This window comes from Macaca nemestrina, chromosome 15 (genome assembly GCF_043159975.1).
Source record: "Macaca nemestrina isolate mMacNem1 chromosome 15, mMacNem.hap1, whole genome shotgun sequence".
Lineage (NCBI taxonomy): Eukaryota > Metazoa > Chordata > Mammalia > Primates > Cercopithecidae > Macaca > Macaca nemestrina.
The window spans coordinates 81,733,726-82,022,083 of NC_092139.1; the positions used below are offsets into that span (position 1 = coordinate 81,733,726).

Sequence of the window (288,358 nt, forward strand, 5' to 3'; positions counted from 1 at the left end):
TCAGGTCTGACCCCGTGGTTGCCCGGGACCCCTTGCCTTGAAGGGCCCAGTTTGGGTTCCTGCCCTGCTGTCAGTGCATGGAAACTCTAAATGGTCTTTGAACAAGGGCCCCACTGGTTCCCGCACTGGGTTCTGTAGCCAGTCCTGAAGTAAAGAAACTGTTCATTTCCACCATCTCCCCCAAAGCTTGCCCTAGTGGCAGAACATCTGTTCAAGGCATTGGAAGAGGGGGCTCCTGCAGGAAGGCGGAGGTGTGTGCATCATGAAACGCCTGAGAAGCAGAGCAGGCTCAGTGGCCGAGGCCCTGTCGCTGCCTCCTGGTGAGTGCTCGGGGCTCCGTCTGGCACCTCCTCACCCACAGCTTGTAAAGCCTTTGGGACTCTGGCCCTTGAGGATGTGGGAGCTCAGGGAAGATGCCAACTTGGCTTTGTGGCTTCATCCGGCCTCCGCGGACAGGCCTGAAGCCTTTCTAAAGCACGAAACACGTGCTTGTTCTCAGCGCTGGCAGCTAGAGGAACCCAGCGCGGGAGGCTGCTGGAGAGTTTTGGTTGGCAGCCCTGGTGGCATCAGCAAAGGTAAAACGGAAACCGACGAAGGGGAACCCTGTCCTGAAGGATAGTGATGGCTGGTGGGGCTGGAGAAGCCACAGAGGGCTCAGGAAGCGAACGGTCCCAGCGGTGTGCTGGTAACAGCTTAACAATCAGTTTTCTGGGGTGGAGGGCAGGAAGCTGGCTCTGCAGCATTGGCCAATTTCCCCGATGTAAATACTTTCTCCATGGCTGATTTCAATCCTGTCCGCCAATGAGGCATCACTGAATACGGAGCTGGGCAGGTGTCTGAGTGACCAGCTCTCAGGGTCAGTGCACCCCTGCACAGCCTGGCTGGACTGTAGCTCTGCCACTGCCCAGCTATACCACCATCCCTGGCCTCCCTGAGAACATGAGGCATAATATGAGTTCCCTTGTGGAAACTTAAAGGGAACTTGGGAGGAGATGAAACAGCTTCAACGACACATGGCAATGTTCAGGAAGCTGTGGGTGTTGCTGTCATGATTACTTTTTTGCCATAATAACAATGAGGTGGGCACATCTGCTCAGCAGTGGGAGGCATGTTGAATCCTGAAGGGAAGACCAAGTAGAACATACAGTGCAGAATAGAAGGCTCTGAAAACCTCCCCCAGGCATCTGTAAACGTGGGGAAGGAAATAGGGAGTGCTGTGTGTGTGTGTGTGTGTGTGTGTGTGTGTGTGTCTGTGTGTGTAAGCGTTTTCTAAACAGCTTTATTGAGATCTAATTCACATACTATATGATTTATTCATTTAAAGGGTACAACTCAACGTTTTAGTGACTTCACAGGGTTGTGCCATCATCACCATGATCTAGTTATAGAATGTTTTCATCTCCCAGAAAATAATACTCCATACCCTGCCCTATCCCCAGCCCAGGACAACTCTACTTTCTCTCTCTGTAGATATAACTGGTTTGGACGTTTCACCTAAGTAGAATCATGAAATATGTGTTCTTTTTGTGATCAACTTCTTCTGCTTAGTGTGATATTCTCAAGGCACATACAAGTTGTAGAGTGTGTCCACACCTCATTCACTTTTTTTTTTTTTTTTTTTTTTTTTTTTTTTTGAGACGGAGTCTTGCCCTGTCACTCAGGCTGGAGTGCAGTGGTGCGATCTTGGCTTACTGCAACTTTAGCCTCTCAGGTTCAAACAACACTCCTGCCTCAGCCTCTCAAGTAGCTGGGATTACAGGCACAGGCCAACATGCCTGACTAATTTTTGTAGTTTTAGTAGAGATGGGGTTTCATCATGTTGGCCAGGCTGGTCTCGAACTCCTGACCTCAGGTGATCCACCTGCCTCGGCCTTCCAAAGTGCTGGAATTACAGGTGCATGCCACCATGCCCAGCCACTTCATTCCTTTTTATCCCAATCATATTCCATTGTATGGACCCATCATATTTTACTTATCCGTTGATCCATCGGTGGATATCAGAGTTGTTTTCACTTTTAAGTTCCTATGAACAGTGCTGCTGTGAACATCTATGTCCCAGGTGTTACGTGCATGTATGTTTTCATTTCTCGCGGGTGTATAACTATACCTGGGTCACATGGTATCTCTCTTTAACGTTTTGAGGGAACACCAACTGTTCTCCAAAGTAACTGTACCTTGTTACATTCCCTACCATAGTGAAAGAGGGTTCTAATGTCTGCACATCCTCACCAACACTTGTTATTATCTGACTTTTTCATTCTAGCCATCCTAGTGGGTGTGAAATGGCATTTCATTGTGGTTTTGATTTGTATTTTTGGAACAACTAATGATGTTGAGCACATTTTTATTGACCTGTTGTTCACTTGCATATATTCTGTGGAGAAATGTCTGTTCAGATCCTTCGTCCCTTTTAAAATAGGGTTATTTGTATTACTATTACTATTATTATTATTATTATTATTATTATTATTATTTGAGATGAGGCTTCACTCTTTTCGCCCAGGCTGGAGTGCAGTAGCATGATCTCAGCTAACTGCAAGCTCCGCCTCCTCAGGTTCACGCCATTCTCCTGCCTCATCCTCCTGAGTAGGTGGGACTACAGGTGCCCTCCACCACACCTGGCTAACTTTTTTTGTATTTTTAGAAGAGATGGGGTTTCACCATGTTTGCCCAGGATGGTCTCGGTCTCCTGACCTCCTGATCTGCCGGCCTCGGCCTCCCAAAGTGCTGGTATTACAGGGGTGAGCCACCACACCTGGCCTCTTCTAAGAGTTTTATAGTCTTCACTTTTACATTTAGGTCTAGGATCCATGACAGTTAATTTTTGTGCGTGGTGTGAAGTTGGGTCCAGCCACAATCTTTTGCTTGTGGCTACCCAGTTGGCCCAGCACCATTTGTGGAAATGATTGCTTTCCCTGTAGAACTGTCTTGGTACCCTTGTTGAAAATCAATTGACTGTAAATATGAGGACTTCTTTCTGGACTCTCAATTCTATTCCATTGATCTATAGGTCTATTCTTATTTAGTACCTCACTGTCTTGATTACATAGCTTTGTATTTTAACAGCAAGTTTGGAACCAAGAAATGTGAATTCTGCAACTTTGCTTTTCCTTTGCAATATTGTTTTGAGTATTCTTGGCCCCTTTGAAACTCCATATGAATTTTAGGATCGGCTCGTCAATTTCTGCAAAAAAAAAAAAAAAAAAAAAAAAACCAGCTGAGAAAATTGATAGGAATTGTGTTAGATCAATTTGGGGTGTGTGTGTGTGTGTATATATATATATATGTGTGTGTGTGTGTGTGTATATATATATATATAGAGAGAGAGAGAGAGAGAGAGACAGAGAGATAGAGAGAGAGAGATCAATTTGGGGTGTATTGTCATTTCAACAATAGTAAGTCTTTTGTTTCATGAACATGGGATAACTTTCCACTTATTTAGGTCTTCTTTCATTTCTTTCAAAAAAAATCTAGGTTTTAGAATACAAGTTTTGAGTTTTTTAATTAAATTTATTCCTAAGCATTTTATTATCTTGATGATATTAGAAGTAGAATTTTAAAATACTTCCTTTTGAGATTGTTCATTGCTAATATGGAAATACATTTTTTGTGTGTGTTTTTATATATTGACCTTGTATCCTGTAACCTTGCTGAACTATTTTATTAGTTCTAACAGTGTGTGTGTGTGTGTGTGTGTGTGTGTGTGTGTGTGTGTGTGTGTGTGTCTGTGTGTGTTTAGTGGATTCCTTAGGATTTCCTATATACAAGATCCTGTTATTGGCAAGTAGGGATGATTTTACTTCTTCTTTTCTGATCTGGATGCCTTTCATTTTCCTTTTCCTGGATAATTGCCCTGGCTAGGGCCTCCAGTACAATGTTGAACAGAGTGCAAGAATGGACCCCCCTGTCTTGTTCCTGATCTTTCATCATGAAATACCATGTCTACTATGTGATTTTTGTAGGTGTCTTTCATCAGGTGAGGGAAGCTCCCTTACATTCCTAGTTTGTTGTGCTTTTTTGTCATGAACAGGTGAATGTTGTCAAATACTTTTCTGTATCTATTGGAGAATCAGATGGTTTTTGTCCTCTGTTTTCTTACTATGTTGCATTAGATCAATTGATTCTTGAATGTGAAACCAACCTCACATTCTTGGGATAAATCTCATTGATCATGGTGTGTAATCTCTTTCCCATGTTGTTGGATTTGATTTGCCATTATTTTGTTAAGGATTTTTTTTTTTTTGCATCCATATTTGTAAGAAATATTGGTCTGCAGTTTCCTTATAATATCTTTTTCTGCTTTTGGCATCACGGTAATGCTGGCCTCCTAGAGTGAATTGGCAAGTATTTCCTATTCACAATTTTTGGAAGTGTTTGGGAAAAATTGGTATTAGTTCTTTGACTGTTTGGTAAAATTCATCAGGGAAGCCATCCGAACCTGGGATTGTGGATAACTTTTAAATTACAAATTCAATCTCGTTTTTGTTTTAGTTCTATTAAGATTTGTCATGTCTTCATTCTGTTTCAGTAATTTGTGTGTTTCCAGGAATTTGCCCATTTCATGTCTAGTCTGTTGGCATATGGTTGTTCATAGAGTCCACTCAGAATCCCTGTTATTTCTCTGATATCCTCTCTTTCATTCCTAATTTTAGCACTTTGAGTCCTCTCATTTTCTCTGTCACTGTAGCTACAAGTTTGTCAATTTTCTTGATCTTTCAAAGCATCAACTTTTTGTTTTGCTGTTTTTTTTTCTATTTTTCTGTTCTTATTTATTTCTGTTCTAACAATTCATTTCTTCTGCTTCCTTTGGGTTTAATTTGCTCTTTTTCTGGCTTCTCAAAGTAGACTGGCCTATTGATTTTTAGACCTTCTTTTATAATACAAGCACGTACAAGCAGAAATTTCCCTGTAAGCATCGTTTTAGCTGCATCCCATAAGTGGTTGTGTGTTGTGCTTTCATTTTCATTTAATTCAGTAGCTTCTAATTCTCTTTGTGATTCTTTTCTTTAATCCATTCATTCTTTATCAATGTGTTGTTTAATTTCCACTTACTTGTGAATTTTCCAATTTTTCTTCTGCTATTGATTTCTAATTTTATTACATTGTGATCAGAGAATATCCTTTGTATGATTTCAACCTTTTTGAATATATTGAGCCTTATTTTGTGGCTTAGCATATAATCTATTCTGGGGAGCATTCCCTGTGCTTGAGAAGCATGTGTCATAGTGTGTATCTGAGCTGGGAAGGGTTTGGTGCAGGTTATAAGAGAGGAGGGGAGGCTCAGTACAGGTGTGTTGGAAAGAGCTCCCATTCTCCACGTTCTTGGGGAGGAAGCACACCCCAAAGGCCCCCAAAGACCCCTATGGCATTCCCACCTCCCTGGAACTTTTCCTATCAACATGAGTATCTGGCCTGCAGAGGGGCCACTGCTGTGTTTGACATGTCCTACTTTGGGAAGTTCTACCTGGTGGGGCTGGATGCAAGGAAGGTTGCTGACTGGCTCTTCTCCGCAGATGTCGGCTGACTCCCAGGTATGGAGCCTCAGGTTGGTGGGCATGTTCCTGTCACTCCATGGGCACAGCCTCAGGCACTGAGACGAGCTGTCAAGCCACCCTATCCCCTCGGGCACTCTGAGCACACTGCTTCTTGCCCTCACCTGGCCTTGGGCCCCTCTGTCTGGCTCCCTTTGCCCCATCACAGGCCTCAGGCCCTCATTACTTTCTTCCACCTCTCCCTTCCGCCTTCCTTCTTCTCCCCACCTCTGCCTTCCTCGCTACTCTATTCCAGAAAGGATGTGTGACAGCTGGCCCTCAGCCTCCTCTCTCCTGGGACTGGAGGGCCCAGTTTCCCCCATGCTCTCACAGGTGGGATTGCCAAAATTAATTAGAAACACAGGATGCTCAGCTACTTTTGAAGTTTGGATACATGACTCATTTTTAACATAAGTATGTCCCAAGCCATATTTGGGACATACTTGGGATCTTCATCTACAATTTTGTCACCCACACAAAAGCTTAAGCATCTGCATCTTCATGAGTGTCCAGGGCTGCCAGAACACAGGATCACAAACCCAATGGCTTAAAACAACAGAAATTTATTGTCACAGTTCTGGAAGCTGGAGGTCAAAATGAGGGTGTCTGCATCTGACACTCTATAGACGGCCCTTCCTTGCTCTTCCAGCCGCTGGTGGTGGCCAGAAATCTTGGCCTTCCTAAGCATGTAGCTGCATCACTGCCGTCTTTGCCTGTGTCACATGGCCCTATCCAGGTGTTCTCTCTCTCTCTCTCTCTCTCTCTCTCTCTCTCTCTCTCTCTTTATTGAGACAGAGTGTCACTCTGTCGCTCAGACTGGAGTGCAATGGCACGATCTCAGCTCACTGCAACCACTGCCTCCTGGGTCTAAGTGATTCTATTGCCTCAGCCTCCAGAGTAGCTGGGATTACAGGTGATTAATTTCTGTATCTTTAGTAGAGACAGGGTTTCACCAGGCTGATCTCAAACTCCTGACCTCAGGTGATCCGCCCACCTCGGCCTCTCAAAGTGCTGGGATTACAGATGAGTGACAGTGCACTCAGCTGTGTTCTCCTCTTATAAGGACAGCAGTCATATTAGATGAGGACCCACACTAACGAACTCACTTTAACCTGATCACATCTGCAAAGACCCCATTTCCAATTAAGATCACATTCCAAGTCCTGACGTGAGGACTTTCACATATCTTTTGCAGGGGACACAATTCAACACCTAACATCATCTCTCCAGCCAGCCAACCAACAAACTCACTCTCCAGACTCCTAGGCACCTGCTGCTCACCTCCCATTAATCCAGCCACCCCCTCAGTCTTCCATCCACCCATCCGCCAGCCCACACGTCCCTGTTTCACCATACATCTGTTCCGCCTTCTACTCACCCACTCCCATCCTCCCATCCACCTGCTCATCTTCCCATTTGTCCATCCATTTTCCATCCACAAAGTAATTTATGCCACAGACGTTTATGGAGTCTTCTCCGGTACCAGACACAGTGCTAGGAGTCCCAGAATGAATGAGGGACATGAATCCTCTCCCTAGAAACTTCTCAGCAGGGTGGTGGATGGGAAGGAGCGGCCAGTGCCAAGGCATTTCAAGAAGAAAGAAGCTTCTTTCCCTCAAGGGTGATGGTGATGGGATGACCTGCCAATGGCCAGTCCTCTCTGGTTCATTCAGCTGAAATGGCATACCTGGGCTAAGGGTCTCTCCAGGTCACTTCCCAGTAGGGCATCCTGTCTGGGGATTATCCAGCCTCTGCGACAAGGAGCTGCCCCTGTGAGCAGCCCTGGGGAAACTGAGACAACATAGACCTGGCTGGGGCCTCAGCACAGATCCGGCTTTCTTCTCCCTCTCACAGTCTCCACCGTGTACACTTACATGCTCAACCACTGTGGGGGCACCGAGAGTGACCTGACTGTCAACTGCCTGGCACCCAGCCACCAGGCCTCCCCACTGGCCCTCGCCTTTGAAGTTATGGGATGCTTCTGTGTGCACAGTGCTGTGACTGCGGCCTGCTCTGTGGACTGATGGTTGTGCACAGGGCGGCATGGACAGGATGGGCTGCTGATGGCAGCTCTGTCATTAGCTGTTGTGCCCACTGTGCTCAGGGTTAGGAGATTAGAGATCTCATTTCGGGCTAAATGCGGGCTTTGTTCAGGTGGCACTACTGGAGCTCCCAGTACTCAGTGATTGCATCTTTGCATCTGTCCACACTGCTGCGTTTTGGAGTGGCTGCAGTGTGGGCATGCTCAGCTCGGTTGCCCAGAACAGAACATGCCAACGATAAGCCGTGGCTCCCACTCAGAGCAGTCAGCTCCTTTCTGCCACTGACATCCTTGCTGGGATGGCTTCTCAACTTGTATGACTCCCTAGTCTGAGGCTTTAGCAGACCCTTAGAAGATGTCAGACTCAGGACCCACGCTGATGCCTAATTGCCCTCTGCAGTTGCTCAATGTCTGCTTCCATGCCCTCAGTGGCGGGTAGCTCAGTACCCTCATGCCTTGTTTGCTCAACCCCAACTGTTACACAGAGACAGGACCTGCCTCCTGTCCCTTCGGCTCCCTGATCCTGTCCCTGGGTTCACACAGAAGCCAGCTGATCATTCATCCTGTAACCCATCCCCACCAGGGATGAAGAAGCAGGGAGGGAAACATTCTCTCTCTCCAGGAAGGGGCATTGCGGCCTCTGGGACGGGACTTGCATAGGGGAAGGTGCTGACTGTACAAGTCTCTGTGCTGCCCCCAGGGCAGAGTCACAGTCAGGGGTGAGGGCCCAGCTCATTCAGAAAACCTGGCATCTCCTGGTTCTTGACCTGACTCTGTGCTGCTGGCAAATGTAGTTTTCTCAATGGGACTCTGTAAGTGTCAAGCCCCAGCTTGGGTACTGGGGGAAAGAGGCAAGGGGAGAAAGGGCTCATTCATGATCAGCTCCTGACCCTCACCTTCAGCAACAGTCCTTGAGCACCGACTGTGTGTCGGGCTTGGTATGAGGCAGGGAAGACTCAGAAATGAACCAAACACAGAAGGTTCTGGCCCATGTGGAGTTTCTATCTCTGATGGGAGGAAACAGGATTAAAAAAATAAAATAAGTGGAAGGTGTAGGATGTTAGCTGGATCAAGAGGGAAAATGAAGACCAGAGGGAGTGGGATACTGGGGGGCCTTGCAGTGCTGCCGAAAACAGGGGGTAGTGAGATGAGCCCTGCAGCCTCGAGCCTGGTGGCAGAGATGAGGCTGCGAGCAAGAGTGAGGGGTGCTGTGGGGTGTGCAGATCTCAACCACCCCTTCCCTCCCGCCATTGGTGACATGGAGGCTGAGAGAGCCATTGGCTGAGCCAGAGTGCATGTGCTTCATGGATCCTTGAGCTCATTAATTTACTAACATCCTCGACAGTCACTGTTGAGGTTGTACTGTGCAGCAGCTCCAAGACAGCCAGAACCGGGAGCAGTTGAAGGAGGCTGGTGGGGCTTCAGGGACTCCACAGTGGGCTATATGCAGGGACGGTTGCAGGAAGGGCCCCGTAACACCTGGAGGGGGACGTGCAAGGGGATGGGAAAGAGCGAGGTGTTAGGGAAGGCCATGCAAAGTCACTGAGCCGGGATGAGTAAGGCTTCCTGGAGGAGATGGCCAGCCTGAGCTTGGAAGGACGGGTAGGAGCTGCTGGCTACAAGGTTGTGGAGGTGAGAACCAGTGTGACATGCCCATCGCTGGTCCTCTCTGGGTCATTCAGGTGAAATGGCATCCCTGAGCTGAGAGGAGTGATGGCCGTAAGGAGGTGGGTATCAGCTCTCAGGAGAGGGGCGACCCAGGCACAGCTCATAGCCACAGACTTAGTGAGTCTATCTAGGGAGACAGTAGAGAGGCCAAAATGAGGTCATAGGTCGCCAAAATCCTGGCCAGGCCCAACCACTATCTGGCTCAGTGACCTGCCTTCTTGAGCCTCAGTTTCCCTCATCTGTGAAATAGAATGAGGAAGATGCACCTCCCGGAACTGCAATAGTGAATTGAGTCAGAGCCTGGAGGTACTGGGAGGGCTGGGGAGTAGCCTTACTGAGCCTCAGTTTCCCTGGCTGGGGAATGAGGACCTTGCTTGTCCCCCCTCATAAGGGGAAGTTGTCAGGAAAGTTATTTGAACGCTGAGCCATCTCCCAGTGGTGCACAATTAGCTTTCCAGAGGATTCTGGTGGATTCCTAGAGCTGAGGACTGGAGATTGGCGGTGCTGGTTGCTGGGAAGGTTTGTACTTGGTGGGTGTGGAGTTAGCGCAGTGAGTCACATCCCCCAGGACACTGCAGGTCCTGGGGACACCATTCAACAGGAGAAAACTATGATGTGGGCTTTTCTTTACTTTCAGGCTTCAAAACTGCACTATTTGAGTATTAATATGCATTGGCATTAAGTATGCAAGTATTGAATACATGTGCTCCCTACCCATACTACATCACATCACCATGAAGTCAAGAGAATGTGACGATTTACATGTGATCGAGGTGGCGTGCAAAGCAGCTGTCAGTCTTAAAAGGAATTTTAAATAATCTTTATTGATCTCTTTGTAAGATTGCAAAAAAGATACATGCTCCTGGGAACCATTCCAACGATACTGAAAAGCACAAAATAAGGTGCACAGCCCACAGCTCCCCGCTACACCCAGTGCCGATGATGCAAGCCACTGGACCACCCTGCCTTCTCACTGCTCTCTGCCATATCGGCTTTGCAGGCCATGCCTGGACCTGGGCTGCCTGACCTCTGGCCTCAGGACTTGCATTTTGTTCTCAGGGAAATTGACTATGGATGGTCAGGGTCACAGAAGGCCAGGCCCATCAGCTGCCATCTCCCTGGGCACCAATTGGCCTCTGTAGCTCCCATTCCCTCCTGGGAGAGGCCCGGGATGGCTGCACACTGGTGGGGTCCCCCTCGAGCCGGGGGCCTGAGAGTCGCTGTGTGTGTATGTGTGTATGTGTGTACGTTTGTGTGTGTGTGTTGGGGGAAGTGAAGTGGGGTGTCTGTCTGGCATGGGGCTGACGACGCCATCCAGAAATGGCCCCAGCCCAGGAGTCAAGGAACCCCTTGAGGACTGGCTTGTCTTTGCCTTCATTCTCCATTGTGCTCGTGATGTCAAGAGGAAGGAGGGAGGGAGCAGCCTGGCTGGGGCCTGCCCAGGGCCCTGAGAGGTCTCTTGTCCAAGGGGTGCTCCCAATAGCCCTGTGGGGCCAGATCTTGTGGGTCTGCCCCTTCTACAGAGGAGAAAATGGGGGTTCAGAGAGGTGAGAAGTGAGACTGGTGAACCACAGAACTGCATCTGGGCCAGGCTGGCCTAGGCCTGTGTGTTCCCAAGACACTGTCCTCCCAGGGTGGGGGCATCCCTGTGAGGAGTCTGCAGAGGGGTGGGTGGTAGGGGTTGAGAAACAGGTCCTTCTCCTAACCCCCATGGCTCAGAGGATACTCTGTGCAGGTTGTGGACGTGGGGGACCGAGGGAGGGACAGGTACGATCCCTGAACAGTGTGAAGGTGCAGGCCCCTGAGAGGGCATTTCTTTTCTCAGCAGGGAGACCATTGGGCCACCCGCTCTCTCCCTGCCTCCCAGACCTTGACATCCTGCTCTAAGTCCAGGTGCTTCCCTTCGAAGGCAGTTGCCACCTGGCTGTGGGCAGGGCCGTGGCCCAGCACAATTTGTCTCACATCACCACCGTGCTGCAGGACCAAAAGTTCCGGTGCCAGCTCATCGACAGCTCTGAGGACCTGAGCATGGTCAGCATCCAGGGCCCAGCCAGTTGAGAGAGGACTGGTAACCCGCCCTTGGGTGCACCTGCTCCCTGGACCCAGGCCCTCCAACAGGCCCTTGGGCAGAACCACTTGTCCAGAATGGGACACTCTGAATAGTTAAGCGATCTGGTAAACCAGAGGTGCCATTCTGAATAAATAATCTTCAAAGCACTGGAATGCAGATAAGCCCGTAGCATGAGTTGGACTGAACTTTACAGCTTTTCAGTCACTGAGGACCCCAGGATCCCAGAGGGGAGGGCAGTCTGCATCACCAGTGCAGTCTAAGAACTACTGTCCACCATCCCGAAGTGGGCAGAACCAGGTTGGCCCTGCTATGTAGGCGGAATAATATCCTACCGTGAGGTGTCCCCAGCTCCTCCCTAAACACCCCCCATGATAAGGTCTCCACATGGGTTATCCATGCATTTATTCATTCTATAAGCACCTGCCAGGCTGTGTTCCTCAACCATGAGAAACCAGGACCCAGGAAGACCTTGGGATGCTGGCTCATGCACACAGGCACAGAAGGGTCTTGGGCAAAAGGACAACTGAGCAGGTTTGATTTCAGAAATACCCCTCTGACTATGCTCCGGAGAAGGGACTGGGGGTAGGAGGCAGAGGGGAAGGGCAGTCATGTTAGCAACCACCAGTGGAGCATCTGGGACTTGCCAAACCTGAGCCAACATCTCCCGTCCCCATAGTAGCCCTTTGAGGTGGTCATGATTGTTCTTAATTTTACTGATGCAGAAACCGAGGAACAGAGAGATAGAGACACTTGCCCAAGGTCACACAGCTGGTCAATGCCAGAGCTGATGGGGATGCAGTCCCCCTTGTGCTCAGAAGCCTGCACATGCTCACTGCCATCGTTTTTCAAGAGTTAAAATCCCTATGGGAAAAGATGGCCTAGTCTAGGCCTTCCATTGTTGACCGCCCTTGGTTCAGGGGACAGGACACTCATCTCAATGTGCTTCTACCTGCTACATCTGCCCTGGGGCTGGACGGGGTGGCTCTGCTGCACTAGGCAGAAGGAAGAGGCACGAGATGAGGAAACTGCTTCTGGAGACATGGAGGGTGTCAAAGGGGTGATCTAGCTCTAGAAAATGATGGGGGCAGCTTTGGGGAGAGGATGGGAAAGGAGAGGAGAGGTGATGAGGAGTTGGGGAAGATGCATCTCCAGACTGAAGGTCGCCTAGGTGAGCACGGCTGTGTCTGGATGAGATCCTGCCCAGGCCCCACATGTAAGCACTTGCTGATCGAGCGAGTTTGCTCTTGCCTGCAGCCAGGCCATTCTGCAGGAGGGGATGGACACACACCTGAGCAACGAGGCCTTCCCGTTCTCCACCCACAAGTTCCTGAGAGCCTCCAGGCACCTGGTAGGTTCCAGCTGGCCACGTCCTCTGGTTCATGAGTGGCAGCATGCTGTGAGGGGCATGTTGGGGGATCTGGCAGCTGGGGGTCATTGGGCAATTCCTTTACCTCCCTGGGCCTCAGTTCCCAACTGTGAAGGTGCGACAGTGGGACCAGGCAGCCCTCCCACAGACCGTTGGGAGCTTGGAGAGGTCATGGGGATCAAAGTCACAGCATCTTCCATCCCTCCCCAGTGCCTGGTGCATGCCAGAGACTCAGTACCAGGGAAGGTGGTCTTGTCCTCACCACCTGCATTGCCACCTGTTGTATCCCCACCTGAAAGGCCCAGGGCAGCCCTCCTGAGGCCGAGTGACCCCCTGGAAACAGGAGGACCAAGCTCTGCTGAGCAGTAGCCAACTCCGGAGGTCTCTATGTGACAGCTTCCCTGCTGCCACTGTGGGTGTGGGAAAAGGGGCTGCCGGGGTGGGATCCCAGCCAGTCCCCAAAGAGCATCCCACACATTCCCCGCCAGCTTTAGAAAGTCTCTCTCCTGGGGGCCAGGGCCCACCCCTTCTGAGATGGTGGTGGTGTCTGGTGCCAGGACTCCATGCGACCCAGCCCCAGGCAGGAGCCTCCCTCAGAGACCAGGATCAGGGTCCAGGTTCTAGTTCTGAACTAGCATGTCCCTCTTCTGGGTTTAGTTTCCTTGTTGGGAAACAGGCATCTTGGTATCTGCTTTGACTTATTGAGGCTGAGTTGGGGCACGGATGGTAAACACAGCAGCCCGTTTTCTGAGGGCTTCCTGTGTGCCAGACACTGTTCCGAGAACATCACAGCACACTTCCCTATGTAATCCTCGCTGCATCACGTAAGGCTCTGTTACAGGGTCTCTTGACCTCAGCACTACTGACATTTTGGAACAGATCCTTTCTGCTCTGGGGCCCCTCCTGTGTGACACAGGTGTGTGGCAGCCTCCCTGGCTGCCGCCAGCTAGATACCAGAGGCGCCCACCATAGTGAGAGCCACAAATGTGTCCGGACATGGCCAAGGGTCCGCTGGGGACAGGATCACCTGTTGAGAACCTCGGTGCATGACCCCCTACTTATTTACAGGGGTGTAAGCCTTGCAGCGGCAGCGGGAGCCGGGCCTCCAGAGCCCTCCAGCGCTCATGCTGGAGGAGATGTCACCCCGAGTGATGGATGTTGCACAGATGGAGCTCAGAGAGGCTGGATGAGCCAGGCTGCTCAGGGCCACCCAGCTAAGGAAACCCAGAAAGCCCCTGATATGTGTCAGTGACACGGGTGTGGCCTTCAGGAGGGGGTGGGCATGTACACGGCCACATTTGGAGGCAACTCCCTGTCTCTCCTTCCTGTATGTTCATCTGGGGATTGAGGGGAAAATGCTAAAGAAGGTTGTGGTGGAGCGGGGTCCTGGGGGACAAATCTGGGCTCTGTTAGCAGATAAACAACGTGGCAATGACTGTCAGAGAGGAGGCGGCCAGAGACCAGGGAGATCCCAGCGGCTCTGCTCTCACCTCCCCTCTCCAGAGGCTGCACAGGGGCAGGAAGCTGGGCCAGATGTGCCTAGCTTGCTTCTTGCCTCTGTGGTGCAAAACTGCCTGCTGGGACCAGAGAGGGTGGGCACTCAGAGAGAGCAGCACAGCTTGATCCAGGCCACATGACCTTCAGACATCCCGACTCCAGCTCCAGTAGGCCAGCCATAGGGTCCACGCAGCATCCAGCTTTGTCTGCGGCTGGGCTCTGGTTTGCAGAAGGGGAGGAGAACTGAGGGTTTTCCCACCTTTGCTGAGGTCTGGCATAGGTGCCTCCTCTGTATGGTTTGGCTACGGGATGCGGAGATGACCAGGTGGGAATACGACCCCTCCCATTTGAGGCCCAGCACCCTCGCCACCCACCCGCTCGGCGACTCCAGCAAGCCACTGGGACTTGTTCTCAGACAGGCAGCTCCAGCTGCCTCTCATCCCCTGGGGCTGGCCCTTTCCTGGCCCTGGCAGCCTTCCCAAGCCTGGGCAGTGGCTGCCTGGGTCCGCCTCCACCTGTGTGGCATAGGAACCAGGCTAGGCCAGGTGCTCGCTGAGCTGACACAAAGGCCCTGCTTCCAGGATGACGTCCCCCAGAGGAAAAGGCCAGGCCAAACACAGCATGGAGGGTGTAGGGGATGCCGGGAAGGTCACTAGGGCTGCTTCTCCCCAGTGTCCTGCTCACTGGCATAAAATCACTGGTGTCATAAAAAGCAGTTATGGCTGCATAGAATACTGCTCCTTGCTCAGTTTCCAACTGTCACTGTGCATGGGTTTCAGCACAGGGGCTGAGTGCAGACCTCGCTTCTAGCAAGCATACTTTGGGCACAACCATTGCCCCCTCAGAATAACGATACTGGTTCTGTGGGCACTTCTCATAAGCTACGGCATGAAGCTTATCTGACTGGGACATGGTGGTCAGCAGCATCTCAGAGGACTGTTGGGGACATTCATAGTCTGCCAACGAGTTAGCGAAAATCCCTCTAATCCCATCCCCAGAGAAACCACAGTTGACAGTTGTGTGCATTGCTCACCATCTTCTTTCCGTCATCTGTGACTATCTATGGATTTTAAAATGTCATCAGGGCATCCCATGCAATTTATTCTCCGAATGTTGTGACCGTTTTTCTGTTCCTTTGAACGTTCCCCACAAACTACTTGGAACGCCCTCAGCTGGGTCACCAGTGCCCTGGGCATGGATTTCACACTGGACCCACCTCTTTGCTTTGGAAGTGGCCGCGGGAGGAACTCCTCTTGAACACTGCCCTCCCAATAGACCCTGACTATTGGTCCGAGAGATGGTAGAGCTGGGCCCACCAGGTCAGAGGTGTGTGCGGTTCATGGTCCCAGTCTTCCCAGTCACTCTTTGGGTTGTTGTTTTCTGTCCTTTGGTATTTCTACACCCCTCGCTTGCCCAGTGCTACTCTATGTCTCAGGCAGAATAGGAGAGAAGTGCAATGCTTTCTAGGCCGGGGTCCCTGCCTGTGTGATGGGTGGGAGGGGAAACACAGGGGAGGTGGGACATGAGTCTCAGCTGGCATATGCGATCCTGGGGACACAGGAAACAGGCGGTGGGGAGGTGCTGCACGTGTAAGGAGGCTCAGCTGCCAGGAAACAGGCCACATGCCGGCCATGGGGATTATCCATGGTGTACCTCCTGGCACTGTCACCTCCTGTTGGGCCACTTGGGACTCTCTGTCAAGTACTAGTGTTTTAACAAACTTAAGAATCTGTTCCCAGTGCTGTGCTTCTTGCCCTCTCCCTCACCGGCACTCGAGGGGCTTTGAAGTGAACTCTGGACATGCTGCCTGGGACCCTGCGGGGTGCTGGACTGGGGTCCCAGGATGGAAGATATGGCTCCTGCCTTCGATGGGCTCAGAACCTGAGTGAGGTTGGGGGCCAGGAAGGCACCTGCAGCCACAGCCCAGCCTGTACTGGAGAGAGGTCCTGGGAAGGGCGAGTGACCACAGGCCAAAAAGTTCCTGTGGAACTGAGAGTCCCACAGAGACGCCACAGAGAACTGAGCATGGGCAAGAAACAGACAGGGTGGGGCAAGGCTCCGAGTGCTTCGGCCTCTCAGCTGGGAACAAACTGTGACCCATGTTAGGGGGCTCTGCCCTGGTAGTGACTGCCGGGGCCTGTGTACGAGCTGGGAGCCCATATCAGTGGCTCCTGCTCCACCCACTCCCCACCAGCATTCTCCCCATCCTTGCGGGCCCCATCCCAACACCTCCCGGCCCCCCATTGCAGGACTAGGGCAGCAGATGCCCCCGGTACTGAGGGCAGGCTTCCATCCCCCCACAGCCCTGGCCAGGAACTCATCACTGCCAGCAACCAGTGCCCCAGGGCCACACTCCTTAAGAAGATGGACGACCTTAGCGCACACAGATTTATTATCACCTGGGCTGAGCGGACAGTTCTGTGGAGTCACTCCCATGCTCATGTTCTCGGAGTCCATGGGGTCCATCAGGACCATGCTGAGGGTAAGCTGGGGCTACCATCTTCATCTAGAGACCCTGATGCTCAGCACTGAGCGCAGCCCCACCGGCTTCTCATCCGTCTCCCTCCTTGTCCTCCTGGCGGCTCTCTGGAGTGGCCAGTGTGGGCATGGCGGCCAGGTCTGTGTGTGTCTGGAAGACAACTGTGGTCCTCAGGGGTTTGAAATTCCTGGGTGGCTGATGGTTCCAACTCCCATGAGATAGGGCCAGGGACTCGAGGAGTGGGCACCGCCAAGGGTATGGAGGACAGAGCAGCCAGGGATCCTGCCGTCAGTGACCACTGCTTCTCTCGAGGGCCCTGGGGAGCTGTGGGTCAGGGGAGCAGAGGTTTTGGGCCCTTAGTGTCAATGTTACAGTTTTTGCTCACCTGGGAGGCTGTCCCTCAAAGTGGCCAGGGCCATGCACTCGCAGGTAGCCTCAGCCTGGGACACAGTGCCCTTCCCATTTCCTGGCCAGCAAGACGGGTGGAGATTCAGCCACTGGCCAAGGCCAACTCCCTCTGTCGGGGGTGGGGGGGTGCGCACAGGTGGGTGGGAGATGGGAGTTGAGTCAGCCACAGACACTTGGGGGGTTTGGGACAAAAGCGTCCATATTACCCCAAGGCTCAGTGGAGCTCAGGTCAGAAGCCTGGCTTCCCATCCTGCTCCATCCTTCTGTGGGATGCCTCTCTGGACCTCAGTGTCCCCACATGTAGCACAAAGTCTAGCATAATGTCAAATTTTTTCTGGGCCATTCCATAAGTTGGTCCAGACCCTCTGGATTCTCTTAATTCAGGGAGAATTTCATATTCTCCTAAATAATATCTTATGCTGGTGTAAAAATGTGTTAAGGATGTATCCCTCAACCTGAAGAAACACTGGGTTGTAGTGTGGGCCTGAACCAAATATTTATCATTTGGGTTCCAGCCAACCAGATGCAGGAGAGAAATGTGTGTGCCTACGCAGTCAGCGGATCCTCTGGGTCATAAGCAGATGCAAGGGCTGATGAGGACAAGGGCCAGAGATACACACCTGAAACCCGGGTGTGAGAGTGGGTGCCTGCCACTGCCCAAAGACCCTCCTCACCACCAGACGAATTGGACGTGATTCCCAACTGAGCACTGCTGCTCTTGTGCAGTGATTCTTCTCTGAGAGGCTGAGATCTGACCCAGGCTGTCACGATCCCTGGACTGCTCGAGGATGAAGCTGAATGGGGAGAAGTTATTGTCCATTCAGCAATCAGCAGACCAGTTTCCTTGCTCCCCAAATATCTGCCTCGAGGCCAGCAAGATCCCCAGTGGGGCAGTGCTCTCCTGGCGTGTCTCCCGGAGCTCCGCTTGGCCAGACACCGTGTTCCCAGAGCCCCTGCCGAAGACAGGTCCTGCTACGAAGCAGCATGCTGGGCTGGGAGCACCTCGTGGGGCACAGCGATGAAGTGATTTTCTCTAAAAATTAATTTCACCTCAAAAAGAAATTGAATCTCTTTTCCTAACAGCGAGAAGTCACAGTCGTGGCACTGTTAGGATTTAAGTAGTTCAGGATGGAGCAGGCCTGCCCCCACACACATTAGATAACCACGACGTGCCAGTCAGAGACCAACTAGGTTGCAGCCACTGCCTATCCACTCACGTTACAGAATCTGTGCAGATTTGCTGAGGCCTGAGACAGATACCCGATGTTACAAGCAGGTTCCCTGATACAGCGCAGAGAGACTGGCAGCCACAGGCTGAAGCACTATGTTCCCTGTCACGAGTCAAGCTGCTGCCATGACTGTGTGAAGTTCCTAGGCCCCAAGGGGAGGTTGGAGCGAGGGTGTTTGTGGAGAGGGTGGTGCTGTTTCTGTCTGGGGCAAGTCACTTCATGCAGAACTGGGTGCTGAGGGCCCTGAGCTGGGGGCCTCAGAGGCTTCAGGGTCGATCGGTTCCAGGTTCTTATCTTGCCCTCATAAGGAAAGAAAAGGTGTGATCCCTCTCCTCACCCATCATCAGGGGCATAGGCGACAGCCCTGTAACAAAAGACAGGTTCACAAGAGAAAAGCGCACCAGATTTATTTCATCAAAGCTTTCTGTGACATGGAAGCCATCAAAAAGGGGCACCCAGAGAGGCAGGGAAGGCATTTCTGGTACTTAGGGTCAGTGAAGAGTGGGGCAGCCATGTGGACAGGTGTCAGATGGCAGGGGACACCTGTGGGGATGGACTGCAGGGAGGCCGATGAGACCGGCTGTGCAGATTCCCCCTTGGCCTCTCCGTGTAGTGCTCCTCACTCCCAGGCATGTGGCAGGACCCCTTGAGCTAGGGTCTTATGACCCACAGTCAGACAAGGTGGGTGGAGAATGTCTTTATGGCCAGCTCTTCCCCAGAAAGGTGGGGAAGGCTTTAGTTGTATTTCTAGGTTTCATGGCTGGCTTTGGGGGAGAGGCCCTCTACTGTCCATGACCCACCTGGGGAAAGAGGAATTCTGGCTTCTGTGACTTGTTGCAGGGGAGAAAGGGGGCATGAGACAAAGGGGAGGAGGAGGTTCTAGAGAGACTTGGGCTGCACCAGAGGCCTTCTAGTCTCCTTTAGTGCTGTGTCCTCCTACCAAGCACCCTGCTTGGGGGATCATGGTCTGAATCCTATCACCCTTGCTGCAGATGAGCCTCAAGCCTCCTGGCCACTGTGGTGGAGGCTGGCAGGAATGGGTACCAGTGCTGTGTGACCTACAGAGGGAGGCCTCCTGCACCTGTCCACTGACCTATGCTTGCCACCCGAGTGGCCTGAAAGGAATGGGACAGGAAGGGTGGAGGTCCTCTCACCCTTGGGGACCAAGTGGCATCCCACAGAACTCCCTCCAGGCCTGGAAGGGTCTGACTCCAGAACCTTCCAAAAAGAGTGTCCTCAGGCCAATTTGGAGGGAGAGAGTCATGATCACAGTAGTGTCATCTGCCTGAGTGTGGGGGACCCGGCGGGCCTCAGCCCTGCCCCACGTGCTCTCTTTCCAGAGGGATCCTCTCTCGTCACAACCTACAGCCCAGGAGTCTGAGTCCCAGAGAAGGCCACCAGTGGCAGGTGGCTCTGTTGGCTTTAGGAGTCATTCCCCTCCTCGCCATGCCGCCTCACTGGGAACAGTGCCTGGCCACTGGGAAGAGGGGCACCAGGCAGCCCTGTGGGTCCTGAGCTCTTGCCCTCAGCCAGGGCCAAGCAGGAAGGGGACTCAGTTCCCAGTAGGGTCCAGTTCACACTGTCACAAAAGACCCTTGTCCCAACCTTTTATTTGTAGAGCTAAGTCTGCTTATAACAGACATGTCACTCCAGGACACTGAATAGTTCCACGGGTGGTGGGGTCCCCTTTAGCCCCACACTAAATGAGTTTGATTCCAAAGCACCTATTCCTAAACAGGAGGCAGAATTCACCTCACCTTGGGCTTCCTCTCTCCCAGCTCGACCCCCACCTGGCCAGGTGTTTGCTCTGGTCTTACCCTCAAGCTGCACCCAGGTGAGGTCAGGGACCCAGACTTGAAGGTGCATCCCCTGCAGATTCTTTCAGCAATAATCGTGCATAATAAGCTCTCTCTGGATCTGAGAACATTGTCAGTTCACCTCACTCCTCTCACCCCTGCAGGATGCGGGTTTCCAGACTGACAGGTTCAAAGCTCTGTGCTTCGAAGATACTGTACTACAGCAGAATAGCATCTACTAGAGCCACGCCAAGAGGTGATTTCAAGGTTTCAGTCCCCTCTCTCTGTCTTATTTATTTATTGAAGATGGAGGCTCACTCTGCTGCCCAGGCTGCAGTACAGTGGCGTGATCTTGGGTCACTACAGCCTCCACCTCTCAGGTTCAAGCAATTCTCCTGCCTCAGCCTCCCAAATACTTGGGACTACAGGTGCCAGTCACCACGCCCAGCTAATTTTTGTATTTTTAGTAGAGGTGAGGTTTCACCGTGTTGGCCAGGATGGTCTCAAACTCATGGCCTCAAATGATTCACCCACCTTGGCCTCCCAAAGTGCTGGGATTACAGACGTGAGCCACCATGCCTGTCCTCTCCCTTTTTCATTTCTCCCTCTTTCTCCTTCCCACCCACCCCCTCCGCACCCTGCCCACTCTGATGCCTATGCTTGCCCCAGTGTTTTCCATGCAGGGATTCATTGGTATTTATCCCGTTTGTACCCACTGTGCTTTCTGCAGTCTGATAGCTCATGACCGACCATCTTCACTTCGGCAACATTCTCTGCTATTATCTTTTTAAGGACTGCCTTTCAACCCCAGTCTCTCTGGTATCTCCTTGACCTTCTGTTGGGCACAGACTGCAGCTTCACAGGGCCACTGCCTCACACTACCTGCATTCCATTCCTGTGTCCCCACCCCCAGCCTCCCCTAGCTCCTCTGTTCCTCGGGCTTAGAATGTTGAGAAGGTGCCCGTCACTTAGTTCCTACCCTCAGTTTCCCATGAATAAAAGGAGTTGGTTTGTTGGCTGGTTTGTTACTTTTAGTGTACAGTTCAGTAGTGTTAAGTATGTTCATATTGTTGGGAAACAAACCGCCAGAATGTCTTATTTTGTGAAACTGAATTTCTGTCCCCATTGAGGAACTCTCTTTTCCCCCTCACCAGCCCCTGCACCCTCCATTCTGCTCTTGATGTCTCTGAATTTGCTGAATTCAGAGACTTCAATATGAGTGAAATCAGCCAGGATTTCTCCTTCTGTGACTGGCTCCCTTCACTTAGCATGATGTGTTTATAATGTGTTCATCCGCGTTGTAGTATGCATCTGAATTTCCTTTCGATTTAAGGCTGAATAACCTTGCTTCGTGTGGATAGAACACATTTTATCTGTTCATCATCTGTTTTTTGGTGTGTGTGTGTGTGTGTGTGTGTGTGTGTGTGTGTGTGTGTGACAGGGTCTTACTCTATCACCTAGGCTGGAGTGCAGCCGCGCAATCTCAGCTCACTGCCTCAACCTCCTGGGCTCAAGTGATCCTCCCCTTTCAGGCTCCTGAGTGGCTGGGACAACAGGCACACGCCACCATGCCCAGTTAACTCGAAAATTGTTTTGTAGAGACAAGCCTCCCTATGTTGCCCAGGCTGATCTCAGACTCCTGGGCACAAGCAATCCTATGGCCTTGGTCTCCCTAAGTACTGGGATTACAGGTGTGAGCCACCATGTCCCGCTTGTTCATCCTCTGTTGATGGACACTTGGTTTGCATCTATCTCTTGGCTATTGTGAATAATCCTGTGAACATGAGTGTGCAAATACCTCTTCGAATCCCTCCTTTCAATTCCTCCGGGTATATACCCAGAAGTGCAGTTGCTGGATCATATGGAAGTTGTATTGTTTTTTAAAGAACTGCCACCTTGTTCTCCAATGCGCTTGCACCATTATCCATTTCCACCAACAATACACAAGGGCTCCAGCTCCACATCCTCACCAACACTTGTTACTTTCTTTTTCTTGTTTTTGTAATTGTCATACTCATGGGCACAAAGTGATAACTCACTGTGACTTGGGTTTGTGTGCCTCCGATGGATAGTGATGTGGAGCATCTTTTCCTGGGCCTGTTGACCATTTGTGTTTTTGAGAATTGCCAATTAGAGTCCTTTGCCCATTTTTTTTTTTTTTTTGAAGTGGAGTCTTGCCCTCTCACCTAGGCTGGTGTGCAGTGGCACAATCTCAGCTCACTGCAGCCTCCACCTGCTAGATTCAAATGATTCTCTCACCTCAGCCTCCCGAATAGCTGGAACTACAGGCACACAGCACCATGCCCAACTAATTTTTGTGTGTGTGTGTATTTTTAGTGGAAACAGGGTTTCCTTATGTTGGCCAGGATGGTCTCAAACTCCTGACCTTAGGTGGTCCTCCTGCCTTGGTATCCTAAAGTGTTGGGATTACAGGCATGAGCCACCACACCCTTTGCCCATTTTTAATGGTGGCATTTGACTCTTGTTACATTGTAGGAGTTATTTAGTCTGTCTGGGTAGAAGACCCTTATCATATGTAGATTTGCAAATATGCTCTTCCATCCCGTGGGTTGCCTTTTCAATATTTATTAGTGTCCTTCGATGCACAAATGTGCTTGTGATGAATGTCCTTCCATCTGAGTTTTGCTTTTGTGGCCCGTGCTTTTGATGTCCTCTCTAGGAAACCCTTAGCATTTCCAACTCCCCATGCTTTCTTCCAGAGATTGTACAGCTACAGAGCTTACCACTACGTCTGTGTTCCATGTCTAGTTAATTTTTGGACTTGCTGTAAATGACCAGATTCTCACTTCTGCACGTGGCTATCGGATCCTCCCAGCACCACTTCTTGGAGACTCTTTCCCTATAACTGTCCTCAGCGCCCTTGTTGAGATCATGTGACCACATATTTGAGGGTTCATTTGACTTCACTTTCTGCAACTTGGCTGACTTTGTTTAATAGTTTCAGCAGTGTTTTTGCGTGGAATTTTCAGGATGTGGAAAGGGTTTAAATAAAACCTGACATGAGGCCCTTCCTGCTGATCTTCCCCAATTCTGTGACTCCATCCACAGACAGGAGTTCCATCTTGCAATTTGGGGCTTTCAGAGCCCACCTGAGCCAGGATGGTCAAGGACCACATGCTGGGACCACGTGCTTGGCGCACACACACTATCCCTAGTTGATGGGTCAGAGGAGGGCACTGAGGCCGAGTGGGCCGACCCCATGGGTGCTGGGATATGTTGTTCCCACCCAAGCCTGGCTGAAAGGGAGACCGTGTTCCGGATGTCCTTGCTCGGCCTGTTCCTTTGCTTGCGGGTCCCCACCTGGAAGAACTGGGGACTGATCCCCCTCCACTGCTTCGGTGGAGAAAAATGCAAGATGCCTCAACAACCAGTGATGCTGTGAACTTAGAGAGGCCCCTGAATTTCCTCAGACTCCCTCACTTTGCCGGGAAGTAGGTGCGGCCCCTGTTTTCCTCCTTCGTTCAGGGACTGTTTCTTGGGCCAGGCTGTGCATGTGGTATGATGGAGACCCAGACCCAGCTGACCCCATCTTCACTGAGCTGCTGGAGCCAGGAAGGATGGGACCACCCCCTCCCTTCCACCTGTGAACTCTAACCCTCTCACTGAGCTGGGTGACATGTCTTTGTCTGAACAGAGATCCACAATTGGAGGGATGTGGATAGGTGCACTTGAAAAATTATTTATCAATGAGAGATGAGATTCATCTTTCAAAATGAGATTGGCTTTGAGCCCCGAGCTCCTCCAAAGGCTGTCTAAAATTACAACCCCATTGACAAGGCAATCTTTGTCAGTGGCCTACAGCTTGCCCCAGGGAAGCAGGGAAATGTCAACAGTACATGTTCTGCGTCAATTTTGAGTTTTTTAAGAGGCCTGGGCAAACAGCAACTTAGAGCAAATTTGCACTGTTTCCAAAGCTTTTACAATCCTGCCCATCGGCGGCCATGTGACTAAAGTGTCAGGTTTATAAGGAGCTGCTCCTGTGGTTGAGAGAGCTGCCTCTACCCTCCTTCCTACAGGCGTATCCCAGCGGGAGCTATACAGGGCGGGCATTTCTACTCAGAACAGTGGTGGAATCAGCTCCTCTGCTGTCTGGGATCCTGCAATCCACTGAGGTCTCCCCATTCTTTTTGTGAGCTCTGTGGTCCCAGGGCTGAGCACTCAGTCCTTCCCATGGGAGTCAGTGGGTTCTAGGATTTGCCTGAAGTTGAGGACACAGACTCCAGTTTCTAGGTGTGGTTGTGGCATGCACCTGAACCAAGTGTGCAAAGAAAATCACGTCTCCTGTGCAAGGAGCTCCTCATGCTGCCTGTGGCCTCCATGCAGCTGAGCGCTAGCCTGGTGTGCAGGTGTGCGGGACACACCCTCACAAAGACACCAGATATCTTTGGCAGGGCTGGGTGTGCCCAGCCTCTGTGTCTGCCTCAGCCCAGGAACATTATTGACAGTTTTCTCACCATTGCATGGGCCATGGAGGGATGAGGTGAGGCTTAGCCCATGATAATTGACACTGTCACTTCTGCAGGGCTTGGCGCCACCGTGTCTATCACAGTCAGGTATCCACAGCCCCACAGGTCTCTCTGTCCTGCCTCCCATCACACCTGCTGCCCAGCACTGGGTCTTTGTGCCCTCACCTGGAAGGCCTGTCTGCCATGGCAATCTCCTGCTCTGCCTGCCAGACTGGCCTGGTGTCCCAGGCAAGGTCCTTGCTTTCCAGCCCACTTCCCACCCAGAATATGATTGTGCTTACGGCTGAGCCGAGTCCGAAGGGCAGAGTCTATGACTGTCTTTAGAGTCCCGTGCTGGGCCAGGACTGACCAGAATGATGGGTGATGGGCTCCTCAGTCAATGGGCTTGGCACCTGGCTGTCCCATTCCCCGATGCCTCTGCCCCCACCAAGCGCAGCCAGGGTGGTGTCTCCTGAGCCATGCTGCTGCTTTCCCCCTGCCTTTTGCAGACATATCTCAGAGCTTCTGAAACAGATAAAGCTGGGTTCCCAACCCCATCTTACAAACAAGGAAGGGTGAGAAGCTTGCCCCAGGTCACTGCTGTGGACTGAATGGTGACCCCCAAAACATATGTCTACATCCTAACTCACCAGAACCTGGGAATGTGCCCTTATTTGGAAATAGGATCTTTGCAGGTGTAATTAAGGTGAAGATCTCCAGATGACATTCTCTAGGGCTAGGGAAGGTCCTAAATCCAGTGGCAAGTGTCCTTAGAAGACAGAGACACAAAGAGGGGGCTGTGAGGGCTGACACAGAGATTGCAGTGATGGAACCACAAGTTGAAGGGTGTCTGGAGGTGCTCGGGAGGATGCTCCCTGGAGAGTGGAAACATCCTTTCCGGAGCCTGCAGAGGGAGCATGGCTTCCCCACACAGTGATTTTTGGATCTCGAGCCCCCAGAACTGAGAGAGTGTACTATTGTTTTAATATACTAGTTGTTGTCATTTGTTATGACAGACAGGAAACTAACCCAGTCCTGTAGAAGATCTGAGGTCTGCAGACGGCAAACCTGCTATCTCCCCCTCCCAAAGGTGACCCCCTACTTCTCCCCAAAGATATCCAGAGGAGCTGGAGGGAGTTCTCCTTGGAAGACCCCATTTCTTGGTGGCAGTTCAGCTAGGACCCAGGGCCAGCTGATGGCCTGGGCCTGGACCTCAGCCATCCTGCCTGACCATTTCTAAGCCATGACTTTGTCCCCCAGGTCCGGGCTACGTGGCTGTCCTTCACTGGGGAGTTGGGCTGGGGGCTACACATTCCAAAGGTGTCCTGCATGCCTGTGTACCAGGCTGTGATGGCCACGGGTGCCAAACATGACCTAGTCAATGCAGGGCACCACGCCATTGACTCCCTGAGCATTGAGAAAGGTGAGTGCAGGATCTGGATGGCACGGGGGCTTGGGGGGGCGGTGGGAGGGAAGTGACGCTCGAGACACCTGGAGTCTGAGAAACTGTTTGCCTTCCCTGTGTCGTCACCTGGCTTCCTTCTTTCCACACCATTATTTCCTCCCCTGCATCCCAGCGCCTGACATCCTCCATTTCCCGAAACCCTCTTGCTGCTCAGGGTCTTCATGCAGGGCCCAGGGACAGTGTTGGGATCAGCAACCTCTGCACACACCTAGACTCAGAGAGCTGAGGCGCTGCTCAGTGCCTGGGGGGCAGGCCTAGGCTGGGTTGCAATTGAGGTCCTTGGTTTCTCTGACAGCTGTGAAGAATGGAGCCAGGAAGCAGGCCTCTGAAAGAAGCCCAGACCCTTGTCCAGAGCAAGGATGGAGGTCAGGAAGGGCATTGGAAGTCTTCCTGGGCACTGGGCACCCAGCAGGCATTGGGCAGCTCTCATGGGTGTTGGGCACGCAGCTTGGGCATTTGGCAGCTCCCCCTTCATGAGGGATGGTTAAACTTTACAGAATTTTTTTTGTTTATGACACAGAAATATGATCACAAAGCACATGTGTACCACAATACAAATTTCATGTATTTTGTCTCTTTGTATTATGTTTTCTTTCCACTTGTGTCTTTTCAAGCTAATGATTCCTAATCTCCTAATACAGTGGGCCTTTCAAACACTTAGTTCTTCAGATAATCATGTTATTTTAACTAGAATCCCACAGATTACCCAAGTTACTAAAGCATGGAAAAGTATGAAGAACCTCGAGTCCTTCCCCTCTGTATCCCCCATTGAATTCAATTCAGCCCAACCTTGTATTTGTTTTGTTCTTTTGGAAAAGAAAATATAGTCATTACCTTCAATAAATATACAATCTATTTAGGGAGATACGGCTTCAGAGTAGGATTCTTAGTTTGATTTTCATTATCTTACCTTCAGATATTCGGAAAGACCAAAATGCTGTATGCATGTGGACCGCAAAGCAGTATGAATGGAAAACCAAAGTAATAAATGTTATTTATGACTTTATTATAATATTAGGATTAGTAGATAATTATTTACTAAAGGAAGATTTAAATTGAACATTTCTAAATGGGAAAATTTTTAAAAGCAGGTGAGTCAATAAAGTTTAGGACCCAGATTCTACTGAGCTAAAACTCAATGAGAATTAATTCTCTATTTGTGTTGTAGCAATTCTTGAGGTTATCTGTAAGGACTCACATGAGAATTAAAGAATAAAAGAGGACTGAGACCATTTCAAGGGATGGAGAACACCTTCCTTTCTTGTTCAGATGATGTTCTGAGACATTGCCATTTATTCTGACTCCCTATTTTTAAACAAACTTCCACTTAGGAGCTTAAAATCCACCTATAAACCAATAGCCATAAAATACGTGAAGAACTCAGTGTTTAAGCATTATTAAACACTGAGTTTAATAGACACAGTACATAAATGTTATAATTTAAGCATGACAATAATGAGATAGGAATTATACTATTACTCCATTTTTACAGGTGAAGAAATCAAGGTCTACAAAAGAAATAATATGTTCAGTTGCATCTGTCAGAAAATGAAGTTCTGCTACCTGTTACTTTCTGCGCAGGGTGAGCCTCTTTAGTTTTTGTTCCATGAACCTACTAAAGACGATGAAGCATTTCCAAACAATGTGCCACAGATAGAAGTAAAGTGAACTTATTATGTGATTAGCCTTAATGATGAAGCCACAGTGTGTCTCCTGGTGTGAGTTCTGCTGGGACACAGAAACCCACCCATTCCTGAGACTTGGAGCAAAGTTACTGCCTGTTTTGCCCATTTTGTATAAAACCTAGAAATAGACACAAACTTTAAAACTTTTTTTGGAGGTTTATATAAATAAAAAATTAGTAAATTTATTGCCCAGAATATAGTCATGTACCATACAACAGTGTTTCAATCAATGTCAGACCACATATATGATGGTGGTCCCACAGGATTGTAATGCTGTATTTTGACTTTATCTTTGCGATATCCAGCCACCCCAAATTCTAATGACACCACCGAACTCCTAATATCACATTGGACTAATCTATTATTTTATAGAAGCAATAATGTTAGTATAAGTAACATGAAAACATTCCCTCCTGCATAAGCCTATATAAGACTGGAATAACCCACTGGCAGTTAACAGCCTAATATTAATAAACAGCCCAACAAATTTATTACTACTTATACTGTTAAGTCAACACAGGCATGCTCTAAGGAAAGGTTAAAAAAAGTAAAAGGAACTCGGCAAATTTTAGCCTCCTGTTTACCGAAATCGTCACCTCTAGCATTATTAGTATTAGAGGCACCACCTGCCCAGTGACATATGTTCAATGGCCGTGGTACCCTGACTGTGAAAAGGTAGCATAATCACTTGTTCTTTAAATGAGGACTTGTATGGATGGCCCCGCGAGGTTCAGCTATCTGTTATGTGTCTACGCAATGAAATGGACCTGCCCGTGAAGAGGTGAACATGAACAAATAAGACAAGAAGATCCTATGAAGCTTTAATTTATTAATGCATACAAAACTCAAATAAGCCCATAGGCCTTAGACTGTTGTCTCTCCATTAAAAATTATGTTTGTGGTGACCTTGGAGCATAACCTAACCTTCAAGCAACCTATGCTAATACTAAACCAGTTTAAGTAAATTACTATACATATATTTACCCAATAATTTGATCAACGGAAAAAGTTGCCCTAGAGATAACAGCACAGTCCTATTCTATAGTCCATGTTGTCAATAGAGTTTATGACCTTGATGTTGGATCAGGACATCCTAATGATGTAGCCGCTATCAAGGGTTTATTTGGTTCAACCATTGAAGTCCTATGATATCTGAGTTCAGACCAGAGTAATCCAGGTTGGTTTCTATTGATTTTATTTTTTCTTCCAGTACAAAAGAACAACAGAAATAGGACCCACTTCATAGAGTATCCTCACCCTATAGATAATACTATCTTATTCTAACAAATCACCTCACATCTTACCCAAGAATAGGGTTTGTTAAGGTGGCACAGCCCAGTAATTGCATAAAACTTAAAACTTTATAATCAGAAGTTCAATTCCTCTTCTTAACAACATACCTATAATCAACCTACTACTTATTGTACCTACTCTAGTCGCTATGGCATTCTTTACGCTCATCGAACAAAAAATTCTAGGTTACATACAACTATGCAAAGGACCCAATATCGTAGGCCCCTATGGACTATTTCAACCATTTGCTGATGCAATAGAGCTTTTCATCAAAGAACCCCTAAAACCCTCAACATCTACTGTTACCCTTTACATTACTGCTTCAACTCTAGCCTTTGTATTGCTCTTCTTTTATGAATTCCACTCCATAAACCAAACCCTTTAATTAATTAATTTTAATTTAGGCCTATTTATTTTGGCCACATAGAGCCTGGCCGTCTACTCTATTTTATGATCAGGGTGAGCATCAAATTCAAACTATGCACTAATCGGCACATTACGAGCTGTCACACAGCAATTTCATGTGAAGTGACCCTAGCCATCATCCTACTATCAGACATTACCATCTTTAACCTAATTATTTATTTTGTCACAACGACCACTGCATTCCTAGCACTCAACCTAGGAATTCAAGCACCACGACCCTATTACTATCCCACACCTGAAACAAACATGACTAGTATTCATAATGTTATCAATTTCATGATCCCTAAGGGGCTTACCTTGTCTATGACATTGAGCAGTAGGATATAAGTAACTTCCACACGCTTAGCATTCCAATAATGGAACACTAGGCATAAGTGGGTCAACATGATCATTAAAGCATAGCTATTCAAGTAACTATACAACTGATTTTTTTCCCCTCATCTCTAAAACATAGTAAGGGACCCGTTACTTTAAAGCTACAACACAGTGACAAGTAGCTTATTTTTAACTCAGTTTTGGCTTGTTGTTTGTTAAGGCCATTGCTTGGCATAAAGAAAACAAAAAGAGGAGGAGAAAACAAGAATAGAAACATGAAATAGATGCAGCAACAAAAGAAAATGAAGAGGAACAAGAAGATGGGAAGAAGAAAATACAGACAGGAAGAAAGGAAAAAGAACAGGTGTGGGAATTAGAAAGCCTATTGTGATACCTTTTATTCTCTCCTCAATTCATGAAATTTGAGTAAGTCCAAGATTATCACAACAAAAAACAAGCAAAAAGATGCACAAATAGTCACCTCCTACATTTTGTTAAGAAAGAAACAATGCTGCCACTCACATCTGGCACAGGCACCAGGAGGAGGAGGGCACCCTCCAGAGATTGCAGGAGAAGGGGAAGGACTTCTTGTTGCCCTAGGTGTACCTCCACCACTGCCACCAACTCTGGCGTTAGAACACCTGCAGGTTCCTCTGCACCCCAGGACGGGATGGGCCCTGCAGCACTCCTACTTCCCCTTCCTGGCCACCAGACTTGCTGCTGTTACCACCACTAGTGCTGATGTCAATACAACCACTGTCGCCCTCAAAGCACCAACCCCTACAAGGCTCCTACCACCTAGCCCCTGCAGGTGCCCTCCTACCACTCCACACCCTACCGCTCTGGTCGAGCTGCAGTCTCTGTCGCTGCCACCAACCACCTAAGGCAAGCTGCAGAGCCATGTCATCTGCAGGATCCAGTATACCACAGGTGACTCTTCTCCTCCTTCCAGCCTGGCTTGGAGCAACAGGGCAGGCCAAGCCAGGAAAACCTAGAACAGGATGCAGGGAGTGGAAGCATTAAAACCTCACATTGTCATGCTGGCCACTGGGTGGCAGGGACCAGTTTCATTGAAGGCACTCACACCCACTCTCCAAAGTCCAGACTCTCCTTCTGACAAAAGCTGGCCAGTAACTGGGGTCTGGGGTAGGTGTGAGTGCCTTCACTGAAACCGGCCTTTGACCAGGTCTAGCTGGCCAGGAATTGCTGGGCCCACCGGGGCTGCACTCCTTGGGGTGCTCAAGTAGAAGAAACACAGATCCTGTCAGCCCTCCCCACCCAAGTGCTGGTTCCCATTCCTGATGTCTCCACCCACAATGCCGTGTCTGCCCTCCACCACCGTGGTGCCCACTACTCTCTGTGGTAGTACTGGGTGGTCTCCACAACACAGAACTTGAGGACTCGGGCCAGGGAACCACAGTGGTTGTGGGGACCCTGCCATGCTCAAGATTGCACGAGCAGGAGGAGATCTCCCTCTAGACTCTAGAGCCTGGAAAGAGGAGAATGGTCCCTTTCTTGGAGGCCACCAGAAGGAAGAAGAGGGCCACTGCTGTTCCCACCACTGCCACCTCTGCAGCCCACCAATGCCTCTGGCAGTGGAGCCACCGATAGCACCTCTAACCTGCCCCCTGCCACTAGCAGTGTAGTCCCCCCCAACACACCCTACAGCTGCAGGAAATGTAACCCCAATACTCCCCCAAGCCACCACTCCACCCACTGCAGGCAGTGTAGTACCCGATAGTGCCCACAACGAGACCCAGCCACGAGTTTTGCTGCACTAGATAATGCCCCAAACCCGCCCCACCACGGACAGTGCAGCTCCTGATAGTGCACCCCCAGTCACGTCCAGTGCAACACCCAACAACACCCCTAAACCACCCCCCACTGCCAGCATTGTAGCCTCAGAGAACTCCACGCCACCCGCCCCCTGCCTCAGGCAGTGCAGCAGAAGTTAGCGTCCCTAACCCGTCCCCCACCAACGGCAATACACGTTCATGTACACAACATACCTCCCCCCAATACCCTCACCACCTTGGGCAATGTAGCCCCTTATAGCCAACCAACCCGCCCCACTGCCAGCAATGCAACCCTGGAGAGTGCCCAAACCCATGCCACTGCCACAGGCAGTGCAGCGTTGGGCGTTGAGCCCCAATAGGACACCCAACCCTTACACCCAGAGGTGGGCAGTGCAGCCCCGAATAACTCACCTATTCCACCACATTTCTACCACTCTGGCTGAGCTGCAGTCTCCAACGTCACCACCAACCACAGTGAGTCGAGCAGCGATGGGGCAGACTCCAGCCTCCGGCATGGTGCAGTGCCGCCTCTGCTTGTCCTCAAGCCCAGTAGGAGAAGCTCCCGCTGCTAGCCACCCTCCTACCACTCTGACACCACCACCAACAGCAATGAGGTAGGGCTCCAAGCCCCAGGCCACAGCCTCCAACGAGCAGCAAGTGGCAGTCCCTTCTAGTTCTCTAACCCGGCAATGGAGTAGCTCAGTGACCAACATAAAAGAGCCTGCTATGACCCGTCGCCCCCTCAGCATGCTTTATATACTGAGGTTATGCAAATGCCATTCCTGGACTACATGTTCGGATTGGAGAAGAGAAAAACCTCTAGGCCTATACTGATTGGACTTTATTTTCATGCTGTGATTGATTGTCTTAAGACTTGCTGTCATCCAATCAGAACATGTTAATAAAGTCCAATCAGAGTAAGCCTGGGTTGTTTTTTTTTTTTTCTCATCCATTCAGAACATGCAGTCCAGGAACCTTCATTTACACACACTCAGTATGTGAAGACACTGAAGGAAAGTCTTGTTCTTCCAGGTTCCCATATCTTCCTGTCTAGCTGCTCAGTGCCTGGCCTAGAGGACCAGGAATGGCGAGTGACCGACTGTGTGCTGGAGGCTAGAGCTGCTGAACCGCAGCACCACTACTCGCCTCGCTGAGGTTGATGGTGGCGGCGGAGATTGCAGCGCGCCTGGAGCAGGAGGAGGAAAATAGTTTTGGGATAGATGGAGGGGGGTAAAGAGAGTTGTTAGTGCCAAAGGGAAAAAAGGATAGCAAGTAGGAGAAGACGTTGCAAAAAAACAGTGGGGAAAAGATGGTGGGGAAAAAAGTTTTTGGGTAGACAGAGGTGGAGAAACAGGGTGGAGAGCAGGAGGGAGGGAAGATTTTGCAGTAAGACGGTGGGTAAAAAGTTTATGGGAAGATGGAGGGGGAAGAAGGGGTGGCAAGTGGGAGGAGGAAAGACAGGGTGGTGTTGTGGGAAACGGGGGCGAGCAGTAAAGAGAGAAGCTTTTGCGAAAAGACGGTGGGGAGAAAAGTTTTTTATTAGATAGAGGGGCAAAAGAGGGTAGTAAGTGGGAGAAGGAAAAAGAGGATAACCAGCGGGAGGAAGACAAGGTTTTGCAGACAGACAGTGGCAGAAGAGAAAGACAGTGAAGAAACAAAAGACGGTGAGTAAAAAGTGTTTGGGTAGATGGAGGGGGGGGAAAGGGTGGCGAGAGGGAGCAAAGAAAGAGGGTTGGGAAAAAGACGGGAAAATAGTTTGGGGTGGGTGGAGGGCAAACATGAGGGTGGCAAGCAGGATAACAGAAAGAAGGACGAGTAGGAAGTGGGGAAGACTTTGTGAAAGGATGGCGAGGAAAGTTTTGGGGGGTATATGGAGGGGGAAAAGAGGGAGGTGAGCAGGAGTGGGGAGAAGGCTTCGAGAAAAGATGGTGGGGAAATGTTTTTGGGTAGATGGAGAAGGGAAAGAGAATGTCAAGGAGGAGCGTGGGGAAAGACGAATGAGGAAAACAGTTTTGGGGTAGATGAAGGGGGAAAAGAGGGTGGTGAGCAGCAGGAGTGGGGAGAAGGCTTTGCAAAAGAGGGTGATGAGAGCAGGAGGGAGAAAAAGGGTGACCAGGGAGAAGGGGAGAATATGGTGGGAAAAAACACTGGGGAAAGTGGGTGGTTAGACAGGAAAAGGGTGGTGAGCGGAAGAGTAGAGAAGGCTTTGTGAAATGATGGTGGGGAAAAACTGGTGGTGACAAAGTTTGGGAGTAGATGGAGGAAGACAAAGCGTGGCAAGAGGGAGGGGGCGAAGGTGGTCGGGAAAGGAAGGTGGGGAAATAATGGTGGGGGAGAAAGATTTTGGGTAGATTTTTTTTTTTTTTTAACATAAGAGTATTTGTATTTGTGCTTTTGAGTAGTTTGAGTTCTTCATATGTTTTTTGTATTAACCCCTTGCCTGATGCATAGTTTGCAAATACTTTCTTCCATTTTCTGGGTTGTTTCTTCATTCTGATTGCTTCCTCTGCTTTGCAGAAGCGTTTCATTTTAATGTAATTACATCTTTGCTTTTGTTGCTTCTGCTTTTGATGTCTGTTTGAAAATTCCTTGTCCTAAGCAATTTCATGAAGCTTTTATCCTATGTTTTCTTCTCTAAGTAGTTTCGTAGTTTCATATCCTACATTTAAATCTTTATTTTGAGTAGATTTTTGTATTTGGGAAGATAATGGTCTAGATGAATTCCTGTACACATGTGGGTGTTGGGTTTTCCTAGGACAATTTATTGAAGAGATTATCCTTCCTGACTCTGTGTTCTTGGTGCCTTTGTTAAAAATGACCATAAATGCGTGAATTTATTTCTGATTTCTCTATTTTGTTTCACTTGTTTATGTCTGTCTGTCATTCATTCCTCTCTCTGTCTCTCCCTCACGCTTTTTATTGATAGTACCATGCTGTTTTGATAGAAACATACTTAATATAGATTTGTAGCATATTTTGAAATCAGGTAGTACGATGTCTCCAGCTTTTCTTTTTATTCCAGATTCTTTTGTCTATCTGAGGTATTTTGCATTTCCGTGTGAATTTTACAATGGTTTTTACTATTTCTATGAAGAATGTTTCTTGTAGTTTAAGATGGATTGCCTTGATTCTGTAGATCACATTGGGTGATACAGATATTTTAACACTATTCTTCTAGTGATTGGACATGGGTTATCTTTCCATTTACTTGAGATTGTTTTAATGTCTTTCATCTATGTTTTATGGCTTTCATTGTGGGATCTTTTGCCTTTTGCTTTAAGTTTATCTCTAGATCTCATTTGTTTGGTAATGAAATAACTTTCTTGATTTCTTTCTTATGTATTTCACTATTGGTGCATGGGCGTGCTACTCCTTTTTATGTATTGATGATTGTATCTTGCAACTTGACTAAATTTATTATTTCTAGTAGGCTTTTTGTGGAGTCTTTAGGGTTCTCTCTGTATATATATGTTCATGTCACCTGCAAACAGAGACAATTTGACTTCCTTTTTTCCAATTTGGATGCCTTTTATTGCATTCTCCTGTGCAATTGCTCTAGCTAGGACTTCCAGTACTATGATGAATAAAAGTGGTATGAAAGTAGCCACACTTGTTCCAGATCTTAGAAGAAGAGTTTTTAACTTTACCCCATTGATTATGATGTTAGCTGTGGGTTTGCCATATATGTGACCTTTATTGTGCTGAGATATGTGCCTTCTGTACTCATGTTGTTGAGTTTTTATCATGAAGGAATGTTGATTTTTTTTCAGTGTCTACTTAAATGGTTATATGATTTTTTTTTCTTGATTTGCTGAATGTGGTGTTACACATTTATTTATTTGTGTCTATTGAAACATCCTTGTATTCCTAGGATGAATCCCACTTGATCATGGCAGATGATCTTTTTATTGTGCTGTCAAATGCAATTTTCAAGTATTTTGTTGAGGACTTTTTGCATCTTTGTTCATCAGGGATATTTGCCTGTGGTTTTCTTTTTGTGTTTTGTCCTGGTCTGGGTTTTGTGCCAGGGTCATGCTGTCCTCATAGAACAAGTTTCAAAGCCTTCCTTCCTCTTCATTTTATGGGGAATAGTTTGAGTAAAATTGGTATTGTTCTTTCAAAAATGTTTGGTAGAATTCGACAATAAAACCGTGATTCTTGTGTTTTTTCTTTGCTGGGAGACTCTTTATTACTGCTTTAATTGCATTACTCATTGTTGGTCTGTTCAAGCTTTTTATTTTTTTATCATTCTATCTTGGGAATTATGTGTCTAGAAATTTATTCACTTCTAGATTTTTCAGTTTGTTTGTACATAGATGTTTTTAGTAATCTCTTACAAGCCTTCATATTTCGGTGTTATCAACTGTAATGTCGCCTTTTTCATCTATGATTTTTTTCTTATCCGTCTAGTTAAAGCTTGTCAATTTTGAGTTTTCTAAAACACTCCAGTTCTTTGTTCTTTGACTTTTTGTAGTTTTTGTTTGTTTTTAAAATTGCTTCTTTAATCTGTAAGATATTTTTTCTACTAATTCTAGCATTTGATTTTTCTTGTTGTTCTCATTACTGGAGTTGTACTGTCAGGTTGGCTAGTTGAGATCTTTCTACTTTTCTGATTTGTAGGCATTTATAGTATGCACTTTTCCTCTTACAGCTGTCTTTGCTGAATCCCACAGGATTTGTTATGTTGTGTTTCTATTCTTATTTTTTTCAATAAATATTTAATTTCCTCTTTATCAGTTGTTCATGAGCATGTATTTTAATTTCCGTATATCTGTATAGTTTTTAAAGATCGTCCTGTTATTGATTTATAATACTATTCCACTGTGGTCAGAAAAGATACTTGACATGAATTCAGTTTTTAAAGATGTGTTGTGACTTGTTTTTTGGCCTAACACATAGTCTGTCCTGGAGAATAATCCATGTGCTACTCAGTAGAATGTGCATTGTGCAGTTGTGGAATGGAAAGCTGTGTAAATGTCTATTAGGTCCATTCCTATAAAGTTTAACTGATGATATTTTGTTCTCTGGATGATCTGTTCATTGGTGACAGTGGAGTGTTGATTATAGTGGAGTGTGGAGGTTCTCTACTATTATATTGCGATCCATTTGTCCTTTAAGGTCTGTTAATACTTGCTTCTGTATTTAGGTGCTTGAGTGTTGGTTGCATATGCACTTTTATTTGTAGGCTGCTGTTTCTTTCTTTCTGATTATATAATTATATTTTTTCTTTTTTTGACTTAAAGTCTATTTTACCTAAGTATAGCTACTGCTGCTTTTGTTTCCATTTGTGTGGGATATCTTTCATCATCCCTTCATTTTGTCTATATAAGTCTTCATAGGTGAGCTGAGTTTCTTGTAGGCAGTATATAATTGGCTCCTGTCTTTTAATCCATTCAGCCACTCTTAATTCATTGATATTCAGGGTTATTCCTAACAGGTGAAAACATACTACTGCCATTTTTTACTTGTTTTTTGGTTGTTTTACCACTCTTTTCTTTTCTTCTTTCTCCCTTCCTCTTTCTCTTCTCTCTGATCTCTTTTTCTTTCTTCCTTTTTTTTCTCTCCTCCTTGCCTTCCTTCCTGTATTTATTTGTAGTGAAGTAATTTTTTCCAGTAGTGTGTTTTAATTCCTCTTTATGTGTAGGGCGTCTATTATTGGGTTTTGTTTTCTGGTTACCATGAGACTAAACAACATAATTATGACAACTTACTTTAAACTGAAGAAAACAACTTTAGTTGGTCTCAGCTACTTAGGAGGCTCAGGTGGGGAGGATTACTTGAGCCTGGGAGACTGAGGTTGCAGCGAGCCAACATCACGCCACTGCACTCTACAGCCTGAGTAAGAGAGTGAGACCACGTCTCACTAAATAAACACACACATACATACATACATACATACATACATATATACATACATACATATACAATAGCTTATAATGAATTCTGATTGTAAATTTTGAGATGATGATATATTAAGGCATAAAGAAGAAAGTAAAAATCATTATCTCCTTATGCAAAGATAACTTCTAATGTTTTGGTACATATGCTTGATAATTCATAACCCCCTTTCTCACACACACAAATGTACACATAAAACAGACATTTTACACACAGATATAATTTTATTGTAACATTTTCAGAAACACAGTTGTGTAATTTTTTATTTAAAATACTGTGAATAACTTTTGTGAATACTGTTCATATAAATTATACAGTTTACTTTTAAAATTTTGTTTTCTGCTATTTGGGGTGGCAGGTTCACTTCTTGCTAAAATGAATTGTCTCAGTGTCTTTGATTTTCCTTCTCTAGGCTGTTGATTGTGGAAGGGGGGCCTGGATATCACTTCTGTTTGCTTGGGGGTAAATACATAGTATCATAGGGTTATGAAGACATGTTGCCTGCGCCAGATAGCAACAGACTGTAGTTCTGAAAATAAAGGTAGTGTATGATTTTTTGTCCTGTGATTAATATAAGATGTAAATAAAGTGGTTTTACACCATCATAGCAAATTATTTAGATAAAACTCTGCATTTTAGATCATTGTAGCCAGTGATTTAGATATAACTCTATGTGTACCTTTTAATAAAAACTCAAGATTTCCAAGCAGTATGTTCATTATCTGCTTTGTCTGTAAAGCATAAAAGCTGATACTGGGTGAGGGTAAGAAAATGGATAGGCTTTACTATCACAAGGAAAAGGTATTATCCATACACTCTTGCCAAGGAGGCATGGATTACTTAAATTGGCTTCTGAATAGTTGAGTTTGGGTATGATAGCCTTAAGTTGAGGTTTTCGGTTACTGCTTGATCATATTTATTTTAGAAACTGATTGTGTGTGTTTAGTAATTGATTGAGTGTGTTAATGAATGCTCCTGTCCTAAAAGTAAAAATGAAGAGGTTCAAGGGAGCATGAATTGTTAACATCTCCTTTATACAAATAGGCTGGGTTAAAATTTTTTTACAGAGCTTTACAGTATTACATGTCGGTTTATTACAGTATTACATGTCACACAGAAATGGTAGAAGTTCTCATAACTGACTTGCCAAATGAATTAGATGTCTTCATTCACTCAATAAAGTGTCCAGGATTTCATAATTTATTTCCAATTAATGAGGAGTTTTAGACTTTATGTTGTTCTAATTTATGAATACCTACTCTCTTGTACTTTATATCCAAATTTATAGATCTATTTTAAGAATTCAGAGAATCTATGAAAGACGGCTCTGCTTGCCCTGAAACAAGGAAACCAGGGACCTTCTCTAGAACCTCTGAAGTTGATGTTAGGTCCAGTTAATGTTTATCCCCTAAAAAGAGTAAGTATCTAAAGCCCAAACAACTTGCATGGCTTTCTTTTGTTAAATCCAACAAATAACCATTCAGATCTTAGAGGAGATTATAGATATTTAAATACATGTCAGTCACCAAGGATTCTGTGTGAACCATATTCAGGAGACTAATGTATAAGCCAGATTGTCAGCTAATTAAAAAAATTATTGTAAGCAAAATGTTCATATCTGCTAACTAGAATACCCCTTTTCTGCTGTCAGTGTATATGGGAACCAAATTTGTCATTAGAAGATTTCTTAATCATAGAATTAAAGGAAAAGGCAGTGAGAAGTCTTTCATCCAGGCCATAGTAAAGCCTGAGCGTTCCATTCCTCCAGTGGTGGGGGACAGTAGACCAGTGATATTTCTTTTGACCAAATTGAGTATTTCATCAGTGGATAAGCAACTCTGGATTCTTCTGGTTGTTAAAGTTGCTTTTAGTTGGTTCCAGGCCAATTTTCCTTCTTCTACTCTGAATCTTTTAAACAGAATATGAGAGTTTATTAGGTTTTCACTTACTAAATTTCTATCATTCTTACATTATACCCAGCTTAATTGAAGTTTAGGGTAGTCTAAAACTTTCAATTCAGATGTTTATACTTTCTTGGATTTATATGTGATGTAAAGTTTACCTTATTCATTATATGTGAGTTCTCCATTTTTGTTTTCACTATAAGCTTTTCCCTATATTACCACGTTGTTGAACATATCTGTTCTAGTCTACCTCATGAGTTAGCTAGGATGTATGAGACTAATGGCTTTTTTACTTTGCCACTTATTTGTCACTTTAGTGATAATTATGTTTTGTGCATTTTTTTATTGTGGTACAGCTAGATGCTTATATTTACTCTTTCTGCTCTAGAATGTATTTTGGTACAAGGTGAATAATTATGAACATGGAAAAGAATTTACCAACTTCCTGGATACTATCATCAGGGCAGAGTCCTTCTTACAAGTGAGATTTCACTTGCTTTTTCCACACTCCATCACTCTTTACTAACATTTACTTACATATCCATTGAAAACCTTTTCCTTGGCCAAGTGTGGTAGCTCACACCTGTAATCTCAGCACTTTGGAGGCCAAGGCAGGTGGATCGCTTGAGCCCAGGAGTTCAAGGCTAACATGGGCAACATAGCAAAACTCCATCTCTACAAGGAACACACAAATTAGCCAGACATGGTGGCATGCACCTGTAGTCTCAGATACTCAGGAGGATGAGGTAGGAGGATCACTTGATCTGAGGAGGTCGAGGGTGCAGTGACCTGTAATTGTGCCACTGCACTGCAGCCTGGGTGACAGAGTGAGTTCCTGTCTAAAACAAAACAAAAGAAACAAAAAAATTATTTTTTAGTGCCTGACACCTTTTGTAAGTAATATTTAATAATATTTGTTGAATTTGAAACTCGTTAGGAATAGAGTTGAGTTTGACTTTTATCTTTGCACTGTTGGATTTGAAGAAAGAATATGTTATATTATGCAAATAAAAGGGAAAAGCCTGTAATTTAAGATAACAAACTGAAGATGTAAGTAAATGTATTCAGTTAATTGGGTTAGCCAGTAATGTAAATTTCATAGGGTCACTACTTACGTTCTTATAATCAACAAACATTTTCTGAGTGTCAAATAGATTTCAGCCAGTGGAGAGTTTGGTCTGGGTAACCCTGAGTTGTGTTTTAAGCTGCAGCTTAGGTATCAGCACCATCAAGAAGCCTTCAGTTATTGCCCAGTGTGGGTTAGCTCCTTGTTCTATGTGCTCTCATGGCTCCCTGCGCTTACCTCTATCGTGACACTTTTAGCATCCATTTCTCCACACATGATGAGCTCCCATCAGGTAGAAACCATGTCTAACACTTCTTCATGCATAGATGTTCAGCTTGATTTATAAGTGTTTGTGGAATAATCATTTGAATTTTTTTTGAGACAAGGTCTCGCTCTGTTGCCCACGCTGGAGTGCACTGGCACAATCATGGCTTACTGCAGACTTGACCTCCTGGGCTCAATTGATCCTCCCCCTTCAGTCTAGTAACTTGGACTACAGGTGTGCACCACCAGTCCTGGGTAGTTTTTTTTTTTTTTTTAATGGGAATTTACCATGTTGCCCAGGCTAGTCTCGTACTCCTGAGCTTAAGCATTCCTTCTGCCTTGGCCTCCCAAACTGCCGATATTACAGGCATTAGACGCCACACTCAGTCCAAGTTCTAGTGATTTGGTGTGAAACCATTTAATTGGAAGCTGGGTGCAGACGATGGTAGTGAGGATAGCAATTTATGTTAATGTTTATGTTTCCTACTTGTGAAGATGGATGGCATTCACTGAGAAAAGGAATATAGGAGGAGTAGGCTTGGAAGGAATGATGTTTCACTTAAGAGATGCCTATGGGACATCAAAGCAGTCATACCAAGTATGCAGTAAAATGATGAGTCTAAAGCTCAGAAATGAGATTTGGGCTAGGGATGTAGATTTAGGACCCCTCATGAAAGTTTTCAATACAAAATTTTTATACATGACAGGGATTCAAAGCAGTGAATTTTGAGACTCTCAGATATTTCCAGTGAGTCATGTGCTAGTTGGAGTTCTGATCTTTACCTGGAGGAAAGCTTAACTGATTAACGTGTCAGTTTCTGTTTTAACTTTAGAGACTTGCTGCTAGTGTTATTACACTGATGATCTGAAGCCAATTAGATGTTCTAATGAGCTGTGTGTGTATGTATATGTATAGGTGTTTGTATGTGTGTGTTTGTGGCATCTTTATTAAAAATGAGAAAAGTATTTATTCATTTATAACTGGTAGACACAGTCTTTTAGAATGGGGATTTTGAGACATTTTGATGTTAAGGTTTTTGAAACATGATTGCATAGAGGCTACCGACATAATAAATTGGTTGTTTTTCATTTCAATGCCCTTTTGAAATCTTTAACTATATTGTGATGCCCAGAAGTAATATGCAGAAGTTTTATTTGTGTCCTAAAATGGTATGTGAGTGGTTATACACTTTACATACCTTTCTGTCACTTTCTTTGGTGTACGTTGTATTATATCTTCCGGATGTACCCACAGTGATATGATTATCTCTGGTTTAATTCATTTTACACTTTTCATTGTATTCCCTTAAAAGATAAAAACAAAAATCATGTCAGATTAAAAAGGCTTTTGTTCAGTTTGTATTTACTAATGTTTACTATATGAGAGTTTAAAGCTGAAAAATTCAGAATGCAAGCATGCACCACCATATTTTATAAATGCCCTTAGAACTATGACTCATGAGTCTTTAGCCACTGAAGTTAGGACAATTCATTTCTCTGAAGAAGTTTGCTGTGCTCTTCTCAGAAAAGAAAACTGAAAAGAGCAAATGGCATTGTCTTATTTGACCTCTTGGACATCCTTGAATGAAACTCAAACTGCGGGGATACTCAGATCAAAATTCAGAACTAATGTTTTGAAAAATATATATAGTTTGTGAATGTCTAGTGATCATGGGCCCTTGATGGTGAAATGAACTTTCAAGTTTCGCTTTTATATTTCTTGTTCTTTTCCTTGACTTGTCTTAAAAGCTTAAATTCAACAGTTTTATTTATACAGAAACCAGGAACATAACTTGTTAAATATATTTCTGTCCTGTCCCAAGGCATTGTGTATTTTTCAGATCTAGTGTGAACTAGACTTATATTTATATGGGAACAATTATGTTTTTTGTTAGTTTGTTTGTGTTTTTTAGACACAGTCTTGCTCTGTCACCCAGGCTGGAGTGCAGTGGCTCAGTCTTGGCTCATTACAACCTCTGCCTCTCGAGTTCAAGCAATTCTCCTGCCTCAGCCCCTCAAGTAGCTGATACCACATGCACGTGCTCCCACACCCTGCTAATTTTTCTATTTTTATTAGAGATAGGGTTTCACCATGTTGGCCAGGGTGCTCTCCAACTCCTGACCTCAAGTGGTCTGCCCAACTCAGCTTTCCAATGTGCTGGAATGAGAGGTGGGAGCCACTGTGCCAACAAAAAATAAGATTTTTTTATGCTATTATATTTTATACAAATCTTTGGTCTATATTTAAGGCTTCACATATGAATTCTGAAGGTATTCATACATGAGGGAAGATCATCTCAGTTTAATGAAAGTAGTTTTTTATTTAATGTATATTCATTAAACTATTTTTTGAAGTTTTTGCCTCTAGTACACAGAAACGCACAATAATGTCATGGGTATTTAACCTTAATGTGTTTATGTACAAAGTTAGTTATTCAAATATTTTCTTATCTCTGAAGAACCTTCATTATTAATAAACAAATTTCTCATGGAAAACAAAATATATAATAGACATCATTGAGTGATTCAAAGTAAATTGTAGTAAATAACAAAAGTTTAGTACAAAGTGAGAGATTCTAGTTAAATAACTTGTCTGAGTTAATAGCAATTACAGGACTTGTAAAATACATTAGACCTTGAAGAAAGAGTATGTTTGTTGGGGTAGAGGACAATATGGTACTGCTTCATATCCTCTCTCCGAGAGGCAGAGATTGTGGTGAGCTGGGATTGCACCATCGCTCTTCAGCCTGGGCAGCAAGAATGAAACTCCATCTCAAACAACAACAACAACAACAGCAGTCACAAAACCCAAATGCATTTTCTCAGCACAGTAAAACTGAAACAGTAAAAGTATAAAGTAAGTACAAGTAACTGAAACAGTTTATGTATATTATTTTGCTTCTCATTTGATAACTTTTGTAAAGTAATGAGCAGAATGTGTTTCTCCAGGGACCCAGATATATACATTTATTCATTCAATAAAAATCCATTCTTATAATGGCCACTGATACTTATATTTTAAATATTTCTAAAAATATCTCCTCAGGCCTGCATCATCTTTGCAACATTGGCTTATATTTTATCTTTGTTCATTTATTTATATTCCTCAGAATTTATGCTCCTCACACTATTTAGAGTTAATTATCTCTAATGCAAACAGATCTGTGAATCACTCCTGAATACCTAATGTCCAAGCATCTTAAAGGTTTATATAAGGCTTTCAGAAACTAATTTCTGGATTGTGCATGGTGGTTCATGTCTGTAATCCCAGCACTTTGGGAGGCTGAGGTGAGTGGATCATTTGAGGTCAGAAGTTCGAGACCAGCCTGGCCAACATGATGAAACACCATCTCTACTAAAAATACAAAAATTAGCAGGCAGTATTGGCACGTGCATGTAATCTCAGCTATTTGGGAGGATGAGGCAGGAGAATTGCTTGAATCTGGGAGGCTGGGTTGCGGTGAGCTGAGATCATGCCACTACATTTCAGTCTGGGAAACGGAGTAAGACCATGTCTCAAAAAAAAAAAAAAAAAGAAAGAAAGAAAGAAAGAAAAAGGAACCGACTTCTGCCCAAATCTCCATCCATAGCCCTTTCTCCATCTACCTTTTTCTCTGGAATTACTGAGCTGCCGGTAATGCTCCCCTCACCATTCCTCTTTTGTAGAGAAATATATACACTCTCAGAGGCTTCTCTCCCTCTCTTGTTGCTGCCTGGCATGTGCTCACCCTTTCCTGCCCTCTGCCTCACTTAATCTGGCTAACCTCACTCTCTAAGTCTCAACTCACGCGTGATTTTTAGGAAAGCGATCCCTGTCAGCTTTTATTTTCCCTCCTTATACCCCAGTGCCTAACACTTAACAGGAACTTAATAACTAATTATTTAGCAAAGTTAAGGCTGTTTATAGAAAGATGATTCAAAAGATTGTCTTCTACAGTCTAGCAGCAAAGGGGATCGACATATAAAGACATGATGTGGATTTCAGCTGGTAAAGTGACACTAATTAAATTGACAGAGTACTAAGGGATCCCCAAGAAGCAGACACCTGTGTATGTGAATAAAGATAGCTAGAATCAAGGAAGACTTCACATAGCATTCCGAGCCTTTTTTTTTTTTTTTTTTTTTTTTTCTGTTGCTGGAGACAAGTTCTTACTCTATCTCCCAGGGTGGAGTGCAATGGCATGACTGAGACTCACTGCAACCTCAAACTCCTGGGCTCAAGGGATCTTCTCACCGAAACTTCTTAAGTAGCTGGAACTGTAGGCACATATCATCATGCCTGTGTAATTTTTTGTAGAGTCATAGTTTAGCTTCCGTTCCCAAACTGGTCTTAAACTCTTGGCCTTAAACAATTCTCCCATTTTGGCCTTCCAAAGTGCTGGGAGTACAGACGTGAGCTATGATGCACAGCCTACATTATGAGTCTTAAAAGATTAAAATAAATTTTTCAGAATAGTACAACATATCTAATGTAAAAATTGGGGTGCGCACTAATTAATGTATAAACAGCAATAATTTTGCAAATTATTAGTAACTGCCAACTCAGTTAGTGTTTTGTTCAAAAACTACCATGAAGTAAAGTGTTACATTGTATATTTTGACTGTATTTTAAAATTTTGTTTTGTTTCCAACAGTTTTGTTTATTTATGTTGGGTGGAACAATGTGTGAGTGACCCTGAGATAGTGTATGGCTTGAACCTAGTGATATCTGGTGTCTCCCCAAGTGGTTTGTTGAAGTTTTAGATAATTAGAAGTATTTCTTAAATAAGTAAATATTTCAGTAAACATTAAGCTTCATTTAAACTCTTAAAATATGAAATACAAAGAAATGTTATTCTCTATTTATTTTTATAAAGTTTATAGTATTTATCTAACTGTTCACAGTTCATTTGAACTAAACCTATGAATTTCTCAACAGAACAATGCTTACTAGTGGCTTCAGAGGAAGACTGAGAAAGGTTTGAAAGAAGTGAAAAGAAGCAACCACAGCTATACAAACATTTAAGTTTCTTGTTTCATATTAGCTTTTTTTTTTTTCCTTTAGCAAAAAAGCATAGTCCAAATGACACAAACTTTTAGGCTATTTCTTTTGAATCCAATAAAACATAATTTTATATTTAGTTTTTAAAACATTTAACCAGTTATGAAACTTAAGATATTCCTACCCTCTGTAGTAACTCATAGCTATGTTTCCCCTTGGAATTGAGGCAAGAAGTTTCCAGAATTATCTTGTTCTTTTATTTTTTAACCTTACTCATAATACAGAAGGTAACATAAAATATTGAGTCACATTACTAAGGAATAGAAATTATGAACAATTTAACAATGATGGCCACTGAGTTAAACTAATGTTAAAGGAGTCATCATTGCCAGTGGTTCAAATGTTGCAGTTTTATATTGCTGGTCACCAGTGCTGAGTTTAAGGATTTCTTCTGTTTTGTGGTTGCCAGTTGACTTCAGTGTCTGTATTCAGGGAATGAATGGGGTCATAAAAGTCAACCAGTTGCCTATTAAGAGAATTATACCTTGCAGAATGGGACCATTGGTGTCAGGGTACAAACAATCACTTTATTTCAACATAAATAAGTAGTAAATATTACCAAAATTTTAAAAATTCATCCACTATCGCTAGTGGAACTTAAAATATATTAGAAGTGAATATAAGCACAAAGTCTATCTAGATACATAACACTATGATAGTATATTATTTGAATTAGAATTTAAAATGTTGGTTCTCTTTCTGATTGGTGGTCAGTTTGGCTCTTAATAATTTAGTGTTTGCCTAGTCTCTAATCTTCAGAAATATAAATGCACTGTGGGGGCTCACTCTTCCTGGTATGCTGAGGTAAAATCTTTTTAAGAGAGGAAGCTTTTATAATTCCACATATCATCTTTGAATTCATTTCTGGTAGATTTAACACATAACAAATTAAGTTTAGTCCAAACAAACACTGAGAATTCAGCTTGCCGGTTCATGTTTTTCTCTTATGTTAAGCCAAGGCAAATTCTTTTTCACTTTTTAGTTATGATCCCGTAATTGAAGAGTAGCAACACATAGATTAAGTTTCACAGTTAAATTGTAATGATTTTCTAATATTCCTTGGTTTATTCTTGATCAAAGCTAATTTTAAAACATGCACACTGACAGAAAAGACATCTGAGAAACAAAACAAGAAAATTGGTTTTCACCTTTTGCACCTGTGGGGGAAAAATGTCTCAAGAACCAGAACCTGGTAGGAATTGTGATAAAGGCAATATATCTGTATATTCACGACTTCCTTTAAAATTCATTACACACAAGTTCAAGCTGAATATTGGTGAAAGTTTTGAAAACTCCACAATTTCTGCTTGCCCTGAGGAAGAGCTCCTACATAGTAACTCTAAAGAGGGACAAACTTAACGGCAGTTCCCTTTAATCTGGTGAATCATGCCCCAGGTTGTGAGGAGGAAGATACATCTGGAGGGTCTAACTCTGTGGCATTCCAGGCAGCACCTGAACAGAGGAAGCCCATGTCAAATGTCTTCTCCTTCTATTCACACTCCAGGTCCCTGAAATCTACTTACCAATTATGTTCTAAGCTTCATTTAACTGAAAATAAATCAGACTATAAAAATGATAACAAACCAGACACATAGCTTGTTTCTAATACAAAGAAAATTTTTGTAATGATAAAGAAACCGAAAAATTAAGAAACCCAGTAATTATGACTGAAATGAAAGAGATTAAGAGTTTAACATGCAAGTGGCAAAAAATATAAAGCCAAATACCACTAATTGGAAATTAGACATTAGGCATTGGCCTCAGTCCAGAGATCCTGAACGTCTTTTTGATTTGTGGTTTACGCACCCCAAAGAAATGAAGCATATGGTTCAGATAGAAAGCCACAGTAAATCTGCTGTTACACATACTTATAATAACAGAAAACCAATACAGTGCTTGTTCCAGAAGTCACTATATGACAAACCCAGTGCTAATAACTAGAAAAGCATGAATCTTGAATTATAAAATGTGAGTTATTCTCTACCACAAAGTGAGAGAAAATAAAAAGTATAGCTAGAAGACTTACAGCAAGATATTCCAAGGTTTAAGAATGATGTAGGCCTGTACAAGTAGAGTTCCTGGCTTTGGGGATAGAGACAGATCCACTTCAAAAGACAGAGGTTCACTTGCTGCTTCTCTTTTTTCTCTTCAGCAGTTATTTGATCTGTCTAATTTTCTATTCAAGAAAATCTGATGTGTACAGTTACAGTGGGGTTATCTAAATGTGTAATTATGTGTCAACGTAGATTAGTCCTGCTATCTAAATAATGGTTCTGGAGAATATTCTCATAATATTTGTTCATTAATCAACCTAAGTCTCACTATGAGTCTTCCTAGTGGCATATGAGCTGGGAAATTAATTCAGCCGTATACCATGTGACCTTCTGAACCAGATAAACAAAGAAATTGCTGAAGAAACAAGCTCTAGATTCTAGATTCTTTTTTCTGTATTCATTTAGAGATGAATTACAGTTATTTAATGATAGAATGAGAATACAGTGGGAGGGAAGCAATGACTGAGAAGAGCCAGAAAAACACATCTAGCCTTGAGAATTGGAACGAATATTCCCAGCCAAAGGAGTCTGTTTAATGTGTTTTCATGTATGCAAGTTTATCTGCTTAGTTCAAATTGAACTTACAGTCCCATCATGGTTATTTCAAATATTTTTGAAAAAAATGTATACTTCCACATTCTGCACAGCAAAAGAAACTACCATCAGAGTGAACAGGCAACCTACAGAATGGGAGAAAATTTTTGCAATCTACTCATCTGACAAAGGGCTAATATCCAGAATCTACAAAGAACTCAAACAAATTTACAAGAAAAAAACAAACAACCCCATCAAAAAGTGGGCAAAGGATATGAACAGACATTTCTCAAAAGAAGACATTCATACAGCCAACAGACACATGAAAAAATGCTCATCATCACTGGCCATCAGAGAAATGCAAATCAAAACCACAATGAGATACCATCTCACACCAGTTAGAATGGCGATCATTAAAAAGTCAGGAAACAACAGGTGCTGGAGAGGATGTGGAGAAATAGGAACACTTTTACACTGTTGGTGGGATTGTAAACTAGTTCAACCATTATGGAAAACAGTATGGCGATTCCTCAAGGATCTAGAACTAGATGTACCATATGACCCAGCCATCCCATTACTGGGTATATACCCAAAGGATTATAAATTATGCTGCTATAAAGACACATGCACACGTATGTTTATTGCAGCACTATTCACAATAGCAAAGACTTGGAATCAACCCAAATGTCCATCAGTGACAGATTGGATTAAGAAAATGTGGCACATATAAACCATGGAATACTATGCAGCCATAAAAAAGGATGAGTTTGTGTCCTTTTTAGGGACATGGATGCAGCTGAAAACCATCATTCTTAGCAAACTATCACAAGAACAGAAAACTAAACACCACATGTTCTCACTCATAGGTGGGAACTGAACAATGAGATCACTTGGATTCAGGAAGGGGAACATCACACACCGGGGCCTATCATGGGGGGGGAGGGGGGAGGGATTGCATTGGGAGTTATACCTGATGTAAATGACAAGTTGATGGGTGCTGACGAGTTGATGGGTGCAGCACACCAACATGGCACATGTATACATATGTAACAAACCTGCACGTTATGCACATGTACCCTACAACTTAAAGTATAATAATAATAAATAAATTTAAAAAAAAAAAAACTTCCACATATTTCAAAAAATTAACACACTCCAATATTTCTGTTGAATCAGACCTTTATATTGTTTAATAAAGTATGGTAAGTTTTGACATGTGTGTTTTTTATCATATAAGAAGCATAACTTTTCAGCCAAATAATTAGCATTTTGACTCTTTAGTAGAAAGTTGAGTTCTGTACCTTGTGTTCTAAAGATTGACAACAATCTCGAGATTTACTTCTTTCAAAGTAAAGCAGATGAGGCCTTTTTCCACCCTGTGAGACATTAAATGGCTTTGCTTAAGTTAGACTTTTAGTATATCTGACTAATTTGATAAATTTATTTGGTAATTTGTGTAATTCAGCAATATGGAATTGTGTCATGTTATTTGGGGCCATGAAATGCTAGGGAATGCCACCTTAGGAGCTTTGAGCTTTGGATGAAACATTTAATATGTCTTGGTTGGTTTGACTCCCATTATCAGTAGATAATGGGACTAAAGTAGGTAACTGTACCATATGTTTTCCACCAAAAACTTTTGTGGTAACTGAGTGTGAAATCTGGAAATCATCTCATTTTCCAGAATTCTGCACTAGAAACTCAGCAATTTCACTCTGCTTTTCGTGCTATGGCAAGCTTGTGTTCCCATAGTTCACGGAGCACCTTTGCTTTTTTGATGTCCCAGGATTCATATGAAAAAGAAAAAAAGAGATAAAAGGCAGTGGGGAAAAGAATAGCTTAGTGCAGAAAAAGGGAAGCTTCTTTTCTGTTCCTGAGGCCCTACAAGGTCACATCTTCTTAATCTGGCTATTTCGTGTAAAATCCAGGTGGTAAAAACAGAAGACATATGTTGTGTCTGTGTCTTTTTATTTCTCTGTTTCTGCCAGTCAGATAGCAAAAAAATTTGTATCAGGGAGCAAAGAGTGGATGGGAATAAAAGCACAAAATGGAGAAGTGCCCTTTTTGAAATTTTGGAAAATCCTTCTATTCACTCAAACAGAAATGAGCAGACTTTTAAAAAGTTTCAATGATGAAATCATAAGACTATCTTATAATTATAATAATTATGTAAAATGATAAAATTAAGCACAAAATATTTTTATGATTAAGATGGTGGCAGCTAATCTGAATCAAGTGAAAAATTCAGGGAAAAAGTTATTTTTATTAAATAAAATAATTATTAATAATATTACCTTTATTAAAAGTCAAAGATAGAAATAATACAAACAAACGTGGAAAAATACAAATATCAGAAAATCTATGTGATAGCCCATTTTCTGCAGCTGCTGACAGATTAACCCAACAAAGAAAGATTGGGAAAATATATCCTCAGCAATTTCCCAAGAAACTGAAGGAAGAGCATGATAGGTAAGCCTACAGTTTCTTTTGTTTGTTGGTTGGTTTGTTTGTTTTGATTTTTGCTTTTGAGATGGAATTTCTCTCGTTGCCCAAGCTGGAGTGGAATGGTGTGATCTCAGTTCCCTGCAACCTCTGCATCCTGGGTTCAAGCGATTCTCCTGCCTCAGCCTCCACAGTAGCTGTGATTACTGGCATGTGCCAGCATGCCCGGCTAATATTTTGTATGTTTAGTAGACATGGTGTTTCACCGTGCTAGCCAGGCTGGTCTCGAACTCCTGATCTCAGGTGTTCTGCCCACCTTAGCCTCCCAAAATGCTGGGTTTACAGGAGTGAGCCAATGTGCCTGGCCGCCTATAGCAATATTTAGCAGCAGATAATTGTCATTGTGCTATAAACTAATTCAAACTTGGACTGATATTCTTTATGATTAACAAGTTTTATACTTTTACCAGGGACCTTTAGCCCTGTCTGGTAATCAGAAAAATGCAAATTAACATAAAATAATATATATTTTTTAAGGTCATGCTGATATTGAAAAAGTAATTACTAGTGTTGGCAAATGTGAGGAAAAAGGCATTCTCATACACTGTCGGTACATGACATTGGTAAATTATTTCTGAAGGGTAACTTAGTGCTGTGTATCAAAATTTCAAATAACCCGACATCGCTTTAACTCGACAACTTTACTTTTGGAACTAGATTTCACAGGAAAACATAACTTGTGTAAACATACACACACTTATTAAGGGTATTAATTATATATTACACATAATGCACAATAGGCCAATAAATATATAAAATAGATGTAATAACAAGGTGAATTGAAAGCATTAAGAAAGAAATATAAAAAGTGTGGAGATGTTAGACTCTTTAGCCTAGTTTTGGATTACAGTAATCTGCAGATAGTTTATGTGAAAGACATCCAAAGGTGCCATCTTACACTGTCAATCATTTGCAGAGATACCTGCAATGTTTCATAAAGATTAAAATTTATTTCTAGTGAACTTATACACTTGTCAATAAATAATACCTTTAAAAATTAGCTAATTGTAAATGATCTTTTTAAAATTAGGGAGTAATTATGACTGTGTGGTTTAAAAAGGTAATTTTGAACTTGTAACTTTCCTGAACAATCTCCAGTTTCCTTTTTTATAATAAATGGTAGAATGACTACGAACAGAAACTTCAGCAGAATAGTCTTTCCTTACTACTTTTCAAGTATATGCATTCTTTTGAAGATGTTGAAGTGAGAAATTAAATATCTGAGAACTAGAAAGGAAGACTAATCCAGAACATAGAAATTTTATTAGGATAATAAACAACATATGAAGAGGTGGATCACAAGATGAACTTTTTATTTTTTAGCAAAATGAATTTCAGATAAATATCTTTATCTGCAGACGCACCTTAAAACAAGAAAATGAAGAAAAAACAAATGTTAATATGCTGTGCAAAAAAATTAGAGAAGAATTAGAAAGGAAAGAGAAACAACGTAAGAAAGAAGTTGAGGCAAAACAACTTGAACCGACTGTTCAATCACTAGAGATGAAACCAAAGACTGTAAGAAATACTCAAAATCAGGTAAATCAATCTTTTGTAAAAATTCTCTTTTAAACTTTACCACTTCCATCCAATTTGAATGAGAGACATGAAATCACAGATGCAGCATTTCTTACAAAAGAGAGACTATTTTTTCAAAAAGTCACCTAGGAATTTATAGACTTGAATGACTAGATATTTATTGAGGACTGTTTCCAGTTCAAGGATACTTTCTACAGCAGAATAACAACACTAGCAAAGAGCTAGTGCCAGCTATCGGTGGTAGTGCCAGGATGATTTGGAAATCCAGCTGAATACAGAACTGTGTAGGAAACAGTTTATGTGGTGATAGAAGAGAAACAGTAGTAAATATGAACTAAGTCATGCTACGAATGCTGACACTACCACTGTGACTTTTGGAAAAAATGACAATGTCATTTTATTGGCTTTTGAAGTGTAAATATTTTAGTGTATATGCTGTAGACCTCAAACCCTATCAAGAGTCTCAAAGAAGTTGGCTGGGTAAAGCCCACTGTGGATGTCTTGATACTCAAAGATGGATGATGCAATTCGAATATGTGTCCCCACCAAATCTCATATTTAATTATATTTCCTAATGTGGAAGGTGGATCCTGGTATAAGGTGATTGAATTATGAAGGCAAATTTCTCATGAATGGTTCAGCACCATGCCCTTGTACCATCTTCACAATCATGAGTGACTTCTCGTGAGACCTAGTCACTGAAAACTCTATGTCACCTCCCTACTCTCCGTGTTTTCCTCTTGCTATGTGAGACAACTCACTCTTTCTTTGCCTTGCATAAAGATGGAGAGATATCTGAGAACTCCCAGAAGCAGAAGCCACTGAGCCACTGTGCTTCCTGTCCACCCTGCAGAGCCGTAGGCTAATTAAACCTCTTTTTCAAAATAAATCATACAGAAAATGGCAAATGAGGATTGGAGCACTGCTATAAAGATACCTGAGAATGTGGAAACAGCTTTGGAACCAGGTAATGGGCAGAAATTGGAAGAGTTTGGAGGGCTCAAAAAAAGACAGATGAGAAAATTTTTGGAGTATCTTAGAGACTGGTTAAATGGTTGTGACAAAAATCCTGACAGAAACATGGACAGCGAAGGCCAGACTGAGGAGGTCTCAGAGAGAAATAAGAAGCTTTCTGGAAAATGTCTTCCTTTTGGATATGGAAAGCTTCCACAATGCCTTTCCCATTATTATACCTTAGAAGCAGTGAACTTGCTTTTTATTTCAGAGGCTCATAGGCAAAAGAGGCTATAACGTTGACTCAGATGAGGCTTTGGACTTTGTAACTTTGAGTTAATGCTGTAATGAGTTAAGACTCATGCTGGCAAGGCATGATTGTATTTTGCAATGTGAGAAGGACATGACGTTCATGGGGTCAGTGACAGAATAATATGGTTTGTCTCTATGTCCCTATCAAAACCCATAAGGAATTATATTCCACATGGGGAGGCCTAGGTGGAAAAAGATTTAGTCATAAAAGGGTGGGGGTGGATCTTTCATGAATGATAAAGCACCTTGATGCTGTCCTCCTGATGGTGAGTAAGTTTCATGGGATCTGGTTTTTCAGAAGGCTGTGGAACCTCTTTCCTCACTCTATCTTGCTCCTACTCCTGCCTTAGGAGACAGCTCATTATCCCTTGGCTTTCTGGTACAATTAGGAGGCTTTCTGAATCCTCCCAGAAACAGTAAAGACACTTTGCTTCCTTCACAGCTTGTAGAACCATGAATCAATTAAACCTCTTTTATTTGCAATAACACAGAAAGTTAGAACTGCAGAGAGAGCTGGGAAATGTTTTCAAGGCCTTTATCCCTTCATCTTGGCTATCAGCGCAGGGCTTCTTGATATGCAAATTTCTGAAATCTTCTTGAATTTTTCCCCTTAAATGGGGTTTTGTGTTATTGCTACAAAGCCAACCTGCTATACAGATACCTGAAAAATTAGAAGCAGGCTCAGTAGTGGCTAACAAATATTGGGAGGGTTTGGAGGCATTAGAGCATGATAGAAAGATGAGGGAGTGATTTAATAATGGATACTGGGCTGGGTGTAGAAGGAAAAAAGGGGGGTGTTTAGGGTGGGAAGGAGTAGGTTGGCAGTAGGTTGCCTGTAGGGTGGTGGGTAGTAGGAAGTGGGAGTAGCCTTCTGCAGAGGCAGAGCCTCATGGAAAAGCCCTCCTAGGGCAATGCACCTGTGGCTTTGCAGGTTTGAGTCCCCAGGGCTGCTCTCATGGACTGGACTAGTGTTAAGTGCTTGTAGTTTTTCCACACTGAGGGTGTAAGCTGTTGGTGGGTCTATGAATCTTGGATCTGCAGGGTGGTGGTCCCCTGCGTGGGGGCTCCAAGTCCATATTTTCCTTCTTCACTGCCCTAGTAGAGGCTTCCCAGGAACTCTGCCTCTGCAGTAGTGTTCTGCCTGGAAACAGTGGGAGGTGGGCGTGGGAGGCATATCATTCACCAATGATTAAGCACTATCTTCTTGACGCTGTCCTCATGATAGTGCATTTTCACGATATCTGGTTATATAACAGGGTGTGACACGTCTTTCCTGTCTTACTCTTGCCACAAGAAACATCTCCTTGCCCCTTGACTTTCTGGTATGGTTGTGAGGCTTCCTGAGTCTTCCCAGAAGCAGAAGCCACTATGCTTCCTTTACAGCCTGCAGATTTAATTGGCTCATTTAATATGAGCCAATGAAATCTCTTTTCTTTATGGTCATACAGAAAATTAGTACTAGGAAGTGGAGCTATGAAATGCCTTCAAGGCCCTTTCCTTTTTGTCTTGGCAACCAGCACTCAGCTACTTTTCATGCAAATATCTGAAGCCTTCATGAATTTTCTCCCTGAAAATGGACTTGTCTTCTTTTACCACATTGCCAGGTTGTGATAAAGATAGCTGACAATGTAGAAGCAGGTTCAGAAGTGGGTAAAAGACAGAGGTCAGGAGAGTTGGGAAAGCTTACAAGACAGCAAGATGAGGAAAAGTTTGACCACTATAGAGAACTGTGAAATGCTTGTGATGAGAAGGCTGACAGAAGGATCAACTCTGAAGTCCAGACTTAAAAGGTCCCAGATGAAAATGAGGAATTTCCTGTGAACAAGAGGCAAGGTTCCATTTCATTGGCCTTAGCAAAGAATGTGGCTGCACAGTGACCCTGCCCCGGAGATCTGTGAAACTATGAACTTGGGAGTGAAGATTTAAAATGTTTCTGGTGGAATGAACATCTCTGCAGCATCGTGCAAGAGGTGTCCTCTCTGCATTGAACAGCCTGTGTTCTTATGTGTGACCTAAGAAATGACTTCAAGTTGGAACTTCTATTTAAATGACAAGTGGAGATCTGAAGTTTGGAAAACCTACAGCCTGAACAAGTGGTCAAAAAGAAAAGCCGATTTTCAGGGGGAAAATTCAAGAAGACTTGGAGTATCTGCATAAAAGGAGCCCAGTACAAACAGCCAAGACAATGGGAAAAAGATTTTGAAGGCATACTGCTTCAGAGGTGGCTCCATGCCTTGATGGTTTCCATATAGTGTTAAGCCAGCAGGTGTACAGAGCAAGAGGCTAGAGGCTTGGAAACCTCTGTTCAGACTCCAGAAGATGCACAGAAAAACCTGGATGTCCAGAAAAGATTTTCCAAGGGGCAGGGCCTCATGGAAAACCTCTACGAGGGGAGCAAAGAAAGGACTTATAGGGTTGAAGCCCACACACAGGGAGGCATCATTCTCCAAACTCCAGATTCATAGACCCACAAACAGCTTGCACTCTCACTGTGGAAAAGCTACAGGCACTCAACACCAGCCCTGTCCATGAGAGCAGCCACGGGGGCTGAACACTGCAAAGCCACAGGTGCAGATCTGCTGAAGTCCTTGGGAGCCCAGCCTTCACACCCCTGTGCCATGGATGTGGGACAGAGATTCAAAAAGGTTGATTTTGGAGCTGTAGGATTGAGTGACTGGCCTGCTGGATTTTGGACGTCTGTGTATCCTATGAGTCCCGTCTGTGTTGTGTACTTATTTCTAGCATTTTTTTTTTCTTCTATTGGCTGGGAATGTGTACCCATTGCCTGTACAATCATTGTACCTTGGAATTATAAAGTTAACTTGCTTTTTAATTAAGTGTCTCATGGGCAGAAGGGGCTGTAGACTTGTCTCAGATAAGACTTTGGGCTTTGGACATTGGAGTAAGTGCTGGAATGAGTTAAGATCTCAGGGACTGTAGGGAAGGCATCACTGCATTTTGCAATGTGAGAAAGACATGAGATTTGGGGGACCAGGGACAGAATAATATGATTTGGCTCTGTGTCGCTACCAAAACTCATGTGGAATTGTAATGGGAAATGTTAAAGTGGGGCTAGTGGAAGGTGATTTAATCATGGTGGAGAGTGAAGGTTGGAAGTTGTGGGGGTGGGGAAGATTCGGGGGGATTATGGTGGGGTTGGGGGTGAAAGGCAGGGGTGGGGATGGATCCTTCACAAATGGTTAAACACCATCTCCTTAATGCTGTCCTTCTGAGAGTGAGTTCTCTGCATGATTTTGGAGCTGTGAGATTGAATGAACACTGGCCTGCTGGGTTTTCGATGTCCATTGTGCTTGTGGTCCCATTTATGTTATTTTTCTTGGAAATTTCTTCCGTTTGGATTGAGAAAACTTACCCCATACCTGTACCATCATTCTACCCTGAAAGAAACGAATGCCCTTTTAATTTCAGGGACTCATAGACAGAAGAGACAATAGCCTGTCTCAGATGAGACTTTGAACTTTTTACATTTGAGTTAATGCAGGAACGACTTAAGGCTTTTGGAAACTTTGGAAAAGGCATGTTTGTATTTTACTATGTGAGAAGGACATGACATTCGGAAGTGTCAAGGTCAGCATAATATGGTTTGGCTGTGGGCCCATAGAAAAGTCACGTGGAATTGTAATCCCAAATGTTGAAGTTGGGGTCTGGTGGGAGATTATTTAATCATGGACAGGAGAGGTGGGGATGGAAGGAGAAAGGGGGTGGGTAGAGTTGTTAAGAGAGGGCTAGTTGTAGGGTAGTGGGTAATAGGAAGGGGGAGTAGCCTGCTGCAGAGACAGAGTCTCATGGAAAACCTCTACCAGGACAGTGCACCTGTGGCTTTGCAGGCTTTAGCCCCCATGGCTGCTCTCGGGGGCTGGGCTGGTGTTGAGTGCCTATAGCTTTTCCATCCTGGGGGTGGGAGCTGTTGGTGGGTCTATGACTCTGGGGTCTGGAGGATGGTGGCGTCCTGGGTGGGGACTTCAAGCCCATATTTTGCTTCTGTGCTGCCATAGAAGTATAGTAGAGGCTTCCCAAGAGACTCTGCCTCTGCATGAGGCTTCTGTCTGGAAATGGGCGGAGGTAGGTTGGTGGGTGGATCCTTCATCAGTGGTTAATCTTCTTGCTGCTGATCTCCTGACAGTGAGTTCTCATGAGATCTGGTTGTATAACAAGGTGTGGCACCTCTTTCCTCTGTCTTGCTCATATTCCTGCCATATGGAACATTTCATTGCTGTTTTCCTTCTGGTATGATTGGGAAGCTTCCTGAGTCCTCCCAGAAGCTGAAGCCACTATGCTTCCTTTATAGGCTGCAGAACCATGAGCCAATTAAACCCCTTTTTGTTGTGATCATACAGAACATAAGTACTGCAAAATGGAGGCGTTTAGCACTGGGTTTCTTTTTAATGCAAATATCTGAAGCCTTCTAGAAGTTTCCTCCTGAAAATGGACTTCTTTTTCTTCTACACTGCTATGCTGCAACAGAGATAGCTAAAAATATAAAGCACTTTCAGCAGTGGGTAACAGCCGGAGTTTGGAGAGCTTGAAAGAAGACAGGAATATGAGGGAAAGTTTGGACCATTGTAGAGACTTGTTAAATAGTTGTGATTAAAAGGCTGACAGAAGGATGGACCATGAAGGCCAGGCTTATGAGATTCTCAGATGAAAATGAGGAACTTACTGAGAACAGGAGCCAAGGTTACTTTTGTTTTATTGTAGCAAAGAACGTGACTGTAGGTTGACTTTGTCCTGGAGGTGAGGGTGATGATTTAGTGTGTATCTGGTGGAATGAACTTCTAGGCAGCATAGCACAAAAGGGGTCCTGTCTGCATCAAACAGCCTGTGCTGTTATGTGTGACCGAGAAAAGGACCTCAAGTTGGAATGGACATTTAAATGACAAGCAGAGCTCAAAAGTTTGAAACATTTGCAGCCTGGCCAAGTGGTCAAAAAGAAAAACTGATTTTCAGGGGGAAAATTCATGAAGGCTCCAGAAATTTGCATAAAATGGAGCCCAGGGCTAGTAGCCAAGACAATGGGGAAAAAGTCTTGGAGGCATTTCAGAAATGTTTGCAGTAGCCCTTGCTGTCAGAGGCCCTGGGACCTAGGAGAAAAGAATGGTTTCCTGGGCCTGCCCCCGGCCCCGCTGCTGAATGCAGCCTCAGGACACTGCTGCCTGCATCCTGGCAGCCCCAGCTCCAGCTCCAACCTTGACTGAAAGATGCACAGGGACAGATTGGTTCACTGCTTCAGAGGGTGCAAACTACAAACCTTTATGGCTTCTACATAGTGTTAAGCCAGCGGGTTCACAGAGCACTAGTCCAGAGGCTTGGGAGCCTCCGTATAGATTTCAAAAGATGTATGAATATGCCTGGGTGTCCAGACAGAAGACTGCCAAAAAGGCAGAGCCTAGTGGAAAACCTCTACTAAGGCATTGCAGAGGGTAAGTATGTGGTTGGAGCCTCCACACTGGAGGCCACCATCATGCAGACCCCAGATTCATATACCCACCAAGAGCTTTGTACCCTCTGTGGGTAAAAGCTACAGGCACTCAACACCAGCACAGCCCTTGAGGGCAGCTTGCGGGGCTGAACCCTGCAAAGCCACAGGTGCAGAGCTGCCTAAGGCCTTGGGGGACCAGCCTCACACCCGATACAAGGATTAAAAAAGGATGACTTCGGAGCTGTGGGTTTGAGTAACTGGCCTGCTGGGTTTTAGAATTTCATGGGACCTGTAAGTCCCATTTGTGTTTTGTTCTCTCTGGCAAAAATTTTTCTTTTGGATCGGAACTCTTATTCAATGCCTGGACAATCATTGTATCTTGGAAGTAGTTAACTTGCTTTTATTTCAGAGGCTCAGGGGCAGAAGGAAGTGCAGATTTGTCTCAGGTGAGATTTGGGGCTTCAGACATTTGAGTGAATGTTGGACTGAGTTAAGATCTTGGGAGTCTTAGTCAAGATGATGGGGAAAATCATTGAAGCCGTTTCATCGCTTCACTTCCCAGTACTAATTTTCTCTATGACCATAACAAAAAGCGGTTTAATTGTCTCATGGTTCTGCAGGCTGTAAAAAAGGATTGTAGCTTGGGGAAATGGTAAGTAAGATATCATTTTATTTTGCAAAGTGAGAAGGACATGAGATTTTGGGAGGCAGGGACAGAATAATAAAATTTGGCTGTATGTCCCTACAGAAACGCATGTGGAATTGTAATCGGAAATGTTAAAATTGGGGCCAGGTGTAAGATAATTTAATCATGGAGGGCAGTGGGTGTTGGAAGGTGGGGATTGGGGAGAATGGGGGGATTATAGTTGTGTTGAGGGGAGAAAAGTGGGCATTGGGAGAGGATCCCTCACAACTGGTTAAACACCATCTCCTTAATGTTTCCTCATGATGGTGAGTTCTCATGATGGTTTTGGAGCTGTAAGAGTGAATGGATACTGATCTCCCGGGTTTTGGACTTGCACTGGGCCTGTGATCCCATTTGTGTTATTTTCCCGGCAAACTTCTACCCTTTGGATCGAGAAAACTTACCCAATGCCTGGACCATCATTGTAGCTTGAAAGAAAAGAACTCCCTTTTAAATTCAGGGACTCATAGGCAAAAGGAACTGTAGCCTTTTCTCAGGTGAGATGTTGAACCTTTTACACTGGAGTGAATGCTGAAATGACTTAGGACTTGGCAGCTTTTGGAAAGGCATAATTGTATTTTACTCTGTGAGATGAACATGATATCGGGGGATCAGGGTCAGAATAATATATTTTAGCTGTGTGCCCCTACCTAAATTCATGTGTAATTGTAATCCCGAATGTTGCAGATGGGGCCTTCCGGGAGGTGATTTATTAATGGATGGGAGAGGGGTGGGGTTGGAAGTAAACAGAGGTGGGGAGGAGAAGGCTGGCTATAGAGTGGTGGGTAGCAGGCGGGAAGTAGCCTGCTGCAGAGGCAGAGGCTCATGGAAAACCTCTACTAGGGCAGCGTAGCCGTGGCTTTGCAGGCTTTAGCCCCCATTGCTGCTCAAATAGGCTGGGCTGGCGTTGAGTGCCTGTAGCTTCTCCATACTGAGGGTGTCAGCTGATGGTGGGTCTATGACTCTGGGGTCTGGAGGATGGTGGTATCCTGCGTGGGGCTCCAAGCCTATATTTTCCTTCTGCACTGCCCTAGTAGAGATTTTCCAAGAGGCTCTGCCCCTGCCTCAGGCTTCTTCTTGGAAACAGTTGGGGGTGGATATGGGGTGGTGGGAGGATCCTTCACCAATAGTAAAGCACCATCTTCTTGATGCTGATCTCCTGATAGTGAGCGCTCATAAGATCTAGTGGTATAACAGGATATGTCACCACTTTCCTGTCTCTATCTTGCTTCTACTCCCGCCATATAAAACATTTCATTGCCGCTTGACCTTCTGGTATGATTGGGAGGCTTCCTGAGTCCTTCTAGAGGCAGAAACCACTATGCTTTCTTTACAGCCTGAAGAACTGTGAGCCATTTAAACCTCTTTTCTTTATGTACATACAGAAAATTAATACTGCAAAGTGAAGCTATGAAATGTCTTCTAGGCCTTCCCCACAATCTCTTGACTATTAGCACTGGGCTTTTTTGGAGGCCTTCTTGATGTTTCCCCCTCTTAATGGACTTTTCTTCTTTTACCACATTGCCAGGCTGTGACAAAGATACCTGACAATGTAGAAGGGAGTTCTGAATTGTGTAATGGCCAGAAGTGAGAGAGTTTGGAGCGCTTGGAAGAAGACAGGAAGATGAGGGAAAGTTTGGACCATTGCAGAGACTTGTTAAATAGTTGTGATTAAAAGGCTGACAGAAGGATGCACAGTGAAAGCCAGGCTTAGAAGGTCTCAGATGAAAATGGGGAACTTCCTGGGAACCGGAGCGAAGGTTTTTTGTCTTGCCTTAGCAAATAGGCTACACTGTGACCCTGCCCTGGAGATCTGTGAAACTTTGAACTTGAGGGTTTTGTATCTGGTGGAATGAACTTCTGAGCAGCAAAGCTCGAACCTATGTCGAACACCCTATGTTCTTATGTGTGGTCAAAGAAATGACCATAAGTTGGAACTTATATTGAAATGAGAAACAGAGCTTAAACCTTTGGAAAATTTGCAACCTGGACAAATGGTCCAAAGGCAAAGCTGGTTTTCAGGGAGAAGATCCAGAAGGCTTCACTATTTGCATGAGAAGGAGCCCAGTGCTAGTAATTCAAGAAAATGGGTGAAAAGGCCTTGAAAGCACTTCAGAGACCTTTGTAGCAGCCCTTACTGTCACTGGCCCTGGGGCTTAAGAGAAAAGAATGGTTTCCTGGGCCAGCCCCATGGCCCCACTGCTGTGTGCAGCCTCAGGACACTACTGCCTTTATCCCTGCAGCTCCAGCTCCAGTCATGCCTGACACATGCATATGTACAGCTTGTGTCACTGCTTCAGGGGTGCAAGCTCCAAGTCTTGGTGGCTTCCACATAATGTTAAGCTAGCAGGTGCATAGAGCACAAGACCAGAGGCTTCGGAGCCTTCGTCTAGACTCCAGAGGATGTATCTGAAAGCCTGGGTGTCCAGCCAGAAGCTTTTCCAAGAGGCAGAGCCTCGTGGTAAACCTCTACTCGGGCAGTGCAGAAGGAGAATACAGGGTTGGAGTCCCCATACTTATACAGAGAGGCACCATTTCCAGGCCCCAGTTTTATAGACCCACCAACTGCTTGCACCCTTAGTGTTGAAAAGCTACAAGTACTCAACACCAGCCCAACCCACGAGGGCAGCTGGAGGGGAAAGATTCTTCAATGCCACAGGTGCAGAGCTTCCCAAGGCCTGGGGATCCCAGCTATCACACCACCCTGGGCTCTGGATGTGGACATATATTCCAAAAAGATGATTTGGAGCTGTGGGATGGAATGAGTGGCCTGCTGGATTTTTTACTTGCATGGGATCTGTGAGTCCCATCCGTGTTTTGTGCTGCTTTCTGGCAAATTTCTTCTTTTTGGCTTGGAATGCTTACCCAATGCCTGTACAATCATTATACCTTAGAATTAGCTAACTTGCGTTGTATTTCAAAGACTCAGGTGCAGCACGGATGGCAACCTTATGTCAGAAGAGACTTTGGGCTTTTGACATTTGAGTAAATGCTGGAATGAGTTAAGCCATTGGGGGACTGTACAGAATGCATCATTGTATTTTGCAGTATGAGAAGGACATGAAATTGGGGGACCAAGGGGAGAATATGATTTGGCTCTGTTTCCCTATCAAAACTCTTGTGGAATTGTAATGGGGAATGTTAAATGTGGGGCTCGGCAGAAGCTGATTTAATCATGGTGGACAATGGAGGTTTGAAGTGGGAGTGTGGGAGAATGGGGTTTCATGGCGCGGCTGGGGGTAGAACATGAGAATGGGTGGCAGAACCTTCACAAATGGTTAAACAGTATCTCCTTAATGCGGTCTGTGTGATAGTGAGTTCTCATGAAAAATGATTGCTGTCCTGCTGGGTTTTGGACTCGCATTGGCCTGTGTCCCAGTTGTGTTATTTTTCTGGGAAAATCTTCCCTTTGGGTTGAGAAAGCTTACCCAGTGCCTGTGCCTGCACCATCACTGTAACTTGAAAGAAAAGAACTCCCTTTTATATTCAGGGACTCATAGTCAGAAGGGATTGCAGCCTTGTCGTGGATGAGACTTGAACTTATTACATTTGAGTTACTACTGCAATGAGTTAAAACTTTTGGAAATTTTTGAAAAGACGTTTGTGTTCTTCTCTGTGAGAAGGACATGAGATGTGGGGATATCAGGGTCAGAATAATATGGTTTGGCTGTGTTTCCGTACAAAAACTCATGGGGAATTGTGTTCCTGAATGTTGGAGGTAGGGCCTGGTGGGAGGTGATTTAATCATAAATGGGAGGTTGGTAAGGGTGGAACTAAAAACAAGTGGGTAGAGTCAGAGGAGTAAGCTGGCAGTAGGGTGGTGAGAGGGTGGTGGGCAGTAGAAAGGGGGAGTAGTCTGCCGCAGAGGCAGAGCCTCATGAAAAACCTCTACTAGGGCAGTGCACCTGTGACTCTGCAGGCCTTATCCCCCATGACTGCTTTCATGGTTGTGCTGGTGTTGAGTGCCTGTAGCTTTTCCATACAGAGAGCGTAAGCTGTTTGTGGGTCTGTGAATTTTGTGTCTGGAGGATGGTAACCTCCTGTGTGGGGCCTCCAAGCCCATATTTTTTTTTGTACTGTCCGAGTAGAGGTTTTCCAAGACACTCTGCCTCTGCCTGTGCCTCAGGTTTCTGCTTAGAAACAGTGAGGAGTGGGGCTGGTAGGGGGCAGATCTTTCACCAATGGTGAAGCAACATCTTCTTGATGCTGACCTTGTGACAAGAAGTTCTCAGGAAATCTGGTTGTATAACAGAGTGTGGCATCTTTTCCCTCTCTCTGTCTTGTTTCTACTTCTGCCATATACATTATACCATTGCTACTTGGTCTTCTGGTATGATTGGGAGGCTTCCTGAGTCCTCCTAGAAGTAGAAGCCTCCATGATTTATTTAAAGCTTGCAGAACCATGAGCCAGTTCAACCTCTTTTCTTTCTGATTATAGAGAAAATTAGTGCTGTGAAGTGGAGTTATGAAATGCCTTCAAGGTCTTTTCCCTGTTGTCTTGGCAGTCAGTACTCAGCTGGTTTTCAGGCAAATATCTGAAGCCTGCATGAATTTTTCTCCTGAAATGGACTTTTCTTCTTTTACCACATTGCTAGCCTGCAACAAACGTAGCTGAAAATGTAGAAACAGGTTGAGAAGTGTGTAATTGCCAGAGGTTGGAGAGTTTGGAGGTCTTGGAAGAAGACAGGAAGATGAGGAAAAGTTTGGACCAGTGTAGAGACTTGTTAAATAGTTATAATTAAAAAGGTGACAGAAGGATGGACAGTGATGGGCAGGCTTAGAAGATCTCAAATGAACATGAGGAGCTTACTGGGACCAGGAGCAGAGGTCAGTTTTCTTTTGCCTTAGCAGAGAATGTCGCTGCATGATGCCCCTAATGCAGAGACCTGTGAGCCTTTGAACGTGAGGGTGATGATTTAGAGTGTATCTGGTGGAATGAACTTTTAGGCAGCAAAGCTCAAGAGGTGTCCTGTCTGTGTGGAACAGCCTGTGGTCTTACATGTGACCAAAGAAATGACCTCAAGGTGAAAGTTATATTTAAATGAGAATGAGAGCTTAAAAGTTTGGAAAATTGGCAGCCTGGCCAAGTGGTCAAAAAGAAAATCTGATTATCACTGGGAAATTTCAAGAAGGCTTCAGAAATTTGCATAAAATGGAGTTCAGTGCTACTAGCCAATACAATGTTAAAAGGCCTTGAAGGCATTTCAAAGACTTTTGCAGCTGCCCTTGTTGTCACAGGCCCTGAGGCCTGGGAGATAAGAATGCTTTTCTTCTCCTGTCCCATGGCCCCCCTGCTGTGTCCATCCTCAGGACACTGCTGGCTGCATCCCTGCAGCTTCAGCTCCAGCACCAGCCATGGCTGAAAGATGCAGAGGTACAGCTTGGCTCACTGTTTCAGAGGATGCAAGCTGCAAGCCTTGGTGGCTTTCACATAGTGTTAAGCCACCAGGTGCACACAGCACAAAAACTAGAGGCTGGGGATTCTTTGTCTAGACTCCAGGGTAGGTATGGAAAATCCTGGTTCTCCAGGTCAAAACCTTTCCAAGAGGCAGAGCCTCATGGGAATCCTTTACTAGGGCATTACAGAAGGAACATCTAGGGTTGGAACCCCCCACACAGGGAGGCACCATTCTGCAAATGCCAGATTCATAGACTCACTAACAGCTTGCACCCTCCCTGTGGGAAAACTACAGGTACTCAACACCTGCCCAGCCCATGAGGGAAATTGTGGGAGATAGACCCTGCAAAGCCATAGGTGCAGAGCAGCCCAAGGCCTCACAACCTCATGCTCTGGATGTGGTATCTGGATTTAACAACAACAACAACAAAATGATCTTGAGCTGTAGGATTCATTGACTGGCCTGCTGGGTTTTTTACTTTCATGGGGTCTGTAAGTCCCATCTGTGTTTTTTGCTTCTTTCTGGCAAATTTCTTCCTTTTGCCTGGGAATGCTTACCCAATGCTTGTACAATTATTGTACCTTGGAAATGGTTAATTTGTTTTGTATTTCAGAGGCTCAGGGGCAGAAGGGACAGCAGCCTTTTCTCAGAAGAGACCTTGGGCTTTGGACCTTTGAGTAAATGCTGGAATGAGTTAAGGCATTGGGAAACTGTGGAGAAGGCATCATTGAATTTTGCAGTGTGAGAACAGCATGAGATACATGGGGCCAGGGTCAGAATAATATGATTTGGCTCTGCATCCCTACCAAACTCACGTGGAGTTGTAATGGGGAATATTAAAGGCGGGGCCTGGGGGAAGGTGATTTAATCATGGAGAAGAATAGCGGGTGTTGGAGGTAGGGGTAGGAGGAATGAAGGGTGTTGGAGGAATGGGGGAGATTATTTTGTGGGTGAGGGTGAAAGATGAGGGTGGGGGAGCAGATTCTTCACAAATGGTTAAACACTGTCTCCTTAATGCTGTCCGCATGACAGTGAGTTCTCTCGATGATTTTGGAACTGTGAGATGGAGTAATACTCTCCTGCTGGGTTTTGGACTTGCATTGTGCCTGTGGGCCCATTTGTGTTATTTTTCTTGTACATTTTTTCCCTTTGATTGAAAAAGCTTACACAATGGCAGTACCATCATTGTACCTTGAAAGAAAAGAACTCCATTTTAAATTCAGGGACTCATAGGCAGAAGGGACTGTAGCCTTGTCTCAGATGAGACTGAATTTTTTACATTTGGAATGAGTTAAGACTTTTGCAAGCTTTTGAAAAGTCATGATTGTATTTTGCTCTGTGATAAGGATAGGAGAGTCTGGGATATCAGTGTCAGAATAATGTGGTTTGCCTGTGTGTCCCTATGAAACTCATGTGGAATTGTAGCATCTGTGGCTTTGGAGAGTTTAGCCCCTCGGCTGTTCTCGTGGCCTGGGCTGGGCTGGTATTGAGTGCCTGTAGGTTTTCCACACTGAGAGTGGGAGCTGTTGGTGAGTCTATGAATCTGGGGCCTAGAGGTTGGTGGTGACCTCTATGGGGGCTCCAAGCCCATATTTTCTTTCTGCATTTCCATACTAGAGGTTTTCCAAGAGGCTCTGCATCTACAGGAGGCTTCTGCCTGGAAACAATGGGAGTTGGGGCTGTGGGGTAGAGCTTTCACCAATGTTTAAGCACCATCTTCATGATGCTACCCTTGTGATATTGAGTTCTCATGAGATCGGGTTGAGTAAGAGGGCATGACACCTTTTTCCTCTCTCTGTCTTGCTCCTACTTGTGGCATATGAAACATTCCATTGCCCCTTGACATTCCGATATGAGTGGGAGGCTTCCTGAGTCCTCTCAGATGCAGAAGCCACTTCCTGGCAGCCTGCAGAATCATTGACCAATTAAACCCCTTTTCTTTCGGATCATGGAGAAAATTAGCACTGTGAAGTGGATGTATGAAATGTCTTTAAGGGCTTTTCCCTATTGTCTTGGGAGTCAGCACTCAGCTTCTTTTCGTTCAAGTATCTGAAGCCTTTCTGTATTTTCCCCCTGAACATGGGCTTGCCTTCCTTTACCACATTGCCAGGCTCTGACAAAGAGAGTTGATAATGTAGAAAGAGGTTCAGAAGGGGGGAGCAGATAGAGGTCAGGAGAGGTTGGAGGGTTTCGATGACAGGAAGATGAGGGAACGTTTGGATCTTTGTAAAGAATTGTTCAATACTTGTGATCAGAAAGCTGACAGGAAAATAGTAAAGATCAGACTTAGAAGGTCTCAGATGAAAATGAGGAGCTTACTGGGAACAGGAGCCAAGGTTACTTTTGTTTTGCTTTAGCAAAGCTGCATGGTAACCCTTCCTTGGAGATATGTGAAAGTTTGAAATTGAGGGTGACGTCTTAGTGCATATCTGGTAGAATGAACTTCTGGGTAGCAAAACTTAAGAGGTGTCCTGTCTGCATCAGACAGCCTGTGCCCTTATATGACCGAGGAAATGACCTCTGGATGGGTCTTATATTAAATGAATCCCAACTTTTATATTAAATGAGAAACAGAACTCAAAAGTTTGGAAAATTTTCAGCCTTTCCAAGTAGTCAAAAAGAAAAGTTGATTTTCATTGGGAAAATTTAGGAAGGCTTCAGAAACTTGCATGAAAAGGAGCCAAACAGTCGGGAAAAGGCCTTGAAGCTATTTCGGAGACCTTTGCAGCAGCCCTTGCTGTCACAGGTCCTGGGGCCTGGGAGAGAAGAATGGTTTCCTGGGCCAGTTCCATGACTCCCCTCTATGTGCAGCCTCAGGACCCTGCTGCTTGCATCCCGGCAGCTCCAGCTCCAGCTCCAGCCATGGCTGAAAGATACACAGGTACAGCTTGGGTCACTGCTTCAGAGGTGCAAGCTTCAAGCCTTGGTGGCTTCCACATAGCGTTAACCCAGGAGGTGCACAGAGCACAAAACTAGAGGATTAGGAGCTTTGGCTAGACTCCAGAGTATGTATGGGAAAACCTGGGTGTTCAGGCGGAAGCTTTTCCAACAGGCAGAGCCTCATGGGAAACCCCTACTAGGGCAGCACAGAAGGAATATATAGGGTTGGAACCTCTAAACATGGAGGCATCATTCTCCAGACCCCAGATTCATAGACCCACCAACTGCTTGCACCCTCACCGTGGAAAAGGTACAGGCACTCAACACCAGCCCAGCCCATGAGGACAGCTGCAAAGCCACAGGTGCAGAGCTGCCCAAGGCCTTGGGAGCCCAGCCATCACACCCCTGTGCTCTAGTTGTGAGAAGTGATTCAGAAAAGGTGATTGGAGCTGTAGGATTCAATGACTAGCCTGCTGGGTTTTTGACTTCATGGGGTCTGTAAGTCCTTGGACATTTCAGTAAATGTTGGAATGAGTTAAGTCACTGGGAGACAGTAGAGAGGTCATCATTGTATTTTGCAGTGTGACATGGATATAAGATTTGGGGAGCCAGGGCCAGAGTAATATGATTTGGCTCTGTGTCCCTACCAATACTCACGTGTAATTGTAATGGGGAATGTTAAAGGTGGGAGCTGGTGGAAGGCGATTTAATCATGGAGAAGAATGGGTGTTGGAGGTAGGCGTGTGGGGAGAATGGGAGAGATTATTTTGTGGGTGAGGGTGAAAGATGAGGTGGGGGGTGGATTCTTCACAAATGTTTAAACACTATCTCCTTAATGCTGTCTACATGATAGTAAGTTCTCTTGATGATTTTGGAGTTTAAAGATGGAGTGAATACTGTCCTGCTGGGTTTTGGACGTACATTGGGCCTGTGGACACATTTGTGTTATTTCTCTTGGAAATTTCTTCCCTTTGGATAGATAAAGCTTACACAATGCCTGTACCATCATTGTACCTTGAAAGAAAAGAAATCCCTTTTCAATTCAGGGATTCATAGGCAGAAGGGACAGCAGCCTTGTCTCCGATAAGACTTTGAAATTTCTACATTTGGAATGAGTTAAGACCGTTGGAAACTTTTGAGAAGGCGTGATTGTATTTTACTGTGTGATAAGGTCATGAGATGCTGGGGGTATCAGGAACAGAATAATATGGTTTGGCTGTGTGTCTCTGTAAAAATCCATGTGGAAATGTTATTCTGAATGTTGAAGGTGGGGTCTCGGGGAGGTGATTTAATAATGTATGGGAGGGGTGGGGGTGGAAAGAAAAGGGTTGGTTAGGGTGGGGAGGAGTAGGCTGGCAGTAGAATGGTGGGAGGGTGGGGGGTAGTAGGAAGGGGAAATAGCCTGCTGCAGAGTGAGAGGCTCATAGAAAACTTTTACTAGGGCAGTGCACCTGTGGCTTTGCAGGCTTTAGCCCCTGCAGCCGTTCTCATGGGGTGGTCTGGTGTTGAGGGCCTGTAGCTTTTCCACACTGAGGGTGTGAGCTGTTGGTGGGTCTATGAATCTGGGGTCTGGAAGTTGGTGGCCATCTGTGTGGGGACTCCAAGCCCATATATTCCTTCCACACTTCCCTAGTAGAGATTTTCCAAGAGGCTCTGCCTCTGAAGGAGGCTTCTGTCTGGAAACAGTGGGAGTTGGGGGTGGGTTGTGGATCCTTCAGCAATGTTTAAGCACCATCTTCATGATTCTGCCCTAGTGATAGTGAGTTCTCATGAGAGTTGGTTGTATAACAGGGCATGACACTTCTTTTCTCTCTCTGTCTTGCTCCTACTCCTGCCACACGAATCATGTCATTGCCTCTTGACATTTTGGTATCATTGGGAGGCTTTCTGAGTCCTCTCAGATGCAGAAGCCGCTATACTTCCTTACAGCCTGCAGAATCATGAGCGAACTAAACCTCTTTTTTTTATAATCATAGAGAAAGTTAGTACTGCAAAGTGGATCTACTAAATGTCTTCAAGACCTTTTCCCTATTGTCTTGGGAGTCAGCACTCAGCTTCTTTTCATTCAAGTATCTGAAGCCTTCTTGATTTTTCCCCCTGAAAATGGACTTGTCTTCACTTACCACATTGTTAGGCTGCGGCAAAGAGAGCTACTTCAGAAGGGAGTAGAAGACAGAGGTTGAGAGAGTTTGGAGGGTTTCAAAGACAAGAAGATGAGGGAAAGTTTGGATTGTTGTAAATAACTGTCCAATACTTGTGATCAGAAGGCTGACAGGAAAATGGACAGTAAAGATCAGACTTAGAAGGTCTCAGGTGAAAATGAGGAACTGACTGGGAAGAGGAGCAAACGTCACTTTTGATTTGCTGTAGCAAAGAACATGGCTGCTCAGTGACCCTCCCCTAGAGATCTGTGAAACTTTGAACTTGAGGGTGATGATTTACTGAGTGTCTGGTGGAATGAACTTCTAGGCAGCAAAGCTCAAGAGGTGTCCTGCCTGCATCGAACAGCCTGTGTTCTTATATGTGAAGGAGGAAATGACCTCTGAATGAGACTTACATTAAATAAGTCCCAACTCTTATATTAAATGAGAAACAGAACTCAAAAGTTTGGAAAATTTGCAGCCTGGCCAAGGGGTCAAAAAGAAAAGCTTATTTTCAGGGGGAACATTGAGGAAGGCTTCAGAAATTTATATGAAAAGGTGCCCAGTGCTAATAGCCAAGACAATAGGGAAAAGGCCTTGAAGGCATTTCAGAGACCTTTGCAGCAACCCTTGCTGTCACAGGCCCTGGGGCCTAGGAGTGAAGAATGGTTTCTTTGGCCAGCTCCATGACCTCCCCCACTACTCCCACCCCCACCCCCGCATGCTCATCTATGTGCAGCCTTCTGGGCCCTGCTGCCTGCATGCCTGCAGCTTCATCTCTAGCTCCAGCCGTGGCTGAAAGATGCAGTTACAGTTTGGATCACTGCTTCAGAGGGTGTAGGCTAGAAGCCTTGGTGGCTTCCTCATAGTGTTAAGACACTGGTGGATACAGCATGAGACTAGAGGCTTGGGAGCCTCTCTATAGATTTTGAAAGATGTCTGGAAATGCCTGGGTGTCCAGGCAAAAGCATCCCAAAAAGGCAGAGCCTTATATGAAACCTCTACTAGGGCAGTGCAGAAAGAAAATACTGGGTTGGAGCCCCCACACTGGAGGCCACCATCATGCAGACCCCAGATTCATGGACCAACCCAACAATTTGTATCATCAGTGGGAAAAAGCCACAGGCACTCAACACCAGCCCAGCCCATGAGGGCAGCCATGGGGCACAAACCCTGCAAAGCCACAGGCACAGAGCTACCCAAGGCCTTGGGAACCCAGCCCTCACATCCTTGTGACCTGGATGAGGGACAAGGTGTCAAAAAGGGTGATTTTGGAGCTGTAGGATTGAATGACTGGCCTTCTGGGTTTGTAGTTTCATGGTTCCAGTAAGTCCTATCTGTGTTTTGTTTTTTTCAGCAAAAGTCTTCCTTTTGGCTGGGAATGCTTAACCCAATCTCTGTACAAGCATTGTACCTTGGAAGTAGTTAATTTGCTTTATATTTCAGAGGCACATGTCCCTAAGGGACTGTATCCTTGTGTCAGATGAGATTTTAAGCTTTGGATGTTTGTATAAATACTGGAATGATATAAGATTTTAGGGGAGTGTAGGGAAAGCATTTTGCAATGTGAGAAGGACATGAGATTTGGGGAGCTAGGGACAGAATAATAAAATTTAGCTCTGTGTCGCTATCAAAATTCATGTGGAATTGTAATCAAAATGTTAAAGGCAGGGCTGGTGGAAGGTGATTTAATCATGGTGGAGAGTCGGGGTTGGAAGGTTGGGGGGTCAGGAGAATGGGGGAATTATGGTGCGAGTGAGGGGTGAAAATTGGGGGCAGGGAGCGGATCTTTGACAAATGATTAAACACTATCTCCTTATTGCTGTCCTTTTGATAGTGAGTTCCCTTCACGGTTTTGGAGCTGTGAGTATGAATGGATACTGGCCTCCTGTGTTTTGGACTTGCACTGGGCCTGTGGTCTTATTTGTGTTATTTTCCTGGGAAATTACTTCCCTTTGGATTGAGAAAACTTACCCAATGCCTGTACCATTCTTATACCTTGAAAGAAAAGAGCATCCTGTTAAATTCAGGGACTCATAGGCAAAAGGTACTGTAGACTTGTCTCAGATGATATGTTGAATATTTTGGATTTGATTTAATGTTGGAATGAGTTAAGACTTTTGGAAACTTTTGAAAAAGCATGAGTATTTTGCTCTATGAGAAGGAAATGAGACTTCAGGGAATCAGTGTCAGGATAATATGATTTGGCTGTGTTTCTTTACCAAAACTCATGTGAGTTGTAATCGTTATTGTTGGACATGGGGCCTGGCTGGAGGTGATTTAATCATGGATGGGAACAGGGTGGAGGTGGAAGGAAAAGGGGTGGGTCGGATGAGGAGTAGGTTGTTAGTAGGGTGGTGAGATGGTGGTGGGTAGCAGAAAGTAGGAGTAGTCTGCTACAGAGGCAGAGGCTCATGGAATGTCTAGGGAAGTGCACCTGTGACGTTGCAGGCTTTAGCCCCCATGGCTGCTCTCATGGGCTGGGCTGGGGTTGAGTGCCTGTAGCTTTTCCACACTCAGAGTGCAAGCTGTTGGTGGGTCTATGAATCTGGGGTCTGGAGGATGGTGGCCTCCTGTGTGGGGACTCCAAGACTGTATTTTCCTTCTGTACTGCCCTAGTAGAGGTTCTCCAAGAGGTTCTGCCTCTGCAGGAGGCATCTGCCTGGAAACAGTAGGCAGTGGTGTGGGCAGATCTTCACCAATGGTTAATCTTCTTGATGCTGATCTCCTGATAGTGAGTTCTCACGAGATCTGGTTGTATAACAGGATGTGGCACCTCTTTCCTCTCTCTGTCTTCCTCCTACTCCTGCCATATGGAACATCTCATTGTTGCTTGGCCTTCTGGTATGGTTAAGAGGCTTCCTGAATCCTCCCAGAAGGAGAAGCCACTATGCTCCCTTTACAGCCTACAGAACCATGAGCCAATTAAACCTCTTTTAAAAATAATATTACAGAATATTTATAATCTAAGAGTGGAGCTATGAAATGCCCTGAAAATGTTTTTTCTTTTTTTTTCTTAATATTAGCATTTGGTTTCTTTTATATGCAAATATCTGAAGGCTTCTTGAATTTTCTCCCTGAAAATGGACTTTTCTTTTTTTACCACATTGCCAGGCTGCCACAATGATAGCTGAAAATGTAGAAGCAGGTTCAGAAGTGGGTAATGACCAGAAGCTGCACAGTTTGGAGAGCTTGGAAGATGGCAGAAAGGTGAGAGAAAGTTTGGACTATTATAGAAACGTGATAAATAGTTATAATTAAAAGAGTGACCATAGAGACTTGTGAAATAGTTACAATTAAAGAGGTGACTGAAGGATGGACAGTGAAAGCCAGGGTTAGAAGGTCTCAGATGAAAATGAGCAATTTACTGGGAACAGGAGCCCAGGTTACTTTTGTTTTGCCTTAGCAAACAACTTGGCAGCATGGTGCCGGTGTCCTGGAGACCTGTGAAACTTTGAACTTGAGGGTGATGATTTAGGGTGTATTTGGTGGAATGAACTTCTAGGCAGCAAAGCTCAAGTGGTGTCTTGTCTGTATCGAACAGCCTGTGGTCTTCTGTGTGACCGAATAAATGACCTGAATTTGAAATTTAAGTTTAAGTGAGAAGTAGAGCCTAAAAGTCTGGACCATTTGCAGCCTGGCCAAGTGGTCAAAAAGAAAAGCTGATTTTCAGTGGGAAAATTCAAGAAGTCCTCATAAATTTGCATAAAATGGAGCCCAGTGCTAAAAGCTAAGACAATATTAAAAAGATCTTGAAGGCATTTCAGAGACCTTTGCAGACCTTTGAATTTTCTTCCACCATTTTCCAGACCCCAGCAGAGCTTGCTGTCACAGCCCTGAGTCCTAGGACCAAAGAATGGTTTCCTGGGTCAGTACCTTGGTTAAGCTGCTGTGTGCCTCCATAGGACCTTGCTGCTTGCATCCCTGCAGCTCCAGCTCCAGCTCCAGCCATGACTGAAAGATGCACAGGTACAGCTTGGGTCACTGTTTCAGGGGTGCAAGCTTCAAGTCTTGGTGGTTTCCACATAGTGTTAAGCCAGTAGGTGCACAAAGCACAAAACTAGAGGCTTGGGAGCCTTTGTCTAGACTCCAGAGTATGCACGGGAAAATCTGGGTGTCCAGGGCAGAAGCTTTTCCAAGAGGCAGAGCCTCATGGGAATCCTCTACTAGGGCAGTACAGAAGGAACACATAGGGTTGGAGCCCCCACACAGGGATGTACCATTTTCCAGACCTCAGATTCATAGACCCACCAACTGCTTGCACCCCCAGTGTGGAAAAGCCACAGGCACTCAACACCAGCCCAGCCCATGAGGGCAACTGTCCGGGAAAGACCCTGCACAGCCACAGACACTGAGCTGCCCAAGGCTTTGGGAGCCCAGCCGTCCACCCCTGTGCTCTAGATGTGGGATGTAGATGCAGAAAGGATGATTTGGGAGCCATAGATTTCAATGACTGGCCTGCTGTGTTTTTGACTTACATGGGGTCTGTAAGTTCCATCTGTGTTTTTTGCTTCTTTCTGGCAGTTTTTTTTTTTTTTTTCCTTTTCACTGGGAATGCTTACCCAATGCCTGTACAATCATTGTACCTTGGAAGTGGTTAATTTGTTTTGTATTTGTCCGGCAGTCTTGTCTCAGATGAGACTTTGGGCTTTAGACATTTGAGTAAATGCTGGAATGAATTAAGACTTCGGGGGACTGTAGAGAAGGTGTCATTGTATTTTGCAGTGTGACAAGGATATGAGATTTGGGGGGACTGGGGTCAGAATAATATGATTTGGCACTGTGTCCCTACCAATACTCTCATGGAATTGTAACGGGGAATGTTTAAGGGGGGGCCTGGTGAGAGGTGATTTAATCATGGAGAAGAGTGGGTGTTAGAGGTAGGGGTGTGGGGAGAATGGGGGAGATTGTGGGTGGGGTGAAAGATGAGGATGGGGCAATGGATTCTTCATGAATGGTTAAACACTATCTCCTTAATGCTGTCTGCATGATAGTGAGTTCTCTTGATGATTATGGAGCTTAAATATTGAGTGAATACTGTTCTGCTGGGTTTTGGACTTCCATTTGTGTTATTTTTTTCTGGGGAATTTCTTCCCTTTGGATTGAGAAGACTTACCCAATGCCTGTACCATCACTGTACCTTGAAAGAAAAGAAATCCCTTTTAAATTCAGGGACTCATTGGTAAAAGGGACTGTAGCCTTGTCTCAGATGAGACTTTGAAATTTTTACGTTTGTAATGAGTTAAGATTTTTGGAAATGTTTGAAAAGGCATAATTGTGTTTTGAGTGTGACCAGGGACATGGGACATGGGACCTCTTGTTATTGAGGCCCTCATTAGTGAGGTCTTCTCAGTAGGCACCTGGTTTCAGTGAGCCCTTCTCACTGAGGCCTTGACAGCAAGGACCCGGTCTGTCAGGCCTTGACAATGAGGCCTTGCCAGTAAGGACCTGGTCACTGAAGCCTTGACAGTGAGACCTTGTCAGTAAGATCCTGGTCAGTGAGCCCTTGACAGTGAGGCTCTGACAGTAAGTTCCGGGTCGGTGAGGCTTTGACAGTGAAGCCTTATCAGTGAGGTCCTAGTCAGTGAGGCCTTGACAGTGAGACCTTGTCAGTAAGGACCTGGTCAGTGAGGCCTTGATAGGGAGGCCTTGTCAATAAACTCCTTGTCAATGAGGTCTTGACAGTGAGGCCTTGTCAGTGAGGTCCTGGTCAGTGAGGCCCTGACCGTGAGGCCATGTGAGAAAGGACCGGATCAGTGAGGCCTTGACAGTGAGGCCTTGTCAGTAAGGAGCTTGTCAGTGAGGCCTTGTCAGTAAGCTCCTGAAGCTCCTGGTCAGTGAGGTGTTGCCAGTGAGGCCTTTTCAGTAAGCTCCTGTTCAGTGAGGCCTTGAGAGTGAGGCCTTGACAGTGAGGCCTTGTCATTAAGCACCTGATGAGTGACGCCTTGAGAGTGAGGCCCTGTCAATAAGCTCCTGGTGAGTGAGGCCTTGACAGTGAGACCTTGTTACTAAGGTCCTTGTTAGTGAGGCCTTGACAGTGATGTCTTGTTACTAAGGACCTGGTCAGTGAGGCCTTGCCAGTGTGGCCTTGTCATTAAATACCTGGTCAGAGAGGTGTTGACAATGAGGACTTGTCAGTAAGGACCTTGTCAGTGAGGCCTTGACAGTGAGTCCTTATCAGTAATAACCTGGTCAATGAGGCCTCGTCAGTGAGGCCTTGACCATGAGGCCTTCTCAGTGAGTTCCTGGTCAGTGAGGACTTGAAAATGCAGCCTTGTCCATAAGGACCTGGTTAGTGAGGTCTTGACACTGAGGCCTTGTCACTAAGGACCTGGTCAGTGAAGCCTTTACAGTGAGGCCTTGACAATGAAGCCTTGTCAGTAAGGACCTGGTCAGTGAGGCCTTGACATTGAGGTCTAGTCAGTCATAGTCAGTCAGATCCTGGTTAGTGTGGCCTTGACAGTGAGACGTTTTCCGTAAGGGCCCGGTCAGTGAGGCGTTGACAGTGATTCCCTGTCAGTAAGCTTCTGGTCAGTGAGGCCTTAACAGTGAGACCTTGTCAGTAAGCTACTTGTCAGTGAAGACTGAAAGTGAGGCCTTGGCAATGAGATATTGTCAGTAAGTTCCTGGTCACTAAAGCCTTGACATTGAGGCCTTGTTATTAAGGACCTGGTCAGTGAGACCTTGACAGTGAGGCCTTGTCAGTAAAGATCTGGTCAGTGAGGCCTTGACTGTGGGGCCTTCTCAGTGTGGTCCTGGTCAGTGAGGTCATGAGAGTGAAGCATTGTAAATAAGTTCCTGGTCAGTGAGGCCTTGAAAGTAAGGACTTGTTAGTTAGCTCCTGGTCAGTGAGGCCTTGTCAGTGAGGTGCTGGTCAGTGAGGCCTTGACAGTGATCCCTTGTTGGTAAGCTCCTTGTCAGTGAGGCCTTGACAGAGAGCACTTGTCAGTGAGATCCTGGTCAGTGAGGCCTTGACAGTGATCCCTTGTTGGTAAGCTCCTTGTCAGTGAGGCCTTGACAGTGAGGCCTTGTCAGTGAGCTCCTGGTCAGTGAGGCCTTGACAGTGAAGCCTTGTCATTAAAGGCCTGGCCATTGAGGCCTTGAGACCACTTGGCTCAAGCCCAGGAGTTTAAGACCAGCCTGAGCAACACAGTGAAACCCCATTGCTACAAAAAATAAAAAAAAGAAAAAGAAATCATAATTAATTGGGTGTGACAGCATGCACCTGTAGTCTCAGCTACTCGGGAGGCTGAGGTGGGAGGATTGCTTGAGCCTGGGAGCTCGAGGTTGCACTGAGCTCTGATTGCACCACTATACTCCAGCCTAGGTGATAGAGACCCTGTCTCAAAAACATTCACATTCCCATGTAATAATTTTTACAACATCAATATACCATGCAACCGTCTCCCTGGTAAGCTCAATTGTTTACTGGTCTAGGCACAGAACATGAAGATATTATGAGGCACATGCAGGAACTAAACCTGCATGAATTTTTATCTTTTGCTAAAATGAGATTTGAGTGAACTAAATAAAACCACCATGAGTGTTCAAAGGAAAATAGTTTTCAAGTGAACTGAAACAAAAACTACAATCTGTGAAATGCAGCCAAAATAATGATGGGAAGTAAGTTTATAGCACGAAAGGCTCATAGTTTAAAAAAGTAAGGTCTCAGGTCCATAATCTAAGCTTCTATCTTCAACTCAAAGCCAGTAAAAATACATCATAATGAGCACAAATCAAAGAAACTGAAAACAGAAACGAGAAAACTCAAGTCACACCAAAAGCCTACATATAAAAATTCCCAAGGAATCTACAAAAGTCAGTCCTAGATCCAACAGCTGAGTTTAGTGAAGTCACAGCACACAGTCAAATCTTACTCTACATATGGGCAATTAGTACTTGGGACCCAAATTTTAAAAACAACACAGTCACAGTAGCTATATAAAAAGCAATTAAGTATAAACCTAACAAAACACACAGATGATGTGTACAAAGAAAACCACAAAATGCTGAAGAAAGAAAAGAGCTACGTCAACTGAGCCACAAGTCCAAGGAGAAGCGGCAACATGATCAAGACGCCAATTCTCTCCACATTGACCAATAGAGTTACCACAATTCCAGCATAAATCCCACCAGGACACTGACCTCCAGACTTACAATTCCAGCATAAATCCCACCAGGACACTGACCTCCAGACTTACAATTCCAGCATAAATCCCACCAGGACTTTCTGTAGATAAGACAAGCAAAATGCTACATGAAAGGGAAAGAAACAGAGGACAATAAAGGTTCCAATTAAAAAATTAGAAAGATCGAACAGCCACTTCAATGAAGTGGATGGACATAAGCACTAGGAAACTAACAGAACTGCCCACAAAAGAGTGACAGTGCTACTATACATAAATTTAAAAAATAAAATAAAATAAAATAAAATGACAAGGGAGAAACAAATGGAACCAAGGGCTACAAAGATTATCTTAAAGCTGGCAGAAAACCTCGGAAGGGTTGCTTGCATCTTTCTCTGAGCGCGCCACCTGACCACCCAGGAGACATCGCTGGCAGACCCAGAACCGGTGGACACTAAAAACAGCTTCCACACTGAGAGGGAGGGTTCTTCTGAAGAACATCCAGAGACATCCCTTCGGCTCTTACCCTTCTGCTGCGAAGCACCGTGTTATGTTTGACAGCCTCTACATGCACCCGGAGGTCCCCATTTGTAATCCACTTTTTAAATCTTTCAGAACAGGACAATCCTTCTTTGTCCCCTACCATTTTCGTCACGGTTCTATACAGACCTCAAAAACTCTGCCGCCTACATCAGATGTTTTGTCTTAACCCGCTACTGTGACTTACCCTAAATTTACCACCAGTCATTTCAATTCCAAGTCCAAAGACTCATTTCCACAGTAATTATTTTACTCAGAAATTAAACTCCAGCTTCCTGATCACACTTGAAGTCAACTGCTTTCAACTTCTGTGTTATAGATACAACTGATCTAATTCTGTAAACAGACGATTTCGTGGAAATACTCTTCCTCTCACGACACATGCAGGCATCAGCTGCAGCCTTTAATCCAACTCCCTGCCCACCCAGAGCATGAAAGAGCAACGAAGAGTATTTATCCTCATCTCCTTGGGCTGGAGACCCACAGTATATCAATCACTGTTAAATCACTGTTGCTCAAAAATCAGTTCCAACGCACTGTGGAGAATAAAGGTCATGCTGGAAGCCGAGGCCGGCCACCCAGATACTCTGCTACCACGGAACTATTCCAGGCATGAACCACTTGCAAGTCCTGGGGGACGAAGCCAGCATGCAATGTTGCCATCAGACCTGTGAGTAGGATCCCTAGTATGGCCACGTTAGTCTGGGAGAGTGAGGAAGGGACTTGGAAGCTGCAGGATGACCATGCAGAGAAGCACCCACGGCTCCGTGACCAAGTCTGACCGTGCAGAGAAGCACCCACAGGCTCCGTGACCAAGTCACAAGTAACGAGATGAGATGCTTCCTGTGTTACCGTGTTGTGTCACTTTGCCACTAAAAATTTAGTGCATCTTCCTTTTTCCTAAGAAAGCACAAGACCTGAGTAACAACTGGCCACTAACTCCGTTCTTTTCAGCCTCATAACAGAAGGCAACAGCTACCTAAACCAAATCACTACAACATCACATTTCATGGCTGCCCTCCGAGGGATACTATACTGCTGGGACCTGTGTCCACCCACACGTTACTGCAGCCCAGCACTCTTCCTGGAACCGTGCACACTTACCCAAAAGAAAACCGTACAGAGAATGGCAACACGTCCAGTCATGTTCAGAGGAGCAATTCCAACCGCTGATGTTTTAAGGCAACAGACTAATAACTGGCACCTCATCAATACAGAGTTACTAACTTTCCAGCTGTGTCTCTAGTCCCTCTACAAGGATATCCAGATATCTACACAGGAGTTATCTTAGGAGTTAAAAAGACCCTGTTCAGGGAAACAGGAGAAATCAAAACGTTTGAGGAATGGACGGGGGAATGTCCACCGTCTACTGCCACAATTTGTGTCTCAGTGATCAAGCCAAGGTTCTCAACCTTTCCAATCTGTTAACCCCCTGCCTGAGGCTCTGGGCTGAACCCCAGTTGTACTTCCTGGCAATAAGCAACCCGCCCAGCTGTGAGTCCTGTGTGCACCTGACACCAGTGGAGATGGAGCCACCTGCCCAGGTGTGAGTCCTGTGGGTGCCCCCGATGCCACAGGAGATGGGGACCACCTGCCCAGCTATATTCCCTCTGGGTGCACCTGAGACTAGTAGAATGCTGCATGTACCTATACTGACAGCTGCTGCATCACCTCCTGCTGTAAAAGCCCCCTTTCAGCGGTAACAGGAAAATAGGGCAGGTTTTTTTTTTTTTTCTGGAGAAGTAAAGAACCTGAGAAATCCAGAAATTTGAGAAATCCAGGGGATTAGGAACACCGGTGACAAAGAAAAGGAGGCTGTGACATCTACACGACAGGACATTTGGCAGAACAAGAGTGTGCTGGTATTCCCATAACCACCTTGCACTCCACAGCATTGACACGTTTCCCATGCTTGTTACCTTCGGATGATACATTTAAGTAACCTTGACTTGCTGGGTTGCAGGTGGAGAGAGACTCCTGGAGACCAGTTGGAGCCAAGCCTCCATTATCTCCTGCTTGCAGGACTTCTGCATGAAGCGAACGCATCCAAATGTACATAACATTTACGAACAGCAGACAAGCTCCATGACATCTTCTGAGAGTGAAGCTGTGCTGTGTCAGGGGTTGGGACAGCAGCAGGAAGGGAGATCAGCCCGAGGCCTGGGGAGACGCAGCCAGGAAATCTCGGTGTGTGTAGCCCTGGGGTCTGAAGCTTCCAGCTGTCCATGTGGCTCCCACAGCTCAAGTCCAGCGTGTGGTCATGACCAGGGGCAGGGCCACTCATAGAGCACAGTTCATCTCAAATGTGATGGTGGCGCTGAATGATACACCAACATGCCGGAAGAGAATCGCCAGAACTCACGTGCAGAAGGCACAGATCAGGCCACTCCCAGCAATACACACGCCCTCACCACCCTGCAGCTGCCTCCCACCCCCACACACAGCAGCCTCCTGGGACAACATCCTGTTTCAACCCTGCAGCTGCCTCCCATCCCCAACACACAGCGGCCTCCTGGGACAACATCCTACTTGCCAGACACAGCCTGGAGCCCCCAAAGCATGGAGGGGCTTAGCGAGCCACACAGCATTTCCCCTTCACACCTGGGAAGTCAGCCCCTCACTGAAGTGGGTCCTGTGCCCGCCAGCTGTGCACGATCAGAGGTGTGAGGTTATGGACCGGTCACCCACAGTGCAGAGAGGCGTGAGGTCATGGACCTGGTCACCCGCTGTGCACGATCAGAGGTGTGCGAGGTTCCAGACCTGTTCACCCGCTGTGCACAATCAGAGCCATGCGAGGTTCCAGACCTGGTCACCCACTGCACCCAATCAGAAGATTTGAGGTTAGGGACCTGGTCACCCGCTGTGCACAGAAGCGTGAGGTTATGGACTTGGTCACCCGCTGTGCATAATCAGAGGTGTGCGAGGTTAGGGACCTGGTTACCTGCTGTGTCCAATCAGAGCCAGGCAAGGTTACACACCTTGTCAGCAGCTGCGCCCAATCAGAAGCTTTCAAGTTACGGACCTGGTCACCCGCTGTGCGGGATCAGAGATGTGCGAGGTTAGGGACCTGGTCACCCACTGTGTCCAATCAGAGGCATGCAAGGTTAGGGACCATGTGCGTGGTGATGGACCTGGTCACCAAGCCAAGACTCCTGACGTTTCCAGTGTCATCCCATCTTCCTTCAAAACTTGAAAAGTCTTTAAATTTCCCAAAAGCTCGTCCATCTTTAAAAACGATATGCGTGCACACAGGTGAGTTTGTTCCTGCACATTCCTTTCAGTACCGATGACTGAAGATTGAAGGTTAGAGCATTCCAGCCCAGTGCCCATGTCCCATCCCATCTGCGAAAACTTGAGCACATGTATCCCCCTCTCTGAAGCTCCCTGAACCCCGTGGCAGGCCTGGGACTCAGGCCCAGTGTCCCGTCAGTTACACTGAACAAAATGTAATTCAACACTGGCCATGTGCTCTATGCTTTAAACGTCTCCAAACCACATATTAACCTCCCAAAGAACTACAATCTATGAAAGTTTTCATGGCTAGTATTTTAGGAAGACTGACCAGTCTTGACCTAAATCAAAGCCTACACTTTCCAAATTGACTCTGACTCCACTCTAGCTTTGCGCAAAGGCAGCCATCGCCTGGCCATCGGGGTGACCAGTGCCGGTCCCTCCCTGCACCTTAAGTGGGCTTCTGAGCTGCTGTCCACGACCAGTGATGGTGACGCCCAGAGCAGCTTTCCAGGAAAACAGTAAACTTTTCAGGTCCTCACCTCATAAGGATGGCCATGTACAAATCAGTCACCTTTCTGTTACTGCCCTGCCATTCTCAAAGAGGGGGTGGGTTAAACTTCTTCCTCCTCCACGTGCCCAACACAAGGCACACCTGCCCCAGCATGAGGCTCATCTGCTTAATCCCGGGAAACTCAACCAACCCACAATCAGGCCACGCACAGAGGCTGTGCACAATCAGAGGCCGTGCACAATCAGAGACCACACAGAATCAGAGGCCACAATCACAGGCTGAGCACAATCAGAGACCACACACAATCAGAGGCCGCACATAATTAGAGGCGGAGCACAATCAGAGGCCGCACACAATCTCTGCAACCTCATCAGAAACTGTTTCTGACTATTCACCTGAGGCCACCAAGTTTAAATGAGTGGCCCAGGTTTTAAAAGACAGGAGGAGTTATCTGAAGGCAGAGTCAGTGCATTCCACCATCAACACCATTTGTGCCTGTCACGGTCAGGAAGAACAGCAACCACATCTCGGTGCCCTTGCAGTGCAGGCCGCTGCATTTCTACCCCTTTGCAAGCCCGGGGTGGCTCCTGGCGACCCAGCGCCTTTGCTCAGCCACACGCCCCCAAGGCCTTCCTCTCTCACCCCACAGGGGAGCTCCTGCAGCTCATTCCAGGCTGAAAATCTGTTCTGAAAATATCCAAATCTTACACACGTCAGCCTCCATCTTTTCCCCAGAGCTCCTCAACCTCTCCAAGAGCAGCAGCTCTGGTGCCCCTGCAGCCAGGGCCTGTGGGCAGATCCGTGGGCTCAGAGTGCCCAGCCCCTCAGCCCCTCTGTGTGTCCCCTTACTCCCTGCTCCCCGGCATTGATGCCTTCCATCCTTGATTTTCTGATAGGCAAAAGGGGGTTAATTCTAAGAGTGCTAACCGAACTGGATCACTTAACACCGCGTCCGGCCCAGAATACTCCTTGATCAGTGACAGGTATTGCTGCGCTGTTACCATTGCACTGATTCCAGGTTTCCTGTGAGCCCTTTAGGTTCTTTGCTGTAAAGACCAGTCAATGGTCCGGTCCAGGCCTGTCTATGGCAGATGGACAGGTGAGTGGCCGATGCACATGTGTGATGCTGAATGGGATCATGCAAAGCTGGCCCCTCGTATTTTGGTCAACATAAGAAAAAAGCCGCCCATGCTTGCTTGCTGCCGCTTTGTGGTGTCCAGAAGGAGCCTCTTAAAGGCAACTGTGCCCGCACCTACCTTCTTGGAAGGAGACGGCAAGACCAGATTGGCTGGAGCTGGGAAGTTGTGCACTACAGATCAGGGCTGCGTGACCCAGGGAAGGCATCCCTTGAAACACGTGCTGGAGGGTGGCCACTCCGACCCAACTGTCCACCTCTAGGGTCAGCCACCTGACTCCTCTTCATGTGTCATCCTGATCACCCCTCACAGAGTAAATGAGCCTTTGACTTCAGCCTCTCCTACGTACAACACCGACTCCCACCTACCACGTCCTGAACCAGCCTGTTCTGGGAATTGCTGTGGACATAGACCAGCAGGCCCAAGACATCTAGTGGCATTTCCTGGCAAGGACACTCACGATGCTTGACCATAAAACTACGGATCAACTGGTTTTTCGGAGGGACTGTAATTTACTTGTGGCACGCATGGATACTGATTGACCCAGGGAGGGGCACGGAGGAGGCTGAAGGAAAACCCATCGTGACTGCGCCAGGCATTCCCGCACACACAGACATCTTCAGACTCGGGCAGCATGCTAGTCTTACATTCAAACCGAAACTCAGAGAAACTAGGGAGATTGCGCAAGACCAGCAATAAGTATGTGGGCAGCTGGGGTTCAACTAAGTCCTTCCCTGGATCCATCCGGGCTGCTCCGCCCCCCACCTCACTCCTACCACCCCACCATGGCCCCCGATAGACACAGCAGGTCTGAACATTCGGCACCCCAAACGCAGAGTACGGAGCAGAGCCGGCTTCTGCAGTGGGAACTCACATGCAACCCACTCCCCTTCTTGCCGAATGCCTCGGGGCTCTGTGCGGTAAGGTCTGCAGATATGGCCTCACTCTGTTCCAGGAGATCTGAGTGGCAGGCAGCGTTTTGGAGAGTGCTCGTCCAGACAGGAGAGAGGCATCTGACGGGGCTCGTCGGCTGATCCATGAGAAACAGGACACCTGAGAGAAGGGCTGAGAAACCTCACAAAGTCACTCCCAGCCTGGAGAGGACAGGACCACCGCGGGGTCCTCCTAGTCCACGCTTCAGACAGGTCTTGCTGCAGCCTGTGGTGCTTGTCAGGCGCGAGTAATCTTCCCAGGGCAGGAGCTCTCGTTACACAGCAAAAGCGGCATAGGTGATGCAGCAGGGCGTACTTCAGCCTAGGGCTCAGGAACCACGGGGTGCAGCGCGGCCTGCAGCAAGCCAGACACATCAGAAGCCAAAGTCCCACCTTTTACATTCAGTGACATCGAACAGAGGGAGTTATCTGTGGCAATCGTCTTCCTGGGGGACCCGTACAGTGCGCATGACCACCGACACTGACTACGAGTCCTTCCTAGGTCCTGGGGGCTACCCCACTTTACACGCGTTGGTTCCATTCACAAATCTATGCGGGGCAGTTTTTAGCCCCAGCTTACAGAGGAGGAAAACGCTGCTGGAAAACTAAGTGAGAAAATCAGACTTCAACACACCTGCCGTCTCCAAGACCCCTACTACTCTATGTCCTAGGGTCTCAAGGGTTGGGTGTGTGGCATTTTAAGTGACTAATCATAGGCGGTTTTCTTCTCTCCTACACCTGTTTAGCCTAAACGTGCACGTACACGCTCTGCTGCAGGCGCACTGCCGTATGTGGACCAGTGACGCTGTTTCCTGCCTCGGGTTCTCTTCACTGCTTTCCGAAATTATCTCGCCTGCTTTACAGCCATGCCAGGCAGGCCTGGTCAGCCGCACAGTGAAATTCTTGCAGTGTCAGAGCTAAGTGCTGGCTGAGACTTTAACAGCGAAGACAGCAGAGTAATGGGGATAAAGTGAACAAAACTATTGTAATGCAGACGAAAGTCTAGAAGCAAAAGAAGCTGACACCCCTGAGAGAGCAGGCGACTGCGTCTCACTATGATGTTAATAGCAGCTTGTTGTTTCCAGCGCCTCTGTGTGCCAGGGTTTCCAGTCAGCGTTTGTGTTTATCTGCTCCTGGGCTGCCTGACCAAATCTCTGTAGAGATCAGGGATATCTAAATTGACCCAGTATCTGCACGCTGGCTGCTCAGAGGCCGTGGTGTGGAACAGCCAGACATCGCTTAGTCATACGGGGCACAAGCACGTCACTTGCCACTCCTGTCTATTTCATCAAACCCTATTTTCTCCTGAATATTGACCATAGCGAAGTCATTAGCCTTCGAGATGCATTCGAGACATCAACTTGCTTGGTTCAAGAGGTTTAAGACACACGTAAGTCTTTCTTGCCATGCTCAACACACAGGGCCGGCCGTTTCTGAAGTCAGTGTTTGTGGAACAAAAGCCTTGGCCTGCCCCTTGAACATTCACGCTGAGCACACTGTCGCGAGGCTGCTTGGCCAGCCAGCAGGGGGCAGGAGAGAGCCGCGGGTGCCGCGTGGGGTTCCTGCAAACCTGCCTCACTCCCTCAATCAAGGGCGGTGCCTCCTGCCAATGCAGCGGCTTCCTCCACGGGAAAGCGGCCTCTTCAGGTGCCACCGCACTGATTTCAGATGACTCAGCCAATGGGGCAACAGATTCAACCGAGTTCCATGTTGTTAAAGGAAAACTTAGGTTACCAGGCAACCTTAATATCAGATTCAACGTAAAATAACCAACAAGATTGTTTCCAAACCAACATGCTACTAGTGCCTTAGCCTTCGATGCTGCTTAAACATGGAAAAGTATGAGGAAAAAAGAGCATGGCATTTCTTAAAAAATAACACCTCTTCCAGGTTCATTTTACCCATATCATAAAGACTTAGAACTGTGGATTCCATACAGGAACATGGAGTGCCGGTGGATCCCCACGCTCACCCAGCCTCCCTGCAGGTCCGTCACCCCCCTACCACGGGGTTCACACCTCTCCAGGCCCTGTCACCTCATCAAGGAAAGGTGGTGTCTCTAAGCTCTCTTCGCTGGGAGCACCCGAACAGGAGCTAGAGAGAGACACAGACACACCCACAACTGCTTTAAAATCCTGAAATGCAATACATATTTAAGGACTTCATTATAGTTTTTTAAAACTGTAAGAACAAAGTGAGCCTGCTTTTAACATCTATGCCACAATAACACCATGTACATCTGTCTTTTGCTGTTTGTTCCTTCTCCAGCAGCTGCTGCCTGGCTGGCGGACTGAAGAAGAGCCTCTGGTACTCCCGGGAGATCCTCGGTAAAAGCGTGAGCACCACGATCACGTCTCAGGATGCCGCAAACGTTAGGGTCGCCCACAGACCGTCATTCCCAGTGCTTATAAGGCACTGAACGGGCCTCCTGCTCTTTATAAATGTCAACCTTCCTAAGCTATGTTGTGTTGAAAAATTTTAACTGCAGTCCACACATACTTGTTTGTTTCTGTCTTGTTTTTATCCTAGAGGCATATTATTATGGAAAATTAAGTTTGCAAGGTTGAAGGGTTTTCTGAAAGTCAACTTCTAATTCTGGAAGGAAAAAAAAAAAAGGGCCAGATGTGGTGCTCACACTTGTAATTCCAGCAGTTTGGGAGGCTGAGGCCGGCAGATTGCTTGAGCCCAGGAGCTCGAGACCAGTCTGGAAAACATGGCAAAACTCTGTCTCTATTAAAAATACAAAAAAAATCCAAAACAAACAAAGAAAAAAAAACTAGCTGGGCGTGATGACGTGTGTCTAGTCCCAGCTACTCAGGAAGCTGAGGTGGGAGGATCACCTGGGCCCAGGAGGAGAAGGCTGCAGTCAGCCAAGATTTGCGTCACTGCACTCCAGCCTGGCCAACAAGAGCGAGTCCACTTCGAAATAAAAATAAAAATAAAAATAAAGGGGGCTAATGTTTTGCATTTAAGGGAAGGGAGAAGAACATTCAGTATTTACACATCTCATGCACACATCTGCAGTGGTGCCCTGAAGTATTCCAAGATACACATTCCTACAAATATAGCTCAAAACTACTCACCAAGTTACATACTAAAAGCACATGCCTTGTAAGAATGCTACATTATATTTTTTAAGCATCTGTATTCAATATTTTAGCATACTGGCAGTTTTCCCTTCAGGTGCTGTATGCCTAAATTATTACATGTTTAGTCATTCATTTTAGAATTTATGACTTGCTTTAGACAAAAGAAATATATTTAAACATAAGCTACTAAATTAATGACTTAGGGGAAAAGTTACTAAGTTAACTTGGAAGTTAAACTTTGCAAACTGAGTTTGTTGGACCTCATGTAAGCTAGATGATCAGTTTTTAAAGTTGTTTGTTGTGTGTTTCCCTCAAGGATGGAAATCTCCTCTTTACTTTCATCCACTGTGCACACTGTGGTCCGCGCCTCTCGTCCACTGCGCCACACTGCAGCCTGCAATTCACCCTGTACCACGCCTTCCACACCTTACCTGAAAGTCACTCAGTATAATCAAGAAGGAAAAGCAGATAAATGACCTCCACTCCCACATCCAGCATGCAAATGTTAAACATTCATCAAAGTAAAACCAAAAACCCACGTTAGCTCACGATTGTAACTGGTAGAGTTATGGGCGTGGCAATTTTAAAAGTCTAGTTAAGTTAAAACCTAATTGAAACTCTCAAGAAATACAAAGTTCATACAAAGAGACATCTGTAAACATTGACAGTGAGGAGAGGACTTCACTCTGCATCCAGCCTGTCCTGGAAACCACGGCCAAATGCCAGGTTGTATAGATCTGAAAAGCAGAAAAAAACAAGTGTTGAAATGTGTACAGTCTCAGCAATGCACAAATTTGATGTAGGATGCTCAGAAACCTTAAATTTCCAATCAGAAAACAGGAACATGAGCAAGTTTCCCAGCAGTGCCCACCTTCTGCCTACGACACGTGTAACAGTAATGCTGGCCAGCTCCGGGGGAGACAGAGGCTTCCTGGTCACATTAGCTCTGGCAGCCGCACAGCCGGCCCCACCACAAACACCTGGCTAATCCTGAAGGACCACCCGCTTCCTGGGCTTTGCTCACTCTAGCCGGGAGAGCGTATTTACAGAGTACATTATTGACTGAGTCCTCGTTCAATGCGTCAAGCTTACTGAAGGCAGGGCAACCCTATTCCTGGCCCAATTAAATGAACTGAGCAGAGCAAATGCCCGCAGTTGGATGGCACTCAGTCACAACAACAGTGGCCACTGTTCACAGGGCGTTGGCTTCGTGCCGGGAACAGTTCCAAGCGTCTTCTCTCTCTGAGGAATGTGCACTGCAACCCTGTGGGGCCGTTTGCAAAGTCCACCAGAGTTCTGAGGCAGCCACGTCCAGGCTGTCTGTGGGCTTCACCACATGGCCGTTCACGTCCCCTGCAGACCAGACTGCGGGGTCCAGGGCTGCCTTGAGGCACGTGCTCCCTTGGCCACCTCCTCCTGGCCCCTGACACCAACCCTCACCACCACTGCTGCCAACACTTTATTTTCTCATGGCTCCTAAGGGGCCCGTTCTGCCCTTCCCTGCTCCCTGCGTCCAGCTTAGAGGATGCCCACATCAACGCCAATGCTCACGTAATCACCACCCCTTCCATGGGGCTTGATGCCTAGGAGTCTCAATATCAGAATGTCAGATTCCTGTGCTTGTTGGAGAATTTCTTCCCATTGTGGAAGTTAAGGAGATAAAATTCTAGGTGCCTGCAATAACCTCCTTTCCACAGCTAAGCAACTTCAGTAGTAGCACAAAACAAAAAAAGCTTTTTTTTTTTTTACTTTTTTTATACAAGCTAAATACAATTTAATTTTTACATCTACGTTTTCATCAGCTCCCATCTGGTGAGCAGGCAAATAGTAATTATCAAAGAAATAAATTGTTCTATAATTTTAACTTAGCATTATCACTATTAAGCAAGAATTATCCCAAAAATACACGATGATCTTGTTCTCACATTCAAAAATTGATTGTCACACAGTGAAACAGCACTTAATGCAAAGGAATGTTTCTTTTCAGATTTCTGTTCTGGAAAAAAAAGATTTCTGGCAAAGAGATAAACATTAATTATGTAACTATCCAAAATGCCTCTGGGAAAAATAATGTCATCCAATTAGCTCTTTAAAGTGTTACAAATGCAGCTGAGTTTTAATAGTAATTTGTCCAAAACTATCAAAAGAATCTTTAAAAATCTTAATACTGCAAGAATAAACATAAAAGGATATAAAACACAAAGCAGAAGAGTTAACATTTGGGGTAGATTTTGGCCCATATTTTTAACATATGCATAATTATTTACCTAGCTGAAGTACATCCCTCTCCTCCTAGGCTCTTCAGGGCTCATTTCAAACATAGACTGGCTTTTGGTACATGAAGGCAGCTTTAAAAGGTCTCAGGATCGGGTTGGGCGCAGTGGCTAAAGCCTGTAATCCCAGTATTTTAGGAGGCTAAGTTGGGCTGATCACTTGAGGCAAGGAGTTTGAGACCAGCCTGGTCAATATGGCAAAACCCAGCTTGTATTAAACATTTTTGTAATTAGCCAAGCGTGGTGGCACCCACGTATAATCCCAACTACTTGGAAGGCTGAGGCAGGGAGAACTGCTTGAACCTAGGAGGTGGAGGTTGCAGTGAGCCAAGATTACACCACTGCACTCCAGCCTGGGCGACAAAGTGAGACTGTCTCAAACAAGAACTTAGCCCTCAGGAAAAGCTATGAGCAACCCCCGCCCCAACCAACCCAAGGAATCACATGGCCATGGTTATCATTTGATTTCGACACAATAAAGTTCTATTCTTCTCTCTATACACAATGGTAAACACCTGCCATCAGCCCACAGAAACTCCCAGGACCCAGTAACACCAGACTAGCAAGATTAATGAGCCACGTAAGCAGAGTTGAGCTGCAGAAAATCATGGCACCAAGAATGTGCGTGTGCTCAAACCACATTCCTTGCTTTCGGGGTGGAGGGGCTTCCCTGGAAGATCTAGTCCAGCAGGATGTTTTCCACTTCCACCATGAGGAGGAAACTGGGGGTTTCCTGAGCGCACTGACAGGACTTGGGTCTCTGCCCCTTTGTCCTCTGTCCCGTTACGGGATGAGGGTGGGCTGAAAGCAGGTTCTCCCTACATCTTCCGGGCAGGAGAGATGAAGCTGACAAGTGGACAACAAGTGGACGACAGCTTTTCCAAAACGTTCCCGTGTTTATAACCTGTTATCGACTGGCTTTCCCTGGAGATCAGTGAAGCAGAATCATTGATTCCCTTCCATTAGGGACAAACTGATGGTATGGGAGGCAGGAGACGGCATCCGCGCTGGGTCGGCCTCTGTGGGGGTCTGAGTCAGTCACTTGTGCCTGGGCCTCAGCATGCTTGTCTGTCAAATGGGCAGACCCACAGACCAATGACTTTCAACCAGAGTTCCAGGGAAGTTGTCCAAGGACAGGGAGGGGTAAGAAGAGGAAGAAAGCTGTCCGAGGAAGGGGAGGAAGGGGAGGAAGGGGAGGAAGGGGAGGAAGGGGAGGAAGGGGTGGAAGGGGAGGAAGGGGTAGAATGGGAGGAAGGGGTAGAATGGGAGGAAGGGTTGGAAGGGGGGGTAAGGGGGTAAGGGGGGAAGGGGAGGAGGGCTGTCCAGGTAAAGGGAAGGGGAGGAAGAAGGGGAGGGGGAGGAAGAGGGCTGTGGAGAGAGAAGTAGAAGGGGAGTTCTCTGAGGAGGAGGACCAAGTTTCTGAGGTATCTTGGAGACACAGGTGGCAGTGGCTTGGGCTCTAGGCCCTCTGCTCCATAGTTTTAGGCTTTAACTATTTATATTTGTAAACTCTTTAAAAGATTTAATTTGAAGAAAACCGGAGTTGGGAATACCTTACTTCTAAAACGCAATTTCTCAAGCCTGAGACTAAGTGCTAGGCATTGCTCATTCTGTTACCATCATTTCCTTCTATTTAAAATCAGCCACACACTCCCAATCTCCCTTCAGTGTACGCACCACCTTTTCCGAGGATCTCAAACAGCAGAGCGAGCGGCCCGTGACCCCGGCCATGTGCACAAGGAGTGAAGAGCTGACGTGCGGTGAGGGCTGTGGACGACACAAGAGGCCGAGGCCCGGCAACTCACTGCATGGGCTGTGCTCCTTCAGGCCTGAAGGACACCCTCGCCTCTGGGGTGAACAAGCAGCACAAGCTATCAACGCTTATTCCAAAAGAACAGGAAGAAAATTCAAACGAAGTTAACACAGTTATCCCAACACAACAATGAAACACCCCAGAAACAGGAGAGCCAGTGAGCCTGAGACGGGCGGTTCCCACAGCGGGACAGTAACATTGGCATTAGGTCTTTTTGGCAAAAAAAGACAGAAAAGGTAACATGGGCCACCCATTATTTCCTGTCAGTGGAAAGACACCCACAGGCCCCCAGATGCCAACGGCCCCCTGGAAATGAGCCCATGCAGCATCTCGGGTCCTCGCATGAGCAGACAAGTGGTGTCCTCTGCACCCGCACCCATGACAAACACACCACACTTGACTCCCTCACCTGAGGGTCCAGGAGAATGGTGTGAAGTCCTCGGAGGACAGGACATCCTGTGAGGGCACTGCAGGGTTACACACCTCAGAGGGGCCCCCGGGCAGGTGCTCTCTTCCCAAAAGGATGAGCCAGTCTTGACCACACCCAGATTGCGGTGGCCTCCAAGCGAAGCGCCAACATCTCACGTCCAAAGGGATGAGCCCAAGCCCCTCGCAGAGCTCAGGACGAACCCAGTGTCCAGGACCGGGGCCATCAGCAGTCAGGAGAGGCATCCAGGGCACTTCCCAGCGATGGCCACAAGAAATAACAACTCAGGACAAACCCAGTATCCAGGCCCAGGGCCATTACCAGCCAGGAGAGGCATCCAGGGCACTTCCCAGCAACGGCCCCAGGAAGTAACAACTCAGGTCCATCAGGGGCTTCCTCACTATGCGGGTTTTAGAAGTAGAGACAGAGGTTCAGGTCTAATGGCACAAACATTGACGGACCCCATGGAAATGCGGTTGCGGCCCCTCCAGCCCACTAGCCTGCATGGCTGTTCCTTTCTGCTCCCATCACACATGTCCTCCCCCGCCCCCAGCCAAGCCCCTTCTCCTTTTCCCCCACTGGATTCATCATATCAAACCTCGCTATCCTTGGCCAATGTACCATTAATTTACTTACTGCCCAGAACAAAAGCACACTTCCAGTTAACATGACACCCCCGCTACGATAGAACAGACTTAATTCAGACATGACGCAGAGGAACAGAGGGAGGAGGCGTCGAGGGCCGTCCTGGAATCAGCAGCTGTTTTCTGGGGAAAGCCTCCATCCCACCCGAGCCCGACACTCATGCCACACTGTCCTCATGGTGTCTGAAAGCTCCATGAAGACAGGGTCACTCTGACCCCTTCACACCTACAACGCCAAAGAGGAGCAGATGTTTAGGAAATGTCTCCTGCTAGTGATGAAGACAGGAATAATTCCTCGTGGTGCCCAGAATGTCAGGAGAAAACAAGGCACCATGTGGACGTCTTCCAGGTGAATTTTGTAATGATTCTACCGAATGTCAGTCATCCTTTTTCAGAAAATCAATACCAGAGAATATGTGTCGCCAGCAGAGAGATGGTCCCTTTGACGACATACAAACACACCTACGTTACACTGAATTTATCTCAAGCCACCCACTCTGTGCTAATATAGAAAGTCTCCTTTATTAACCAGTAACCTTTCTTTTCTGGTGCTTTTTAACAAGAAAGAGAGCCGTGTAACACTCAGGCATTGTCTCAAACGTCAAAAGGAAGCGTAGATCCTCTTCCATGCAGCTTCACTGCAAAGTATTTTGACGTGAGCCAAATTGTGCTATTCCTACACCTCCATAGGAAACTCAATGCTTCATCAAGGAAACGCAGCATGATTTGTGCTAGGCACAGAAATTGGTGGGGTGGGCATGGGGTTGAGGGAACATTACATAGAAAGCACACCCCGATAATCACCTGCATGAGAGCCACACTGGCCGGCAAGCCCCAGTCGGCTCGGTCTCTGCACAATCACAGGCATGAGGCCTGGAGGGCAGGCACCTGGCACTACTGACCACACCAAGGTTGTGGCCTCTGTCCCTTCTCTGCTGCCCATCTGTTCCAAGTTTCTGGCAACACCGCCTGCTGCCCGCACTGCCTGATCGACTCTTTGTGAAGAGCAAATGTTGCCAGGATAGCTTATGAGTACATTTGCCGGGAAAGCACCTCCGATTGACGTTGAAACCCCGTTTTCACACCCGTGGCAGCTCCCCTGACCCCGGTGTGTACATGCTTGCAGCTCTGACCTTGCTCAGTGTCCACACAGGCTCTATCCCCTGGAGAGCTGAATGCAGACTCAATGTTGAGTCAGAAATACACAAAGAGGTTGACGGTTACGAGCTGCCTGCCTGTCCCCCAAAACACAGGTTGAAATCCTCACCCTCAATGCGATGCTATCAGGAGGTCTTTGGGACGTGATGAGTTCCCGAGGCTGGAGCCCTTTGAATGGGGTTTGTGACTCAGAACGGGGCCCAAAAAATCCCTCACCCTCCCACTGTGTCAGGGCCAGAGAGAAGATGTGTGCCAACCAGGAAGGGGCCCACACCAGAACCCACCCGTGCGGCACCCTGATCCCGCCTTCCGGCCTCTAGAACTGTGAGAAACAAATTCCTGTTGTTCATAAGCCACTCAGTCAATGGTGTTTCGTTACTGCAGCCTGAGCTGCCTGAGATGATGATGCTCACCGTCCTACAGACATGGCTCCTCCCCTCTCCCAGAAAGAGGGATTTAATTAAAATCCCTGTCTCTCCTCGCGGCCACCACAGATCTCACTACCCCACCCCGTAAGCCAGCAGTTGCTAGGATTAAAGGAAAAGGAGGATCGTTTTAGACCAGCCCCTCCGTGTCTGTCTGAAGCCTGTAACTTTGCCCACTTCCATGGTGGCCGTGTCACCAGATTCCCCATGCCAGCTCTGGGTCTGCACTGGGTCCCAGGCTCTGCACAGACTCCTCCAGCTGCCCATCCAGCACACTCATTTCCCCTTCTGCTTTGCAGGTTGTCCTTCGATATCCAACTCCCCCAACTCTGGAACCCAAGGCCTTCCACTCCAGGCATTCGGGGTGAGCTCAGCCGTGCACTGGAGTCCTTGGCTCATGTAACTCAGGCCCAAGGCGTTGGCACCAACGATCTACTGGCTGTGGGGTCTGCACAGCCACTAGCTGCCCCAGCCACACCAGGGCTTAGGAGGGGAGGCAGAGGAAGCTGTGAAGCTGCCAACAGCCGTGTGGGGACAGGGGCCCCTGGGATGAGGAGGATGCAATAGAAGGAAATTCAGAGGAAGAGCCCCAGGGCTGGACGGGTCATGCCCAAAGCCTGCACTGCTGAATTTTCCACGTTTCTGAACTCAATCGCTGACCCATACAGCACGTGTTGCCTGAGTGCTGACCCTGCGTGGCATTGGATAGGGCAATAAAGCAGGACCCCAAATCCCCCTTCCTCGCCCCCTCCCCCAACACAGGCACAGGGCCTCCGTCCTGGTGGAAAGTCAGGCCTAGGCGCCCAGCTGGCACTGCGAGCCTGGGAAGGGGGCCGTTTCAGACAGACAGTGGGTGCAGCCTTGCCAAAGCCCAGCAGTCACCTGCACTGCCACAGCCAGGCAGAGTCCAGATCAACCGCACAGAAACCTGACCCTCTCAAGGGCACGCGTGAGCTCATTAGGGACAGACACAATCTCCTGCTTATCTCCAACACTTTCTCTGCATGTCTAGTTACAAATGGAAGACATAGTATCGGAAGCACAGCTGTGACTCTGGAGACAGATCCCAGGCCTCCCCCTGCTCCTCTCCATGGTGCCATTGACGGGCAGGGGCCGGCATGGCCGCGAGGCTGCACGCCCACAGCCACCCTGCCACTGAGACACGGGCCTTCGACGGTTACTTCTGCCAAGAAACCCTGCTGCGTCTTGGAGCACACCATCATGATGGGCGGGAATCTCCACCGGGAGAAACAGCGATACTTCTCCCCAGAGCCAACGGAGGGCACCCCCACCCTGCATTCAGCAGCTTACTCACATTCTGGAAAATATCTGAATTAATGGGGAATGCTACAATGAAAAGGTCACACAAGAAAGTTTAGAAGGCCGTGTGAAGTCTCAGGAGGTCCAAAGTTTTCTGAACCAAGACTGCTGCGGTCAACGAGCTTACAGGGAAAGTTTCCACACAGACCTTCAACAAGCAACACTCAGCAGGGAGGACCCACGTTCTGGGCAGAACCTCAGAACCAGAACATCAAACACCACAAAGTCACAGCAGAGTCAACAGTAAGTGAAATATAGCGCTCTCCTAAGATGTGTGCGTTACCTGCAGAAAGTTACTACACATTAAGATGGGGAAAGAAAAGGATATGGTTAGAAACAAATTTAAAGTCATTTCTGCTTATGAAAAAATTCTATATCCACTAGCTTTCTTTCTGGGAGTAACAACTTTTACATGAGATGCACATTTCAGTTGGAAGGAGTTCGGGTTTTCCGTGGGCAGAGACAAGGGCTCTCCAGGAAATGTGAACCTTTTCTCACTCACTGAGCCACGTGCCCTGAGGCCGCCCTGGCCTGCCTGAGCACCTCCCTGCTCTGACTCCAGCCAGCTCCTTCCCACACTCACCCCGCTGCTCCCAGAGCCTGCGCTGGCCCAGGATGTCCTCTTCTGCTGCTGTCAATCTTCCAGTTTAGGGCAAATAAGTTGGAAACTAGAAAGTTATAAGACCCCTTAGCTTTCTGAAAATTTGTCTTCTCAGAAAACAAAGAACGCTAATTCTACTTCCATGGTTTAATATGTTGCCCCCATCTGCATGTTCATGGATATGTGTTTTTATATATTTTTTAATCAACACTTATCAAAGCATGCACTGTTGCCTACATTCAGTTTAATTATATTTGATGTAAGAAGTTTTAAATTCAGTGAATTCAGGCACTCAAAATTTAAGCCCTCTGACATCTGTTAATCAAATGGAAATATGACAGGTAGATATTACAAAAATCAAGAGAAGTGTTTAATATAAATCCTGGACTTTTGGATATTTCCACAAATGTATACATTAGTACACAAACTTGAGCATTTTCACAAATCTTTGAACTCAAATTCCATTCTTAACTTTTACAGGTAAATTGATATCCATATGTGATTTTAAGCAGCTGAAGCATCAGCTCTTAAAAACAACCAGAAATGCTGTGGGTAAATCCAACCGAGCAGCAAATAACGGAACTGCACCCAACAACCCAGGAACCTCCCCTGAGGCATCTGGAACTTGAGGATGACGAGCAGCCTTTGGTTTCTGAGGTGCCCGAGAGTGGGGATTCCTGACTCCCCAAGTCTAAGAAGGCCTCTCTGTCCCCAAAGCGTGACCCCTGGTTCCAGTCCTGCTGCTTACTGGGGTGAGGCCATGGGCGCCAACTGCACCTGTAAGGGGAGAAACTGGTCAGGATACAGGATCCTGGGTATCCCGGCAGCGCTCAAGCTGATACTATAATTAACTCTGTAGTGAGTTACTTAATGCAAAGGTTTAACTTCTGAATAATTTAGATATGTGTATTCTAACAGGGAAATCCTGAACGTAGAACACAGGCCACACCCTCACACAGATGCTTTCTGACCAGCACTTTTTTGTTTGGCTTTTCAATAGATGTTTTTAAAAGCAGTTTTCGGTTCATAGCAAAATCAGGAGGAAAGTACAGAGTCCTCACGTATCTCCTTTCCCAGCACAGCCTCCACCATTGTCCTGCCCCCACCCGACCAGCATGTCTGTACAACTGACAGATCCGCATCAACACAGCACCACCACCCAGGGTCCACAGCTCACACGAGGGCTCGGCCTGCTGCTGCTCAGTCTGGGTTTCACAGACGTGGAATGGCATGGATCCCCCATGAAAGCCCCACCTGGAGTTGCTTCCCCACCCTACACATCCCCTATGCTCCTCCCATTCATCTCTCCCTTCCCCAACCCCTGGCAGCCGCTGACCGTTTTACTGTCTCCACAGCTTTGCCTTTTCCAGACTGTCTTGTGGTTGGACTCAGACAGCAGGCAGCCTTTCCAGATTGGAGACTCACTTAGCAACATGCGTTTAAGATCCTTCCGTGTCTTTTCATGGCTTAGGGGTCCAGTTATTTTTAGTGCTGAATAATAACCCAGTTTGACATACCACAGTTTATCCATTCACCTACTGAAGGGCATCTTGGTTGCTTTCAAGTTTTGGCAATTATAAATAAAGCTGCTGTCAACATCTGTGTGCACATTTCCGAATGGAAGTAAACTTTCAGCTCTTCTGAGTAAATATCCAGGACTGTGATTGCTCCTGTGGTCGGAGTGCTTAGTTCCACGGAAAACTGCCACACTGCCTCCCACAGCAGCTGCCCCACTTCCCCCAGCAATGAGTGAGGGTCCTGATGCCCACACATCCACCAGCACGTGGTGGTGTCAGACTTCTGGTTTTGGCCAGGCTGATGGGTGTGCAGTGATGCCTCGCTCTACGACATAAGACGTGGGCCATCTTTCCACGTGTAGATTTGTCATCTGTGTATCTTCTTTTTTTGGGTATCTGTCCAGGTCTTTGGTCCATTTTTAATCAGGTCATTCATTTTCTTGTTCAGTTTTGAGAGTTCCTTGCACGGTTTGGATAACAGCCTTTATCAGATGAGTCTTTTACAGATACGTTCTCCCTGTCTGTGGGCTACCCTCTCATGCTCCTGAGACACTATGTTTATTTTTAAAAACACTTTAGACACAAGATGGACCTCCCAGCCCACCACGGTTCTCATTTTGGCCGTGGTCACCACCCTCCCAGCCCTGGTTCCCATCTTTCCATGATCTGCTGGTCCTATGGGGGTCAACCCATACCAAGTCCCTAACATATCTCCAATGATGGCAACGTCAAAGCAGGCAGTTTGCAGGTAGGAAGAAGCTGATGGAGGCCAGTGTAGAGTGTGAAGGCCAGCAGCTTCATCCCTTGGGGACAGGCAGGTCTCTCAGATGTCCCTCTGGGTCACCTTCCAAATGAAGTACCTGCCTTGGCTGTGGGCAGGAAGCAGGACCTGGCCCAGATCTCTGCATATTCGACCTGGCACAGCATTTACAGGTGAGTCTCCGTAACCGGAAACTCTACTCTCTGGGGAGAATGCATTTTCATTATCAAGGCTTTTAGGCTTTTAATTAAGAAACCAAAGACCAGTGCCTGGAGCGAGGATGCAGGGACTCTGCATGACCCACATGCTCATTTCCACCTGGTGCAAAGGACCCTGGAGTGAGGGTGCAGTGCCTGCTTTGAGTCACCAGCACACTCGTCGTTTCTACTTAAAGAACCCTGTGAGTCTGTCCCAGGACTTTTTCGCCTAGACCTGAAAATTCGCAGCCCAGGAAACCCTAACCATTTTAGGAACCTGAGGGATGGGCCAAGGAGATCTCACATAGTTTGGTGCTGGCTATGGGGCCAGAAAAGGGCAACTGGGTCTTCCCGCAAGCACTCCCGGGAGGCCGTGCACTGGACCGAGGCTGGTTCTGCCTCCTGTCCTCGGTTCTCATGCCCAGCCATGAGGAGAGCCCCCCATTCAGGAGTGGTCTCTGGCTCCAGGCCCTAACGTCCGTGTCTAGGCCCCTGAGAGGGCTGCTTCTACCCCAGGGAGGCTGGGATTGGAGACAGCCTGGAGCTCTAGGCAATCCTGGCAACCAACTGCTTCCCGAAGTGGCTGCAGACAAAGTCCTGTTTCCAAAACCTGGCACGGGTTGTGTGAGGCCTGGAACGCGGGAGGTGCACTTCGCAGTGTCCCTGCTCAGATACAAAAGCAAGGCTAAGAGCAGGAAAATTGTTTAATTACCCTCTCATGCTTATCAAGTAAAATCATAGTCGCTTAGACCCATGTGTGACTGGAAGTATACACATTATAGAATTGTATATAAATGTAAATATATACATGTTTATTTTTCTTTTATATATCTTACATATATGTGTATACGTGCATATGTATAAAACATGGATGATAAACCATAGTTAAGATTTCAAATTGCAGTCACAAAGATCTCAGAAGCAAATTACTATCCTTAAATTCTAAACAAAGACGTAACATTTTACATTCTTACAAACAAAACGTTCTCTATTAGCATTTTATTTTAAAAACTAAGAATGCATTGCACTCTCTCAATTTCCATTTTAAATAATCACTTTCACTGATTCTATAACTTGCTACACCTTGAAGATTTCCAAAAATAGCAGCTCATTAGTTTAAGCATTAGGGAGTTTGTTTTTAAATACAACCACTGATTAAGAAAAACTGCTCTACAGGACTTTTGCTATTTTAAAGCATAATGATGTCTCTCTCTCTGTACTCAAGAACAGAAAGATGCCAGTGCAGATGTTTTCAAAGCAATTCAGACGAGATGGTCTAGAAACACAGTTTAAGACAATCACATTTTCAATGACGGAAGATCAAGACCAAATCCAGGATATTCTGAAAGTGTCACATTATATTTAAATTATTTCATATATTTGTAATTTGGGTGGATCATGACATCCTTAAAGATAACCAAATAATGCATCACAGCCCTTAAAAACCCACAGCATATCTCCTTTGTTTTAAATACACTTAATTTTGTCACATTTTCATTTTATAATTTCAAAATTTCTAAACCTCCTAAAGCCTCAAATCGAGATAGAGTTTGACTTTGGCAATTCCCAAGCCACAAGCAGGTTGTATGTCCACAGCTATTCGGAATGTGATTTCTGATGGAAGCTTTTATGAACGCACATGAAATCCTTCTGAATTGCAAAGGCTGACTCAGCATGTCTCAGAATGAAAATACATACATTTTTGATGGACGACAGAACAGATACTAATTACTAAAACAACAGGAAAGCCTACAGCACTTCTCATACAGAACGAATGCAAAGTGTTTGAGGAAAAGTCTTTCCAACTGAAAACATCAGAGTTGATTGGAACAAAGCTTCTGAAGAAAATCCTGGCTGTTTTATGAGACTTCAGAATTTTCCTCATCTGCAAGTGAAAATGAACCTTCTGCTTGCCCACTGAGGACAGGGAGAGCACAGGGTAGGATAACAGGCCTTCAAATGCTTCACAGGGGGAGAAAGGAAGATGGGCCAGCCCCGTACACCTATTGGCACACCCACACCAGCTGTGCAGATGACTCAGCTAACTGCAATGGCCGGGCATCTCAATGACACAGCCGGGCACGGGTGACCTGCCAAGCGACAAGATGGCCAAGTTTGGGCGGAATCCCTGGAGGGTGGTCACTCCAGGGCCTCTCAGGTCTGTGCCCAGGAATCTGCGTTTCCAAGTAGCCCAGGTGAGCTGCTGCCCAGAGGCCCTCACCAGTCATGGCTCACACAGGCAGTGGAACCCCGCATGCCTGCTCCTCCTGCAACGCCTGGCGTGGATTTTCCTTAATTGCCGACACCGCGCTCCTCTACGCCTCCTCTCACCATTGGTCCCGAGTATACTGAACTTGTCCCGAGTTTACTGAACTTACAAAGAGAACACGAGAAGGTAACCACAAGGGAAAGCATCCACCTGAAACAGGACTGACCGGGGCTCGCGTCAGCAGACACAGCAAACGCAGCACATATCTGTGCATGGCTCACCACTCAAAGCCCACAGCAGCGCAATTTCCACTCGGAAAGTCCGGGTGGCTGTGGGCAGGGAGATGCTGCACAGCTGTTTCTATGCTAAATATTTAAACATGTGAATTTTATTACATATAAAAAAGTGTGTTTAGCGTACAAATGTGTGCATTTATGTTAAATACATGAAAACACATAATCTACGTGTTTCGGTTCATACCACTGTGGAGACTTTTCAATTTCTTTTCATACAACTTCCCAACTGGGGCCCAGAACCAACATCTTCCAGCTGTGTCACTGCATCTCTTGCTTTACTGTCACACATCAGCCCTCCCCCCACACACACACACACAAAAGCTATGGCACTTAATAAAAATTTAATTTTACGTTATTAGAGAGGACTTGTCCTCTTTGAAGAGATTGCAGCACATGAAGCATTTCAAATACAGGTATGTGCTGCGTCTCCTGATCTCAGGACCCGTCCACACTGGTGGTTTTAAGAGTGCTTCATGGAAACTTCCGGAAGGCATGTGTGTCATGTCTAAGAGCAAACTAGAGTTCACGTCTCAGCACTGTATGCCTCTTCTTTCTTCCATCCCACGGGCACCGTCTTCTCCCAGGGAGCTGGTGCTGTGCTCTGAGGCTCTGTCCCACCCGACAGAGCCTTGCTCCCTGGTACCATTTTGGAGAACCAGCTTCCATCTGTCCAGGTGTGTTGTGCAGAAAGCAACTCATCCAAATCTGTTTAAAAACCACACATTTGCGACACCTATAGGCCTCAGAAGGTAGAGGCAGACAGGATAAGGGCAGCTGTCGTGAGGGCTGGAGATCAAGGGCGTCTGTCTGGTGATTGATGGGCACTGTCTACACCGAGCCACCGCACAATTAGCAAGGCTGTCTGGCTCCTCATCTCCGCCAAGCCTCCACCCGTCGCATCTGGCCTGGATTCTCCGACACCTGCACGGCCTTCACTTGGTTCATAACTCAGCTCACAAAGGCCCCCTTACCGAGGCAACAACTGCGGTGGCTGTGGCCATTTATCCTCTCTGCATCTAGCTCCTCTCCCTGACGCAACAGTAACTCTGAAGTCACAGCCTGGCCTCCCAGCTCTCCCCCGTCCCGAGCTGCTTGGCGTGTTGCTCTGCTGCACACACCTCAGCAAATACTGCTGATTAGCCAGAATCATCCAGAAATCTCTTAACCTTGATTCTGGCTGCTTTTGTAATTTGTAATATTTGTACTTCTGGTGTGATCTGAGGAACAACAAATTTTAAAATTAGAGAAGATGTGGTTTTCATTCTCTCCTTTCTACCTGCGACCTTGAAAATTCAAGTAGCAGCAAGGGTTTGTTGAAAGTAACTTCCACCAAATAGAACCTATTACAAATGTACTACAGAGTGTCAAATAACCACATAGATGTAAAATAGAGATGCAGACATAGATATAAAATCCAATGGTTAAACCAAATTGAGAAATGCTCACCAGTTTGTAGGACTTCTAAAACTTGACATAAATGTTGGCTAAGAAATAAAAGACGTTATGAGATGAGTGAGATGTTTGACCTAGGACAACAGGCTCTCTCCTCTTTACAGCAGAAAATCCATAAGGAAGTCAAATCTGAAAGAATCAGGTACTGTTGAATGACATAATCAGTGGTCTTTCTCATCCCTGGGCCAGCTGCTGTGAGTGCAGCCAGTCGTTCACCAACATCCATCACCCATCCTCCAGGCCATAGCTACACTTTACTGCCAGCTCCCTGCCATTATGTAGATTAGGTAAATCATGGCCACTCTCGCCTTAAGCCTCCCCCTGACAGCGTGGCAATCGCCAAGCCCCAACCACAGCAAGGACAGCTGTGTCCTTGGGAACACAGAGCAGCGGTCTGGAACGAACCTGGATCCCTGAATGGAGCAGTCACCAGCCTGGAACATCCTCCCTGATGGGTTTGCAAGAGAGAAAACCCCCTCGGTTCCTCAAGCTACAATACTGCAGAGTCCCTGGTCACAGCATCCTTAACTACCCTCGTTAGGAGCCATTCATGCTCATCAAGACATGAGAACAAATCTGCAGTGGCACAGTCACACACACCCAGAACGCAGACCACCTGCTGCTCACATTCATCATATTAACACCAAAAAGCCACCGTGGTGGATATCCTGAATGTGAACACTCGGCGGCTTTTTGCTGGAGATGCGCTGTGTGTGTTTATCGCACGACCATCTTGGCGTCAGGAGGGGCTGCGCAGATGGCAGCTGTGCACGTCACGGGGAGTCTCACTCACTCACTGGACTCTCGGCCAGCTCCCAGCATCAGCGCCCGCAGGGTCTTCTCCTCTGGGAGCAAGTGTTTGAATGCCACAGTGTCCTGTGGATCCATACAACCATGCTGTGTGCCCCAGGAGCTTAGAAAGTACCACTGCATCATTGCGTCCACAGGTGAGGCCCGGGGCAGAAGCCAACCTCAAGCAGTGACGGTCCTCCGTAGGGCTGGCGTCCAAGCAAGAAGGCGGCTCAGCAGCTCTCCTCTCACTGTGGAACTTCCTAGGTCCCCACATGAACAGAACCTAAATAACACGCAACAAACAACAGGAGCGAGAACGCTACCAGCAGCTTCTGAGATGAGCAAGCTGGGCTGATCATGAGACACCTGACGGGGACGGTGCCAGAGCCCCTCCCAGTGACCTGTGAGGAAAGTGCTGCCAGCATCTCCCCAAAAACGGCCCAAGTCGATTTAGACTCGAGGCTTCCCAGGAGTGGTCAGATCCATTCAATCCCACAGTCCGAACCTTCTAGGCCGTCTCATGGCCCTCATCTCACAGTTGGGAACCAGGACACTGCACCATAGAACCGGCCCCAAGCCCCCGTTCCTTCTTCTACACCACACACCAGTACAGTGAGCACTAAGGGACTGGGCATTTGCGTAAAATGCTGCTTAACTAAAACTTCTGATTTAGAAAACGTTTAATTACTACTCACAGAGCTGAAAGTGTTCTGTCCGAGGAGGTGGCAGCTGTAATTAAGCCTGAGAGAAGAAGAAGGGATCAGAGCAGTGCCAAGTTTTAAATATTCCTCTGTATCTATTCACCACATCTCCACGCTCCTGTCACCTGCTTCATTTTCTGTCCTTAAAAGACACAATAGTTATTTTTCAAAATAGACAACCTGTTTTACTGATGCTTAGCTATAAAGTAGTGAGCTATGTATCCAAAAGGGAGGTATGGGAAAACAGAAAATGTTCACAAGCTGTTGGGTGGGAGGGCAGCTGCAGCAGCACCTGGCTCTGATGCGTTGTGAGCCAGCCACATGCGCTGGACAATTAGCCACTGAAATTACCTCATCTAAGATTTTGTTGCAGTTGCTTTGAAAAATTCTCCCTCCTGCTATGAAGAGTAAGGTTTAGCTGGCTTTTTTTTTTTTTTTTTTTTTTTTGCGTCGGAGTCTCCCTGTCACCCAGGCCGGAGTGCAGTATTACAATCATGGCTCATCGCAGCCTTGACCTTCTGGTTCAAGCAATCCTCCAGCTTCAGCCTTCCAAGTATCTGGGACCCACAGGCGAGTTTCATTTCTTTGCTAATGAATTCCTAATTCACCGCTTGGCGGGCCTGTCAGGACCATCTGCCTGGACGTCCACCTTGCCGACCGGCTGTGTGGTCTCTAAGGTGGATGCACTCCGGTTGCCCAGACTCTGCACGCGATGCTGAATCTCTAAGTCTGCCGCGCAGCACGTGAGCACAGATCAAAGGGTGTCAGCAACTAACCCATTCCCCAGGTACTAAGCAGAGGACCAAGGAAGTGTTTAGTTCCTTATTTGCTATAGGCTTGATTCAAAACAGCTTTCTGGGATCCTGGGGACAAACATCTCTAATTGGTGAGAATTCTTGCTTTAGAAACGGAAGAATCACCTAATGCCCACTTTGTAACTGCTGTTCTCATCAGAACTTGAGGCCAAAAGGAAAAACAAAAGGGGGGCCAAGATCGTGACACCCCAGTTTGCACAAGGCCAACCAGCCTGCTTGAGGGGGTGAAAGGAGTAGGATTTTTAAACTGTTGTGTTTTAAAAATATGGCTGTAGGCTGGGTGCACTGGCTCATGTCTACAAGCCCAGCACTTTGGGAGGCCAGGCTGGGAGGATTGCTTGAGGCCAGGAGTTCAAGACTAGCTTGAGTAACACAGCAATACCCTATCTCTTTAAAAAGAAAAAAAAGGTTATTAAAATAGTAATAAAAAGGTTAATACAATAAATTACTATGTCAACATGGCACCCCCTGCTGTCAGACAAGGTGCACTCTCTGTGGCTACGATGAGGCCCGGAGAGAAATGTAACCGGCATCACAGGGAGGAAGGTCAACCCCAAAGCCCCACAGCACTAACTCCTGTACAGTTTGTTAACCAGCATGAAGTCTCCTCCACAATCAGACAGAAGCCTGGTTTAGAGGAATGCTGCCCACAGGACCTGGGTGGACTCCCGATGCCGGCCGACCAGACATCCCTATGCTGGGATCCTGCCAGCAGCCCCGACTGGACAGAATGGCCTCATGAGTGTCCTTTCCCACTGCAAGCTGCAGACCCTGAGCCAGTCCTGGCTGTGACTGAGTCTGCGCATAAACGTCTGCGCCCAACAGCTCACCTTTGTACACGACATGCTGAGTCCACCTCATTTCAAATGTTACACTCGCCCCAAGGCAAACATGGATGTTAGAGGTTAATTCACTGCACATGTGCTAGGTTTTCCCTGTAAGTGTTCAGACATTCCACGAACCGATGAACAAACCCCACTTTCCCTGTAAACGTTCAGACATTCCATGAGCCCGATGAACACACACATCGAACAAACCCCGGAACGTTTAACGCCGTGGCCTCCTCCCCTCCTGAGGGGTGCGTGCTTACAGCTCCCCCAAGACCACATTTCCCAAAGCACAGACTGTTACTCTGAAAATAAAACGTTCTTTTTCCTTCCTCTGTACATCTCGTGGTCATGTTAACAACTATTGCCACAAATGCAGAGAAATGTGGTATCATCCGTGCTGGTCACCGAATTCCTAGCACCAAAGCTTCAGGGCCCCCCAGTCTGAAGGAAGCTTCTATCACCCTAAAGCCAACTCTGGAGATGAAGGCCGAGCTGGGGAAAGGCTGTGTCACCCGCAAACCCACACCACGGGGCCTCTGCAGTTATGTGTTAGAATTCTTGGCCTGTCCTGGGGTTTTGGAAAATCAGGATGCAAGCAGATACCGTACGCTCTGCCACAGGACTGTGAAGTCTGTGGGACCTCAGAGGAACACGGACAAACGGCTGCACGAGTCCCACAGGCTAAGCCTCTACAGGCGCCCGTGTCAAGAGCACAGACACGCCGGGAGGGGCAGCCGATGCAGGCAACGCCTGCAACCCCAGCACGCCACAACGTCTGAGTGTGCGGGTCTCTGGCCAGGCTCCACCACAACTGCCATATTCTGTGGCAAAATTTTAAAAATAGGTTTTAACTAGTTATAACTCTAACTTGTTTTACAGATAAACAGAACACAGGGTACCAACAGGCTCCAAAACACTTTGCCTAGAACCAAGTCTAGAATGCAGATGGCTGCTGCTCCGAGTGTGATGAGTCCCCTGTAGTGCCATAAATCCTAGATTTAGGTGACTAAGTGTTCTTCCTAAACCAGAAGGCACCCTGAGGCTCTGAGGGCACCCTCTGTCCCCAGGCCAGTCCATCAGCTCCGGCAGAAGCTTGTAGAGTAAGAGCCTGTGGATTTGTACTGGACTGATGTAAACCATGCAAAGTCACAGGGGCTCATCCTAGAAGCCCATCCATTTACCCACTCATGCCCTGGAGAGCCCTGCCCCCAGCTCCACACCCGCAGTCACGCTGAACCACGAGAACTGACTTCTAGGCCCTCAAGCCACTCCCTCTCGCCCCTGGACAGACCCCTCTCAAACCGTGAGGCCCAGAGTAGCCTTAACTGGTGGTCCCAGCAGAACTGGCCACTGCACGAATTGATGTTGTTTGTGTGTATACGTGTGTGGTGGTTCTTGTTCTGTCACTCAGGCACAGTGCACCATAAGTACAGTGGTGCTATCATGGTTCACTGCAGCCTCAACCTGCCAGGCTTGGGTGATCCTCCAGCCTCAGCTTCCCGAGTAGCTGGGACCACAGGTGCACATCAACACTCCTATTTAAGTTTTCATAGAGTCAGGGTCTTGCTATGTTGCCCAGACTGGTCTCAAATTCCTGCTTTCAAAAGTGAACTGCCCATCTCAGCCTCCCAAGGTGCTGGGATTACAGGTGTGAGCCACTATGCCTAGCTTAGAATTTGCATTTCTTAAACCTGAATTTGGCACATGAACCTCACTTACATAGACATCAGCACACTCTCAGAGCTTGAGGATTTTTCTGAATCTCGATTCTATCCGTTCAAGTCAATATCTAAGAAAGGGTCAGAACTAACCCTCCCTCAATGAAACCTAAGGGCAAATGCAGCAGCATCTCAGGGTATGAGGAGACAAAATAAGAAGGGCGGAAGATACACACTGAAATTCTAGTGTTAGAATCATAATCACCAACACTTTAAGAGGCAATCTGCTTTCCAAAACATGTAGCTGCTGGATTAACTTCAAAGTCACCAGATTCCACAGCCAGGCAGTCAGAGGGGCACAGCTTTCTAAGGCCGCACTGCCCAGGGCAGCCTAACAGCCTCGGGGCAAACTAAACAAAGGCTTGCTTCTCTCAAGGACGAAGGTGCTCAAGTCCATCCAAATAGATTATTCTTCTAAGTAAGTTAGATGCCTCCTACAACACTGTTTGGAGTGCCAGTGTGTTCAGAAGCGTGAAGTTGAAAATACATCTCAGGACCCCAAAATCACTAAATTAAAGGGACATCAAGGTGGGGAACAGCTTAGGGCAAACCTGCCTCCCATGCTCTTCCTAACAGAGACAGCTACTGGGGGGGAAAAAAAGCCACGTACCTCCCTCACAACCGGTCCACAAGGAAATTCCTCATGGACAGAGGACAGAACTCAAAGTCACCATCTGCACACGGAGATAAATGCGGATCTGGCTGCTTTCTCTGGAAAGGTGCACCAGAAATGCATTTGTCTGACCTACCTGTGACCGGGAAACCCCTCCCCGCTTCGAGCTGTCCCTCCGTCCTGGACAGAACCAACGTACATCTCACATATATTGATGTCTCACGTCTCCCTAAAATGTGTAAGACCAAGTTGTGCCCCAAACACCTTGGGCACATGTCCAAGACCTCCTGAGGCTGTGTCTTTAACCTTGGGAAAATGAACTCTCTATGGGCCAAGAACCGTCTCAGAGATGCTTCTGGCTTACAGGAAACATTCTCTCCTATGGGTGTAACGATGAAATCATGTGGAATTACAAAATGCCACTTTAGTAAAGGCTGAAGGAATTAGGGTTCGATGTGCTTTAAAAAAAAAAAAAAAAAGAACATTCTATTTATCAATGGACCATGAAGCCCACACCCCCTTCTGCAGTGAAGATGTCAACTGGGATGAGGGGACCCTCCTGTGGATGCAGCAAAAGCTACCCTCTGACCCCACTTCCCAGAGTCCAGGCTCCTGCTGCTCAGGGAACAGCAACCCCTGCTTCACGGGGCTCAGGCCTCCAAACCCAACTCCCACCCATGCTGGAGAATCACCCCAGGGACTTGCAAAATGGCAGGTGCAACTCTCGCCTTATCCCCTTAAAGGAGAAAAGGCACCTTCCCGCTCCTCTTCCTGCTGGTGGGAACGGGGCAGGAGCTGGAGGAGCAGGAGCTGGAGGAGCAGGAGTTGGGCGGCAGGAGGGAATCAGCCTGGGTCCCTGCTAGTCACAGATGGAAAATGCGAACCAGCCCCGACCTTCACATTGCAGAGAAGAAATCCTTCTCTTTTGTCAGGTCCCTGTTAGAAGTTTGCACTCATTCCTTTTAAAAAAAAAAAAAAAAACTCAGACACAACATGGGTGTTTTGCTGACAATATTTCAATTATTTGGGGTCCTTGGGTCAAATGACGCCAAAACAGGAAACTGAACCCTGTTATTCAGGAAACTACCTTCCAAGCCCCATCTACCCTCCCAGGCTGTCACCTTATGGTTGTTTGTCTGCTAGATGATTAACAATAACTGATCTTAAGAGCTAGCTGTACAGAACAGACAAGAAGTCAGCTCGGGTTGAGGGGAAGCAAGAAAAGATCCCTCTCCCTGCAGGATAGTGGAGGAGGAACCTTCAGCACCTGGGTTTGCAGGATGCTGGATCTTTGAAAGCATCTATCACAGTTAAAGTACGGCCAGACCCTCCTCTGCCACAACCTATTCAGGCGAAGGTGGCAACTGCCCTAGAGACCCACAGCCCTGTGCGGGGCTCAGCTGGAGCTGAAATTTCCTCCCTTGGTAAGAGTCAGGGCCAGGGGTGGGGAGAGAATCAGCAGACCTGAGGGGCACTGTGGAAACTCCATGCCATGCTAACTCTTGTCTGACGTGCTCCAGCCAAAGCCATGCTTCTCAGAGGGCATCTCCCTTCACACATCCAGAAATCATCAACATCTAGTCTCCCTACAGAACAGATCGTTCCCCAGGAGGTAGAGGCTTGGCTGTAACACGTGGTAATGAGGGGTGCGCCTTCGTGCCCATTCTGTAGTGTTTCCTGTTACCTATTTTACCTTAAGCTAAAAATGGCTCCCGTTTACACTCTGCAGTGACAAAGACAGCAAAACACATGAGATTCAGTGTGATCCCACACCTGTCACTGATGACCTCAAGTTCTTTATTTGTTCGTTTTGCTTCTAGAGTTTGTACTCTCTCCCGGGGTTCCAGGCCTGTGGATTCAACCAACCATAGATCAAGAATGTTTTTTTAGCTGCATCCATGTCCCTACAAAGGACACAAACTCATCCTTTCTTATGGCTGCATAGTATTCCATGGTGTATATGTGCCACATTTTCTTAATCCAGTCTGTCACTGATGGACATTTGGGTTGATTCCAAGTCTTTGCTCTTGTGAATAGTGCCGCAATAAACATACGTGTGCATGTGTCTTTATACCAGCATGATTTATAATCCTTTGGGTATATACCCAGTAATGGGATGGCTGGGTCATATGGTACATCATTCTTAGCAAACTATCACAAGAACAGAAAACCAAACACCGCATGTTCTCACTCATAGGTGGGAACTGAACAATGAGATCACTTGGACTCGGGAAGGGGAACATCACGCACCGGGGCCTATCATGGGGAGGGGGGAGGAGGGATTGCATTGGGAGTTATACCTGATGTAAATGACGAGTTGATGGGTGCTGACGAGTTGATGGGTGCAGCACACCAACATGGCACAAGTATACATATGTAACAAACCTGCACGTTATGCACATGTACCCTAGAACTTAAAGTATAATAATAATAAAAAAATTTTTTTAAAGAATATTTTTAATGTGTTTGTACTAAGCATTCAGACTTTATTATTCATTAAACAATATAGTTTAACAACTACTCGCAAGGCATGTCCATGGTATAGCTGTTATGAGTAACCCTGACATGACTGAAAGTCTGCAGGAGGATGTGCATATATCACATGCAAACACGATGCCATTTTATACCAGGGAGCTGAGCGCCCACAGACCTTGGATTCCATAAGCAGTCCTGCAGCCCACCCCCATGGGCACTGTGGAATGGCTATAATAGAAAATATAGAGGTTTCAAACAGTTATGTACTAAATCTAATCTTTTCTTAAGAAATTACTGTGTATCACGTGTACTGTTTGGAAGTCCTTCCTGGCCCAGAGACTTGACATGTTCTTATCTTTTGTCCCACTGATCTAGTCATTCCAGTAAGTTTGATGAACACAAATCAATTTTACAGTTAAATTCTTACAGGAGTCACACTCATACTGTAAGCTGCTTTGGTTTTTAAAGTGAAATAACCAATAGTTTTGCAAACCAGCTATATCATAGAATAACAGGATAAAGCAGTCCCATGACATGCAAATACATGGGGTTTCAAAGCTAACCAGTATAAAACACATTACAAACCCCTAAATATGAAAATGTTTTACACCACAACAGATATTCCAGAAAAAAACAAGATGTTCAAAAAAGCCCTTTGCAGAAAAGCACTTTTCCCTTCATTGTTCACACGCTTTCCAGAAGCTTGTATTTGGCAATGACCATGAAACCAGAAGGAGCATCCGCTGCAACTACTGCTCTACTGCTATTGCAACACAGAATATTAAGGAAAAAAAAAGAACAAAAAACAAAAACAGGACACAGCATATTTCCTATTGATGAGAACAGGTAGAGTGTTATAAAAATGAGTGTGTTCTGAAGTCAACAATGTTGAAATTCTAGGTCTCTTGCAGACACTAGACGGTAACCGCCAAAGCTTATGTACTTGGCAACGTTCAAGGAGACCAAGTTCAGAGCTGTCCCAATGAAGCACCATCCTCACACGATTATCTCAGGTGGGATTGAGGGCAAGTGCCCCCGTCACAGCGGGAAAGCTACCCAGCCCGGCACTTCCTGAGATCGTAGACCTTCGCCTTCCCACGTCTTCAATAGCTCCTTTACACTGGGAACCAGAGAGCAAAACCTAAAACACTTACTCAAATCTCAAGACAGTTTTGAGAGCTCTTCTCCTTGCCCCTTTCTCTTACTGAAAAAGCCTATTTTGCAATCTGTCTAAAAAGCAATCTGTCATGCTTACCAGAGCTGGGGCAGGAGGAGACCTAGTGTTTGGTAAACTGAGTTTCAAGCGTGGGGAGACCAGGAATTTCTGGAGATGGATGGCAGTAATCGCGGCATGACAGTGTGAACACACTTAATGCCAGCAAACCATACAGTTAAAAATAGTTCGAGTGCTATGTAATTTTACCACAATAAAAAGACTGAGAAAAGTCATCTAAAATTGCTGTCTCCAATATCTTGCATCCTGTAAGGTGCATTTGCTTTTGGAAATCCTCAGAGCAATCATGAAAGACAATACCCTGTCATCTCTGAAACGCCGGCAAAGTCAAGGGTTTTGATTATAGGAAAGTAGCTGGAAAGCAAAGCGTCCGTTACACACGGCAGCCATGGTAGGACAAACACATGGTAGGAAGGTGGTGGTCATGCTACACGCAGATGGGAAGGGTGTGGGGAGCCACAACACCCGATGCTCAGGAGGCATCTGGGCAGGAGCTGAGAATGTGCCAAACACGTTCGATCACGCAACATTCACGGACCCTGAGTCCAGCCACGGCCGCTGACATCCACTGTGCCCGGGGTGTCCTCTGCCATAGAGATACACACCCTGCCGAGGATAGTGCACAGATTAAATGTCAAAGCACAGACATGCTCACGTCCAGCTTCTTAGATAGAAGCAAAAATACATTTCCCAGACACCAGCAGCATGACTCTCCACCTGACTGTACCCCTACGTCCCATTTATTCTCAACCACCTCTCTCCCGGACCCCACAGCATGACTCTCCACCTGACTGCACACCGTCGTGCATCTCCGAACCTATGTTTCGGCCCTCACTCCCTCCCTCCCTCGTTGGGTCAGGCACCAATAATCCACTGTGTGCCTGGTGCACTAAGCCTTGTCAGGGGCTTCTGGGCCGCGTGCCAGGACACGCACCAGAGAACCCCCAGTACACACGTTGGTCTCCTGAAGGACACTTGGCTCTTCTATCTGCGGGAGCTGGCACCCACCCGTACAACTGGTTACACTCTCAGAAAAGTCACCGACCCAGCAGCACCCTGAGTCCACATCCCACTCGCCTGCTGGCTCCTGAGCCTCCCACCGTGTGACAGCTCGCTCCTTCCTGAGCTCCTTCGGCTCCCTACCTTGAATCCACTGGTTCCTCTCCTCATGGGCCTCTTTCCTGTCATCTGTCAGGGTTCCACCAGGACCCTCTGGCTCTCATGCCACCCCAGCTCCACAGACCACCCACTGGGTGGAGCACATTCGTCCAGCCCGAACTTGCTGATATGCTGCAGCTGGCTCTGGACTCGAACCACGCTGCTACGGCTTTCCATCAGTGTGGCATCTGCGAGTTACCTCCTGGGCAATGCCAGGTGATGGTAACATCAACCAGGAGGCACCGCTGAGAAGCAGAACGCATGGTGCGGTGACCCGAACATCACATCCTTCAACAGACGCTCCGTGTCTTCTCTCCTGGCAGAGTTTCGCTGTAGGAAGGCGGCCATTCCTCCAGTGCTGCTACTTCCAACACCGGGGAAGGCAAGCTTCAGAAAAGAACGGCATCAAAGAAGCAGGACCCACCAGCAGGGCTGCCGGCGGCCTAACGACCACAGCCCCCAGCATTCCCCAGCCACCACGGCTGACAGTCCAGGCTCCAGAAATGCACGGCTACAACCTAAGGAGTAAAAACCCTCAGAAGCCAACTATTATTTTCAACAATCGGATTGGGGAGTGGGGCGTTCTAACCCTGCCTCTCTCGACAGCATAGATCATCAGATCCCAGTTCTTATAGGATTGGAGAGTGGGGGGTTTCTAACCCTGCCCCCCTTGATAGAAAAGAACTGGGATCTGATGATCTGTGCTAAGTCAGCACTTTGCTTCCCCCACATGCAGTCATCCTCAGCATTAGGAAAAGTCAGAAGCGTTGAGTGATGACACCAATACCAACACATGCGTTTCTGGCGGCTCTGGCAACTGGCTGCACAAATACAACCTGACAGCGGTGAGATCCACGGACATCACCAGTCTTCCCAAGGATCGTGTTCCTGAATCTTCTGCATTCAGAATAACCGTCTCCTTTGCCAGGGCTGAGCCATGGTTCCCTCTCGTCTGTCCTCTGCTTTCAACAGCTTCGTGCGCGTTTCCGGACAAGTGTTTGTGCAGGTGCTATCACTTATTTCCACAGCAAGAATGTACACAGACACCACACAGAAATGGGCAACCCTGTTAGGAGCTGTGCAGGGAGATCTAACTCATCCGATGTGCCAAATTCCTGTTGCCATGGAAATTAAACTAAACGTTGCTATGACCGCATCACTTACTGCACCATTTAAGACCATCCAGGTAAGAGGAATGTGCCTCTGCATAGCATTCAGCTCACGTTTACATGTCCGTTTTCCCTGAATATGGTTGTTATGTGAGATAGAAATCAGTAAGATGGGCTGTAACACATAGTATAGGATCGTTGTGTCTCCTAGGCTCAAGCACATCCTTTAAGATCCTCAGAAAATGAAGTTTAACTCTCTGGGGACGTGAGTTACATAGTCACATGTTTTAGATACTGTCTCTTTCACATTCTAAGTATCAACACCAAAGAAGTTCTTGAGTTCCTTTTTAAATTGAAAAGCAATTTACAAACCATAAAAGTCCCAATATTAAAGGATACAATTCAGTCTTTTTAGCATATTCTCAAAGCTGCACAACAATCGACCACTAGTATGTAATTCCGGGAGTTATTCACCACTGGCCACAAAAACCTTGAACCCATTAAGAGTCAGCACCTGCTCCTTCCTTACGCCAGACGCTGGCAATCACCAGCCCACTTCCGTTTCTCTGGATTTGCCCATTCTGGACACCTGTTGTGAAAAGAATTGTACAGTGCGTGACCTTTGGCGTGACCTTCGGTGCTGGCATCTTTCACGTCCAAGGTGAATGGAATCTCACAGTGCATGACCTTTGGCATGGCCTTTGGTGCTGGCATCTTTCACGTCCAAGGCTCATTGGGGTTGGAGCACATGTTCTTTTGTTCCTTTTTATGGCTGAGTGATATTCCATTGTGTACATATTTTCTTCATCCATTCATCTGTTGACAGACACCTGGCTGTTTCTGCTATTACGAATAATGTTGCTACAAAGATTCTTGCATAGGATTTTTTTTGTAAAAATGTTTTCAATTTTCTTGGGCATATGTCTAGGAGTGAAACTGCCGGGTCGTACAGTGATTTTATGCTTAAGTTTTCTGAGGAACTGCCAGACTTTTCCAAAGCAACTGTACCATTTTACTTCCCCTCCCACTAGCAATATATCAAGATTTCAGTTTTCCAAATTCACCAACACATTGCTGTCCAATAATGGGGTTTTACCCATCCTGGTGGTTGTGAAGTGGTATCTCACGGTGGTTTTTATTTCCATTTGTAAGGTGACGAATTCTGTTAAACATCTCATGTGCTTTTTAAGGCATTTATATGTCTTTCTTTGGAGAATGTCTATTCAAATCCTTTGTCCATTTTTAAATTGGATTTTTATTCAGAGTTTTTAAATGTATTCTTGACATCAGGCCCTTATCGGGATAATGTATCCTGTTCTGTGGGTTGTCTTTTTACTTTAATAGTATCCTCTGAAATGAACATTTTTAATTTTGATATCGTCTTTTTCCCATCAGCTGCTTGTTATGCTTTAGACGTCTCATCTAAGGGAACATTGCGTAATGCAATGTAACAGTTTCACCAGGATTCTCCCCTAAAGGTGTCAGGGGCTGAACTCTCCCCCCTCCAAGATTCCCATGTTAAAGTCACAACCCCAGAAACTCAAAATGTCACTGTATTTAGATACAGCACCTTTAACTTGGCAATTTATGTACCATAAGAGTAGGCCCTGATCCAGTATGACTGGTGTTCCTATAAGATAATTTAGACACACAGTCCTCAGTGTTGCATGCACATAAGAGAAATCTGTGAGGACACACAGAAGACGCCATCTACACAGCATGGGGTGAGGCCCCAGAGAATCCAACCCTGCCCGCACCTTGACCCCAGGCTTCCAGCCTCCAAAACAAAGGAAACAAGATGCCATTGTTTAAGCCGCACGGTCTGTGGTGTCCGTTATGGTACCCAGCAGACTGACAGAATGGGTCTCACAGTCGGCTCCTTATGCTGGATCCATTTTGAGCTTTGTGTGTAGGGTGAGGAAGGGTCTAGTCCATCCTTTTCCATGTGGATACCCCAGTTGTCCCAGCACCATTGAGTTGTGAAAGGAAAAAAGTAAAGCAACCCTTACGTCCTTTCTCTAATCAACAGATTAGAAGATACACTTAAGAATCGTGGACAATTTTGTCACTTTAAGCCAGTGTTTTTCAAACTTTTGGGTCTCAGGAACACTTTGCACTTTATTAAAGATCACAAAAAAGCTTTCTCATGAGACCGGGAGTGGTAGCTCATGCCTGTAATCCCAGCACTTTGGGAGGCAGAGGCAGGTGGATCACTTGAGGTCAGGAGTACAAGACCGGCCTGGCCAACATGGTGAAACCCCGTCTCTACTAAAATACAAAAATTAGCCGGGCTTGGTGGCGGACGCCTGTAGCCCCAGCTACTAGGGAGGCTCAGTAGTAGCTGAACTCAGGAGGCAGAGATTGAAGTGAGCTGAGGTCACACCACTGCACTCCAGCCTGGGCGGCAGAGCAAGACTCCGTCTCAAAAAAAAAAAAAAAAAAAAAACAACTAACAATTTAGTTCATTTCACAATGATAAAGTCATTACCTCTTAACACAGTCTTAAAGAAGAAACCATTTTCCAAAATAAGTCGCAGCGTGGCAACAGGTTGTGCTGCTGTGAAAATACCTAACATCTCTGCACCTCAGACAGCAGGGTTCTTATGCCTGCATCTGCGTTCAGTGGGCTACAGAGCCGTGGCTGAAGTTTATGAAGAAAGTCCAACCCATGTTGATATACAATTAGGAAGAAGTATTTTCATTGTGTTTTCAGATAGTTTTAGGTATTCTCTGCTGCCAAATATAACAAGCGGCACTTCCGTACAGGCTGTCTGCAACTCGGAGTCTGCACTCTGGTCGACCGGCCTTTCTGCCCCAATTCCTTCTAAGTCCACTGGTCCGTCCTGCACTTGAATGGCTTTTACCAGCACATGATTTTGTAATCACACATTGGTTAGAAAACACTGGTTCAGAGTTATGAGCAGCTTCCACATTTCGTTATACATCAAAAAAAAAAAAAAATCAATATCACCATTGATCACAGGAGAAAGTGGTAGACACAAGATTTTCATATTTTAATACTCACTGGAAAGCTCAAATGTCTATCACTGGGACATCTATAATGTAAGGTATTTTCCTTGAGATGAGTCATTTTGTTCATTTTTCAGGACACACCTGCAAATACCTCCATCTGAAGTGGCATCGTTTATAAGTCATTCTTTATATAAAGGCGGCCGTTAGTGGAAGAAGTGGTTCTGCAGGTTCATCGCTCAGAGGAACCGGTGCTCTCCCAAGATAACCTTAAAATCCACAGAAGACGCACCTGTGCACACTTCCTGTTTCTCGCTCAGAACATTCCAGAAGGAACTCTGAACCCTGGTGCCGCAGCGGGACTGAAGTTTGCTCTCACCCACACAATAAACCCAGGGAGATCCCCCAGCCCCCACTCCGAGGCCACAGCCTTGGTCCTCTGTCTGGTCTAGGAGGGCTCCTGCAGCTCCAGCCTAACAGGAAAAAGCAGGCACCCACATGTCAGAAAGCCCTCTCAAGGCCCGGCGAGCACTTCTGCTTATGTGCCCGCCAAGTGCGTTTGACAACGCTACAGCCAGCTGTACGGCAGGCAGCGAGGTACCCAGCAAATACTTCAGGGCTCATGTTGCTGAGGAAGGAAGGTGGACAGCAAGGTACCCAGCAAGTACTCAGGGCTCACGTTACGGAGGAAGAAGCCAGGCAGATAGTGAGGTACCCAGCAGGGTTCACGTTACCAAGGAGGAAAGGAGGGTGGAGACAAGGGGGCTGAAACAGTCTGTCATAAGCTTTAGCATTTACAAGGCTCACTGAAGATTACCCAATTTGATCTTCACAGCTCACAAGATAGGCAGAGGCATGACTGTTGTCACTTCATAAAGAGATCCTGAGAACTGATGGTGACCACATGCTCTTCCCACAGGCTCCCAGAAATCATCCTCAGATCATCTCTCAGTTGTATACATGTGATAATATCTCAGTCACGTCCCCTCTCTGCAGGGGAATTTTAATGCCGCCTTGCTGTTCCTTCGCACCCCTGCCCTCTCCTGCATTTCAGCCATGCCCACCATCCCTGGGGAGTCCGCCCCACCCCACCCCCGCGGCTGCTGATGGCTTGGGTCACCCTTATCTTTAATTTCCACCTGCAGGGACCTGTCCTTCCTTCAAATGCAGTTCAAACTCACTCATTGTGTGAAGCCTTTTCCAGCCATCATGACTGTCATGTGTAAAATCAGTGTGTGGAATGCTTCATTTAGGAGATGCTTATGTTGCCTCATTGGCTGTGATTGGGACCAAACTCTGAGCAAACCAGGAGGTCCCCCCTCCCCATCTCTGCTCCAGTGCACTTAAAACAAGGATTCCTGGAAGCACCTTTTTAGTCCAATTCACGCTTGAGTCTGTCCCACACCCTGCAGAAAAGCCCTGGTGGTCAGGGCTCAGGGCCCCCAGGTGGGTCAGGAGAGCTTAGTGCCCTCTATGGAGTTGTCGCCCAGAGACCCACGGCTGGAAGGGAAGAAACTTGCATCCTGTGAAACATCCAGGTCCCAGATCCACTCAGGAGCAGAAAACAGGGAAGGAGCCTCAAACAGACCCTCGGGAGGGCAGTCAGCAGGAGCCACGGAGGTCACCAGGAGGGAGTGAGGCAGGCACTGAGGCCAGAGGTGATGTGGCCGGGAGGGAGGTGATGTGGCCAGAGGTGACATTGTGGGGGAATGACCCGGCATGGTGGGGGGAGGAGACGTGGCCAGAAGCAACGTTGCCAGGGAAGGAGACATGGCTGGAAGTGACAAGAGGGGTCTCCAGGCCTCAGACTGTGCCTGATTTATGGATGACATTTTAATTAAGATGTTATATCTAACTTTAAAGAAAAGTGGCAATTTAGAACCATTGTGTACATTTAAAGCACAGTACAAATATAGCACATTTCCCAAACCAAAGAACAGTGCATTGAAGGAAAAATAGCAGCTCACCAAAAAAAAAAAAAAAAAAAAAAAAAAAAAAAAAAAAGTGAGTAAAGAAAAAATTCATTTAAGATCAGAAATAAAGAGATCCTACAGCTCTTCTAGTAAAATCCCCACCCTGAAGTGAATGGGGGGAAAAGGGAATTAGATTCTAGTCAGTCAGTATTAAAGGCAAAACCGATCCACTTTACTTTCTACTTGACAGAAAACAAAAAAAGCTCCTCAAGGAATCCCAACAAACAGGAGCTTTAGGAGTCCCCAAAATGCAAAATTCACCTTCAAATTAAATCAACTGCTAAGTGTTTATAAAGTTATTTTTTTCAATATTGCCTTCCTCATCCCCAGGGACTCTTTTCGACCTTGTTTCCCCTTAATTGCCTCCAACATCCAGGAAATTTAAACCCCACAAGTAAACCGTGTCTCTATTCACACACAGCGTCCTTTGGAGCAGACAGTCCATTGCTCTAAGACATTCTTGTCACCTAAGCACTGAGTACAGCCTGAGAACGCACAACACGCACACACACAAACTCGGACAGACAACAGGTGAGATACCGCACATGAGGAGGAAGACGAGACAAGTGAGCTTCACCGACACCCCAGATCCGTGAAGAAGTGACACATGCAGCCTGCTCGGGTGCCGGTGACTCCTCGGAAACAGCCAAGGGCAGCATTTGGAGAATCAGCACCGCAGGCCAGGAGAGTCTGTGGGCTTCAGAGGGGAGGGGTGCCCCGACCAGGTGCTGGGGGCGTCAGAAGGGAAAGGCGCCCGACCAGGTGCTGGGGGCCTTCAGACGGGAGGGCGCCCTTGACCGGGTGCTGGGGGCCTTCAGAAGGGAGGGCTCCCCCGACCAGGTCCTGGGGGATTCCGAAGGGAGGGGCCCCCCGACCAGGTGCTGGGGCTTCAGAGGCGAGGGGTGCCGCAACCAGGTGCTGGGGGCTTCAGAGGGGAGGGTGCCCCGACCAGGTGCTGCAGCTTCAGACGGGAAGGCGCCCTGAGCAGGTCCTGGGGGCGGCAGGACAAGCCCTGGGTCCCCTCGTCCCTTTGCACTACCTACTCCCGAATCTCATCCTGAAGTTGCAGCAAGTCGAGGTATTCATTTACCCACAAAATTAAGTATCTGAGTAACACAAGTCACTAATCCACACAGATGTGAGTCCACAGATACCTCTCAAGAGTTGCCACCATCCCTTCTGGCAGAAGAACAGCCCAGGGGCCCACGCTGCTAGGAAGGGAGACTGTCTCCAGCCTGACACTGCAGAGTCCTCAACACATAGTCTACCTCTGGAACCATGCCGTCTCCACAGAAGCAACTAGGGGCATGTAGGGTTTTTTTTTTAATCTTTTTTTTTTTTTTCTTAAGACAGAGTCTCCCTCTGTCACCCAGGCTGGAGTGCAGTGGCACAATCACGGCTCACTGCAACCTCTGCCTCTCGAGTTCAAGTGATTCTCCTGCCTTGGCCTCCCGAGTAGCTGGGATTACAGGTGACTGTCACCACGCCCGGATAATTTTTTGTATTTTTAGTAGAGACATAATTTCACCCTGTTCGCCAGGCTGATCTCGAACACCTGACCTCACGTGATCCACCCACCTTGACTTCCCAAACTGCTGGGAATACAGGCATAAGCCACGGTGCCCAGCCCATATAGCTATTTAATTTGACTAAAATTAAATAAAATTAGAAGTTCAGTTTCTCATTTACACTTCAAGCATTCAGTTACCCACAGGTGGCCACTGACCAGAGGCTGGTAGAGACGTCACACTCCGCACTGCAGAAGGATCTATGGATGAAGTGGCTCTAAGATAATCTTGGCATCTTTATATTGAAGCTACCAAAGTTTTACTCTGATTATTGTAGGCATCAGCATTCTCCCACTTAAAAATGTCAGTGCTATTGCAACGATCAGATCTGTGACTTCCCAGAAGCTCTCCTCTTCCTGGACAGATAACTGCAGAGCATCTGCACTCTGCCTCCACACTGAGGGACAACAGAAGCCTCCCCATAAAATCAGGGGGAGGAAAAAAAAAAAGAATACCTAGTCCCTCTCCCCCTACAATTTTGTGAAACTCCTCTTAATATTCTTCTAGAATAACTGCCAGAGTTGCAATAAACAAGCATCCCTTGACCAGGAAGCAACAGGGAAGCAAGAAGAGGGAGATGAAAGGACCCTCTGTTCCCTCTGGAACCCCAGGCCCAGCCTGGACTGAGAAAAGGCAGCACAGCCCGACAGACCTGCACACCTGATGCAAACCGTGCACACGGCTTCCCCAGGCCTCGGTCCCCCGTTCTGCCCTCACTGGCCACTCTGGCTCTGTTAGAGGCAGATCCCTGAGCCCCAACACCCACAGCCAGTCCCTCCTTGCAGGTCTCAGCTCTGCTGTCACTGCTTCCCTGATGCTTCTCATCATTCACGAACTATAGCCCCTCTACCCCACAGTCCTTGCTACCGCCCACCCCACCACGGAGCTTGGCACACAGCAGGTGCCTGACATGCCCCAACGGGCGGGCATGTCAGGGTAGGGCTTGGAGTTCCAAAGGCCACGTCCCGCATACCACCACAAGTGCCACAGAGGCTGTGGAAGGGGTCCAGGCTTCAGGTTTCAGGCCTGCACTCAGCGCCTGTGGTCCCAGCTACTCAGGAGGCTGAGGCAGGAGAATGGCGTGAACCCGGGAGGCGGAGCTTGTAGTGAGTTGAGATCACACCACTGCACTCCAGCCTGGATGACAGAGCGAGACTCCGTCTCAAAAAAAAAAAAAAAAAAAGTGGCAAACACCCCATGTCTGCCCTGGCTCCGGCCATCTCCATGGAGTGGACAGAGCTTCAGAAAACCTCACTGTGGAGGCCCAGAAGGCCAGGCCAGGCCTTTGCTCAGCAGATGAGCGAGAGGCTCAGCCACCCTAGGGAAGAAGCTCATATCTGCTATGTTACTGATGATATCCACATAAATTTCTATTTTGTCTCCCACACACAGACCTGGGATCCATGTTTGAGCAAGCGGCTCCTACCACCAGACCCTCCATGCCATCATTTCCCTGACCTCCCCAAGAAGAGCCAGGCCAGGCAGCGTCCCCACATGGGCGCTGGGGCCCAGGAAGATCTGGGTCCTGCCCCTCTTCTCCCTCGTCCCTGCAGCACCTGGCTTGCTGTGGAAGCCCAGCAGTGCTGACTGAACCCACGTTCACCTGGGGTGTTCAGGAGAAGCCTCTGTGCAGAAATCAGCTGGGAAGCAGGGCCGTGTGTGCTGGCCAGATCACTCGAATGGATTTAGAGAACTGAATTTTCAACACAGGTTCTGCCACCAAGTCCCTCAAACCCTTCGTGAGCCTGGAGCCACAGAGCCATTTGCTGCACTCCCACAATCTCTCACCACCCTGCGCAGAAGCCCAGTTTATCCAAAGGACCATAACATTTTGCGTGTAAACAAAGTTTGGCATAGTGAATTAAAAGTGAAGTCACCACTTCTATTTTCTATTAATCCATTCATTCAAACATTTATCTCTTGAGTATGGGCACCGAATACTGTGGAATTCGGATTTAGTCCATGCCTTCAAGAAATATACATCACAGAAGAAAAGGCATAGCTTGTAACTAACAGTGGTGAACAGGCAAGAAATACACATTGCAGAAGAAAAGGTAGAGCTTGTAACTGTAACAGTGGTGAACAGGCAAGAAATACACATCATAGAAGGAAAGGTAGAGCTTGTAACTAATATCATAGAATGAAAGATGTAGCTTATAACAGTGGCGAACAGGACAGAATCTCACAGGTTCATCAGGAGCCGCCGAGGAGGAAGCCATGATTCATTTCCACCTGCAGTAGATAAATGTTTTCTGGATAAAGTAACTTTTCTAGAGTGATATCTGCTCCTCATTATTGAAATCTTGCTTGATAGGGTATTAAATTACCACTTTATGTGCTGCTTATATAAAATACATCATTGTCAGGGGAGGTTATAAAATAGCAAATACTTCACACAAGCTTCGACTGTGAATGGTGCGAGGCAATGGGACGATGTGTTCCCATGTTCTCGAGATGCAGAAGGGGCAAGACCCTGGTTCCCTTCTCCTCCCCACCGCCCTGTTCCCAGATGAGGGGCAGAGGCAAGGCCGCTGTGCAGTCCTAGAGCTGGCTCCAGGTCCAGGACACCACGCCCGGACTCTCTGCACCCCATACGAGAAATACAGCCTGGTGGGCAATCACCAATTTACCTGGCAGTAGGGAGTCCTTCATCAAAAGCCTGTGCTTCCAGGAGCCAGCACAAAGTAGGAGCCCCCAGAAAAACTGTTTCAGGTGCTCCTGAAACCTGGGTAGAGTCACAGCCTGGCAGGAAGCACCAGTGGTGAAAGTGTGCCCAAGACTGGGAGGATGGTCAGATGCCTGGAGACCAGACCAGCCTGCAGCAGATGACCACTTCTCTCTTGTTCGTTAGAGATAGACAGTCTGGGCTTCATTTTGTATGTGGAGTCTCATGGCACAGAAATACCACAAAGGGATTAGACTTCATGTACCCCAATTTTTTAAATTAAAAAAAAATCACATTTATTGCAACTAATTCTAAATCCAAAGAAGAAAAATAAATAAGTATAAAAATGCATGCCTACAAAATTTAAACCACAATCTCTTTCCTCATAGGACACTCAAAATTTAGTTTACCTTTTCTTCAGTTTTATCTAATTTTTTTAAGCCATTACTGAGGTGTCTCCTCACTGCCTCATGAGGAGGTTCATGGGCTTTTGGGGGCTCTTTGCTGTTTTATCATTTTTTAGGTTTAAGGGCAGGATCATTTTCCCACACTTGTTTGCTTCCTTGATGGCCAATTTTTCACAAGGACATCATTGTGCATCTGAAAACCTAGTAACTGAACTTCATTAAAAGTGAAAAAAATAAGGTCATGTTGGCTGCTATGACAACATCCTCAGTCACCGAATCTCCCTGGGGTACCAGACACAACCCCAATTTCCTTGTAACCCCAGCATGCATGTATCGCTGCGGCTAACAGGACTGGCCTATCCTGGGGGAGGTATGAAAGCAAAGAGAAGAGAAGGCAGGTGACTCATTTAGGAAACTCAGGTGATCCTATCGAGCCACGTTTCTCAGGGCGTCAGGGGACCAGCCACATGCAGGGAACCTCCTGGCCTGGCAGGTGGCAGACTCCTGGCACCCTCCTCAGACACGTTAATCAGAGAATATTAAGGCGGGTAAACTCTGAAAAGTATCTGTAAAGGAAGGACTTAGCTCTGCTGTGAGCCCACTACATGCGGGGTCGCGCAGGACGCCACTCCCAGCGTCCAGTCTCCATTTCACCCTCCTGAGAGGAACACCCGTCAAGTCACAGAGCACGGTCTTCAGCGAACACCTTCCTGCGTGACCTCCACTGTCACCCAGCCCTGCAGGAGTAGCCGCTGAGTAGGGGAAACAAGTCTTTTCTTCTGATCCGGCCACCTTGACGCTGGGCATAAGACCAACACTCCTATGTCTCTGGGGAAAGGAGCGGCCCTGGGCAGGAATGCACTTGGCAGCCTCAGGGAGGGGCCAGGTGTGGAGGACCAGTCCTCTGTCCGCAGACACAACAGTATAGTATCCTAGAGCAGAACATCCAGCCCAGCTGAGCCTATATATGGCCGCACCCTGGACAGCAACTTCCCGGTGACCAGGGGGACTGGGCCAGAGCCGCTCAGCAGGGCTGCCCTGAATTTGCAACCTGAAGAAGCTGTACAGTCGTACGTGTATGTTGCCTTAAGCCCCTAGGTTTTGGGGTCACTTGTCAGACAGCGACAGACAGTGGATGCACATGGGCTCCCAGGCCACGATGGCCTCTGCCGGCCTCACGCGGGCTGTCTCATCTGTTCCCGTGACATCACGTTTCTCAGAGCCAAAGGCTGCCAGGGCCCCTTCTTTTCTTCACAAAGTCGTTACAAGCTCACAATACACATTGAAAAAAAGCAATCTGTAAAATACAACGTATGACGCAATACAGGGTGAACGCGCAGGCACATACACACGTGAAACAGGCGCACACACAAAACAGATGCATGCGAACAGGAACAGGTATACACGCATGAAACAGGTGCATGTGTGAAGGTGTACACGCGCCAAACAGTTGTGCATACACACGTGAAAGCACCAGACATGAAGGGCTGTCTTTGGAAGCCTGGTTTTCAGCCATCTCCCTCACCTTTTTACATCTGCATGATCAAACACAGCACACCGCTTTTTATTTATGCCACAGGTTGCATCACTACATTCTAGAACTGCAAGGCCCCCCACTACCAGGACTAGGTCAGGTCCACCCTGTGCTCCAGGGACCAGGCCGCCTGCCAGCCCACACGGGCCTGCCCCTCGGATGGTGTGGCTGCTTCTAAAACAGAGGCTGAGCCCCACCCAGAGACCTGCAGTACCTGTTATTAAATCAAGACTTGGCTGTGGGTAAATGTGAAGATTTTTAATAAACATGACTCTGAAACATTCAAAGGACCGTAACTGAATGCTCCTTTCGCAGCCACGGCATGTTCAGACGCTCATGGAGAAGGCCAGGCCAGGGTGTGGGAACCCACAGAGCCCTGACAAGGCAGACTCAGAGATGTGTGGAATAGTTAGCACTGATTTTGTTTTGACACTTGCCTTTTATATTCAGATTAAAATAAAAAGCAAGATGTAAAAGTAGCTCACATTCTATTTCAAGTCTTTATTTTTGTAGTAACTGGGCCCCTTTCCCTCTGATTTCCCAGCCAAGTGTTAAATTGGCCCAGCTGGGATTTGACAAAGTCTGGGCCTCTGTTGTACAGTAAGTGACGGAGGTAGGGAGGGGAACAGGAGTGGTAAGGAGGAGTGGGGGATAGGGAGGGACAGAGGGAAGGAGAGAGAGAAACCACCAAGGGCTGGAGGCAGGAAGGATGCTCCCTGGCAGCCTCAGGCTCCCCCTTCCAATGTAACTGAGCTAGCATCACGCACGTGGTGCCGTCATATGACTTGGCTGACACACGCCAGAATTACAACAAAATGCTTAAGGAGAAGAGTAAACACCAGCATCTTCAGATTAGGGTAGTGTCCCAGTTTAACGCTTGCCTTGTATGACATTCTATAAATTGTAAAGATAACGCATATTCTTACCAGCCACGCTGTTTCCCAAATACTAACTATAATAAAGACCAGACAGCATCTGAGTACTGAGCGTGTGTCAAAGCCCGGTGAGGTAGGCATCATTTACTTAGCTAGAGAAAGAAACCGGCTCTGAGAGAAACTTCCTGAGGCCAGGCAGCTGTCTCCAAACCCACCTTGTGCCTCTTGACCCTGAACGTGGAGGACCCAAGTCATTCACATGAATAATTTACCTACATGCATGTCAGATTGAGATTCAGCCCCCACATCTATCATCTCTATGTAGGAATTTGTCAAGGAAGGTACAATTCTATGACCTCGAGCTGGGGGAACAAAGGCAGGCACCCTCGACACAGATGTGGGGTGGGGGCGGAGGCGGGCCCCCAGTGCAGGGGTGGGCAGGAGCATGTCCAGCCCTGCCCAGTCACACAGCCACCCTGCCATGCCAGTGCAGGGGCCGCCACCGTGTCTCGGGGAAAAGCAGCTTCTCCTGCACAGGAATCTACCCCTGAAAGCGTATTCCTGAGAAGGTGTGGACCAACATCTCGGAAATCAGACACTGTGTAACACGCTTATCTCTACACGTTGCCTATGTCAGGGAATCATCTCGCCATCAATTATTTCTGGTAAATACTGATTATTCTAAGTTAACTGAGGCAACACAAGAACAAAATAATGGAAATGTCAGAGTGAATCCGCTCCACCTGCTGAAGAGCTGGGACTAATGATGAAACATAAGGAATCCTGGAGAACACAGCAGGATCCCAGACCCCGCAGACCAACCCAGCCTCCCCACAGTAGTTAGCCGTGGGGCCAACGAGTGGTTTCCAAGGAATCTCAGAGGTTCTCAAGGTCTTGAAAGTTTAACAGGAATTGAATATTTGCATCTGAGTCACACGAGCACATTAAAAGTAAAACGTCTCCTTTCCACTAGAATTATGAGCTTGGGGCAGCGGCACTGGCTGTATCTCATGCTCATGAGATGTTTGGGGGCAACTGTGCATCTCAGGTGAATCATTTATAATAATGAAAGAAGTGCTTGGGCCCTCGATCCAGGACCACAGACCCCACCAACGAGGGTCTAACCAGGACAAGCCTTGGCCTGGAATGGCTAGTGTCCGTGGGGTCTGGGAGGAGCACCAAGGAAACTCAGGGGCAAGCCCCACGCAAGCTCGGCGTGTCCTACCCCACGCAGTCGGCATCAGCCACAGGGATCTTTTGTTGTTTTTTGTTCAGGAAGGAACATATTAAAAAGCCCGGGGCCCAGGGCCTGGACTCCTCAAAGCTCCCCACAGAGCCGACTTAATTGGCACCTTCCCTCCTGTTAAAATGCTGAGAGCATCTCAGAGCAGGTGCAACACTGAGCTTCCTTGCTGTCTGAGGAAAGCAGGAATTCCAGGCCTCTGCCTTCCTACCTCCCCAGAGGCTCTGGCCGAGGTGAGCTCAGCTTCTCCCAGGTAAGGAGCACAGACCAGCTTCCCACATGCCCCTCAGGTCACACAGCAGCGGTGCAGACCCTTTGCACCTTGGCACGAGCCCTCACAACCCACCCCAGAGGCAGAAGCCCAGCCCTGTGGCCCTGGCCTGGCAGGAGGCAGCTACTGGGACCCCTGCTCAAGGTTCCGCACAGCGAGGTCCAGCCACAACAAGTGAGACATCCACCCACCCGGACATTCGTCTTTAACCTAAAACAGACACAGGAATTTGGCGAGGGGTTCCTTCCCCTGATGAACCCTTCCCTTCTGTTCTCATCTCTCCTTCTTGCCCAGTCACAGCCACCCAGCACTGTGCCCAAGGCCTGACTCCCAGTTTCACGGGGAATCCAAGACAATTAGGATTTTGAGAAACTGGGAGCTACATAGAAAACGAGTCGGTGAAGCCAGTGTTCACTGATCCTCCACTCCACACAGTGGACTGCGCTAGTCCTCGGGATAAACCCACGCCGCGGGGAAGATGCGATCAAGGCGGGCAGGACGGAGCCGCAAAGCGGGTGGTTCAGAGAACAAGGTCACGTGAACACAAAGCTAAAGTGTTCAGCGGTTGGAAGACAAAACACAGGAGACAGAAACACTGACCGTTTAAAAAGAAAAGAAAAAAAAAAAGCCTCACTTTTAAGAGTCCATCAAGATTTAAGTTCTCAAGTCACAATGTATCAGCACAGACTTCTCATAATGCCTGAAACTTGGGGCAGTAAACACGTGAATCAGTTCTCCCAAGTCCATCATTTTCTTTGATGAGTCTCTTGATTCTCAGGCTGGTTTCGAAGTAAGCCCTTCTCTGTTTGTTGATGACTTAATAATTAACATACTTGAAAACACATTGACTTCCAAATTAATCTGCTAACAAAATATTCATTTCCACACTTGCTGTCATCCACAGAGAAAACACAATCACTTTCTGGTTGTAAAAATATGAGAATTCGAAGCCCCCTTGGCCATCTGAACAGCTCTGCTTTTGACAAGGGCATTCCAAAGCTAATCTGAAAAACTAGTCCAGGCCATGATCGTTGTGGGTTGGACTTGCCTCATCACCCCACCTCCCTTCTGGAATTAGACAGAACTTAGACTCTTAGTCTGATGGGAAACATTTACAATCCTCCGAAGCTACCGGGAGGATTCCCTCCACGTGACAAATCTTGATCTCCACAACCCCCTATCTTACAACTCTCTCGACCAACTGTCAATCAGGAAATTTTTGAATCTACCTATGACCTGCACATCCCTGCTTCCAGTTGTCCCACCTTTCCACACCAAACCAATGTACATCGTACATTTATTTGATTGTTGTCTCATGTCTCCCTAAAAGCTACAAAACCAGACTGTGCCCCGATCACCTCGGGAATACGTTCTTAGGATCTCCTGAGGGCTGTATCAAGGGTCATGGTAACTCATTTGGCTCAGAATCAATCTCTAAATGCTTCACAGAGTTTGACTATCTTTGCTGACACGGTACCTTTCATGGGTATTCATCTGGGGGACTCACAATCAACCGGAGGTAGCAGTTGCCCACTATACAAAAGTCTCTGCAGGACTGAGCCTCTGGCATGGGGACTCCAACCCCTGAAGTAGCAGCTGTCCCACGTCCCATGGCCTGATAGACCTGCACCTCCCGGGCTTCTCATTTCAGAGTCTCAGCAACAAATCTACCAAATGTGGTAAGCATCACAGAATATTCGAGGCTTTTGGCTGTTGCTTCTCCCCAGGTTTACTCTAAAACCACAATGGGAACACTGGGAACAGGATGGTTCTCAGTCACTGACCCTTCTGGTAACACACTGTCTCCAAGGCCCTTTCCCACCAGTCACAGCTTCCTTTGAATCAGGCTCGAAGGCCACCTCCCCAAGAAGGAAACGTCTTCAATCCAGCAACCACAGCTCCTGGTCCCATCCAGAGCTTGTCTGCAAGGAAGGGAAGACTCCTCATTCCAGAGAGAGCAGGTGCCACAAACTCAGGGTTTTAGTCATTGTGAAGGCAAACACTCATGAAATTAATACACTTTTTCCGCCTTGGATACTGACGTTTCCTCTTCTGGAGGTCCGCTAAGGTCATCTGCACTAGTCACAAGTATGAGGTTTCTAGCCCCTCCTTCAGTGTCAGCAGCGTGGCTCTGCTCTGAGACCCTCCTGCACCAGCCAGGCCATGCACCTACTCCCACAACTGCTGTCAGCAGACTACAGCGATTCTAGAATAATCAGCAAGTTGACGTTCCGAAGGATGCATTTTAAAGGAAAGTGTGTAAGTTTTACTGCATGAAATCAGCTACATCTTTTTCTACTCCAGATGCTTTTTGTTTTGCTTTCTCAAGGTCCTCTACAATGATCCCTACAGTCAAGGTTCCCAGTTACAGGTAGAGGGTTGGGCAGGCCAGGTCTGATGTTTAACACACACAGAGGATCCACGTCAAAGGATTTTTACTGTTCACCAATATCATCAGGACAAGCTTTAAGCAGTAATAATCTCCCTGTCTGGAAAACTGAGCTCACTGGAGAACCAATGCAATAGATGTGTTTGACAAAGTTGCAGGTGGACATTTTAGTGAATGAATCACTATTTCAATTAGGATAATGGCTCACTATTCAATGGCATGTTTTTGTCAATTTTTATAATTTCAGCTTCATGCATTTCAATCATGAAGTGAGACTTGTACCTGATATAGTACAGAATCTCTACAAAATAGACAAAATTCCAATTCTGTACATTCACTCTTTTTCCATATGCATACAGATGGTCGTAATTTAACTTGGCATTCCAACAGGATTTCTCAATTAAAATGTCTTCTACTTTAAACAGTATGTGTTAAACATTACACAATCCATTCTTAAACATTTATAACAGGGTCGGCATGGCCAGTTTTAAAGATTTCTTCCTCACTGAAAACAAGTGTTTAACCAATAAATGGTTTATTCTAAAATATTCTAGAGACAGAGATACATTTGGAGAGTGGACACACTCAACACAGAAATCCGGAACATCAAACAGGCACAACCAGCAGTGAAGGTGGAAGGGGCGCCATGTGAGTGCCCCTAAAAACACACACAAGCCTGGCTGCTTAAAAGGAATGAATATAGCTCAACACTCCTATGTGAACCTTGACGTGTCTGCTGCCTTACAGAATCCTCCTAGCTGAGCTGCAGGAATCTTCCTCGGAGCCTTTTTTCACCTACACTGCCTACAGGTGCCCACTGGGCTCCCTGGGCAGTATCGTGTCTTTGTTTAGAATATCACAGTATTTGGAGGCCTGTTTAATCCCAAGTCAGAGCCTTATCATAACTCAGACACCATCCCTCAGGGCTTGTGGGCCAACTTCGGCTAATGCAGTCTGTTCCACAGTGCCCTGCAGGTGGGCCTGGTGCATCCACACGATTTTAAGAATTGGGGCTGCCGTTTTCTGCAGTCACAGATGCCGACTTACATATTCATCATGACTGAAGACAGCACGTGTTTTTATGATCCTTCTGTAATGGTAATAATCATGGCAACATTTCCCTGATCCTTAAAAAAGCCTCCTAACAGTAGTTGTATTCCACCCCCTTCCTTAAAATTAATAGAATTTACCAAACTAGGTGAAATCAGTCTTCATGAGAAAGTGACAAATCAGTGTTCACACAATGGCATAGTAGCTGGGCATACAGTGTACATCAACATCCCAAACTAAGCACCCATCACAATTATTCCCAACTCGCAGGAAAGCTAGAAAAATCAGAAGGCTTAAAATATAATTATAAATGAAAATAACAAGAAACCAAAGTTTCTGAGGAACGTTTGTTAGTCAAGCAAGGAAAGCCATTAACCAGTGCTGATTGCATTGCATTTGATTACAGCAGCCAAAGACGTGTCCAGAGGAAAAGAGACTTTAAAAGATTAGTCTTTCAGTAAGAATGGTCGCTTAACAAGTTCAGACTACTGGGCTACACCAATCGTCAATTAAGAAGCAAGGCAAATGAGTGTGAGTCATTTTCCTTGATTCTTAATGTGTCGAAAATCCCAACACCACTAAGGTCATTCAGGGAATCGAGGCTCCATTTGAAGAAACTGAAGAATTAAAGTCTATGAATAATATGAATAAACCAATTATCTAAGAGAAGATTTCAAAGCTGAGAACACACTAATTCCACGCAACCTGAAGTGGAATCTGCTCAGATGTGTCATAACCAATAAAAAGACTTCGGGGAGCCAATTCTCACACCCTGTGAGAATATGAAGTGTCTCAGTCCATGGTGCTCCTCTCATTACTCACTGGCAGGCCCTCGGGGGAGAACTTTCCCCCTCTTGCGTGAGGTTGGGGCAGCAGTGTCCAGGTGAAAGTCACTGGCTCTCTTGGACATAAACATCCTCGTCTCCTTGGTCTCTCCGGCCCACAGCTCCAACTCCTCAACCACGGATCACCCTCCCGACACCCTCAGCCTGGACGCCACCTTGGGGCGGCCCCACTCACTTCCCCTCTCATCCACAGGCCTTCACCGCCTGACGTTCAAAGTGTTAAGAACCATCGTTCCACACATTTTCTCCAGAAACAGGAGCAAGTCTAGTACCCGTTATTCCATCTCAGCCAGAAACTGAGGGCTAAATGCAGCAGAGCTAAGGGTGTCCACACAGAAGCTGAGCACTGTGTTCTGATCCTGGTTCTGCCGCTCGACTCCGCGGCGTTTTGCCTGTCTCCTTTTGGCCTCTGTTTCCTCATCTCTAACATGAGGTAAAAGAAGTTCCCACCTTAGGAGGTTTCTATGAGGACTCAATGAGCCAATATGTCTGAATCACTCAGCATAGCGTCCGGCAGACACCGAGCACTGCACAGAACTCAGCCTACTCGGCCGAACACCAGTTCCCTACACTCAGTGCTCTTCGCATCTCAGAAATAAATGCATAACACATGAGCAGAAACTAGAAAACAAATATCTTCCTGACGTGACTTCCTAGAAGACTCACTCAAATGCACAATAGAAATCTTTCTTCTGAGTTTGACCATCACCTTTACGATAATATCCAAGCAAAACCACATTACAACTCAGTGATGTAACATCTACTAGACACCTGGTGAAGATGAAGAGAACACACTTTTCTGGTCCCCTTTGCTACCAGCAATTTCCCTTCCTCTGTTCAATGGCAAGCTGCCAGATGCTGCAGAAGAGGGTAGTACTGTCACTCCCCTAATCAGTTAGAAAGCCCGGACCACCCCAGGTCAGTATCAGTGCCTCAAGTGAGCACAGACAGGAGAACATGTCCATTCCATCAATAGACCAGGTGTCAACATCCTCTCTGTACAAAGCATCATGCTGGCATTTGTATGTATGCAGCGTTTAAGTACCACCCTTCCACAAGTTTCAATTCAGCTGAGGAAACCACATGAGACTCCTAAAAATATGAAACAGTGTCTGAGTTCTTAAAAAAACAAAAACAAAACAAAGGCCTAGACAAACACGCACACCCCTGTTATGCAGAGTCAAACTTTCAAAACCACACATTTCACATGCAGTGAAACTGTCGGCAACTATAGTCAGCCCAGAAGACCCCTTTTCCATCTTAGCTCTTTTTAAACAAGGCATATGAGGAGTAATCAGCTTTTCCAATAATAAGAGATGGCATTTTCCACAGACTAACCCAACTTCACCTAGAATTTAAAACCACAGAATTCACATGTGCTAAAGGAATAAGGATATAAAATCATGTATTTCCTATTTGCTACATGTAAGCTTAGTTTTAAAAGGCATATCATCAAATGCACTTAAATTTCAAACTCCTGCAGTTGCCCAAAACCCAAGCATAAAAATGCATGCCTCTGGTCACGAAACAGAGTCAAGCACAGCAAGCAGATTAAAGCAGGAGTTACCCTCCCAGGCTGGTGCCCTGCTCCGAGGTACGTAACAGTCTAATAACCGAATCCAAGGGTGGAAGGAAACCACTGACCAGCACTTCACACGCTGGGAAGCAGGCAGGGCCATGTGAGCACTCAGCTTTCATTTGCTGTTTCAGATCCGCATCACCTGCTCTCCTGCTAGAGGTAACACCTTGGACTCCTGCAAAGGCCGGCATTCAGATGCTGTCGGACCCTGACAGAGATGGGGGGATTCCAAACCCACCAGAAAAAAATGAAATAAAAAAGAAAACTAAAAAACCTATCTCAACACTGGGACATGCTCTAAGAATAGAAACTTCTAAAACCAATGCCTTATTTTAGGTCTTTCTAAGATCTTTAGTCCAAACAAATGTAGTAACTTACATTTTAGAGTGTCTGAAGAAATGTAATCTTTTTGCCCATTTTTAAACTAACTGTAGTTACTCTTCACTAAAAGCCTGGCCAGGAATCTTACCAACACGCTTTTTCATGTGACCCTCGTGGGGTAACCGTGCCAGGCTTCCTCAGAAGCGGTGTTGCTGCTGCCGGTTCACCTGGTGCATGTGCCACTGACCCACCAGAGACTCCACCACACCCTGGAGCATGACAATTGCCTTTCCTCTCGAGTAGCACGCCACAAACAAACAGCACCAACACGCCGCACACTGATATTTCACAGTTCACTTAGACTTTGACACTTACACATTCAGATAGCAAAACAGATGCCGGTGCTGAGGAGGCAGGTGTCAGCACCTTCTCCTGCCCTCTCCAGAGGCGAGGGCCCGTGGCCCCCGGGACACAGAAGCCCAGGTTTTCTTCATAGCAACCCCTGGCCGAGATTTGAGTCTCTCACATGGAGGCGGTGTTTGCAAAGACAACGGCAGCACCTCTGAGGGTCCCAGCAGGGTGCAGCCATGGCCACAGGCACCATGTGGAGCAGCGTCTGTGGCTACTGTGATGCCACAGAGACATCTCCACCACAGCACGTACTGCTTCTGAACCAAGGCTCGGATGACCAAAATCCCATTCCATAAACCATCAAAGGCTGAGGAAGCCATCTTAGAACTGATGTTCCAGTGGCTCAAATCTCATTGAGATGGACTGACCTATTCAGAAAAGGAATAATAATTCTTTGTAATTGGAAACAAGCTAAATGTTAAGACTCACTTGGTTGCACAGAGCCCAGATCAGCATCATCTGAGAATTTGGAATTACATGTATCCAGGGCCCAATCTCAGAGCCACCAAATCAAACCCAACTCTGGTGGAAGGAGGACAGGCACCATTTTGGAGGGGTCGTTGTTTTGTTTTGCTTTTTGAGACAGAGTATCACTCTGTTGCCCAGACTGGAGTACAGTGGCACGATCTGAGCTCACTGCAACCTCCACTTCCCAGATTCAAGCTATTCTCCTGCCTCAGCCTCCTGAATAGCTGGGATTACAGGTGCATGCCACCACACCCAGCTAATTTTTATATTTTTAGTAGAGATGGGCTTCCACCGTGTTGGTCAGGCTGGTCTTGAACTCTTGGTCTTCTGATCTACCCGGCTCAGCCTCCCAAAGACAGGCACCTGTTTTAACAGCCACCCCTGCTCCCAGTCACAACATGACTGAAAGTCGGCAGATAATTAACTGAGTTGTTGAGTCTCTTAATCCGAAAAGACTTCCTAAAATCATCTGAATATTTCTGCCAAACGAACATTCTCTCCTCTGCTAACAAGCCGTGAACATGATACAGAGAAGTTTGGTTTTGTTTTTCTGTGACAGAGTCTTGCTGTCATCCAGGCTGGAATGCAGTGGTGTGATCTATGCTCACTGCAGCCTCCACCTCCCAGGTTCAAGGGATCCTCCTGCCTCACCCTCCAGAGTAGCTGGGACTATAGGTGGGCACCACCTCACCCCGCTAACTTTTAGTTCAGACAGGGTCTTACCACGTTGGCCAAGCTTGTCTCCAACTGCTGACCTCTGGTGATCCCCCTCCCCGGCCTCCCAAAGCGCTGGGATTACAGGCACGAGCCACCATGCCTGACTCAGAAGTGTTTGACAGAGGCTAAGGGGAGGCTCCTGTCCCATCCTGGAACATCCACGTCCCACCCAGCTTCCCACACCAACTACGACACTCAAAGCCGTCACAGCAAGGGCAGCTGCATCCCCGCAGTTCTCTGCACTAATGCCACAGCTGCGTGAGCTGCCATAGCCCTGGAGCTGCCACTCAGCCTTACCATGCTGGCACAAGCACAGCAGAAACTACCAAGCCCCCAAGAAGGAGGAGTGTGGCCCTGGGGAGTGAACCAGGAGGGAGGACTGGGGGCACAGAGGAGTGAGCTAGGAGGGAGGACTGGGGGCCCAGAGGAGTGAACAAGGAGGGAGGAGTAGGGGCCCAGGGGAGTGAATCAGGAGGGAGGAGTGGGGGCCCAGGGGAGCGAATCAGGAGGGAAGAATGGGGGCCCAAGTGAGTGAACCAGGAGGGAGGAGTGGAGCTCCAGGGCAGTGAACCAGGAGCAAGGAGTGCAGTCCCAGGGGAGTGAACCAGGAGGCAGGAGTGGGGGCACAGGGGAGCAAATCAGGAGGGAAGAATGGGGGCCCAGGTGAGTGAACCAGGAGGGAGGAGTGGAGCTCCAGGGCAGTGAACCAGGAGCAAGGAGTGCAGTCCCAGGGGAGTGAACCAGGAGGCAGGAGTGGGGGCCCAGGGGAGTGAATGAGGCGGGAGTGAACCAGGAGGTAGGAGTGGGGGCCCAGGGAAGTGAACCAGGAGGCAGGAGTGGGGGCCCAGGGGAGTGAACCAGGAGAGAGGAGGGAGGAGGGAGGAGTGCAGCCCAGGGAGTTAACCAGGAGGGAGGAGTGTGGCCCAGGGAGTTAACCAGGAGGGAGGAGTGTGGTCCACGGAGGAACTAGGAGGGAGGAGTGCAGTCCAGGGAGGAACTAGGAGGGAGGAGTGTGCTCCAGGGGAGTGAAACTGGAGGGAGGAAGGCAGCCCAGGGAAGTGAACCAGGAGGGAGGAGGGAGCAATGCGGTTCAGGGAATGAACCAGGAGGGAGAAGTGAAGTCCAGGGGAGTAGGGAGGAGTACAGTCCAGGGGAGTGAACCAGGAGCCTCTGGGTGTAGCAAGTTCACACACCTCAAATACCTCCCACATCCATCCGCGTTCAGGGAAGGGACAGAAGCCATGCAGGAGCTGCAGCGCTTTCTCCTCACAAATGAGGAGTGAGGATACCGACTCATACATGAAATCAGAGCTAAAGTTCTACCATGGTGGGGAGACTCTGTTCAACAAGTTTCATAGACCCAAATGGGAGCAAAAGGAAACCAATCATACAAGATGAGTGGATGGAAAGGGATCAGAAATTTAAGCCTGTAACAAGCTTTCAGAAAAAACTTCACTTGACCTGCAAGATGGCTGTGGCTCTCCTTGATCATTTCTGCAAATGTCTAACCCATGATGAGCCATCTCAGAGCCATTCAAGAGGAGTAACAAAATCAAAACGCTAAGGCACGCTCTGTATTTTAGATGGCCTGCAACAGTACGGAAATGAGCAACGGTGCCAGAGCTTTCAAATTTGTTTGAAGTAAATTCCAGCATGAGGGCAGCATTTTCCTGGCTGAAGCAATGAGGTGGGCTCCTGCTGACCGCATGGGAGAACAGCGTTCAGGTAAGGTGCAGTCAAGGGTCTGCAAACCATGATCCCCGACCGAGCCTTGGCCAGGGAATCAGAAGTGATTTTTACACTTTGAAGTTTTAACAAAAGAAAAATACGCAGAGACTTCTGTGGCCCACAAAACATAACACATTGCCTACCCTGCCCTTTACAGGAGCTTCTAGCTTTGGTGTCAGTTGCAAAGTGTTTCTATAAAATAATGTCACCGATTCTCAATCATGCCAGAAAATGTCACACTTCTGAACAACTCTCAGTGGAGATGCACCATCCTGTGTTTCACACAGATTTTAGTTTTGAAAAAACCAAAATAATGGAAGTAATTCAGCTAAGTATTATAGTAACACAATTTGAGATACATAATGTGTGACAACAGAATAATTGGCATTCTTGTGAGAAAATAAACTAGCTCAAAGTCAAACACAAAATAACAAACCAAAGAATGTTTTGGCCTCTCAAAGTGATCAGTGAAATTGGGAATAACATTCAGTTAAATGATACTTTAAAAAAAAAAAAAAGCAAAAACAAAACAAATACCACTACACCATCACTCCTTAAATTTATTTAACTACTGCTGCAAAATAAAGTGGAGAGGCTTCTTACTGCAGGGTAATAATCGGCCATCTTCACCATGAAACAGACCGTTGTGGAGGCTCACGCCCTTCTGCCCACAAAGGCAGGGGGAGGGAGGAGAAACAATGGCAAGAAATGGACAGGGCAACCATCACCTAGTCAGTAATTGTACCCTCCCACCTTTCTTCTGGACTTGAAATTTTGGAGCCATCTGGGTTTACCTTCCTATATCCATAAGTCAGCAAGTTCTTGAAGCCAGAAATCTACAATCCTTCTGGCAGTCAAGTCCTCTTATCCTTCCCCCATGTTTTAGGGTCCCATCAGCTCAACCCTGGATAGAATCAATGGCCTTGGAGCTCCAGCCAACCTTGCACTCCACTGACTGAGTATGCCAAGAGCCACTTGAGGCTGCCACTGCCATGACCAAAGGTTTTCAGAGACAGTCGCAAGCACTGCACAAATCCATGTGGCTTCATCAGGTGCAAAGCGACTCCAGCATTTCATCGAGCCTGCCGCTGCCACCATAGCTGTGAGTCTATGATGTGTCAGGAAGGGAAGGAGGACACCATGTAGATCATCTCATTTAAGCTTCAGTGTCACAAGGTGGATTTTGTCGTGCCAGTTTTATGGATCAGGAAAGTTTTAAAGAGGGCAAGCACAGGACCCTGCTGACACAACAGGAAGCCCCGCAGAGGCCTGGGCATGACCACTGCCCCACGCTCCCTGGGTCCTGATGTCCACTCCTCCCCCATGGGAGCCTGATCCTGGGTCTGCCTGAATTGCTACCATTCCTAAGACACGACCCACGTCTGCCAACCTCATCCTTTATCTGTTTCCCGCAGCCCAGAGGCGTGTGCTTTTCCATCCAGCCAGACATCACACTTCAGCACCTGCACCGGACACCACTTCAGCCAAAAGCTTCTCTCAAACCTCCGCCCACACCTGCCGGTCACACAGGTCTGCACCTATCACCTTTCTTACATGAATTCTCATGTATTCCTCTGTAGCACCATCCAACTGATTATAGTCTGTTGAGAGGAGGAAGCTTTGTAGATAAGTCCACATGCTACTTTGCTCTCAGCACACCGTCTTGCATGAGGTAACCGATTAACAGCAAATTCATTTCAGCACAACATTTCCACTTGCAGAAATGCAGAGCTTAGAGCTCTGGTCACAATTAAAATTGGGTTTCATTCATCATTTGAAATTCCACGTACTGCTGCAACAGCAGAACTCCCTCCTCGCTAGGCTCTGCCCAACGGACATCATTCTTCCATCGCACGACTCCCATCAGAACCCCGGCAACAAGAGCCCCACAGGCTGCCCAGTGCCTCGGGCTGCAGCTTCCACACTGGGACAGCACTGGCCTAATGACACGATGGGAGTGGTGCCCCCAACAACTACAGGATCTGAAGCTGGCCAACTGCTCTGTAGAACGGAGACATGTTAGTAATCCCTGACATTTCCACTGACAGGCTGCCCAACTAAACTGGGAAAAATCCACAAAATACAAAGAACCTGTGGGGAGGAGCACTTCTCTTTCCAACCTGACAGCAAACGGTGGCTGTGCAGACGACCTCTTCGGGAATAACTGTGGACTGCATCTCAGGTCAGCACCAGCACCACTGAGGGCCAAAAAATCAGCTCCCCCCGACCCTCACTTCCTAAGGGTCAGCCCTGTGGGGAAAAGAAAGAGATCAGCCTGTTACTGTGTCTATATAGAAAGAAGTAGACATAAGAGACTCCATTTTGTTCTGTATTTGTGATACTGTTAATCTGTGACCCTACCCCCAACCTTGTCCTTTGCAAGAGACATGTGTTGCGGTGACTCAAGGTTTAAAGGATTTTGGGCTGTGCAGGATGTGTCTTTGTTAAACAAATGCCTGAAGGTAGCTTGCAGGTTAAAAGTTATCACCATTCTCTTAATTTCAACTACCCAGAGACACGTACACGGCCAAAGGTCGCAGGGACCTCTGCCTAGGAAAGCTAGGTATTGTCTAAGGTTTCTCCCCATGTGATAGACTGAAACTATGCTGCTAAAAGGTTTATGGAGATGTTTGCATATGCATCTCAAGGCACAGCATTTTCCTTTGAACTTATTCATGTCACAGAGGTTTTTGTTCATATGTCTTACTGCCGATTTCCTCTTTTTTCTTTGATCCTATTGTCCTGCCACTCCCCTGTCTTTAAGATGGTAAAGATAATTATCAATAAATACTAAGGGAACTCAGAGACCGGCGCCGGCGTGGGTCCTCTGTAAGCTGAGCGCCGGTCCCCTGGGCCCCGCTTTTCTTTCTCTATACTTTGTCTCTGTGTCTTATTTCTTTTCTCAAGTCTCTCGTTCCACCTTGAGAGAAACACCCACAGGTGTGGAGGGGCAGGCCACCCCTTCACAGCCCTCCCAGGCCGCCTCTCCTGGAAGATCAGCTCTGACGCACCCATGAGGCTCAGGAACTGGCTCCAGGGCTCATTTCCCAGGCTCCTGCCCACGGCCCTCTCTCTTCCTCCTTTCTCCATCTCCCTTTTCACTCCCATCCTCCCTCCCCCTTTCACTTCCCTTCTCTCCTTTCCTCTCCCTCCCTCATTTCCTTTCAGCCCTCACCTTCCTCACTGCACTTCCCCATCCAACTCAGCTGACGCATTCTCAGGTCAGTAGAGGGTTTTCTTTCACTCTGTTTTTATTGTAATGATCATTCTTAATGAACAGAAACCTGTTTCGGACCATGTGGATGCCACCTCATGACCAGCTGCTGCTCTGTGGCTCCGTATCCACTGAGTGTCCTCACCGTGTCAGTGTCCAGCAGTATGGCTGTGACCAGCCGTAGCAACATGGGACATGGGAGAGGTATTCCAGCCAAGAGACCCTGCAAAGCCTCCCCAGCAAATCGGAGCAAGGCCCAGGGCGGTGGGGAGAGCGCCGTGCTCATGATGTAAGCAGTTCAGCTTCTGTAAATTATCCATCGACTGCAAATTACTTTGTTTCCCTGGTTACAAAAGAACCACAAGCATTCTGAAATATGTTCTTGGTTTCATGTTTGCGAAATCTAAGCAACATTATAAGAAAAATCACTGAATTCTGCCCGAGGCTCTAGGGGTGTTTTCCTCTCTGAAAGGAGCTCCTTCCAGGACACGGGATTGAGTGACAACCTTCAATCACGGTTATCCAAGTGGTAACAGGGAACTCCTCAGCCTGCCGGGACCTGGGGCCCTCCACAGCCTCACAACTCCACACGACAGTGTTCTAAGGATCACACGTGTGCAGATAGCAAAGCTTGCTGCACACACGCCAGGTGCTAACAAGCCCCAAACGTCTCACTCATACTTGCTAACCATATCTCTTCTCTCAGCCTCCACAGCATTTCACACTCTGCCTTTATATAGAGATGAACTATGCATCCTGAGCGCCACAAAAATTCAACTCCTTCCGGGCAGAGCGGTGCATCTTTCCATCACGGGGTTCTCACTCCAGCCGACACAGGATTTGCACAGTGGGCGAGTCTAATGCTGATGACACTTTCTCAATATTCCTTTCACATCCCTCCAAAAACAAAAGAGTACTGCCAGCTTCTTACCGAGGTTGTAATGAAGAAAATACTTTTCTAATATTTGTCACTTTTAAACTAATGCTTGTGGAGAATGTGACTCTGTATGTACCCTCTAAGCACCCACACCATGAACATTCTGCTCTCCCGTGACTGTATTCACAGGTCACAAGGACAAAACTTCTCCATAGTAGCCAGAAAAAAAAGTTTAACATGATTTCCACTCATCTGAAAGTCACAGACGTGGTTTTTCCTTCATAAAAAGATCCAAATGATCCACAAGCCAGGTTTAATAAACACATTGGTCCAGGTGGGAAAATGACCCCTCAGTCTCCCTCCCCTCAAACACCAGGGCAGCTAGGAAAGTGTGCTCTCCAGTAAATGACAGCTGGCAGGATTCACTTAATAAGCAGCTGGAAGATTCCCACCTTGCAGAGCGCGCCTTTCAAGACTCAAGATGTCCCCAACTCCCTGAATGTCCTACAAAGGACAGGACTACCCAACTGTGGACTGAGGCAGTAAACAAACATGTTTTCGGCAGGGTGCGGTGGCTTACGCCTGTCATCCCAGCACTTTGGGAGGCCGAGGCAGGCAGATCACAAGGTCAGGTGATTGAGACCATCCTGGCTAACATGGTGAAAACCCCGTCTCTACTAAAAATACAAAAAATTAGCTGGGCATGGTGGTGGGTGCCTGTAGTCCCAGCTACTCAGGAGGCTGAGACAGGAGAATGGCGTGAACCCGGGAGGCAGAGCTTGCAGTGAGCCGAGATCATGCCACTGCACTCCAGCCTGAGCGATAGAGCGGGACTCTGTCTCAAAAAATGAAATAAAAATAGTTTTCAGCAAATAGCATCATCGACCCACAAATGAGAGGTACCGTTTTCATTCTAGAAGGGAAACGCTACAAAGCGCATACATTTTAGCCCGTAAGTGAATTCTTTGGGTATTTCTGTGTCTGCTGTCAAATGCAGCACATCACCTCAAAAGGCAAAGTTCTATAAGTCACATCCAAGGAGGAGAAAAATCATTATAAGTTTTAGCAATCCAGTAAGAACCTGATCCAGAGAAGCCTACTTGTTCCAGACTCTAAGCAGCAACATATTGCTACAATGTAATGAAAACACAGGGATGATTAAGAAAATTTCAACGCTAATAAAAGACTAAAACGTAATTGGATTTATTCTACTCTAAACAGAGAGCAGCAGGGCAGTTCACCCATACGTTATTATCGTTGCTGTTTTTCAGACAGGGTCCCAATTCTGTCAACAAGGCTTGACAGCAGGGGCGTGATCTCCACTCACTGCAAGCTCCACCTCCCAGGCTCAAGGGATTCTCTTCAGCCTCTGAGTAGCTGGGACTACAGGTGTGCAGTCATCATGCCCAGTTAATCTGTGTGTTTTCAGTAGAGAAGGGATTTCACCAGGTTGCCCGGGCTGGTCTCAAGTTCCCAGGCTCAAGCAATCCTCTCACCTCAGCCTCCCAAAGTGCTGGGATTAGAGGCGTGAGCCATCACACCTGGCCCTTTTTTTTCTTTTCTTTTCTTTTCTTTTTAAGTGATTAATGTGCTTCAGAGTCTTGTAGGCATTAAAAAAAAAAAAAAGGAAAAAAAAGAACAAGGAAAGTAATTCTGTAAGGGCAAGAAATCATTAACACATTTTACACATCTCAAAACTCAAAACTGAAACGCTAAGAATAAAATGTATTTTATTCACAGAAGCAGCATCCTTAAAGTTCTGTAAAAGTGATACCATAGACAAGACCACATCACAGACGAGCACGGCAGGACTGCTCAGATTCCAAACACATTCTGAACAGTCCTCCTGCCACTTTCCTCAATGGGAACACTTCAGTCTGTCTTCTATTCAAATTAAGTATCTTGCAAGGGAGTTGAAGAAAACTGCATAGCAGATTTTAAAACTTCAATGCTTTTCTCAATTTTTGCCACATTCTGATGCATTTTACTGACTACATGGCCAATAAGTTTAAAGCTTTTTGCATCGATAAATACAATGCTCCTTTTAGCAATAGGCTTTTTGTTTTATATACAAAGATCTATAACTTAAGCTAGTAAACTGGGCATTTCACAAATATTTTGCACAATTCCTAGCACAGATTTTAGCAAAATAAAACCGGTATCTTTCCACAGTTAAATGACCAAGGATAGGAAACTGCACGGTCAAAATAACTGTTCCATTATTTTATATAAATACAAATGATAAAGTAGAGTATGCTTTGGAAAACAGTATTTCCATATGCTAACGATGAAGTAGAAGACAGTTCCTCAGCCTCATATGACACTTGACAACCGAAGTACTCTGGCCCAAGCCTAGCCCGGTTAAACAGAAATGAGGTAAACGTGTGAGTGACCATGGTGGGGCATTCTGATAGCCACAGTCCAGGAAAGAACAGCTAACATCTTTCTTCTTCATGGGAAAACCGAAACATGCTCAGAGACCTTGATTCTTTAAAACACAGTGTGCCCCAGTACTAACCTTAAGCTCCCATTGATCAAGATTGTGATAAACACAGAGCTGTTTATCCAGGCCCTCGAAAATCACGGACATGGTACATACACAATGTTTTCAAACACTCAGTGCTGCCAGTATGTTAAATGTCCTGTGATACCAGAGGTCTTGTGCAGGACCAGAAGCGTCGCAGCCTGGTTACCTGTCCTGGTGTTCAATGCTTTGTATGTGCAAAACTTGCTGTTACAATTTACTGGGCTTAATGTGATTCGGTTGGTCACAGAAGAGAGCTATGACGTTTACTTAATTCCACGCACAGATTCTCAGGTTCACCTTCCACGAGTGACTGCTCTGTCCACGGGACAGCGGAGGGAAGGCCCAGGAAAGGCCTGGGAGATGCCAGGCGCTCACAAACTGGTATCAGTCCGCTGGTTTTGGCTTAAAGGAAAACGGCCATAGAAGGAACTAAAAGGGCTCACTACATCTAATATCACAATGTTCTCAACTTTACCTTACCCAAAAATAAAAGCGGAAAAGCTAAAGTACTCCAGGGTATGATTCCAGTGCTAATTTGAAACACGGAATATTTAGAAGACAAAGCTTATTGTGAGTGCAATTAATATACACATGAAGCACTGGTTTTGCAAAACCCAGTCTTTGTGATTGCTTTTACAAAAGTAAAATTCTCATGAGGATCACATACATTAACTGATTTTCAAATGAAAGGACTGGTAAACTTCAGGGCATATGATTTCTGCCACACACGAGGGGAGCAGTGAGAGAGAAGAGCAAGGATCAAGTGTGCTGAAGCTGTCCTAGGACTGAAATTCACTTTCTGCCAAAACAAAACAAACACAGGAGTCTGTCAACTTCGATAGCAAGCTTTGCTTGAGAATCAAGACGTTAAAGTTGCAGAGGGGCTTCTCCCTGCTATGGGCACATGTGATCCTTGCAAACACATAGCTCAGCATCATCAAAAACCAGAAGCCAACACAAGCCTTCCAGACATGAAATCCAAGAGCAGAAGGGAGCAGAGTCCAAGCTTGCTCCGCAGAACTGTTCCTGGAGGAGAGGATGTCACAGGGAGGGCAGGGCAAGCAAAAGCAGCTTCGGTCTCACAGCAAGCAGGGTCTGAGCCAGGGGTGCAGTCTCCTCCAACCTGACAAGGAGGTGCGAGGAGCCACAGAGAAGTCAACTTAGGGTCCATTTTCAGGAAGGGGCAACAATGAGAAACATTCTGGTCTTACCCACCCCCTTCTCCACGGTAACAGCTGAACTTGCATGTCCAGGATCTCAGGGGTTGTGCGTCTGTCACATTCCCCACCCCCTCATGCAGATGCTCTTCCTGCACCCGGGTGCCCCTCTCTGCGCTGCTCCTGAGGCCACACCTGTTGTCATGCAGTAGTGACCAGGAATTCATTTTTGTCCAGGAGAAGTAAACACAGAGTTCACACACTCCTGTACGGGTTTGCTGGCCGAGAATCTAACCACGCTGTCCAATTCCAGATATGCTGGCACCAAGCAGAACATCAGATGTCCAGCATTTATAAATGGTATCAGTGGGTTCTCCTGGGACTCCCAGGCAGCTGCACGAGGAAGGGAGCTGTTGCCCAGTTATCCTGAGCCAAAGCAATGCTGCGAGGCAAACACCACAGGTCACATTGCACTCGAGCACTGATTTGACAATTGCTCATTCGCGTGTTGAAAGGCAGTATTAAGAAGAGTTTGGGGTACAGGCATCAGACAGGCCTGGTCTCAGCCATGGGACAGCAGTGACTGCCCACAAGTCCCATATCTAAGCCCTGACTCCCCATCCGGCGTTCTTCAGGATCAATGCCCACCTCAACAGTGCTGCCATGAATGCTAAGTCGGCACGTACATACACAACCAAATTCATTTCAATTGTGCTTTCTACCCCAATTTAATACAACCAGGCGCTATCATTGAGACTGAATAACCAATATTAGAACAGAAAGTCAGGCCAGGGATGGTGGCTCAGATGTGTACTCCCAGCACTTTGGGAAGCTGAGGTGGGTGGAACACTTGAGGTCAGGGGTTGGAGACCAGCCTGGCCAACATGGGAAAACCCTATCTCTACTAAAAATAAAAAATCATCCATGCATGGTGGCACACATCTGTAACCCCAGCTACTAGGGAGGCTGAGGCATTAGAATCACTTGAACCTGGGAGATGGAAGTTGCAGTGAACCGAGATCGTACTACTGTGCTCCACCCTTCCAGCCTGGGTGACAGAGCAAGATTCTGTCTAATTTTAAAAAAATAAAAATAAAAGGTCAAGATGAAAACTAATTGCCAAGGCCCACGTTCCATGTACTTAAAATATAAAATTCATTAGCTGGTACTTGATCAAGTTGTTGTTTTCTTCATTACAATCTAGTATATCCTAACACGGCTCAAAACGTTTACATTTGAGCACACCTCGAGTGTGACTAACAACAAAATATAAAGTGCCTATATTTCATAAATGAGCAAGTTCCAGTAAGGCTGCATTCTGCTCTAGTTAATCCTTTGACAACGTAAAACTGAGCCATCCTGACAGCACTGACACATGGTACAAGAAGAATGACTTCCAGTTAAGTCCCTAGTTTTAGAGAACACATACAGTTTATCACTACTACACTAGCGATTAGCAAGAATTTAAAGGAAGAAAAAGTATCAGGACTGTAACTTGGAATAAAGGCAAAAAACATGAGAAATTAGTCACGTTCAAATCACCCTTTCTGTGTGGTTGTAACAGTTTGCACACCTGGTGTGTATACTTTATCATGCATAAGCTGTCACCAAGCTCTCTATGAAGGTGGTAAGAACGTCCCGAGTCGCAGAGCCTCATATATCGCATTTAAACCCTAAACAGCCAGCACCACACACAGCACGCACTGAGACCTCTGAATGCTCAGAGGAACGTGTGATTGGATGAAGGGCCCCAGCCCTGCCATCAGCCTGCTGCTTATTAAAACTATAAAAGCCTTGCCCTTCAAGGTGCTCAGATCTAACTAGCACAAGGTTTTGCTTTTAACAAGTTAAATTACTATATATACATTCTCTTAGTAGAAAGAATGTATAGGATAGCTAGTTGGGAACATTTTTTTTTAAAGTTTGTATGGAGTGAGTTATCCCAGGAAGCCTGGTTCATACCTGCATTAAAAGGCAATTCATTATTCTACATCAAACCTTTACAGAAGGTTCACAGTAAGATCCCAGGAAATGGCTTTCCCCTAGTGAATTCTCAGTGCTCAGATTTCAGTATTGATACACTTTTGTAAGCAGTCAGGAGAGGGGCGGCTCAGAGGCTGAAAGCACACAGGTCAGGGCCCTCCTGTGTCCGACAGCCTCACCTGGGCCTCGCTTTCTGCACCGCCCAGGGATGCTCATGAGATTGTGCCGAAACGGATCTGTGCACGCCAAACAGCTCTCAGCAGGCGCTCAACAGCCGGAAGCAGTTCCGCCACCATCATCCCCCTTCTAACCAAATAGAGAACACCTGGTACAGAAGCAGGAGAAACAGATCTTAAATGAGCTGGCAAACTCAAAATGCACCCGATCTACCAGTCCAAAACAAACATATACCACTGCCCAATATTGATGTGAGCCAAAAACATGGAAGTCCTGAGGGCCCACACTGACCACAGCCAGACACCACTTCTGCAAGAACCAAGCACGCGCCCAGAGATCACTCGTGATGACCCAGGAGAGCAGCTTTGGGCAGAGACAAACGAGAAGGAGAGGCAAAGGGGCCAGGGTGCTGGCTGTGCCCATCTTTGTGACTTCACTGAGATTGCTGACCTCTGGCCCTTGGTGTCCATCCTATGGAGGAGGTAGCCCCCAAATCCCTGCCTCCCTTCAGCACTGACTCTGAGGCTGCCCTGAAGTCTCCCCAGGCTGAGACTGCTTCTAAATCCTGTTAACTCCATACCCACATAACTAAAAAACAAAAAACAAAATATCAAGTATGAAGACAGGAATAGAAAAATGTGAATCCTCCCCTATTCAACAGGCATTTTAAAAGTAACAGGAAAATTGTGATAGTCTTCAAACAACCACCAGATATCACATCCTGTTGAAATGTTTTAGCTAATCAGGAACATCTTTACCTAGCACCTGTGTTTTTAGGAAATCAGTTGACAGATTCCAAGTAGCCTCGGAACGTGCGACCTGACCCCATACTCAAGCATATCACGTCTCCAGGGGAACGAACCCTGGACACCATTCAAATGGTGAGGAACAGGAACAAGGGTAGCTTTCCCTCAAATCCCTCAACACAAAACAAGCTCGACCCCGATAAGCCTGCCGGCCCCGAGTATTCCACACCTGGAGAATATTCAAACAAAAAACACTGCAAAAGACGTTCCCCTAAAGAGAAACTCAGTTTCTAACGTCCCTTAGGGAAAAATATGAGGCCCAGAACTTTCCAGAAAATCACAAGTCTGAGAGGAAACCACTCACCTCTGACACTTCCTAAACCTGCCTTCCCGCAGGTGCTCAGGGATGCCCCCGGGCCAGCCCCATCCACCCAGGACAGCAGCAGGGCTCAGGCAGCCAGCACCTGGGCAGCTGGTGAAGCAACTCCAGGGTGAAACGGTCATCCCAGACACCACTTCCCGGAGCCCCTCAGCAAGAAAAACAGAGGCGGGGCAGAACCGAGGGCTGACTCGAGGCGGGGGAGCCACAGACTGGCACAACTCAGTCATCAGACACGCTCTGCTGTGGACAGAGCCCAGGGAGAGGTCAGCACAGACTCTTGTGCCAGCTCCATGGGCCAGCGTCCTACAGGGCTCCAAGCTTGTGATCACAGCTTCAGAATCTGGTTCCAGAATTTTCCGGAATCAAAGACATACCAAACTGTAAAGCTGCCAGGACAGCAGGGCCCAGGAGCAGGCTCGGGGAGGACCAGGTAGAAACCACACACACAGCACACATGTGTGCATGCTTTCTCCACACATGCCACCCCTTCACCCAATACTATACACGCAAACACCATGTATGCACTCATACACACCCTCAAATACACTCGCCAAATGTGATGCGTGCACAGACTCCACACACACCCTCAAATATACACGACACACGCAAGAACATGCTCACTCCACACACACCTGCTAAATACACTCACCACACACGCACAAACATGACACATGTGCACACTCATTCCAGACATCACACCCCTCACTAAGTACACAGGTGCACACACCCCCCAGTCCAGAACCTGCAGACTCCACAAGCTTTGATGTCTCCCATTGTTTCTCTCATCACATGAGAGCCACACACAGGTGTCATTTAGTGACATCTAACACCCAGGGAGGCCCTTAAGCAGAATTGCAGTCAGAAGTCGGCTTCATTCAGGCATTCACCACCAGCCTCCTGAAGCCACCTCCTGTCTCCACGGGGAGTGGGGGCCGAGAGGGGAGACCCACGGGGAGCGGGGGCCAAGACCAGAGACGTCACTGGGCTTACAGATCCCCAAGGCTGGCAACCCAGCAAAATCAGGAGGGCTCGGCCATGGCCGAGGGGAAGAGGAGTACTGGCTCAGGTATGTGGAACATGAGTCCTCATTTCCATACAGTGCCACCTATGACAGCATCAGGTGAAAGCCAGTGGTTTGGCATTCCTGGGATAGATAGTCCTGGAATTAAAAGGGAAGCTTTTTACTCCTCCCTTCTGAACACATGAGGTCCATGGTCCCCTCACATCTAACCCTGGGATTCGGAATCGGTGACTCCTTGTCCACCTGAGGACCACCCAAGAGGATCCACACACCTGCTGCAACAGCAGCACCGCACCTGGTCCACAGGGGAGAAAAGCAAATCCCACATTTTGACTAAAAGTGGATTACTCCAACACTGGCAGCCTGAAGTGTGTATATCGTCAAACCCCCAAGTCTGCGCCACCTGCAAGAGGAACACAAGCCCTTAGTCCCAGGTTCTCAGGACGGCCTGTGAGGTGGACACTGGCACCTTCATCTCCCAGTGGAGAGGAGAGAAGGCTGTTCCTTGGGATGTCATAAGCCAACATTTTATTAGAAAGGTTTTGCCAAATGTGCTTTCAAAATTCTATGTTATAAAATGACTAATGAAAATTTGAGCTATGAAATAAAGCACATATTTAAATGAATCCCAAAATGACTATCACGAAGGAAGTTTTAACTTGAAGTGAAAAATATCCTCTAATGACATCAGCCAGAATTATCTTAAATCATTACTGATCCCATATGCTTAACGAATTATACAGCATCATCTCATATGAACTTAAAACCATTAGCTGAATGCACATTTTAGTACAACCAAAGTTCTGCTATAATAAGCAGCACAGGCGTCTCTGGAGAGGATTTTAATTGGGACTACAATGCGCACTATCATGGCAAGAGGTTTCATGCTGGCTGTTCTCCAAGGTGCAACACAGAGGAACACCACTAACCTCGAAGACACCTGCCGCTTTGTGACGAGATGACGACAGACGATGTGGACAGAATACTATAAATATTTGGAAAGGAAAAACAATGCAAGGACAGCATCTTATCAGTTACCCTTTTTCAGATTTAGCCTAAGCGTACCATGTTTTATCGGAAAATAGACATTCCAGCAAATGCATTTCTATAAGATTTTCTACCTCTTTTCACTGGGGAAAAAAGAAAAGGTAATTTGCCTCCAAGGGCTGGAGACAAAGCCAGGGCTGGGGTGCGCAGACAAGAGCGCTGAGCACCCTGGGAACTGCTACGCCACAAGGCACGGCCCTGCACCCTGGAAGCAGGAGTAACACACGAGGCTAGCACAGGCCGACGCCAGCCCTCTCCAGAAGCAGGCCTATCCTTCCTCCTCCTCAGCCCCCTTTCTCCCCCAGCTCCCTCCAGGCCTCAGTGGCTGCTGACACGGCAGAGACCACAACTAGAGGAGGCTCTCAGCTCCACCAGGGACAGGAGCCCCGGACGCTGGGGACTCCGCTGCTGCCCTCCGCACCTGCCTCCCTCTGATCCGCCTTTCTCAGGAGCCAGGCGTGGCCACTTTGACCCTCTTTCCCTTCTGTGGCTAATACAAAAACCAGTCCAGCAAGGTCAGGCTGCCTCACACTCCAGGGACGCCCGGCAGAGGCCACATGTCCTTATCCAATCTCCTGGGGCCAGAAAGGTCTTGCAATATTTCACTTTCTGGTTGGGCATCCCCAGCCTGAAATCCAAAGTGCTCCCAAGAGCATTTCCTTCGAGTGTCTTGAGAGAGCTCGGAATGTTTCAGGTTTCGGAACATTTTAGAGTAGCGACGCTCAGCCTTAATTTGAACCTCTTCAAGGAAGCCACACACTGAAGACCCCAATGTCTGCCCCACACAATCCCAGCACACCCTCTGAAGCCCTCAGCAACAGATTTTCTTTCTTCAAAAATAACCACAAGTCCCATAAACTCACATGCAACCACAGAAGGGGATAGTGGACAGCTAAAGACTGGATGAAATTTCACTGTCACGTTTTTACTTGGGTAAAGTCATTCCTCAAAACACACCTGTTTTACTGAGATGTATTTTATGGTGAAAACACACGAATCATTTCAGGGAAACAAAAATATCACTTTGGGCTGTGTGTGGTTTCTTGACTCCCATGAATAACTCAGCGTTCACCCTCACTTCTCGATAAGGGAGAAGATGCAAAGAAATTTGCTGAAACAAAGACATGAAAACAAGTTTAAGAAGGGTTTGAAAGGTTTCTCCTGTCCCCCTGGAGGGGAGAGGACGACGCCTGGAAGGCTCACGGGGTACAGGAACACAGCCTCCTCGGTGTGCCATGGATGCCGCCTCACCGAGGGGAGAAGGGACGATGCCTGGAAGGCTCATGGGGGTGGGGGCAGGAGCACAGCCTCCTCAGTGTGCCAAGGACACCGGCTCGCTGAGGGGAGGGAACAATGCCTGGAAGGCTCACGGGGATGGGTGCACAGTCTCCTCTGTGCTTTCTACACTCAGCAGCTTTAGAAATTTCTGTAGAAGCAGAACGCACGAGAACCGAGACCGGAAAACCCCAAAAAAGGGGACGAGGGGTTAAAAAAAGCATTCGATCATTAACAAGGAGCGTGGGCATGAAGCCGCTTCAAAGACCGTATGAGAAGTCACTCACAGGCGTTTCAGAAAATAAGGGTAGCGTGAGATTGCTCGATCAACTCAAACAGGCTGCTGTCCCTCAGGCCATGAAGTCCCTGAGATGAGCCTCTCAGTGAAAGTCACTCGCATCTCTGCCCGACAAAGGCCTACAAGCCGACACGTGACCTCAGGAAACCTGGGCTTCAGCCCATTGACAACAGTGAGTCTGACATGGTACATCCCTCCAGATGGTTAAAGACCCCAGGAGCTCATCAGACAACCTCAAAGGGCTGTGTCTGTCCAGCCCCTTTCCAAGTTCTGAATGATTTTTCTTAATGTACTGTAAGCAGCATGTTCCAATAGATATGTAATTAACTGGCTCTGGGTCCTCAATTTTGAAATTAGAAACATGCTTGGCCAGGCACGGTGACTCATACCTGTGATCTCAGTAATTTGGGTGGCTGAGGCAGCTGGACTGGTTAAGTCCAGGAGTTTGAGTCCAGCCTAGGCAACATTGCAAAACTTCATCTCTACAAAAAATACAAAACTAAGCCATGCATGGGGACATGTGCCACCTGTGGTCCTAGCTACTCAGGAGGCTGAGGCAGGAGGATTGCTTAAGCCTGGGAGGTCGAGGCTGTAGTAAAGCCGTCTCATATCGCTGCCTGGGCAACAAAAGTGAGACCCTGTCTCAATAAAACCAAAGAGAAAAAGAATTATTATATACCTGACTAGGCCAAAATAAAAGAAGCCTGGTGGGACCACCTGAATCACAGCTGCAAATTCTGGCAGGGCCTCTCCTGGCTTGATTTGTGGTGGGCGTGGGACAGCTCTGAAGGATATTACCCCAAGCACCTTCCAAGACTAGACCTTACAGTACAACTTGCCCTTGCTGGACAGAACACTGGCCTTGAAGCCTGGGACAACCTAGGGCAGTGCCACCATCCCAAAGCCACCATGGCACAAGGAGACCCTAGTATCATGAAACCTGGGATGTCCGTTGGAGCAGTGCCACCAACCTGTGGCCGCCATGCCAGGGGAGCCTGGACATCATGAAGCCTGGGACATCTTGGGGGCAGTGCCACCAACCCGACACCACTGTGACACACGGGGGCCCTGGTGCCACTGAGAGGCTGCCCAGCAGGTCCAAGCCTAGGCTAGGAGTGAAGAGGCTCCACATCCTTTCCATCTCTTCAGCTGAGGCCACAGAAGTCTCAGAGTAGAAGTGCATCACCCATCAATGTCCATGGGTAAGTTTTGGGCCACAGAATCTAGAAGCATAAAAGATGGTTCTGGGCTTGTTGGTTGCTGGCTCGGACCAGGGCTCAGGCTCCTCTTTCCACACAAAACCTGGATCACACCAAGCAGCGTCTAAGTCCTGGAAGACCTGCTAAACACAAGTGCAGTTACAAAGCGGAGAAACGGGGATGCCTGGAGGGGGCTGGGCTGTGCTCCAGTGGCACCAGGGTTTCTCAGGAAGACCCTGGGCATTACACGGTCCAGGGCATGGGCTTCCTGGGATCCAGGACATAGAACAAGAGCCCATCCCCTGGTCCTGTTGAACGTGAATCAGCTAAAGACCGCTTCCCTCGGAGGGCTGAGCACTGCCCCACAACACATACCAAGGTAATAACAAGCCTGGTACTGGCAGGAGGCTGGTGATGAAGACAAGAGGACCAGATGAGCACGACGGATCCTGACAGATCAGCCCTGGCACCGAACAAGTGGTGGCAGCACCGCCTGTTCCTGACACATCAGCCCTGGCACTGAGCACGGGGTGGCAGCATGGCCTGTGCCCCTGCAGATGCAGAGGGATGTGAGGGGGATGCAAGCCAGGCTTGGAGACTGACTCAGTCGCCTCCGCTTGCACTTCCGTTCCTCAGGGCAGGGAGGCGAGGCACAGGCAGCATTAGTGCTCACCTTGCCCCCGGACTGCATTTTTTTTCTGCTTATGAGATGTGCTCGCTTCACATGGACAGGCATAGCTATGATAACAGTTTCCTGATTATTTCGCTGCCTACATAAAGGGCTTTCAGAATTCACTTCCATCCTTAGGAAAGGGGGCCAACACCAGGCTGTCTCCCTTAAGATGCCATGTCTCATATGGGGGAAAAAAATCAATCAAGAGTGAAATCAAATAAAGGCCATAAAATACATCAGTTCCAACATTAAAATTTAATAGTACATTTTAAATTGAAGATGAGTTAAGTCACATTTCCAAACCTCTGAAAGCACGGTTACTGGGAGGGAGTGGTTTGCAACACACAAACGCAGCTCTGTAGAAGGGTCCAGGCTGGACGAGGACTCAAACGTCAGTGCAAGGAGAAAGTCTGAACAAACGCTCCCCCTGCCCTGTAGCTGTCCTCTTCCAAAACACACTGGTTATCTGTCAGTTTAGAACAAGGCCTGGGGAGGCGGGAGGCGGGCCTGGGAGGGTCACCTAGCAACCAAGCTCCTCACCCACACAACCGCACCACGCTGAGCTGAGCAGGACACACAAACCCCACTAATTCTCCCCAAAAAGTAGACGGAAGGCAGCACACTGCAACATCAGGCGTCCTGCAGGTAAGAAGACTGTGGGGAGCCAGAGGCACGTTTAATCTTGCTTGCATGGTGGAGGGAGGGGAATAATGCCGCTTTCACTCGAGTGTTGCACAATTCTTTCTAGCACTGAGCGGCAGAAAACAAAAATTACAGATGCTTCCTCAGAGAAATGTTTCTGAAGAACTGCACATAAGTTACATTCAGGAAATAGCATTAGAATGCCTCAAGCGCTTTTATTTTTAATAATCCCAGAGTAATTCTATAAAGTATAATTTACACGGACACAGGAAGGTGGCTGAGCCCGAAACCCCCAAACCAGGAAAACCCGCGTCCTGCAGGGGCCTCACCTCTGTCTTTCCCAGCCTCTGGGAACCACCACTCTGCTCTCTACTGCCACAAACGCCGCTCCAAGGTACAACCAGGAAGATCATCATTCAAAACTGAGGAACGTGGCAGAAAAAAGCTGTCAGGAGATTTTAATCACCAACAACACTAGTTACATGACCCAAAGATGACGAAAACCCCAGACCCCTCAAGACTGATTGTTATCTATACTTAAATACATTTAATCATCATATTGGGGGGTTATTCTTTTGTTTTGCTGCAAGTATATCCAACTGCTGTAAAAGGAAAAGGCAATTTGTTAACGAAGCTTCTTGGAATGTCTCAACGGGCCTCAAAGAGAGGCAGGATAAAAGCAGGACTTCCTGGCAGAAACGCTCAGCTGAGGGCAGGCGGAGTTCTTGAGCACCAACCAAGGCAAAATAAGGTCGAAGACCACACCACACTCTCCTCAATCACGTCTTCATTCCACGTTTCCTTCTATTTCTCTCGACTTCTCTGGGAGAGAGAATTAAACTGTGCTGAGCCTCTGAAAGAAAATGGAGACACACACCCCAAAAGGTCCTGCAGATGCTGAGAACGGGAGCAGCCGTCACAGTCCGAATGTCCTTTCAGGGCCATCTGACCTGGCTGGGATCCAAGTATCCAAGTGCAGGACTGTACGTCGGACACGTAAAGCCAGGAATACAGCCACTGAATGGCAGTTTTCCATCCCACCATAACCGGCCTTGCTAGGGGCTTCCTCAGGGACCACTGACCTCACGCCACCACCCCTCACTACCTTCAACTAACCTATGTCACGGAAGAGGCCCCTCCAGGCAGACCAGCCCTTCCCCAGTCCTGCTTCACAGCAAAACCTCCAGGCAATCGTCCTCGGCCTCTGATGCTCTTACTCCAGCCACTGACAAGAGTCCCCATGTTCCAAGCTAGGTTTAAACAGTGTCCCAGGCCTCAGGGCACATACACCCCTGCAGGGCCACTCCTACCCAACACCGACGGCTATTCCCACACACCCCCAACTCACAGCACAACTTAAAAATGAAAGTCGGAAGATACAGCCAGGAAACCAATGCTCAAGAAGCAACACAGGGTGACTCTTCCTAGAGCTATTGCTACTGAACATCTTTAAAATCATTTCCAGGGTGACTTCCTAGAGCTACTGCTGTTGAACATCTTTAAAATTCTTCATTTTAAAATTAACTTTTATTACACTGTCTCCTTATTCTACCAAGACTCTAGAAAACAAAACCATTACAAATTCCAATTCTATCTTATAGCAAGTTAGAAATACACACGTTTCCTCAAAGGATTCTATGTGTTTCCATGGCGATATCCTTTCCATGCCCCATGCTACTGCCTGCAACAGGGGAGGCTTTTCCAACCCAACCCAGGGACCCTGAGACAGGCACCTAATGAATCGTCTGCAAATTCCACCTTCCATAAAAACAGTATTGAAAATGAGCTTAATCGAACCCAATCCGGGTACGCTGAGACAGCCTTGCCCTAACGAATCGTCTACAAACTCCATCTTCCATTAAAAAGAGTACTGAAAATGAGCGTATTACCACTTTTTAAAAATTACTGTAAAGTGGACAGTGTTCAGTTCTGTGAATTTTGGCACAAATATTCCCATAATCACCATCATCACACAAGCAGAACAGTCCCACAGTCCCAAACCCACTCATGAGGCCTCATAAGCACACCCGCCCATTCCCCTGCATTCCTATGCATTCTGGATACGAGGCCTTTGCCGGCCGCATGGTTCGTAGACATCTTCTCCCCATCTACAGAAAATGTGTCTCTTCAATTCCCTAGGCGTGTCTTTTACATTAAAAGTTTAATTTCGGTGAGTCTTACCTACTTGTTTTCTTCCTTATGGATCATGGTATCATGGCTAAGAACTCTAACCCTAGGTCAAGACCCTAAGTCTCAACAATTTCTATTTCTTCTACAGGTTTTGTAGTTTGGCATTTTACATTCAGGGCTATGGTCCACCTTAATTTTCATACAGGAATTTCTCCTTGTTTTCACTCTTTTGCATACGGCTGTCCCATAATTTCAGCACCATTTGTTGAAAAGACTCAAATTCCATTGAACTGCTTTTGCGTCTTTGGGTCTGTTATGGACTCCACTCTGTCAGCTGACCCATGTGTCCGTCCTGAGCATAATTTATGAGTTTAGTGGCTGTCTCTTTGTGAAAAAAGTAATTCTGTCTGGAAGCAAAAACCACACTAAAAATGCTCTAAGATTCTTCCTCTTGTCAGGCTAGCAAAGCCACCGCCCTAAGAAGAGGTGAGTGCTCAACAGCTCCCAGGCCAAACCTTAACACAAAATGGGGAAGGCAATTCATTTCAAGATAGTTACCAAGGGGCACAACCTGAGACCAGCATAGTCATGAAAACTGCAATAATTTCACAACAGAATGAAATGCATAAAGAACTGCTGAGAAGCGTGTGATAAGTTACATAAATCACTGTACCTTAAATTCTGACGGTTGACTAGAACAGAAATAGCTTCACGGTACAGTTCAAACAGGAGAAAGGTAGGTAGGGGTGGTTTCCACACCACACAGGGCCTGCAGGAAACGGACACTTCCTCTAAATGGGAGATCCCGGGAGTGATGTGATAAACCATGGTGAGAGGCAAGGAACTGTGCAAGCTGGAGTCGAGGACTGGGCCCCACCACGGAGCCCAGGTTGCCGGGGCAGCCGAGGCAGTTATCAGGGGACAAGAAAACGAGCACACGATGCAAGGCAAACGTCTGAAACTGTGCAGCATCTTCGAGTCAAGTGGGACAAACTGACTCAAAATACAGGTTCTAAAACCACCAGAGCGAGCTGTTCCTCAGCTCTAGAAAGGCTAAGCGACTAATGCCCACACTGAGCATCTGCTCCCAGAGACGACCCTGGTGATGCAAGACCCAGCTCCTCCGAACTCTCGCCAAACCTCAGTGAGAAAATTTGCTGGTATCTTATGGCATATCGACATGTTCCTTTAAAATCTAGTATTTCATCAACAGTGCAGGCGCCAGCTTTGACTCATTCACGTTTCGATTAAACAAGATAATTTACACCCTGAGCATGCCAGGTAAGAGTTTACTACAATCTTGAAACAGAGCCAGAGGCTACAGTCTGCTCCTACAAGACACTACGTCTCTACAAGTTCGATGGGTTTTTACTTTTCCATGTCTTCACTTGCCTAGTGCTAGAAAGCAGATTAAAAACAGAAGGAACCCAGAAACACTATTGAATGAGACTCAAATATCTTGCAGTCATCACCGTGATGAGATGTTCATTAAACAGAAATGTTCTCACCTGTAGAAAGCAGCACACATCAACACGCATCGATAACTGTCGCCAGCATTCCAGATCACCTTCCCTTCCATGGCCACAGTGCAGGGCGATGGACCACGCACACCTGCAGACCCATGGAAAGCGGGGTGACATGGCCTATTATTGTAGAGAGCAGGCCAGTGTGTACTCAAAGTGCATCTCTTTCCAGAGGGCCGCCACGGAAAGTTACACATTTATTCCACCAGTTAATGGTGCTGGACCAAACATTTCTGTAAGATTCTCTAAGCGAGCTTTTCCTTCTGCCTAAAACGGTCCGGCACAAACTGAAAAAGCTCTTGGAGCTTGTTTTTATAGTTAAGGAGTATCTTCTTAAATATAGTCTTCACCTTTAAGTGATCACTTCGCGTAAGATCAGATAATCCCCAACTAGGCTCCTGATGCTGTGTGTGGCATCCAGCAACAGCACGTTCCATTCCTGGATTAAATTTCAGTCAAGAGTTCACAATGAGAACGATTTCTGGTGAATGAACCACCAGGCAGGGGGTGATTCCACTGGGCAGCTCTTCACACAAAGCCCAGGAGCTGGGGGGAAGAAGAGGAGGCCGACACGTGTCGACCGTGCTCACACCCTTCGAATGCCCCCCACTCCTGGAGGCCCGGACCCAAGGGAAATCTGACCTGAAAATGGGCAAACCCTCACTTTAGCAGAGGGACGGGGACTCGGGGCCACACCTTGACCTCAGAGCAACACAAGTGCAGACACAGCACCCCAGGACACCCTCCCCACCCAAATTCAAGGAGGAAAATCAACACCCCGCCCCCTTGTGGGAACCCTCGGCTGCTGGAGCAGACGCCTGCTGCTTTGGGTGTGCAGCCTCTCCCGTCCCACATTCTGGGCTCAGCACCTGTGTCTCAGCCCTGGCACTGCTTGCCACACCCACAGGTGTGCCAGGAGGGTCAAGTCCTAAGGTCTCCACTGCAACAAAGCCTTCAAGATGAAGGGGCCGCTCCCTCTAGCAGGAGTCCAGAAGCAGTGACTGCACCAGCGTCACGGCGTGAGAATTATCCCCTCAGTCTCCAAGCCTCCAGTCTGTTGCCCACCAGGGTCTTCTGCCAATGGCGAGGCCCAAGCTGGGTGGCACATTTGGTTCTGACCATTTCTCTTGTCAAGATCAATACTGCAAACACACATACACACATCCAATTCATTCTGTCACTAAAAATGAAATAATCTGCCATTTCCATCACAGATGATACAGTCAGGTTTCCATTACCAGGTTTTTTGTTTTTGTTTTTGTTTTTGTTTTGAGATGGATTTTCTGCTCTGTCACCCAGGGTGGAGTGCAGTGGCATGGTCTCGGCTCACTGCAACCTCTGCCACCCGGGTACAAGTGATTCTCCTGCCTCAGCCTCCCAAGTAGCTGGGATTACAGGTGCCCATCACCATGCCTGCATAATTTTCAAGTTTTCAGTACAGATGGGGTTTCACCATGTTGGCCAGGCTGGTCTTGAACTCCTAACCTCAGGTGATCCACCTGCCTCATCCTCTCAAAGTTTTGGGATTACAGGCGTGAGCCACTGCACCCTGCCATTACTGGTGTAATTTCTAAGCCACTCTCTCACACCCACTCCCATTTTAAAAAAAAAAAACACAGTTTTATGGCTATATTTTTTCCAAGAGAACCAGTTACCCATTTGAAGTACAAATAAAACACCATGTTTAAAAAGCCAAAAATGCAATTTGCACAGAAGTTTCCAAATACCCAGTCGATTTGAGCCTTGAGAATAAGATCAAGCTGTTGGCCAAATACAACTTCCCTATCCATCTGTCTGCCTATGAGTTAGACACAAGGATGAAGCCACGAGCTAGAGACACAAAGGCAGGAACCACCAAGGCAGCCAAGACTCCAAATAAAAGCTTGAGGGACCAACACAAAAGTACCACACCCTGCACACCCTCCTCTTCTTCCTTTTCAGAACTTCCAGAGGATGAAACAGGGACCTCCTCAGACTTCCCACGGTGCAGGCAGCCAGAGGGGAAGGCGGCGGCGGCCTGAATGAAGCGACCAGGAAATCACATTCCACAAACAAATTCTCCATGTGCTTTACATCCTCTGTCTCTGAAGAATTATGTGAGACAAACAGTCACTAGAAAACCGTATTCAAGTGTCATTTCACATTTCCAGCAAAGAAAACAGTGGTGGGGCATGAGGGAAAAACATAGCCACGTGTTCTGGGGTATTAAATAAGGTTTTTTCTGTTATAACCATATAATTATAGATTCTCAGATTTCTGTATAATTCATATGCTTCCTAATTAGCAGACATAGTAACAAAAAGTGAATTCCAAGTGTAAGATCGGAGGACCCATTCACATGCCTTCAGGTTCTGCTACTGTGTTTCAACTTGAGAAAATGGTTCTGTGTATTGGTAACAAGGCCTGAGAGTCTGTGTGCGAGTCTGTGTGGCTGTAATCAGGGTTCATGTTGGCTCCGTAGCAGAGGATGTTACACTGTTACATTATCTTCTACAAAAAATCCTGAAAAAATGAAGGCTGAATAAACATACACACCCTCCCAAAATAATCCAAATGTCCATCAATATGAAAACAGATGAATTACGGTTTCCATCATGGAATATTCCTCAGCAGTGAAAACAAACTATAGCCACAGGTGCCAACAAGGATAAAGAAAACCTTTTAAACATGCTTAAAGTGAACTGACTAGGCAGAATTCCTCCATTACAGGCTTCGATTCCAAAAGGGGTACTGTTCTGAATTCTACATCTACTGTGATGTAGAATTCTAGTTAGCAACCTGTTTAGGGACACATCTAGAAAAAAGCAAAATAATGACTATACAATTTTAAATTTAAATAGTTAAATTTGTAAATTATAACTATTACTATGAAAATTCTAAAAATATGAACATTTTCCCAAGTGTTCCTTTGACAAACTTCAAAATGCCCTAGTGAAAGGAGCTGGGCACATTCCTCAGCCCCGGGCTCAAAACTCCCTGAGCCTAGCACAAACACATCCCATCCTCCCATCCCACCACCATATATCTCTCAAACTCCCTGAGCCCAGTATAAACACCACCTGGAAAGTCTCCGATAAGGGGACAGCCATTCAAGGTTACTGAAAGCGCAGGAGCCAAAAGAATTTCTTTGTTCCCCTGCAACTTTCGGGCTATAAAAAGCAAACGCTCGCATTGTTCAGGGCCCTCTTGTATACTGTGTAAAGGAGGGACCAAGTTCGAACTTGTAGTAAAGATCCTTGCCCCTTGGCTTTGACTCTGGACTCTGGTGGTCTTCTTTGGGGAACAAACAGTCTGGCATAACATCTGGGGGCTCGTCCGGGATTCCCCAAGCCCACCAGACCCCTGGTCAACGGATCTGCTAAGATCGATCTACTGATAGGTGAGCTGGCTCGTCTCCGTTTGTCTGTCTGTGTCTGAGTGTCTGTTCTGAATCTGAATCTGTGACTCGCGAGGTCTGAAACTGAAGCTGGCACGGTCCTGGCGGACGCGCTATAGGACAGCCAGTGGAGACCGGTGGGAGACGTCCCCTGGCTCTCTTCTGATTTAAATTGTGATCTGAGTTGCCGGAGCGCGTTCGCGATCCGGGCAACAGCTGACTCTGACCCCGGTCCCCGGGTGCGCGCTCGCGGTCTGAATTGCCCCGGTCCCCGGGTGCGCGCTCGCGGTCTGAATTGCCCCGGTCCCCGGGTGCGCGCGTGCGGTCTGAATTGCCCCGGTCCTCGGGTGCGCGCTCGCAGTCTGAATTGCCCCAGTCCCCGGGTGCGCGCTCACGGTCTGAATTGCCCCGGTCCCCGGGTGCGCGCTAGCGGTCTGAATTGCCCCGGTCCCCGGGCTCCCGGCCCGGTCCCCGGGCTCCTGGCTTCCGGCGCCGCGCTCCCAGCCCGGTCCCTGGGCTCCTGGCTTCCGGCACCGCGCTCCCGGCCCGGTCCCCGGGCTCCCGGCTTCCGGCACGCGCTTCTGGCGCCGCGCTCGCGGCCCCGGTCCCCGGGCTCCCGGCTTCCGGCGCGCACTCGCCGCCCCGGTCCCCGGGCTCCCGGCTTCCAGCGCCGCGCTCGCGGCCCCGGTCCCCGGGCTCCCGGCTTCCGGCGCCGCGCTTCCGTCCCCGGTCCCCGGGCTCCCGGCTTCCAGCGCGGATTTCCTTTACAGGGATTCTAACCCACATTCCTTTACAAAAAGAGACACAGAAAGTGAGACTGGGGAGAGGGAGAGAATGAGTGAGAGAGAGACCATAAGAGATGGGAGAGGGAGAAAGTGAGAAGGGAAATCGGAAAGAGAAAGGGGAGGAAACGGCAGACGTGGAGAGTCAGAGAGAGAGACAGAAAGAAAAAGAGACTGAGTGTGAAGGAGAAAAGACACGGGATGACAGAGACAAAGAGAGCGCGCGCGAATGAAAGAGCAGGAGAGAGCAGACGGAGGGGAGGCAGCCGGCACTCACGGGCCTGCTGAAAGGGAAAGTAACTTTGAGGGGCCGGCGGGGCGGACGCAAAGGCGTACTTCGCGGACTAGCCCCCCCCCCAGCCGCCTGACTCCACGGTGGCTTTACCCCTCCGGGAAATAGGACCCCCAGATGACACAGGAATCCCCAGGCTCCAGTACTGGCCATTCTCCAACAGTAATCTGTATAACTGGAAAACTCAGAGTGCTCGGTTTTCAGACAACCCCAAAGATCTACTGGCTTTACTGGATGGTGTCATGTTCACCCACCAGCCCACTTGGGACGATTGTCAGCAGCTCCTCCGAATCTTGTTTACCACGGAAGAGTGAGAGAAAATACAGGTAGAAGCTAGAAAGCTGGTCCCGGGGGACGACGGTCAACCGACTGCCAACCCCGACCTCATAAACGCGACCTTTCCTCTGACCAGGCCGGCATGGGACTACAACACGGCAGAAGGTAGGGGACGGCTACGCCTTTATCGCCAGACTCTAATGGCAGGTCTCCGGGCAGCTGCTCGCAAGCCCACTAATTTGGCTAAAGTATATTCTATTCTGCAAGAAAAGACAGAGAGCCCAGCCACCTACTTAGAAAGATAATGGAAGCTTTTAGAGAGTACACCCCCATAGATCCAGAGGCTCCAGGAAGTCAGGCAGCTGTTGTAATGTTATTCGTAAATCAGGCAGCCCCAGATATTAAAAGAAAACTCCAGAAATTAGAAGACTTGGAAGGAAAGCGGATTCAGGACCTCCTTCAGATAGCCCAGCGGGTTTACAATAACAGAGATACTCCAGAAGAAAGGCAATTTAAGGCCACTGAAAAAATGACCAAGGTCCTGGCAGCAGTAGTACAGAAAGAGCATCTACAGCCAGAGTACACCCAACGCAGGTGGCCCCCCAAGGCATGATAATCTGAAAAAAGACCAATGTGCCTACTGCAAGGAGGCTGGCCACTGGGTAAGAAACTGCCCCAAAAAGAAACAACGAGGACAGGGACCCCCTAGGTCCACACCCGTACTAGTCACTCAAGATGAAGACTAGGGAAGACAGGGTTCGGATCCCCTCCCCGAACCTAGGGTAACTGTGCAAGTGGAGGGGTCCCCGGTCCAGTTCTTGGTCAATACGGGAGCACAGCACTCAGTCTTAATTAAAACTAATGGAAAATTATCCTCCAGGTCCTCGTGGGTACAAGGGGCCACAGGAGTTAAAAAATACCCATAGACCACACAAAGAACAGTAAACCTCGAAGCCAAGAATGTAACCCATTCTTTCTTGGTCATCCCTGAGAGCCCCTGTCCCCTATTAGGGAGAGACCTGCTAACTAAAATGGGAGCACAGATCCATTTCCTCCCTGAGGGGCCCGTCATGACAAACTCCCACAATCAACCCGTGTCCGTCCTGACTACAACCCTAGAAAATGAATACCGGCTCCACCAAGAGCAAACGGCCCCTGACCAGGACATAGCAACCTGGCTCCAGCAATATCCAGAAGCTTGGGCGGAAACGGGGGGCTTAGGACTAGCAAAACACCGTCCTGCTTTATTTGTTGAACTTAAACCTGGGGCAGACCCCGTGCGGGTACGCCAATACCCGATGCCCCTAGAGGCCAAGAAAGAAATTGCCCCACATATCCGCCGGCTCCTTGACCAAGGGGTCCTTCGCTTATGTCACTCACCCTGGAATACTCCATTGTTGCCAATACAAAAACCTAATAGTAAAGAATACAGACCTGTACAAAACTTAAGAGAAATCAATAAGAGGATTGTAGACATACATCCAACTGTGCCTAACCCATATACCCTCCTGAGTACCCTAAACCCTAAACATCAATGGTACACTGTTTTAGATTTAAAAGATGCTTTCTTCAGTTTGCCTTTAGCCCCTCAGAGCCAAAAGCTCTTCGCCTTCGAGTAGAATGACCCTGATAAGGGCATAAGTGGCCAACTAACATGGACCAGACTGCCACAAAGATTCAAAAACTCTCCTACCCTGTTCGATGAGGCCCTCCATGAAGACCTGGGATAACTTTCCTGCCCCCAATGACCTTAAACCCTGCCTCGCTGCTGCCCAACCCGGACCTGGACGCCCCACTCCACGACTGCACCGAGATACTAGCTCAGGTGCACGGAGTTCGAGAAGACCTGCAGGATCGCCCACTTCCTGACACCGACCTCGTCTGGTTCACTGATGGGAGCAGCTTCATGCATCAGGGCCAGAGGTACGCTGGAGCGGCAGTGACTTCAGAGACTGAGGTAATCTGGACGGAACCCCTGCCCCCAGGGACATCGGCCCAGAAGGCCAAATTGATAGCGCTCACCCAAGCTCTTACCTTAGGGGCGGGGAAAAAGCTGACGGTATATACAGACAGCCGATATGCTTTTGCAACAGCGCATATACATGGGGCCATTTACAGGGAGCGGGGGTTACTGACGGCTGAAGGAAAAGAGATAAAAAACAAGCAAGAAATCCTAGCCCTGCTAACAGCCCTATGGAGGCCAGAAAAGTTAGCCATTGTGCATTGCCCAGGGCATCAGAAACTAACTACTCCAACTGCTCAAGGCAACTTTCTGGCGGACCAAACTGCAAGAAAGGTGGCGAAGGCTCCCAGCCAACTCCTTGCACTCCAGCTCCCTGACCCGGGCCCCCGGGACTTGCCATATTTCCCTGATTATTCAGAACAAGATCTCCAGTGGATTGACAAGCTTCCCCTGAAACAGATCCAGAATGGGTGGTGGACTGATACTAATGACCAAACCATCCTACCAAAAAAATTAGGACAACAAGTGTTAGAACACATCCACCGAACCACCCACCTGGGTGCTCGGCGGATGATAGACCTGATCAGACGCTCTAAGCTCAAATTCAGACATACAGGCGAGATGGCCAGCAACATCGTGACAAGTTGCAAAGTCTGCCAGCTTAACAACGCCTACCCCCAATCCCAGGCTGCAACGGGAACAAGGCTCAGGGGAACCAGGCCCGGTATCTACTGGGAAGTAGATTTTACTGAAATAAAGCCAGAAAAATACAGGTATCGGTACTTACTTGTCTTTGTAGATACTTTTTCAGGGTGGACTGAAGCATTCCCCACCAAGAAAGAAACTGCTCAGGTTGTAGCAAAGAAAATCCTGGAAGATATCCTCCCCAGGTATGGCTTCCCCATCCAGATAGGGTCAGATAATGGGCCAGCCTTCGTCGCTAAGGTAAGTCGCTATGGCTTCCATCCTTGGGGCAAATTAGAAACTACATTGCGCTACAGGCCCCAGAGTTCAGGACAGGTAGAGAGAATGAATCGGACCTTAAAAGAGACTTTAACTAAATTGACTATGGAGACTGGCGTTAATTGGGTGGTCCTTCTCCCCTACGCTCTGTTCCGGGCCCGTAATACCCCTTACAGACTGGGCCTTACTCCTTATGAAATTATGTATGGCAGACCCCCACCCTTAGTTCCCAGCCTAAAAGATGATCTGCTCAAGTCCGAAACAGAAAATGTCTCTGAACTCTTATTTTCCCTACAAGCCTTGCAGAAAATTCATCAAGAAATCTGGCCCAAGCTGAAGGAACTATATGAGACCGGTCCCCCACCGACACCCCATCCGTACCAGCCAGGAGACTGGGTCCTGGTCAAGCGACACCGACAAGAGACCCTAGAACCCAGGTGGAAAGGACCACTCCAGGTACTCCTAACCACACCCACCGCCCTGAAGGTAGAAGGCATCGCATCGTAGATCCACTACACCCACGTCAAGCCAGTGGACCCAACCTCCGATCTTCTGGGACCAGTCACGGCGGCGGCTGAAGCACCGGACGCGTGGACTGTGGACAGAGCTAGAAACAACCCCTTAAAACTCACCCTGCGCCGGCAGCATAGCTCACTGCAAACATGCAGTTAGGTAGTCTAACCCTAACGTTAGTCGCCCTAGTGGCCGCTGGAGAAATCACAAAACCAGCTCATAATCCCTTTGTCTGGAGATTCTGGCTTTATGAAAACCGAACCCACCCTGGGCAACCTCATAAGCCCGGAAAATTATTGGCCAGTGCTGATTGCCCTTCCTCAAGGTGCAACAGCCCAATTCTACTAAATTTTACTGGTTTTCAAATAGCCAAACCTATAACACCAATAATATGCTTTAAGTTTGATCAGACTAAATACAATTGTAAACACTATTGGTGACACCAAAATGCCGGCTATCCTTATAACTATTGTAACATCCATAGACCCCGTTATTAGAGAGAGAGAAAACAGTTAAACCCTAAGTGGCCCTTCCATCGTAGACGGGATAGAGACTTTTCATATACATAGATAGTTAGAGCTGGACCACGCCTCAACATGGGGCTGTATACTACTCCCCCTCCTCCACATGGCCTAGCAGTCACCTCTATCTGTGGCGAGGCCTAGTGCAAGTACTGCCCCTGGTCCACGGGAATATCCAACGACAGGAAAACAGACTAACACAAGACTTACGTCCTTTCTCCTGGTTAAAGTTATTACAAGAAGGACTAGAACTTGCTAACCTTACAGGACTTCATAGCCTGTCTGGCTGCTTTCTGTGCGCCACTCTAGGGCGTCCACCGCTAACTGCTGTCCCTCTGCCATGGGGATCCTCTACCTTTGCCCAAGCTAACAACCTCCGAAACCTCTCGTATGCTCCTATCCTGAACGTGCCCCTATACCTAAACCCCAGTCAGGAAAAGTTTCCCTACTGTTTCTCAGGAACCAATTCCAGCCTCTGCAGCATCACTGCAATGCCCCCTAATATCACCTTAAGGGCTCCATCAGGCATATTCTTCTGGTGTAATGGAACCTTATCTAAGAGCCTACCTAGTCCTTCTGTTAATAACCTACTGTGTCTCCCTGTCACATTAGTTCCCCGGTTGACTCTACTAACTGCTGGCGAGTTCCTAGGATATACCGGTAACTGGACTAGTGCTGTTATTCACCCAGACCCTAGACCAAGACCTGCATGAGCCATATTTCTCCCCCTCATTGCAGGAATCTCCCTCACCGCATCCTTCATTGCGGCCGGACTGGCGGGGGGAGCCCTAGGTCACACCCTCATAGAAAGTAACAAGTTGTACCAACAACTTGCCGTTACTATGGAGGAGTCGGCTGAGTCCCTTGCCTCCCTTCAGTGGCAGCTCACGTCCCTAGCTCAGGTAACCTTGCAAAACCGGAGAGCCCTAGACCTACTCACTGCAGAAAAAGGTGGTACATGTATATTTCTAAAAGAAGACTGTTGTTTCTACATAAATGAATCAGGACTTGTAGAGGACCGGGTCCAACAGTTACGCAAGTTAAGCACTGAAGTAAAAACACGGCAGTTTGCTTCAGCTGCAGACCAATGGTGGAATTCCTCTATGTTTTCTCTGTTAGCCCCCTTCCTTGGACCCCTGCTAAGTCTACTATTTCTGCTTACCGTAGGACCTTGTGTTGTTAACAGAATTTTACAATTTGTTAAGGAAAGATTTGACACCATACAACTCATGGTCCTCAGAGCCCAATACCAACCTGTAAACGCTGAAACAGAATCAGACTTATAAGACCCAAGATTGGCTCTAAAGATACCTGAAAAGAAGGGGGGAATGAAAGGAGCTGGGCACATTCCTCAGCCCCGGGCTCAAAACTCCCTGAGCCTAGCACAAACATATCCCATCCTCCCATCCCACCACCATATATCTCTCAAACTCCCTGAGCCCAGTATAAACACCACCTGGAAAGTCTCCGATAAGGGGACAGCCATTCAAGGTTACTGAAAGCGCAGGAGCCAAAAGAATTTCTTTGTTCCCCTGCAACTTTCGGGCTATAAAAAGCAAACGCTCGCATTGTTCAGGGCCCTCTTGTATACTGTGTAAAGGAGGGACCAAGTTCGAACTTGTAGTAAAGATCCTTGCTGCTTGGCTTTGACTCTGGACTCTGGTGGTCTTCTTTGGGGAACAAACATTCTGGGCATAACACTAGCATTGCTCACCACACCCACAGGTGTGCCAAAATAAATGAAAATATAGCTCAAGTTAGTAGAATCGAAACCTGAAGATGTCTGAGCCGTCCCTTCCTCGCTATCTACACGTCATGTAGAAATCTAAGAGCAGGTAGTGACACTGCAATGCAAGGCTCAAACCAACTGGGTATTTGGAAACTTCTGTGCAAATTGGCATTTTTGGCTTTTAAACACGGTGTCATTTGTACTTCAAACAGGTAACTGTTTGTTTCCCTCGGAAAAAGTACAGCCATAAACCTGGTTTAAAAAAAAAATATGGGAGTGGGTATGAGAGAGAGCAGCTTAGAAATTTTACCAGTAATGGCAGGGAACAGTGGCTCATGCCTGTAATCCCAGCACTTTGAGAGGCAGGCCCCACAGGGCCTTTGAGGGCACTGGTCTCCTCTGCTGCCTTCCTGCTGGACCGACCCCAGGACATTCACTGGGTTTCCACCCCTGTATCATTCAACATCCCCCCAAGGTGGTCTCATCCTCTTCTGGGGCTCAGCTCTGCCCCAGTTTCCTAAATCTCTGCCTTCAGAGCCTGAAAACACCCACGCCCAGGGTAACCCTAAGTCCACGTTTACCCAAGAGAGTCTCGATTTTATCTGTTTTCCCAGCATCACCCTCATGATAATTTACCCTGTAAATTCCAACTGCCTTCACACCTCACCCCCGCTGTCTCCCAGCAGACCCCACGCAGATGCATCTGTCCTGGACCCCACACCCAGGTCTGTGCATGCTGCCCTGCTCTGCCCATGTGGGGACCACCTCTTTCTTGAGGAATCAGCTGGCGATCATCTCCTTGTGAAAAGATGCCCTGACTTCCAACCCTCTCCAGCAAAGGCAGAAGCCGTCCTCGGTACTTTCCCCGAAACTCAGACCAAGCATGAAGGTGGCAAAGATGCTAGCTGTGCCTGGGATGCCATGGGCAGGGTCCCCAGATGCTCTGCACATGGCACAGGGCACCACCTGAACACGACAAGTGCTGAAGAAATAAAACCGACGTGCACTGACCTCTGATAGGGCCTCTTTCACCATCCACATCTGTCTCCCCTCTGGACAGTAAAATCCACAAGACAGGGAGGGCTTGTCTCACTCATCTTCAAACTCCTAGGGTCACCCTGGCAGGTAAAGAGGACTCAAATGTCTTCTGAAGGAAGCAGTTGGTTAGTTGCCGAGTTAAAGGGTCTCAAATTCAGAGCTCTGCGTAGGAGTCCAGCACACTTTATTATGAATGACTCCAACCACAGCAGAACTGGCCGTGGAACCAGTGCTAACCAATTCAGGGTTTGTTCACGGTTTCTCAGTTCAGTATCACCACTCACTCTAACAGAGCACCCGGGCACAGATCCTCAGATGTCTACACAGAGTGGGACGATGGCGCCGAGTCACATGAACGTCCCATTGCAGACTGGGAGGCACCGGTCAGACACGGACCCAGGGAGAGCGCAGACCTCGCGTTACATCGGCTCCGTGTAAACAGCACTCCCCGCCAGGCCCTTTCCTATCTGCACAGCTTCTACAAATTCAACTCTCGAACCTGACACCTAAGAATACTGCACACCCCCACATGAACCCCCCACTTACCTCCCAAAATGATCCCGCACGGCCAAGTACAAACCTTTTCAACATAAGGGAACTGGAAGGCATGCGGGGCTTTCTCGAGTCCCTGCTGCCTCCTGATGGGAAGGCCCAATGCTTCACACCCCTAGTGAAGGGCAGGTCTCTTCGGCCCCCTCAGAGTCAAGAAAGCCCATGTTCCCTTTCTCAAGACCACACACAACCGAGTCACAAAGTAGGGCGGAACCTCGACTCTCCGGGTTCCGGTTATGTCGAGTTTAAGACCTGCTGCTGTGGACACTGCAGGAAAGGATGAGCCTGATCCTGGCTTTGGCCTCGAGCTAATCAGCATTAACTAATTTCACTTTCCAGGACCAACTTCAAAGGCCTGCAAAGCCAGAGAAGGGAGAGGAGATGGAACATGCCTTCACCCCAGACCTGCTGCAAGCACACGCTTCTCACATGTGTCCCAACGTGCACAGCGTGTCCGATGCCCGTTCACATTCACCGACCCGCAGGTCTTCTACATGGCATCAGCCTCCTGGGCACTCTGGGGACAAGAGGTAAAATGGCAAGTCCCCTCTGCTGCAAAGGCGAGGTGCAGGGACCCAGCAGAATCAAACTGACCTTTTTCCGACAGTCTCAAAACAGAAGGAAAATACTGAACAGCCAACGTCCCCTCAACGCAGGTTTATTTACCTGTGACCCACAGGCCATGACAGAAAACTTCAGGTTCTTATTGATTCCTTATTTTCCCCATCCAGGAAGGCTTTGTTTTTAATATCATATGAACTTGCCATTTTGTGGGCCAAAAACAGCAAATATTGACAGTTTCCTACGGTTCAACCGAATGAAATATGATCACGACCTTTTGTGAAACCATGAAGAAAAGGTGGATATCTCAATATGCTTCCAGACTGTGGCTTTGTTCCTGAAGCACTAACTCTTTTCACTCAGGATTTTAGACAATGAAGAATGAACAGCAATATCCCACCAACAAAACTAAAAATGAAATGATTTTGCATCCACCTTGGAGCCTTTTTAGGACAAGGCAGGACACAAACTTTTAAAAAGCTGCAGTTGTCCCTCTGTATACACAGGGACATGGGTTCCAGAACACCCCCTGAGTTTACCCAATCTACGTGTCCACGGGACATATGTTAATATTGTATCCTGTCAAAAAGGAAATTGTCCCTGATCAAAAAGAATAAAAAACCTTTTTGAATAAAAACAATTGATTAAAAAGAATAAAATATGCAGCTTTTCAAATTTCAAAATTTCAAAATTACTGAATTCGTAGGTTAGTTATAACAGGTTTTTTGTTTCGTTTTTTTTTTTCTTTCTTTCTGGTAAAATGGTGGGTATTCTGAACTTTGGTTAAACTTTAAACTGATAGCTGCTATTATGGTTTCAAAATTATTTAAAATATGACCAGATGGATTCCTGCTTTCCTGAATTCAGTGGTATTCAAATCTTCCCATTTAAAGTAATCTCGTGTGGCTGACCCGGGGATTGGGGATACCCCGTGGGAGCCGGAGATTCGGCGGGGGGTGGGAGGGAGAAGCGGTCAGAGAGGGGCTCCTGTTGGAGACCCAGTAGGGAGACAGAACGGGCCAGAAAAGGAGGAAGGGTGAGAATGGGCACCAGGACGCCTTCCTGGCGCGGCAGGGAACTTTGCTGAAACTGCGGGCCCCAGGGAACAGCGCGGGAAGGGCGGGAGGGAGTGGAGAGGACCCGGCAGACCCCAAGGTCAGTGTGGAGAAAGGGACATTTCCCGGTTCCTTCGCCTCTGCCCAGCGTTCTGCGGGCATGCCCCCCCTCAGGGACAGGGGAGGAGGTGGCTCTCAGCGGCTGGGAGAACTAAGGGGCGCACACGCGCTTCGTAGGGCCAGGGTCACACGGTAGCCTGAGACGGCTGCGGATCTCGCTGGCCGCGTGGGTGGGCGCGTGGGGCGCCGGCGGGGCCTGCAGGGGACCCTGGAGGAATCTGCAAGCACCCGCCCGGGCAGCGGGCCTTCCGGGAGACCAGTGTGGACACGCCCTGGGCATGCCCTTCCAGCTGGGACATGTGAAGCTGGAATTTAAACTCCGGCAGACAGAAAAGCGGCCGGAGGCAGGACTGGAAGAAACCCAAGTGCAAAGTCCAGCCCGAGGCGAGGAAGCAGAAATGCCTGACCTGCGTCAAACTGCGCTGTGAGGAAAAGGTTCTGGGCAAGGTTCACTGCCCCGCAGAGACGCAGACTCGGTGGGAGCCTGAGAAGCACCAGGAGGCCCACGGCAGCCGGTCTGAGAGGGCGCTGAGGACCCCACGGCAGCTGCTTCCGGCGTAGTTCGCCTCCTCCAAAGCCTGGCCCTCAGGCGAGCGCAGCACGGAATCGCATGGCGCCCCCTGGAGCACTAGCGGGGTAACCAGTGGAAGACCTCCACTTCTCAGGGAGAGGATCCCGGTATATCCCCAGATAATCAAACTGTTCACTCCCCCCAAAAAATAAATAATTTTGTATTGTTTTTGAAAATGTGTATCCTCTGTCTACTGGTCAAAATGCTGCCCATTTATCTATATGCGTAATTAAACTTTTTAATGAAGTTATTTAACATTCTTTTTTATTATGAAACAAAACAGTAAATTTGTTAATGGTTTTAATATCATCTAATAAGATTGAAAATATGTCAATTCGTCATTGCCAATGAGTCTTTGTGTTATTTATTTTACTCTGTTAGATATTCTGTCCATAAATGTCTAAGTGGTTTAGAATCTAGCCTAACATATGGTATGTGCTAAGTACTAACTACTCTAATTCATCAAATTATCTTTCTATCCCATTCTTAAATACAATACTATTTTTTATTTTTATTAAAAAAATTTTTGACTAATCTAATTATCTATGAAAATTATGAGGTCTATTCAGTTTGCCCTCTTGATAAAAGCCTAAGTTTCTTTTCTTTTCTTTTCTTTTTTTTTTTTTTTTGAGATGGAGTCTCCCTCTGTTTCCCAGGCTGGAGTGCAGTGACACAATCTTGGCTCACCACGACCTCCGCTTCCCGGGTTCAAGTGATTCTCCTGCCTCAGCCTCCCGAGTAGCTGAGACTACAGGCGGGACTACAGGCCTGCTCCACCATGCCCGGCTAATTTTTGTATTTTTAGTAGAGACGGGGTTTCACTATATTGGCCAGGCTGGTCTTGAACTCCTAACCACGTGATCTGCCCGCCTCAGCCTTCCCAAGTGCTGGGATTATAGGCTTGAGTCACTGACCCAGGCCTTTTTTATCTCTTTATTAATACATTAGAGAGTACAAATGCAGTTCCCTCACAGAAGCATGTTGCATAGTGATGAAGTATGGGCTTCTGGTGTGACAATCATCTGAATGCTGTTTATTGTCCCAGTTAGTTATTTTCTCATTCCTAAACCCTCTGCCAATCTCCCATCTTTCTGAGTCTCCAGTATCTATTATTCCAGTCTCTATACCAAGTGTATGCATAATTGAGTTCCCACTTATATGTGAGAAAATGCAGAATTTGATTTTCTGTTTCTGAGTTTTTTTCACTTACGATAATGGCCTCCGGTTTTATTCATGTTGTTGCAAAATACATGATTTTATTCTTCTTCATGACTGCTTAGCATTCCATGATATAAATGTATAGCACATTTTCTTTATTCTATTATTGATTGATAAATTTAAATTGATTTCATATATAGGCTATTGTGAATAGTGCTGCGATAAACATGTGAGTGTGGGTATTTTCTTTATGCAATAAATTATTTTCCTTTGGGTAGATACCAAGTAGTGGGAGTGCTGAATCAAACGGAAGCTCTATTTTTGGTCTTTTTTGAAATCTCCATACTGTTTTCCATAGAGGTTGTAGAAAGTTACATTTCCACAAACAATGTATAAGTGTTCTCTTTTATCTGTATCCTTGCTGAGAGCTCATTTTTCTGCTTTTTAGTAATAGCCATTCTGCATGATGTAAGTTGGTATCTCATTGTGATTTTTAATTGGCATTTCTCTGATCATTGACAGCGCTGAGCATCTTTTACATGCTTGTTGACCATCATTGTCTTTTTTTTTTTTTTTAATGTTCATATTCTTTACTTGCTCTTTAATGGTTACTTGTTTTATTTTTGTTGAGCTGTTTGAGTTCCTCGTATATTCTGGAGATTAGATCTTTGTCACATGCAAAACTTGTAAACATTTATCTCATTCCATAGGTTTTCTGTTCACTGTGTTAATTAGAAATCTCATTTTCAGGAGCTTTTTAGTTTCATTGAGTTCCTTTTGTCTATTTTTGTTATCGTTACATCTGCTTTTGAGCTCTTAGTCATAAATTCTTTGTCCAAGTCAATGTTCAGAAGAGTTTATCGGAGAGTTTCTTCTAGCATTTTAATAGTTTCGGGTCTTACATTTTAGTCTTTTAATCCATATTGAGTTGATTTTTGTATATAGTGGGACATAGGGATGCCATTCCATAGTTCTGCATATGGCAATATAATTTTTCCAGCACAATTTGTTGAATAGGATGTCATTTCTCCAGTGAATGTTTTTATTGACTTTGTAAAAGATCAGTAGTCTGTAGGTATGTGGCTTTATTTCTAGGTTCTCAATTCTGTACCATTGTCAATTTATATCAGTACCATGCTGTTTTGGTTACGAAAGCCTTCTAGTAAAATTTTAAGTCAGATAATGTAATATCTCCAGCTTTATTCTCTTTGCTTATATTTGCTTTGGCTATTCAGGCTCTTTTTGTGGTTCCATGTGAATTTTAGAATTTTTTCTCTAATTTTATAAAAAATAACATTGGCATTTTGGTAGGAATTGCATTTAATATGTAGATTGCTTTGGGCAGTAGAGTCCTTTTAATGATCATAATTCTTTCAATCCATGAGCATGGAATGTTTTCCTCATTTGTGTCAGGTGCAATTTCTTTCATCAGTGTTTTGTAGTTTTCCTTGTAGGGATCTTTCCTCTCTTTGACTAATTGTATTTCTAAGCATTTTACCTTTTTTGTAGCTATTGTAAAAGGAAGTGACTTTTTCATTCAGTTCTCAGCTTGATCATCATTAGTGTATAAAAATGCTACTAATTTTTGTACATTGATTTTTGCATCCTGAAACATTATTAAGTTTATCAAATTAAGAGTTTTTTTGGTGGTCTTTAGATTTTTTGTGTATATGGCATTATGTGATCATCAAAGAGGGACAATTTGACTTTCTAATTACAACCACATAGATACTCCCACCAAGACCAATACACAGAGTCTCAAGGGAGGGCACAGGTGATGGTATTTCTTTAAGCTGGACATGTGATTATGGCTAGAAGCCTGGGCTGACAGCCACTTAGCTAAGTATTGCCTCTCAAGTTTCTAAGTTTCTCCCTTCCTGCCTTGCTGCCTTCCTTTCTTTCTTTCTTTCTTTCTTTCTTTCTTTCTTTCTTCCTTTCTTTCTTTCTTTCTTTTTCTTTCTTTCTTCCTTCCTTTCTTTTTCTTTCTTTCTTTCTTTCTTTTTCTTCTTTCCTTTCTTTCTCTCTCTCTTTCTTTCTTTCTTTCTTTCTTTCTTTCTTTCTTTCTTTCTTTCTGTCCTTCTCTCTCTCTCTCTTTCTTTCTTTCTTTCTTTCTTTCTTTCTTTTCTCTTTCTTTCTTTCGACAGAGTTTCCACTTATTGTCCAGGCAGGAGTGCCATGGCGCCATCTTGGCTCACTGCAACCTCCGTCTCCCAGGTTCGAGCGATTCTCCAGTCTCAGCCACCTGAGTAGCTAGGATTACAGGCACCAGTCACCACACCTGGCTAATTTTTGTGTGTTTTAGTAGAGACATGGTTTGACCACGTTGCCCAGGTTGGTCTTGAACTCCTGACCTCAGGTGATCTGCCCACTTCAGCCTCCCAAAGTGTTGGGATTACAGGAGTGAGACACCACGCTCAGCTGCCTCTCAAGTTTCAATGTGCCTATGAATTATTTCCGATTCCAGGTCTATCTCTTAGTAATGTGATTCTGCCCAGCTGCCTCTCAAGTTTCAATGTGCATATGAATTATTTCCCATTCCAGGCCTCTCTTTTAGTAACATGATTCTTCAGGTTTGAAGGGGTCCATAAATTGGCTTCTTTAAAATGTCTCCTCTTAATGATGATGTTTCTTCCACTACGTCCAATATACTAGCACTCAGCTAGAGAAAGTAGGCACAGCACAGAGCTCCTGACACCCAACACTCTTACCACAACACAAATACTTTTGGCCTAAAGTGGAAACCACCAATCACCATTTCCAAATGTCATTTTCTGCTGACTCTTTACAGTTTAGAAAACCTAGAGAAGGCATCAATGTTTGAGTAAGTCTGCATTTGGAAAACACATACACATGAGTTAATACAATGTTTATTGAGCACGTACCATATGTTCAGAAGTCTGTCACAGAGCACTGTTCAGCAAACATTATGTTGTGAGTTCAGAAGTCTGTCACAAAGCACTGTTCAGGAAACACTGCATGATTTGAATTAATCCTCAGCACCCTGGGATTTGGGTGCTAAGTTTTTTGTAATTTTTAGGATTTAAATGAAGGGCCTAGCATTTCTATTTTTTCTTCCATTTTAAAAATTATTTACCTGAAAAGTAAAATGTGCAGAATAAAAGCTATATTGACAGATGACTGGGATAGAGAAAACAGGGTGAACTGTTCAGAGAGATGTTTTATATTTATATTTACTTTATTGTGCCTTGTGGAGCAGCCACTGGATTTGCAGGAATGGAAAACAAGTTGCTAGGTGGGATGTCTCTAGAAGCACTGGCTTCAGTGAAAAAGAAATTATGATCCCCAAATATAGAATTATTTACTTCCATTTATCTGCTTTTCCATTTTAGGAAATTGTTGGCACCAGCTCAGGAGACAGCAGGAGTCCACACCTGAATCTCCGATCTCCTTTAATCAGTTCTGGGAGAGAAGATTCTAGGGTGAGGCCAGACCTGGATGAGGCCTTAGAAGAAGGTGGATCTGGGCAGGGCTGGACCAGAAAGTAGATCCCATATTTCTGATGTCCATGCTGGTGGAGTATGTCCAGTTTTGTCTTTCCTAAGCCTGCCCAACAGAAACTCGACTCTTAGAGCTTGTGTAATTTTATCTGTTTAGCCACTTCCCTGTCAATTTTTATTACGCATGATAACAAGAAACTTAAGTAAAACTCTCGGGGTTTTTTAGGACAATTATATGGGAAGCTAAAAACCATTTTTTTTTTTACCAAGATGAAAGATATAGAAATAATCACAGCAATAACAATAATTCTTCTGTCCACGAATAGCCCTTCAGGTGGTGACATCGGAACTCAGAAGAACAGCATAAGGGAAGTGGAGCAAATGCAGCCAAGGCCCCCTGTGCAGCTCCCTTCTCCCTTCCGACCACAAGATGCTGAATTCAGCCATTAATCCGTTTGCTCTAGACGAAAAGTTTTCGGACAGCAGAAACCATGAATTCTTCATCTGTTTTTCTGATGGTCATGTGATGTAGTTTAGACATCCGCTCCAAATCTCATGTTGAATTTTCATCCCCAATGTGGCAGGTGGGGCCTGGGGAGGAGGTGGTTGAATCACAGGGGGAGTCCCTCGTGGCTCTGCGCTGTCCTTGGAATAGTGAGTACTCACGAGATATGACTGTTTAGAAGTGTCGCCCGTCCCTCCCCATCTTTCTTGTTCCTGCTTCTACCACGTGAGACGCCTGCTACTCTCATGTGATTGTAAGCTCCCCAGGCCTTCCCAGAAGCAGACACCGGTGCTGTGCTTCCTGTACAGCCTGCAGAACCATGAGCCAATCTGACTCTTTTCTTCTAAATCACCCAGTCTCAGGTCGATGAGCCAATCAAACTCTTCTTATAAATTACCCAGTCTCAGGTTTTCTAAATAGCAGTGCAAGCATAGCTTAATACAACATATGAAAAGAAAGCAATTAATACATTCATCAGTTTGAGTCTCCAGACCTCTGCCAAGCTTCAACTCAAAGAGCAGGAAGTGAGCAACCCCCATCTACTGCTCCTGATCATGGGAGAATTTTCAGTTTATCTTAAAACATTTCAGGTCAAAAGCCCCGTGTCTTATGTAGAAGAAGGAGGGTGTCTAAGAGAATGGGTCTCTTTACTCATTTTTATTTCTGAGACAGGGTCTCTTTCCCTGTCTCTCTGGCTGGGGTGCAGTGGCTCACTGCAGCTTTGACATTTTGGGCTCCCACCTCAGCCTCCCAAGTAGCTGGGACCACAGGTGCACACTACCACAACCGGCTAATATTTGTATTTTTGGTAGAGATGAAGTTTTTCTATGTTGAGCAGGCTGGTCTTGAATTCCTGAGCTCAAGTAATCCTCCAGCCTCTGCCTTTCAAAGTGCTGGAATTACAGGTGTGAGCCACCACACGAGGCAGATGGGTCTTAACTGATTTTAATCAGGGTACCTGAGCATGGAAGACATGCCCTTAATTTTTTTCCCAATACCATATTGGACAGTCCTATAACTATGATGTTTTTATTCCTGTGATTCATAAGGATATGATAGTAAAAGACCTTGAAAGCCTGTAGGAAAAAAGTGCTATATTGTGCTTGAAACCACCTTTTACTCTGAAAGCAGGTGCCATCCAGATATATCTGTTGAGAATATATTTTCTCCTGCTGCATTTTAGCCAAACAGCTGAGTGTGTCTTGACGTTGTTTTTTGATTTTTAACAGGACAACTGTATTTTCTAAGACCCCAAACTCAGGAGTGGTCACGGGGCAAATCACCGCTGCACACACGGAAAGCATGCACAGCAAATGCATTTCTCACACCGAACCAGGTGTTGTTCCCCCTGGGTGCACATGAGAATCACCAGAGAGGCTTTTAAAATTACCTAAACTCAAAAAGCAATAGATAAATGCATTCAGAATCCCTGTAGTGGGACCTGGGCCACAGTGCTGTTTAAAGCTCTCTGGGTGACTATGGGGTACAACCAAGCCCTCAAACTGCTGCTTTAAATCAACCTCTTCTGGTGACCTAATGGCAAATGGTTTCCTGAAATGAATGGCAAGATTTGCTGCTGGGTTGTAGTCTTCTGATCTTACCTGCATTACCTACTTTTCTTTGCAGAACTTCCCTCTGCTACACATTTTATTCCTGATTCAATCCAGTTCTACTCATACCAAATGCATAGTATGTGCTAGGCACCATTGCATTGCTGAACCTCACTGTGGGGAGAGGACTTTGCTGAAGAATAACTGCATCCTAAAAAAAAACTCAAAATACTGGACTTGAATGATTATCCCACCTTTGCCTCCCAAAGAGCTGAGACTGTAGGCATGACCCACCGTGCTTGGCCTATACCCTAAAAAATTAAAACTATCCTACCTACTAAATTGAATGTAAACATGGGAAGACCTAGAAGGTCACCAAAGTGTTAGGACATAAGTGAATACCTTGGAATATTAATATCCACCTGATGATGACCTGAATAAACACGTCCCACTTTAAAACAATACAAAACAGTGCAATTATTCTGAGATATGAAGTTAAAATTTTGTGCAAATAGGTAATATTTAAATTTTTATATATGTATAACATTCATGGAGAAAGAGGTATACAAAGAAATCACGTAAAGTTCAATGAGTTATTACAAAGTGAGCACACGTGTGTAACCTAGAAATAGAACCAGCTTCACTGATGCCCTGGCAACCACTTTCTCTCTTTTTGCTCCCCCAAAGTCACTAAGATCTTAAGGGCTAACATTGTAGGTCAACTTTGTTTTCTTACACATGTTTTATCACAGAAAATTTAAAGTATATACAAAATAAAAGAAACAGTACAATAGGCCTGTTACCCAGGCTTAACAACACCTAATAACATACCAATTTTGTATTATCTATACTTCAACTCATTTCTCACACAGGCTTTATCATTTATGATTTGTTTCTGATACAAAATGCATGCTCATTGAAGGTAAAATCTTGGCTGAGCACAATGGCTTCCACCTGTCTAATCCTATCACTTTTGAATGATGAGGCAGGAGGAGCATTTGAGGTCAGGAGTTTGAGAGCAGCCTGGGCAGCATAGTGAGACCGCAACTTTATTTTAAAATTTTTTTAAAAATTAATCAGGTGCAGTGGTGCACACCTGTAGTTCCAGCTACTTGGGATGTTGACACAGCAGGATCCCTTGATTCTGGGAGTTTGAGGCTACAGTGAGTTGTGATTGTGCCACTGCACATCAGCCTGGGTGACAGAGTGAGACTCTGTCTCAAAATAAATAAATAAATAAATAAATAAATAAATAAATAAATAAATAAGGGTTTGCATTGATATAAACAATCCCTCTTTTAACAATAGAAGTACCAAATTAAAAATCAGTAATGTGAACCCATTTTTAACTCAGACTTTATCTTTTAATAAGTTTTTGTTTTTTTGGTTTTGTTTTTTTGAGGTAAGATGTGTACTCACTGAAAAGTCTAATCTTGGATGGGCATGGTGGCTCACGTTTGTAACCTCATCACTTTGGGAGCCAGAGCTCAGAGGTCTCACTTTGAGACCAGCCTAGGCAACATAACAAGAACTCACTGGGGCAAGATAGTGAGATCTCATCTCTACAACAATTTTTTAAAAGTTAGTTAGGCACAGTGGTGTCCACTTGTCATCACAGCTATTTGGGAGGCTGACTTGGGAAGATCACTGGAGTCTGGGAGGTCAAGGCTACAGTGAGCTGTGATTGCACTGCTGCACTCCATCCAGAGGGATGAGTGAGACTCTGTCAAAAAAAGGTACAATCTTAACTGTACATGTTTGACACATCAACACATCCGTATAAACAATCCCTCTCTTAAAAATAAAAGTACCCAATTTAACAGTTATTAATATTCATGGGAATTACCTAGATATTTTTTGTTTGCTTTGTTTTGGATTTTGATTGAAAGGAGACACCTAGAAATGTTATTTAAAATCTAGATTTTGATAAAAATAAGGCTGAGCTTTTTCTTTCTTTGAGATGGAGTTTTGCTCTGTCACCCAGCTGGAGTACGGTGGCGTGATCTCAGCTCACCAAAACCTCTGCCTCCTGAGTTCAAGCGATCCTCCTGCCTCCTGAGTAGCTGGGATTACAGGCATGAGCCACCACATTCAACTAATTTTTTTTTTTTTTTTGTATTTTTAGTACAGATGGGGTTTCCATATGTTGGGTAGGCTGGCCTCGAATGCCTGACCTAAGGTGATCCACCCACCTTGGCCTCGCAAAGTGCTGGGATTACAGGCATGAGCCACTGTGCCTGGCCAGGCCTGAGTTTTGCCTGAGAATTTCTCTTTCTAAGAAAGTACAGCATATGGCAGTTATAAGGCTTCTTTTATCTAAAATAAATAGAATTTAAGAAATAAAAATTTAAAAAATTTACCTGAGATTAAAGGACAAATCAAAACACGTGTGTAATATGTTGCCTGTAGAAGTATATTTTAACAATGACATAAATTATTAATAACCAATACATGTTATAATAATGTATTAACTAAAATGAACAAAATTCCTATTATGGTATCTATGAAAATACTTTCTTAGAGTAAAATATTCTCATATCTTGAGAGGGCACTAGTTAAAAACAGCAAAGATTTGCAAGTTGATGTCTTATCAAGTACTTACTTATAAAATAAGTAGCAGACCTGTCTTCACACCTTTACAGAGTTATCCAAAAAGCAGTAATTTACACAAGAGCAGACAATTTTCCTAGCTTTCTCTTGAGTTTATATGTTAATGTTGTTACAGAATTTAACTCAATTTTCTTATAAAATTACTTGACCAAGTTTTACATGATGTTATAGCATAATATATCAAAATTTATTTAGATGTCAAATAAATTTTATGTATCATAATATTATAATACATAACAATATTATGATAAGTTCCATTTACATTCAGATAATTTCACTAGGCAGTGTCTGTCCACCACTATTATCTTTTTTGGTTTCATTCTTTGCACAGAAAGCACAGCTGGGAAAACACAGACTCGCCCAACAGTCTCTTCCCCGCGTCCTTCTCCTCCTCAAGGATTCAGCTCATTAGTCAATCAAGTCATCTGGGACTGGAGGCTGAGTACTCCCTAACACAGAAGGTCTCATTCCTGCATGCTTTCCTCAGCATATGGGGAGAGAAGAAGGTCCTTTCAGGAAACACTTGCTGGGACATGAACTTATCCTTCTATAATCTGAGAGCTCTGACCAGCAGAGACAGACTCGGCCGCAGTAGGAAGGGATGAGGCCACTGTTCTGAACCTAGAGCTCCCCCACACCTTGTCCCGTCTCACTGAGGCAATTTTGAGAGGCTGCCCTGGAATATGTCTTGATGGTGAATGTTGAGAAACAATGTGGGCTTTGATGGGATTTGGGTGGTATCTGCTGTGTGAAGACAGGAGCAGAATGTTCAGAATCTAGGCTGTTTTTCTTGTGATCAGTTGGGTTACCTGTTTGGGATCAAGTCCATTTTTACTAGGGAGGCTGGATAAATTCCACAGAACACAGTGGTGCTCCCAGGATGACTGAGGCAGGGTGAGAAAGGAGGAAAGCTTTTCCACCTAGACTTTTTGCTACCTCAGGAAATAGGGGCTGATCAGGTTAGCACTGGCTCTAATCTAATCAATTCAATTTTTTTGCATTTGATCTAATTATCTTCCCCATTTTTAAGATAGGAAAGGGCCATTTCATTTGGTATTTATTTTTTCTCTGCATTTTTATTTCATCATATATGTGTGGATCTAATACAATCAACCACAATTTGACATTTGTTGTTTCCAAACATTTAAGAAATTATATCTATGTATACAATGTTAACACTACGTATAATAAATTCTCTTTCTGTGCAAAATGTAACTGAGACAGAAATCGAAAGAAATGATTCCCCAATCTTCTGATCCCTGTGCTCCTGGTTCTTTGTTTTCTTGTCACTATGACAGGATCCTGAAAAAGTCTCTCCTTAACTGTGTCTTGGTCCCCAGTAGAACTACAGCAAGAAACTTCTTGTTGAGCCTCTAAGAAGTGGCAGGAAGGAGATACCCTTTCAACCAATAAGAGTCATCCACGCCCAGGCGAGAGATGTATAAAAGGGAGGTCCAGCAGAATAACCCACAGTCCGCCTTTGGACGAGTAAGAGTGGGCTCTTTTCACTTGAGCCTCAACATGGGAAAGGAAAATGAAGACCGGGATCTCCACTGCTCCTCCATCCAAGGCCCCACTGACCAGCCCCCTTACCCACAGATCTTTAGAGAAAAGAGCTCAGATGAGAAGAAAACACTCAAAGGAAAAGACAAGATCGCCTCCTCCCATTCCAGAGAGAAGCACATACAAAGGAAAGTAAGGCCTTGGGCTTCTCCCATGGAGGCTGGAAGGAGGGTTGGAATCAGGGATACTGAGCCATGTGTCTTAGTAGGGATTTATTTTGAGATTTGAGGGTGGGAAATGGCTTAGTGCCCTCAGGGGACTTTGAGAAATGTGTTCACTCGTGACGCTGGCAGAAGAGTTTCACATGAAAGAGTGATCCGCAAAAAAGCATCAGAGATAGACCCTTTTGCAGCAGGATCGGAGCCCAATCCAAACAAGGAGGAGAATTCTGAGGAAACCAAGCTCAAGGCCGGCAACAACACTGCCGGATCCGGTAAGATTTGACTCTTTCCAGGCGAGAAGGGACAGAGCAGCAACACAGGCTCCCCTGGCCAGGAAACCGGGAGCTCCTTGGCAGCCAGGGCCGTACAGATCCTGGACACTGGAGAACAGAAGAGAGCTGGGGTTTGGTGGCAACGTGAGCTCCTGTGTGTCCAGGATGGACTAGGGATTTCAGGGTGTTCAGTTGGAGGCACTTTCTCAAACTCTCATTGTATTCACAGAACCAGAGTCCAGTTCATATCGGGAAAACTGCAGGAAAAGAGAAATTGGCTCCAAGGACAGCTGCCAAGACAGGGCAGGTAGAATCTTGGTGTTTTTTGTTGGTGGTGGTAGTGGTGGGTTTTTTTGTTTTTGATTTGCCCCAAAAAGCAAATTATCAGGAAACTTTCATACCAGACTTGAGCGGAAAGGCAGTTACTGACAAGTAAATTTTTGAGATCTTAGCACTCTGAGAATATTTGGGGACTCACAAGGGGTTCAGTCTTACTTCATTCCAGTGCTGAGATGGCCTGGAAGGAGTGAGAGAGACAAATGGGGTTCACCTGGGTGCACAGGAGGTTCTGAAAATGAGGGTCTGTGGAGACTGCTCTGGCAAGTCTCTCACATGCTTTCTCTGTAGGGAACTGTCCAGAAGAGGAGTGCAGCCTGACGTTGGAAAAAAAAAAAAAATCAAGATCCTCCGCTGCTGTGCACAACAGTGAAATCCAGGAGACATATGATGCTCACCATAGGGGACATTCCAGGGCTTGCACAGCAAGAGGCACAGGTCTTAGGCCCTATGAGTCCAAACACCATCACATCGAAAAAGCTTCATAACCTCTGTGTGAGCTATGTCGGAGGCTATTTATCAAGACCTAGCCCAGGTGCAGGACCAGCAGATCCATTCTCCACTAACCTGGGAGCAGCTGACACTGCTCACTCGGTTCCGGGACCTCTGTGTGCCCAGGTGGAGACATTCTATGCCATGGCTACCCAGGCAGCTTGTCTTCCCTGCTGAGGGCTGGCTTGTCCCAGCCACACTGCCTGGTCCTGGGGATTCAGCCCTGGATAGAGAAGCCCATCCCTTTCCTGGGCAGGAGATAACTGAGTCTGTCAGTGGATCAGATGAGGCTGAGCTGGGAGCACCCTGATCCTGTTCAACAGGGGATGCAGCTCTGGGAATGAGAACAAGGATCTGCTACTGCTCAGATTCTTCCAGATGACCAGCAGTGACAATTTTAGATGCACTGTGTTAACAAATGACAGAATCCGAAGAAGTCATAGGAAAGAAACTTGAGCAATATAGTCAGCATGGTGAGCCCTGCATTTTGCAGAGCGCTAAGACTATAGACAAATTTTATATTTCATGTTAGCCATTTGATGCCTTTTGGATATCTGATGACAGTCATGCATTTCTATATAATCAGAAAAATATGAGAACGTAATCATGTGAATTTGCATAGATTGTATAAAAGTAAATATGAAGTTACATACTCCTTTTTTTTTTTTTTTTTTTTTGAGACAATCTTGCTATGTTATCCAGGCTGGAGTGCAGTGGCACAATCTTAGCTCAATGCAACTTCCTCTTCCTGGGTTCAAACAATTCTCATGCCTCAGCCCCCCAAGTAGCTGGGACTACAGGCAGGTACCACCACGCCTGGCTAATTTTTGTTTCTTGTATTGTTAGTAGAGAGAGAGTTTTGTCACGTTGGCCAGGTTGGTCTTGAACTCAAGTGACTGGCCAGCCTCTGCCTCCCAACATGCTGGGATTACAGACATGAGCCACCTTACCAAGAAATTGCTTCTCTTTTAATTTGGAAAAGGTTATAGGCTCTCACTCTTCCAGCCTGCACCCATGGAGTACTAATATTCACAAACCATTATTAGTACTCCCTGTGGGAAAATGTCTATACATTTTTATAGTTTGATACAATAAAATTACTATGCAAGGTGTTATTTTTAATATTTCTACATAAAATTTAAGTCAAGATACATTAAATGGTAAATGATTGTACTTATTTATTCACCTGACTCATGTTTTATTTCATTTTAAACATCCTAAATTTAAATTTTATTGTATTTTATACATTTCAAATGATTGTACTATATTGCAGGATATGGAGATTTCATCACATACTACAATACAGTGCATTTTGTTATATTTGATGTATATTCTATTTGTATTTTGTACTGAGATCATACAATCTTTCATTATCTAAGAGTATTAATTACTTGTTTGGTTGCTTTATAATTTTCATTTTATGTAATAATGAAATAGACATTAATGTTGTTTGGAATTTTAAATTTCTTTCATGTGGAATTTGTATTTAATAAAGACGTGAAAAAGAGAATGTCTTATCTTCACTTCTGCGTCATCCTAACCCTGACCTCCCTGCAGCCCACAGCTTTTGTCGTAACTGGGGACAGTGTTCTATCACTACAGGAAATGGGGCCAGTTCAACGGGAATACACAGATAGAAACTGGAGATACAGAGACTTTATTCTTGACCACTGCGATAGAAAAGAACCACAGTCACGTGAATCACACAGTTTTCAGGTTGACGCTGCTTATGAGTTATGCTTACACTATGCTGTAGAATAACTGAAATAAATTTGTCTATTAAACAAATGCACATACATAAATAACGTGTAGAAATAGCAATGTACGTACCTTAATGAAAATGAACTTTATGGCTAAAAAAAAAATGTTAACACACAGATACACACAATGGGATCATATAATGTTGAAAAACACAGATGGAGAGAGGAACAGAGACAGAGAGAAAGGGAGGAATGGAGTGAGAAAAAGACAGATGGACAGAGGGACATCGGAAAGGAAACAGTGGGGAGAGGGGGAGGAATGGAGGTAGGGAGGGGGGAGGGAGGAAGGGAGGGAAAGAGGGAGAAAGGGAGCAAGAGACAGAGAGAGGAAGGCAGAGAGAAAAGCGGTCTTCTGCCTCCAGGACCAGCAGGACCTCACACTCCGGGAAAATGGGCGCCCAGTGCAGGCTAAGGGCTCGGCCTACAGCCGCGTCGGCCTGCGGGGCACTCACCGGGCCTCCGGATCGCCAGCCCGGGTTACTTCCTTGCGGAGCAGTTCAGACGAATTCCGTCTCCCAAGGAATGAGCGAATTGCCCAGAGAGCAATGAGCTGAGACTCGAGTGGTTGTCCGTTTTTCATCCACATGGTTCAGACGACACAGCCCCACGTTGAGTCTGCAACAGAGCGTGAGGCGGAGAGTTCCAGCCACACAGGAGTCACACTCAGGCCCACTAAAGCGTGGTTTCGGGTTCCACCTTCCTTTGCCCTCTGCAAAGGGGCCTGTTGCTCGCGTGTCTCCAGCCCCCCGAAAGAGTGATTATGTTGACTGTTTGTTTCCTGACCTCTGTGGGGACCCAGAAACCTCCAGGGAAGCGTGGAAAAGCAGCACTGGGTGGATGCTCTCCTTTCCAGTTTCCAAATAGGCCACTTTTCAGACTCCCCATATTGCAGGAAACAGGAATCCATCGTCAGGCCGTTATGCTCCGGACGTTTCTTTTCTCTGTGGCTTCGCTCTCGTTTTCTACATGAAAATGAACGCGATCCACACAACTGCGTGTGTGAGACTATCACAGCAACTGCGACACCCATAGGCATTGTTGCCTTCACGGAGAGGGTCTGGAAAACTCAGGACTATCATGAAGGTTCAGTTCCACGCTCCACATTTCCAGGCTGGTTTCTCCATGAAAACGTGTGCGAGTCGACAGCGGCTCCCAGTTTCCATAGAATTACTGGAGAACCCCAGAGAGCCAGCCCCAAAGCCCCTCTTCCCCTCCAATCTGGCCCTACACCCACCCACCCCACAAGGCCCTGGTCTCTGCAGTTCTCAGCTTCGGAGACCTTTCGGCTACCCCGGACTTTGGGCCCGGAGCTCATGCATATTCATGAAGGGTGGAGGTGGCAGGTCTTTCTAAGGGCTTCTGGCTGGGCCCGCCTCCTGGCTGGACCTGCGTGCTGTGCACAGGCCGACTGAGGGGCATGGGAGCCCGCCGGCCTCTCTCTGCCAGTGTCTGTCCGCGAAATTCCGGCCAGGTCTCCCCGCCATGGCTCTCCTGACACCTTCTGACAGCGCCCTCCCGAGGGAAGCCCAAGGACGAGGATGGCGAAGGAGACTCCTTTGCGCCCCGAGCCAAAGGGAGGTCCTGCGAGCCTGCTTTGAGCGGAACCCGTACCCGGGCATCGCCACCAGGGAAGAGCTGACCCAAGCCATTGACATTCTGGAGCCCAGGGTCCAGATTTGGTTTCAGAATGAGAGATCACGCCAGCTGAGACAGCACCGGCTGGAATCTCGGCCCTGGCCCGGGAAACGCGGCCCACAAGAAAGCAGGCGAAAGCGGACCGCCGTCACCCGGCCCCAGATCGCCCTGCTCCTGCAAGCCTTCGAGCAGGATCGCTTTCCAGGCATCGCCATCAGGCAAGAACTGGCCAGAGAGACGGGCCTCCAGGAGTCCTGGATTCAGATTTGGTTTCAGAACCGGAGGGTCAGGCATCCAGGCCAGGGTGGCAGGGCACCGGCGCACACAGGCGGCCTGTGCAACGCGGCCCCCGGCGGGTGTCCCCCACCGCCCGCTCCCTCGTCGGTCGCCTTCACCCACATCAGGGCGTGGGGAAAGGGGCTTCCCGCACCCCACATGCCCTGTGTGCCTGGGGCTCTCCCACAGAGGGCTTTCACGAGCCAGGGGTCAAGGGCCGTCGCCCTGCTCCAGCCCAGCCAGGCTGTGCAGGCAGCGGGAATCTCTGCACCTGCCCCTGCACTCGGGGCTTTGTGTTGGGTGCCCTGGCTCCTCCGGAAGTGGGACTGTCCCACCCTCAGACTTCTAGGTGGCCTCTGCACCCCAACAAATGCCAGAAAGACCAGGACCCACAGCATGGCGGGCTGCTGGGCACGTGCTCGCTGGGACAGCCTGGGTCCGTTCCAGCTGAGTCACAGGACCAAGATGTGCTTGCGCCACCCACGTCCCAGCGGAGTCGCTGGTGGGGCTGGAGCCCCAGGTCGCCAGGGCGGCATGGGAACCTGAAGATGGGGCAGCTCCACCTCCGGAGCCCGCGACCCCGGAGGCCTCCGCGCGTCAAGCACAGATGCAAGCCATCAGGCGCCCTCCCAAAAGCTCCAGAAGCCTCGGCACTAGTCTGCACTCCCCTCCAGCCTGAGCTCCTGTCGACCCTAGAGTTTCAGCAAAAGGCACAACCTTTCTTAGATCCGGCGCCACTGGGGGAGCTGAAGGACGTGGAACAGCCGGCTCCGCTGGAACCACTCCTCAACCAGGAGGAACACCGGGCTCTGCTTGAGGAGCTTTAGGACACGGGGTTGGGGCGGGGTGGGGGGGCAGGGAGGCGGCCTCTCCTTCGTGATGAATCTCTGACTGGGTATGGAGAGGCGTCTCTTCCCTTCCAGCTGACCTGTCTAGGATGCCCGAGTTCCAGGTCCGGTGAGAGACTCCACACAGAAGAGGGCTGTCATTCTTTCCTGAGCATCTTGGGGATCCCAGAGGCCGCCCAGGTACCGGGAGGTGGACTGTCTACTGTGCAAGTACGGGTCCGTAGACAGCCGCCTAGATTTTCCAACCAGACCAAGAGGAGCTCTCATCCCTTTTCCCCCGGCGTTCTTCAGTCGGGTTGGCAGAGACCTCAGTCCGCGAAACACTGGGCCCCGGCAGAAGCCAGGACAGTTCTCCTTTTCACGGCTCAACTCCTCTGCCTCTTAGCTCCACCATCCCTTGACAACCCGCCTCCTGCCAGCCTCTTCAACATCACCACGGAGCTCCTTGCAACTAAATGTAGATCCGAGACTGGGCGCAAACGGCCTGCTGCCCTTTCCAGGCAAGAGGGAAGGCAGGCAGGGAGGAGGACAGGAGCGGAGACAGAGTGGGACGCAAGAATGGAGCTAGGAAAGGATGGATGGATGGAAGGACTCCGGAAGGGAGAGAAAGAGGGAGGGAGGGAGAAAGGGAGGAAAAAAACCGAGGTAGGGAGGGAAGAACAGAGGGAAGGATGGACCAAGGGACAAAAGGAGCAAGAAACAGACAAACGAAGGCAGAGAGGAAAACTGTCTTCTGCCTCCAGGACCAACAGGACCCAGTACTCCGGGAAAATGTTGGGTGCCCAGTGTGGGCTAAGTGCTCGGCCCACAGCCCCGTTGGCCGGGGAGGCACTCACCCGCCCTCCGGATCGCCAGCCTGGGTTACTTCATCCTGCAACAATTCAGATGAATTCCATTTCCGAAGGAATGAGTGAATCGCCCAGAGAGCAATGAGCCGAGACTAGGTGGTTGTCCGTTTTTCATCCACATGGTTCACAGATGACATAGCCCCACGTTGAGCTTGCAACAGAGGGCGGGGCGGATAGTCCCATCCCCACAGGAGTCACACTCAGGCCGACAGAAGCCTGGTTTCGGGTTCCAGGTTTCTTTGCCCTCCGCAAGGGGGCCTGTTGCTCACTTGTCTCAGGTCCTCAAAATCGTGATCATGTTGACTGTTTGTTTCCCGACCTCTGTGGGGACCCAGAAACCTCCAGGGAAGGGTAGAAAAGCAGCACCGTGTCTTCGTGCTCCTTTCCAGTTTCCAAACCTGCCACAGTGGAGACTCCCTATGTTGCAGGAAACAGGAATCCATCGTACGGCAGTGATGCACGGGACGTTTCTTTTCTCTGTGATTTTGCTCTCGTTTTCTACATGAAAATGAACGAGATCCACACATCTGCGTGTGTGAGACTATCACGGCAACTGTGACACCCACGCGCTGGCAATAGAGTCGGCAGCTTAAACCCGGGACAAAGGTACTGACGGACATCCAGACACACCCCACCACAATCACGAGCAAACCCATTCCAAACACACAGACACACAGGGGGCGCACGCACGGTAACACAAGCACACACACAGACACACAAAGACACAGACAGCTTGAAGGAGAGCAAGGGACAGAGGGGTGGAGAGATATAAATGGAAGGAGAGAGAGAAACAGCGATAGAGAGAGAGAGGGACAGAGGTGGGGGAGATTGAGAGAGAGAGCCAGCGAGAGAGAGAGAGAGAGAGAGAGAGAGAGAGAGAAAGGTGGAGAGGGAAGGAGAGAAAGAGAGAGGTGAGGGAGCTGGAGAGCGAGAGCAACAGAGACTTGGAGAGGGAGGCTCTGCTCTGGTAGACAAGGCCCCTTTGAGCAGGGTACGGTGGAGGGTTCTTGGGCCGGGCTAGAACAGAGGGCAGGGCCGCCCACGCGGGAGGACCAAGGGAGCCCTGAGGCCTGTTTTTACTTGGGTTGGTTGGTGGCTTTGGCGTGTGTTTCGTAGCATCATTCCTTTGTTGGCTCCTCCCTGGCCTCTTGGTTCTGTGGGCCCTGAGATTTGTAGAGTGCCCCCATCCCTGTGGCGGGAGGAGTGGCGTGGGCCGAGGTCGGGGTCTCTCTGGTGTTCAGGGTGGTATGGCAGTAGACCATGGCAGTGGCGCCTTGGCTGGTCCAAGAGCCTGGTCCAGCTATGCCCGCCTGATTCCAGGCGTCCTCACCAACCCTGGGCCGCGAGGCTCAGGCACCCCGGAACCGCTTGCCCGAGGCCAGGCAGCTCTCCCCCTTTCCGCCCAAGCACCACCTGTCGCCGCGCTGTGCTTTCCACCCACCTTCCAGAATGTCCCGCCGTCGCCCAGACCAGACCACGCGCGGGACCGCCAGAGGCCTCCATCCCCTGCCAGGGCTCTGGACTCTCCAGGCGGCCTCCCTTTCTCAGACGCCCCAGGCCTTCCCCTGATCTCCAGCTCCCGATTTTCCAACACATCGGGCCGGCTCAGGACCGCGTGTGCTCCGAGGAGTCAGGGTTCAGGGCCCACGGTCCTGGGATCCCCTCCGGTCCTCCGACTTGCCGCGGAAAAATTGTTTTGGTTCCCTTGTCGTCCCTCCTGAAAGGCCCCCTCTTGCCCCACCCACCCAGAGCCTCCAGGGCTGCTCAGGGGCAAACAGTCGGCCCAGCCCCGCGGGGCCTTTTTCTCACAACCTCCACACCAGTGTCGCTTGTCCCGATGAAGACCCGGCCCCTGGTCAACTGGGTGGGAAGACTCTGCTTTGTCCCGCGGTGGCACTAGAGCCCCCGCAGCCTGATCCTGGGAAAGAGGGGATCACCTCTTTCCCAGACGCACCTCACCCCCACCACGAGCAAACCCACCCCGACACACAGATATACACGGGCACACGCGCGCGGGCACACACACACAAAGAGACAGCTTTAAGGAGAGCAAGGGAGAGAGGGATGGAGAGATAGAAACAAAGGGAGAGAGACAGAGATAGAGACAGAGAGGGCGGGGAGAGAGGGAGAGAAGGTGACAGAAGAGCCAGAGGTGGAAGGGGAAGAAGAGAAAAAGAGAGGTTGAGGGAGCTGGACCGCGAGAGCCACAGAGCCTTGGAGAGGAAGGCTCTGCTCAGTTAGACAGCGCCCCTTTGAGCAGGCCAGGGTAGGGTGGAGGGTGCTTGGGCCAGGCTAGAACAGGGGGGCAGGGCCACCCACGCGGGAAAACCAACGGAGCCCTGAGACCTGTTTTTTCTGGGATGGGTTGGTTACTTTGGGGGTGCGTTTCATAGGGTCCTTCCTTTGTTTGCTCCTTTCTGGCTTCTTGATGCAGTAGGCTCTGAGATTTGTAGAGTGCGCCTGTGGGTCTGGCAGGAGCCATGATGCAGAGCGTGCTCACAGGGCACTACACCTCGGTCTCTCTCGTGTCCTCGACATTGGATTGTACACGAAGTCCGTGGCAACGAAAATCCAAGTGCACAGGAACTGTTTTCCTGGTGGCTGACGAAGGCACTGTCATTCCCTCGTGGAAAGCAGCCCGTGCTTCTGCAGCGCAGGCCTGCCTAAAAGTGGGAGTAGAGTCGGGGGCGGTTGGGAAGCATGGTGACAAAAGGGGGAAAGAGGGAAGGGGCGGGGAGCCAAAGCCTATAGCACCCAGTATTCCCAGGGGGTCAAGTACTAACTAGGCCCGACCCTGCTTAGCTTCCAAGATCAGTCGAGATCCCCTGCGTTCAGGGTGGTATGGCTATAAAGACTGGCAGTGGCACCTGGCTGTCACAAGAGCCCGGCCCAGTCAAGCCTGCTCCACTCCAGACATCACCGCCACCTCGGGGCCTCAGGGCTCAGATCCTGGGCCCCAGCACCTCCGGCAGCAGCGCTGCGCGGCGTCTTCGGCCAGCCTCCCAGAGCCACCCCCCCCCCCCTCGCCTGCAGCCAGACCACGCGCTGCTGCGTGGGAGAGCCAGAGGCCTCAATCCGCTGCCCAGGCTCCAGGCACACCAGGTGGCCTCCCTTTTCGCAGACGCTCCACGCCTTTCCTGGCTCTGGAGCCCCTGAGCTTCCAACACATGGGCCGGCTCAGGACCGGGTGTGCTCCGAGACCTCAAGGCCCAGAGCTCACGGTCCTGGGATCCCCTCCGGTCCTCCGACTTGCCGCGGAAAAATTGTTTTGGTTCCCTCACCAACCCTCCTGCAAGGCCCTCTCTTGCCCCACCCACCCAGAGCCTCCACGGCTGCCCAGGGGCGAACAGCAGGCCCAGTCCCGCAGGCCCTTTTTCTCCCAAAGCCCACACCATTGCAGCTTGTCCTGATGAGGACCTGCCAGTGGTCAACACAGCGGGAAGGCTCTGCTTTGCCCCCCACTGGCACTAGAGCCCCGGCAGCCTGATTCTGGGAGAGAGGGGCTGACGGACACCCAGACACACCCCACCACCAGGAGCAAACCCACCCCGACACACACAGATACACACAGGCGCACGCACATGGGCACGCACACACGGGCATACAAGAACACACACGGACACCCAAAGACACAGACACAGATAGCTTGAAGTAAGGGAAGAGGCCACCCTTCATATTGTCTTATGCCCAATTTCTGCCTCCAAAGAAAGAAGTGATAACTAAAACGCAGAAACGAAATCCACAGGCAGATAGCTGGGCGCCACACCCTGGGCCTGGTAGTTAAAGATGGACCCCTGACCTAACCGGTTATGTTATCTATAGATTACAGACATTGTATAGAAAAGCATTGTGAAAATCCCTGTCCTGTTTTGTTCCGATCTAATTACTGGTGCATGCAGCCCCCAGTCACGTTACCCCTGCTTCCTCAATGGATCAGGACCCTCTCACACAGACCCCCCCTTAGAGTTGTAAGCCCTTAAGAGGGACAGGAATTGCTCACTTGGGGAGCTCGGTTTTTGGAGACCTGAGTCTGCGGATGCTTGTCTGCAGCTCCTCCTGCTACAGAAGGAGATAAAGGGAGAGAGGGATGGACAGAACCACAGGGAGAGAGAGACAGTGATAGAGACAGAGAGACAGTGATGGAGAGAGAGAGAGAAAGAGAGGGCGCGACAGAAGAGCAAGAGGTGACTCCAGCCTGGGCAACAGCGTGAGACTCCGTCTCAAAAAAAAAAAAAAAAAAAAAAGAAGAGCAAGAGGTGGAGAGGGAAGTAGAGAAAGGGAGAGGGTGAGGAAGCTGGAGAGCAACAGCGACAGAGACTTGGAGAAGGAGGCTCTGCTCAGGTAGACACTGTCCCTTTCAGCAGGCTGGGGTAGGGTGGAGGGTGCTTGGGCAGGGCCCCCCATGCGGGAAAATCAACGGAGCCCTGAGACGCGTTTTTTCTTGGATTCGTTGGTTGCTTTGGGGGTGCGTTTCACAGGGTCCTTCCTTTGTTTTCTTCTCCCTGTAGTCTTGCTGCGGTGGACCTCAAGATTTGCAGAGTGCGCCCGTCCGTCTGGCGGGAGCCTTGGCGCAGACCGTGTCCACAGACCGAGGCCTGGGTCTCTCTGGTGTCCTCGGGACTGCAGTTTACACGAAGTCGGTGGCAACGGGAAACCGGGTGCACCGGGACGGATTTCCTCGTGGCGGGCGAAGGCAATGTCCTTCCCCCGGGAAAGCAGCCCACGGGTTCTGGAGCGCAGGTCTTGGCTGGCGTCTGTGGGACCCGCTGCCCCTTCCCCCGGCTTGGACGGTTGCGGCCGCGCTGGATGAATGAATTGAATTGCCTGGGTGTCCAGGGAGCGGGAAGACACCCGGGACCTCAGGGACCCCACCCCTGCGCCCCTCGGGTTCCATCCCCTCCCGCCCGGGTTGGAGCCGGGCTCCTGGTGGGGCTGCGCGGGGTCGGAGGAGGTGGGATGCTGCTGCCTGGCGGTGCTGCAGTGGCGACCTTCAGGAGGAGGTCCTGGGCTGCGGCTGGGGCGCAGGGACGCACAAGGGGGAGCAGAGTCGGGGGCGGTTGGGAAGCACGGAGACAAAAGGGGGAAAGAGGGAGGGAGCGGGAAGCTAAAAGCCTATGGTACCCGCTATTCCCAGGCGGAATCCCATCCAAGTACTAAGCAGGCCCGACCCTGCTGAACTTCACGAGATCAGAGGAGACCGGGCGCCTGCAGGGTGGTGCGGCGTAGACGCCAGCAGCGGTGCCCGGCTGCCCCAAGCGCCCGGCCCAGCCACGCCCGCAGGACTCCAGGCGTCACCGCCACCCTGGGGCCGCGGGGCTCGGACCCCCCAGCCGCTCGCCCTTGCCACCGGGCAGCTGTCTACCTCCACGCCCCAGTACCGCCGGCAGCCGCTCTGCGTCTTCCGCCGGCCTCCTAGAGCGTCCCGCGTCGCCCGCGGCCAGGCCACGCGCAGAACCAATGTGGCGCCGCCCTGCTGTTGCTGTAGGGCGCCTTAGGCCTCCGTACCCTGCTCAGGCTTCCTGCTCTCAGCTCTCCGGGCGGCCTCCCTTCCGCCCACACTCCGGACCTTCCCCTGGCTCCGGAGCTCCGGAACTTCCACCACATCGGGGCCAGCTCAGGAAGGGTGGGGTCATCCCTTCACTTTTTAACTTTTGGTTGTTTCTATTTATATTTATTGTGCTATGTCTTGAAATGTTGTAGTTATTTATTTTTGTTGGATATTATTTAGTATTCCTACTTTGAATAAGAGTAGTTTACACACCACGCAGCTATAGTGTTAAAATATTCTGTTTTGTTTTGTATACTATTATCAATGAGGATTTTTTTTTACCTTTAGGTGATCATTTATGGCTCATGAATGTCCTTTTCTTCCTGATTGAAGTACTCCCTAGCGTTCCTTGTAGGACAGGTATGGTATTCATAAAATATTTCAGCTTTGGTTTGTCTGGAAAAGTCAGTATTCTTTTTATTTGAAGAACATTTTCGCAGTATATGCTATTCTAAGGTAAAAGTTTGTTTCCTTTAGTACTTTAAATATTTATTGCTTCTCTCTCCTTGCCGGTAGGGTTTCCACTACAAAGTCTGCTGCCAGACGTGTTGGAGCTCCCCTGTATGTTATTTGTTTCTTTTCTCTTTCTTCCTTTAGAACTTTTCTTTTTCTTTGACTTTTGGAAGATCAATTATTGAATGCTTTGAAGTAGTCTTTTTTGGGGTTAAATCTGCTTAATGTTCTATAACATTTTTGTAGTTGGATATGGATATCTTTCTCTAGGTTTGGAAAGTTCTCTGTTATTATCCGTTTGAATAAATTTTTCTACCCCTGCCTCTTTCTCTACATCTTCTTTAAAACCAGTAACTCTTAGATCTGTCTTTGTCAGGCTATTTTCTAGATCCTGTAGACACGATTCATTGTTTTTATTTTTTTTCTTTTGTCTCTTCTATGTATTTTCAAATAGCCTGTCTTCAAGCTCACTATTTCTTCTGCTTGATCCGCTCTGCTATTAAATGGCTCTACTGCATACTTCAGCATGCCAGTTGCATTTTTCAGCTCCAGAATTTCTGCTTAATTTGTTGTAACTATTTCAATCTCTTTGTTGAGTTTAGTTGATAAAATTAGGAATTTCTTTACTTTGTTATCTTAAATTTCTTTCTTTTTCTTTTTTTTTTTTAAATACAGCTATTTTGAATTCTCTGTCTGAAAAGTCACATATCTCTTTTTCTCTAGGATTTGTCCCTGGTGCCTTATTTAGTTCACTTGGTGAGGTCATGTTTTCCTGGATAGTGTTGATGCTAGTAGATGTTCTTCAGTGTCTGTACATTAAAATTTTGGGCATGCAGCACCATATGAGAGGTTTAAAAAAATAAAATTAAAAAAGAGAAAAGGTGAGCATTTACTCTAGTCTTCACTGTCTGGGCTTATTTGTAACTGTCTTTCTTGGGAAGGCTTTTCACATATTTGAAAAGACTTGGGTGTTGTGATCTAAGCCACATCTGCTTTATGGGGCACCTTATACCCAATAATGCTGTAATTCTTCCAGACTCATAGAAGTACCACCTTGACAGCATTCAACAAGATCCAGGAGAATTTTCTGGATTACTAAAGACTCTTGTTCCCTACCCTTATTTTCTCTCAAAGATGCAGAGTCTTTCTTTCTGTTCTAAGCCACCTAAAGCTGGGATAAGAAAGACACAAGCACCCCCTGGCCACCACCACTATGACTGCCCTGGATCAGACCTGAAGCTAGCACAGCACCAGGTCTTGCTCAAGTCCTGCTGCATGCGCTTTCTGACGACTGCCTATGTTCACTCAAGGCCTTTGGTCTCTACAATTAGCAGGTGGCAAAGCCAGCCAGGCCTGTGTCCTTTCCTTTAAGACAGTGAGGTTCCTCAGTCCTTGGCTGGGTCCAGAAGTTCCATTCAGGTCAGGGAGTAGAGTCAAAAATTTTAGAAATCCACTTGACATTCTATTGCATTGCAACTGATCTGGCACTCAAACCACAAGACCTAGTCCTTCCTATTCCTCCCTTCCTTTTCTAAAGGCAGAGTAGCCACCACCACCCCAGGCCACAATGAGTACTGCCAGGCTACCACGAATGTTCTCTCAAGGCCCAAAGCCTCTTGTCAGCTTGTGATAAATGCTGCTTGGCTTGAGACTTGCTGTTAGGGCAATGGGCTCCCTACTGGCCCTGGGCAGCTTCATACATGCCAACCAAGAATCAAGTCCTAGAATCAGGGATTCGGAAAGCTCGCTTGGTGCTCTAGCCACCTCTGGCCTTGCTAGTACCTAAGGGGCAAACAAAGTCCTCTTTAAGTTTCTCTCTACTTTTCCCAAGAAGGAATTTTGCCCTTTAGCCACCACAGCTGGTAATGTGCTGAGTGTCAGGTAAATCTAACAAGTCGATGAGGGTCATCCAAGGCCCTTGACATAGTACCTGGGTATGGCTGCTGGGCATTCAGAGCCCAAAGGTTTTTAAGTCTGCAGGTGATAAATGCTGCCAGCACTTGGTTCTTTCCTTCAAGGCAGGAGGTTTCCTTCTGGCCCAGCGTGTGTCTAGGAATGTCTAGGAGCCAGAACCTGGAAAGGAGGCCTCAGGATCCTGATCAGTGCACTATCTTACTGTGGCTGAGCTGGTATCCAGGATGAAAGAAAAATTCCTTCCTACTCTTCTCCCTCCTCTTCTCAAGCAGAAGGATGGTGTCCCTTTTGGAGCCAGGAGCTGTGCAGCCTGGTGTTTGGGGAGTGATAAGGAAATCAGGTACTTTGAGTACTCACCTGATTTTTGGTTCTTATGAATGTTTTTGGTTCTATGTGGATATTAATAGTTGTTCATCTGGTGTCCTTGCAGGAGGGACAATCAGTGGAGCCTTCTTTCTACCATCTTGCTTTCCACTCACACCCAAGAATCAGAATGCAGAACTTTTAATAAGAAAAGCTTTCAGAACTCAGAAAGGACAAGGAAGACATCCTGGTTCTCCATGCTTAACATTGGAACTTTTAATAAGAAAAGCTTTCAGAACTCGGAAAGGACAAGGAAGACATCCTGGTTCTCCACACTTAACATTGGACTGTTTCTTCAACTTCGGTGCATGGCACAGACTAACCAGGGATTATCATAAATCATTTGACTTGGACTCTGCAGTTCATTCAGATTCTTTAACCGGACAATTTAAATACTGGCTGATTTGGCATGAAAATCTAGCAAAGTATTTTCTTGGTATTCAATTGATTTTTATTCTGCTTGCATTAGTTAGCAGTTTTATAATCCAGTCAGTCTCTTCACTAAAGTTCTGGGAATTCTTACCCAGTTCAAATAATATAATTCTAAAGTTCTCAAACACCTGTTTTCAAGAGTGCTTCTCGGGCCTTCTCCATCCTTTCATGAACCTCCTTAAAGACACAATATTCTAGGATTTTGCAAGCTTGTGAAGTTTTCAGAAACTGCCTCAGAATTAAGCAATTTACAGTGGAAATGACTTTAAGTTGTTATAGTTAGACAAAATTGACCAGAACATTTTATTATTTTCAGACATGAGCCATAGCACCCAGCCTCTAAAGTTAAAATAAAGTAGATTTAAAAGACATTTAAAAGATATTTAAAAGATAAAATAAATGTATCAAATGTTGTCATCTTTTAATCCCAGATTTTTGTGAACCTCTGCTTTGCATTTTCCCCCAACTTTCTATATTTATCCTGTTTTATCTAGTTTTTTTCCTTTACTTCTTCAATTTGAAACTTTTAAAAAATTAAAACGCATTTTTATGTCTGTATAAGTTTTATCATCAAAAGCATAAGTTCACAAGCCTGTAATCCCAGCACTTTGGGAGACCAAGACAGGTGTATCACTTGAGGTCAGAGGTTCAAGACCAGCCTGGCCCACATGGTGAAACTCCTTCTCTACTAAAAATAAAAAAAAATTAGCCGGCTGTGGTGGCAAACACCTGTAATCCCAGCTACTTGGGAGGCTGAGGCAGGTGAATCACTCGAACCAGGGAGGCAGAGGTTGCAGTGAGCTGAGATCATGCCTCTGCATGCCAGCCTGGGCAACAGAACAAGACACGTTCTCAAAAAAAAAAAAAAAAAAAAAAAAAAAAGCATATCTTGCTTTTTATACACTGTGTGCAGAATCATTTCTCTCATATCTAGTAATTAAGTCTTAGGAGCCCCAATTTTCAGTGAAAACCCTAAAAAGTGATTTTTAACTGTCTTATCTCAGTATTTTTAGATAAAATCCCTTTTATAACTTTTAAGAAATATAGTTCTTCAAATTACTGTTTATTAACAGAACTAAAGATATTTAGGTTTTCTATACCATATACAAGTAACATGTCATGGTATATAGACCTAAACTAATTTTTAATGGTTAAGATTTCAGTATTTTAGCTTACAAATGACTCCAGATATTTTATGGTTATTTATTACTTAATTTAACATGACTTTAAGATTTTAAATTACTGAACTGAATTTTGAAACTGTGACACAGGCAGCATCCCTAATGCCTGCCCTCAGTAATTCTAGGTCCCAAGCAGCCACATGGCACCCAGGAAAACTATGAAGATCAGGGCCTGCCTGAGTCCATTAAGACTAAAGACAGAGCTGTGAAGACTGTAACTGGAGGATCCAACCCCTCCTAAAATGGCCAGAAGGAAGAACAGGAAAAGCATAGAAAGAAGGGGCCGATTGGGCTTGATTCTGGCTTGTAGCTGCTGGTCTAGGCACTGAGAACATGTCTCCAGTCTTCATCATGGTCACCTTTCAAGACCCCCTGAATCCAGAAATTCTCAACAAAAGACATAAGATGATAGTTAAATCAAGCAAGTATCTAATTATATTTAATTGATAATTGTAAAACCATTTCTGTTTTACTAACGATTTAAGAATGAGCTTTATTTACAAAATATAATCACATACATGTAACACATATAGACATACAAATACACAGAAGCAGATCTTATAGCTTTCATAAAGGATTTAATTTTTTTTAATTTTAGATTCGGGAGTACACATGAAGGTTTGTTACATAGATAAACTCATATCACAGGGGCTTGTTATACAGATTATTTCATAACCCAGGTATTAAGCTCAGCACCTCATAGTTATCTTTTCTGTTCCTCTCCCTCCTCCCACCTTCCCCCCTCAAGTAGACCTCAGTTTCTGTTGTCTGTTGTTTCCTTCTTTGTGTTCATAAGTTCTCATTATTTAGCTCCCACTTATAAGTGTGAACACATAGCTGCGTAGTATTCCATGGTGCATATGTGTGTTCTGTGTGGGAAATGTGTGAGGAAAGAAGAAAAGAAACACACAATACTTTTAAAGGTAAACAGACTTTATCCCAAGTATATGGCAATATAGATATAATAAGCAAATCATCTAATAAGTCAATGATATAATGAACAAATTTTAATGGGAAGGGGAGAAGGGAAAAGCTGTGTATATATATATTTACACTCACCAGACTATGGAGGATTCATCACCAGGCTGGGAAGCAACAGAGTTGGTTGCTCCAGAGTTGGCCACTAGTCCGTGCACAGATGAGGAGAAGCTTCAGCGCGGCCTAGGAAACTAGCTCTTTTTGTAACAAGTTGTTTGTCATGAGACCCAGTCATGAGGGCCCTTCGCAACTGGGCTCAAGGAACACAAAATGTCCACTTGTTTTTGTGATTGTCTGTTGTTTTTCAATAACCATTTCTCTGAAACATTGCTGAATGAATGCCTCAAGGGGCTCACACAACTCGTTCCAGGACTTAGTGACCATTATTGGTGTCCCTGTTCAATTGAATTCAAATTTAATATTTAACTTTTCCTCCACAATCTGCCATATTATCTGTATCCAATACTGTCATCGTTGGGCATTTAGGTTGATTCCATGTCTTTACTGTTGAGAATAGTGCTGCAATAAACATTTACGTGCTTGTGTCTTTACGATAGAATAATTTATATACCTCCGGGTGTATACCCAGTAATGAGATTGCTGGGTCGAGTGTTAGTTCTACTTTTATCTCTTTTGAGGAAAGCACTGTTGTGTTTTCCACAACGGTGGGACCGATGTACACTCCCACCAACAGTGTATGTTCTGTTTCTCCACAACCTTGCCAGCATCTGTTATTTTTTGACTTTTTAATAATAGCCATTCTGACTGGTGTGAGATGGTGTCTCACTGTGCCTTGGATTTGCATTTCTCTGATGGTCAGTGATATTGAGCTTTGTATTCTAGGGTCACCTGTGTGTATTCTTTTGAAAAGCATTCATGTTCTTTGTGCACTTAAAACATTTTTTTTTAATTTCCATAGGTTTTGGGGCAACAGGTGATATTTGGTTACATTAGTAAGTTATTTATTGGTGATTTGTAAGATTTTGGTGCATCCATCACCTCATCAGTATACCCTGAACCCAATTTCTAGCCTTTTATCCCTCAGCACCTTCTCCCCTTTCTCCCTGAGTCCTCAAAATCAGTTGTGTCATTATTATGCTTTTGCATCCTTATAGCTTAGCTCCCAATTGTAAGTGAGAATATATGATGTTTGGTTTTCCATTCCTGAATTACTTCACTTAGAATAACAGTCTTCAATCCCATCAGGTTGCTGCAACTGCCATTAATTCATTTCTTTTTATGGCGGAGTAGTATTCCATCACACATATATACCACAGTTTCTTCATCCACTCGTTGATTGATGGGCATTTGGATTGGTTCTACATTTTTACAATTACAAATTGTGCTGCTATAAATATGTGTGTGCAAGTATCTTTTTTGTATAATGACTTTTTTTTCCCCTCTGGGTACATAAACAGTAGTGGGATTGGTGGATCAAATGGTACTTCTACTTTTAGTTCTTTAAGGAATCTTCACACTGTTGTCTATAGTGATTGTACTAGTTTACGTTCCCACCAGCACTGGAGAAATGTTCCCTTTTCACCACATTCACACCAACATCTCTTTTTTTTTTTTTTTTTGAGACGGAGTCTCGCTCTGTCGCCCAGGCTGGAGTGCAGTGGCGCGATCTCGGCTCACTGCAAGCTCCGCCTCCCGGGTTCACGCCATTCTCCCGCCTCAGCCTCCCTAGTTGCTGGGACTACAGGCGCCCACAACCGCGCCTGGCTAATTTTTTGTATTTTTAGTAGAGATGGGGTGTCACCGTGGTCTCGATCTCCTGACCTTGTGATCCGCCCGCCTCGGCCTCCCAAAGTGCTGGGATTACAGGCATGAGCCACCGCGTCCGGCTTTTTTTTTTTTTTTATGACCATTCTTGCAGGAGTAAGGTGATATTGCATTGTGGTTGAAATTTGCATTTCCCTGATCATCAGTGATGTTGAGCATTTTTTCATGTTTGTTGGCCATTTGTATATCTTCTGAGAATTGTCTATGACCATACTGCCAAAAGCAATCTACAAATTCAATGCAATTGCCATCAAAATACCATCATCATTCTTCACAGAACTAGAAAAAAGAATCCTAAAATTCATATGGAACCAGAAAAGAGCCCGCACAGCCAAAGCAACACTAAACAAAAAGAACAAATCAGAAGGCATCACATTACCTGATTTCAGACTATATCCTAAGACCATAGTCACCAAAACAGCATGGTTCTGGCATAAAAACAGGCACGTAGACAAAGGGAAAATGATGGAGAACCCAGAAATTAACCCAAATATTTACAACCAACTGATCTTTAACAAAGCAAGCAAAAACAAAGTGGGGAAAGAACATCCTACTCAACAAATGGTGCTGGGATAATTGGCAAGCCACATGTAGGAGAATGAAACTGGATCTTCATCTCTCACTGTGTACAAAAATCAACCGAAGATGGATCAAAGACTTAAATCTAAGACCTGAAACTATAAAAAATTCTAGATGACGACATCAAAGAAACCCTTCTAGACATTGGCTTAGGCAAGGATTTCATGACCAAGAACCTAACAGCAAGAAAAACAAAGATAAATAGGTAGGATTTAATTAAACTAAAGAGCTTTTTCACTGCAAAAGGAACAGTCAGCAGAGTAAACAGATAATCCACAGAATGGAAGAAAATCTTCACAATCTGTATATCTGACAAAGACCTAATATTCAGAATATACAATGAGCTCAAACAAATTAGCAAGACAAAAAACAAACAACCCTATCAAAAAGTAGACTAAGGACATGAATAGAAAATTCTTTAGCCACTTTTCAATAGGGTTGTTTTTCTCTTGTAAATTTAAATTCCTTATATTGAATATTAGATCTTTGTCAGACACATAGTTTGTACATACTTTTTCTCATTCTATAGGCTGTCTGTTCACTCTATCCATAATTTATTTTGCTGAGCAGAAGGTTTTAAGTTTAGTTAGATCCAACTTGTCCATAGTTGCATTTGTTGTAATTGGTTTTGGTGTCTTTATCATGAAATCTTTTCCTGTTTCTATGTCCAGGATGGTATTGCCTACGTTGTCTCCCAGGGCTTTTATAGTTTTGGGTTTTACATTTAAGTATTTAATCCATCTTGAGTTGATTTCTGTGTATGGTATAAGGAAGAAGTCCAACTTCAATCTTCTGCATATGGCTAGCCAGTTATCCCAGCACCATTTATTGACTAGGGAATATTTTCCCCATTGTTTGTTTTTGCCAGCTTTGTCAAAGATGAGATAGCTGTAGGTATGTGGTCTTATTTCTGGGCTCTCTGCTCTTGCTCTGTTCCATGTATGTGTCTAAGTATCATCAGTACCATGCTGTTTTGGTTACTGTAGTGCTGTAGTATAGTTTGAAGTCCGGTAATGTGATGCCTCAAGCTTTGTTTTTTTGTTTTTTTCTTTTGTTTTGTTTTGTTTTGTTGCTTAGGATTGCTTGGCTACTTAGGCTCTTTCTTGGTGCTATATGAATTTTCAAATAGCTTTTTCTACTTCCGTGAAGCATGTCATTGGTAGTTTAATAGAAATAGCTCTGGGCAGTACGACCATTTAAATGATATTAATTCTTTCTCTCCATTAACATGGAATGATTTTTCATTTGTTTCTTCTCTGACTTCTTTGAGCAGTGGTTTGTAATTTTCATTGTGGAGATTTTTCACCTCCCTGGTTAGCTGTATTCCTATGTATTTTATTCATTTTGTGGAAATTGTGAATGAAATTGCCTCTCTTATTTGGCTCTTAGTTTGGCTCTTCTTGGTGTATAGGAATGCTAGCAAATTTTGTACATTGATTTTGTATCCTGAAACTTTGTGGAAGTTGTTTATCAGCTCTAGGAGCTTTTGGGTCACAACTATAGGGTTTAGATAGAGAATTATATTGTCTGCAAACAGAGGTAGTTGAATTTATCTTTCTATTTAAATACTCTTTATTTCTTTATCTTGTCTGATTGCTCCAGCAAGGACTTCTAATACTATGTTGAATAGGAGTGGTGAGAGAGGGCATCCTTGTCTTGTGCGGGTTTCAAGGAGAATGCTTCCAGATTTTTCCCATTTAGTATAATGTTGGCTGTGAGTTTGTCATAGGTGTCTTTTATTATTTTGAGGTATGTTCCTTCAGTATCACATTTATTAAGAGTTTTTAATATGAAGCATTGTTGAATTTTACTGGAAGCCTTTTCTGCATCTATTGAGACAATCATGTGGTTCTTGTCTTTAGTTTTATTTATGTTATGAATCACATTTTATTGATTTGCCCATGAGGGACCAACCTTCCATTCCAGGGAAGAAGCCTACTTGACTGTGGTGAATTAGCCTTTTGATGTGTTGCTGGATTCAGTTTGCAAGGATTTTGTTGTAGATTATTGAATGGATGTTCATCAAGGATACTGGCCTGAAGCTTTCTTTTTCTGTTGTGTCACTGCCAGGCTTTGGTATCAGGATGATGCTGGCCTCATAGAATAAGCTGGGGAGGAGGCTCTCCTTCTCTATTTCTTGAAATAGTTTTAGTAGGAATGGTACTGGCTCTTCTTTGTACATTTGTTAAAATTTGACTGTTTATCTATCAGGTCCTTGGCTTTTTTGTTTGTTTCTTTTTGTTTTTGGTAGGCTATTTACTACTGATTCAATTTTTTGAGCTCATTTTTGGTGTGTTTAGGGACCCAATTTCTTCCTGGTTCAGTCTTTAGAGGGTGTATGTGGCCAGGAATTTATCCATCTCTTCTAGGGTTTCTAGTTTGTATGTGTAGATGTGTTCATAGTAGTTGCTAGTCGTTATTTTTATTTACCTGAGGTCAGTGGTAACATTCCCTTCATCATTTCTAATTTTGTTTATTTGAATCTTCTCTCTTTTCTTCTTTATTAGTCTAGCTAGTGTGTTATATTTTTAATTTTTTCAAAAAATCTTGATTAAGTGATTTCTTGAACAGTTTTTCATGTCTCAGTTTCTTTCAATTCAGCTCTGATTTTAGTTAATTCTTGTCTTCTAGAAGCTTTGTGGTTGAGTTCCTCTTGCTTCTCTAATTCTTTCAGTTGTGATGTTAGGTTGTTAGTTTCAGATCTTTCTAACTTTTTGATGTGGGCATTACTTCTTATGCCCTACCCTAATTTTTTTCCTTCTCCTAGAAAATTCAGAACCATGCTTTCTAAACCAATTCAAACTTTCTCAGTGAATCAACCTGGTCTCCCTGAGGCAAAGTTAGCAGTTTTCCATTTCACATGGTTCTCTTTCTCTCTAAAAATATCTAACTCAACAATGAAATTGTTTCATCCCTCCTGGGCATGCAAGGAACTCCTTTTGGCTGACACCAAGACTTAAAACCTTGTTCTTTCAACATTAATGAAGATCTATTTAGAAAGCCTCCATTTTTACAGAAAAGATATATAAACACCGATGAAAATAAATATAAAATTATATGACATACAATTATATTGTGGAAAGACTGAATAAATAAGTGAACTAAACTCTAAGAAAAAAAAGATGATGATATAAAATGACATATAAATAAAAAACCTGGGTTGGTAGAACATAATTAATGTATCAGTAAAGTATGTACATTGTAGAAGTGGCAGGAAGACGGCAGAGAGAGTGAGACCTGACCAAAAGCTTTAAGGAAAGTTCTATACCCTTAAAAGAGATTAAAGTGGACTCAGGAAAACATGGTCCCTTTTAGGAGAAGGACACATGTTCCAGACAGGCCAAAACTCAGAGCACCTTTACCTTCTCCAGGAGGAAAGAGGAGGTAAAGCAGAAGTCAGAAGACAGCAAGGCCAGGTCAGCACAGGCACCCAGGCCAAGCCAGGTGGGCTCCATCATAAGGGTATGAGGAGTCACTGCAGGGTGAGTTTTACTCATTAGTTTGTTTTGTTTTCTTTAGTAAGTTAAACACATGATCAAAGTTGACCTTTGTAAGTATTGCTGCAGCTGAACATAAGATGGATAAAACCAGTGTTTTAAAAATTATATTGTATAGAGCACTAGCCCCAGTGAGATATTAGTGGAACACACAGGCACACACACACACACACACACACACTGAGCCCAGATTATTCTGGCAAATGCTGGGTTAAGCAAACTAAAAGAAACATCTTTAGTGTTAGACTTCTCAGAACCTGGAATGTGGCTATATGACTCATAAAACAGCAAGATTAAGACAGAGCATGTCATTTTTATTTTCCAGAAGTGTTGAAATACTTTCCTTCCCTCGGCTTCAGTGAAATCTTCTTTCTCCTCGTTCTCCATCAACCTCTTTGACTGCTCCTTCTTGGTTTCCTTCTTGACAATCTGCTGCTGCTCAGCCATTCTCTTTTCATTCCCCGTGGATTTCTCAAATGTGTTTCTATTCCTGCAGATCAAACTTTCCTTGTTTTTCCTGACACCTCTCCCTATCTGACCCTGCCCCAGTCTGAGGCAGGTGTTCCATCTGTGTGTGCTTTTGGCGTCCTGGGATGCTCCCAGTATATTCCCTGCCACACTCCATCAGGTTTTCTCCCACTTTCCTCGTTTCTCCTGATACCTCTTCTTGTCTGGCCCTCCCCCGGTCTCAGGCAGGTGTTCCATCCTCTCCTTGTCTGACTCTCCCCCGGTCTGAAGCAGGTGTTCCATCTGTGTGTGCTTTTGGTGCCCTGGGATGTTCCCAGTGTGTTCCCTGACACACTCCATCAGATTTTCTCCCCCAGACTCTGCGAGGGCAGCAGCCTTGTCTTCACTGTTCCTTCAACGCTCAGCACATAACACAGAAGCTGATTCCATAACATTTACTTGGCCAACTGATACTAAATGTATGTTCCTCTAGATCTTAAAAAGTTACAATAAGCAACATAGTGCAATAGGCAAAATAAGTCTTTTTAATCAGGAGTTCTCTCTATATGCACAACAGTTTGAAGTCATTATCAGGCAAAGTGAAACAGAAACTGTCACAAAGTTCCCTAAGATGAATTATTTTGCTTTAATCTTCAATTCATCATGTGAAATAATCAAGATCATGTGCTATTGTAAATATTTCTAGCTTAAAACACAACAACCTGATTTTTATTATTTGAAATAACCACAATATAAATCAGTTAACTAAAAATTGTGTAAATAATTCTTTCAAATAAAATTCTGTCTAAATTTTGCATTACTCATATGTTCAAATGATAAGGAGCTCATAGGCTTTTCCAATACCTTAGTCAAAACGTTGCACTGATTCCAGCTGTGGGAACAGTATCTGAAAGTTATGTTACAGATGGGGAACAGGTACTTACGTGACATTGGCCTTTGCACGACTGTGCCCTTTTGGGTCCAGAAAAAGTTGTTCCCTTAAAACTCTAAAAATCTCTTCTGTCAGGTCTGAAGGGTGGGCGGGAAACATAGTTTTTTAAATTTTAGCCACAGATGTTTTATTCCTTGTTTTAAGCAGTGAATAGATAAAGGCCACCAGAAGAGCTTCCAAGGTTTCTTCAGAAGCAGCCTGCCTGAGAGCATCTTCCTGAAACACCCCCTTGTCTCTGCCCCAAATCACCTTAGGTAGGAAAGTCAAAACTCAGCAGGCTGAGGAGATCCAAGGGGATCTCTGAGCTCTGAGGCTTATGAGAGAAGAGAGAGAGGTCTAAGATTTTTTGTATAAATTTATGGGTTACAAGTGTCATTTTGCTGTAAGCATGGATGGTATAGTGAAGTCAGGGCTTTTAGGGATCCATCACCGGAATAATGCACATTGTACCCATTAAGTAACCTCTCACTATTCACCCCGTCCATCCCCTTACCCTGCTGAGTCTCCATTATTATTCCACTCTCTACATCAATACCTACACATCTTTTAGCACCCACTTATGAGTGATAAAATGTGATATTTACTCTGTGTCTGGCTTGCTTCACTTACAATAATGGCCTCCAGTTCCATCCATGTGTCTGCAAAAGTTATGATTTTATTCTTTTTTATGCCCAAATAGTATTTCATTGTGTATATTTTCTACATTTTGTCCTCCAATCACCTGTTGATGGACATTTAGGTTGATTTTATATCCATGCTACTGTGAAGAGTGTTGCAACAAACAACAAGTACAAGTATCTTTGTGATACATTGATTTCTTTTCCTTTGTGTAGATAGCCAGTGGTGGGATTGCTGAATCAGACAGAGCCGACTGATGATCAGTAATTGTGGCCAACAACCAGCTAGAAGCAAAGTACTTAGCAGGGCCTGAAAATGCCAAAACTCTGAGGCCACTGACCTTCAAAACCTTCAACAGCCCTGAGTTAAATGTCCAAACACATTTATCCACCATTCCAAGACCCTTTATTGTTTGTCCTCTGTGCATCTCAGAAGTCTCTTTTTACCACATTGTCTATATACCGTGTGAGCCATTTATATGAAACTACCTGACACTCCAAGGCATCTTATACTATGTATTCAATCATGTATCTCTAGTACCTAGCACAGTCCTGGCATATAGTTTGCTACTAAACATTTGCGGAATGAAGTAATTATCTTGTATCCAGGTTCCAAGTTTTAAGGTGATTTCTCACTAAAAATAAAGTATTACTGTTCACAAATTATCTACTTCCTTTTTTACAGATGGGATTAATTTTAATCTTATACCCTAATAACATTATTTTCATTTACTTTCATCTAAATATACTGTCCTAAGAGAACAATAAGAAGGAGAGTTGAAGCTGGAGCTTGAAGAATTGTACATGGTCCACACTGTGGCCTGAAGTGCATCGCCCACCTGAGCTTCATCTGTTAGGTATGTCAGGGAAGATAAGCAGGTGAGAGTGGCCTCATCAGAGGAACCCAGATCCCCAGACGTCCCTGTCTGGCAAATGCACCTCTGTGAACAAAGTCTTCAGAACCAGATGATAAGAAAGAATGGCCCAAGCAGTCCACCAGGGAAATCTGGGCCCAGTGTACATCAATGTAGAGCATCAAGCACAGTGTAACAGGTGTATGGTTGCCTATTCCTGTTCAGAGATAACTGCATTCCACACACTGAAAAATGAGGAAATGCAGAGAAACAGATGTAGCTGAAGAAGACAGCAGGAGTAATAACGAGGGACAACCAAGACCTAGGAGGGCACCATGCCAGAGACTCCTGGACCCCACGCTAGGCTCAGTGCCTCTTATACTCTTGGGACCCAGCACTTTCCCTCTCCATCACGTGGCATACATGGCATTATTTGTTGTTTAAAATATTGTCCTTAGTTTTCACCTTTCCTAGGAGACACAGGTAGACCCTGTGACACTACAGCTCCTGACACACAGTAGGTGCATCACAAACATCTGCTGAGTTCACACACTCTTGCCTTCTCAAACCTTCTTGTCAAGTCTTCAGCAAAAAGAAATTGTTGATTGAGCAAGAATTAAGCTTCTAGAGACTTCTGGATCCACTGAAGTTTGAGACAAGATGAGATTTGTTTACTGTCATATTCCTAGCTCAAAGCATACTGTAGTCACTTAATAAATGTTTGTTGAATAAGTGAGTGAACTGATTCATACATCTTACTTAGCTTTATGTTTTCTGAGTAAAACTGATAAATTTAACAATTTACTTCTGGTATAATTTTACTTTACTTATTCAACAAGACTGACAATTCACCTAGGTGCCAGGCACACAGCTGCTGAAGAAAAAGAGGTATAAGATATAATTTCTGTCTATATGAAAGTCACACTCTAAAAAGTAGAAACATATGAACAAACTATGTTTCTATATATATATACAAACTTATAACAATAAATTGGCTAAATTCAAAATCGGAGGGGTTTGTTTCTATGTAAACAGCTCTAGTCAGGAAGTGTTAGAAAGTTCTAAACAGGAAATGTTCCAAAACATCATCTAAGCATGAAGCACAAGTCACCCATAACTGAGTTTGCTACCACCAACCCCAACAGCAAGAATTCCAATCCTGCTGCTGAAACATAAGTGTCACTCTGATTTTATTCCTGCTAAGTAACCCGGTTTTAGACTCTCTGGTTGTCAGTGTTCTAAACAAGTATTAAAGAGAAAATATTATTATGGTGATGAGCCCATTCATTGTAGCCTTCTCAACATCACACCAATTATAAGGCCTATCATTTAAAAATAAAACTGTTTGTTTATTTATCCAGATATCAGTGTTACATAAACATATTTACCATCAGACTTTGGATTTATGGGTCAAACAGTATATAAATGTGATTAGAGGCTTACAGTGTACACTTTTCTGGTTCTCTCAAATTTTTTTCAAAATAGCATATACCTTTCTAAACAATTGTTAGTATATTTTTTAAATGAACATTAAAATGTATATTTTCCAAAAACAAAATATAACTTCCATTGGTAAATGGTGTTGTTGAGATTCTACAGACAACTTCTCTTGGGAACCATTTAATCACTGCTCGGTTAGCACTCTGTCCAGAAATGTCAATGGCTTTAAAATATAACAGTATATCATACAACTAAACTTACCCTTATTCAGTATTGTACAATATTTAGTGCTTGTTCTAGCTATCTCTTGCTGAATAGTAAGCCATTCTAAAACTTAAGGAATTATTTATTGTTTAATATTGTTTATTGTTATTATTTGTTTAGTAATTGTTAGTAATTTTAAATAACATTATTTCTCATGGTTTTGTGGGTTGACGGGTGCTACAAAAGTTCTACAGCAGTTGGTTGGCTGCTGCTGAAGTCCCCTGAAAGCTCAGCTAGGCTAAGGAGCCTAGACGGTTTATTCACCTGGCTGGCAGTGCATATTGGCTGCTGTGTGTGGTGCCTGTCTGACCTCTCCATGTTACCTGGAGTCCCCTGAAAGCTCAGCTAGGGTAAAGAGCCTGGACGGGTTACTCGCCTGGCTGGCAGTGCATATTGGCTGCTGTGTTTGATGTTTGTCTGGCCTCTCCATGTTACCTGGAGTCTTCACGACATGGTAGTTGGTCCCAAGACACACAGGCAAATACTACACAGCTTCTTATGACATCACCTTGGAGGTCCTAGAATATGACTTCTGCTCCATCCTATTGGTAAAGCAAGTCATTGTGAGCAGCACCGATTCAAGGAATGGGAGACTAGACTCCACCTGTCAATGTAAAGAGCAGCATGTAAATGCAGGCAGGAAAGAAATTGAGGGCATTATCTTCAAGACTATCCTATTACACCGTTATTCCAGCTAATGGACATTAAGTTTTAGATGGGTAGTACTAGCTACTCATGTCTCCCCCAGAAACACAAGCTAGGCATGGACATATTGAAGAGAATGTCATTACCATTGAAAACCTAGAAATATCACATGTGATGACTCAGATTAATTTAGTGTGTCAATTACATCAATATAATTCCCTTCCTGTAACCCTAAATATGGTAAAACAGAATTGAATTCTACAAAAGTCTTGTGTCTCTTTTCCTATGGAATAATTAACAAACCCAATAAATGTGTAAAGAGTATGAAGTCCAATTTATTTTAGATTTTTACCTCTTAATTTCAAAGCTTATAGAAATCCAGATATCTAATCATCATAATTTATAATGCCTGGAGCAGAAGTCCTTGTTCTGAGTATCCTGTGGCACGTTAAAAATGTAATACTAACTAGGAAATTTAAAACTCTTTTGTCGGTGATTTTAAGAGAGCTGGCTAACTCATCAGCACAATTCACACAGATTAAGAATGGAGGTTACCCTGCTGAGTGGATTCATGATGATCAGAAAAAAAATCACAAAGGAGGAAAGGAGATAGAGAGGGAGAAAAATACTGTCAATCCCTACAATTAAAGAATTGTATATTTCAAATCAAACCAATTTGAAAAATGGTTTGATTTTGTATTTTTCAAAGGAAAGGCAGCTTATTGTGATAGAATGAGAATCCCACTTGTATGACTTTTATTTTTATATTTTTGAGACGAGTCTAGCTCTGTTGTCCAGGCTGGAGTGCAGTGGCGTGATCTCGGCTCACTGCAAGCTCCGCCTCCCGGGTTCACGCCATTCTCCTGCCTCAGCCTCCTGAGTAGCTGGGACTACAGGCGCTTGCCACATCGCCCGGCTAATTTTTTGTATTTTTAGTAGAGACAGGGTTTCACCGTGTTGGCCAGGATAGGCTCGATCTCCAGACCTTGTGATCCACCTGTCTTGGCCTCCCAAAGTGCTGGGATTACAGGCGTGAGCCACCGCGCCTGACCCATCTTCTTTTGAGAAGTGTCTGCTTATGCCCCTTGTCAAAGTTTTCATGCGGTTGTTTTCCTCATGTTCAACAACACTAATCATCAGAGAAATGCAAATCAATATGAGATGCCATCTCATATTAGTCAGAATAGCTACTATTAAAAAGTAAAAAAGTAAATTCTGGTTAGACTTCAGAGAAAATGCAATGCTTACACACTGTTGGTGAGAATGTAAATTAGTTCAGCCACTGTGGAAAGCAGTTTGGAGATTTTTCAAAGAATTTAAAACAGAAGTACCATTCAACCAGCGATTCCACTACTGAGTATATATCCAAAAGAAAATTAAAAATTCTACAAAAAGAAACCCCACACGCACTTGTATATTCATTATATTGCTATTCACAATAGGGAAGACATGGAATTAACTTGTGTGTGAATCAATAAACTGGATTGAAATATGTGCCACACATACACCATAAGATACTATGCACACATTAAAAAGAATACAATCATGTCCTGTGCAGCACCATGGATACGTCTGGAGGCCATTATCCTAAGGAAATTAATACAGGAACAGAAAACCAAATACTACGTGTTCTTGCCTGTAAGTGGGATCTGAACATGGGGTACTCATGAATATAAAGTTGTCAGCAATAGACACTGAGAACTACTAGATGAAGGAAAGAAGGAGGAGGGCAGGGGTTGAGAAACTGTGGGTGCTATGCTCACTTCCTTGGTGATGGGATCATTTATATCCCAAAATATATGCTCACTTCCTTGGTGATGGGATCAACAATATTCCACATAACTCAGCATCACGCAATATATCCATGTAAAAAACCTAAAAACGTACTCCTTGAATCTAAAAAATTTAAGGTAGAGACAGAGTAAGGGGCAGAATAGAAGCCTACACCCTCGTCCCCCACACAAAAACACCAAATTCTCACAACTCACTACATTCAAGAAGCAGTGGTCAAAGGGACCAAAAATTGGGCGAACACTCCCAGTACCTGGCATTAACTTCATGTCACTGAAAGAGACATTGGAGAAGACAAACAAATGACAGTCTAGAAGCACGGATGCCACCTCTTTTTCAACCACCAGTAGTGGCCACATGGTGAGAGACTGGGTGATTGGGAGAGGGAGAGCACAGGTTGTGAGGCTTTGCAATAAACTCAGTACTACCCTGTCACAGTAAAAAGCAGAACCAGACTGTACTCAGCTGACATGTGGCAAAAGAGGGAGCACTTGGACTGGCCCTAGCAGGAAGATAATCTTCCATCTCAGTGTTGGGAGCTTGAGTCTTTACAAGCCTTGCCGTCATGACTTGATGTGCTATTGGATCTTAAGATAAATGAAGGGGCAGTCTAGGCCACAAAGACTTCAATTATTAGGCAAGTCATACTCCAAGCTGGGCTCGGAGCCAGTGGAATGTGGAGGGTGGGGAGAATGTGGCCTCCTGAGACAACAGCCAGAGCAGCTAAGGGAGTGCTCACAACACCACTCCCCCACCCCCCACCCAGCAGCAGCCACACAACACAGAGAAACCTGTGAATTTGGGAGAGGGAGAGCACAGCGACTGGGGGACTTAACATTAAAGTCAGTGCTACCATGTCACTAAAGACTTGGCAGAATTCCTCACCTGCTAATTAAAGAACCCCTGTACCCAGAATAAAAACAGTGATACCTAGGCAATACACTGTGGGCACTGGGCTCTGAGAACTGCCAACTTCAGGTGTGACCCAGCACATTTCCAGCTGTGGTAGCTACAGTGAAAGACTTCTTCTGTTTGAGAAAAGCAGCGAGAAAAGTAAAGGGAACTCTGTGCTGCACCTGATATACCAGCTCAGCTACATTGGGGTAGAGCACCAAGCAGATTCTTAGAGTCCCTGAGTCCAGGCCTAGGGGCTTGGTCAGCATTTCTGCACTCACCCTGGGCCAAAGGTCGAGTCCCAGGCACTGCAGAATTTATCCCAAGCTAACCAAAGAGTCCTTGGGCTTTAAGTGAGAAACTGATGATGATTTGGCAGAACCCCCACCATGAGCCAGTGATGTTGGCAGTCATGGAGGAGGCTCCTCTACCTGCAGACAGGGGAAGGAAGAGTAGAAAGTACTTTGTCTTATGCCCTAAGTGCCAGGTTAGCTACAGTAAAATAGAAGAGCAGGTAAATTGTGAAGATTCTATGCTTTAATCTCTGGCTCCCAGATAGCATCTACGGACCCACTCATGGCTAGGGGAACATGCCGCCCTATAGGCAGAGACACAAACCTGGCTGGTTTTGCCATCTACTTATCACAGAGTCCTAGGGCTTTGAGTAAACTGATATGGTAGCCAAGTAGTGGTTACAGTGGGCCTTGGGTGAGACCAAGTTCTGTGCCTACTTCAGGTGTGAACCAGCACAGTCTCAGTGGTGGTGGCCACAGGGGTGCTTATGTTACCCCAACCCCAGCTCCCCATGACTCAGCACTGAAAGAGAGACTCTGCTGGTTTGAGAGTAAGTAAGGGAAGACAACAAGAGTCTCTACTTGGTGAATCAAGAGAATTTTTCTTGTTTTCTTGTTTGTTGTTGTTTTTTTTTTTTTTTTGAAATGGAATTTCACTTTTGTTGCCCAGGCTGGAGTGCAATGGTGCGATCTAGGCTCACCGCAACCTCCACCTCCCAGGTTCAAGCAACTCTCCTGCCTCAGCCTCCCTAGTAGCTGGGATTACAGGTATGCACCACAACGCCTGACGAATTTTGTATCTTTGGTAGAGATGGCGATTCTCCATGTTGGTCAGGCTGGTCTCGAACTGCTGGCCCCAGATGATCCACCCGCCTTGGCCTCCCAAAGTGCTGGGATTACAGGCATGGGCCACCACACCCGGCCAAGAGAATTTTTCTTGATGCTAATCCAAGGCCACCAAGGCAGTACCTCTATGTGTTTGCATAAACTACTGTGTTATTGGGTTTGGGACCCAAGTCTCTTTGAATACCTGGAAAGTGTTCCAAAAAATAATGGGCACACATAAGCCCAAGCTGTGAAGACTACAATAAAGACTGAACTCTTCAATGCCCAGACATAGATGAATATCTACAAGCATCAAGACCAATCAGGAAAACATGACCTCACCAAACAAGCTGAATAAGGCACCAGGGACCAATCCTAGAAAAACAAAGATATGTGACCTTTCATACAGGAAATCCAAAATAGCTGGTTGAGGTAATTCAAAGAAATGCAATATAACACAGAAAAGGAATTCAAAATTCTATCAGATAAATTTAACAATGAGATTGAAATAAAAAGAATAAAGCTGAAATTCTGAAGTTAAAATGCTATTGTCATAGTGAAGAATGGATCAGAATTACTTAAAAGAATTGATCAAAGAGAAGATAGATTTAGCGAACTTGAAGCCAGACTATTTAAAAATACAAAGTCAGAGGAGACAAAAAAAGAATAAAAAATAAAGCATGCCTATGGAATCTAAAAAACAGCCTTAAAATAGCAAATCTAAGAGTTATTGGCCTTAACGAGGAGGTAGAAAAAGAGATAAGAGTTGAACATATATTTAAATAAATAATATTTATTAAATAATTCCTCAACATTTGATATCAACATTCAAGTAAAAAAAAGTTACAGAACATCAAGCAGATTTAACCCAAAGAAGACCACCTCAAGGCACTTAACTGAACTCTCAAAGGTTAAGGATAAAGAAATGGTTCTAAAAGCAGCGAGAAAAGAGACACAAATAACATTCAATGGAACTCCAATACATCTGACAGCAGACTTTTCAGGGAAAATTTACAGGTTGACATACTACAAAAGCTGAAGGAAAAAAAAAAAAGACTTTTACTTTAGAATAATGTATCTGGCAAAAACGTCCTTTAAACTTGACGGAGAAATAAGAACTTTTCCCGACAAACAAAAACTGAGGGATTTCATTAACACCAGACCTGTCCTACAAGGAATGCTAAAGGCATTTCTTAACCTAAAAGAAGAAAAGTTACTGAGCAATAAGAAATCATCTGAAGGTACAGAACTCACTAGCAATAGCACATGGAAAAACACAGAATATTATAACTTGGTAATTATGGGGTGCAAAAATCTCACATAGAAAGAGTAAACAATAAACCAATAAAAAATAATAACTACAACATATTTCCAAGACATAGACAGTAAAATAGGGAATGAAGAGAAATGACAAAAAGTTTAAAAGAATGGTCATAAAGTATAGAGTTTTTATTAGTTGATTTGCTTGTTTCTTTGTTTATGCAATCAGTGTTAAATTGTCCACAGTCTAAAATAATGTATTAAATTATTTTCAATCCTCATGGTAATTTGAAACCAAAAAGTGTACCACAGATGTATAAAAAGTAAAAAGCAAGAAATTAGATTATAATACAAGAGAAATCACCTTCACTAAAAGGAAGATAGAAAGAAAGGAAAGAAGGAAGGGACGACAAAAATCAATCAGAAAACAAATAACAAAATGGCAGGAGTATGAGACTTGGACACAGGAAGGGGAACATCACACACCAGGGCCTATTGTGGGGAGGGGGGAGGAGGGAGGGATAGCATTAGGAGATATACTTAATGTAAATGACGAGTTAATGGGTGCAGCACACCAACATGGCACACGTATACATATGTAACAACATGGCACAGGTATACACATATATACATACATATGCACATTGTACACATGTACCCTAGAACTTAAAGTATAAAAAAAGAGCTTATCAATAATAACTTTGAATGTAAATGAACTAAATACTTCAGTCAAAAGAAAAATAGTGGATGAATGGATAGAGAAGCAGGACAATAATCTCTGACCTACAAAAAAAAAAATACTTTACCTATAAAGATACATTTAGACTGAAAATAAAAGGATGGAAAAAGTTATTCCATGCCAATAGAAACCAAAAAAGAGCAGAAATAACTATATTTATACCAGAAAAATTAGATTTCAACAAAAGACTGTAGGAAGAGATTAAAAAGGTCATTATGTAATAGTAAAGAGATCAATTCATCAAGACGATATAATAATTAAAAATATATATAAACCCAATACTAAAGCACCTAGATAAATGAAGCAAATATTGTAAGAGCTAAAGAAAGAGACCTCAATACAATAATGGCTGGACACCTCAACACCCTACTTTAGTCATTGGATAGACCTTCCAGACAGAAAATCAATAAAGAAACATCAGACTTAATCTGCAGTATATAACAAATGAACCTAATAGATATTTACAGAAAATTTCATGTAGCAGCTGAAGAATACATATTCTTCTCCTCAGCACGCAAGTTATTCTCAAGGATAGACCAAATGTTAAGTAACAAGTCTAAAAACATTCCAAAAAATTGAAGTAATATCAAGCATTTTCTCTGACTACAGGGAATAAAACTAGAAATCAATTAATTAAAAAAGGAATTTCAGAAATTATACAAACACATGGACATTAAACAATATGCTCCTGAATGATTAGTAGGTGGATAAAAAAGAAGAAAATAGAAAAATTTCTTGAAACAAATAATAATGGAAACATAGCATAGCAAAACCTATGGAATATAGTAAAAGAGGTACTATTATAAAAGGAAAATTTATAACTGTAAGTGCCTACATAAAAAACAGAAAAGCTTCAAATAAATAACCTAACAATACATCTTAATTAATTAGAATAAAAAGCCCAAACCAAACCCAAAATTAGAAAAAAAGAAATAATAAAGATTAGAGATGAAGTAAATAAAGTTAAAATGACGACAACAATGCAAAAGATTAATGAAACAAAAAGTTGATTTTTTTGAAAATCAAAACAATTGACAAATATTTAAACAGGCTAACTGAAAAACAGAGAAGATACAAATTAGTAAAATCAGAGGTGAAAAAGGAGACATTACAAGTAATGCTTCAGAAAATCAAAGGATCATTAGTGGCTACTATCAGCAATTGTATGCCAACAAAATAGAAAACCTGGAAGAAATTAATTCTTAGACACATACAACTTACCAAAATTGAACTAGGAAAAAATCTAAAACCTGAACAGATGAATAACAATTAACAAAATTAAAGCCTTAATTTAAAAAGTCTGTAGGACCAGACTGAAAAATAGAGAAGGAAAGGACATTTCCAAACTCATTCTTTGAGGCTAGTATTACCCTGATATCAAAATCAGACAAAGACACATTAAAAAAGCAAACTACAGGCCCATATCTGAGAACATTGGTTCAAAAATTTGCAAAAAAACTAGCAAACTTGGCCGGGCATGGTGGCTCAAGCCTGTAATCCCAGCACTTTGGGAGGCCAAGGCGGGCGGATCACGAGGTCAGGAGATCGAGACCATCCCTGGCTAACATGGTGAAACCCCGTCTCTACTAAAAATACAAAAAACTAGCCGGGCATGGTGGCGAGCGCCAGTAGTCCCAGCTACTCGGAGGCTGAGGCAGGAGAATGGCGTGAACCCGGGAGGCGGAGCTTGCAGTGAGCCGAGATCACGCCACTGCACTCCAGCCTGGGCGACGCAGCGAGACTCCATCTCAAAAAAAAAAAAAAAAAAAAAAAAAAAAACTAGCAAACTTAATTAAACAATACATAAATAGGTAATTCATAATGACCAAGTGTGATTTATCCCAAGAATGCAAGGATGGTTCAATATACAAATCAATCAATGTGACACATCACATAAACAGAATAAAGGGGCCAGGCACAGTGGCTCATGCCTGTAATCCCAGCACTTTGGGAAGCCGAGGTGGTTGTATCACCTGAGGTCAGGAGTTTGAAACCAGACTGGCCAACATGGCGAAACCCTGTCTCTACTAAAAATACAAAAATTAACCAGGCATGGTGGTGGGTGCCTGTAATCCCAGCTACTCAGGAGGCTGAAGCAGTAGAATCACTCAAACCTGGGAGGCAGAGGTTGCAATGAGTTGAGATCATGCCATTGCACTCCAGCCTGGGTGACAGAGGGAGACTTCATCTCAAAAAAAAAAAAAAAAAAAAGGGATAAAATCCATATAATCATTTCAATTATGCTAAAAAATTATTTGATAAAATTTTATATCTTTAATAACAAAAACCCTTTGAAAACTGGGTATGGAATGAATATACCTCAACATAATAAAGGTCATATACAACAGACCCACAGCTAGTATCAGACTAAGTGGGGAAAAACTAAAAGCCTTTCCTCTAAAATCTGGAAGATGACGAGAATGTCCACTTTTACCACTGTTATTCAAAATAATTCTGAAAATCCTATCTGGAGCAATCAGACAAGAGAAAGCAATAAAAGGCATCTCAATTGGAAAAGTAGTGAAATTATCTTTTTTTACCAATATATAATCTTACATTTGAAAAAGCATAAAGACTCCTCTGATAGGGTTTGAATGTGTGTTCCCTCCCAAATTTCATATTTAAATGTAATTCTCAATGTTGGAGGTGGGTCTGGTGAAAGGTGATTTAACTATCAGGCTGGATTACTCATAAATGGCTTAGCGCCATCCCATTTGGTACTATCCTCATGAGAGTGAGTGAGTTCCTATAAGATCTGGTTACTTAAAAGTGTGTAACAACTTGCCCCTCTGTTTTTTGCTCCTGTTTTTTGCCCTGTGATGTGCAAGATTCTGCTTCAACTTCTGCCATGACTGTACACTTGCAGAGGCCTCCACAGAAGTGCATGCAAGTGCTATGTCTTCTCTACAGCCTGTAGAATCATAAACCACTTAAATCTCCTTTTAAAAAAATAACTTACCCAGTCTCAGTTATTTACAGTTATGCAAAAATAGCTTAATACAGAAAATTGGCACCAAGGAGTAGAAAATTATTATAAGAATACCTGAAAATGTGGCATCAGCTTTGTAATTGAGTAAACAGGCAGAGGTTGGAAGAGTTTGTAGGACTCAGAAGAAGACAGAAAAATGAGGGAAAGTTGAGATTTTCTTAGAGACTGGTTGAATGGCTGTGACCAAAATGCTGATATTGATCTGGACAGAAAAGGTTGAGCTGAGGAGATCTCAGATGAAAATTAGAAACTTATTAGGAATGAAGCAAAGGTCATGCATGTCATCTTAGCAAAGCAGTTGGCTGAATTTCTGTCATGCCCTAGGGATATATAAAAGTTTGAATTTGAAATTGATGATTTAGGGTTTCTGTTGGAAAAATGTCTAAGCAGCAAATCATTTGAGATGTGGCCTGGCTGCTTCTAAAAACCTATGCTCACAGGTTCTAGCAAAAAAAAAAAAAAAGTTGTAACTTATACTTACAGGGGAAGCATAGTGTAAAAGCTTGAAAACTTTGCAGCCTAGTCATGTGGCTGAAAAATAAAAAGTTTATATAAAAGAGGAACTCAAGAAGGCTGTGGAGCAACCACTTGTTAGAGATATTTGTATAACCTAAAAAAAGCAAGTGTTGATAGCCAAGACAATGGGAAAGAGGAATTGAAAGCATTTTAGAAATTTAAAAGGCAGCCCTCCATCACAGGCCCTGAGGCCTAAAAGAAGAGAATAGTTTCTGTGATCAGACCCAGGACCTGCTGTCTTGGGTAACCTTGGAACATGGCTCCCTGCATCCTGGCCACTGCTTCAGCTTCAGGTATAGGTCAAATTGACCCAGGGCAACTCCAGTCACTACTTCAGAGGGTGCAAGCCATAAGCCTTGGTAGCTTCCATGAAGTGTTAGGCCTGGGAGAATACAAAATGCAACAGTTGAGACTTGGGAGCCTCCACCTTTATTTCAAAGGATGTATGAAAAAGCCATGGTGTGCAGGCAGAAGCATGCTGTAGGGGTGGAGCCCTCATGGAGAACCTCTACTAAAACAATGGAGAAAAGAAATGTGGGGTGACAGTCCCCATGCAGGTTCCCCACTGGGGTATGGCCTAGTAGATCTGTGAGGAGAGGATCACTGTCCTCCAGAGCCCAGAATGGTAGATATAGCTACAGCTTGCATCTTGCACCTGGAAAAGCCAGAGGCACACAATACCAGCCAGAAGCACACAATATCAGCCCATGAGAGCAGCTGTGGGGACTGAACCATGCAAAGTCACAAGGTTGAACTTCTCAAGGCATTAGTGTGCCCTGGAAATGGGACACAGAGTCAAAAATAATTATTTTAGAGCCTTACAATTCAATAACTGCCCTTCTGGGTTTCAGATTTTCATGGGTCCTGTGGCCCCTTTCTTTTTGCCGATTTCTTCCTTTGAAAATAGGAGTATTTACCCAATGTCTCTGCCCCATTTGTATCTTGGAAGTACCTAACTTGTCTTTTATTTTACAGGCTTATAGGAGGAAGAAACTAGCTTTGTTTTAGATGAGACTTTTGACTTTTGAGTTAAGGCTGAAATAAGTTAAGATTTTGGGGATTATTGGGAAGTCATGATTTTATTTTGAAATATGAGAAGGATATAAGATTTGGAATGACCAGGGGCAAAATGATATGGTTTGGGTGTGTGTTCCCACCAAAATCTTATATTGAAATGTAATCCTCAATGTTGGAAGTGGGCCTAGTGGGGAGGTGATTGAATCATAAGGGCAGGATTTCCATGAACAGTTTGACATCATTTCCTTTGTTGCCATTCTCACAATAGTAAGTTTTCATGAGAGCTGGTTATTGACAAGTGTGTAGCACTGCGCCCCTGCCCTCACACTTACCATGGGATGTGCAAGCACTGGACTTATTTTCCACCTTGATTGTCAGTTGTCAGAGGCTTCACCAGAAGCAATCACCAGTGCTATGTTTTCTGTACAGCCTGTACAACCATGAGCCAGTTAAACCAATTTCCTTTATAAATTAACCAGTCACCAATTATTTTTATAGCAATGTGAGGATGGCCTAATATATTCACCAAAAAACTATCATAAGTAATAACTTGAGTAAATTTGCAGAATACAAAATCAACACACATAAATCAGTAGGATTTCTATATGCCAACAGTCAACAAATTGAAAAAGAATTAAAAAATGTAATACTATTTGCAGTAGCCACAAATAAAACAAAATATGTGGAAATTTACCAAAGAAATAAAAGTTCTCAATAATTAAAACTGTAAAACACTGATAAAAGAAATGAAAGAGGACCCCAAAATTGGAAAGATGTTTTTATGTTCACAGATTGGAAGAATCAGTATTTTTAAAAATGTTCATACAATCCAAAGCAATCTGTACATTTCATGCCATCTCTATCAAAATAACAGGCCAGGGGCGGTGGCTCATGCCTGTAATCCTAAAACTTTGGGAGGCCGAGGTCGGTGGATCATGAGGTCAAGAGTTCAAGACCAGCCTGGCCAACCTGGTGAAACCCCATCTCTACTAAAAATACAAAAAAAGTTAGCTAGGCTTTGTGGCGGGTGCCTGTAATCCCAGCTACTCAGGAGGCTGAGGCAGAGAATTGCTTGAACCCAGGAGGTGGATGTTGCAGTGAGCCAAGATCGCATCAGTCTAGGTGACAGAGTGAGACTCCATCACAAAAAAAAAAAAAAAAAAAAAAAGATTCCTCACAGAAATAGAAAAAAAATTTAGATGGAAGAAACACCCTAATAGTCAAAGCTATGCTGAGTATATAAAACAAAACTGGAGGAATTCCATTCCCTGGTTTTAAATTATACTACTAAGTTACACTAATTAAAACAGCATGACACTAGCATAAAAACAGACATAACAACAAATGGAACAAAATAGAGACTTTAGAAACAAACTCATACAGCTAAACTAAACTTATTTTCAACGAAAGTGCCAAGAACATACAATAAAAAATAAGAGTTTTTGTAATAAATGGGCTGGGAAAACTGGCAAGCCATAGGCAGAAGAATAAAACTAGAACCCTATTTCTTGCCACATACAAAAATGAAATTAAAATGAATTAAAGACTTAAACCTAACACCTCAAATTATCAAACTTTTACAAGAAAACATTGGGGAAACTCTTTAGGGCACTGGTTTGGGCAAAAATTTCTTAAATAATGCCCCATAAGCACAGACAACCAAAAAAAACATGGACAACTGGGATTACAGTAAGTCAGAAAGCCTTTTTAAAGTGAAGGGAACAATAAACAAAGTGAGGAAAAAATCCACAGAACGGGAGAAAATATTTGTAAATTATCCATTTGAAAAGCAATTAATAGCTACATGATATGGTTAAGCTTTGTGTCCCCACCCAAATCTCATATTGAATTGTAATCCCCAGGTTTTGAGGGAGAGACCTGGTAGAAGGTGATTGGATCATGGGGGTGGTTTCCCCCATGCTGTTCTTCTGATAGTGAGTGAGTTCCCATGAAATCAGATGGTTTTATAAGGGGCTTTTCTCCCTTTGCTTCACCTACATGCTCTCTCACCTGCTGTCATGGAACATTTGCCTGCTTCCCCATCTACCATGATTGTAAGTTTCCTGAGGCCTCCCCAGTCATGTGGAACTGTGAGTCAATTAAATCCATTTCCTTTATAAATTACCCAGTCTTGCCAGGTGCAGTGATGCATGCCTGTAATCTCACCACTTTGGGAAGCCGAGGCAGGTGGATCACAAGGTCAAGAGTTCAAGACCAGCCTGACCAAGATGGCGAAACCCCATCTCTACTAAAAATACAAAAATTAGCCAGGCATGGTGGCAGGTGCCTGTAATCCCAGCTACTCAGGAGGCTGAGGCAGAGAATTGCTTGAACCAGGAGGCGGAGGTTGCAGTGAACCAAGATTGCCCCATTGCACTTCAGCCTGGGCAACAGATCAAGACTTCATCTCAGTAAATAGATAACCCAGTCTCAGGTAATTTTTATAGCAGTGCAGAAACAGACTGATACACTACAATATATTGAGTTCAAAAAATTCTGTAGAAAAAATGTAATAATCCAATTAAAGAGTGGACAAAAAATTTAAATAGACATTTATGAAAAGAAGACATACAAATGTTAAACAGGCAAAGGAAAAGGTGCTCCACATCACTGATCATTATAGAAATGCAAATCAAACCCAAAATGAGATATCATTTCACCCCAGTTAAGGTGGCTTTTATCCAGAAGTCAGTCAAAAACAAATGCTGGTGAGTATGTGGAGTGAAGGGAACCCTTGTACACTGTTGTTGGGAGCACAATTAAGGACAGTTTGGATGTTCCTGATTTAACTAAAAATAGAGCCACTATATGGTCCAGCAATCCCACTGTTCAGTATATTCCTAAAGGAAATAAATTCAAAGACATATTGTAAATCAAAGACATATTGGCACTCTCATGCTTGCTACAGTAGGGTTTATAATAGCCAAGATTTGGAAGGAACCTAAATGTCCGTCAACAGATGACTGTTGATAGAGAAAATGTGGTACATATACACAATGTAGTACTACTCAGCTATAAGAAAGAATGAGAGTCTGCCACTTGCAATAACATAAATGAAACTGAAAGTCTTTATGTTAAGTGAAATAAGTCAGGCACAGAAAGACAAATGTCACATGTTCTCACTTATTCATGGGTGCTAAAATTCAAAACAATTGGTGTCATAGAGATAGAGAGTATAAGGATGGTCACCAGAGGCTGGAAAGGGCAGTGAGGGAACAGGGGGATAGTGGGGATGCTAAATGGGTAAAATAAAATGGTCAGAAAGAATGAATAAGACATTATTTGATAGGACAACAGAGTGATTATAGTAAAAAATAATTTAACTTACATTTTAAAAACCTAAAAGAGGCTGGGCACGGTGGCTCAAGCCTGTAATCCCAGCACTTTGGGAGGCCGAGATGGGCAGATCACGAGGTCAGGAGATTGAGACCATCCTGACTAACCCGGTGAAACCCCATCTCTACTAAAAAATACAAAAAACTAGCCAGGCAAGGTGGAGGGTGCCTGTAGTCCCAGCTACTCGGGAGGCTGAGACAGGAGAATGGTGTAAACCCAGGAAGCAGAGCTTGCAGTGAGCTGAGATCCGGCCACTGCACTCCAGCCTGGGCAACAGAGTGAGACTCCATTTCAAAGAAAACAAACAAACAAAAAAAAACCTAAAAGGGTATAATTGGATTGTTGATAACACAAGCTATAAATGCTTGAGGGGATGGACACCCCACTTTTTATTATGTATTACTGCATGCCTATATCAAAGTATGTCATGTACCCCCATAAATATGTACACCAACTATGTACTCACAAAAATAAATTAAAAACTGAAAATTAAAACCAAAGGGAGGAGGGTATAATGAGGAATGTGTGACCCGTGGCTTGAACTAGCTTTTCAGGTGAACTTTGGAATGTCCTTATCCAAGAAGAGGGGTCCATTTAGTCAATAGGAGCTTAGAAAATAATTTTTAGTTTATTAGCAGGAAAAAGGATTTTTAATCCTGAGCCATAACTCTCAGTCAATCGATCCCTCCAGGGAACCCTGTTCTTTGCTCTGGAGATAAACACTATTTTTCTTTTCCACTGAATAACACCACATTTCAAAATGTGGGGAAACATCTTGAAACAAAGAGGTACAGCCTCATTAAATTTGATTTGGTTTCAATTGTAATTAATTTAATCACATGTGTTCTAGAGTTTGTCCTTAGTCTTCTCCTACTTTAGGCCCACGATCTGTTAAATTTGCTCAGCTCCCTGCTCAACAGCAGGAAATCAGTTTGAATTATTTAAAAACCTCGTTGTGGCTGGGAGTGGTGGCTCATGCCTATAATCTCAGCAATTTGGGAAGCCAAGGTGGGCAGATCGCTTGTTGTCAGGGGTTTGAGACCAGCCCAGCAAACAGAGTGAAACCCCATCTCTACTAAAGACACAAAAATTGGCTGCATGTGGTGATTCATGCCTGTAATCGCAGCTACCTGGGAAGCTGAGGCAGGAGAATTGCTTGAACACAGGAGGTGGAGGTTTCAATGAGCCAAGGTGGTGCACTGCACTCCAGCCTGGGCAACAGAGCAAGACTGTCTCAAAATAATAATAAATAAATACATAAGTACTCACAAGGGATCTATAAGGTTAATACTTATGGTCTGAAAATAGCCACATTTTTTAGCTGGCCACAAATTACAATTACAGAGTATTTGTGGCCATACAAGACACTTTCTACCAGATCTGAAAAGTGTATAAATGTCCTTGGAGTACAGTATTTTTTTTGTAAGGATTAATATTAATGAGCTAGCTTAGGTCAATGGGTTAATGGTTATTGTTAAAACAAATAGCCCCTGACTTTAGTGAGTACATCTGCACCTTCCAAGTATAATTATAACTCTTTCTCTTTATAGTTACTTACAAGTAGAGACACTAACAAAAGACGGTACATTCCTGCTCTTGTTTTCTGAGAATGTCCAACTCTGTAATGAAGTCATTTCTAATAAACTTGCTTCTTTCATTGTACAGACTCACGTCAAATTTTTTCCTGCACAAGATCTAAGAATCCTACTTTGTGGTCTGATTTAGGACCCTCTTTTCTAGCAACATCTTTCAGCAACACCATGAAAGGACACCAAGACAAGACTCCCACTCCAAGGAAAACAATCCACACAGAATCAATCAGCTGACACCTGCATGCTCTGTGCCTGACATGATCCAAACAGTCAGCAATTCTCCCCTTCTCCAGTTAAACCTGTCCAACATCCAGGTGAGAACTGGCAACTCTAATGTACTCAGATGCCTTTCTGCAGGAGATTCAAATATTTCCTAATGCTCACTGATACCTTCACTGGTTAGATCGAGGCATTCCCCACCCCATCTGAAAAAATGTTTACCAGAAGAAATAACTCCTGAGTTTGGGTCATCTAAAAACCTGCAAAGTGACAATGGCCCATCTTTCACAGCAGGCATATCCCAACACCTATCCTCAGCTTGAAGAATCCAATATTACCTTCACTCTGTGTGGAGACTGCAGTCCTCTGGAAAGGTGAAAGGGCTAGTCCTACTCTGAAGAAGACTCTAGCTAAATCAGAGGCCTGACTGTCTCTAACACTCACAGCTTACTGAGAGTTTGAACTGCTCCAAAGTAAAACTTATAACGAAGTCCTGTCAAGTTAACATATGGAAGGCCTTTCCTAACCACGGATCTAACAGAGGAAAGCACTCATCAATTACAAAAATATGTCATCAATCTAGGGCAGGTGCAAGGCACTCTGTGAGTATGGAAACTAGAGTCTTCCCCTCCCACATGGGAGGAAAATTGAGTTTCAGTTCAGCTAGGGATTTAGTCTTAGTAAAGATGTGGGAGGAAGTTCTCCAGCTGACCAGCTTTCCCCAATGTGGAAAGGACCACAGCAAGGACACCTGAGCTCTCCAACAGAGGGATTCACAGGTGGATACACCTGTGTGGAAGTAAAGGTGTTGCTTATTCTGGGAGCTCAATCCGAGGCTGAGGGAGGTTGGTGCGGGGCTATTTCAGCATCAGCGGAGGGCAGGCTGGGTCACTGCCTGTTTGCTCCTCCTCCTCGCGTTTCTCCTGCTGCCCTGATCCCGCCTTAGCCATGAGGGAGATCGTGTTCATGCAGGCCGGACAGTGTGGGAACCGGATCGGCGTCAAGGTTGGCAGCTGGGTCTCTGAGGGCCCAGCTCAGGCCTGTGGGTGGCCTAGGAAGATGTTGGCAGTGGCGGGGTCAGGGCCCCTGCACTGCAGCCCCTGGGCTCCCTGCCGGGGGCGCGGTGGGACGACTGGGCGGCTGGCGAGATGGCCGGGGTGGACCCCAGGGACACGGCGGCCTAGGGATGGGGGTGCGGATGAGGGTGGTGGTGGGAGAGGAGCTGGGGCACCCCCGTGGCTCAGCCCTGGCATGTCTGGTCCCTCCCATCTCGCAGTTCTGGGAGACGATCTCTGATGAACATGCCATCGACTCCACTGGCACCTATCAAGGGGACAACCAGGGGCAGCTGGAGCACATCAACGTGTACTACAACGAGGCCTGCGGTGAGACCCCCGACCTTCCCCCACCACCCTCCTGCGAACGCAGCCCTCCCCTTGCTCATGCCCTCCTGCCCCTCTCAGATGGCAGGTACGTGCCCCGCGCTGTACTGGTGGATCTGGAGCCGGGCACCATGGACTCTGTGCGCTCTGGGCCCTTCGGGCAGATCTTCAGGCCAGACAACTTCATCTTTGGTGAGTTGTGGGTGAGGACTGGGGTGAGGTTCTTTAGCGGCTCAAAATCTAGGAGTGCCCCAAGCGGTGGGAATTGTGGAGCCAGGGCCCCTGAACACCCTCCTATCCTCTGAGTCAAGTCGCTTCACTTGCCTCCTAAAAGGGCTTTGGGAGGAAGGCCCAGGTGTCTCCTCAAGGTGAAGAGCTACTGATGTAAACTCCCTGCAGGGAGCTGAGCTGGGGCCATAGCTACTGCCTTCCCTGAAAATGGGCAGGAGCCACCCGCAGCGAGGTCTGTTAGGCCTCTTTTGCATTCTGGTGACCACTGATGACCATCTTACATGGCCATCGAGTGACTGGCTGTACTGTCCTACAGGTCAGTGTGGGGCTGGAAACAACTGGGCCAAGGGGCACTACACAGAAGGCGCGCAGCTGATGGAGTCAGTGATGGAAGTTGTCAGAAAGGAGGCTGAGAGCTGTGACTGGCTGCAGGGTTTCCAGCTGACCCACTCCCTGGGTGGGGGGACGGGGTCTGGGATGGGTACCCTTCTGCTCAGTAAGATCCGGGAGGAGTACCCAGACAGGATCATAAACACATTCAGCGTCCTGCCCTCGCCCAAGGTGTCCACCACGGTGGTGGAACCGTATAACGCCACCTTGTCGGTTAACCAGCTCATAGGAAATGCAGATGAGACCTTCTGCATAGACAACCAAGCGTTATTCAACATCTGTTCCAGGACCCTAAAACTGCCCACACCCACCTATGGTGACCTGAACCACCTGGTGTCTGCCACCATGAGTGGGGTCACCACGTCCCTGCGCTTCCCAGGCCAGCTGAATGCTGACCTGCGGAAGCTGGCCATGAACATGATCCCATCTCCCCGGCTGCATTTCTTCCTGTCTAGTTTTGCCCCACTGACCAGCCAGCGCAGCCAGCCCTACCGGGCCTTGACTGTGACAGAGCTTACCCAGCAGATGTTCGATGCTAGGAATATGATGGCCGCTTGCAACCCCCGTCATGGCCGCTACCTAAGGGCGGCTGCCATTTTCAGGGGTCGCATAACCACGAGGGAGGTGGATGAACACATGTTCTGCCTCCGAAATAAAAAAAGCAGGGACTTTGCTGACTGGCTCCCCCACAACGTCAAAACAACCGTCTGTGACATCCCCCCCCGGGGGCTAGACAGGTCAGCCACCTTCATTGGGAACAACACGGCCATCGAGGAACTCTTCAAGCGTGTCTCAGAGCAGTGTACAGTAATGTTCCGGCGCAAGGCCTTCCTCCATTGGTACAAGGGCCAGGGGATGGATGAGATGGAATTTACTCAGGCGGAGAGCAACATAAAAGACCTGGTGTCTGAGTACCAACAGCATCAGGATGCCGAGGAGGAGGAGGTGGAGGAGGAGATGGAGGCCTAGAACTTTCCTTTTCTAGGTATAGGGGGGAAGCAGTGTGGATTCTTCACTGTGTTCTGACTGCCATGTGTCACTACGCACTTGTTCGTTTGTGTCTTCACCTCTCCTGCTGCATTTCAAAACATTTTCACAGTATACAATTTTGCCTAATAAAGCATTCTCATAGCATCTGGCTTCACCTCCAACTTCTTTCTATGGGCCCTCCGGCTACTGCTGCCAGGTGTGCATCGTCCTGCAAGGCTGAAGCTGTCTGGGTTTATCACACGCCCAGGAACAAGCATTCCAGTGACTCCAGGAGGGGTCGGCATGGGCTGTGGACATAACAGGCAGGCTTCACATGAACTTGGGGATGTCCTGGGCCTTGGGCAGCTGCGTGGTGGAAAACCTGGTCCTGAAGGCAAGCCTTGGCTTATCCCATGTTCCAGACTTCTAGGGGACCAGGTGGCCCTCTGTTTCTGCAACTCTAAAAGTGATCAGTGACCCTGGTGGGCAATGTCCCCAAAGTCCCATCCCAGCATAGAAATGTGGTCAGGCTCTGAACCAGCAATGAAGGGTGGGCAAGTAAGACCCCAGCTGCTCCATCACCATGACGGCCTGGGTGTGTTTGTGTGGCCTCATTCTCTTGAGGTGGACATGGGATATCTGGCAGGGACGAGTGGGCAGGAATCAAGCCCAGCATATACTCACATGCACTGAACCCTATGTAGAAGGGGATTAGGTCCTGGGGGCCATAGATGGCGGTTGCTGGGCCTGTGCGCTCGGGGCAGTCTCTCCAGAGGCACAGATGGGGTTTCTGAGCAGGACCTGGGGAGTCGGGCAGGTGCTCACGATGCTGCTTCCCCCAACTGGCAACCAGTGAGAAAAACCCCCGAGTGGAGGTCTGACCCGCCCCAGTCTGGAGGGCTGATGCTCTCTGGAAAAGTGGCTAATGCATACTGTCTGCTGTCTCCCTGTCCCCCACTCCAAAACTTCAGGGCAAAAATAACCCAAGATTGTCAGGATGAGACTGGTGAGGGTGGCACCTTTGGGGATAGGTCCTTTAGCCTGGCAAAGTCTCCTCCCCAGGTTTCTCGGGGAGCCTGGACTTCAAAGCCTGCTTTTGGGAAGCTGTCAAATAAGAGAGGTGTGTGTGTGAGCTGGGGCCGGGCAGCATGCACGGATGGTGCTCTTCTACCTGGCTCTTGTAGAACTTGTCCATGGCCTGCGTGATGACCTCCTGGTAATTCCCACCCCACCCCCATCACACAGATAAGATGAAGCCAGCATAGCCTGGGGATGGGCCGATGTATAGGTTCTACCCCAGGTCCCCTGGACATACCCACCTGCCTCCGACATGTCAGGGAAACAGGTGAGGCCCCTTTTTGTTCTCTGAATGTTGACAATGGTGTATTGCAGCCAAATGGGAACGGGCAGGCAGGAGAGTGCCTCATCTGGAAAGAAGTGGCTCCTAGAAGCAGCTGGAAGAGGGGAGAGGTCCCCCATACTCCCCCCCCAACCTGTTCTTGGAGCTGGAAAAGGGGCCTCTGTGACAGCCCTGCTCATTGGCTCTCACTCTGAGGGGTGTCCTTGCCCAACCCAGGTGTGCACCCATCTGTGATGGCCTTGCATGGACCTGGTTGGGAAGGTTCAGCTGTAGCAACCACTGGAACCTGCCCACACCTAATGTCTCCACTCACACATGGGGCTAGATGCTCCTCCCTCCTGTAGTGGTTCAGCCAGAGTGGCAGAGGGGGCAAGTCACTGCTGCAGTTCCCACCTGGGTCTGAGTGGCGGTCAGGCTTGGTGCCCATGTATTTCCCAATTACCTGGTTCCATCTGGGGGCTTCATGGACAGGAGTGGTGCTTTTCCAGGCCTCTTTTCCATATGCCAGTTACAGGCCCAAGTTTCCAAGTTTCTGGAGCCCCTCTTTCAGCCTGGTAAGCATGTTGTGTTGTAGGGGAAGGACATCAAGCCTACAGGCAGCAGAACAGTCTGGGTATGTTCTCTACCCCTGGAGGCCCCTGGTTATTTACCTCCTTGGGTGAGAGTCAGCTTAGGTTCTCAACATTCTTGTAGGACTTCAGAAATGTACAGATGGGGGCCGAGGAGGGAGCAGGGGCTGGGACTGGCAGCTAACCAGCGTAGTGGGGTTGTAGGGCTCAGATTGGCCTTGCAAGAAATTCAGGGAGGCTTGGATTTGCTGAAGCTCTAGACAAGCTTGGGCTTGGATATTGAAACAGCATGGAGCCGAGGCTCTTCTGCATGCTGGAGTCTGAGTATTTGCACCCTGGTGCACCCACAGGTGTTCCCCACCTGGAGAACAACTGTGGATAGAAGCCGGGAAAGTTGTGGAGGGAAGAGGAGGATGCAGGAGTCTCAGGGCAGCCCCAGCAGCCAGGCAGGGCCTCTGCAACTGAGAGGCAGATCCAGCCTGTTGGCCACTTAGAAGCTGCTTGGTCAGCTGCAGATCACCTGACTTCTGTTCAGCAGTAAATGGGGGTTGCAGAAGCACTTACCTTCTGGGACTTCTGAAGCTCGAAGGGGCAGCACACACCACGTGCTGAGAAAGTGCCGAACTCAGGCAAGCTTCTCCAAGAGCACCACATCAGATTAACATCCAACCTGTACAGGACACCATCAAATCTCCCCATCCCTCATTCCAACTGAAGAAAAGGGAGTCTCTGTCCTAGGGTAGCAAGCACAGGCATATCTATGCAGTGGGCACACGGCCCAGGTTGGGGAAAGGCCCTTGGATACATGTTGGTTTTACCAACCATCTTGGGTTTGGCCTGGACCCCTGCACCCCAGGAGGCCGGTAGCCCCCTGCATGGGACAGGATTGGGAGGTGGGTGGGAGGGCTGAGCTTTGAGGGAAGCCATTATTTGACCTCATGGGAAGTGGTGCAGGTGGTTGTTGGTGGCTCAGTTTCGCAGGACCTGGGTGATCACCCAAGGAGTGAAAATTGCCTTTTTATGAGAAATTGCCAAAGTTGATGCAAGCTCATCAGTTGAAAAGGTGAGTAATGCTGACAGGCGGCTTCACCTGCCCCTTCCCCACAAGTAACTGGTGTTCAGAGCTGGATTTGGTTCCTTCCCAGCCTTTCACCTTTGCATGTGGCTGTGTGTATGTACTTTTGTGTGTACACACACATTCCCTGGAGTGGTTACTTTTATTTTTTTATTTGGGAGCATAACTAGTGAGGCAGCCTGATACTTTCTTATCTTGTCTTTTAAGCATAGAGTCCTCTATGGAGTGGGCATCGAGGACTTACTAGTGGGCCTCTGCCAGCTGTTTGGCTGCCCCAGTTTCTGCCCTTCACAGACATGCTGGCCACCTGGTGTGACATTCAGTGGCCTTGTTTGCAGCTAGTATGATGAGACAAGTTGATCAGGTAAATTATAAAACTGAAAAAGCACACAACATGCAGAGGGAAAGGAATAATGACCATGTGTGTACTGCTCTGCTCAAGTCCACATCACATGACTGAGATGACAAACATTTTTTTACCTAACATTTGGGCCCTGAGAAAAGGCATTTGTGTTTTACCTTTTATTTATAACAGAGTTAGAAGAAATACTACCAGGCTTTCTTTTCCATTTTCCCCAACTCCCACTTTACCCCTCAAGTTTACCTACCCCAGAGAGAAAGCGGAGCTCGCCTGGTTAATGAGAGCCTGAAATTATTTGAGCCAGGTCACTGTGTAAAGGTCATACCGCTTCTGTCTCCTTGTGCATCACTTACTCAGCTCAGGTATTTCATAGCTCCCTGTATACATGTAGCTGTGTTACCCTCCTAGCCTGCTTTCTTGGTTTGATACATGCCTGAGAGCATGTGGGAGCACTTAAGGTCTAGGGTCATGGGAGGACTGTTCTGCCCACTCTAGCTCATCTCTCCAGCTTGGCCTGCATGCATGCATTCCTCCATCTGATTCCAGAGCAGGGGATGGGAGGTCTCACACTGACCTCAATCTCAGCCTGCATGTATGACTTTCTCCATCTGATTCCAAACCTCCAGGAGTCAGAAAATGAAGCTGGTGTCCAATATAATTCTCCCGGAGAGCACGAAGTCCAAGATTTGGGAGCTGAGTGTTGGCTCCCTAAAATCTCCCAGAAACAAAACCAGTTGGCTGGATCCATGTTTTACCACAATCAAATTCTCAGGGCCATCAAATACAATAAATGAAAAAAAAAAAAAAAAAAAAAAAGCCCATCCAAAGTCAGCAACCTCAAAGATTGAAGGTACATAAACTGAGAAAGTTGAGAAAGAATCAGTGCAAGAACCCTGAATGCCCCAAAAGCTGGAGTGCTTTCTTTCCTCCAAATGGCTACGTTGCCTCTCCAGGAAGGGTTCTGAACCAAGTTGAGATGGCTAAAATGACAGAAATAGGATTCAGAACATGGATAGAAATGAAGATCATTGAGCTACATGCATACATTGAAACCTAATACAAGGAAGCTAAAAATCATGACAAAACAGTGTAGGAGCTGACAGGCAAAATAGCCACTACAGAAAAGAGCATAACTGATGTGATAGAACTAAAAATCCCAGTCCAATAATTTTATGATGCAATCACAATTATTAACAGCAGAATACACCACATAGAGAAAAGAATCTCAGAGCTTGAAGACTGGCTTTCTGAAATAAGACAGTTAGACAAGAATAGTGAAAAAAAGAATTAGAAGAAACAAAACATTCAAGAAATGTAAGATTATTCAAGGAGAATGAATCTATGACTCATTGGTATCCCTGAAAGAAAAGCAGAGGGTGGAAGCAACTTTGAAAACATATTTTGGGATACTATCCGTGAGAAATTTCCCAACCTAGCTAGAGAGGCCACATTCAAATTCAAAAAATGCAGAAAGCCCCGGTAAGAAACAAGATCATCCCTAAGACATGTAATCATCAGATTCTCTGAGGTTGAAATAAAAGAAAAAATGTTAAAGACAGCTGGAGAGAAAGGTCAGGAAACCTACAAAGGGAAGCCCATCAGACTAAAAGTGGACCTCTCAACAGAAACCTTACAAGCCAGAAGAGATTTGGGATCAATATTTAACATTCTTAAAGAAAAGAAATTCCAACCCAGAATTTCATATTCAGCTGAACTAAGATTTATAAGCAAAACAGAAATAAGAAGATCCTTTTAAGACAAGCAAATGCTGAGGGAATTTATTACCACCAGACCTGCCTTACAAGAGCTCCTGAGAAAAACACTTAACATGGAGAGAAGAGACTGTTACCAGCCACTACAAAAGCACACTAAAATACACAGACCAGTACACTATAAAGCAACCACATAAACAAGCCTGCAAAATAAACAGCTACCATCATGATGGCAGGATCAAAACCATACATTTCAATACTAACCTTAAATGGAAATGGGCTAAATGCCCCAATTGAAAGACACAGAATGGTGAGATGGATAAAGAACCAAGACCCATTGGTATGCTGTCTTCAAAAAACCCATCTCACGTGCAACAACGCACATAGGTTAAAAACAAAGGGATGGAGGAAAATCTACCAAGCAAATAACAGAAAAAAAAGCAAGGATTGCCATCCTGGTTACTGACAAAACAAAATTTAAAACAACAAAGATAAAAAAAAAACTAAAGAAGGGCATTACATAATAGTAAAAAATTCAATTCAGTAAGAATATGAAACCATCATAAATATATATGCACCTAACTCAGAAGCACCCAGATTCATAAAGCAAGTTCTTAGAGACCTTCAGAGAGACTTAGACTCCCACACAGTAACAGTGGGGGCTTTAACACCCCCTGACAATATGAGATCATTGAGACAAAATGAACAAAGATATTCAGGACTTGAACTCAGCACTGGATCACATAGAGCTGATAGATATCTGCAGAACCATACACCCAAAACCAACAAAATACATATGCTTCTCAAAGCTGCATGGCACATACAAACCAATCACATAATTAGAAGAAAGGCACTCCTCAGGAAATGCCAAAGAATTGAAATTGTAACAATCTTTTGGGTCACAATGCAATCAAACTAAAAATCAAGACTAAGGAACCCCTCAAAAGCATACAATTACTAGGAAATTTAATAATCTGCTCCTGAATGACTTTTGGGCAAATAATAAAATTAAGGCAGAGTCAAGAAGTTCTTGAAAACTAATGAGAACAAAGATACAGAATATCAGAATCTCTAAGACACAGCTAAGGCAGTGCTACGATGAGAATTTAAAACACAACATTCCAATATCAAACAGTTAGAAAGATCTCAAGTTAACAACCTAACATCACAAGTAAAATGACTAGAGAACGAAGAGCAAATCCCAAACTAGCAGAAGACAAGAAATAGCCAACATCAGAACTGAACTGAAGAAATCTGAGACATGAAAAACCATTCAAAAGATCAACAAATCCAGGAGTTGATTTTTTTTTTAAATAATTGATAAAATAGATAGAGCATGAGCTAGGCTACCAAAGTAAAAAAGAGAGAAGATACGGATAAACACAATAGGAAATGACAAGGGGGATATTTCCACTGACACCACAGAAATACAACCAACAATTAGAGAATATTATGTATGCCTCTATGCACACAAACTGGAAAAGCTACAGGAAATGGATAAATTCCTGGACACATACACCCTCCCCTGACTGAACCAGGAATAAATTCAAACCCTGAACAGACAAATAATGAGCTTTGAAATTGAGTAATATCTTTCCAACCAAAAAGTAGCACAGGACAAGAAAAATTCACAGCTGAATTCTAACAGATGTACAAAGAACAGCTGGTTCCATTCCTGCTGAAACTCTTCTAAAAACTTGGGAGAAAGGGCTGCTCCCTAACACACTCTCTGAAGCCAGCATCATCCTGATATCAAAACCAGCAGAGACAGAACAAAAGTAGGAAACTTCAGGCTGATATTTTTCATGAACATCAATGCAAAAACCTCAATCTCAGCAAAATACTGACAAACTGAATCCAGCAGAACATCAAAAAGCTTATCCACCATGATCAAGTAGGCTTTTTCCCTGGATGCAAGGTTAGTTCAACATATGGAAAACAATAAATGTGATCTATTACATAAACATAACTAAAGACCAAAACAACATGATTACCTCAATAGATGCACAAAAGGCCTTCAATAAGATTCAACAATCCTTCATGATTAACACTCTCAATAACCTAGATATTGAAGGAACATACCTCAAATTAATAAGAGCCATATATGACAAACTCACAGCCAATATCATACTGAATGGGCAAAAGCTGGAAGCATTCCTCTTGAAAACTGGTACAAGACAAGGATGCCTTCTCTCACCACTCTTATTCAACATAGTATTGAAAGTCCTGGCCAGGCAATCAGGCAAGATAAAAAAAATAACGGGCATACAAATGGAAAGTCAGGAAGTCAAACTACCCCTGATTGCAGATGACATGATCTTATACTTAACAAATCCCATAATCTTGCCCCCAAAAGCTTCTTAAGCTGACAAACAACTTCAGTAAAGTGTCAGTATACAAAGTCAATGTTTGAAAATAACTAACATTGCCTATACCAACAACAGTCAAGCCGAGAGCCAAATAAAGAACACAATCCCACTCACACTGCCACAGAAAAGGACAACATTCCTAGGAATACAGCTAACTAGGAAGGTGAAAGATCTCTACAAGGATAACTATAAAATGCTGCTCAAGAAATTAGATAATACAAACAAATGGAAAAAAAATTCCATGCTTAAGATTTTAAAAAGTCAATATTGTGAAAATGGCTATACTGCCCAAAACAATTTATAGATTCAATGCTATTCCTGTTAAACTACCAATGACATGCTTCACAGAACTAGAAAAAACTATTTAAAAATTCATATAGAACCAAAAAATAGCCTGAATAGTCAAGGCAATCCCAAACACAAAGAACAAAGCTAGAGGCATCATGCTACCCAATTTCAAACTATACTACAGGGCTACAATAACCCAAACAGCATGGTACTGGAACAAAAACAGATACAAACACAAATGGAACAGAATAGAAAACTTAGAAATAAGGATGCACACCTAAAACTAAACAACTATCTGATCTTTCACAAACCTGATAAAAATAAGCAATGGATGCCACTGCACTCCAGTCTGGGCAACAGAGCAAGACTCCACCTCAAGAATACAAAAAACAATGACAAAAAACACCCCACAAACAATGGGGAAAAGATTCCCTATTACTAAATGTTGGTGGGATAACTGGTTAGCCATTTGCAGAAGATTGAAACTGGATCCCTTCCTTACATCATACACAAAAATTAACTTAAGATGAATGGAACACTTACATGTAAAACCCAAAACTGTAAAAACTGCTGGAAGACAACTTAGGCAATCCCATTCAGAACATGAAAATAGGCCAAGAATTCATGACGAAGACACCAAAAGCAATTGCAACAAAGGCAAAAATTGGCAAATGGGATTTAATTAACTAAAGAACTTCTTCACAGAAAAGGAAAATATCAACAGAGTGAACAGATAACCTACAGAATGGGAGAAAACTGTTGCAAACTATGCACCTGGCAAAGGTCTAATATCCGGCATCTATAAGGAACTTAACAAATTAACAAGAAAAAAATTCCATTAAAAAGTGGGCAAAGTACATGAAGAGACACTTTTCAAAAGAAAACATCCATGTAACAAAAAATCATATTTTAAAATGCTCAACATCACTGATCATTAGAGAAATGCAAATCAAAACCACAATGAGATACCATCTCACACCAGTCAGAATGGCTATTATCAAAAAGTCAAAAAGAAACAAATGCTGGCAAGGTTGCAGAGAAAAAGAACCCTTATACACTATTGGTGGGAGTGTAAATTAGTTCTGCTATTGTGGAAGACAGCGTGGTGATTCCTCAAGGAACTAAAAACAGAAATACCATTTGACCCAGCTATCCCATTACTGGGTATATATAAAGGAATATAAATCATTCTATTAGAAAGACAAATGCATGTGTATGTTCACTGCAGCACTATTCACAATTGCAAAGACATGGAATCAACCCGAATGCCCATCAATCATAGCCTGAATAAAGAAAATGTGGTACATATACACCATGGAATCCTATGCAGCCATAAAAAGAAGGAGAGCATGCCCTTTGCAGGAACCTGGATGGAGCTGAAGGCCATTATCTTCAGCAAAATAACACAGAAACAGAAAAGCAAATACTGCATGTTCTCACTTATAAGTCGGAACTAAATGATGAGAACACATGGACACATGGAAAGGAACAAAAGACACTAGGTATTACCTGAGGGTAGAGGTGGGAGGAGGGAGAGAATCAGAAAAAAATATATATACCTAATGAATACTAGGCTTCACACCTGGTTGATGAAGCAATCTATACAACAAGCTCCCATGACACAAGTTTGCCTACATAACAAGCCTGCGCATATACCCCTGAACTTAAAATAAATGTTAAAAATAAAAAATAAAAATAAAAAGCAGTACTGAGTCCTGCCATTTGTGTTAAGAATACAGTGTACTGTGAAAAATGACAGACATTTACTAAAACTGTGGACCATCTGTGTGAGTTGAAGTCCCCTATATATGTTAGGTATAATGTAAAGAGCAAAGCTAAAATAGCTGCATTTTAAGAGAAACTGTTTAGTTTTTCTACTTTGTATTTTTATTGACAAGCACACATTATACTTGACCTGAAATCATACCAGGAGAGCACTGTGTTTGTACATGGAATTAAAAACAGACACAATGACACACTTGTGAGGTCCTAAGAAAAAAATAATTGGAAGGTGACATTTTCAGCCCTGCGATTTATGTTAATGCACCACCCCCACCCTGTATTTCCTTCAATGAACTTCTCCCCACTGACAAGAAATACCCACGTCTGTATGTCAGACAGTTTCCACTCTCTGGTTCCCTTCTGATCACCGCACCTGGGCAGTCCAGAGTCATGAGAAACCCCAGGCCATGTGGCAGAATGCCCACTGTCCCCACTTCACCACACTCTACTCTCTGTATCCAGTGCTAGCTGCAGCCAGGCTGTCTCACAGTCCAGAATGCTAGCCAGAGACCAGGATTTCGGCAGTGCCTTGGCTGGGGCCCACAGATAAGGACGGCCAAGGCTGGGAGGTCCACAGATAAGGACGGCCAAGGCTGGGGTGCCCACAGATAAGGATGGCCAAGCAGTGCTGCAGAAGCCAGCAGATGCCATCAATCAGTTTTGCATCCGCCTGGCACTGAGAATCTCTGGACACCAGAGCTGAATTCTCATGTGAAGACTCCAAAAGGCCCTGAAATGTGGGCAGGCTTCCATCATTGCCTGTCTGTGGCCACAAGGACACAGACTCTTTTAATGGCTGGTGAGATGTCCAGGACACTCAGGGCTCTGGAAAGCCCCTTTTCAACTTTAGGCCTTAGTTGACCCTCCATTTACCTCAGGCCAGGCAATCTCTTTCCATGGCTGGTGAGATGTCCAGCACACTTGGGGCTCTGGAAGGCCCTTTTTCAACTTTAGGCCTTAGCTGAGACTCCATTTACCTCAGGCCAGGCAGTGCACATTATGGGGGACACCGCTTGGTGCTGGGATGAGGATGGCACTTGGCATGTGAGCTAGGATTGGGTGCCCACCACTCCCTTCCCCAGTCAGGCAGTGGCCAGCAAGCATCTCTGTTTTCTCTCCCCTTACCAGCTTCCTCTGCTATGATCACATTTCTGGCAGGCAGTGGATCAGGGAAGCACCAGCAGTTGAAGACCTTGTGGAGAACCACTACTGGCCAAGCGTTCCCAACCTGACAGCAGAACAAGAGTACAGCAGAGCTGAGGTGAACTTGGCAGAGAACTTTGAGACCATGAAGGCAGCCAACACTTCCAATTCATCACAGCCTGCTTCTCTCATAGATTTATCATAGACCAACTCAACCATCTCCATGTCAACAAGAAATGGTCCTCACTCTGAGCCATCATCCTTGGATTTAGATCATGGGGCTGTTCTGTCTTTATTATGGAATTGAAAAGCTTTAATTTCTACAAAAATGTAAGGTTTTGGGCCACAGCCTTATTAAAACAAACAAATATGAGCATAGTGGTCTACATACGGAATATCTGGGGCCTAAACAACCTGCTACTTGGAAGTATAATCATCGTCTTTTTGTTCGTTTCTTTAGTCTGGTAGGAAAATATCAGAAATTTCCTTGGTCATAGAGAATATAAAACATAGTTTGAACAAAAGCAGCAATAAAGCCACAAACTATTTTTTGGTGTATTTACTTAAGTATAAGATAGCTGATTGGGGCTTTATCATGTAACATTAGTTTGCTTAGTTTTCATTAAGTTTGCTAAGCTTGAATTGTGAATAAATATACGGCTGATTCATATTGTAATTAAACTGCACATTGACATAAACTGTACATTGAAAGTTGCACATTGTTATCCAAAATAATACTTAGATAAAACAAAAAATACGATAAACCAATGTCAAGGAACCTACCCTAAAAATAAAATACAGTTAACATGGAATTGCAAAACTAGAATGGGAATAAACATAATCCAGCATATAAACAGAACCAAAGACAAGAACCACATGATTATCTCAATAGATGCAGAAAAGGCTTTTGACAAAATTCAACAGCCCTTCATGCTAAAAACGCTCAATAAATTCGGTATTGATGGAACGTACCTCAAAATAATAACAGCTATTTATGACAAACCCACAGCCAATATCATACTGAATGGGCAAAAACTGGAAAAATTCCCTTTGAAAACTGGCACAAGACAGGGATGCCCTCTCTCACCACTCCTATTCAACATAGTGTTGGAAGTTCTGGCTAGGGCAATTAGGCAAGAGAAAGAAATCAAGGGTATTCAGTTAGGAAAAGAAGAAGTCAAACTGTCCCTGTTTGCAGATGACATGATTGTATATTTAGAAAACCCCATTGTCTCAGCCCAAAATCTCCTTAAGCTGATAAGCAACTTCAGCAAAGTCTCAGGATACAAAATTAATGTGCAAAAATCACAAGCATTCTTATACACCAGTAACAGACAAACAGAGAGCCAAATCAGGAATGAACTTCCATTCACAATTGCTTCAAAGAGAATCAAATACCTAGGAATCCAACTTACAAGGGATGTAAAGGACCTCTTCAAGGAGAACTACAAACCACTGCTCAGTGAAATCAAAGAGGACACAAACAAATGGAAGAACATACCATGCTCATGGATAGGAAGAATCAATATCGTGAAAATGGCCATACTGCCCAAGGTAATTTATAGATTCAATGCCATCCCCATCAAGCTACCAATGAATTTCTTCACAGAATTGGAAAAAACTGCTTTAAAGTTCATATGGAACCAAAAAAGAGCCCGCATCTCCAAGACAATCCTAAGTCAAAAGAACAAAGCTGGAGGCATCACGCTACCTGACTTCAAACTATACTACAAGGCTACAGTAACCAAAACAGCATGGTACTGGTACCAAAACAGAGATATAGACCAATGGAACAGAACAGAGTCCTCAGAAATAATACCACACATCTACAGCCATCTGATCTTTGACAAACCTGAGAGAAACAAGAAATGGGGAAAGGATTCCCTATTTAATAAATGGTGCTGGGAAAATTGGCTAGCCATAAGTAGAAAGCTGAAACTGGATCCTTTCCTTACTCCTTATACGAAAATTAATTCAAGATGGATTAGAGACTTAAATGTTAGACCTAATACCATAAAAATCCTAGAGGAAAACCTAGGTAGTACCATTCAGGACATAGGCATGGGCAAAGACTTCATGTCTAAAACACCAAAAGCAACGGCAGCAAAAGCCAAAATTGACAAATGGGATCTCATTAAATTAAAGAGCTTCTGCACAGCAAAAGAAACTACCATCAGAGTGAACAGGCAACCTACAGAATGGGAGAAAATTTTTGCAATCTACTCATCTGACAAAGGGCTAATATCCAGAACCTACAAAGAACTCAAACAAATTTACAAGAAAAAAACAAACAACCCCATCCAAAAGTGGGCAAAGGATATGAACAGACATTTCTCAAAAGAAGACATTCATACAGCCAACAGACACATGAAAAAATGCTCATCATCACTGGCCATCAGAGAAATGCAAATCAAAACCACAATGAGATACCATCTCACACCAGTTAGAATGGCGATCATTAAAAAGTCAGGAAACAACAGGTGCTGGAGAGGATGTGGAGAAATAGGAACACTTTTACACTGTTGGTGGGATTGTAAACTAGTTCAACCATTATGGAAAACAGTATGGCGATTCCTCAAGGATCTAGATCTAGATGTACCATATGACCCAGCCATCCCATTACTGGGTATATACCCAAAGGATTATAAATTATGCTGCTATAAAGACACATGCACACGTATGTTTATTGCAGCACTATTCACAATAGCAAAGACTTGGAATCAACCCAAATGTCCATCAGTGACAGATTGGATTAAGAAAATGTGGCACATATACACCGTGGAATACTATGCAGCCATCAAAAAGGATGAGTTTGTGTCCTTTGTAGGGACATGGATGCAGCTGGAAACCATCATTCTTAGCAAACTATCACAAGAACAGAAAACCAAACACCGCATGTTCTCACTCATAGGTGGGAACTGAACAATGAGATCACTTGGACTCAGGAAGGGGAACATCACACACAGGGGCCTATCATGGGGAGGGGGGAGGGGGGACGGATTGCATTGGGAGTTATACCTGATGTAAATGATGAGTTGATGGGTGCAGCACACCAACATGGCACAAGTATACATATGTAACAAACCTGCACGTTATGCACATGTACACTACAACTTAAAGTATAATAATAAATAAATTTTTAAAAAAATACATTGAAAATGTAGGTGTAGGGGTGAAAATAAAGAGTGCTGGGAACTAAAAAAAAAAAAAAAAAAAAAAAAAAAACTAGAATGGGAGAAACATTTACCCATAAAATCTTGTTTGGAACACTGATATAACACTAGAAAAGAATTTCTCTAAATAACTACAATGTTCAACTGTGACTGTGTGTCTGTGAAGACTAGGCATTCTGAATCATTGCCCTGTGCTGTGTGGCAGTGCAATTAAACAGAATGCACTATAATAATTAATAAAATTCTCTAATGGGAAAATTTTGATGAATAAGTATTTACACTATAAATATTTATATTATTAATATATATTGGTGCTATTATTTCACAAAATAAAAAAGCTGTAATACAGCCTTTAAAAGCAAATAATAGCCTTACATTTCTAAACAAAGAAAAAATATAAATTTTGAGAAATATGGTTAAGAGTAATTGATAAAATAAAAATTGGGGCATAAATTATATTATAGTTTGGGTAGAGCTTGAAAAAAGTGGATGAAAATTTTAATGAGCCCTTTTTGCCTGCACTAAACTTAATCTTACAGGTGAACATTATAATATATAGAGAGTACCTACCAGCTATCTAATTTACTTTTTACGCAATGTATAAATCCTAGCCTATTGTTCTTGATGTCTGAACCTAAAATAACACACAAACATGCAAGAGAACAAAATAAGGAAGAAATGTGTAGAGACAGTGACATTAGCAAGATGGTGGAATAGGGGGTCCCTACTTTTATATTCTCCTGCAGGATAAAAACTAGTTAGCCATCCATCTACCAAAGTAACTTTATGAGAGAGCCAGGCACAGTGGCTCATGACAATATCTCCTCCATTCAGGAGCCTGAGGCAGGAGGACTGCTTCAGGCCAGGAGATCAAGAACAGCTCGGGCAATATAGTGAGCTTCAGGATACAGGGCATTGTAAAACCTTGCTAAAACCCAAGATCGAGAAGAGTCCTTTTGAGAAAACAGGGCCTTTGGTTAATAAAGTGTCAAATTATCCAAAGCAATCTGTAAGTTAACTCAAATCCCTACCAAAATCCCTGTCTCACTTTTTATAATAATAGAAAATGCAAGCCTACAAAGTAGGTGGAAAGGCCAAACCAATCATGAGGAATAAGAAAAAAGCTGGGGACATCATCCCTGTGACCCACACAAAACAGTTCAAAAGTCCCTGTTGGTAGATGACCTGGGGAAACCCTGCTAGGTACTCAGTGGAGCCACACTCACCCACACATCTGCTGTTAGGCCCACCATATAGCAGAAGCCTGCCCTAGTGCCTGCTCCACAGAACAAAGCCCTGAAACAATCCAGCCTGCCCAAAAACATGACAGGATTCACAACCACAAGTGCTCCTGGTAACAAGCCCACTAAAAGTAAAATCCACTCCAGATTCGGTAGCCACTTTGTGACCCAGCTACAAGCCTTTTTACTGCAAACCCAGTAAAGATCTCATCAGCCTTGAGACCCAACAGATGAAGATCTTTACCTGCCAAAACCAGTTTATAAAAATGAAAAGAGGTGTTTGCTCCTTCAAATGCACAAACACCAAAGCAAGTCTATATTATGCCCATTCTAACGGTCCTATTTTAACATAGAACTGGAAGTCCTGCATAGAATAATTAAGTCCTACATCAAATAATTAAGCAAGAAAATCTAAAAGATCCAAATGGAAAAGAAGAAAAAAAGTCACTGTTTGTAGATGACGTAATCTTATGCATAAAAACATAAATGGTACATTTAAATAGTGCATTTAAACGAATAAATGCACTCAGTAAAGAAGCAGAATATACAATTAATATACAAATATCAGTTTCGTTTCTATATACTACCAACAAACCAGTAAAGAAGAAAAAAAATCTCTTTTACAACAGCAAGAAAATAGTAGACCTCTTAGCAATAAATTTAACCAGTGTAGTGAAAGATCTTTACAATAAAAAATAAAAGATATTGATGAAAAAAATTAAAGAAGATACAAATAAATGTAAATATATTACATGTTTATGGATTAGAAGAATATTGTCGAAGTGCCATATTATCCAAAGCAATCTGTAGATTAATTCAACTTCCTATCAAAATTCCTGTGCCACTTTTTACAGTAATAGAAAATAAAGTCTGCAATGTATATAAAACTATAAGAAACATTGAACGGCCAAAGCAATCAGGAGGAATAAAATGAAATCTGAGGACATTATACTTTATTATTTAAAACTACATTTCAAAACTACTGTAAACATAAGAGAAATGTATGTTTATAGGAACCAACATGAAAACCAGTGGAACAGAATACAGAGCCCAGAAGTAAATCTATGCATCTAAAGTTAATCTTTGACAAGGGCACTATGAATATGCAATACAGACAGTGTAGCCTTTTCAATACTTGGTGCTGGGAAAACTGGACACTCGCAAGCACAATAATAAAATTAGATCACATTTCTTATGCCAGACACAAAAATTGACTTAAAATAAAGACTTAAATTTAATACATAAATCCTTAAGAGAAAAATCTTTAAAAAAGCATATGAAAAGCCTCCATGATACTGGCCTTGGCAATGATTTTTTAAAATATGATATCACAAGTATAGCAATAACACCAAACAAAGTTGTAGTGTATCAAACTGTTGTGCACAGCAAAAAATAAGAAAACCTTTAAGGTGGGATAAAATATTAGCAAACAATATATGATAAGTGGTTAGTATTCAAAATATAGCAGAAAGTTACACAAATCAGAAGCAAAAAAGTAATAATAATAATACCCAACTAAAAAATAGGCAAAAGACTAAAGATTTTTAACAAACATATTCAAATGGCCAACAGTTGTGTAGAAAGCTGCTAAACATTACTATTCATCAGAAAATCGCAAATCAAAATCATAATGAGATAGCACTTTACAGCAGTGAGAATGGCTAATATCAAAAAGAAGAAATATGACTAGTGTTAACAAGGATGTTACAAAATATTTCTGTACAGTCTTAATAAGCTGTAAACTGGAAGAGTCATTATAGAAATTAGCATGGAGGTTATTAAAAAAAATAGAACTATTGTACAATCCAGAAATTCCACTTCTGTCTATAACCAAAATAAAATCATTATCTCTTCGAAATATCTGCACCACTGTGTTCAATGCAGCATTATTCACAACTGTCAAGGATTTTTTTTTTTTTTTACGAACGACTTATCTGTAGATTCCAAATGGATAAGGAAAATGTGATATAAATAGACAACAGAACATTTTTCCCCCATAAAAAAGAATGAAATTCTGCCCTTTCAACAACATAAGTGGATCTGGGTACATTATGCTAAGCAAAATAAGCCAGACACAGAAAGACAAACACTGTGTGTTCTCACTTAAATGGAGAATCTAAAAAGGCTGAACTAACAGAAGCAGAGAGTACAATGGTAATGACCAGGTCTGGAGGTAGAAAGAATGATAAGGTGCTCAAAGAGTACAAACTTTCAGTTGTAAGATAAATAAGTTTTGGGGATCTAATGTATAGCTTTAAAATGTAGTTAATAACAGTGTTTTGTATGCTTAAAATTTGCTACAACAGTAGGAGACCTCAAGTGCTCTCACTACAAAAAACAACCAAGTGAGGTGACAAAAATGTTCATCAACTTAATTGTATTAAACATTTTACAATATATACCTATCAAATTATTATAATGTACACAATACATAATTATGCATTTTTTATTGGTCAAAAAATTAATGTTATGTACACATGCGTATATACACATAAGTGTATATATACAGGTATGTAAAACATATACATATATATCAATGACATATGTTGTTATGTATATACTTGTGTGTGTGTATATATATACACATACATATCAATGACACAGTCCTAGTAAGCTTCAAAATAAACAAGAGAAAATTATAAAATGATGTGTGTGTGTGTATATATATATATATATATACACATACACACACACATACACACACATACATATCAATGACACAGTCCTAGTAAGCTTCAAACTAAACAAGAGAAAATTATAAAATGATAACTATTCAAAAATCAGGAAACAAATGGGAATTTAATACATGCTCAGCAATGTTCAAAGTTCCTCTATGGTAAAGTACATGTTTTAAATGTAGAAAGTAGATACATTAAATCATATTACAGTTTAGGAATTAGGCACAGAGTGTTTACAGTATTAGCCTCAATACATACCAAAAAACTTAAAATTTTGAAGTAAAATAACATTAGGTTTTATTATATGGGGCAGATGCTTAGTGTTCTGATAAAATTTTTGAGTATGAATTTCTGTAGAATCACAATTGAAACCTTCATAGGATATGAAATTATAAAGCAGAAAACATACAACATCTGGATGTGGTGTTTCTGGGATTTCTAAACCAAATCCCAATATCTCCACTACTCTCACCCATTTTAGACAAGATTCAAAATGGAAATTAGAAAATGTTTAACATAGAGTTCCTTAAAAATCACAGACAGCCCCATGTCCTCAAAAGCAATAAAAGAGCAAGCAGCCAGGTCCTCCAGTCACCTGTAAGCCATGCAAAGGGCTTGATTTTATTTGTAACCTGGAAGAATGATCGCTGAAGCGGAAGCCCAGTCCTAGAGAATTGAAGAGCTTGGGGCAGAAGATGTCTGTCTCTATATGAGAACAAGAGAAAGAAACCAGAGCTTTTCAGAAACCATTTCCATTGGAGCATAGCTTCTCAAACCACACTTTAAGATCTGGCTTTCTCCTTGACCTTTGGACATCTCATCTGTGTCATCTGCTTTATTCACTCCCACCTATTTGGATGTTTGGCTCCTATATCCTGTCTCCTCACACTCTGGGGCTTTTTCTTTTTCTCAAGGTAGGTGAAAAGGTTTAGCTTAGAGAACAGCCAAGAACTCTGTATTAGAAAAAGTAATATGACTTCTGCTGTGATTTTCCAATTACTACTTAGTACTGTGCTCAGTGGAAAAAACAGAACATTGTAAAAGAGTCTAAAAATTTAATACCAAATTCTGTTTCCTCACAGACTCGTTATGATATTTAAAAACCTTTCTAAATTTGTGGGTCCTTAGCCCCACGACCCAGTGCTGCTGAATCAAACCTTGGTGGTGGTTGGCTGGGCATGGCGGCTCACACCTCTGATCCCAGCAGTTTGAGAGGCCAAGGCAGGCAAATCACTTAAGCCCAGGAGTTTGAGGCCAGCCTGAGCAAAATGGCAAGACCTAATCTGGGGGATGGGGGGAGCGGGGAAGGTGGTGGTAATAGGAGATGGTAATGCAATTATAAGGTGTGGACAACCATATTTTGTGCCTCTAAATTTCTGAAGTTACCACTAACTTAAATTTAAGGATACAGATCAACTGAAGAAAGAAAAAGATTTCTGTCAAGATGAAGCCTCCTCGTGGGGGTCCGCAGCTGCAGCACCGCCAGGCAGCAGCATCCCACCTCTTCCGCCTGGCTGTAGCCCCACCGGGAGCCTGGCTCCAGCCGGGGAGCTGTGGCAGGTACTTGATCCCGAAGGCGCAGGCGTGGGTTTCCTGCCGTCCAGGGTATCTTCCCGAATTACCTAATTCAATTCATTCATCCAGCGCTGCTGCAACTGTCCGAGCCAGGGGAAGGGGAGGCGGGTCCCACAGACGCCAGCCAAGACCTGCGCTCCAGAACCCGTGGGCTGCTTTCCCGGGGGAAGGACATTGTCTTCGCCCGCCACGAGGAAATCCGTCCCTGTGCACCCGGTTTCCCATTGCCACCGACTTCGTGTAAACTGCAGTCCCGAGGACATGAGAGAGACCCAGGCCTCGGGCCGTGGACGCGCTCAGCGCCAGGGCTCCCGCCAGCCAGACAGACGCGCGCACTCTACAAATCTTGGGGCCCACAGCACCAAAGAGACAGAAAGAAGCAAACAAAGGAAGGACCCTATGAAACGCACCCCCAAAGCAACCAACGAATCCAAGAAAAATCCCATTTCAGGGCTCGTTGATTTTCCCGCATGGGGGGCCCTACCCCCTGTTCTAGCCCGGCCCAAGCACCCTCCACCCTACCCCGGCCTGCTCAATGGGGCGCTGTCTACCTGAGCAGAGCCTCCCTCTGCAAGGCTCTGTCACTTTCGCTCTCCAGTTCCCTCACCCTCTCCCTTTCTCTGCTTCCCCTTCCACCTCGCGCTCTCCTGTCACCTTCTGTCTCTCTCAACCCCTCCATCTCTCTCTCTCTCTCTCTCTCTCTCCCCCCCTCCCTCCATTTCTATCTCTCCACCCCGTCTCCCTAGCTCTCTTTCAAGTTGTGTCTGTGTCTTTGTCTGTATGTCCGTGTGTGTCCACGTTTGTGTGTCCGTGTGTGTGTCTGTGTGTGTGTGTCCGCGTGTGTCCCTGTGTCCGTGTCTGCGTCTTTGTGTGTCCGTGCGTGTGTGCCCGCGCGCGTGCGCCCGTGCATATCTGTGTGTGCGTCGGGGTGGGTTTGCTCGTGGTGGTGGTGGGGTCTGTCTGGGTGTCCCGCAGCCCCTCTCTCCCGGGATCAGGCTGCTGGCTCTAGTGCCAGCGCGGGGCAAAGCAGAGCCTCCCCACCCCCCGGCTCACGGGCCGGGTCCTCTTGGGGACAAGCGACGGCGGTGGGGGCGTATTGAGAAAAAGGGCCCGCGGGGCTGCGTCCCCGGACAGCCCTGGCGGCTTGGGGTGGGTGGGGCAAGGGAGGGCCTTGCAGGAGGGGCGGCGAGGGATCCAAAACAATTTTTCCGCGGCAAGTCGGAGGACAGGAGGGGATCCCAGGACCGTGACCCCTGGGCCCTGACTCCTCGGAGCACACTTGGTCCTGAGCCGGCCCAATGTGTTGGAAGCTAGGGAGCTGGAGAGCCAGGGAAGGCCTGGATCATCTGCGAAAGGGAGGCCGCCCGGAGAGACCGGAGCCTGGGCAGGGAATGGAGGCATCACGGCCTGACGACGGATTCCTGTTTCCTGCAACAAGGGGAGTCTCCACTGTGGCCGGTTTGGAAACTGGAAAGGAGAGCGAAGACACGGTGCTGCTTTTCCACACTTCCCTGGAGGTTTCTGGGTCCCCACAGAGCTCAGGAAACAAACTGTCAACACGATCACTCTTTTGGGGGCTGGAGACACGCTAGCAACAGGCCCCCTTGCAGAGGGCAAAGGAACGTGGAACCCGAAACCACGCTTCAGTCGACCTGAGTGCGACTCCTGTGTGGCTGGAACTATCCGCCTCACGCTCTGTTGCAGGCTCGACGTGGGGCTGTGTCATCCGTGAACCATGTGGATGAAAAACGGGCAACCACCGGAGTCTCGGGTCATTGCTCTCTGGGCATTTTGCTCATTCCTTGGGAGACGAAATTCGTCTGAATCGCTCCAGGATGAAGTGACCCGGGCTGGCGATCCTGAGGGCCAGTGAGCGCCCAGCAGGCCGACATGGCTGTGAGCCGGGCACTCAGCCAGCACTGGGCACCCAACATTTTCCCGGAGTGCTGGGTCCTGTTGGTCCTGGAGGCAGAAGACCGCCTTTCTCTCTGCCTTCGTTTCTGTTTCTTGCTCCTTTTCTCCCTCTATCCATCCTTCCCTCTGTTCTTCCTTGTCTCCCTCTCTCCCTCCCTCTGTTCTTCCCTCCTTCTCTCTCCCTCCATCCATACCTCCCTTTCTCCCTCCTTCCCTCCCTCTCTTCCTCTCCTTTTCTTTCCTTCCCTACCTCCATCCCTTCCAATGTCCCTCCGTTCATCCGTGCTTTCCTCCCTCCGTCCTTCCCTCCCACTTTGTCTCCCTTCCTTTCTACATCTCTGCCCGGCTTCCCTCCTGCCTAGAAAGAGCAGAACCACGGTTTGCGCGAGATCACGGGGTCTACATTTAGTTGCCCGGCGCTCCACGTGATGCCGAGGAGGCTGGCGGGGCACGGGTGAGCGAGTGAGGGTGAAGCGGGGAGGCAGAGGAGTCTAGCTGCGGAAAGGAGAGCAGGCCTGGACGCTGCCCGGGCCTGTGTTTCCTGGGGTGGAGGTCTCCGCCTACCCTACTGTGGAACGCGGAGGGCAGGGCGGGGGTGCGCGGGGAGGGGTGCGAGGGGATGGGCCGAGAGCTCTGCCTGGGCTGGTCCCAAAGCCCAGCCGGCTGCCTGCGGACCCACGTAAGTGCATTAGATGGCCGATCTCTGGGTACCTGGGCGGGCTCTGATCCCCGGGATGCTCAGGAAAGAATGACAGCCCTCCTCTGTGTGGAGTCTCTTGCTGGACCTGAAAATCCCAGACAGGTCAGCTGGAAGGGAAGAGACGCCTCTCCAAACCGAGCCAGAGATTCACCGCGAAAGAGGGGCCACCGCCCTGCCCCCGCCACGTCCCAACCCCGCGTCCTAAAGCTCCTCCAGCAGAGCCCGGTGTTCTTCCCAGCTGAGGAATGGTTCCAGCGTAGCGGGCGCTTCCATGTCCTTCAGCTCTCCCAGTGGCTCGGTTGCTGGGAAAGGTTGTGCCTTTTGCTGAAATTCTGGGGTCGACAGGAGCTTGTATAACAGGGCTGATGCCAGTGCAGATGAACGTTCCGGCTCCTGGAGCGGTTGGGAGGGCGCCTGGATGGCTTGCATCTGTTTCTGCCATGCAGAGGCCTCCGTGGGCACGGGCTGCGGAGGTAGATGTGCCTCGACTTCGGATTCCCACGCGCCCTGGCGACCCGTGGCCCCTGGGTCCAGCCCGAATATGGACTCATGTGGAACGTGTGCGGCGCGAGTACATCTTGGCCCTGTGACTCAGCCTGAGCGGGCCCAGGCTGTCCCATTGAGCAGGCGCCCAGAAGGCCACCGAGCTGCGGGTCCTGATCCCCCTGCCATCCGTTCGGGTGCGAAGGTGCCCCAGGCGTCTGAGGGTGGGACAGCGCCACTTCCGAAGGAGCCAGGGCAGCAAACCCAAAATCCCTGCGTGCCTGGGCAGGTTAGGAGATTCCTTCTGCCTGCGAAGTCTGACTGGGCTGCAGCAGAGGAACGACCCTTGCTGCCTGGCTCACGAAAGCACCCTGTTCCCCATGCCCTTGTGTGAGTGAAGGTGACCAACGAGGGAGGATGGTAACACCCGGCGGGGCCGCGTTGCACAGGCCGCCCGCGTGCGCGGGTTCCCGGCCACCCTGGCCTGGATGCCTGGACCTTCGATTCTGACACGAAATCTGAATCGTGGACTCCAAAAGGCACGTCTCTCGGGCCAGTTAGGATAGGGGTTCCGCTCAAAGCCCTGCCCCCACCCCGTCCCAACCCCGCGTCCTAAAGCTCCCCCAGCAGAGCCGGGTGTTCTTCCTGGCTGAGGATTAGTTCCAGCGGAGCGGGCTGTTCCACGTCCTTCAGCTTCCTCAGTGGCGCCGGATCTAGCAAAGGTTGTGCCTTTTGCTGAAATTCGAGGGTCGACAGGAGCTCATATAACAGGCTAGAGGGGCGTGCAGACGAGCGCTGAGTCCCCTGGAGCGGTCGGGAGGGCGCCTGGATGGCTTGCATGTGTGCTTGACGCTCGGAGGCCTCCGGGGTCGCAGGCTCCGGACGTGGAGGTGCCCTGTCTTCGGGTGACCACGCCGTCCGGGAGACCTGGCCCTCCAGCCCCACCAGCGACTCCGCTGGGACGTGGGTGGCGCAAGCACACCTTGGCCCTGTGACTCAGCTTGAGCGGGCCCAGGCTGTCCCACTGAGCACGCGGGAAGCCCGGTTCCCCACGCCTGCGTGTGGATGAACTTGATAGAGGAGGGAGGAGGGTGACACCCTCTGGGGTGTCAATAATCACAGTGGCCTCAAAGATCTCAAATGAAAGGAAGAATTGCATGTCTCTCACTCACTTTAAGTACAGAGCTAGAAATGATTAAGCTTAGTGAAGATGTAGAATTTTCACCGCTAGAGAGAAGTCAAAGCTTGGCTTCAAAACTTCAAAGGATGGGCTGGGCGCGATGACTCACGCCACCACTTTGGGAGGCTGAGGGGGGGTGGATCACAAGGTCAGGAGATCGAGACCATTCTGGCTAACACGGTGAAACCCCGTCTCTACTAAAAATCCAAAAAAATTAGCCAGGCGTGGTGGCAGGCTTCCTGTAGTCCCAGCTACTCGGGAGGTTGAGGCAGAAGAATGGTGTGAACCCAGGAGGTGGAGCTTGCAGTGAGCTGAGATCACGCCACTGCACTCCAGCCTGGGCGACAGAGCGAGACAAAAAAAAAAAAAAAAAGAAGGAAAGGAAAGAGAAAAGAAAAGAAAGATTGCTGCTTATTGACAATTCACCTAGCTACCCAGAAGCTTAGATGGAGATGTACTTGGAAATTAATGTTATTTTCATGGCTGCTAATATAATATCTACCCTTCAGCCTGTGGCTCAAGCAGCGGTTTTGACTTTCAGGTCTTATTATTAAATAAATAAATGCATTTTGTAAAGGGATAGCTGTCATAGACAGTGATTTCTTTGTTGAATCTGGATAAACTGAATTGAAAACCTTTTGGAAAGTATTCACCATTAATCCTTTCGTGATATTTCAACCTCCTCCCACGAATCACAAATGTCCTTAATAGCAATCCTTAAATGCCATTCAGGACATTTGTGATTGATGGGAGGAGGTTGAAATATCAACATTAACAGGAGTTTGGAAGAAGTTGATTCCAGCCCTCATGGATGACTTTGAGGGCTCAGGATGTCAGTGGCTATTTTTTTAATATATATATATTTTTTTGTAGAGATGGGGTCTCACTATGTTGCCCAGATGGTCTTGAACTCCTGGGCTCAAGCAATCCAGCCACTTCAGCGTCCCAAAGTGCAGCCATTACAGGCTTGAGCCACTGCACCCAGCTTGTCTGCAGTTTTTAAAACAAAAACGGCCGGGTGCGGTGGCTCAGGCCTGTAATCCCAGCACTTTGGGAGGCTGAGGCAGGTGGATCACGAGGTCAGAAGTTTGAGACCAGCCTGGCCAGATGCTGAACCCAGTCTCTACTAAAAATACAAAAATTAGCCGGACGCAGTGGCGGGCACCTGTAGTCCCAGCTACTAGGGAGGCTGAGGCAGGAGAATCTCTTGGACCCAGGAGACAGAGGTTGCAGTGAGCCAAGATCATTCCCCTGCACTCCAGCTTGGTGACAGAGCAAGACTCCAACACAAAACAAAACAAAACAAAAAACCATAAAAAACACCGTAATTTAAAAGATTAAAAGTTAAGATAGATTTTTACAAATGTGTATATCTACCATTATAGTATCATACAGAGTGGTTTTACTGCTGTAAAGATTCTCTGTGCTCTGTATATCCGCCTCATCCTTCCCCTCGGTCCATGGCAACCACTGATGTTTCTACTGTTCCCACAGTTTCACCGTTCCCGGAACGCCATATAATTGGAATAGAATAGCATGTAGACTTTTCGGATTGGCTTCTTCTCTTAGCAACATGCATTTAAGTTTCCTCCTTGTATTTTTTTGTGGCTTGATAGATCATCTCCTGTTAGCAGTAAGTAATATCCCGTTGCCGTTATACTTTTGTCAAGACTCAGGACGTACAACGCGAAGAGTAAACGTGAATGTGCTTTGTAAGCTTTGAGCGATAACGAAGGGTCAAGGTAGATCCTCGTTGTCACAGGTACACTGTGTGAGGCAGGAAGCTGTCGTGGGGAGGCTGTGTGTGGGGAAAGGGACACGTGGGAAGTCTGTACTCTCTCCTCCGTTTAGCTGTGAACCTGCACTTCTCTAAAAAATAAAATTACTTAAAATTAAAAGCAAAAAATTAGAAAAATTAAAACATTACAACGTGTCATACAGTTTTCAAATCGCAAGACAGAAAAAGACATAATAAAATAAAGTATAGAAAACCACAAGGATAGGAATAAAACATCAGTGACAGAAGGCAGAAGACAGAAACGTGGAGCCAAACACGTTAATTAATTTCAATCACTAGTTATATTCATTTATACTAATTTATATTGATTTAACATATTAATTTTGACTAAATGGCATTAAAGAAGGTTTGAGGAGTTTGCGTGTCACATTCTGGATGAGAGGGCTGAATAATATTAACTCTTTAGTTTGCTGTAAATCATTTAAAAATATGCTCAAATTCCAATAAAAATTCCAAGAAAAATATTTTTGAACAAGAAAATGTGATTTTAAATTGATCTATTGAACACACACACGACAGCCAATATTATAAAATGTACTGTAAGATATTAAAGATTATTATTACCATTCAAAATTAAACAAATTTGAAATGGCACAAAAATAAACACATTAATGAAAGAGAATTAAAAACAGAAATGGAGCACAATTTTATCTCGTAACAGGGTAGCATTTTAAATCCACAAAACAAGAGCTATTGTTTCATTTATGGTATTAAAATATTGGGTAATGATTTGAAAATATAAAATGATAGAATCGAATCATGGTCCTGCACCTTGCATAGAAGTTAATTCCAGTATTAAATGTAAAAAAGAGAGAGAGAGAGAGAGAGAGAGAGAAAAGAAAAGAAAATTAGCTGTGTGTGTGTGTGTTTTATGACATTGAGAATGAATGTCTTCTAAAATCAAAATTTCAAACAGAAACCATATAAAAAGGAATAATAAACCTAACATACCTAAAATGTAAATTCTTACACATTTCAACACCAGGCAAATAGCACAAAACAAACTGGGGAAATTTTTACAACAATTATGTTACATAAAAGTTAAAATCCTTATGATATATATAATATAAAACAGTATGATTACTGCTATTATTAACACCATTATGATTACCTGGTCTTCCTGCACACCAGTCCTCTTCAGGTACCTGATGGTGAAACAGAGCCCTCCCTCTCTGGTCACAGTGGAGGATCCAGCAGGAACCTGAGCCCAGACATACTCCAAACCCTGAACCCTGACTAGACTTATGAAGGGTATGAGCCAAGCCGGGAACTCACACTCCCTCCTGCAATGACGCAGATACCCACTCACGGCAGAGATTCGGTCCCTCTGTGGAAAAGCTGTGTAACAATTATTGCAGAAACTTGTTTCTTATGTTCCCAGACACATGGAGAAAGCTGGTCTGGAAGACTGATGTCCACATACCAAGAGAAGCACTCATAACACACACGCTACACGCACCACACCATGTGCACATGCACACACCCCAGACACCACACACACTGCAGCACACCATGTGCACATGTACACACCAAACACACACCACACCCACTGCACACACCACACCATGTGCACATGCATACACACAGCACACACACTGCAGCACACCATGTGCACATGCATACACACAACACACACACTGCACACACACCACACACACAAACCTACTACACACACACCATGCACATACAGCACCACACACACACCACACCCACTGCACACGCCACACCATGTGCACACGCATACACATAGCACACACACCACACCCACTACACACACACACCACACACACACCACACACACTGCACACACACCACACACACAAACTTACTACACACACACCATGCACATACAGCACCACACACACACCACACCCACTACACACACACACCACACACACTGCACACACCACACCACACATACGAACCTACTACACACACATCACACATGTACAGCACCACACACACACCACACACACATCAAACACACACCCCACACATACTCCCCACACACTGCACATGTACATATAGCACTACACACACAGAGCAAACACACACATCACATACACACACCACACACTGTGCACACACACACCACACCACATACATCACACACATACACCACACGTTTCAACACACATATCAAACACGACACACACTGCACACACACATATCACACGCACACCACACCGCACATAGTACACATACACACCACGCACACACACACCACCAAAACAGCACATACACACACCATGCACCACCCACAGTATTCACACATGACACCCACAATACACACCACACACACATATACATACCTCATGCACTTACTACACACGCAGACCACACACACACCATACATACACATCACACGCATACATCCACACACACCTCACAGCATACATACAATCCTCACTTTTAGAACTTAATTCGGTTTTTGAGGAGCCTGGATATTGAAGTATTTTACTGGCGCTTGAATGAGCCAAGAAAATGCCGATAAATACACATGCGTAACACAAGGGCACAAGTGGCACTTTCGAAATCACAACGTTAGATTAAACAATGTAAATTTTTTATTGTTTTAAAAAAATCAAATCTTTCTCATTTTACTAGAAACTATTTACCAGAGTAAACTAGTGAGATTCTTAGTGAGGTCGAAAGACTTTTTGGAAAAACTTCTTGATGAAATTGCACTTAAAACATCACTTCCATCGTGACGTATTTCTTTAAGATGTTCTTGGTCCCTTTCCTGTTATATGAGATTGTCAATTCAAATTTTAAAAGTGACTTTGATATGTTTTTCATCCATTATTGTAAAAATGTTGAAGGGGTTTTTAATTCTGCCTTCAACAGAGATTGACACACCTTGATTATGATGGAAAACTGAATATGTTACTCCGACAGTAAGGAGTGAACACATTTACTCCATGCAAAATCTATATTACCTGCTTTATAAAGAATAGAAATCTAATTCTCACTGTGAAGGCAGATAAAAGTAATCCCTTCAACCTACAGATGACTGAATCATTTACCAAAGCACTCAGACTTTAAACAGCATTTATCAAATGTGTCTATATTTCTACACAGATTCATATGAATAACATATAGTTTAAATCATTGCACATTTTATGCTTTTAATGAGTTGTGATGGTCATTAATATTTTTATCACATTTCCCCAAAGGTAGGCTAATTACTGTTATTATTTTCAGCTAGAAATACAAAATGCATTTTCTATTTTTGATGACTTTGAAACATAACTCTTGGAATATAATATCTGTGTATAATATCTGTGGAAAGCATGAAAGTAATATTCAAACGGTATGCATTTTTTCCAGAATGAAAATGTCCTCTACAATAACATTCATCTTTTTTTCCTGATGGGCACATAAAAGTCCACATTTCTAACATTGCTGGACGTTATTTACCTTAAACTTTTGCATCAGCTTCAGATGTTGCAGAAACTGGGCAAGAGGCCACAAGGTACACAATACACACACACACACACGAAATACACACACATACACACACAACACACACATACACACATACACACAATACACACACACATACATACACAACACACACATATACACACATGCACACAATACACACACACATACACACACAACACACACACATATACACACATACACACAATACACACACACACACAACTTGTAGTATTACACTTACCTAAGTGTCTAAAGAGGTGGATATATATATTAGATTGCTCCAGAACAATGATTTTTATGGGGTCTATTGGAAAGTATAACTGTAGTTTGAGTGAGATGCCTGTAAGAGATTCAATTTGGCCACTATTTATTGAGTATCCAATGATGAAATACTAACAGAAGCTTTTCTAATATTAGTATTAGAAAAATACTAATACTAAATTTCTAACTATGAGATAGAAATTTTCATCTAAATCTATTGGAAATGTGCCACTAGATGCTGTAGTAAAATGACTGGTGTGGTAATTGTAAAGCACATCTAATATCTAAACCTTTGTTTTTTACCTGAAATCATTATGGAGGTGATTGTGTATGTCAATTTGAATCTTCCCATCAACAAGAAAAATAAATAAATAAATAGCCAGCCTGCCTAGATAAATTAGTTCATCTTTTCTATATTTTGAGGGCAGTGCTTCTCTTCCTTTGACAGTCACAAGATTCACCCGTGGATCTCCTTAAAATGTAAAACCATAGACCACACTTTGACTAGCTGGGATAAGGGGTCAGAGCATCGAAGTGAGTGTGTAGGTGACTGTGCTGAAATTCTACTGCTCATTTGGGCACTGACTCACCATACAAACAAAGCTTAGGACCTCTAGTCCTTGTCCTTGCTGGCAAAGAAATACACATACATAAGATGTGACTATGCATATGGAATATCAGTTGTGTTCTGGACATTGTTCTAGACACTAGAGATAAGAAATCAAATAATCCTTTGTCTCTATCTCAAAGGAGCTTCCTACACGGTGTCTTCTGAGTTCTTTGAAATTAGATTCACTTTCAGATTTGATTATTATATTTATGATTTGATATTTTCATTGAACCCCATGATATGATAATTTTTTCCAGACTCTTTTATGGTTCTAGGCCTTTATTACCTTAAGGTATGTCGCTTCTATGTCTTTTTTGGTTCCATATGAATTTTTCTAGTTCTGTGAAGACTGATTTTGGTACTTTGATGGGGATTGCATTGAGTTTTTAGACTGCTTTTGGCAATATGGTATAACAATTTTGTAAAACAATATTGATTTTACCTATCCGTGAGCATGGGATGTGTTTCCATTTGTTTGTATCTATCAGCAGTTTTTGTAGTTTTCCTTGTAGAGGTCTTTTGCCTCTTTGGTTAAGTATTCTAGATATAATTAAGATTTTTGTCTGCCAAGATTGTATGAAATTGACAATAATAGGAATATACTATTATCATTATAGGAATTATAATATTCCTAAGGTTTTTATTGCAGCTATTGTAAAAGGGGGTGAGTTCTTGATTTGATTCTCAGCTTCATCACTGTTAGTGTATAGCAGAGCCACTGACTTGTGTACATTAATTTTGTATCTTGAAACTTCGCTGAATTCATTTATCAGTTCTGGTAGCTTTTGGGATGAGTCTTTAGGGTTTTCTAGGTACACAATCATGTCATCAGCAAACAGTGACAGTTCGACTTCCTCTTTACCGATATGGATGTCCTTTATTTCTCTTATCTGATTGCTCTGGTGAGGACTTCTAGTACTGTGTTGAATGGAAGTGGTGAAAGTGGTCATCATTGTCATGTTCCAGTTCTCAGGGGAATGCTTTCAACTTTTCCCCATTCAGTATAATGTTGGCTGTGGGTTTGTCATATATGGTTTTTATTACCTTAAGATATGTCTCTTCTATGTTGATTTTGCTGAGGGTTTTAATCATAAAGGGATTCTGGATTTTGTCAAGTGCTTTCTATGTCGATTTTGCTGAGGGTTTTAAGCATGAAGTCATGCTGGGTTTTGTCAAATCCTTTTTGTGCATCTATTGAGATGATCATGTGATTTTTGTTTTTAATTCTGTTTATATGGTGTATCACATTTATTGACTTGCAGATGTTTAACCGTCCCTGCATCCCTGGTCTCTCTTCAGATAGTATACATCTTTCACCTTATGATGGTTAATTTTATTTGCCAAGTTGGGTTGCCTGATATTTGGTTAAACATTCTGGATGTGTCTGTGAGGGTGCTCCTTGATGAGATGAACATTTGAATATGTAGACTTAGTAGAGTAGTTGCCTTCCCCAATGTGAGTGGGCCTCATCCAATCCATTAAAAACCCAAATAAAACACAAAGGTAGAGGATGAGAGAATTCACTCTCTGTCTGATGATTTCAGAGCTGAGATGTAGATCTTCTCTCGCCTTTGAAGTCAGACTTGGACTGTAACTTATGCCATCAGCTTTCCTGGTTCTCAGGACTTTAGACTTGGACTGGAACTCCATTATTGGCAGTCCTGGATCTCCAGCATGCTGACTGCAGGTCCTGGGACTTCTTAGCCTCCATAACCACATGAGCCAATTCCTTAAAACAAAGATAAATAGGTGGAACTTAATTAAACTAAAAAGCTTCTGCACAGTAAAAGAAATAATCAGCAGAGTAAAGAGATAACCTACAGAGTGGGAGAAAATATTTGCAATCTATACTTCTGATTAAAGGACTAATATCCAGAATCTGCAAGGATCTCAAACAAACCAGCAAGAAAAAAAATCCCATCAAAAAGTGGGCTAAGGACATTAATAGACTATTCTCAAAAGAAGACATAGAACTGGCCAACAAACATATGAAAAAAATGCTCAGCATAACTAATTATCAGGGAAATGCAAATCAAAACCACAATACAATACGATACCACCTCATGCCTGCAAGAATGGTCATAATCAAAAAATCAAAAAATAATAGAAGTTGGCATGGATGTGGTAAAAAGGGAACACTTTTACACTTTTTGGAGGGAATGTAAGCTAGTACAACAGCTATGGAAAACACTGAGGAGATTTTGGAAGAACTAAACGCAGATCTATCATTTGATCCAGCAATCCCACTCCTGGATATCTACCCAGAGGAAAAGAAGTCAGTATATGAAAAAGATACTTGCACACACATGTTTACAGCAGCACAATATGCAATTGCAAGAATTTGAAAACAGCCTAAATGCCCATCAATCAATAAATGGATAAAGAAAATGTGGTATGTATATTTATCATGGAATACTACTCAGCCATAAGATGGAATGAAATAATGCATTAACAGCAACCTGGATGAAACTGGACACCATTATTCTAAGTGAAGTAACTTAGGAATGGAACACCAAACACTGTATATTCTCACTCATAAGCGGGAGCTAAGCTATGAGGATGCAAAGGCATAAGAATGATACAATGGTCTTCGGGGACTCAGAGGAAAGGCTGGGATTTGGGGGGTGGGTGTGGTGAGGGATAAAGCACTACACATTGGGTACAGTGTACACTGCTTGGGTGACAGGTGCACCAAAAATCTCAGAAATCACCATTAAAGAACTTATTCATGTAACCAAACACCACCTGTTCCCCCAAAAACCTACCAAAATAATAATTAAAAATTTTATCTCCCAAAAACCTATTGAAATAAAAAAAAAATTAACCACAATGATATTAGGCATTGGGTATAGGGGCCTCAATGGATAGGAACACTGCACTAACATTACAGCAATCCACTGTGAAACACCATTTGTAATTTACAGGTTTAAGAACAGGCCAAATTGTACTGCTAAATGTTGAAGCAGTGAGCATAATCACCCATTCATTAATTAATTATGTCTTATATAATAAGTTTTATTTATTTGAAGTCATGTTGTAATTTATGTTGGACCATATTTGCTAATTTATCAAGGTGGGGAGTCTAGGCACCATGGCTCATGCCTGTAATACCAGCACTTTGGGAGGCCAAGGCAAGATTGCTTGAAGCCAGAAGTTAGAGACCAGCATAGGCAACATAGCAAGATGTCACTTCTATAAATTTTTTCAGTTGGCTGTATTGGTGCATGCCTGTAATCCCAGCTATTTGAAAGGCTAAAATGGGAGAATTGCTTGAGCCCAGGAGTTCGAGGCAGCAGTGAGCTATGATTGTGCCACCACACTTCATTCAGCCTGGGTACTGGAGCAAGATCCCATCTCTAAAAAAATGAAAAATTAAACATAAGTCAAAATAAAAAAACAGTAGAGGGAGTTCTGTAAGGTTACATTTGGTGAAGTCAATGTGTAAGTGTAAATGATTTGATTTCATTCTGTTACTCATTAGGTCAGAGCATCCAGGTCCCCTATGGACAGAGGTTTCTATGACTACAGGAAATTTAGGCAAGGTAACAAATGTGAGGCATAACTATGTGTCTTCTATACTATACGCAGTTACTCTGCTAGGATTGGGGGTGCAATGTTTAAATTTAGTGGATCCCGGGTGTAACAAAGTTTGAGCTCCAGTATTGATTAAGTTGATTAAGTTCTTTGAAAGAGAGCCAAATCAGTATCTTCAGAGTTAAGGTCCTCCTTTCAAGCAGATTGTGTGGTTTAAGAACCCTGGACTTAAGTCAGGTTGCGATTTCTCCCTTCTCTGTGCCTTAGGGGTACCACAGGTGTCTTTTCCTATAACCCTGGGAATTAGATCTTTGTTGCAGCAAAACCATAAGTGGCAGAGTGATGCAGCACAACCAGCCCACAGTTCAGGGGTCAGTGGATTGAAACCATCCTCTGCTACTGCTCCATCTTGTTCTTCCGGGACTTCCCTCCCCCTCCACTTTTTTTTCTTTTAGGGTTTTGAAGCTTTAGTAGTATATACATTGCCTAATAATCAGTCAAAACTCCCTTTATCCCACATCATGGATTAAAGAGAACATTGCCAAGGGCCCTTCAGTCTTCTAGAAGAACTTTATCTGATAGGTCCTTTTTCTATGGTTTAGAATAAAAGAGGTAATAATTAGAAATGTTTCCCTCATAATAGGCTGTACAGCAAATTCTACGTTAAAGGCTGTTGTTTGTGTCTTTAACTGTGGCTGCCCTTAATGTTTCTGTCATCCACAGACAATTGTTGTCTTATTTTGGTCCTCTTTAAATGATGGTTTTATAATCAGCTGTGAAATTTAACAGATGCTCTTAAATGCAGGATTCTGATTAATAACGCTGGAGATTATGACATTAGAATAGAGGAAAAACTTTCAAATAGAAGAGTGAATGGTGTTTGGTCTACTTTGGACTGTATTTTTATAAATGTTATTAGTATGTGTTCCAAAATTATTGGAAACTTCTATAGAAATGTAATCCCCAGTGTCAGAGCCGGGGCCTGCTGCGAGGTGGCTGGTCCATGGGACTAGTTTCTAATGGTTTAGCATCATCCGCCTAGCGCTGCTCTCACGATAGACTTCTCACGAGATCTGGTTGTTGAAAGTGTGTAGGACCTAACCGCTCTCTCTCTTCCTCCTGCTCTTGCTGTGCCTTCCACCATGGTTGTAAGTCTCCTGAGGCCTCCCCAGAAGCTGAGCAGATGTCAACATCATGCTTGCTCTACAGGCTGTGGAATTGTGAGCCAATTAAACCTCTTTTCTTCATAAATTACCCAGCCTCAGGTATTTCTTTTTTTTCTTTTTTTTTTTTTTTTTTTGCAGATCCACATTTTATTTGTTTATTTTTGCCTAAGAGACAGCTTTTTAAAATTTATTGTAGTGTTGATCTGCTGGTGATTAGTTCTTTCAGCTTTTTTATATGAAAAAGACTTCATTTTGTATTTGTTTTAGAAAGGTACTTTAGCTTCCCATAGAATTCCATAGAATTTTCAGTTGACAGATTTTTGTTCTATTTTTCAGTACTCTTCTGTTTTCTAGATTAAGTCATTCCTAGGGAAAATTTTTCTGTCATCCTTATTTTATTTTTAGCACATAAGACATCCTTTAAAAAATCCTGTTGTGTCTTATTTTAAGAGTTTCTCCTTATCTTTGGTTTTTTAGTGATAAGTGGTTTGATAATGAACTACATTCATATAGTTTTCTTCACATTTCTTGTGCTTGAGGTTATTTGAGATTCTTAAAACTATGGGTTTATTGTTTTAATCAATTTTATATTTTTTTCCTACTATTATTTCTTCAATTTTGTGGAGCTTTTTTAGCATCTTTTTTTGTTTGGTTTGGTTTGGCTTTTTTATTCTCCTTTGGATATTCCAATAACATGTGAGTTAGGCTACTAAAAGTTGTTCTACAGCTCACTGATCTTTTTTATTTTTATTTTATTTTTATTTTTTAATGTGTACTTTCTTTCTGTGATTTATGTTGGGTGTTTCTACTGTGTTTGCAGGGTTGGCCTAGTGCAACTCTGTGGCTTTCTTGAGACATTTGAATTGTACAGAATTTTATTTAAAAATTTTAACCAACACATTATGTTTACTCATGGTTGAAGGCATGGCTCTTGGCTGTTCCTCTTTTTTTCTGCCTCACTCTTACCAATGTAGATGACAGAGCCTTGAGACTCATCTAAGCCTTGTGAGACTCCATACTGTGTTTTAAAAGTCATAACTGTTTGTTTGGTTACATATTATAGAGTCATTATTTAATTCTGAATTTAGCTTTAAATTTTTGTTTAAAGTAGGATTTTTTTTTTGTTCCCACTTAATGCTACTGAGTAGGTATATTTGTGTTGCCACTTACTTGAGGACTAATAATTGTAGTTGACCATGAAGCAAAAATCACATATTTCTAAATTATCCTTTTAAAAGATCCATTAAATTGCCTGTAAGTCACAATGTAAACCAAAGTATTTATGCAGTACTTTAGAGACTCAATACTGACAAATATCCAGGTTTATCTCTAGTAGAAAAGAACAGTTGAGTACCAAATAAAGCAGTTTGCATTTTATCATCTAATGTGCATCAAAAATAAATTGTTAAGCATGAGAACACTCAGAGCAGTGTGATGTTCATACTATGAGAGGCATTTAGGATGTGAAAGTGAGAAAACAAGGTTCTGTGAGCGTAGTCTTGGGATTACTCACTGCATGCCTTTCAGCCACCTCCCCTCTCCCTCTCCTTTCATTGCTTTCTTCTTGATTTTGAGTTGATCGTTGTATATGCATAATGGAATTCCCCAGGGTCATATTGTTTCAACAGCACATTCTGAAACAAGTACTTTTAAATTCACATTCAAACACAGAGTCAAAGTAGAGATTCTTCTTTGAATGAACACTACATTGCCTTTGGGGGTTGGTCATCATGTATAATTTTTAAAATTTGTTAACATCCGAAGCTAAAATTCATTTTCTTTTGTATTAAGTCTAATAGATTTGAAAACTTAAGTGTAGATTTTTAAAAAATGTTCAGTAAGGGTTTATTTATATGATTTTTGTCACTGCAATTTGATTGTTTCATTCATTGCTTTCTTTGTAATACTATTTCTTCCAAATATCATACTTTCATTGGTTTTATGAACAGATTTATACTTTAGAGTGTGAGCAAGGATGTTCTGTTAAATAAATGGGAAAATTAATCTTTCTGAATTTATATTGTCATGTGGAAGTGAATAGTATGTTTCCTTTTGTAGCATTTCATCCGGTTTTCTCTCCATCCTTTATTTGATACCTGAACAAACTACATGAGTGAAGAACCCCTCTGTTTTCTTAAATAACTTTTCAACTTCAGTAAGTCATGCAAGGATCAAATGTGAGAAAAATAGAGAACCTCAGGATCAACTCAAGTGTTTGGGAAAAAGTATTGAAAACGAGGTGGGGTAGTTTCCAACCTGACCTGCTCAGCATTGAAAGATTCTTGTTTCTTAATGAAGCCATGGAGTTTTATCAGCTTAAAAGTGAGTGGTTTGTACGATGAGTTTTTTTTTTTTTCTTTTAAACTTACTTTTGAAACTTCCATTCTTGTTTGTGGATTGTGGTTTGTTAGAATAGTGATTATTTTGTTTTTATGAGATGTTTCTTGTATTTTTATTTATTTTTAAGGCAGAGTCTCGCTGTCACCCAGGCTGGAGTACAGTGGCTCGATCTCAGCTCACTGCAACCTCCACCTCCCATGTTCAAGCGATTTTCCTGCCTCAGCTTCCCGAGTAGCTGGGATTACAGGCGTGTGCCACCACACTCAGCAATTTTTTGAATTTTTAGTAGACACAGGGTTTCACCATGTTGGCCAGGCTTGTCTCGAACTCCTGACCTCAAGTGATCCACCCGCCTCGGCTTCCCAAAGTGCTGGGATTACAGGCGTGAGCTACTGCACCCTGCCATTACTGGTCCTCTAATGGATCTGGAGCACCTCAGTTCTCTGATTGTCACCCTTCTGTGTTGAAAATTAACTGTTATTTTCATTTCATGTCTAGGATGTAGTATGTTCTTGTTGGGAAGAAATGATATTGCTTGAGAAATAAGTGCCTTCAGTATCACTCTGTGTCACTTAATAAATATGACTAAAATCTACTTTTACCAATTGCTGCAATTTAATCCTTAAACAGCCATCTTTAAATTATACTTTTTCTTTGGTTAAAGTAATTATATTAGACATTAATTACTTTTACATAATTTTCTTATGTGGACTGACATTCTTAGAACTAAAACTGTCAGATGTTTATATATTACCAGTACCATTATTCTTTTGTATTATTATTAATGTGTCATCTCTTTTTCTCTGTAGCCATATGTAATCAACTCTCTTCCTTTTACTTCCTTTTTTGAATCAAAATGTTATACTGTGTACAAGCAAGAGCAACAGCTCTATATCAGGTTCACTGCAGTGCTTAGAAGATGCAACAGCACAATTTACAAATCCAAATTTCCAGGAAGTCTCTGCAGGCACCTCTAGTATAAAAGAGGCTTCAGAGACTAGAGGGTCAGAGGGCAACAAGAAGAAATTCAACTCCCAGCTCAGGTCAAAAGGGAAGAAAGCCTGGTGTTGAAAGAAATCCAAGAATGACTGTGTCTGCAACTAGCCCCTTTCTGTAAAGTATTCATGATGTTTCAGTTAAAATATTTGTTCTTATGATGGCCAATAATATGAATAGTTATGCTTTGTAAAAGAATTATTATAATTAATGGATCATTCTAAATTATTATATGTTTAGTTGCTATAATAAGATGATGTCAAAGATTTATTGTTTGTTAAATGTTTCTGGGATCTTTGCTTGATTTTTATATTATGATCTGTGCTTCCAAAGTTGAGCTGTAATTTTATTGTTTATACAAATGTAGAATAAAGCTTAAGGTTGGGGAGAAAAATAAAAGCCAGAGTTTTCCTTTCAGCTCTATAGAATAGTCATTCATTTCTATAAATATTCTTTATGTACCTTTCCTAGTTCCACATTTAAAAAGATAAAAGTGGGGATCTACACAGGTCTCAGTAAACAATAGTTGTTGATTAATAATGCATTTATTATAAAGCTTGAAGTTTAAAGTAGAATTTTGCTCAGCCTCCATATCTTTTATGGTCAAGCTGCTATAATTATGTAATACCCAGTTAAATTTCAATTTCAGATAAACAATGAATATTTTAGTTTAAGCATGTCCCAAATATTGCATGGGATATACTTACACTGAAAAAATTATTTGTTTATCTGAAATTTAAAATTAACTGGGCATGCTATATTTTGTGTGGCAACCCTGTTTTATATAGAACAGAGTAACTCAGCTAAATTTTAGAATACTTAACCTTAATCTGGTGTTCTAGGTCTTTACTTGTAATTATTATTATTATTTGGAGTCAGGGTTATGCTCCATAACCCAGGCTGGAGTGCAGTGGCACAATCACAGTGCACTTCAGCCTTGAGCTTCTGGGCTCAAGTGATTCTGGCCCCTCTGTCTTTGCCTCCCAAGTAGCTAGTACCACAGGTACGTGGGCCCAGCTAATTTTTTTTTTTTTTTTTTTTTTTTTTTTTGTAGAGACAGGGTCTCAGGCTGGTCTGGAACTGCTGGGCTCAATCAATCCTCCCACCTCTGCCTTCACCTCCCAAATATCTGAGACCACAGGCACATGCCACCACCATACCCAGCTTATGTTTCATCAGGTTGGTGCAAAAGTAATTGCACCGGCCGGGCGCGGTGGCTCAAGCCTGTAATCCCAGCACCTTGGGAGGCCGAGACGGGCGGATCACAAGGTCAGGAGATCGAGACCATCCTGGCTAACACGGCGAAACCCCGTCTCTACTAAAAACACAAAAAATTAGCCGGGCGAGGTGGCGGCGCCTGTGGTCCCAGCTACTCGGGAGGCTGAGGCAGGAGAATGGCGGGAACCCGGGAGGCGGAGCTTGCAGTGAGCTGAGATCTGGCCACTGCACTCCAGCCTGGGCGACAGAGTGAGACTCCGTCTCAAAAAAAAAAAAAAAAAAGTAATTGCACCACCCTAATAATTCTTTGTGGAGACAGGGTCTTGCCCTGTTGTCTAGGCTGGTTTCCAACTCCTGGGCTCGAGTGATCCTCCTGCCTGGGCCTCTAAAAGTTCTGGGATTACAGATATGAGCCACTGCACCAAGTTACTTTGTATAATTTTTAACATAAATATAAATATTTTGAGAAGTAGAAATGTTAAAACCCTTGGAGGAAAATATAAACTATACAATACAAAAAATATCAAACAAATATAACAAAAAATTATCAAAATTTTCAGAGGAACAAAACAAAATCCAGTTTTTACAATCTTCAGGATTCAATCCCATTATATCAAACATATAAATAAACATATTCAAAGAAAAAGGCAGGTCTGGGTCATCTTGAGGTCAATCTCCATTGATGTTGGAATTAGTGTGAATTTTTAAAGTAGTTATTATAATTCTTACTAAAATAAAAACTCCAAAAACCCTTATAATAAATGGATAGGAAATCACAGCAGACAAAGAAGAAACTACAATAATAACAAAGGTTCAAGTGGAAATTCTAGAAGTGAGAAAGTTTTCCAAGTTAAAAATTATAATCAGTTGTCTTCAAGAGCAGCTTGGAGGTGGTAAAGAGTCAATGAACCTAAAATACAATTGAAATTCTTCAATCTGAAAAACGTGAGCAGTCGCAGGTTGGGGTGTGTGAGCTTTTACTTTGGTTAGTGCTTTTAGGTAATCTTGGTTTTGATAAGATTACTAGACTGATCTGTAAGGGGCTAAGCCAGAGTTCATCTTGGTTTCAGTAGTGGTTTAAACAAAACTCATGATATCCTTGTGTTCAAGATGGCAGAAGAGTGGACCAGATGACAATATTTAGATGCAGTCATTCTTAACCTCTTGTTGCTCTCCCAGTGGTCTAGCTGGGGTTTGTTTAAAGCAGAATGGGAGAAACAGGGATGGAGCCTCCACCCACCTTCTCCATTTGTCCACTTGTCCTCCTTCATTAGTGGATAAAGTCCGCAGGAATAGGCCATGTATTATTTTAAATCTGTATCTTCTGTTATCAAGATCTGTAATTAGTTCTGCTCGCTGGACTGGGGTCAGGAACCGAGGGAACATGAAGGTGAACGAGGTGACATGGAGTCCAAGAACACACCATGCCTACATGCAGAACGTTTGTGCCAGGAAAACCAGTCAGCAGGCAGATGGTCTCAGATACCAAGTGGGAGGCAAGATTCAGTCTCGTGAAGGCGGTGATCTTCAATGTGTGCTTTGTATCACTTGCTTCCGAATGACCCGGAGTACTTGTTCACATGCAAACGTGGAGCCCAGTCCTAGACCTGCTAAGCCTGCGTTTCCACGGATGGTCTCAGCAGTCGACACTGGCGACCTACTAGGCCTGCGTCTCCACGGATGGGTCCGGGCAGTCCACATTGGAAACTTGCAGGTCCCTCGGAGACGCTTATGCAGATAAATTTGAACTGCTGTGTTTAAGAGTTAGGGAGCTGTCAAAAGCAAGGAATAGACCAGGCCCTTGGGTGGGAAGGTTGCACAACCTTGGCACTATTAGCGTTCTGAGCGGAACGAGATTTTGCCACACGCTTTGCAGCATCCCTAGCCTCTACACTCTAACACCGTATCCCAGATGTGAAAACCAAAAAATGTCCCCTGGGAGGCAAAATAGTCACCAGTTGGGAACAGGAACCACTGCTTTGCAGGATCAGAGTTACTTTGCTCCCAATCCAAGGATCAGAGCCCAAGATGAGACAAAGTGCAGCTATCGGAACTGGAGGGCCAAGCTGAAGCTAGACCTACAACAAACGCTCCAAAAGCTCCTTTCTAGGCCTGATCCTGTGCCTCAGCTACCGAGCTTGTACAGATGCCATGTAACTCTAGATCTGGTGTCAGATGGAATTGAAAGTCTAGAACTCGATAGGTTCTTTCAGGTTAGGCCAGCACACAACGTGGACTTTTGACAACATCTAGATGCTTGAACCAACCTCAGTCCTGAGGTACAATTTCCCGTGACATCTGATACACAGCCTGGATTTGGAACACTCACTGGGATTAGATGCCACGGAAATATTGTGTTTAGGAACTCTGTAAGAGACAGGCTTCAACAAAGCAGACCTAAGCAACACTTAGCAACTGAACTTCAGCTTCCATTCCAGCCCACAAGGACAAAAGCTTCCCATACATATCCACTGTGGCTAACTCGTCCTCAGTAGGGAGTTTCCCCAGTACTGATCTACCCTCTGTTCTGAGCCTACTTGCTCTTTTGTAATGTTTCCACTTTCGGTCCCACTCCCTAACAGATGATTTGTCCTCTCCACCCAGCCCCCTAGTTCTGATATTTGGGCTCTCTGTGATCTGGGTAGTACTTCAGAGGTAGAACCAAAGCCTTGTTGATTGAATTTGGAATTTCTAACTTCCTATTAAAGGCACTGATCAGGCATCTATGGTATAAAGTAAAGACTATGATCCAGTAAGACAGATTCTACAAGCAGCGCAGGAAGAATTGGTTTCCAGTACACTGCATGCTTCAGGACAGGAAATCCAGAAAAACATTCTGTGGTACATTAAATGTGTACTATAAATTTCATTTCCATGTGAAAAATTGTAGTTAGCTAAAAAGTACATCCATGAAGAATCTTGATTAAGCTTGTTTAATCCTGGTTAAACTAGTTACTAAACAATAATTTCACAACAACTCAAGAATTCTGTAAAAGCATTACCTCTGAGTATTTTATTCAGAAAAAAAACACGAAAGGATAAAGCAGAAACAAAAATCCCAGTCATTTGCAGTATCTGCCGGCTTTCAATTTGGCTCTCCTAAACAAAGAAAAATAATAAAATTAATCTATGTAAAACATGCCATATATATTCAACTGCTACTAATTATAAAAAGCTTTAAAACTGTGTGGTCAATTTTGGTTATTATATTACCATAACACTTATATTAAAATATGTATACTTTCAAATTTGATTTCTATAAAAAATGGATTCTAATCTTATAAAAGTTATTTCCTAATAGTCAATAAATATTGCCTAAGGGCTTTTTCAATCCACAATAGCAATTTTAATTATTCTGGAATTTAAGGGTGCTCTAAATTTCCATTCAGCATGGTGAGAATGCTGTATTACTAGAAGTGATAAAAGTTACAGGACACAGAGCTTATTCCGTTTTAGAGGCCACATCCTGATTGTATTTTATATCCTCTTCTTGATTTCTTCCATCTAGATACGTATTCATTTGCTCAGCTGGAAAAAATTATTAACATTATGTACTGACTTTAGGTATGAAGTCTACCAGTTAGTTAACAGGAAATATGTAATTAAACTTTGCTTTATCAAGAAATGTAAAAAAAGGGTAAGAGTAACTTTGCAACATAGGACTTCAATGAGCAGCTGGCGATTATCAAAATCTGGCACTTAATTAATTTATACTTGGACACTCACAGCTAAACGTCTCTGCCTGTTTTCCTATGTTGTAAATCTAGGACATTACTTATCCACATAGGAAGAGTAATAAATATTAATAATGTGCTATGATAAACATCCTGCACTCTTCCAAATCTTACAATAAAACTGCTTCAATTTCACTTGTTTAGCTTTTAGATTTTTAGCTGATCTATTCTTATTTTAAGGAACCTGAACTACTTTAACAGAATCCACATAATTTTTATATTAGTCAAACAGCTTCTTTCTAACTCTGGTTCTAATGGTTATAAAAAGATAATAATAAATTTATGAAGTAGGTACAGTCAAACCTTAGTTTCTTAAAGTATATACTTAGAATCAGTTATAATTTTTAGATATTCTTTCTTGACAGCCTTTCCCCAAACTTTTGACGTCCTCTCAAAGTAATATTGCCACATTCATAAATTAGAAATAAAGACAAAAATGTCAAAACTATAGTAATTTAAGGGAACACAGGTTTTCTACACACCATTTCTATTGGCTACTGAAAATAATGGAAATAAGTAAATAAATATCTACCTGTCCAGAAGCGTCTCATGCAAAAATCCATCTTTCCAAGCCTTTTTAAGAATTTTACTGTCTTCTTTACTTATTTTAAGTTTGTGGTCATGGAAGCTCTGAAATTTATTTCTGCAAAGAAAATGTCTTCATTGAAAAATACCTCAAACTCTGATTATACATATTTACTATTAAATTTATCAATACTGCTAATTTCTTTTTCACTTATTAAAAAAGTCTAACTGTAGGCCAGGCACAGTGGCTCATGCCTGCAATCCCAGCACTTTGGGAGGCCAAGGCAAGCAGATCACTTGAGGTCAGGAGTTCGAGAACAGCCTAGCCAACATGGTGAAACCCCATCTCTACTAAAAATACAAAAATTAGCTGAGCATAGTGGCGCGTGCCTGTAGTCCCAGCTACTCAGGAGGCTGAGGCAGGAGAATCACATGAACCTGGGAGGTGAAGGCTGCGATGAGCTGAGATCAAGCCACTGCACGCCAGTCTGGGTGACAGAGAGAGACTCTGTCTAAGGGGAGACAAAAAAAAAAAAGTCGAATTGTATTTTTTTTAATAAGCTGGAGATTTTCAACAACAAAGATGACCTCCGTGACCCTTCAAAAGGAGGGCCGCTCATTGGGAAGAACCACAAGGCCACACTTCTATTAGGGCATGCCGGCGGGAGTCCTCCATGTCCTGGCCATAGCACAGCCTTTGACTGGCATGACACCCATTCTATGAATGAACAGGGAGACGATTAACCCGGATGATGTTAGCTTTGAGAGCTGCAGGATGATTCGGAAAACTGAAACCTTGAGAAAAGCATTGAGCTCAGTGCTCTGTCCCAGAGGCTACATTGTGTTGCCTCTTCTTGCCCATCAGTTTTAATTTAATTTTGTCAGAGAGGGTCTTGCTCCATCACCCAGGCTGGAAGGCAGTGGTTTTCGGAGCTCACTGCAGCCTTGGACTCCTGGGCTCAAACAATCCTCCTGTCTCAGCCTCCTGAGTAGCTTGGCCTACAGGCATGCACCACCATCCCCAACTAATTAGGTAATGTATTTTGAAAGTACTTTGAGAAGCACTTCACTGTCAAACCTGTAGGTCTAAAAGGAAAAGAATACATACACATAATTGATTTCACATTGTTTTACATTTCTTTTGTCTTCTTCTGGAATGTCATCTTTTTTCTTGGTTTCTCTTTCAGCACAAAATCTAATCTATATTTGGAAAAGAGAATCCAATGGGTTATATGTTTATCTCCCATCTTCCCCCCTTTACGTATCACATAAGAACGTTCAAGATGATTTCTTATGCAGAAGGAAAAATTAACTGATCAACTATATTCAGAAAAAGACAGGTTTTGGCTATGTGTTTTTACTTCACATATATAATCTATATGAGTAACTGCTACCACATGCTTCCTCCACAGCCCTTGGGTCAGAAACACTACAGACAAAATTATTTCAAAAACATTTTACACATCAGATCCTGCTAGGCAATAAAGCAATCATTAACTAATTTAATTTTGTCCTCCAAGTGAATACACTAGGATCAAATTATCCCTAGTAGACAAGTGTTCATTTGATCAGATTGAAAGCTTAAGATAGCTATTTTACTTCACACAGACTATTACCAAATGTATTAAAACTTCTAACATTATACAACTTGCTTTAATTAATTGGAACCCACCTGTTTTACTAACTTCTTATATCCTCCTAAGTTTGGGTAGATATTTACTATTACATGTCATAAGTTAACTGATCTGCATTGAACAATTAGGATCGCCCACAGAACAGGCAATTGGCAGAGGTAAGGACTCATGTCTTCTAAGGATCTCTGTGGCCAGCGTCCAATTCCAGGACTGCTTAGAAAGTGATGACAAATAATGTGTTTGTGTCAATGACATCTTTGTGACAGTTTTGACAGTCACTTTTTTTTTTTTTTTTTTTTGAGACGGAGTCTGGCTCTGTCGCCCGGGCTGGAGTGCAGTGGCCGGATCTCAGCTCACTGCAAGCTCCGCCCCCCGGGTTTACGCCATTCTCCTGCCTCAGCCTCCCGAGTAGCTGGGAGTACAGGCGCCCGCCGCCTCGCCCGGCTAGTTTTTTGTATTTTTTAGTAGAGACGGGGTTTCACCGTGTTCGCCAGGATGGTCTCGATCTCCTGACCTAGTGATCCGCCCGTCTCGGCCTCCCAAAGTGCTAGGATTACAGGCTTGAGCCACAGCGCCCGGCCCGACAGTCACTTTTGACAGTTGTGACAGTTTTGATTAGAGGGTCCTAGAAGACCTGAAAACATTCCCTGCTAGGGCCTGTAACACAATGTTGCCTTTAGTAAGAGGGATCTGTGTTCTGGTAGCTAAGGCAAGGTCATAAATGTGAATGGCTGACAGAGATTAGGAGAGCCTACAATTAAATGGTAAAGGAAAAGAGTCCTAAATAATCACTGTTCAGAGATTCCAGGTACTTGACTAACCAAAGAGACCCAGAAAACTTTGTATTTCATCTGAAAACTGAAAAAAAAAAAAAGACAAAAAAAACACAATCTTTGTATAAGTATCTTTGTATCTTTGTATAAGTGCAAAGCACTGCACATATATTTGCAATTGTTGCCTTCGATAACACTTTTGTGTTGCCTTCGATAACACTTTTTGATGATATCCAGATGAAAAATAAACATGATACAATAAAATATAAATAAATAAAATTAAAGATAAGTCACAAACCCATCTGCATTTCCCCAATGACCTGTTTCCTGAGAAGCAATGCACTATGAAATATTGAGTGGCTTAGGAGTCAGCTGGGCCTGGGTACACATCCTGTGTTTACCACACCTTGAAATCACTATGTGATTTCCATGAACTGACTGACAAAAACCACGAGGATGTAAGGAGGGTCAGAGGCTGTCTTCCTGTCTCTAAGGCTGAGCTCACATGCACCTCACAGGAGCCTGATGCAGATTCGAGACTACAACACATGTGCCGGGTACATGCAACGAAAAAACATAACTAACATTTCACTTCTCTAACAATAAAACCTACATTTTAGATTGAAATTGTTTGAGCTTTAGATTTGAAATTATTTGAAATCAAGACTATTGTAAAAAGAAATCAAACATATGACTGGAAATCTAACATGAAGCACGTACAGACATTTGATAGAGGTTTTTAAATTACACTGGTAGTAGAGAAAAATGTAACATAAATTTTTATGCTCTAATTATAAGAATGAAGGGCATTTTAGAAAAGGCATTTCCTCCATCTCTTAGAGTCTTCCACTCCGGCCCCCACAATGCCTCACAGAGCAAATCTGGGTCAGGCTGGATGCAACCTGTGATTCCCAACAGAGACAAACAAAGCAAGGTTCAGGATGCTCACTACCGGGAAGGAATGTCAGGAACAGAAAAAGCATGTGTCAAGAAGGAGGGAGTTATTCTTTAGATACATTTTAGTATATGTTTATCATTAAAGATCACTGGCTTTTGCTGAGTCTAAAAAATTAAGCCTTAAATGTTTTCATCAAATTCCAGCTAACTACCTGATTTATCTAGGTTATATTAACAGTATTATTTAGAATTTCACCTTGATATGAAGACGTCTGTGTAACTTTTACAATGATATAAAACAAAGAGTATGATTAGGGAGGAAACAGGCCAGTGCCTGGTGCAATGGATAATGCATCTGACTATGGATGAGGGAATTTAGCCTGGAATAAGGAACTTTTATTTCCAGCTTAGTGACACACATAAATTGTAAAAATAAAATAAAAATCATGTTTTATGTTGATTCATGTTTTTCCTAATGCAAAGAAGACTGGTACTATTAATAAAAATATTTTTAAAATGTGAGGGCTAAAGCCCCAGAAGTTCTGCTATGATTTTTTATGTTTCATAGAGTTATTATCATCACGGAAGCTCAAGCATTATGTAAATACAAACACATATACCCCTGACCTGGTAATTCTGCTTCTGGAAATTTATCTTCAGGTCCACCCGCACATCCTCAAGTGGATGCATGTTCAATGTTTTGTACTGCAGCACTGTGTATATGAGTAAAAGACTGGAAACAGCCTACATTTCCATCTATAAGAGACTAAACAAATTAAGGTACATCCCTAAAATGAATATTATGCAGCTGTTAAAAAAGAGAGGGAAAGAAAGGAAAAGCAAGAAAAAGAGAAAGCTTTCTACTTTCAAACTAATAGTAGAAAACTCTCCAAGATACAATGTTAAGGGAAGAAAAAATCAAAGTCTAGAAGACTATAGAGGAGGCAACCTTTAGTGTAAAACAGTTGAAAATTATAAACATATTCATGTGTTTATAAAGAAATTTTAGGAGGTTATAAAAAAACAAAACAAAGGGAAAGAGATAGGAACAGGAGCTGGGACACAGGTGAGTAAGACGCACGGCAGGCAGATGTCTTCATACGCTTTTATTTAAAAATGTTGAACCACGTGTACATATTATCTATTTTAAAAATTAGATTTTAAAATACAAGTAAGAAAACAAGAAAACAAAAGCCTAAAAAGATCATGTAGAACTCCTCAAAAAAAAGATACTAATCCATGGAGATAACGTCAAGGTAGCTCCTAGATACACTGATTTCTCTATCACATTGTACAAACAAGTCACCAATTATGGGATTTATAATAAAATATGAGTCCATTTGAACCACCACGTTATAAAAAACTATTAACTACACCTTTAAAGTGACAGTAAATGATGATTTAACATTTTAAAGAGATACAGTCACATTGCATGTGTGAATGTAGTCATCTGTATAAAATGTCATAATTACCTTGATCATTTCTCCTCCTGCTGCTGTTTTACTTTTTGTTTCTATGTCCCCAGCTTCATTGCATCTAACAAAGCAGCCGTTTGAGGCCAATAAAGCCATTTTCCCCTATGTGAAACAAAATAACAAAATAGAGAGCCGCGAGGACACTTCTTGTAGAAGAAACGTTAAGTGTTTAGACTGAATTAATTTTTCCTCCCTGATTTAAAAATCATAGAAAAGAACTTAGAGAAAACCTGAAAAATGTAATACAAGAACATGCAGAAAAGGAAATCAAAACCACCTATCATTTTACTATTCAAAGATTACCACAATAAAAATTCTTAGTGTATCTTCCTAGTAGGACTAAATTCTAATTAGATGAAGTAGGATTGCTTCCTTTCTAAAACGTCTACGGTGCTGTAACTGATTTAGTTCAGTTTGAAAAATTAACTTTAAAGACAAGAGCATAATTATGAGTGCACACTTTGTTCAAATATTAGCATTTTAAGTAAAATTTATTTTCCTCACAATTACAAACCACGAAAAGGCATATACAATGCCTTTAATGTTTTGAATTTAAGAATCAATGTCTAAGGGACTTTTGTGTGTGAAAATAAATATTCATAGGCTTTTTTAGTTGTTTAATGTTTGATGTACTACAGTACTTTCTATTAAACAAAACTTTAAAAACTGATCTTCTTGTGTATCTAAATCTGGTTTATAAATTTGGTTAGCTCGATTCCCTTAACAAATATAATGTTTATTTATAACTTGTATTTGGTTGATTCTTTTGGAAAACTTGGAACACCATAACATTTAGACAAAATATTTACGAATACAATGATTATAAAATATGTATATATTTAATATAAATATGTACATATAAAATGTGTAAAATATGTGATATAACTTATATGACATCCAGTTAAAAAAGTGCTGATAACATGGATTTAATTTCTTGGTCAACGTCACAAGGGCTGGTGGTCTCTCATCTGGATGGCGCCTGCTGAGCCCTGGAACATGCTGCTGTGGTCCAAGGCGATTTAAATCTGTGCCGCAGATTATTCAGCTGAGTCTTTTTGCAACAGAGTTTTAAGACGCTCTTTCTTTTAAATTTTTGAAACTTAGTGTCCTTCCTAAAAATAAAATGAAATGAATTTTCCTAAAGTGTTGTATTATTAGAACTATCTAGCTCATCATCCTGGCCTTACGATATATTGGCCTTTTCTACTGGTGTAACTTTTATTAGAAGTATCTCATCATAACTAGTAGGATCATCTCAAAGGGGTTGCAACACATCAGTGGGTCTTGAAATCAATGTAGTGGTTCCTGAATGGTATTTGGGAGAAAAAGAAAAAGGAATACTCACAGACACACAGAGGAAGGGGTAAAAGAGAATAAGAAATATCAAGCTGCATAACACATGAACAAGTAAGTATTGTTAAGTACAACTCTTGCTTCAGTTATACATATGTGTGTGCTGGGCTGCAATCTAAAAATGCATTTCTCAATGGGTTGGGTCAAAATAGTTTTCAAGTCACTGACTTAAGATTTTATCCTAGGGGATGAGGAAATTAACCCCAGGGGATAAGGAAATTAGTCTAAATGACTACCTCTTTCTGGGGGGATGTCTGTTTAATTTGTCATCTTAGGAAACACTGCTGAGTTCCTATTTTCAGTTCCTGATTGTACACCACCAAAGCGCTACTCAAAGGCTGAGCTTATCTTCTACTTGCTTGTGCCCACTGGTCCTTACTGTTTTTGATATAGTTACCTACTTTTTAAAGACTGTTTAGCACTCACATACTTTTGTTCAATCTTTACTTCTCACACAAACAGAGAAAGGAAATTATGTATTCTGTACCAACAAAGATTTAACAAAACATCCATATACTATAACTGTCTACTTACCGAAATTAATAATATTATCTTTCTTCTTCTTTTACGTTAAAACTATCTTTTTGTACACTACTTTAAGTTTATGAACTGAAAGTCTTTTAGAGATAATTTACTTCAATGACCTATTATTATTTATTTTATGCACAAATTGTCACAACTTGGTCTTAGCTCGCTCCAGCGTTCACTTACAGTCTCTAATGTTTCTGAAAGCATCCATGGTTTCTGCTACAAAGAAGGTGCTTAGGAACTATTCTGTTTTCCTACTCTGAGACCTAAAATTGACTGGTTCTTTAACGGAAATGAGATCCATATCTAGGCACTAGGGTATAGAGAAATAATTGTGGGCAAAAGTACTAATGCTGTTTTTGTTGCACTATATTTTGAGATCTCTTTAAGGCTCTATGTGCTTATTGATTTGTTCCAATTTAACATATAGTATTGCATCCTAGTTTTTCTTTTTAAATATATTATCATTGACTGTTACAGACTTTCTGTTACACTGACAGGAAGTTTTTATAAACAATAACAGCACTTACATTTTGAAAGACTGATTCCCATTGTTCTCTTGGTCCAATTGCATCTGAAAGCCCAACAACAAGCCCATCTGAATTTATACCAAGATATTTCCCATAGCCAGATTTCAGGGAAATTCTGTACATTAATAAGATGATAAAAGTTAAAAACTGAGAAGAAATTAATTTATAGAACATCAAAATAGGACATGTGTATGTGTGTGGGTGTGTACATATCTAAAATTTCAGGCTGGACATATTCCAAGTGTTCAAAAGCTGCATAATGGCTGAGTGGTGACTCACTCCTGTAATCTCTGCACTTTGGGAAACCAATGGGAGAATTGCTTGAGGCAAGAAGTTCAAGATCAACCTGGACAGCACAGTGAGACACGATCTCTACAAAAAAACTTTAAAAATCAGCCGGGCATGGTGGTGTGCACACATGATACCAGCTACTGGGGAAGCTGACACAGGAGGATTGCTTGAGCCCAGAAATTTGAGGTTATAGTGAGCTACAATCACACCACTGCACTCCAACCTGGGTGACAGAGTGAGACTCTGTGCCTTAAAAAAATAAAAAAGCTACACGTGACTAGTTGCTGCTGTATTGGACAGTGCAGTTTTAAATTTACAGTTTTGTATTTTGCTTTTTTAATATAAACATTGTACTTATATATTACATAACAAATATTTTCCAAATTCATCATTCTTCAATTATACTTCTTTAGTTACAAAGTTCAATAATAAATTATTAAAACTACTTTTTCTCTTATTATAAACAGTTCTATTTACATCTATTCTTACATAAAACTGATTTATCCTTAGAAAATATTTCTAGAAATAACTGGATCAAAAAGTATAAACTATAAAGTTCTTATGTCATCAAACTGTTTTCCAGAAAATACTGTTTCAATTTACTTTCTTATCTCAAATTGAAAGAGTATGTTTTGTATCACGGAATTTTTTTTTAAACATTATGACTTTAAAAAAATAATTGAGGCCGGGCGCAGTGGCTCAAGCCTGTAATCCCAGCACTTTGGGAGGCCGAGACGGGTGGATCACAAGGTCAGGAGATCGAGACTATCCTGGCTAACACGGTGAAACCCCGTCTCTACTAAAAAATACAAAAAAACTAGCCAGGCGAGCTGGCGGGCGCCTGTGGTCCCAGCTACTCAGGAGGCTGAGGCAGGAGAATGGCGTGAACCCGGGAGGCGGAGCTTGCAGTGAGCTGAGATCAGGCCACTGCACTCCAGCCTGGGCGACAGAGCGAGACTCCGTCTCAAAAAAAAAAAAAAAAAAAATACTTGAAAACCTGATACGGAAAAAATAGAATCCTATTAATTTGCATTTTAGTATTTAACTAGAATAACAATTGTTTTTCTTTTCCTTTCCTTTATAGTTTTCAGATTATCTGGTTATGTCCCTTGTCTATTTTTCCGTTGAGGTCTGACTGTTTGCAGTTTTTCTACTGGGGTCATCAGGGCTATGAATTCTGTATAAGATATATATGAAGAGTAAGAACTCACTGCCTATTAAGATTGTTGCAAATATTTTCCTCATTTGTCAGTTAATTTTCTTTATAATCCTTTTTTGTTTATAATTGTAAAGCAGTTTAAAACTATTGAATTTTTTCTTCCTCTGCTTTTATGCTTTGTCTTTTACCATACTTACTAGACTTTCAAAGAAAGTATAAAAATAATCACCTTAATGTGATTTTTAAAAATGCTGATTTCTAATCTTTTACCTTACTGAGAATCTCCTGGGATGCCAGAATTGACTTTTACTCCTTTGTATGTTAATTATTATATAACAGAAATCATTATCTTATTGATGTAACCAATTACTAAAATATGCAAATTCACTCTCAGTATCTTCTACCCAAAGAATCATTCTATACTTTTGCACAAGGTGAGAATAACAAAGGTTACTTTATAAAATGACTGTAAAAATAGTGATTAAAAATATTCTTCTGGTCATTATGACTCTGTAACATTCTCTGCTGGTTTCAACAATATCCCTTTTTTCAGTCTTCCTGTTTGTCTTTGGACTTCCCTACAGCGAGTTTAAATATCATAGCAACAGTGAACCAGGTTTTGTACTGTTTAATTTCTTTTTTAATCTATCTTATTTGGTGTGTGAAATTATTAATCTTCATTTTTTAACTTACATATTTTTTTCCAGCCTAGCATTATATATTGATACGAAATCCACTAAAAGTAGATCACAAAATCTACTTTTCAAAAAAGTTATTTTGTTTTTTATATCAAAATTACTCTGTGGGCTTAAGACAGACACTAAAATTTTTAATGAATACAATTAAATTTTTAAAGTAACTGGTCACGAATTATATTACAACATAAGCTCACCTGGAATCGGATAATTTGACAGCCGTCAACTGCTCCGGAGGACTAAGGCCCTCATCAACTATTGGAGAAAAACATTTGAAAATAAATTTGACATTTGCTGTAAAAGATACTATTTTGCTAAAAAGTGTGGCTATTTTCTTCTGCAATTAAATGTAAGAATATTCAGATATACTGATGTCACTGTAATACTGCATCTTTGGAATCAAGATCTATTTTACCTTCTTTTAACTACAGTGCTAATTTTACATATTGAGTAAGACAGGCTAACATAATGCTTATTTAATAACTTCTGAGATATCTTCTCTTTATGTTTTAAAATATAGTCGTATATAAGCACTTATTTAAAAAACTAAATGCTTTCATTTATTCAAAGGATGGCCTTGTTGACCAAATGATACTGCTTTTTATCTTCTAATTGCTTCCTTTCTCATTAGTGTTCCCTCTAATGGGCTAAAGAAAATGAGGAAACTTCAAATTGTTACCTACACCTAGGTTAGTTTTGGCAATAGGTCTGAATAAAAAAGAAATTCAAATATTTTGACTCAAGTAGGTTTTCTTTTTTCTTTCCACTTACTATTTTAATTATTCATGTTGTTTTGATTTCCAAAGATACTCTTCTGGAACTATACGGAATGTTTTCAAATGCTTATATTAGAAAGAGGGACTTACCAATGGCTGGTAAATATTAAGGAAGAAAAAAAATGGAAGAGTCAAATGCAATGGAAAATTTGGAAAATTTTGGAAAAATTTCCTTTGGAAAATGTCTGAAACTAGTTAAGAGCTTGGCCTAAGTGAATGAATGTCCTAAAACCTGCATTTGTGGCAGCCTCTTCCCTTCCAGACACAAACCTTCTTTGTGTGGAGATCCCAGGGTAAAAAGGCCATTGTCGAGTGCATGTATATAGGTTCCCTTATCCATTTCAATGGCTATGGTTCCTGAAATTTCACCAAAGTTTGTGACTGTCCACCAGATTCCTAAAAAATAAAATCAATATTTAAACTTTGTATCTTAGTTTTGACACAGAGTTCTTTTTGTGTTGTTATAACTTAGTTTTAAAAACTTTTTATTTTGCAGTTGTAAGAAATAATACAAAGATCTCACATATCCCTTCCTCACTTTGTCTCAATGATGACATCTCGCATAAGTATCATACACTGTCAGAATCAGGAAATTGATATTGATATAATCCATGAACCTTATTCAGATTTCACCAGTTTTACATGTACTTGTTAGCATGTATGTGCACAGATTCATGCAACTACCAGCACAGTCAGGATTAGGTTTTTAAAATACATAATAGCAACCTACAGCCAGGCATGGGGGTGCATGCCTGTAATTCCAGCTAGTCGGCGAGCTGGGGAAAGAGGATCACTTGAGCCCAGGAGTTCAAGTGAGAGCTATGATCTCATCACTGCACTCTAGCCTGAGTGACAGAGCAAGATCCTGTCTCAAAACAAGACCAAACAAAAGGCAACATGTGAAGGTACAAAGTGATACATAGAGAACAGTCTCTTTCATGATAGACCCCAGCCATCTATTCACGCCTGCTTTCCAGAAGCAATGCCCATCATAATGTTTCTTAGAAATGCACCTATAGGAAGACTTTCTAGCATAGTAATCTTTTTTTTTTTTTTTTGAGAAGGAGTCTCGCTCTGTCACCCAGGCTGGAGTGCAGTGGCACAATCTTGGCTCACTGCAACCTCCGCCTCCCAGATTCAAACAACTCTCTGCCTCAGCTTCCTGAGTAGCTGGGGCTACAGGTACTCGCCACCACGCCTGGATAATTTTTTTTTTGTATTTTTAGTAGAGATGGGGTTTCCCCATCTGGGCCAGACTGGTCTTGAACTCCTGACCTTGCGCTCTACCTGCCTCAGCCTCCCAAAGTGCTGGGATGACACGTGTGAGCCACTGCGCCTGGCCAGTAATCTTAACTATGATTTTAGATTGAAAGCAAAATGAGCAGAATCTATGTCTACGTATACTAATTTCCAATTTGCCAACAGAAATGTTAGACTCTAGGAACAGTTAAGCAGTTGTTATAAAAGGTTATATCTTAATGTTAAAAAATATCATCAAACCCCTCCTAAACTGTACTTTAGCTACAGCAGAAATAAGTCAACCATTAACTGGATATGACATATTAAGGAATTCTTGTTCATTTTACAAGGTCTGATAGTGACATAGTATAATGTATAAAAGAACAAAACAGATGATGAAAGACATACCGTGTTAAGAAATGTACATTTATGTACTTATGGGTAAAATGACATATCATCTGTGATTTTACTTAGAATTTTCTAGGAAAAAACGTGTGTGTGTGTGTGTGTGTAAATGAAATTAGATTGGTAAAATACTGACAATTATATTCTTCTATGTATGGATTAGTTTGGATATTTCCATAATAAAAAGGTTTTAAAGTTTCAGTTAATTCCACACACAAAATTTTCTATTCAACTAAACATTTCATGCTTTTCAAAATAAATTTTAAAATACATAAAATTTTAGCTAAAATGAAGTTGGACCCTTACCTAACACTAAATACAAAAAGTAACTTAAAATAGACCAAAGACCTAAATGTAAGAGCTGAAGTTAGAAACCTTTTAGAAAAAAATGAGAAAAGCTTCATGACCATGAATTTGGCAATTATTTATTGCATAGAACATCAAAGGGACAGGAACAAAAGAAAACACAGACAAACTGGACTTCATCAGAATTAAAACCTTTCGTGCATCAAGAACCACTGTCCACAGAGTAAAAGGCAACCCAGAGAATGGAGAAAATATTTGTAGACTGCATACATTATAAGGAATTAATATCCAGACTATACAGAGAACTCCAAAAAGGCAAACATCACAATTCAAAACTGGGCAAAGGATGTACACAGACATTGCTCCAAATGGCCAATGAGCACTTGAAAGGATCATCAGCATCACTAGTCACCAGAGAAATGTAAATCAAAACCATAATACAATACCACTTCACACCCGTGAGAATAGCTAGTATCAATAAAAACAAAAAACAAAAACAAAAACCAAGAAAACCAGAAAAACAAATGTTGGGCAGCATGTGGAGAAACTGAAACCCGATGCAATGCTGGTGGGAAGGTAAAACAGTGCATGTGTTTAAATGTCACTGAAGTGTACACTTAAAAGTAGAAAAACTGGCAAATCCTATATTCTGTATATTTTACCTCCACACACACACATAACCAATGGAGAAAAAGAAAATCAAAATTAAAATTTCAGCTAAAGATTATTAGAAAGCAATAAAACTAATGAGCAATTTAGACAACTGAGTTGTCTAATAGCTACAACTGTTTTCAGTAAAAGAAATAATGCTTTATTCAGAATCATTATGAACAGTATTATGATTAGCAAGTCTTTCTTATAAATGTAATAGTTAAAGATTTTAAATTTGTTTTATTTTGTATATTCTACGCCATGTTGACCAAGTACACTTAATATTAAATAAAATCATTTAAATATAGTATCTCATTAATGTTTTGCAAATGAAGAAGAAATTTCTGGCAGACAAACTCCTCAAAATTTTCACACTCTGTCCAAGTAGGGAAATGATACAGTAACATTACTTACAATATTGTGAACTGAAAAAGAAATTACTTTGAGTAGATGACAGTATTTTTTCTCAATGGGATTTCAAAGAATAAGAAAGCTAAACATAGTGTCATCGAGAATTAAATGTGAACTATTCTGCCTATTTTCTGCAAGTGGTCTACATTCAACCATCAGAAGTATGCTTCTATGCTTAACGACTAAAGTAACATAACATAATACTTATCAGTGCCACTCTGGGGGTTTCAGCTGTGAAATAAAGTTCTTTATCATTTATATCTTTTGCAAACATCTTCTCCCTGTCTGTGGCTTGTATTTTAATTACTTTAAGAGTCTTTGACATAGCAGAAAATGTTAATTTTATTAGAGTCCAGCTTATCAATTATTTCACACATTGCACCTTTGGTGTCATATCTAAAAAGTTATTACCAAACCCAAGTCACTTAGATTTTACCTTATCTTCTATGAATTCTATAGTGCTGCATTTTACGTTCAGATCTGTTATCTATTTTGACAGGCAGGAATACTTCACCACTATACTAATGAGGACAGCGGCTGTGTGATCTGTTTTAATTTTTTTGAAAGATGTAAGATCTGTGTCTAGGTTTATGCTTTTCTTTGCATGTGGATGTCCAGTCGTTCCAGTACCATTTGTTAAAAATACTGTATTGGCTCCACTGTATTGCCTTTGTTCCTCTATCAAAGTTTAGTTGACTATATTTTGTTACAGGGCTCTCTATTCTGTCCCATTGGTCCTTTTGTTTGTTCTTTAACCAATACCACACTGTTTTGATTACTGTCAATTTATACTAAGTCTTGAAGTTGGATATTGTCAGTCTTCAACTTTGTTCTTCTAATACTGAAGTGGCTGTTCTGGGTCTTTTGTCTCTCCAAATAAACTTTTGAATCAGTTTGTTGATATTAAAAAAATAAAAAAAAACTTATTGGGATTTTGGTTGGGATTGCATCATAAGGAAAACATCTTGACAATATTCAGTGTACCTATGCATGAACATGGACTACCTGTCCATTTAGTTTCCTGTGAATGAGTTTTGTAGTTTTCCTCGTGAAGTCTTGAACATATTTTGTTAGATTTTATGCCCAAGTATTTCATTTTGGGGAGTGCTACTGGAAATGGTTTTCATTATTATTTTTAGTAGAGATGGGGTTTTGTCATGTTAGCCAGGCTAGTCTCGAACCCCTGACCTCAAGTGATCCAACTGCCTTGGCCTCCCAAAGTGCTGGAATTACGAGCATGAGCCAGTTTTTAATTTCAAATTCTACTTGTTCTTTGCTGGTAATTCAGTGAACTTCTGTATATTAAGCTCAATTCTTTTGGATCGTCTACATAGTCAAACATGCCATTTATGAACAAAGTTTATCTTCCCAATGAATATATATTTTGTTTTTCTTGCCATAATTGCATTAGCTAGGACTTCTAGTACAATGTTTTAAAGAAGTGGTAAGAGGAGACATCCTTGTTTTTCCTGATCCCCTTTCTGGATGTTAGTGGGAAAGATTCTAGTTTCTCACAATTGGATATGATGTTAACAATAGGTTTTTGTTGTCCATATTCTTTATCAAGTTGAGGAAGGTCACCTTTGTTCCTAGTGTGCTGGGAGCTTTTATTATGAGTGTTAGATTTTGTCAAATGCTTTTTCTTTTTCTTAGCCTGTTAATGTGATGAATTACGTTAATTGGTTTTTCAAT

At 44.9% G+C, this 288,358-nt stretch overlaps 3 protein-coding genes, 3 long non-coding RNA genes and 2 pseudogenes across 8 annotated transcripts in view; 5 read left to right on the forward strand and 3 right to left on the reverse strand.

Moving 5' to 3' along the window:
- Positions 1–9,147: 9,147 nt before the first annotated feature.
- LOC105466778 (sarcosine dehydrogenase, mitochondrial-like) lies at positions 9,148–30,620 on the forward strand. Its single transcript, XM_071078921.1, has 5 exons — positions 9,148–9,204; positions 11,134–11,291; positions 12,563–12,659; positions 25,813–25,975; positions 30,373–30,620. Exons 1-5 carry the CDS (start codon positions 9,148–9,150, stop codon positions 30,618–30,620), a joined length of 723 nt encoding a protein of 240 aa, XP_070935022.1.
- Positions 30,621–37,551: 6,931 nt separating this feature from the next.
- Positions 37,552–173,008, reverse strand: LOC105466773 (uncharacterized). 2 transcript variants are annotated; one of them, XR_011613822.1, is made up of 4 exons: positions 172,284–173,008; positions 88,356–88,450; positions 41,864–41,969; positions 37,552–40,173 (listed from the first exon to the last, which is right to left on the reverse strand). It is a non-coding gene; the product is annotated as an uncharacterized lncRNA (long non-coding RNA). The 2 variants fall into 2 exon arrangements; XR_003014707.2 differs by lacking the exon at positions 172,284–173,008 and having other exon boundaries at positions 88,356–92,753.
- A 10,241-nt stretch (positions 173,009–183,249) lies between these two features.
- LOC105466779 (protein FRG2-like-2) lies at positions 183,250–185,110 on the forward strand (annotated as a pseudogene).
- Positions 185,111–187,753: 2,643 nt separating this feature from the next.
- LOC105466774 (double homeobox protein 4-like protein 4) lies at positions 187,754–189,050 on the forward strand (annotated as a pseudogene).
- A 6,305-nt stretch (positions 189,051–195,355) lies between these two features.
- On the forward strand, positions 195,356–202,085 carry LOC139358639 (uncharacterized). Of its 2 annotated transcripts, XR_011613823.1 has the most exons (4): positions 195,356–195,542; positions 195,756–195,827; positions 197,939–198,174; positions 198,265–202,085. It is a non-coding gene; the product is annotated as an uncharacterized lncRNA (long non-coding RNA). The 2 variants fall into 2 exon arrangements; XR_011613824.1 differs by lacking the exon at positions 197,939–198,174.
- Positions 202,086–228,218: 26,133 nt separating this feature from the next.
- LOC105466775 (tubulin beta-8 chain-like) lies at positions 228,219–230,434 on the forward strand. The gene is made up of 4 exons (XM_011715873.2): positions 228,219–228,344; positions 228,616–228,724; positions 228,803–228,913; positions 229,269–230,434. Exons 1-4 carry the CDS (start codon positions 228,288–228,290, stop codon positions 230,309–230,311), a joined length of 1,320 nt encoding a protein of 439 aa, XP_011714175.2. The 5' UTR covers positions 228,219–228,287; the 3' UTR covers positions 230,312–230,434.
- Positions 230,401–234,053, reverse strand: LOC139358933 (uncharacterized). The gene is made up of 8 exons (XR_011614412.1): positions 233,924–234,053; positions 233,560–233,653; positions 232,805–232,974; positions 232,602–232,695; positions 232,114–232,321; positions 231,631–231,816; positions 231,194–231,415; positions 230,401–231,112 (listed from the first exon to the last, which is right to left on the reverse strand). It is a non-coding gene; the product is annotated as an uncharacterized lncRNA (long non-coding RNA).
- Positions 234,054–272,328: 38,275 nt separating this feature from the next.
- Positions 272,329–288,358, reverse strand: part of LOC105483447 (protein FRG1-like) — an 18,285-nt gene continuing 2,255 nt past the window's right edge. The window contains exons 2-8 of the mRNA XM_071080951.1: positions 283,925–284,059; positions 283,076–283,133; positions 280,734–280,848; positions 278,320–278,424; positions 274,652–274,743; positions 273,551–273,661; positions 272,329–272,383 (exon numbers count right to left, since the gene is read on the reverse strand). Of these exons, the coding sequence (XP_070937052.1) occupies positions 272,347–272,383; positions 273,551–273,661; positions 274,652–274,743; positions 278,320–278,424; positions 280,734–280,848; positions 283,076–283,133; positions 283,925–284,059 (653 nt within the window). The 3' untranslated portion in view covers positions 272,329–272,346. The remainder of the gene's footprint in view (positions 272,384–273,550; positions 273,662–274,651; positions 274,744–278,319; positions 278,425–280,733; positions 280,849–283,075; positions 283,134–283,924; positions 284,060–288,358) is intronic.

Bases quoted from the DNA above. Each gene is read 5' to 3' on its own strand.
- LOC105466775 (XM_011715873.2), top strand. From the start codon at position 228,288: ATGAGGGAGATCGTGTTCATGCAGGCCGGACAGTGTGGGAACCGGATC. The intron at 228,725-228,802 runs GTGAGACCCCCG...TGCCCCTCTCAG, and splicing joins GTACTACAACGAGGCCTGCG to ATGGCAGGTACGTGCCCCGC. The intron at 228,914-229,268 runs GTGAGTTGTGGG...ACTGTCCTACAG, and splicing joins GCCAGACAACTTCATCTTTG to GTCAGTGTGGGGCTGGAAAC.
- LOC105466778 (XM_071078921.1), top strand. From the start codon at position 9,148: ATGGCCAGCCTGAGCTTGGAAGGACGGGTAGGAGCTGCTGGCTACAAG. The intron at 12,660-25,812 runs GTAGGTTCCAGC...TTTGTCCCCCAG, and splicing joins TGAGAGCCTCCAGGCACCTG to GTCCGGGCTACGTGGCTGTC. The intron at 25,976-30,372 runs GTGAGTGCAGGA...CTCTGGCGTTAG, and splicing joins CTCCCTGAGCATTGAGAAAG to AACACCTGCAGGTTCCTCTG.